The sequence below is a fragment of the Marmota flaviventris genome, chromosome 19 (assembly GCF_047511675.1).
Source record: "Marmota flaviventris isolate mMarFla1 chromosome 19, mMarFla1.hap1, whole genome shotgun sequence".
In the NCBI taxonomy this organism is placed as follows: domain Eukaryota; kingdom Metazoa; phylum Chordata; class Mammalia; order Rodentia; family Sciuridae; genus Marmota; species Marmota flaviventris.
The window spans coordinates 29568027-29850668 of NC_092516.1; the positions used below are offsets into that span (position 1 = coordinate 29568027).

The 282642-nt window shown below is 51.2% G+C and overlaps 8 protein-coding genes and 2 long non-coding RNA genes across 16 annotated transcripts; 7 read left to right on the forward strand and 3 right to left on the reverse strand.

Annotated features, from left to right (window-relative positions):
• Positions 1 to 28034: 28034 nt before the first annotated feature.
• Positions 28035 to 161592, reverse strand: Col26a1 (collagen type XXVI alpha 1 chain). 2 transcript variants are annotated; one of them, XM_027952988.2, is made up of 13 exons: positions 161432 to 161592; positions 127744 to 127866; positions 109280 to 109377; positions 40827 to 40888; positions 36170 to 36323; positions 34350 to 34448; positions 33678 to 33830; positions 32020 to 32103; positions 30424 to 30476; positions 30064 to 30099; positions 29690 to 29740; positions 28816 to 28900; positions 28035 to 28195 (listed from the first exon to the last, which is right to left on the reverse strand). In XM_027952988.2, exons 1-13 carry the CDS (start codon positions 161590 to 161592, stop codon positions 28035 to 28037), a joined length of 1320 nt encoding a protein of 439 aa, XP_027808789.1. The 2 variants fall into 2 exon arrangements, with proteins under 2 accessions (XP_027808789.1, XP_071461449.1); XM_071605348.1 differs by having other exon boundaries at positions 109280 to 109383.
• Positions 161593 to 188624: 27032 nt separating this feature from the next.
• On the forward strand, positions 188625 to 194767 carry Ift22 (intraflagellar transport 22). The gene is made up of 5 exons (XM_027952966.2): positions 188625 to 188709; positions 191243 to 191319; positions 191452 to 191541; positions 192117 to 192319; positions 192780 to 194767. Exons 1-5 carry the CDS (start codon positions 188671 to 188673, stop codon positions 192926 to 192928), a joined length of 558 nt encoding a protein of 185 aa, XP_027808767.1. The 5' UTR covers positions 188625 to 188670; the 3' UTR covers positions 192929 to 194767.
• A 3505-nt stretch (positions 194768 to 198272) lies between these two features.
• LOC114106073 (uncharacterized) lies at positions 198273 to 213735 on the forward strand. 2 transcript variants are annotated; one of them, XR_003585146.2, is made up of 7 exons: positions 198273 to 198479; positions 199545 to 199610; positions 201571 to 201704; positions 203894 to 204131; positions 208642 to 208856; positions 209895 to 210196; positions 212669 to 213735. It is a non-coding gene; the product is annotated as an uncharacterized lncRNA (long non-coding RNA). The 2 variants fall into 2 exon arrangements; XR_011705450.1 differs by having other exon boundaries at positions 208642 to 210196.
• Positions 213736 to 239073: 25338 nt separating this feature from the next.
• Positions 239074 to 241471, reverse strand: LOC114106082 (uncharacterized). The gene is made up of 2 exons (XR_003585147.3): positions 241120 to 241471; positions 239074 to 239935 (listed from the first exon to the last, which is right to left on the reverse strand). It is a non-coding gene; the product is annotated as an uncharacterized lncRNA (long non-coding RNA).
• Fis1 (fission, mitochondrial 1) lies at positions 240836 to 244590 on the forward strand. Its single transcript, XM_027952866.2, has 5 exons — positions 240836 to 240968; positions 241791 to 241923; positions 243459 to 243535; positions 243928 to 244033; positions 244277 to 244590. The coding sequence occupies exons 1-5, from the start codon at positions 240924 to 240926 to the stop codon at positions 244372 to 244374; spliced, it is 459 nt and encodes a 152-aa protein (XP_027808667.1). The 5' UTR covers positions 240836 to 240923; the 3' UTR covers positions 244375 to 244590.
• A 94-nt stretch (positions 244591 to 244684) lies between these two features.
• On the forward strand, positions 244685 to 250866 carry Cldn15 (claudin 15). Its single transcript, XM_027952865.3, has 5 exons — positions 244685 to 246627; positions 249141 to 249305; positions 250129 to 250210; positions 250319 to 250435; positions 250514 to 250866. Exons 1-5 carry the CDS (start codon positions 246411 to 246413, stop codon positions 250614 to 250616), a joined length of 684 nt encoding a protein of 227 aa, XP_027808666.1. The 5' UTR covers positions 244685 to 246410; the 3' UTR covers positions 250617 to 250866.
• A 2056-nt stretch (positions 250867 to 252922) lies between these two features.
• Positions 252923 to 260193, reverse strand: Znhit1 (zinc finger HIT-type containing 1). 3 transcript variants are annotated; one of them, XM_027952835.2, is made up of 5 exons: positions 260119 to 260193; positions 255333 to 255503; positions 254922 to 255001; positions 254642 to 254811; positions 252923 to 254553 (listed from the first exon to the last, which is right to left on the reverse strand). In XM_027952835.2, the coding sequence occupies exons 1-5, from the start codon at positions 260135 to 260137 to the stop codon at positions 254532 to 254534; spliced, it is 462 nt and encodes a 153-aa protein (XP_027808636.1). In that variant the 5' UTR covers positions 260138 to 260193; the 3' UTR covers positions 252923 to 254531. The 3 variants fall into 3 exon arrangements, with proteins under 3 accessions (XP_027808636.1, XP_027808635.1, XP_027808634.1); XM_027952834.2 differs by lacking the exon at positions 260119 to 260193 and adding an exon at positions 259381 to 259489; XM_027952833.2 differs by lacking the exon at positions 260119 to 260193 and adding an exon at positions 256497 to 256581.
• Positions 260194 to 260314: 121 nt separating this feature from the next.
• Plod3 (procollagen-lysine,2-oxoglutarate 5-dioxygenase 3) lies at positions 260315 to 267216 on the forward strand. 3 transcript variants are annotated; one of them, XM_027952831.2, is made up of 19 exons: positions 260315 to 260437; positions 260807 to 260898; positions 261002 to 261138; positions 261244 to 261407; positions 261539 to 261651; positions 261806 to 261869; positions 262337 to 262434; positions 262607 to 262708; positions 262851 to 262976; positions 263083 to 263204; positions 263407 to 263511; positions 263624 to 263749; positions 264010 to 264151; positions 264263 to 264376; positions 264539 to 264607; positions 265465 to 265587; positions 265992 to 266138; positions 266412 to 266537; positions 266780 to 267216. In XM_027952831.2, the coding sequence occupies exons 1-19, from the start codon at positions 260323 to 260325 to the stop codon at positions 266933 to 266935; spliced, it is 2241 nt and encodes a 746-aa protein (XP_027808632.1). In that variant the 5' UTR covers positions 260315 to 260322; the 3' UTR covers positions 266936 to 267216. The 3 variants fall into 3 exon arrangements, with proteins under 3 accessions (XP_027808632.1, XP_027808633.1, XP_027808631.1); XM_027952832.2 differs by having other exon boundaries at positions 265483 to 265587; XM_027952830.2 differs by having other exon boundaries at positions 264010 to 264376; positions 265483 to 265587.
• A 1990-nt stretch (positions 267217 to 269206) lies between these two features.
• LOC114106130 (2-acylglycerol O-acyltransferase 2-B-like) lies at positions 269207 to 271291 on the forward strand. Its single transcript, XM_027952944.2, has 6 exons — positions 269207 to 269408; positions 269599 to 269777; positions 269885 to 270089; positions 270252 to 270426; positions 270527 to 270711; positions 271075 to 271291. The coding sequence occupies exons 1-6, from the start codon at positions 269327 to 269329 to the stop codon at positions 271227 to 271229; spliced, it is 981 nt and encodes a 326-aa protein (XP_027808745.2). The 5' UTR covers positions 269207 to 269326; the 3' UTR covers positions 271230 to 271291.
• A 122-nt stretch (positions 271292 to 271413) lies between these two features.
• Mogat3 (monoacylglycerol O-acyltransferase 3) lies at positions 271414 to 274669 on the forward strand. The gene is made up of 7 exons (XM_027952969.3): positions 271414 to 271850; positions 272090 to 272197; positions 272283 to 272353; positions 272596 to 272800; positions 273086 to 273260; positions 274131 to 274333; positions 274421 to 274669. Exons 1-7 carry the CDS (start codon positions 271736 to 271738, stop codon positions 274573 to 274575), a joined length of 1032 nt encoding a protein of 343 aa, XP_027808770.2. The 5' UTR covers positions 271414 to 271735; the 3' UTR covers positions 274576 to 274669.
• Positions 274670 to 282642: the final 7973 nt, after the last annotated feature.

The following is a 282642-nucleotide window of genomic DNA, read 5'->3' on the forward strand; positions in this document are numbered from 1 at the left end:
CAGGCCCTGGGCCCCCAGCGCGGGGCAGGAGGCAGGCCCGCCCCGTGATGGATGTGCTTGGGACCCGGGGCAGCGCCAGCGCGTGGGCTGGCTGTGGAGGTCCCACCTGCAGAATAATGGATGGCAGGTAGGGGCTGTCAGGATGGCGGGGAGGAAGGCGGAGAGGGGGCCTGATTTACAGGCACCAGGGAAGGAAACGCAGCCAGGATTTATGGGGACTCAAGTGACTTGTTGGAGCCAAGTTTATTATCCATCCCGTGCATCTGAATGTGTATTTATGGCCCTCCAAATGATCCTGTCTCACCGAAAATTATGTCCGAGGAACATCAACAGCAATTAATCTGCATTGAGAAGGCTGATCCAGGAGTTCAAGGCCTCTCCTTGTCCCCTGGGAACGGGGGGGCTCTGGCTCCTCCTGTTTGCACATCTCAGGTTCAGGAAGCCGACCCTGGAGGTCGGCCGCTCGGAGCTGGGCCCTGCACCATAGCCACGTGCAGCCGTGGCCAAGCTCAGGGCCCTGCCCACACCTCACAGTGCCAGGTACCAAGCCAAGCTCTGGAACTCAAAGGTGCTGCTGAGGAGGCCACCCAGAGGGGAGGTGAGAATTCCAGTTCTATTACCTAACTGCTCTGTGATCCTGGGCAAGTTACTGAACCTCTCTGAGCCTCAGTGTCTTTATCAAGCAATTGGAAGTGCAGCCACAGCTACCTCAGAGAGTGATCTGGAGGCATACAAGATGCGGCATGTGAAGTGCTTAGCGCAGCACCTGGCGCTCAGTACGTGCCCATGAATGTGGGTTTTCTCCTGTTATCTTCACCATTATTACCCGGTCATCATAGGTAATCTTTGGCACGGCCTGACCACCAGACAGAACCAAACAAGACAGATTCCTGGCTGAAACCCCATTAAAAGATGGACCACTTACTTCTCTGTGTGCACCGGATGCCAGGGAAGTCCACCCCAGCCAGCCAGAGAACCACCTAAGAGGGCCTTTTATCTTGGAATTTTATGAATACATGAAAGAACTGGTTGGGAAGGGCAGGGCCTGCCCCTGTCTCCGGCCGCAGAGGCCTTCGCTGAAACTGAACCTGGTGTGATTGCAGCCCACAGCTGATGTGGAGCCGGTACCCACCCGCAGGACGTCCCCCCCCCTGCCCCCCCACCCCGTGCTGGCAGATAGTGGCCATCGACACACCAGAAGTGCCCCTCCTCCTGCCAGGGCCACCCCAGCCCTCCCACCAGGGCCCCTGATTAAGGGGTGTCCAGAGTTTGATTGTCCTGAAGCAGAACCCGGGACAAGGCCCTGGGAGCTGTGTTGGGGACCTCAGGATGTCCTGGCGTTTGCAGGGGCAGCTCAGAAACAAAGAAGGACCCAGGAGAGTGTTCAAGGGCGGGGAAGGTCAATGCTGCTGTGTGTCATCATGGGTCACTGCTCTCAGCAAAGGGACCTGGTTCCCTAGGAGCCCGGGGAAGAGTACAGACGTCTTCCAGGGTCACCCTTCTGCAGGGAGCCTGGAGAGTTTTACCTGGGGCCATCGAGTCCCCCACAGTGGGGGCAGAGCTTGCTCATGGACCCTGTTTTTGGAAAGGACCCCGGGGGCCACAGAGGGGACACACTCATGTCAGGCGCCTGCAGAACCCACAAGACGCCTCCCTCCTAGGCCAGCACTTGAGCCAGGCCGAGTCCCTCAGCTACCCAGGACCTGAGGAATCCGAGTCCCTGGATGCCCCGCAGGGTCACACCATCAGTGTCACCTGGTCATTCCCAGACTCGGGTGCACCCAGAGAAGCCCCACGGAAGCCCCCATTCCACCCAGATCCCCTCTGCCCTCATGTGCAGCAGCAACCCAGACCCCTGGTGACAATCAGCAATTCCTCTAGCATAAGAAACCCAAAGTGACAGGTCACATTATAGCGCAGGGTCTGTGGAACCATCTGTGGGCTTTCTGGTCGCAAGTGACCATCTGGTCACTGGGGATGGTGGGACTCCAGGTCTGGTACGGCACAAATTCCCCTGGGGACATTGGGAGGGACTTGTGAACAGTTCTTGATTCATGAACCTTTGGCTTCCAAGTCTGAATTCTGTCCACTGCGGGTTCAAGGTGTTCGCAGATGTTTCTGGGCTGGCAAAGGGGCATGGTCCTGATGAACCTGTTGCAAGGGGAAAGGCCTTTCACACCCGGGAAACTTCTGGACTGCACAGCTGGCCGGGCCCTAACCACGCCCAGGACACTTCATCAGCCCACGGTTGATTTTGTTATGAAGTGTTGACTGTCTCACTTGACTCATTGAACATGACACCAAAGGTGAGAAACTGAGTGGGTGCAGGCGTGGGGACAACTGAGCACCACTGCATAGTCGGAAAGTCTTCAATTGACTCATCATAAACCAGGGGTCTCCTGTACCCCATGGAGGGGGGCTGCTCTGCATTAATCACGTTTTAAAATATTTTTCTGTATTTTATGATGGTTCGACTTCCTGGAACCTTGTTAATCTTGGAGACACTGCTTCTCCCAGGGCTAACTCCTTTTTTTAATCTTTTTTATTTCTTCTTTTTAGATATACAACAGTTGAGTGCATTTTGACGCATTATACCTACATGGAGTGTAGCTTATTCCAATTAGGATCCCATTCTTGGGGTTGTGCATGATGTGGAGTTCCCTGGTTCTGTCTTCATATGAACACAGGAAGGTGATGTATGATTCATTCTACTGTCTTTCCTAAGCCCATCCCTTCTCCCTTCCAGTCATTCCCCTTTGTCTAATCCAATGGACTTCTATTCTTCCCCTCCCCTATCTCCCTTCCTCTGTGTTAGCATCCGCATATCAGAGAGAACTTTCAATCTTTGGGTTTTGGGGAGATTGGCTTATTTCCCTTAGCATGAGAGTCTCCAGTTCCACCCATTTACCAGCAAATGCTATAATTTCATTCTTCTTTGTGGCAGAGTAATATTCCATTGTAGATATGTACCACATTTTATTTAACCATTCATCTGTTAAAGGGCACCCAGATTGGTTCTATAGCTTAGCGGTTGTGAATTGAGCTGCTATAAACATTGATGTGGCTGTGTCACTGTGGTATGCTGATTTTAAATCCTTTGGGTATGTGCTGAGGAGTAGGATAACTGAATCAAATGGCGGCTTCATTGCAAGTTTTCTGAGAAATCTCCCTACTTTCCAGGGTAATTGCACCAACTTGCAGTCCCACCAGCGGTGTAGGAGAGTGCCTTTCCTCCACAACCTTACCCAAGGCTAACTCATTCTTAAAGTTGGTAGCCACTTGGCTTGTGAGCATGCTTTTGATATGCAGCCAACCAATCCAGAACCACTCCCTCCATCTGACTCTAATGCTTTTTGGAGACAAGACATTCTTCTGTCCCTGCATCCCAGAGCCAGGCAACAAAAGCAGCCCCTGTGCACCACAGACCAGGAATCTAGACTTGGATTCAATTTTAGATCAACTGTGGGGTGGGGGGTCTGGAATCTTAACAGTGCTGAACCTTTTAGCCCATGGCCTGACCCTGGTGCATCTTCATTGAATTAGGATTTTATTACTTCAGCAATATTTTATGGTTTTCAGTGTTAAAGTCTTACACATCTTGCTTTAGGTTTACATGTTTAATTTTATCTTTGGCACAGTCGTGTATGGTATTTTAGTTTTATTTTTCCTCCTATACTGTGGAGTATAGAAATATGACAGACTTTAAATTTAGTTTTCAATATACAAGCAATAAAAGTCGCTTTTATTTTGGTGCAGAGTTCTGTGGTTGTTGGCAAAGGCACAGACTCATGTTGACATCACCACGATAAGGCTCTGGGAAAATTCCCCTCTTTTCCAGATTCCCTTCCACTCTGCCTGTGGTCAACCCTCTGCCGCCCATGACACCTGGTAACCAAAAACCCACTTTCCTTTCAAAGAGTTTGTCCTTCCCCAGAGTGTCCTAAACGTGAATTCATACAGGACGGAGCCCCTTGAGCCTGGCTCTTCAATTACTCCAAGGCCCTGGGGTGGAGCTTCCTCTGTACAATATGTTAATTGGTAGTTTTCTTCTGTCAAGGCCTTTCTGCACTTCGGTTCACCCAGTGAGTTCTTTAATGTGTTATTGTGTTTTTCAATTTTAAAATATGCATTTGAAGCCAGGCATGGTGGTGCACACCTGTAATCTCAGCTGCTCTGGAGGCTGAGGCAGGAGGATTGTGAGTTCAAAGCCAGCCTCAGCAATGGCGAGGTGCTAAGCAACTCAGTGAGACCCTGTCTCTCAATAAAATACAAAAAAGGGCTGGGGATGTGGCTCAGTGGTCGAGTGCCGCTGAGTTCAATCCCTGGTACCAATACACACACACACACACACACACACACACACACATTTGTTTCTTTTTTTGTATAGCTTGTATTTTCTTTTTCCATTTATTTCCAGAGTGTTCACTGTTACTACATGGAGCATGGTTATAGTAGCTCCTTTAGAAATTTGTCTGATAATCTCAACATCTAGTTATCTCATAGGGTCTGTTGATTGTCCTTTTCCTTGAGCGTTCTCAAAATGTTCTTAGTTCTCTGTATATTGAATAACTTTTGACTTTATCCTGGCAGTTTATATCTCATGTTATGAGACTCTGAATCCCATTAACCTCTTCTGATAAATGTTAAAGCTTTTTAAAGGAAGGATATTAATAGGTCTAGGTTTGGAACCCAAGTTGTGATACCCATTCTTTAAGCTGTGATTCCAATGCAAGTTACTTAAAAAAAAATCAACAACAACAAAAAACCTTTGCAATGCTATTCTTGACCTCCCTCTGTATCTACTACCCAGGTGGTTTGTACCAGGGATTGGCAAAGTACAGCTCTCGGGTCCAATTCAGCCTGTGGACTATGTTTATAATGGCTTCTGAGATAAGGCTGATTTTTACCTTTTCAAAAGCTGCTTTAAACAAACCAACAAAAAATACATGACAGAGAACACATTACCCACACAGCCTAAAATATTTGCTACCTGCCCTACATTAGTTTTTCATTACTATAATGAAATACCTGACACAGGATAACTTTATGAAGTAAAGAGGTTTATTTAGCTTGCAGTTTTGGAGGCTGAGAGTCCAAACAGCACAATGCAAGCTCTGGTGAGGGCCCCAGGGCCCCATGGCCATGCACACAGGAGGGGGCATCCTATCTTCAACCAGGAAGCATAGAAAAGGGCCCCACTGCCGTGTCAGTCAGTCTGTGAGTGTTGAGTTCCCTCCCTAGTCTACCTTCCAGAGTCCACTGACAGTCCCTCTCTGCAGTCTGAGAGTTTTGGTTGTGACCTGAGGAGAGACGGGCTGTGTGTTACTACACCATCTTGGCTGGGTCCAGGGTCCCTGTCAGACTCACTGAGTCTAATGAGTTGCTCACGGATTTTATGATTTTCTAGATGCCAAATAATTTCCAAAAAATGGCAGTTCGCTTCTTCCTTTCCCACCTTGACACCATTCTCTTGCCTTGCTGGGGGTCTGGCAAACGTGTTTGCAGAGGCCCTCCGTGGGGCAACCCCTGGGTAAGGTCCTCTTGCCTCTGCGGCAACCCCTGGCTGTTCCACGTTGTGTAGAAGCTTCCAGAGGCAGGGTGTCAACGGAGGCTCAGGGTCGCATTTCAGTAAACCTCAGGCACACGGACACATGGGGGCAGTTCTGGGATGACAGAGGACAGACCTCCAGAATCTAGTCCTCCGTAAAAGTAAGGAGAACACTGGCCAAAAATAGTGAAAGTCACTTTGGTTTTTTTGTTTTTTTTTTCATAACTCTGGGAATTAGCCAAAAGCTGTCACTGATGTGAGAAAGATGAATTATTACATTTTTAAAAATAAGGTTGAGTCACAGCACAGTTAGTGAGCTTTATGAAGTTGTAACCTGTCTTATTCCCACGCGGGGCTCCACAGCCCGGTCCTAGGCTGGGAAATGGACCATCTTGACCACAGTGGCTGTGAAACCAGATGTCACAGGCAGGGGTATAACAGGTGTGGAATTTCCAAAAAAAGCCCTGTCCCCAGGATTGGTCTCTGGTCTGTCTGGAAGCTCCCTGAGAAGCTCCGACCCCAGGGATTGTCTGTTTGGCCTGACTCACAGCTCGCTCTGTGTGAGCAGCCCCAGCTCCAGGGTGTTTGTTGAAAACAATCAGCTGCACTTGTTTCACATGGCAGCTGCCGGAAGTTGTGTAGCAGTTACTGGGACTAACGAGAGACTCAGCAAAATCTTGAAAGAAAAAATTGGAGTCTTTGGGGAGCTTTGAAAAGCCCCGACATGTTCCTAGGACTCTCCAAGGCCCGGTGCATGTGCACAGTTATATACATGTCCAGGAAGACCTCACCAAAGTCCTTTGGCTGACCTGCAGGCTCTGCATGACTTGGAAGTAAAAGGGACACACATACACACACACGGCTCATCAGTCAAGGCTGGGAGACCTTTGGTTTGAGGGATTTAAGGAGAACACTGTCTAATCACTAGTGGACCCCGAGGCTAGTACTAAGCAGAAATTTCAGTTGCCCAGCGTGACACAGAATACTGACTTCACAGAATTAGTTCAGGAAAGTCACCAAAGAAACAAACAGTCACAACAGCAAGCCCTTTGGAAGGGGTGGAGGATCTGGTTTCCAGATTGGCCGCATGATAACTGTCCAGCTTACAACAAAAATTTGTGAGACATGCAGAGTATCAGGAAAATATGACTCAGGTGCAGGAAACCATCCCCGAGGAAGCCCAAGCACTGGAATTGTGAGACAAAGGCTTTAGAAACACCATTATAAATATGTGCAAAGAGTGAAAAGAAACCATATCTAAGAAGTGAAAGGCATAACCCTGTTAACCCACGGAAGTTAGCACCCATCTATAGAACACTTCAATCAACAGCATGCGAACAAATATTCTCCTAAAATGCATGTGGGGCATTCGGCAATATAATGTGTATCTCAGGCCATAAGGCAATACCAATAAATTAGAAGGCATGAAATCATACAAAGTATGTTCTCCGATCTCAACAGAATGAAGCTAAAAACTAATAACAGAAGGAAACAGGAAATTAAACCACACACTCCCAAATAATCAATGGGTTAAAGAAGAAGGAAATTAGAAAATACCTTGAGATGAATAAAAATGAAAACATAACATATCAAAACCGGGAGGATGCAACTAAAGCAAAGCTCAGAGGAAAATTGGTAGCTCTAATTGACTCTATTGAAAAAGCAATAACTTAAAATGTCACCTTAAATAACTCACAAAAGAAAAATAAACTCAAAATAAGGGTTTAGTTAGATGGAAGGAAATAATAAAATTAGAGTATCAATGGATGAAATAAGAGAATAGAAACATAGGCCCAAGCATTTAAAGAAGAATTAACCCCACTACTTCACGAAATCTCAAGAAAACCCAAGATAAGGGGATGTGTCCCAACTCATTCTACAATATCAGGATCATCACACACACACACACACACACACTACACCACACACAAATTACAGATCAATATCCCTTATGAACATAGACAAAAAAATTCTCAACAAAATACTGGAAAATCAAACTCAGAAATATAAAAGGGATATCCCAAATGAATGCAAGATTGGCTTAACATCTGCAAAATTAAAACAATACACCATGACAACACACACGCATGACTAATTCAAAAGATGCAGAAAACGTATTTGACAAAATCCAATATCCAGTAATGGGGGGAAAAATCACTCAATAAGCGAGGTAACTTCTTTAACTTGATAAAGGGCATCTACAAAAACCCTACAACTGGGCCAGGCATAGTGGGGCACACCTGTAATCCCAGTGGCTCAGGAGGCTGAGGCAGGAGGATTAAGAGTTCAAGGACAGCTTCAGCAACTTAGCAAAGCCGTAAGCAACTTAGTGAGACCCTGTCTCTAAGTTTAAAAAAAGCCCTGGGTTCAATCCCTGGTACCAAATAAAATAAAACTTTAAACCCCACAATTAACATCGTATTTAATGGAGAAATAATGAATGCTTTCCACCAAGGATGAGGTCCCCAAGTAGAATACCTTCTCACGACTTCCATTTAACAGTGTTCTGGAAGAGTGACGATGTTGTAGCCAGAGTGACGACGCAAGAAAAATAAGAAAAACCTCCTGATTGGAAAGAAAGAAGCCGAACCATCTCCAGTCTCAGATGACAAGACCTTGTATATACGAAATCCTGAGGAACAGTGCTCACTATCAGAACCAATAAATGCAGCAAAGTTTCAGATTAAATCAAGATGTAAAAATCAATTTTACCTCCATACAATGCAATGAATAATCTGAAAATGAAACTTTTTTTTAAAAAAAAATTGGTTTACAATGCATCAAAAATAAGAAAACACTTCAGAACAAATCTAACAAAATTAGCACAGGAATTTTAGAGTGAGAACTACCAATCACTGTTGACAGTAGTTAAACAAGACCTATAAACGGAATGACATCTCTGGGCTCATAGGACTGAAAGAGATTAATATCGTTAAGATAGCAATAATCCCCAAATTGATCGATCCCTGTCATAAATTCCAGCTCATGTTTTTTGGTGGAAATGGACGTGCTAATTCCAAAATTCTCATGGAATTCAAGGAACCTGGACTAGCCACAACAGTCCAGTGTTAAAAACAAAAACAGAGCTGGAGGACCCTCCAAGTTCAAAACTTCCTGCTAAGGACCATACTCAAGACAGTCTGAAACTGGCCCAAGGGCAGATGAAGGTCAATGGAATAGAATTGAGAATCCGGATACGAAACCCTGTCACTTACGGCCAGTTGATCTTCAACAAGGGTCCCAAGACCCTTCAGTGAGAAAGAGGATTCTTTACCATAAAGGTAGCCCTGACATAGCCGGATATTCACGTTTAAAAGAATGAACTTGGACCCTGCATTAGTTTCCTGGGGCTGCTGTAAGTTACCACGCGCCGGGGAGGGGGGCGGGGGCTTAGAAGAAAAGAAATGTATCACTGCCCACTCCAGAGAGAGGCCGGGAGGCCAGATTCAAGGTGTCATGGCGGAGCCGGGCTCCCTTGGAAGGTTCTTGGAGAGGGATCCCTCTGCCTCTCCCTAGCTTCTGGTGCTTGCTGGTCACCAATGTGTTGCTCCCGTCTCCTGTCCATTGTCACATGTCATTCTCCTGAGTCTTTACAAGGTGCTCTTCTAAGGACACCGGTTATTGCTCTAAGCTCCCACCCTGACCTAATGGGACCTCATCAACTGTTGGTGGGAGCCAAAGACCCTATTTCTAAATAAGGTCACAGTCACAGGTACAGGGAGGTAAGATTTCCACATGTGTGTTTTTTTGGGGGGGAGGTGAGGGGAAGATACCATTCAACCCAAACAGACCCCTACCTCCTGCCATAGAAAAATTATCTAAAAATAAGTATATGGACCTACAGGTAAGTGCTAAAACCCTTGGAAGAAAACACAGGTGTCAATTGCACGAGGTTGGGTCGGGCAATGGTGTCCTTGATGTGGCACTTAAAACACAAGCAACAAGGGGCTGGGGATGTGGCTCAAGCGGTAGCGCACTCGTCTGGCATGCGTGCGGCCCGGGTTCGATCCTCAGCACCACATACTAACAAAGATGTTGTGTCCGCCGAAAACTGAAAAAAAAAATAAATATTAAAAAAAAACAAACAAAAAAACACAAGCAACAAAAGTAACATCAGGTAAACAAGAGTCCCTCAAGCAAAAGCCCTTTTGTGCATCAAAAGATAGTTTTCAGAGTGAAAAAAAAAATAATCATGGGAGAAAAGCAAATTATTAACCTGATAAAGGACTTTTTATCCAGTATATACAAAAAGAAAAAAAAAAACCTCTTGAAATTCAACAATGAAAATATAAACATACCAATTAAAAAATCATCCCAGAATTGGCTTGTGTGTTTGGTGTTATATCAAAGAAATCATTGCCTAATCAGAGGTCACAAAGAGACCTATGTTTTCCTGCAAGGGTTTTTATAGTTTGGGGCCCTTACATTTAAGTCTATAATCTATTGGGAATTAAAATTTTTATATGCTGGGAGGTCCGGGTCTGTTGTGGGCAAAGGATTTTAATAGGCACGTCTTCAAAGATACCCCGATGGCCAATAAGCATGAAAAAAATGCTCAGAATTACTAGTCATCAGGAAAATGCAAATCAGAGGAGCGATGAGCCGCCACTTCACATCCACCAGGGTGGTTACCATAAAAAAGATAATCACAAGGGTTGTGAAGGAGATTTCGGGCATTGGGAACCCTCGCGCATTGCTGGTAGGACTGTAAGATGGTGCAGCAGCTACTTTGAAAAATATGTTGGTGGTTTTTCCAAAAATGAAGCATAGAGTTACCAGACAACCCTCTTAGACATGTATGTATGAGAATAAAAACACAAAAACTCATACGAAAAAAAAGGAAATGTTTGTTCATAATTTGGCATTCTACATAGCAGCCCCAAAGCAGAACCCAAATGCCCATAAAGGAAATTTGGGAGATTCCTATAGTAGAATATTATTCACCCATGAACATGAATGAAGTACTGCTTCCCTGTACAGCGTGGAGGAGTCTTTAAAACATGATGAATGAAAGGAACCAGAGACCAAGGTCCCATGTCCCGTGGGTCTGTTTATATGGAATGTCCAGACAAAGCCTGTCCATGGAGACAGAGAGCAGAGGAGCAGTTCTTGGGGCCGAGGGAGAGGGAAGGAAGAGGAGTCGCTTCTGGTGGACGTAGGATTTGCGGGGAGTGTGGAAAATGTTTTAAAATCACACAGTGGAACAGACGGTCCCGTGGTGTGAACGTGTCCCTCGACTTCACTGTTGGAAAGGGAATCTCCAGGCCATGGGTGCTGACAGGTGGGACCGCTGGGTCAGGTCCCCGGGCTCTGCTCTTAGGAACAGATCAGAGCCAGTACTGAAGGAGTGGGTTTCTTGTCAAGGGTGGGGTGCTGCCCCTTTCCTTCACCTTTTGCTCTCCTGCTTTCTGCCGCGGATGACCCAGCAAGATGACCTTGCCACACGCCCGTCCCTCGACCATGAACCTCCCAGCCTCCGGACACAGAGGCCAAATGAGTTGCGGTTCATCATCAATCACGAAGGCTGAGGTGCAGAGCCAAGCAGCCCTAGACGAACTCCAATGGTTTCCAAGTTCTGTGACTGTATTGGAAACCACCAAACTGTACACTTTAGCAGGATGAATTGCATACTATGGGTATTACGTCTCAGCAAAGCTGTTATTAAAAAACACAGGTGGGGACAGATTTGGCGCACAAGCAGTCGTTTGACCTTTGCATTATTCTACGGCTAGCGATTGCAGCGCACTGTGGAGGTGAGGGAAGAGGTAATGATCTGTGTCCTTTTATCTATTTTTCATTTTCTGGGGAAAGGCATTCCATACAGCACCAATACATTTGATGCTAGACTATAGTTTTTAAGCACTCTTCATCAGAAAAGGAAGATTCTTTATATCCCTAGGTCAACATCATACATAAATGTTGAATTTTATCCAATGCTTTATGTGCATCTGTGGGGATGATTCTATGCTTGGTGTTCAACTCTACATTGACCTTCTGGAGCAAGTTGGCAAGCATTCCATTTCTGGGAAAGTTTGTGTAGGATGTGTGGAATCTCCTCCCTGAACGTTTGGTGGAATTCATCAGGTCAGCAAGCTGAGGCTGGAGTTTCCCTTTGTGGGAAGATTGTTAATTATGGATTCGCCTTCTTCAGCACATGAAAGGCCACATGCATTTTAAAAATTTCTTCTGATGATAGTTTTGATGAATTATGTTTTCAATGGATTCCTCCACTCCATCTAAACTCCTAAATTATCGACATGAAGCTGTTCGCAATGTCTTACTATCACTTCAGGAAGTCGGTAGGATCTGTAGTGATTGCTCCTGACACGGGTCATTTGCATTTTCTCTCTTTCCCTGGATCTGACACGCTAAGGATTTAATTAATTGATCTTGATTTTTTTCAAAGTACAAATTTATAATTTTTGGTAGACTTTTGTTTTTATTTTATTAATTTCCACCATCATCTTCATTATTTCTTTGTTCTACTTTCTCTGACTTCACTGTTCTTTCTCTAGTTTCTTGAGATTGAAATGTAGATCATTTATTTTCTACTTCTGTTCTAAAGTATTCATCTACAGCTGGACTTTACTTCTATAGCCATATCCCACAGTTTTGTGGGTTGTGTTTTTATTTTCATTAATCTAAAATACTTTCTAATTTCCATTGGGATTTCTTCTTTGTCCTATTGAGTTCACTAAACAAAGTTTGGATTATTTCCAAGTATTTGGATATTTTCTGATTTGTTTGATATTGGTTTCTAGTTTATTTTCTTTTTTAGTATTTATTTTTAAGTTGTAGTTTGACACAATACTTTTATTTCACTTATTTATTTTTATGCAGTGCTGAGGATAAAACCCAAGGTCTTGCACATGCGAAGCAAGAGCTCTACCACTGAGCCACAACCCCAGCCCCTCTAGTTTATTTTCTTTAAAAAAAAAATACTTATTTTTTAGTTGCAGTTGGACACAATATCTTTATTTTATTTTTTTATGTGATGCTGAGGATCGAACCTGGGGCCTCGCATGTGCTAGGCAAGCGCTCTACCACTGAGCCACAATCCCAGCCCCTCTAATTTATTTTCAATGTGGTGAGAAAACATACTCTATGGTTTTAATCATTTGAGATCTGCTGAGATTTCTTTATGGGTAGACAGACGGTCCATTTTGAGAAGTATTCCACGTACACTTTAAAAAAGAGTATGTATTTTGCAATTGGCGGTAAATGTGTGAATCAGATTTCAATCACTGTGACAGAATACCTGAGGAAATTAACTGAAAGGAGAAAAAGTTAATTTTGGCCCATGGTTTCAGAGTTTTAGCCCACGGTTGCTTGGCCCTGGTGCTTAGGGGCCTCTGGTGGGGCAGCAGCTCATGGTGGGGGTGTGGTACAGCAGAGCTGCTCCCCTGGTGGCAGCCAGGAAGCAGAGAGAAGGTGGAGGAAAGGGCCACAGTTCCCATGCCCCCCAAAGGCCACGCCCCCAAAGACCTAACTTCCTTCCACTAAGCTCTGCCCCTAAACCTCCCATGGCCTCCAGCAGCACCATAGGCAGGTGGCCAAGTCTTCTCACACACAGACAGCCTTTGGGGGGTGCTTAGGGTCCAAACCACAAGAGTGTGGCCGGCTATTGTCTACTCCAAGTTTTCTATATTATTACTGATTTTTCTCCTTGTCTTCTTAGTTAATGAAAGAGATGTAAGAACAACTTAAATGATAATGGCATATTTGTCTATCATTTCTATCTATCAATCTATCTGTCCTCTATGTCTGCCATCTTTTTCTTTATATATTCTGAAGTTGTGGAATTAGTGTACAGAGGTAGCTTCCTGTGGACCTAACCTTTACCTCATCATGAACACCTTTCTTTATCTCTAACTCAACGTCCTACCTTCAAGTCTATTTTGTCTCTGAGAATTTCACTCCACCAGCTTTCTTTTGGGTGGTGTTGGCATAGTCTAGATTTTCTGTTATTTTCTACTATTCTGTGTCCTTTTATTCGAAAGGTGCCTCTTACAAGCAGCCTAGAGTGGAGATTTTTAAAATCCCATCTGTCCCCCAACCCTTTGGGCCGCTGCGAGCTCTGGTTCACGGCCTCCTCCCTCTGGGTCTCCTCCTCCCCACCTAAGCCTTTAAAAATAGTCTCCTTGAAATTAAATCCTCTCAAACTATCTACTCAGGGGTGCCCTCTGCTTCCTGTTGGATCCTACCTGCTGGCTCACTTCCTTCCATCCCCAGCCCCCACGGAGGCCAAGTCAGAGCCATGTGACTAGGGCTGCCCACGGGCTGTGACCAGAGGTGACGGAGCTCTCCTGTGGGCCTCCTCTGACCCATCTTCCCTGCTGTGGCACTCTGGAAGCTGCAGGCACCAACAGCTGCCCAAGCTGAGCACCCTCACTCTGGGCAGGACTGAAATCTGGATGAGGAGGCCACTGAGGGTAGACAGCTCCTGTTAGCCAATTCCACCTTCCCTTAGGACCTGCGCGGTTCACCTTGTATCACGGGATCATTTAGGATGGGCGTTGGCCTGTCCTTCCCCCTCTTCCTGCCCTGTCTCTAGTTTTCATTCTCTCTCTTTCTTTCCTCTTTATCACTTTTAATTTCTATTTATTTATTTATTTATTTTTGGTGCCAGGGATGGAACCTAGAGGTGCTTAACCACTGAACCATGTCCCCAGATCTTTTTTCTATTTTTCACTTAGAGACAGGGTCTTGCCGAGTTGTTTAGGGGCTTGCTAAATTGCTGAGGCTGGCTTTGAACTCACGATCCTCCTGCCTCGGCCTCCTGAGCCTCTGGGATTCCAGGTGTGCACCACCGTGCATGGCTTCTTCTTTATTATTCTTTCTCAATTCATTCCCCCTCCTTCCAACTGTTTCTCCGCATTCCAATTTTAGTGTCTTCCTGATACATAATAGTTGTACATATTTATTGGTACGGTATAATGTTTGATCGTGTAATGATCCAACTGAGGTCCTTTTCTGGACAGCTAGAGTGGGCTCCTATTTCTCGTAGGTAAGATGTGCTATTGATAGAGTGCTTTGCCATTGATAAACTATGTTTTAAAGAATATTTTTAGTTGTAGATGGACACAGTACCTTCATTTTGTTTATTTAGTTTTATGTGGTGCTGGGGATCGAACTCAGGGCCTTATACAAGCTAGGCAAGCACTCTACCACTGAGCCACAGCCCCAGCCCTGATAAAGAATTTTATATTTATACAGTTGGTATAATGTTTTCCACTTAATATTAAATCCTATACCTATTTCCATGCCATTTAATATTATTCAAAATGTTATTTTAATGGCTGCACAACATTTCATCATAATCATGTACCATATTTATTTAACCAAGCCCTAGTGTTTGAGTAAATTGTATCTATTTAATACTTACAATGAATGTTACTTTATTCACACTTTTTTTTTTTTTTTTTAGCACTTGGGACTGAACCCAGGGGCACTCACCACTGAGCCACATCCCTAGCCCTTTTTATATTTTATTTAAAGACAGAATCTTGCTAAGTTTTGCTTAGGGCTTCACTGAGTTGCTGAGGCTGGCTTTGAACTTGTGATCCTCTTGCCTCAGCCTCCTGAGCTCCTGGGAGGCTGTATTCACACCACACCCAACTGTATTCACATTGTTAAAGCTCCAATCCTAACCATCTCCTTAGGACATCTGAGGAATAAGTTACATTCTAGTAACTTATGTAGCATGAACTCAGATCAAACCCCCAGAAATTTTACACTAATTTGTACCTTCATATGGGAGGTGGGTAAGAATACTCAGTCTCACCCCACTCAACATGTTTGGGTACTGTAATTTTAAACATTCTTTGATAATCTAATAAGGGAAAAATCTCCTTAGTCTTTTAATGGGCATTTCTTTGATTACCCATGAAACGGAATGTTGCAAAATATGTTTATTGCATATTTTATTTCTTCTTTTGAACATTGATTGCCTTTCTATTAGCATGTTCATTTTTATTGATTCATAATTACTTTTTATATATTAGAAGTTTTAACCCTTTGCCATATTTGTTGAAGGGATTTTATCCCTGTCTGTAGTTTCCTAACAAATAAGTGGGTTTTTTAAAACATAAAGAAATTTACATTTGATGCATTCAATTCTACCCTCATCTTTGCTATTTTTCCCCTACTGCTTTTATAAACATGTTTCCTTACCCTAAGATCAAATATTTGCTTTTTGAAAAATGGTTTTCCTTTTTTTTTTTAACATTTAATTCTTTAAATGCTCTGGAATTTATATTGACGTTTAGTGTGAAGGAAAGAGCTAATTTTATTTCTTTCCAAATAGCTAACCAAATGTCCCCGCATTACTTATTGAATAATCTGTTCCTTCCCCACAGATTTGCAATGCCACCTTGGTAAGCTAAGACCGGTGATCGCCATGGCAACGGGGCTGCATTAAAAGCCTTCATGCTCACAGAGCAGAGAGCCAGCCCCGTGCCTGGCTGAGTTCAGTGCAGGCTAGCTGCTCATCTTCCCTAATTAAGATGCACCTTTTGGAGTCGTCTTTAAGAAACAGAAAAATTCTCCCTTGGCAGCTACGATGTAGAGAAGAATTAAGGCCAGAGGCTTTTCATGCCTGGCTTCAGCCTGCTAGGGAGTTGGAGCACAGGGGGTTGTGGGCAGCCAGGTGAGAAAGTGGACACTGAGCTGCTTCTGTGACCTCCTGAGAACCTGGAGTGACATCATCAAAGTCCCTGAATAGCCAGATGCAGTGGCGCACGCCTGTAATCCCAACAGCTCGGGAGGCTGAGGCAGGAGGATCGCTGCTAGTTCAAAGCCAGCCTCAGCAACCTAGAGAGGCCCTAAGCAACTCAGCGAGACCCTGTCTCTAAATAAAATATTAAAAAAGGGCTGGGGATGTGGCTCAGTGGTAAAGCACACCTGGGTTCAATCCCCAGTACAAAAAAAAAAAAAAATTCCTTGAGGAGCTGGAGGGTGAGTGTGGGGTGGTTCCATTTTCAAATGGGACTCTGATGGCAACAGAGCTCACTGGCCCATGCAGAGCCTCGCAGGCTTCGGCCTTCCGTCCCACACTGGGCTGCAGCAACTTCTGCCATGAACAGAGAGCAAAACCCACCTTCCCTTCTCTGTGGCTTCTGGCCTCAGGTCTCTGAATCCTCCTTCCTTCTCAGGTATCTGTGCTCAGGCCTCACGGGAAGCAAGCCCCGAGCCTGCTCTCATGCACTGAAGCCCAGCTCACCAGCATCATGGTATCTGGGGCCCTTGGGAGACAATGGTGGGGCCCTTGGGAATGCAATTAGTGCCCTTACGTAAACCGACCTGAGAGAGATGCCCTCTCTCTGCCTGCCATGTGGAGACACAGCAAGAAGATGGCCATCTGCAAACCAGGAAGAGGGCCCTCGCCAGGGACCTCTGGACTTTCCTGCCTCCGGAATTGTGAGGATCATTTGTTAAGTCCAGGGTATACTCGTCGTAGCAGCCTGCCTGAGACACCTACCTCTTGGTGAACAACCAGCTTGAATGGTGGGTGGCATGAAGCCACCCGCTTCGGGCAAAGGTCATGGGAAGTCAGGGGAAGAAGAAGCAAAAGTTGTGAGCAAGCAGAGGCTGAGGGCCAGACCCAGGTGGACACCAGCAGGCAGAGCCTGGGGCAATCAGCCACCTCCTCGGCCCTGAGCTGAGACAGATCCAGTGTTGCTTCTGCCCCCGCTGCCCTGTCACTGGGGAACCCTGACAGTAAGGACCTGCAGCAAGTGCCTTGTCCTCCTCACACCAAGGGGCCTCTGTCCAGCCTCCTCCTTCAGCTACCCTTACCGGGTAGTTTGGATCCCCCAGTTGCTCCCTGTGGGAGAGGACTCCCCTCCCTCCAGGGAGGCTGCTGCACGTCTCCCGGGCTCCCAGTCTTTCCTGTTATCCTTCCACTGTCCATGTTGTCTACGCACAAGGCCGTGGGGCTGCCTCCCACACCCAGAGTGGCCTGTTGAAGTGACCTGGGCTGGACGAGGTGGGCATCCTGCACCCCGGCCTAGCCTGCAGCCCCTGCTCCACTGGGGTTTCCTGGCCCCTGATGGAACCATGTCCAGCCCGAGGATGGACCGACACGGGCTGCCCATTCCCTAGCTGGGGGCCACTGTGTTCCCAGCCCCGAGGACAGAGGGGCTTGGAAGTGCCCATAAGTATCTGTAAATGTGACTCAGTCGGCTTGGAAGGGGTGTGGCCCTGCCAGCTCCTGATGTGATTCCCAGAGCAAAAGTGGAAGCCATAGAAACCCTCAGGCTATGGGCCCAAACCTGTAGCCTGATATGAGGAACAGAGAGGGTGTGTGTCCCTCAACATCACACAGCAAGTGAAGAGCTGCGTCAGGACTGGTCCCTGAGAGGCCAGGATCTTCTCTCTGGAATCTGGCCCTACAGGCAGGCCCTGGGCAGGGAAGGGGCTCTCTTACCCCTGCCCCCAAGTCCTCAGACAGGACTTGGCAGAAAGGTTCCCTGTGGAGAGACTCCAGACCAAGCAGAGAGCACCCTCTGGGTGGAGGTCCTGATTTCTGAGATCTCGGCCTCCCAGGGGCAGTGTGGGTGCACCCAGGTGGGTGCAGACTGACCTCTGGAGGCTGCCAGGTTTGTGTCAAGACAGCCAGAGACTCCAGGCTGGGTGTGGCTGCCCGCTGTGGCCCGAGGTGCCGAGTGCTATGCAAATGTCCTGGGGTTCTCTGTGCAGGCCTGTGAGAGGGGCCAGGAAGCTCTGCCCCAGGGGAGGGCGGGACAGGCCCCCCTCCCCCACAGTGGCAGGTACTCATCCTGGTGCCTACTCCTCCTCTAGGACGGGGCGAGGCTGGGGGAGTGCTCCTCTCAGATGGCAACCAGCCAGGCCCGAGTCTGCCCTCCAACCTGCCCGTTTTCCTAACTGTCACCCTCCAAGCCCTTGTGCCCGGCCCTTGGTCGCCTTCTTGGGCACCTGGCACCTGGAGACCTCCCTGTAGCCTAGACCTCCCTGTAGCTGGGACTGTGGAAAGGAGCCGGTCCTGACCGCCCAGTCCTCTTTACTCCTAACCAGTCCTGCCACCCTCTTGGCACAGTGGGGCCCTGGCCTCGCCTCTCCTGGGCTCCCTCAGCCTCTGTGCTCCCTGTGGCCCTAAGTGGCCCTAAGTGGCACGGGGTGGCTGGCACAGCTTCTCCAACACCCGCGTGAGTGACAAGCTCCTCCAGTAACACTGGCCTGTCTGTCGTCACTCAGCCACCTCCCTAGGTACAGGTGACACTGTTACGGGCCCTGGTGACAGACATTGCAGCTCACCCCCACCCTGTGCCCAGCATCCCTGCAATTCCTGTGGGGCTGGGGATCATGTCCCCAGATCTCACCCTGCTGAGCAAGCCTCGGGTGTGGCGGAGGCTTCCGGAACACGCCGACCTGCAGAAAGGCTTTGGAGTTGGCAGGGTTGGGAGCATCGCTTCCATTTGGCCATAAATAGAAGGGGGGATGCTGACAGATACCGCACGCGGATGAGCCTCGAAAACCTGGGGCTCAGTCACGGAAGCCACTCTCGAGAGGCCACACACCCTAAGGGCTCATGTATGAAATTAAGTCCCAGGAGATTTAAGTCCCCAGATAGGGCAGGTCGGCCATGACCCAGGGCACTGGGAAGGAGGTTTGCTTCCTTTGGTTCCACTGGGGGGCACAGGGTTTCTTTGGGGGATGACAACAGTGTTCTAACGTGGACTGTGGTGCCGGGCGCGGTGGCACACACCTGTAATTCCAGTGGCGCAGGAGGCTGAGGCAGGAGGATTGCAAGTTGGAGGCCAGCCTCAGCAATTTAGCCAGGCCCTCAGCACCTTAGAGAGACCCTGTCTCTAAATTAAAAATGAAAGGGTTGTGGATGTGGCTCAGGGGTCAAGGGACCCTGGGTTCAATTTCCAAAATCAATCAGTCAATTAATTAATTTGAAACGCACAGCTCTGTAGAGACTCTGAAAAGCGCTGGATTGTGCATTTGAACAGGTGAGTGGGATGGCGCAGGATCTTGGTTCTGGTTTCAAAAGTTCAGTGTTCAAAAGGGGAAGCAGGCTCCAAGGTCGACAGTCCTGTCTGCCACTGTAGCCTTGCAACCGTGGCCAGTTACACAACTTCTCTGTGCCTTGATGTGGTCACCTGCGAAGTCAAGATGGAGGTGGGACTGGCTTCCTCTGTTGCAATAGTTCAATGAAGCAGCCCTTCGCTCACCCTGGGGCCAGTGGAAGCCCCAGGGGTCAGCGACTTGTGCCAGGTCATGACAGAGGCGGAATAATAGCCCTCCAGAACATTTGTCCAGGTCCTGACCCCGGGGCCTCTGTTCTTGTCTTTTTGTTCGATTGAACTCAGGGGTGTTGAACCGCTGAGCCACTTCCCCAGCCTTTTAATTTTTATTTTGAGACAGGGTCTTGCTAAGTTGCAGAGGCTGACCTCGAACTTGCAATCCTCCTGCCTCAGCCTCCCAAGTTGCTGGGATTACAGGCCTGGGCCACGGCACCCAGTCCTCTAGTATCTTTATTTTATTGATTATTTTTTAATAAATGACAGCGGAATGCATTACAATTCTCATTACACATATAGAGCACAGTTTTTCATATCTCTGGTTGTATATAAAGTATGTTGACACCAACTCGTGTCTTCATACATGTACTTTGGATAATGATGTCCATCACATCCCACCGTCCTTGCTAACCCCCTGCCCCCTCCCCTTCCCTCCCACCCTCTGCCCTATCTAGAGTTCATTTATTCCTCCCATGCTCCCCCTCCCTGCCCCACTATGGGTCAGCCTCCTTATATCAGAGAGAACATTCAGCATTTGGTTTTTTGAGATTGGCCAACTTCACTTAGCATTATCTTCTCCAGCACCATCCATTTACCTGCAAATGCCATGATCTTGTTCTCTTTTATTGCTGAGTAATATTCCATTGTGTATATATGCCACATTTTTTATCCATTCATCCACTGAAGGGCATCTAGATTGGTTCCACAGTTTAGCTATTGTGAATTGTGCTGCTATAAACACTGATGTGGCTGTGTCCCTGCAGTAGGCTGATTTTAAGTCCTTTGGGTATAGACCGAGGAGAGGGTGAGCGAGGACATGGGGAAAAGGCACACTCACACACTGTTGGTGGGACTGCAAATTGGTGCAGCCAATCTGGAAAGCAGGATGGAGATTCCTTGGGAAACTGGGAATGGAACCTCCATTTGTCCTCTAGTGTCTTTGAACGTGAATTTATTTGGAAAGAGGGTCTTTGCAAGTGTCACTTAGTTAAGAATGAGACGATGTCATCCAGGTGGACCTGACAAACAATGACAAATGTCAGGTGTGGAGGAGGAGGCCATGTGAAGGTGACAGAGATGGAGCTACAAGACCAGGTCACCTGGAGCCACCAGAAGCCACCAGGAACAGCCACCAGTGAGGGTGTGGCCCTGTTGACACCTTAGTTATGGACTCGGGCCTCCAGAAGAGTGAGAGAGTAAGTTTCTGTTGTAAGCTAAATCTCACACACACACACACACACACACACACACACACACACACGGGTTCGTTACACAGAACTGACCCATGTTTATGAAGGATGAGAAATTCTAAGATCTGCTGTCGGCAAGCTGGAGACCCAGAGAGACCCTGGTGCAAATTCCAGTCCAAAAGCTGGCTCGTGGCCCAACAAGAGCCCGTGTGTCATTTTGAGTCCCAGGGCTGAAAAAAGGCTGGTGTCCAGGCTCAAGCTGTCGGGCAAAATTTACCCCTTGCGAAGCCCTTTGGTCCAATTCATAGCTTCAACTGATTGCACAAGGCCCACTACCTTCGAAGGGACATTTCTCTGCTTTGCTCAGTCTACTGATTCAAACATCAGTGTCCCCCAGACACACCCTCGCAGCCACATCCAGAACATGTGATCAAACACCTGGGTACTCAGTGGCCCCGGAAGATGGTTCTTCGTTTTGTTCGTGAATAAAGCACCAGCATTACCCCAGGTACCCAAGGGCTCCGGAGGCAGCTCTGTGATCACCTTTCACCCACGAGGACACTGAGGCGCTGTGTCACTCGCCCAAGTCACATGCTCCTCACCTGGGGGCAGGGGACATGTGAGCCCAGCTACCTCCTTCAGGAGGCACCCGTTCATTAGATTCACCAGGCCCCGCCTGGAAAAGAATTTAATTTGCCTTTTACGACGCACCAATTGCAAGTTAATTAACTGGCAATTGCGAGTTATAGGTGGCGTTGGAATTTATTAACAACATTGGAAATAAATCTCCCTGGAATTCAATTAATTGAAAATCTCATGAAATTTTCTTTTTATAATCCATAAAACAGGTCTGGGGGCAGGGTGTTCCAGAACCTTCCGGGAGGCTGGAATGGCAAGTGTGGGCTGGTGGGGGGACAGCGGTGTCTGTTCCCACCTGGGCACATCTTGGATGCCTTCATGCCCTTCAGGGTGGCTGCCTCTCGGGGCTGGGAAGGGACAGTTCTGCACACCAACGTCCTGCCATGAGCGGACCCCTGATTTACTGCCCGAGGTCACTGCTCCACCTCTGGTCCAGAGCTGGGTGCTGGGGACACAAATGTGACCCTGAGAGTGGACGCTCACAGATAGGTGGGGAAGATGGAGCATGTGGACATCCTTAGGGTCCTGGGAAGCGGAGCCTGGGGCTAGGGGACCCTCACGGTGCCTCGCCCGCTCTTGGCTGGACTGGGACGGCTATGCTCACTGGGGTGGGAGAGTGGCCGCTTGTGGTCTTGGGGTACCAAGGACACACTGGGAAGAGTGCACATCGTGAGAGCCACGAAGGTCAGTGCCGCCTGCGCCCTCCCTGCTGTGCCACCGCATCCTGGCACGTGGACGCGGTCACCCCCTGGGTCCCTGCAGTGGCTGGGGGCTGGCCGTGGGTCCAGAAGCCCAATTCAGACCCAGACTCCGGCAGCCCTGCCTGAGAGTGGGCAGGACAGTCCCCAAGTCCGGGGTCTCAGGAGGCAGGTGGGGTGGGGACGAGAGGGGCCCTCAGGCTAGAGCTCAGGGACAGTGAGGACGATGGCTGGGCTCAAGCCGAGGACCTGGGGAGGGCCCTGCGAGCCTGTCCCCCGTCCCAAGCGCGCGCGCACATGTTCCCGCGCGTTCAAGCCCACGCCACGTGGCCGCTGGGCGCCTGCGCACAGCCCTGCGCTCCGCAGGGCAGCGGGGGCCGAGGCGGAGCTGCAGAGGGGCTGACCCACGGAGGGAGGAAGGAGCGAGGGGACCCTGGACTCCAGGCGGAGGCAGCAGTGTCCTGGGCGTGGCCGGAGGGTGCGGAGAGAGGCCACCCAGGGAGAAGGACAAGCCCAGGTGGGGCTGGGAGGAGGAGGCCACCTGTGCCCATCTCCTCATCAGCCCCTGGGTGGCCCAGGCAGGCCCTGGAGTGGGCAGAGGTGGACCCGGGAGCCCCCTGGACTGGGCTGGCCCCATCACTCCTGTTTCCTGGGGGTCTGTAGGGAGAGGGCTGTTCCAGCAGAGCAGGTGACAGGGACCTGGTTCTGCGCCTCTGAGCAGGGGCTCTGGGCCATTGGCTTCCTATCCTGGGTCCCGGCAGTAGAATGGGTCAGAGGAGGGGACAGAGCAGGGGGCGCTCAGCCCAGGTCTGACCTGGCTGCGAGCCCCTCCCCTGCCTGCTGCAGGCCCCTGCACCTCCCCGGGCCTGAAAACCGGCACCTGCAGGCTGCAGAGAGGAGGCTCCCCAGTGAGAAAGCTTTGGGGCAGCTCCCCCGGCAGCCAGGAGGATAGGGACCGGGAGGACAGCACCAGGTGGCAGAGTGCAGAGCACAGGGGAGCCACAGCAAGTTCAGGAGCAAGGCAGGGGCACCGTCAGACCTGCATATCGCATGATCCTTCTCTGGGCCCCACAAGGGCCAGACTGGCAGGGGAGACCCTACCTGGCCTGCTCATGCCTCGGGCCAGTTCCCCTCCCTCCTGCCTTTGGGGTCCTTGGAGAACCTGCATCTGACCGCATTCCATGTCCCAGGAGAATCCTGGACACTCCCCACCCAGCCCTGTCGTGCCCCTCGCCCACTCTGGCCTCTGCTCACCCTCGGCCTGTCCTGGCAGTGTCCTCCTTCGGCTCTCCACTCATGACACCTCCACTCCTCCTTCCAGGACGGCACCCCCCAGCACGGCTGCCCCTGGCTTCACCCCCAACCTGCTGTGTGACCCTGGGCAAGCTGCTCAGCCTCTCTGGGGCTCTGCTGATTCATTCCATACCAGGGAGGTGACTGTAAAATTGGAGGAGGTGACACATGTTGTGAGATTCACACAAGGACCAGCTCATGTCACCTCCCTGGAGAGACTCTCCCTCAGCCAGGTCCTCAGGTACAGGGAGCCTCTGGTCCCACAGCACCTGAGACCTGGCCCCATGGGGTGCACCCTGGTCCTGTCCATCCACCGGCAGGAGCTCCTGCTGGAAGCTGCCCGCCTCCTGCTGCCCGCTCTGCCCCTGGTGGCTCTGAGTTGGGCCTGAGCATCTGAATACCCAGCCCTGCCCACTCTGGTCCCCTTCAGGCCTGGCCTGGCACGAGCAGGACAAGAGGCCATGCAGATGGGCAGGGCATTGTGTTCTGGGCAGCCTAGGACAATCCCTCCCCTGGGGTCCTCTCTCTGCCACTGGCTCTGGGCCCATCGTCCAGGGACACTGGTCCCACTGTAGCCCAGGGAGCACTTTAACCTGGGCGATTATGTGAGGCTTTGTCCAGCAACAAATGGGGTGCCAGGGCCAGGTGTGGGGTGAGCCGAGTGGCCTCTGCCAGGCCCTGCGCCCTGGCCTCTCCTCCTGTGCCCTGACCCGTGGGCAGCCCCCCGACACCTCCCGGTCTCTGCTCAGGCTGCTCCTCCTGCCTCGAGTGCCGTCTCCCGCTTGGCCGTCTCCTCTGGGCCCTGGGGACCCTCTCTGGCCCTTCCTGAAGCACCCCCCCAGGTCCCAGCCCCTCCCCTGTTGGTGTGGCCACACATGGCCATCTCCACCTAGTGGCCCTGTCCTGGACTCTGGTTGGGCCATGCTGTCACTAGAAGTGGGCTTCCCGGGACGCTGTCTTGGTCCCTGTGGGTTGTGTGGCTCCAGGCCGGGGCTGTCACTTGGTGCTCTGTGGTGTAACCGGGCCAGTGTCCCAGCAGGCACGGGGAGGGGGGGTAGTGTTCCTTGATTAAACGTGACGCTTAGTCTCAGCCAGGTCCTGGTCCAGGGACCAGAAAACAGAAATGAGCCAGATCCCGACTCTGACCTAAGGGACTCGGGAGCATCCACGGGGGACAAAGACCTTCTAGGGGACGATGTGGGGACATAGATCTAGGATGGCTTCTAGGAACCCAGGCCCCGTCATGGGGACAGGGGCTGCAGCCGGAGGCCACAGAGGAGGGCAGTAGCCTTCACGAGGGGCGCTGCAGCCCCGCAAAGCCCCGCGTCTTGCCCCATCGTGCCCTGCCCTGCCCGGGGGCCTGCTGGGACCCGGAGGTGACTCAGGCCCACAGTTACACAGGGGCTCAGGGAGAGGACGAGGACCTGCAATCCAAGTGGAGCTTGTGATCAGATGGCCTTTGGGACAATCTTATGGGGCTGGAGATCACAGACCAGAGGATCTCGCTGTCCTGCCGGCTGGGCACAGGGCCCAGGCACCCTTCCTGGGGACCTGCTGGCCAAGTGTGACTGGCCAGGGCCCTGAGGCTCTTCTGCTGGACAGCTGGCCCGCCTCCTTCATTTCTGTAAAGATGCGGGACCCTGTGTCTCTTTGTGTCTCCAGTGTGACCCTGGGCACCTCGACCAGCACAGGTCACAGCACTCAGACCCCCCATTGGCGTAGAGCCACCTCCTGCAGGACCAGCCGGGGTCCCCCGTGTCCCTCCCTCTGCCTGCTCCAGCCACCTCAGCTTCCTCATTGTCCCCTGAGCTCCAGGGGTGGCTCTGGCTCAGGACGGTGGCACCTGCTGTCCCCTCTATTGGAGTGCTCTTCCTCCCCAGCTGCAGACAGCAACTCAAGAGTCAGCAATTTAAGGCGGCCATTGCTGGCCGGGCCTCCCAGCCTGGCCAGGCGCCCTCCTCCCACACGATCCCACCGGCCTGCAAGATGGCCCTGCTGTGGAGCCATTTGGTCAGGGTAGAGACTGGAGGGCGGACAGTGGTCTCGCAAGAGGACGAGGGGGTGGGACATTCCCAGGGCCCAGCAGCACACCAACTCCTCGGGATTTGTGGAGACGGCCCTGTTGCTGGATCGCACACTCGCGAGCCCAGGCCCCTAGATTGCTGTGTCTCCTGGCCACATCCAGAGGCCACGGGTGGTGACTTGTCCTCATGCATCTAGGTTTGTACTCTTACTCTGTGACACTCGCACGAAGACAAGTCACCCAACCATGCACATCTTCTGCAGGGAGTGTCCACCCCATTGTCCAAGGCTTTGTAAACTCGCTGTCTTTTTTTATTGGTACCAGAGCTTGAACCCGGGGTCCCTAACCACTGAGCCACATCCCTGGCCCTTTTCATTTTTTATTTTGAGACAGGGTCTCGCTGGGTTGCCCAGGGCCTCGCTAAATTGCTGAGGCTGGCCTCAAACTTGCGATCCTCCTGCCTCGGCCTCCCTAGTCTCTGGGATCACAGGCCTGTGTCACTGCCCTGGCTCACTGTTTGGATGTCCCCGTGAAGTTGGCAGCTGGAGTCTCTGGGATTCCCATCTGCTCTGTTCACTGAGGTTCCCGGGGCCTGCCTGGCTAAGGCAGGCAGTGACAGACCTGTCACAGGAAGGAAGGGAGGGGGAGACGCTTTCCTAACTCCTGTCCTGGGGAGAGGAGCGAAGGGGAGCGGGATGTTCTTTGGCCTGGACCTGCTCGCATTCCAGGGACAGTGGCCTGGCTGCCCCCCGGCTGTTGGTTTGGTTTCAGGCCCCTGCCCCACCTGGACCTCCGTCCCATTGCTGAACAAGCTGAATGAGTCCCCCAGCCCAGGGCCACGTGGCTGGGGGACAGTCCCACCCATGGGGCCTGAGGCAGGGCCCTGGACACAGTCACATATTTATCAGCAAGTACAGGAGGAGGGGCTCCTAGCAACTCGTGTCTCGGCCTCAGCCTCCCCTTCCCTCTCTGCACTTGGCCTCTGGGTCCTGCCTGAGGAGGACGCGCTGCTAACCCAGGCGGGAGCCGGGGCTGGGTAGGGTCACCTACCCTTTCCGCCTGGCAGGCCTCATGGCACCCCGTGGCTGGCGGAAGTCACCCTAGGGCTCCCTGGCGCCTGCTCAGGGGGACACAGCCCCGCCCCCTGCAGGCCGCCCCCCATGGACAGACCTCAGTGGGAGGACACCTTTATTGTCAGGTAGGGGAACAATGGCAAGGCCCCCACCGGCCCTCCATGAGGACAGGGGTGGCCCCGTGGGGAGGGGCCATGAGTCGAGCAGAACCCGGCTCAGCCTCACGTGAGCACCGAGAGCGAGGGGAAGGCCACTCCTGCCGTGGGGACACTGCCCCGGGTGGTGCCAGCACCTTCCATTCAGCGACTCCTTTGGTGGCGAGTCCCAGGTCCTGGCCCAGCAAGAGGAGCACCGGGGCTGGGCGGGAGCACCGTGCCCCGGCTGCCCTCTGTCCAGTTTGCCCAGGGGACACGAACTCGAGGTGTCCCACAGGAGCGGCAGACCCCGGAGATGCCCAGGGAGGCGGGCGGACGGGGGCTACTGACCCACCTGTGGGGACAGTCCCTCGGTGCTCCCTCCTCCTGGCTCAGGGTGGCCAGGGCCTGATGGGGGTGGGCTCAGGGAGGTGGGGCCATGGGCCAGGCCCGCCACAGACCCCTACTCCTGACCACATCGCCCCCCCTCGCGGTCCCTGGCCCATGTGACAGTCGGTTCATTCAGGGTCCCCTGGGTTCCAGAGCTCCGGCCAGGCACAGCCGCCTGCCTGCCCGAGGAGCCGGCCAAGCCCCAGGGAGAAGCTGAGGAAGGGCCAGGCGGGGTCTCCAGTGCTGTGTGGGCCCTGCCTGTCCCTCCTGGGCCTGGCCTGGTCCCCTGCTCCCTGGCTGCCTCAGGAGCGGCCTGGCCTGACCCTCCTGTCTGGCCTTTCTCACGACGGGGGAGGAGACACAGTCCAGAGGACTCCGGGCTCCATCCTGTGCCAGCCAGGACCCAGGACATGGGTAGACCCTCATCCACGCCTCGACCCGGGTCAGTGGGTGAGAGCTGGCTCCTGAGGATCAGGTGGGCACATGGGGCAGCCCCATGCCAAGGTCCAGGCAGCAGGGGCTCAGTCACCGCAGGCTCTGGTCACCCCAGGCCCCCTCCAGCAGGCAGCGGGGGACGAGGACAGGGGTGAGGGGCCTCTGCTGCGGGTGCTCATCCCCTGCAGACCCCACCCTGACACCATCTGTCACTAAGGCCCCAGGGCCCGGGAGCCAGTGTCCCTCACAGTGTCTGAGCCTGGTGGCCAGGCCCATGTGGGACATCTTCAGGAGCCAGCAGCAGCACTGGCCCAGGTCCGGGCTCGTCCTGGGGAGCCGGGCCGTCACTTCCTGCCACTGGTCCGGTCAGCGCTCTTGTGCGCAGGGTCGGGACCCAGCAGGGCAGCGAGGGCGCCGTCGGGTGGGGGGCCGCCCCGCTTCATCTTGAGGTTGGCTCTCAGGGCCGCGTCCTGGCTCGAGCCGCCCTCAGGGGAGGCCTGGGGATCTGGAAGGAGGGAGAGAGGGCAGGCTGGAGACAGCCTTGGTGCGCTTGGAGGCACCTAGGCTGCCAGCACCGGCCGTGGGACAAGGGGACCCATTCATCCGTCTGTCCATCTGTTCATCCATTCATCCCCATCCATCATTCCTTCCATCCTCTGTCCATCCATCCATCCATCCGTTCTGTCTGTCCATCCGTCCATCTGTCTGTCCACCCATTACTCATTGATCCTTTAACAAACCCTGAGGAGTCTGCCCGAGGCACTCCCCGTGTGCCAGGGAGACACGCAGCCGTCCCAGCCTATGGGGGAAGGGAAGGTGGGGACAGGAGGCCCGAGGAAGGCGGGAGCCAGTGTTCCAGGAGAGACCCAGTGGGCAGGGTGAGGGGACGGGAGCCTGGTGACCAGCTGTGGTCCGCCGGGGCCCTGGGGTGCTGGGAAGGGTCTCAGGAGCCAGGCTGGCACACTGGCGGTCCCCACTGGGGGACCCTGAGCAAGGGAGGGGCAGGGGCAGGTGACACTGGCAAAGACCACCTGATAGCTGAGCGGTGGGGTCACTGAGGCCAGGGCCACCAGAGGCCTGAGGACAGCGGCTAGTGGGGGAGGCCAGGGGGCGGCGGGCGCTCACCGTGGATGCCGATCATGTGCTCCAGGATGAGGACCCTCTCGGCCAGGATCTTCAGCGCCTCCCGCAGCTGCTGCACCCCCTCGCCCTGCCAGGAGGGAGGCAGGGTCAGGGCGAGTCGGCGGGGCCAGGGCCGGCTGGATCCGGGGACACGCCTCCGGCCTCGCTCCTCAGCCCCCTCCTCTGGCTCCTTGCCACCCCTGTGCCCACCTCGGGAGCCTCACTCCCTCCTGCTCCCTGCTCTGGTCCTACAAGGACCTCCAAAGGTCCTGGCCCAGCCTCGCCCACAGCTGCCTGCCTCCAAGGCTGAGGTCCCTGCTCAACCAGGTCTCCACCTGGGCTCCACCTGGTTTCCACCTGGCCTCCTCCTCCAACTGGCCTCTACCTGGCCTCCTCCTCCTCCTGGCCTCCACCTGGGCTCTACCTGGCCTCCTCCTCCACCTGGGCTCCACCTGGCCTCTGCTTGGGCTCCTCCAACTGGCCTCTATCCAGCCTCCACCTATGCCTCTGACCAACACTCCTTCAGCTCCAGGCCCCAAACCCCTCCTCCTGCATCTGCCCCTGCCACCCACCAGCCACGTGTCCCTCAGCCCACCAATGCCCGTGGGCACGTCTGTTCCCAGAGGAGTCTTGTCCCTTTAGAAGGGCCCCTCAACCCCTCGTGGACTGGTCCCCATCCCGCGTCCCAGGTCCGGTGGCCCTGACCCTGGCAGCCCCGCCATCTGCCCTCTGCCCTGCAGTCACGGCTGCACTGGGCTGGGCACTGCCAAGGGCAGGGACCCCAGCACCAGGCCAGGTGTGAGGACAGGTTGGAGGGTCTGCCCTCTCCCTGCGGCGCTGTGGCCGGCCACGGGAGCCTGCTGACCGCCGTCCGTACCTCTGTGGCCGCCGCCTTGTCCCCCTCTGCTCCCTTCACTCCAGGTTGGCCCTAGGGAGCAAGCCACACGGTCACCCGGGGCAGACCTCGGGGCAGTGAGCCAGGACAAGAGGGGCCCCGCGACTCCTGCTCCGGGGTGAGAGGAGCGGGACAGGTGGTGCCCAGGGCACCCTGCAGAGCCTGGCATGGTAGGCCTCCTCAGCCTCCGGGGAGGCTGTTTCCCGCTGGCCACAGTCCCTGCAGCCCACTCCGGGCCCCTCTGGGCAGCTCTGATGTGGTCTGTCCTGGTCCCTCCCGCTGCCCGCTCTGGCTGGGAGACCCTGCCCCGGCACCCGGGCCCACTGCCCTGGGGCCACGGCTCAGCCCACACTTACAGCCGGTCCCTCCACGGGCTGCCCGCCAGCCAGGCCCTGCAGAAACCAAATGGAGCGCGTGAGGCCTGCTGCCCAGGGGCTCCCATCCCCCGCTTCAGCCCGCTGTGGGTCCCCAGTCTGGGAGGAGGACAGCAAGAGCAAATGGGAAGGCCAGGCCTGAGGCCTTTGGGTCCTGGAGCCCCGTCCAGCTGGCCAGGACCTGGGCCTCGGCTGGGCCTTGGGTCCTCTCACCTGTGCGAGGGGACAGGGCAGCAGAGGGCCACTGCCCCTAGTGACCAGGATGCCGCCTGCCTTCCCCCTCCTGGAGAGGCCACAGTCCCTCCCACCACTCAGTCCACGCCAGAGATGGCCCCTCCTTACCTGGGATCCTGGTGCTCCTGGGGGTCCCGGGGGGCCGTGTGGTCCAGGGGGACCTGTGGGCAGAGCCGAGTGCTCGCGAGGCCTCCCTCCCGCTGCCCCAGCCCAGCTCCGTCCACTCTTCTGCCTCCACCTGCTCCCCTCGGGCTGGCCAGAGCCGCCCAGTCCTGAGAGCTGGAGACCCGGCTGCGACGGCCACCCCTGCGGGCCTGGCACTCGGCCCGGGAAGCCCAGTGCGTCCTGGAACCCAGGACCTGGCCCTCCTTGGCCATCCATCTGTCCGGAGTCCCAAGGACAGCCTACTGCCCACACGCCTCACCAGAGCGAGCTTCAAGAGGCGCACGTCCCCTCGGTCCTGCTGGGGCCCCAGGTGCCCGGCCCTCTCCGCCCACCCCAGCTGCCCGCCCCCAAGGCTCCTGTGCTGCTGCTCCTCCCAGAGCCTCCCTTCCCTCCGCTGGCCCGAGGTCCCTGCCCACTGCTCTCTCCCGGGCTCTGGGACACAGCGCTGCCTCCTCCAGGAAGCCTTCCTGGCCTGTCCCCCTGTGCCCAGGTCCATCCTTGACAGGGACCCACGGCCGAGGTGGGTTACATGACAGGTGCCCGAGGGTCAGGCTGGGTCTCCTGCACCTGCACCGGGAGGGGCTTCTGACGCATCCCTGCCCTGCTCGGGAGAGAGGCCCCTGTCCCCGTGGATGGACCTATGCCTCCCAGGCTGCCAGGACCCGTGGCTGGGCTGCTCAGTGGGGCTGTCCCCAGGTTCAGGGAGGACATTTGGGTAAAGAGTGACCTTTACGTGACCAGGTGCGTATCAGGGTCAGCCTGGCCTCAAAGCAAACGCCCTCCCTGGCCTGAGCGCCAGAGACACGGCAGGTCCTGGTGTCCCTGCGTCCTCCTCCTGATGTCCCTGTGTCCCTGGGTGTCTGCTCCAATGTCACCTCTAGGACCATCCCTTCCCTCCTCACCAGCCCGCCTGTCCCTGTCCCTCTCTCACGTCCTATTCACGTGACTTAGGACGTCGGCACTTGGCCTGCCCTCTGCTGGACGGTGGGCACCGGCCGGGATGGCACCTCACAGTGAATCCAAGGGTCCCGGGGACCTGGCACATGGCTCAGTGTGCAGTAAGCACTCAGGGGACATTTGTCCACTGCACAGAGAGCCGGTGAGAGACAGCTGGGTGGCCGGGCTGCCCATTCCCTCCAGGGCCTCCACTGCCCCTCCAGGGGGCCCTGGGTGTGGCCAGCACACAGCTGGTGGGCAGGGTTGGGGGCAGTGGCCAGTCTGCCCTGTCTCACGCTGTCCCCAGGGAGGACGTGTGGAGGGTGGGGTCAGGCCAGGCCTGGAGCCAGCTTCCCGCCAGGTGACCGCAGGCTCTGCTTCCTGTGTCCTGCCGGGCCAGCTCCCCAGGCCCTGGGGCCACCCCTGGGCCTGGCTTCCTCATGTCCCAGAGCCCCTCCCACCCGGGAGACAGGCAAGGGCAGCCTGGGGCCACTTCCTCTGGTGTCCTGTTCAGATCACTCGAGGCTGGTGTGTCCAGTCTCCCAGGGGAGCTGCCCCTTCACCTCTGGCCACGTGACACTTGGGGAGGCCCCTTCCACTCACCCGGGGGGCCGGGGGGACCTCGGGGCCCTGGGATGCCCGCCAGCACAGTGTCCACCACGGCAGGTGCCAGCTGGGCGTCTCCATCTGTGGGAAGAGATGGCCACTGGTGACCACATAGGGCAGAGCCTGCCACACTGGGAGGCTGGGCCTCGGGGGCCCGTCAGCCCCCCGGAGTGGGCTCCTCCTCTCCCTCAGCAGCCCTGGCACTGCGTCCCTCCAGTCATAAGTGCCCAGGAGGCTGGGCAGTCAGAGGGCAGGGGAGCTAGCAGCCTCCCCAGGAAGCACCGACTCCTTCTAGAACATTCCAGGCCCTCCAGACTTGGGGCCTGCTGCTCACCCATCCCTACTGCACGGGCCTGGCCTCCCCAGGGAACCCCCCCACCGCCCTCTGTCACCGAGGTCACACACTGGGGTGGGGGTGGGGGGCTAACTGTCTTCCTGGTGCCCTGCAGGATGAGACCTGTCCCATCCCCAGAGCCAGACCTGGGACAGGAGGCGCCTGGCCCCACCCTCCACACAGACCCACACTGTCCACAGGCCTCTTAGGGGCGCCCAGTCCTGAGGCCAACCCCTGAGCACGCGGCCCGTCCCAAACACACTCCCCTCCAGGAAGGCCACCTCCCTTGGGGACCCCAAAGGGCTCTGGGCTCAAGAGGTGACCTTGGCCCTGTGCCCAAGACAGCCCTTAGCTGGCTCCTCGCAGTGCAGGCTGCTGACCAGAGGCCACTGTCCAGAGGGAAGCTGGTCCACAGACTGCAGGCCCGGCCCCTCCCTGCCGTTGGCCCAGCCCTGTACCCCGAGGGCAGCTGGGCCCTGGTCCTGGCGCGGGCACTGGCCAGAGCTGCTCCACCAGGGACTGTGACCATCCTACTCTATGGGAGTGGACGCTGAGGCTGGCAGGGGTTGGTCATACGAGGGCTGAGCTGCCCCAGGGCCCAGAAGCCAGGCAGGAAGGTGGCTCAGGTGTCTGGGACAGCTGACCCAGAGGTGCCACCCTGCCCACAGAAGCCATCCGCCATCCTGTCCTCCCAGGGTGTAAAGTCACCCCATTCCCCCATCTTAGACCCCTCCCCCCCCCGCAGGCGCCAGGTGCTCAGCCAAAGAGGACACTCCTGGGCACCAAGGGCTTCTGCCGTCTGGCCAGCTGGGGCTTCCCTGTCCCCCCCCCCATCTGCCTGCCCCCACCAGGAAGCACATGGTCTGTGCAGTTTGGGGTCCCTCTGCCCCAGCCCAGCCCCTGGGGCCTGGGGGAGCCCATTTTGCTCACAGCTGAGTCTGACATGTAGTAGGTGCTCAGTAAACACTTGTCACATGACCTACAGCCAAGGGACTTGTAGGGGAAATGCAGCCAGGGACAGCCACCTGGGACAGCCTGGCCGGGGGTGGGGGGGTGGAAACTGGGGCCAGGCCACAGGCAGTGGCCACCAGGAGCTGGAGGCAAGGGGCTGAGCCCTGGGGTGGGGACAAGCCATCCTGGGGCCAAGAGTGAGGCTGGGACAGGCACCAGCCCCCAAGGGACACTGCCAACACCAGTCCTGGCTCCCAGCTGATTCCCTTCCTGGTAGGATCTCGGCTTCCCTGGGACCCCTCTGGGGAAGGTCACCACCCCCGAGTCAGTGAGGCACCCCTGCCCACCCGGCACTCTGCGCGGCACTCACTGTCCTTGTCCGTAGGCGGCTGCAGAGAGTAGAGGACACCTTGGGGACTGCTCGGCGAGAGGCCCGGGCTGCCCGCTGGGCCCGGGGGTCCTGGGGGACCGGGGCGCCCCATCTCTCCAGGAAGCCCACGGGGCCCGGGCGGTCCCAAGAGCCCTGCAGTGGGGGAGAGGAGTCACCGTGAGGGCGGGGCAGGTGCAGACAGGGACACTGAGGCCCTGCAGGGATGGCTGGCCAGGGTCACGTGGAGGAAGGCTCTGGGAGGCCAAGGAGGAGCTCCTCCTTCCCAGCCCACTGGAGAGGGGACGGGGGCAGCGGGGACAGAGGTGAGGGAGGCAGGGACAGCAGCACAAGCACAGACCCCAGCCAACGGGGTCCTCCAGGGAGCTCAGACACCAAGAGGGGCTCCCGACCTCGACCAGAGTCACCCCCCAGGGACTTGGGAGGAGACGAAGGTCCTGGAGGTTGCTTTGGTGGCTGAGAACAAGCCCCTGATTCTGGCACTGGCCACCCCCACCCAGGGTCCCTGCAGTCCCTCTCCTGACAGCCCAGGGTGTCCGACGGGGAGGGGACGGAGGAAAGAGCCCGGGCTCCTGGCGGGGCAGGGGACGCCTCTGCTGCCAGGGCAGGGGACGAATGACCCTTTCTTCCAGTGGACACAGGAGGGGTCCTTACCTGGAGGCCCCACTGGACCCTTCTCTCCTGCCTGGCCCCGGTCACCTTTGGAGCCCGGGGGACCTGCAGGCCCTGGTGGCCCAGTCTGCCCTGGGGGCCCTAGGAAAGAGGGAGACGAGGCCTGAGACGCGGGGCCCTGCATCCCGGTGGCTCCGAGCCTGACCACAGGGGGTGTGAGGTCTCCGTCAAGGTCACAGAGCCAGGCGTGGCTCAGGTCTCTGCACTCCAGGTCCTGTCCTCTTGCCCTACTATCTCCCTGCTCGAGGTCAAGTACCGGCTTGTGGTCTCCAGGCCCTGGGGCTGGACCAGAGTGGGGGGTGGACACGCTCTCTGGCCCCTTGTCCCTCTGGGCTTGCTGATTGGGTGGAAGGACTTGCTCTGCCTCTCGGTTCCCTTCCTGTTCCGGCTGCACGGTGACTCTGGGTGACTCTCTAGTCTGGGAGGAAGGGCTTGGGTGGGGGCTGCCGGCTCCTGGGAGCCCCACCTGCCTCCATTCCCGGGGCCAGCTGGGAGGACGCCCAGGTGCCACCATTTGTAGTGTGTGCCTGCCACCTTGTGGCCATTTCAGGAACTGCATGTTCCCTGGTGAGAAAGGCAGGGGCCTCCCAACACCCACCTAGAGGGCTTGGGGTCTGGGTCCGCTGAGGTCAGAGGCCCCCTCCTCCTCAGTCGCAGAAGAATGAGGTCATGGGGCAGTGTCCTGGGCATGAGACCCTGGGGGCAGTGGCTCAGGGCGCAGGCCACCCAAGTGCAATGTCCCACCCTCCTCATGGAAGCCTGCCCGGGGCCACCTCCCACCAGCTCTGGCTCCTTTAGAAGGATGCAGGGCATCTGCTTCTCCCCAGGAAAGGCCGCTGGAAGCCACCTGCCCCACTTTTCTGGGGATCTGCCCTCCCTGTCCCTCTCCTGCATCCCTTGTCAGAATAAGGACAGAGGAGATGAAGGACAGGTGGGTGCCCAGAGCTGAGTTTGGGGGCTCGATTGGGAGAGGAGAGCGAGTGAGTGTGTTCCTTCCAAAGGGCTGAAGTGGGGCTGAGGCTCATCATGGCAAAATGCTGGTGACCCAAGGCGAGTTACCTAACTTCTCTGAGCCTCGGTTTTCTCCTCTGTAACTAAGACTCACAAGCTTTGTGCACAGCTTAGAAAGGGAATCTGTCCTGCCTATGAAATACTCAGTAACCGGCACAGCGTGCACCCTGACCGTCACAGGGCCCCAGCCGTAGACCCCGGGTGCAGCCATATTGACAGGTGCTGGCTAAACATCACCCCAAGACACACCCCAGTGGAGTGCCCAGTCCTGAGCAGGCCTTTGACAACTGTCCCTGTGACCACAGCTGTTCTTATGCTCTACAGCCTGAGGGCAGAGCCGAGAGCTCAGGTAGAATCTGCAGAGAGGACGTTTTACCCTTGACTTTAAAGTAGGACAGGACAGGGTGACAGATGTCCTCCAGTTCTGGCCTGAGAGGTCAGTGAGGACTCTCTGGGATGTGGGCAGGGCCTTTCACAAGATGGAGCTGAGCAGGGATGGGCCGGGCGGGGCTGGTGGCCCAGGGCAGGCGCTCTGAGGACAGTGGCTGGACGGCAGGACAGTAAGGAGGGGTGGCAACTGCGGCAGACGGCAGAGTCCAGGCTGGGCCTCAGCAGCTGCCAGGTGCCTCCTCGGCCCCCACGGCCATGGCTCAGCTTTTCCAAGCGTCACCTGGGCTTGTTGGACGCCGAGGCCAACTTGGGGAGGTCCCTGGGGGCCCTTCCCAGGCCTCTGGGGCAGGCCAGCCCACCCCCCCACCCCCACCCCCCCCGGCCATGCAGGCCGCACTCACCGGCTGGGCCCGTGGGCCTTCTCCTCTGGGGCCCCGGGTGAGCCAGGGGGATGGCGCCCGGGAGGAAGTCCTCGCTCCAGGGCGGGGTGCTCTGCGGGGCAGGCAGGCCGTTGTCCGGGCCTGAGGGCTGCTCTGCTGCCTCCAGCAGGAGGACCTGACCAGGAAGGGCAGAGGGTCAGGCCCGCTGGCCACCAGGGATGCGTGTGCGCAGGGTCCCGTCCCACGGGACCGCAGCTGTCCCCTTCTGCAGCAGCTGGTGGTGACTCTTAGCAGGACCACCGATCCCTTTGTCCTTCCTCCCTGTTAGGAAGGACCCTGGACCCTTGGATGCAAGCAGGTGCCAACAGGTGCCCTCCAGAGCGCTGTGCCTTGCTCACCCCTTCCTGGGCAGTGCCCCAGGGGGGACAGTGTGTGTGCCTTTTGTCCCCACCACACCTGGCTGGGCCCATGAAGTGGCTGGCTGGGAAGATGGGTGGGGGAGGGGGAGGGGGAGGGGACATGGGTGAAGGGAGGGGGAGGGGAGAGGAGAGGGAGAGGAGGGGAGGGAGGGGGAGGGAATGGGGAGGGGTGAATGGTCCCGCTTTGAGCATGGGCTCCAGGGTCCTATCCAGGGAGATGGGTGGCTGTAGCTCCTCAGGACTGGCCTGGAGCACAGCCCTGTACTCTGTCCTGGGGTTTGGGGGGTGAACTTCCCCTTAAATCTCCTGGGAGCCAAGACTTAGGCCCCACAGTCCCTGCTGTCCCCAGGGAAGCCAGCAGGGGGCGCTGCGAGCCTGGGCTGGGAGCAGCGGCCAGGAGTCCTGAGAGCCCCGCACCCTCCAGGGTAGGGCCTGGGCAGAGGGGTGCTGCGGTGCTCACAGCGCTCAGGTTGGCTGGGCTGTCACAGGGTGCAGCCGTGGAGTAGCCCCCTGGGCAATTCAGCAAGTGGGGGCCCCTTCTCCCCACCCCCAACCAGGGCCACTTCTCTTTCTGGTCCTTATAAGATCCCATGAGACAAGGTCGCTGGTCACGTCGCGCATGAAGTGGAAACAGAAGCTCAGAAAAGGCAAGTGACTTGCCAAGGTCACACAGGGAGGGCCGAGGGACCCAGTGCCTCCCCCACCAGACCACAGATTGTCCCACTCACGGCTCAGCCACCGCCTGGCCAAGCTTCATGGAGTCACCAAGTAGGGAGCAGCTTGCTGAGCTCAGGGTGGACCCTGGGCTCCTGGCCCCGGGACCCCCCAAAGCAGAAAGGGGCTCCAACTGCTGAGCACCGTTGGCCGGTCAGCCAAGGCCAAGGTCGGGCTCTACGGAGAAGCCAGGCAAGTGGCAGGAAGGCCATGGCCGTGGGTGGCAGGAGGTGGATCAGGGCAGCCGTGTGAGGGCAGGAACAGGGGACGGATGGGCCAGGACAGTGGGCAAAGGCTGCTCCCCCATTGGTGCCCTGCTGCTGGGGACAGCAGGACGTCCACTCAGCAGACAGGGTAGGCCGGGGGTGCCGGGGACAAGCACAGTCAGGGTGGGCTGAGTGGCAGCGTCCTGGGGGGACCTGAGGGTTGGTGCCAAGATGGAGCCACCTGAGGGGGACACAGACAAAGGGCAGTGGAGGGAGGTGGCACTGGGGGTTCTGGGGATGGGGTGGCCCTGGTGTCCTTGGTACTGGCTCCAGCCGCTGTCCCAGCAGTCTGGCCTGGATGGCCCCCTTCCTGAACTCCTCTCCCCTGGCTCCGCCAGCCACAGAGCACAGACCTGGGCAGCAGAGTCTGGGCCTCAGCCAAGTGAGAATGAGGCCCAGCCAGAGCCCAGGGCCCCTGGCCCGGGGGTGGCCACCCTCCTAGAGAAGCCATCTCGTCCCTGCCCTGTATGAGCTCACCGAGCGGGTGGCAGTGGGTGTGGGGACTCAGCCCAGGAAAACCAGACCCGGCCTGGGGAGCAGAGACCCTGGTGACGTCACTGCGGCCCAGCTGCCTGGCCAGGCCACCGCCCTCCTACACAGAGCCTGGCTGAGCTCTGAGACTGCTGTGGCCCCCACAGAGGGAAGTCCCTTCATGTGGTCCATGAGGTCAGGCTGTAAATTGCGGGGGAGGAGTGGACGAGGGCTGGCACCGCCCAGGGCCCTGCGGCCTTCTCGGGACAAGCAGGTGGCGGGAAGTGAAGACGAGGTGGACCCTGATGGCTGCCCGGCCCCCAGCTGCCCCTTCTTCCCTTGCTCCAGAATGTCCACCTGTGTGTGTGGCCCAGAGGAGGAAGCATGACTGGCCCCAACCAGTTACAACAATCCTCTTCTGCTTGGTCGGGTACTCAATTTCCAGTTCCCTTGCAACTATGAGGTGGTCTTACAGCCAGCCCAACGCTGGCCCATGGAACATAATGAGTCTTTGGGGGTGCCTTGTCTCGCTGTCCACTTCCTGCCTTTTAACACTGAGCTGCAGCAGCCACTTTGTAACTATGAGACACCAAACGTGAAGACAAAAACCCATTCTTTAAGGAAGTGTGGGTGGGGCAGAGTCCATGAAGAGCCTGGTTTCCAAGCCTCAGAGACAGACCTGAGGCCACCTGCTCCTGGGCTCCCTGTGGAACAAACATCCTTATGGAATAAGCTACCACTGGCTGTTCTCCGTCACGTGTGTCCTTTCTGACACCCAGATGTGCCTTGTCTGAAGCAGCAGGAGCCCCAGTCTCCAGGCCTCAAGGTCATGGGTCTCTTGGGACAGCCACCTGCCTCCTGGCTTCGGACCCCTGTCTGGGGTCTTCCTGCCTGGAGGCTGCCCTGGGCCCAGCGGGGATGTGAGACGGGTCGCAGCTGGGGAATCCAGCAACTGTCTGGAGGAGGACCACTGTGGGGCTGGGCCCCTCTCCCTGGCCCGCCTCTGCACGCCCTCCCTGGCCCCCACCAAGAGCTGTCCACCCTGGGCCCGCCTCACAGTGACCTGGGGGGCAGGGAGGTGGCTCCAGCCTCCCTGGTCCCTGGAGCCGGCAGGGACCCAGAGTGGGGGGTTGCCAAGGCGAGGGGCTGCTGGGACAGAGGACCTGGCTCCTCCTTGACCCCTCCTCTGTCCCTGCCACCAGCTCCGAGGGTCACAGAGCCCCCTGCCCTGCCCTGCCCTGCCCTGCCCTGGGGCGCTGGGCCTGGGGCAGGGGTGTCAGGCTGGGAGGGCCCCAGGACGCTCATGGCAGGGGCAGGGTGGGGGCCAGGTGGGAGGGACCTGCTGGCTCAGCGCCAGGCCCCCGAAAACTGTGACTTCTAACACCCGAAGGCGGGGCGGGGCCAGGCTGGCTGGGGCCAGGCTGGCCGCCAACTCTCCTCTGTGCCCAAACGCCGAGGTGTCAGGCGTGGAAACTGTCCTCCAGGCCAGCCCCACCTGCCCTGGAGTCCAGCGCCAGGTCCCCCGCGTCCTCCCACTGTCCTCATAGCCCATCTGGGGCTGACCCGGGCCTGGATCCCTGGAGCCCCAGCCCCTGAGTGCTACTGTCCCCCCAGGAGGGCAGCCTGTCACCCCCACCCCTGGGCCTGCACCTGGGGGCCTGCTGGCCTGCAGAGGGCACGGGACACAGCAGCTGTGAGTGGCCTGGGATCCCTCGTGTCCTGCGCTGACCCCCATGAGTGCAGGCGCCGCTGACTGCAGGTCCCTAGTGGTCACTCCAGCCCCCGCCAGCTGGTCCTGCCCAGTTCCCTCCTGGCCTCGCTCCTGCCCCGGCCTCTGCAGGGCCAGGCCACCTCGGTAGTCCCCACTGCTCCAAGAGGCCCCACATGGAACGTGGAGGCGGCCTCAGCTGTGTCCCCCGGGCCTGTCCTCTCCAGGTCCCTCTAGCTAATCACCAATGCCTGCTTTAGAGGCTGCCATGTGTGGAGGGGCCAGGGCAGGTGCTGCTGGCTTGCCCCACGGACGCCCTGGCCACACAGGCTGGGGTTTCTGGCTGCGGGCACCTGTGACTCTGCCCAGCCCCTTCTGTGGCCACAGGAATGGCAGCAGGAGGGCAGAGGTGGGCAGGCCGGAGGGGCAGGGACTAACCTGCCGAGGAGCCGCCGGTGCAGACAGGAGAGGCTGCCTGGCCTCACCCTCCCGAGCGGGCGGCTCCAACACACAGCCCCCACCTGGCTGAGTGGCAGGTGCCCCACGGGTGGCCCACGATGTCCTGAGCACACTGCCTCCATCCCCACCCAGCGCTGCTACGGCCACTCCCAAACAAAGCTCTAGCTCTTGACAGAGTCCCTCTGACCCTGGGGACCCACCCAGGACCAGCCCGGGTCCCTGGGTGCCCCACTGAAGGCGGGCAGCTCTGCCCACTCCCCTGTGCCCAGCCCAGGGCAGGCAGTGGGCAGAGGGGGCAGAGCCGGAGCTGGGAACCGCCGCTGGGAGAGGCAGCCACACTGCCCTGACCTCCGGGGTCCACCCGGCAGCCCCAGGGTCTGGGGCTCTGTGCCACTCGTCCTGCCAACACCCAGCCTGCTGCCTGGGACCTCAGATCCCTTGCCTCCCCCTCCCTTCCCAGGAGGCTCCAGCCCAAGCAGGTTCCCCAGGGCCACCCAGCAGCACCCAGGGGCTAGGTCCGTGCTGCTCAGGCTGCTGGGCTCCTGGGCTGGGTCCGCCTCGCCACACCCAGCAAGTGCCCGCGTTGCTGCGCCCCCCACCCCCCTCCCAGCTCCCCGCGCCCAGGCTCCCCGCTCTCCGACCTTGGCCTCCAGTGTGGTCAGCCGCTCACTCATGTCACTCAGCCGGGTACAGTTCATGCATTCTGAAAGACAAGGGAAACCAAAGGTCAGAACGTGGACCCTGGGGAGGGGGCAGCCAGGCCCAGGGCGGCCTCTGCAGTCAGGCAGGGAAGCCTGGAAAACTCCTACTCGACCTTCGGAGCCTTCTGCTCAGGGCCCCTCCTCCATGCAACCTGCCAGACCTGAGCCCCGGCACATCGTGCCATCACTGCACAGTGTCTGCTCTGGGCCAGGAACCGAGCAGCACAGGGGACACCGCAGCCTGTGGGTGCCACAGGGTGAGGGTCTTGGTCTCGGGGGCCAACACAATATCTGATCATGGAAGGGTAAATGGTAACCGTCTGGGGAAGGAGCTGAGCCGGCAGACACGGGTCACTAGGACAGAAGGATCTGGGTACATCACGGGGACGGGACGTTGAGGCCAGCATGGATGGGGTCAGACAGGGAGGACATTCTGAGGGGAGGCAGCTCAAGGGAGGCCTGAGAGCCGCACGGTGGTGGCCAGATTCAGCGAGGACAGGGCAGAGTCCGCAGCCCACACACTGGGGACAACTGGGGCCCTAACGCCCAGGCACAGCAGTGCCCAGGAGCCAGCGGGGGGTGCTGGAGGGTTTGGGCAGGTGAAAGGCCAGATGTGCATGCCGGAAGCTCACCCTGAGCCCTGTGTCCACGGGGCAGGAGCTTCCTGGGCTGCAATTATGTATCAACGTCTGTTTACCTGTCCTGGGCAGACAGAGGGTTCAAGGCGGCTCTGAAGAGCGTGTGTTGCCCTGGAACTCAAGGGTGGCCGCGTGTCCTCTCTGTCCTCCCTACAGTTCAAAGCCTGACTCTGGGGGACCCCCTTCTGCTCCTAAACAGACTCCCAGCAGCTCTCAAGGCCTTCGGGTGGGGCAGTAGGTCCCCCGTGGCCTGTGGGGGTCACAGACATAGGTTGCTTGGCCTCTTGCTGCCACCGTCCACGGGACCTTGGACTCCTGTTTGGGACCTTATTAACTTCCTTGCTCTGAAATGGACCCCCACGAGGGGTCCTGGGGCCATAAAAAGGGGTGGTACAGATTGTATCCTCCAGGGATGTCCAGCCGCGGGGCAAGAGGAGGACATCGGCCTGTGGTCCCCCCAGCCCTACCTGATCTCCGGGAAGGAGCCCTGAGAGCTCCAGGGGACCCCCGCACCCCTCCCTTCTGCCCTTGTCTGCACCAAATTAGTGGTTTATAAGCATTTTCTGGGAATAAAACTCTCCCCTCCCCTCATAAAACCTTGTCAGCAACCCCGATACATAAAACAGATTAAAGACTGAGGTATAAACACTGAACAGGGAAACAACTAGAGGAATGTATACAGTTGTCTGATGCCGGGACCAGAAGGGACTTTAAAAAGGACACGCAGTGGGGGTGGGGGTGGTCTTCTGGTTTAACATGGTGGATTGAACACACATGTTCCCCTCTGGTCCTTCCCAGGTCTGGGAGGTAAAGAAATCAAAAGTAGAAAATCCACCAGCACAAGAGAAAGACAGCGCAGGGTTCCCCTCAGCAAAGGAACCGTCAGGCATGCGCACCTGGGATCCCGGGGGCTCGGGAGGCCGAGGCCGGAGGACCGTGTTCAAAGCCAGCCTCAGCAACTTAGCAGGCTCTGAGCAACTCAATGAGACCCTGTCTCTAAATAAAATTTGAGAAAGGGCTGGGGATGTGGCTCAGTGGTTAAGCACCCCTGGGTTCCATCCCTGGTACCAAAGAAAAAAAAAGTTTCAAAGGACAAAAATTTTGCAAGATGGAGTGCATCAGGCACCCAGACCCAGGCTAAGCAAAACTGAGGAGGGATGGGAGGTGGGAACCACTGGGCCCTCCTGAGGCTGGGGAAGCCCCAGGTGGAGAGGGGAGAGGTCCTCTCTGGGGAATAGAGACCTTTCCCCAGAGGAAACGCCTGTAGAAGTGACATTCGGAGAGACCTCTGACACAACAGCTGAGTCTCAAGAGACAGTCTCCATGGGTCGTGGTCACCAAGGCCCTGGCACGTGGCTCTCGGTGTGTTCCTCTCACCTTCCTGCAGCCAGGCATTCTGGGCTGCTGTAAGAAGCCGTACGGAGCCAGGCGAGGTGGCACACACCCGTCATCCCAGGCACTCGGGAGGCTGAGGCCAGAGGATCGCAAGTTCAAAGGCCAGTCTGGGCAACTTAGCAAGACCTGGTCCCAAAATTTTAAACAAGGCAGGGGGTTGGGCTGGGGGTGTGGTTAAGTCAAAAGCAACCCCTGGTTCAGTCCTCAGTAGAAGGGAGGAAAAGACCCTTAATGGGGACAGGCAGGGTTCAAAAGGAGCAGGGTCCCATTGCCTACCCACCCATTCCCCATCCACCCACCCCAGTGCCCTCCCAACCACCCCCTTCAGTCACCAGGAGGCCCCATGGATGTTCAAGAAGCCCTCTGGGGCCGTGTGTCAGCATGGAGGGGTGACAGGTCGGCAGAGCCAGGTGCCTGCTCTCAGGGGCTGTCTCTTTGGGGAGCAGAGGTTCACGAACCCCCCCAGCAGCCTCGTCTTTCTGGGCAGCCTGGTGACGCTGTAGCTGGGCCGCAGCCCGCCCTGCCCACACCCCGGGGCCAGCAGGAAGGGTGACGAGGAGGCCACGGTGGATGTGGGAGGTGGAAGCTGGAGCCAGGCGGGTCCACCCGGGCGGGGCACAGGGCAAACCGCACATTCTGGAGGCCTTAAGGGGCTGTTTCCAGGGTCTTAGGCAACAAACAGGAACCCCTGCAGGGGGCAGGTCAGTGGAGGGAGGGGGCCTTGGGCTTTTTCTGGAAAGTGCTCTGGGCAGGGGACCAGTTGGCTCTGGCACCCGGAGGCCTGCTTGGCAGGTGAGGAGCAGTTGGCTGTCAGCAGGCACAGAGGGGCCAGCTCCCCAGCCTCAGCGAGGCCCAGGAGGCCCAGCTCAGCCTCCCCATGCCACCCGCCTGGGCAGGCGCTCCAGATCCGAAAGGTTTACGGCTCCCCTGGCATCTGCCACCGACAGGCAATTAAAGCCTGTTTTTTGTTTTAACTTTCTCTAATTAGTCGTTGGAGCCACGGAAACATGGAAAGGGCGCAGGTGGGGCCGAACCCGCCCCCGGCTCTGGGACAGGCAAGGCCCTCCCAGTGGCTCAGGCCTCAGTTCCCTTGCCGTGATGGGGGCTCTCACTTGCTGGGATTCTGAGGTCCCCAAGTTCCCCCAGCAGCTTCCGGAGCACAGGTGGGTTCCTGGGCACCTGGCAGTACAGGACGCTTCCTGGGGTCCAGAAGGCACAGAGATGGGGGGTGGGGGGCTTTGCCAATTGTGTATATCAGAAATTTGGAGGGCTGACCAGTGTGTGTGAGTGTGTGTGTGTGTGTGGCACAGATAGAGAGAGAGAGAGAGAGAGAGAGAGAGAGAGAGAGAGAGAGAGAGGCGTGGTCAGTGGAAAGAGCCACGGAGGCCTGGTCCAGGCTGACTTACTTGTGGCTTGGGGAGTCCCTGCCCGGGGCCCACCTCAGCTCCCCATCTGTAAAGGGGTCTCCACCGGATCAGCTCCAGGCCTCTGGCCTCGGGGTCCTGGGCTCCTGCCACCTGTGCCCTGGTCCCCAACCTCTCACCCCCAGTCTGGGCCCACCCCTGGCGGGACAGTGCTGCCAGCTCCCCTGCTGTTGGCCTGCTGCGGCCACGCGGGCTCCGCTCCTGAGCTTAGGACCCACCTTCACCATGAGACTGGACTCCTGAGCCTGGGCCTAGAGAGGGGCTCCGGCTGCCTCAGGGAACCAGGGAAGCCTCTGTCCCAGGACACCAAGGCCATGACCCTGATGGGGCAGCCAGGGTGCACTGTGGCTTTGTCCCCAGAGGCCAGTTCTCTCTGTGAAAGGTCGCTGGGGGAGGTCTGCAGGTGGGGGGTGCATGTAGGATGGTGTCACTAGCAGGAGACCTCAAGCTGGGTCCAGCTAAAGGAGATCCTTAAAATTGGGGAGACTCCAGCTACACCACACCCTTCCCATTGGGCCACACCCCTTCAGCTGTGCCACCTCCTTCCCATTGGGCCACACCCCTCTAACTATGCTATGACTCTTCCCATTGGGCCTTGGCCACACTCCTCTGCTGGGCCACGCCCCTTTCTTCCCTGAATTTCGCCCAGTCTCCAAGCCCCGAGACATGCAGTTCCTCCCTCAGGACCGTCCTATTCCCTGCCTCCTTCTTTGTCTCACAGTCCATCCTCATCCTTGAAAACATAGCCAGAAAAATGCTATGGCGAACAGGAGGGTGGCTCGGGCCACCATGGCCATCTCTGAGGAGAATGGCTGGACTCCCATTACTACACTCAGGGAAGGAGGAAGCCGCAGAGCAGGGCGGTGTCAGGGCTGCGTTACTGCAGGAGAGGAGTGGGGGGAGGAAAGCATCTCGGTGCTCTGGCCACCTTCTCACTCCAGTGTGAATTCAGCAGCGCTGTAATCAGCACCAGGGGTCCCCAGCACTCTTGCTCCAAGTGGCCCCCAGAGAGCTGCAGCGAAGCTCCGCCACACCCTCACGGCCATAGGATTCCTCTCTGGGGAAACTGAGTGGCCCAGGAGAGAAGATCTAGAGATGCCCTGACTCTGGGGTCAGAAGCCTCTGCGAGGAGCCCATGGAAGACAGGCCTGCCTTGTCCACGGAGTTCAGGTCCCAGCGACTTCCACAGGAGCAGACAAGGAGACAAGGGAGATAAGGACCAGAACAGCCAAGGACAACACAGAGAGAAAGCAAACTCCAGAGGATGAGTGGATAGAAGAAAACTGAAAAACAAACAAACTCAAAAACAAACAATCTCAAAAACCACACTCAAAAACAACAATGAGAAGATCACAACTGTATTTGGTATCCTTAGAGAAAAAGAAGAGACGGCATCCTTGGAACCACAGGAACTATTTGGAAAGAACTTTCAAAAACCAAAGGTGCACTTTCAGGGGGAAAAAAATACTGATCTAGAAGAAGTAAAAGAATTAGGACATAAAGAAAATTTCTACAAAATTGAAAAAAAGAAAGTTGTGAAAAGTAGAGAAAGAGAGAGAAAAGAAAATTGGAGGGATAATGAAGGAGACCCAGCATCGACAATTGGAGGTTCCAGAGAAAGAAGCCAGAAAAAAAAATGGAGGGAAGAAAAGTTTCAAATAAATGATCCAGAAAGGTCACCTAAAAGGAAGGATATAAATTTGCAAATTTAAGGAACGAATAAAGGGTCAGACGGAAAAAACAACTCACACCAAAAAGTGCGTCGTCACAAAATTTCAGAATCACAGAGAAAACCCTAAACACTTCCAGAGATAAAACAAGGCCTGGGGAAAATGTCAGGAATCAGTATGGTAATTGGACATTTGTACAGCAACAGTGGAAAACGGAAGATACCGTGGTGCCTAATCGAGGAAGGGGATTTCCTGGCTAAGATTCTGTACCCAGCCCAACTATCCCTTGAGATTTGAGAGTAGACACAAAGGCATTTTGACACATGCGCAGCCTCAAAACATTTCTACTCCACATGCTTTCTCTGAGAAAGGATGTGCTCCACCAAAACAAGGGAGTAAACTAGAGAGAGGAAGACAAAAAATATAGAGATGCAGAAAGGAAGTTCAACATAGTAGAGAGACCAAGAAGTATTCTGGGAAGGATAGAAAGGGCATGTCATAGGATAAGAGCAGAGCAGCATTCCAGGAACACAACCAGACACAAGACAAAAAGTTCTAGAAAAGTCAGTGTCTGATGTATGTGAACATATTGAAGGGAAAATTAAAATTCTTTTGGAAAACCTGGTAATATGCTAAGTGATACTATACATCCATGACATTGCGTTATCTATAAAACTAGACAAAAAAAAAAAAAACCAGTCTATTAATTACCAAGAGGATGGAAAATCCAAAGTGAGGAAATGCATCAGTGCAAATATATCATTTACTTCTTTATTCTATTCTATTCATTGCCCATTCATCTAATGCCCCAATTATTATACAGTTATTTGAGGGGATTGGAAGAGAAGAAGACATGAAAGAGGGGTCAGGGGTTAAAAAATGAAAAGGGACAGGATATTCCACAGGAGGACAATCAAGAATTTCTAATATCAAAAGAAGAAATAAGAAAAACAGCAATATGTAGGTGGAGTTAAGCACTGTGTTTGGTCTCCCCAAAAGCTTGATTCTAGGGCATGAAGGTTAAGGGTAGGCAGGGATGCAGGGGACTTCTCTTTTTTCATTGTAACCAAAACCTCAACAGCTGAGCTACATCTCCAGCCCTACATGGTATAATTTAATTTGATTATTTTTATTTTTTGGATGGTAGGGATTGAAATCATATTGAGCCATGCTCTGCCACTGAGCTACACCCCTGTAAATTTCTTAACTTGGGAAGAAAAAAAAACATGGAACACACTCACGATGGTATGTGATAAATATATAAAATTGAATGTGTATTCTGTTTATAATCACATCAGAGATGGATCGTCAGGGGATGGAAGGAAACATGGAAAAAATAAAAATAGTTGCAGTGGTAGGATTATGGGTGAGTTTTTCCCTTGTTTTTCTAAAAATTTCTGGGTGATGTTATATTGTTTTGGCTCCATTTCTTGGTCTAAAATTAGGGCCAACCACCCCCACCTAATTAGGGTTGCTGTGCAGGGTGGGGAAAACCGGGGACACAGCCATCTGCCCAAGCCTTGAGCCTCTACTCGGGTCTTCTTCTTGGAGGTGCAAAGCCAGCTTCTTCCACTGAGTCCCAGGGGTGCCCAGGTCCCTCACTTTTCCCCAACTTTTCACTCTGACTTGGTGACTCTCCCCTTGGGGACACTGCTGCTCTATGGGCAGCTCCCTGCTCCTGTGGAGCCTGTAGCCTCAGGTTTCCATGTGCACGAACCAAGCTCTGGCCTCACACATCAACGGGGACACAGCAGGCTTTTAATAAATAACCATGGACTAAAGGAAACAGTCACTCCTCGAGGGCCATTTGCTCATAGTTCTGAGTCTAAACAGCAGGAGCAAACTTTGGAGATGATCTTCATGTGGGTAAACTGAGGCCCAGAAAGAGAAAACAACTTGGCCCAGAACATGGCCTTGGCTCCTTCCCCAGACCCAGGCCCACCCACCCACCGTGGTCCACCGTTTGCTGGGCATATTGATCATGCTTTTTATTTTCTGTGTTTTGGGTGCTTTGACACTGGGGGTCCTGCCAACCCTGGGAAGACGGTCCCTCCCAGGGCCAGCCCGTTCCTGAAGACAGTACTTTTGTATGTGAACTAAGCAGTCCAGAGCCCACAGCCTCCAATCACTTCCTTTATGAGGCCGCCATCTCCCTGCCCTCATCTCCCCAGAGCCAGCCACGGGCCAACCCAGGACAGAAACTACATCCCAGAGTCTCCTGAAATTATGCCAGTGAACCCATCCTCCCCCGTTACTTCCTATAGAAATCCCAGTGGAGGCTCTTGACTGCACCGTCCCCTCTGCCTCCTGAGCCTTCCCCGTGTGCCCTGCATGGTGTCCCATGCCCCCTGTTTCTAGGGCAGTCACTTCCATGTCGGCGAGTCTTACCGCACTCCATTAAAACAAACCCTGGTCTAGTAAAGGCCAGAACTGAAGCTCAGCTCTTCACCTCCCGTGAAGCCGTGGTGGCCGGGGCTGGGTGCCCTGCCCATCGGGCTCTTCTCAGGGCCAAACCTACTGACCACCGGTCGGGGACAGGCAGGCAGCACAGCCAGGGACAGCTTAGAACAAAGGTCCCCAGGACCCTCCTGGCTCCAGGCAGCACAGAGCTGGCCCTTCCAGAGAGCAGAGCCTTGGCCTTGGGACCGTTGGGGGGACAGCTTCATCTCAGAAGCCCTGGCTGCCTCCGCTCCCAAGCAGAGGACACAGATTCCAGGGTCCCCTTGTGCTGGCCACTGACATGGCGTCCCGAATGGGGAGGATGCAGGTGGCATTCAACCAAACAAGGATGCCCTCCCTCCACCCCTCATAGCTGCAGGGCTCTCTGAGCCTGGACTCGGAGGCCGGGCTCCTGGTCTTCCTGAGTGGCCCTCTGTCTTAATGACATTGCATTTGGCAGGGGCTTCCTCTGTCATCCTCCTCGGCTGTGGGTACGATGGTAACAAGAGCCACATATGCAGGCTGCCCCTCATGCTCCCCAGCGACACCGGGAGAGGCTGCCAAGTTGTCCAGGGCCCGTAGGTGCCACGGGACGGCACCTGGGTCAGAACCCTTCTAGAGCCCGGGGTCTTTTCTGCACAATTTCCTGCTTCTGGTTGCTTTGGCACCTGGGAAACTTGAGGAGCAAACGGGCCAGAACGGAGCCATCAAGCAGGGCTCCTGAGAGAGGCGTGGGGTGTCCGTGGCTGGTTTCCTAGGCCCAGCGGGGCTGCCATGATCCTGCTTGTGCGGCTGTGGCACCTGCCACACAGACCACTGAGGTGAGCCGGGCTCATCTCTGCACACACAAGTTATAATGGGTCAGGGCAGTCCTCCCTGGTTCCATGACTGTCTATCATCTGTGCCATTTCCTTCAGACTGGCCACCCTGGGACCCGTCCCCAAAACCAATAGCATTAGTATGCAGAGACAGGAATCCTGCAGGATAGAGCACTTTTCAGCCCTCTGCTGGGGATGGATTGGGGTCCCCATGGCTGGGGACATTTAGAGGGGCAGCTGTGTTACAGCTTGCTGAGGGTTTCGCATCTTTTATGAGTGTCCCTCAGGACTCTCATAAAAGGAGATTTCATCATAAGAGAAGCAAGAGATGGACTCTCAGTGGCCTTTTTGGGGAGGGAGGAGTTTGGGGGGGTCACCCCTGGGCATCTAGCTTTTGGGGGTCAGCGACTCCACCTCTCACGGGCAGATCTCTGAGGCTCGTGTTGTTAATCTGAAGTTATTGTTGGATGTGTTGACTCTTTTCTCCTTGTCCAGAAAGAAGTCACAAAGCATCTCCAGGGTCACCCGGGCTCCTAGATCTCTCAGGCCCCGAAAGATGACACCAAGCACCGCCCAGGGAGAGGAGCTCGGAGATTCAGGACCCTCTTGGACATGTGGCGGCAGCATGGCCATCTCTGTGTCACTGGGAAAGAATCTGTTTACAGGGCTCCAAGCCCAAGGTCAAGGTCCAGGTGCCAGGACGCAGAGCCAGCACTCGGGTGGTCCCTGGGGTGTAAAGGGGCTGCCTGCTCCTGAGCCCCCACAGCCTGCACCCAGCCAGGCCTCGTCCCCTGCAGTCCCCGGTCAGCCACAGCTCAGGGAGAGACAGTGAGCTTTCGAGGGGAGCAGGTGAGGCCCCCCAAATACACAGGAAGTCCCAAGACCCTAGCCACTGGGCTTCCAGAGGGAAACGAGCAGAATTTTAGGAATGAAAGACAAGGTCACGGGTTGGGTCCCCCCAGGTGGTGGGACCGGGCAGACGAGGGAAGAGGAGGCCCGGGGTCCCACTCTCAGCCTCTTTCTGTGTCCCTCTGCTCTTGAGCAGGTCTCTTCAGTTCTTTGGGTCCCTGCTGTGCTGACCGCAAAGTGATAGGTGACAGACAAACCAAATCCTAACAGATCCTGACAGAGGTGGGACCTGGGGGTACAGATCCCATCACCCCCACCCCACACACCACCAGCCAACATCTGACAGCCCCCGCCCTCTGAGCCCTGGGCTGATCCACTTCCCACTGTCCCCACCCACCACCCCTGTCCTCAGGGATCACTGTCTGGGGTCAGCTGCTCCCTGGTGGGCAGAGGGGAGGAAGTAAATGGGGCCGGTAGTGGAGACCCCAGGACTCTCAGGGTCGGCCTGGGCCACACCTTTCCCTTGCAGGAGGAGGTTGCCATGGCAACCAAAGCAGCACTTGGTACCAGGACCAAGGGGAAGACCTTGACTGGGGACGGAGTTTTTCTTCTAATCAACTCGGAAGGTCGCTCAGATGTAATTTGCTTCTTTCTTAGAGATACTGTCTCTATACTGTCCCCAGGGGCTTGACACACATTTAAAAAACAAAGGCATTCGTGCAGGATCTTATAACAGTTGCCTGTCAGCTTAAGGCATGGTCCCGTCTGGGTCCTGCCTGGGACCAGCTGTGTGAAGTTCTGGGGAAGTCACTTAACTCTCTGTCCTCGATGCGGGTTTAGAGGAGGCAGGACTGGAGGGCAGGTCTGAGAAAGGGTTATTGTTATTCAGACTATGATATTGAAAAGGAAATTCCCCACATAATTAGAAGGCAGGGAGGAGCTTAGCCTTAAAGCCCTTTCTTTTTACAGATCAGAACTCAGATCTGGGTGTTAAATGGCTCATGGCTGCAGTCACACATCTGAACGGGGATGACATGGGGTTAAAACCCATTCACCCTCCCGGGGTGAGGACTCCTGATCCCTCTTCAGTCATTTACACTATAGTAAGAATGAGCCCTTCCAGAACCACTGAGGCCAGCACTTCATGAAGCACTCTCTCCTCTCTTCTCTTTCCAGAGAGTCTGAGGTGATACGGTCCCCACTCAGAGAGCAACGGCTCAGCCCAGAAAAAGGTAAGGAAGAGGATCTGGAACCCAGAAACTCCAGTCCCGCTGGGTCAGAGGCCATCTGTGCAGGCTCAAGGCAGGGGACAGAGTGCGTTCTTAGGATGTGGTTCCTGCTGGCCTGTTTTTCGGGACTTAGATGCTGGTCCTGGGCCACAGGGAAAGCTTCCGCCCCGGTGACAGGGCTGGCATCCACACTGACCCTGCCCAGGCTTCCGAGTGCCCAACTGGACTTACCAAGTGGCCAGTGGGAGAAGGTTCAGGCCAGAAGCCCAGACTCCGAGGAGGGGGAGGAGGAGGCTGCCTTCAGGTCTGAGGCCTGCTCTATGCTCACAGCTGGGCTGCAGCGTGGGTGGAGCTGGGAGGGGGCCCAGCCTTGCTGAGCTCTGAGGATGTGGTGGTGAGGTGGGGGCTGGGGTCTCGGCTTCTCTTGGGGAAGGGTCTGCTCAAGTGCAGATCAAGGGCGATCTGGTTGGGCTACCCCCATCCCCTTCTCCCCATCCTACCCCCAGCTCTGCAGGACAGAAACACATCCAGCTGCCTAGGAGGGGACACCAGGAGGCAGAGTGGGCCAGGGTGGGACCCAAACAACAGTGATGTGTGGTCGCTGCTCACAAGGCCAGCGGAGCCAAGTCCTGCAGGCAACAGGAGCCAGGATGAGCCACCCTGCCCCATCACCCCAATCCTGGAGCCCCCAGAGGGTGCCAAGCCTGCAGCCGTCCTGCGGGTCTGGTGGGTGTGACATGGTGTCTCACTGTGGCTGGAATTTGCCTTTCCCACGCTGCTAAAGCAGAACATCCCCGTAGTCTGGGGCACTATCTCTGCTTCCCACCGTGGCCCTTATGTCCTTGTCTTGTCTTTCCTTTGGCTTCATCTGTCTGTTTCTCAGTATTCATAGCGGTTCTTTCTGGATTTCAGGTACCAACCCATCACCCATTATGCGCTGCCGGACAGTGGTGTCCCTGCCTCTGGTGACGCTGTCCCTCACCCTGGGGAGGTGTCCCTGCCGTTGATCTTCCATCCCTGGATCCAAGGTCCTGCCCAGGTCAGGACCTGCAGGGCAACTCTGAACACGGGAGGCCGGCTGCCTCCACACCCACTCCTGACTCTCAAAGGCAGCTTCTCATGTCCCCAGAGCGGGGGAGACGCAGCGGTGGGAGGGGCTGCGCCCGGAAATCGCTCCCTCTCCCTCGTTTGCCCATAGTCTTCGTTGTGAATAGGCGTTGGGTTTTAGCAAATGCTCTTCTCTTCTAATCTGTTAATAAACGGAATCAGCTGAATCGATTTCCTGAAGAAGCCGGCCTGCTCACCAACTATGACCTTTTTCTGCACTGCTGGACTTGAGTGGCACATATTTTATTTTACTTCAAAAAAAACCCCTAAATCATTACCCAACCAGCACTGCTGTGGGTCAATTTGAGTCCCACACCTGTGGGACGTGGGGCCACGACTCTGATTCCTCAGACTTATCCTTCCCCATCCAGGGTCCACAGGGCCAGGTCCCCTTTGCCGCCTCTGTGAGCCAGGAGTGGACATCTCCTGAGTCACCTCTTTCCACCTAATCTCAGCGCTTGCCTCCCTGTGACGGAGGAGCCCAGGCCTTCACCTGTTCCCAGCTCAGGGTCCAGGGCTCCTGGTCCCAGGTTCCTGAGACCCACATGCCCACTCCCTCCCCACCGGGTGGTGACCTCGGCAGCGAGACCTTCTGTCTCCTCAGGTCCTGGGACCTGGCCCTGGAGCACATTCCTGCCCGGTGAGTTCGATTGTGCTTGTCTTTTAAATGATTCTCACACTATGTGTCACTTATAGCAGGAGAAGTCCTAAGTGACCGGAGTGCGTGGTCCTGGCAGAGCCGGGCCTGGGCTGATCCGGGGCCCTCCCTCGGGTCCTCTGAAGGCCACTTCTTGTAAGGTTGTCAGTCCTATGAATGCGGTTGCTGTGGCTTGGGAGTGTCCCCCAGAATTCACGTCTGGGCAACTCCATCCCAAAGGCATGTGTTACTGGCCCTTGGAGGCGGGGCCTTCGGGAGGCAGTTAGGTCAGATGAGCTCACGTGGGTGGGACCGCATGATGGCATTAGTGGCTTCGTCAGAGCCGGTTGGCCCTTCCTCCTATGGGATGCCCTCTGCCATATTATGATGCACAGGGGAGGCCCGGCCAGCCGCTCGCACCTGGACAAGGAACCTCCAAGAGCCCCAAGCTAAACCGATCTCTGCTCTCTAAGGTGACCCAATACAAGGTATTTAGTTACAGGAACAGAAAACAGAGACAGCTATCAACTGTGTTGGCCAGACCGCAGGGGACCACCGTGTGTCCAGGGTTAGGAGCGTCTTGTCCACATAGGCCCTGGGACGAGACCTGGGTCCCCACCACCTGGGCCTCTCCCGGGCTGCCTTCCGAGTGGGCTCTGCTTTCTCAAGCTGAAGCCTGTCATGGAGTTCGACGGGCCAAGGTGGCGTGGAGGGTCCCTGCCCACGTGTGAGAGCCTGACCCTGACACAGACTCAGGAACCAGCAAAATAGTGTCCTGAATCTCCCTCGGCTGCCAGCTCAGGAGAGCCCCGGAGCTGAAAGAGGTCCCCTCTGCTTCTCCTCTGTGCCACTGGCCTGGCTGGAACATTCTGAACATAGGTATGGGCCCTGCTTGGGGTCAGCAGTTCCAGCCTTCATCTGGCAGCAGGAACCAGGGACTCCAGCCAGCCCCCCGCCCCCAGCCCCTCTTAGCAAGTTCAGTGGCCCCGGTGAGATGCCACCACTGTACACTCAGGACACAGGACATCAGTGCACATTTTGGACCCCGTCAACCAGAACTGAGAAACCCGGTAGCCTGCTTGCAGGATAGTGGACAGCCTGCAGGACGGTCTGTTTGACAGGACACAGACCACGGGGACTCTGTTCTGAGCATCCTTATTTCACGGTCAGGGAAACGGCAGTGTCCTGCGTGTCACTTCTCAGTTGCAGAGTTCTGTCCGCCCTAGGCCACATTCACCAGGAACAGAAGTGGCCGGAAGCCACAAGAAGGAAGATCCAGAGGCCCACGGCATGCTCTCCTCCATGTGCGTGTGTGCATGTGTGTGTGCGTGTGTGCATGTGTGTGTGTAAATGCACCACATCCCTCGCGGCCCCAGCATGTGCACACGTGTTCACACGTGCCTGTGTGAGTGTGCCCTAGTCACGGCCAAGCAATGACATCAAAGGACTGGGGACCCACATGGGGGGCGTTGGGGTCCCTGGGGGCCCTGAGGAGGCCACCTCCCCTTGACCCTGCAGGCAGAGCTGGGCTCTGGCCAGATGCAGCACTACTTATTTATAAGAAGGCTATAGCCTCACCCCCGGGACAACACGGGGGACCGTGAGCTTGATCAAGGACTGCAGATGCAAGGGGGCCCCAAAGCATCCTCCACTCTGGCTGAGAAGAAAGAGGGCAGCGTCTTACCCTGACTGCAGAACCAGAGACTCAGAGGAAATGGGAGTTGGCCAAGATGACCCCGCCTCTGCATGACACTAGCCAGGCCTTGAGCCCACCTGGCCTGAATCCCACCTAAAGACTGGGCTGGGGTGTAGCTCAGTGAATAGCATGCATGAGACCCTGGGCTCCATCCCCAGTACTGCTAAAGAAAAGGGGGCAGGAAGAACTTGAGATAAGGAGCTTCTGTCTCTGGTATCCGCCGTGGGAGGGCCGCCTCCAGCTCATTGGAGCTGGTGAGTCCGTGGGGGTCCAGCGGCCAGACGCCCAGCTGGGACTCCCAGCAGCTCCAACAGCAGCAGAAGCCAGTGGCCAGAGGCCTTGGGGGTGTGGGAAGGCAGGGGGTCAGGCTGGTCCACAAGCCTGGGTCCACCCCCAGGGGATGAAGTCAGATTTGGTTGCTAGAAGGGCCCCTAGCTGAGTGCAGAGGGGTAGGCGATGTGTATGCTCATAAACAAGAGACTTTCCACGTCTCGGGACACACAGTAGGTTCCTGGCACACACTGGGAACTCTGGAACAACCTGGGGATGAGTGGGAACTCCCTTCGGGAGCCCATCCCCAGCTCTGAACGCAGGGAACACCACAGGCTGAAGGCATTTCCTACCGAGGAGCAGGCTCCTCTTGACTCCCTGTCACAGTGGGGTCAGAACTGGATGAGCCCCAAGCCTACCAGGCCCACACCTGACCCTCAGGGGCCAGGCAGCTGCAGGAAGCCGGTGACAGCCGAGCTCGGGAAGACCAATGGCACCGAATATTCACCCTGACATCATCTGGCTGCAATTCCCAGAGACTAAAATTAGGCAGAGGAAATTTAGGATGTTGCTTTAGATGTCCAAAGAAAACAGGGGTGTGGGCCAGAAAATGGATCATAAAAGAATTCTGGTGACTCAGTCCCAGCTGGGGGGGACCAGGCAGGAGCCCCACTGTGGGAAGAGGCAGAGGAGACCCGAGCTTCCCAGGCCAGCGCATCCCAACAGGGGCTTCTCAGTTCAGCCCGTTTCCCACCCGGACTGGAGGGACGCTGGGCTTCACCTGTGGTCAGCTGGAAGCCCAGCAGTGCATCACCTTGAGTCCCCCTCCCCAGTTCCTTCCCTTCTTAGGAGAGGTCGAAGGTCCCCAAAGGCTTGCTGCTCCTGTCCCCTAGGTCCAGGTGAGAAAGTGCTGGGCCACCCAGGTGCACAGGCAGATACCTGGGAATTTGAAAAGTGACTCCTACCCCATGTGAAAAAAGACCCAGAAAAGAGTAGGGGACTCTCCTCATTCAACCTGCTGAGCTGAAAGACCTAATATTGAGGTTTAATGAGAGATCAGGATCCTCCAAGGGTCCTGTGAGCAAGACTCCCTGTACTTGGATATATTTGAGAAGGGAGGATCCAAAGTTTCATCTGATTCCCAGAGAGGGGAAGCCTGTGACTATTGCCCCAATTATCTGGCTCAATTCCTCCTTTTACAGATGAAGACCTGAGGCCCAGAGAGGTGAGGTTATTTCCTCAAAGTCACAGAGCAAAACCACGGCAAGACCCAAGTCAGGCTCCAGCCAAGTTCTGCATTTTCCTCCTGTAGCATACCCGTGGAGCCAATGGCACTAAGGTTGACTTACCACCCACAGATTGGTTGGACATGCAGCCACGCTGGGCAGAAAGATGGAGAGGAGGAAACAGGGTAGAGAAAGTAAAATGAAGTCGGGGTGAAGTCAGGGTGCACAAACTGGAATTGGGAGAGCCTCCCTGGTGGTCAACCATCAGATGCAAATGAGGCTCCAGAAAGTGAAAGTAAAGAGAAAACGGAATTTCACTTCTGGCAAAGGTCTGAATTTCTTCAGGGGCCTCCCAAAATGGAGGCTGAAGGAGGAGGCTATGAGGACCTCAATCGCTCCCTGGCAGATTCACCTCAATGAATGTTAGCGGTCAGTTAGGGCCACTCTACTGCCCCCACATGGCTGTGGTGAGAATTACAGGGTGAAATGGCCTGAATCCCCACCTCCACGCCCACAGGGAGCCTGGCCTGGAGGGAGCAGTCACTCTGTAGATGAGAAAAGAACTGGACGAGCCAAGGTCAAGAGCTGCTGGGGAGGGAGATGGGGAGTGGGCAGGGGTTACAGGGTTTTCTAGAATCTTCTGGACCACAGCACGGTCCCAGTGCAGCACCCAGCATTACCATAATCCTGACAATACTGCAGAGACTCAGGCCTGACTCCGGGATTTCATTTCTAACTTACTGAGCAGATCCTTTCAGTGTTGTGGGATAAATAATCAGAGGAGTGGGTGGAGAGATGAGCACCCCTGCTCCCCTGAGAACCTCAGGTTGAAAGTCCAACTCCGACCCAAGGACTTCAGGAATAATTAGCTACAGGAGGCTGCACAGTCCCTGGACTAAAGTAAAGGGGAAACTGGATGGAGCCCCAAGACTCTGCAGAGGTCAGAGGGATCAGCAGGAAGTGTGGGAAAGGCAGGGGTGACCCTCACCCCACGGAGCAAAGCCAACTCAGAGCCTACCTGTCTGCGGTCATGGTAACCCAGAAAATGGAGACTTTGAGGCAGCCACAGTCACAGCACTGTGTAAACCCCAGGCTCTCATTTCCCAAACAAGGAAATGCAGACCCAGAGAAGGAAAGGCCCTGCCCACGGCACCCACGAGCAAGAGGCAGAGCCGGAGCCAGGACTCAGACTTTACAAATAAACCAGAACTCTGTATCTACGGCCAACGGCCTTTAACAAGGGTGCCAAGACCTTTCAATGGAGACAGAATAGGCCCTTCAGCAAAAGGTGCTAGGAGACCTGGAAATCCACACGCAAAAGGGTCAAGTTAAGTCCCACCTCATCACATACAAAAAGTGAACTCAAATGGATGAACACAACAGTTATGAATTAAAACCATAAATCCCTTAGAAGAAGGCACAGGGGTTTATCTTCACGACCTTGGATTTGGCAACAAATCCTTAGACACGACACCAGAAATATGAGCAACAACAGGGAAAAAAAAAAGTAGCTAACTTGGGTTTCATCAAAATTAAAACTTTCATACATTAAAGGGTTTTATCAAGAAAATGAAAAGACAAGATACAGAATGGGGGAAAATATTTGCAAATGATAGTACTGATAAGAGTTTAATATCCAGATGAAATCATCTTGTAAATCAACACAAAAAGGCAAACGGCCCAATTTCTGAAGGCGCCAAAGACGTGGATAGATAATTTTTGCAAAGAAGACATGCAGACGGCCAGTAGACACATTAAAAAATACTCAACACAGATGAAAATCAATACCAAGATGAGAAATCACCTCCTACCAAAGATGGCTGTCATTTTAGAAAACAACACAACAGTTAGAAAATAACACGGATGTGGAGAAATCAAAGCCCTTGCTGTACATTTTGCTGGAGGAAATGCAAAGTAGAACATGGTGTATGGAAAACACTATGTTGGTTTCCTAAAACATTAATCATGGAATTACTCTATGACCCAGCAATTCCACTCAAGTCAATCAATGTACAACACACGCACTCAAAAGACTTGAAGACACGTGTTCAAGCCACTCTGTGCACGCACAGGCTCATGGTTCATAAAGACACTAATCACAACAGCCAAAAGGGGAAATCTGGATGTCCATCAACAGATGAAAGTTGAAACAAATTGTGGAAAACTATTCAGCTATAAAAAGGAATGAAATACGGTTTCATGCTATGATGTGATGAACCCCCAAAGCATTTTGAAAGAAACCAGATGCAAAAGATCACACAGTGCGTAGAGTCTATATATACAACACACTCAGAATAGATCAGAATAGATGAATCCGTAGAGACAGAAAATAGATTGGTGTTTGCCAAAGACTGGGAGGAGAGGAAAAGAGGGGGAGAAGCTGGCTAATGGGTATGGGATCTTACTTTGGAAAATGGAAATGTTTGGGAACCAGAGAGAAGGAGCAGTTAGATGACATTGGGTCTATTAATGCCACAGAACTGTTCACTTTAAGATGGCTCATTTTATATGGTGTGAATTTTACCTTAATAAATTATTTTTAAAATTAACCAGAAAATCCCTATTACAGGTTGGTATCCCTTATGGGAGATGCTTGGGACCAGCACTGTTTCAGATTTTGGAGTTTTCTGATTTGGGAATGTCTGCATAGACTTTACCAGCTGAGCGCCTCTAAGAATGAAAATCCCAAAAGTTCAGAGCTGGTTGGATTTCAGATTTTCTGGTTAGGGATGCTCAACTTGTATAAATGACAGGATGTCCTTCCCTCCCCTGGAAGGGAGTCTTCCTTCTCAGGACCCTGGACCCAGCTGAATAGCAAAAGGAGGTGTGCAGTACCTGGACCTACTGGGCTGTGCTCCTGCTGCAGCCCCGCCCAGGGATGATAGACAAAGCCATGCTCCAATAGGAAAGGGCCTTGGTGTGAAATGGCCCACTTCCGGTTTGTACATGACGTCACTTCCGGTTTTAATAAACCTTCACTTCTGGTTTGAAATGGGAACAGTGCAGTCTACGTTTCCTTTCAGAACGGCCTTGTTAGACTTCCTTCCCTAGAGGTGCTTCACCCAGGGCTGCCCCACAGCCTCGGCCTCTCTTTGAGGCCAATTTACACAGCCTTTCCCAGAGCTGCCTCCATGGAGCGTGCAGGCCTGAGGCAGGTTGTCATTTTTACCTACTATATAAATGACAGTCACCGAGGAAAATTTAATATTTTTGTCCTTTTACCATTTTAAACTGCTTGGCTGCTTGGCTTAAAACCAGTAATGAAAAAGCAAAATGCTCAAAATAAGTTGAGCTTATTTTCAGGACAAGCTTTGTGAAGTTTTGCTCTGGGGCCAGCATTAGGTCAGGACCTGGAGATTCAGACCCAAGAAAGACCTTGTGCCTGCTGGAAAGGAGCTCACTGTCCAAGGACATCAAGGGACATTTAGGGACAAGGAAAAGCTGTTGCTAGAATTTCCCTTCAAGGAGGACTAGGGGAGTCCGGAGGCAGAACGGAGGGGTGCTGCCAGGCCCTTGCATGGAAGGCTTTCTTTCTTTTTTTTTTTTGTTACTGGGGCTTGAACCCAGGGCCTCCTGCATGCTAGGCAAATGCTCTACCACGGAGCTACACCCCCAACCCTTTTTATTTTATTTTGAGACAGAGTCTCACTAAGTTGGTCAGGCTGACCTTGCAATCCTCCTGCCTCAGCCTCCCGGGATTACACTGTTCCCAGCATGAAAAGGTTTTCTGAGTCTTGAGCTTTAACCAGAAGTTGATCGAGTCGAGAAGAGGCAGGGTGGGGTGGGGATAGAGAGAGCCCAGCAGGAAAAAAAAAAAAAAAAACGTGGGCAGAAGAACAGAGAAGAGAGACAATAATAGCAGAAAATACCAACATAGCCTTTGCGATGCGTCAACCCCTCTATTAAGCACTGCACGAGTATTCACCAGGGGATGGTCACCATGACTGTGAGGACAGTATCACCAGCACCCCCATTTTATGAGTGAGAAAAGTGATTGGATGCAGAGGGCGAGGAGTTTTACAGCAGATGCATGGTAAGCCTGGGATTCTGTCCCCGCAGCCCACGTGTACTAACCACTGGTCACTTAGAGAGCCACCAGCAGCTCCGGGCCATTGGCAGACAAGACATGAGCGGGTACCAGGGGCAGGAAAGGGCCAGCGGAGGGCCATCAGGATCCCTTGTGCCTAAGGCTGCTCGATTCAGGACACTGCATGCGAACAACCCTAGGGGGCGCCATTGTATCACAGGCGTTGTAGATTTGAGAATTTATTGTGACAGGTTTCCAGCAGATGGCAGCCACGTGCCTGGAGGGAGGGAGCCTCTTCCTAATGCACACAAAGGAACCCCCGCGCACTAGATGGAGCTGCTTGGCTCTCATCCAGAGGGGGCGGGACACCATGGAAGGGTCTCAAGCCGTAGAGGGGAGTGTTTGGCGCTCCCTTCCAGACAGCTGGCTCTGGGGGCTGAGGCAGTCCAGGTGAGAGGCGGCAGGACCTGGGCTAAGCTAGGCGAAGCTCCGGGGCTGTGCACACAGAGGGCCAGTGGTGGGGACCCCCTGGCACCGAGGCAGAAAAGGAGAGGACAGAGCTGAGGCCTGGAGACTTCCAGATCCAACAGCTGATAGATTAGAAGGTTGTCAGGCGAGGAGAATTAGAGACGGTCCAGGGAGCAGTGACAGTGGATCTTGGACCTGTGGGGGACGAAGACTGTGGGACACCTAAGGGGGATGCTGACAGGGGTCCTGGATGCCAAGATGTGGCTCTGAGCAAGTGACCTGTCCATCCAAGACACCAGTGTCCTGGCTGGGAATCTCCAGAGGGGATCAAGCCATTCTGTAGTGACCAGAAACAAGTCTGGTGGAGTCAGGATGTCCTTGCATTCCCCCACAGCTGGACCCTGAGTCACCATCTGCTTCCTGTGTCTATGGGGGCCCCAGCTCCTGCTGACTAATGAGAAGGGGGTTAAGCTTCTGGGAACAAATGGAGCCAGCATCCCGGGAGTCCCTTCCACAGTTATGGGCACCGAGGCGGGCGCAGGAGGAAGGGGTCCAGGCTCCCACAGCTTGGGCAGAATGTGCCCAGAGCTGCTGGGGACCTCCAGCTTCTAGACTAGCCATGAGCCCACTCACAGCCTGCAGCCCCTCTCAGTTCCCTGGAGCCAGAGCCACTGTCCCAGGGGGTGGGCTGGGTGGGTCTGGCCGGGGATGGTTTGGTTTCTGCTTAGAGCCCCACCCCCACCCCCCAGCTCTTTGATTAGCAGCCAGGACGTGCTTCTTTCCAAGTCAAAAATAAAATAAAATAAAGCATGTTACAAAGTGATTCCCTCTCCTCCACTTCAATTTAATGTGGTTTTCAGCGTCGGTTTAGTGTGAGTGGCCTGCGCAGACATGTGCTTGCAATATGCTTGTGACAGTCGGGATTCCAAGAGGCCAGGCAACAGGGACAGGGAAGGAAGGCCCTGTCTCGAGGACGAGGTGATCAGTGGTTCTTGAACATTTGTCTTTGAATGGGTGTGCTTTCCCCCAGGGTCCCTTCCCTCCGCAGAGATGGCAGGGGGTAAAGGAGGGGGGGGGACTCAAGGACAGCTCAGCGTGTGGGCCCTGGGGTCTTACAGTTCTCGGAGGCAGGACAGGAGGGTGGGTAGAGCTCTCTGGCCGCTGTCAGGAGACTCAGAGTCTAACCTTGTCATGGGGTAGCTTAGGCAATTGCTCTGGGCTTCTGGGTCTCGGTTTCCCCATCTTCTCAGGACTTTGACTTATGTGACAAAAAGTCCCTTCTGTTTCTAATATCCTCTGGTTTCCTCAGGTGGGGACGTGGGAGCAGGGCCGTGGGGTGACCTGAGCCTTATGGGTTTTCTGGGCTCCCACCATCAAGCCTGCCCCCGAATGCTACTGGACTCTTGGCCTCGGTGTCCCCTCATCAACTTGTCATCAGCCTCGGTCTATGACAAGAAGTCCCTGCCTCTTGGGCCTTGTCCGGTCCTTCTGTGGGCGCTCTGGGAGCAGGTTGCTCCTGAGAATATGCTGGAACTTGCCTCTAGGTCACTCCTCTTGGTCTGTCGGCCCCAGGTGAACAGAGGGGCCCTTCCCAGGCCTGGGCTTCCTTCCCTACAGCCGGTCAGCTGTCTGAGGGCCTGGCCTTGGCTGGCATCCGCCCTCTACAGCCTCCTCCTGCAGGCCTGGCCTCATGTGCACAGGGGGCAGCTCTGACCCAGCCTGTGACGCAGGGTCTGCTGCCGAGCATGATGGGGCGGGGGAGGCAGAGGGGCCAGCCATCCCCAGCACCCACGGCACGACAGACAAGCCTCTCCCAACGCACTCCTCATGGGGAGCCGTTTCCCTAAAGGGACTTGCTCAGTCCCGTGACTTGCATGTGACGTTTTGCAGCATTGGGAGCAGGGACACACTGTTAAAACCCAGGTCTCAGCCCTGCCTTGATGCTCCCCGCTGTGACCTGGACCCACTTGGCATCTCCAAGGCTCAGTTTCCACAAACGTGAAACAGGGATGAGACAGCGCCCACCTCAATACACTGGGTGCTGAGTCCTGCACACAGCTGGTGCTCAATAAATGGTGGAGGACATAACAAAGTGCTGGGTACCACTGGAGTCCACACGGGGACCCCACCAGGGTGCAGGAAGCAGGAGCCTCCTTCAAGAGGGAAGCCGAAGGTCCGACATGATTCTTTGAGAGAGGATGAAACCCCTGCAGGCTCCCAAGGGCCCACCACAGCCACCCGGTCTCCAGGTCATTGCTGAGTGGCAGGAGGACGACCATGCACACCCGCCTGGGCACAGCAGGGGCCGGTACTCAGCACCCACTTGCACACATGCACACACATCTATGGTTCTCAAACACGCAGGCACGTCCACATGACACGGCCTAGGCCCATCACTCCCAGGCCCATGCCACCTCCACACACGTAAATGGACACCGGCTCCCACAGGCCTGGACCTACGCACGCACGCTGCTCTCATCAGGAGTCACAGAACCCGGGCCACAAGATCCAGGTCCTGCCTTCCTGGCAGGGGACTGAGCAACGCACTATGTTCCTGAGCGCAGTGGCCTCATGTTTGAAAGGAGTAAGTAAACTAATAATAATCAATGCATAAAAATCCTCCTGGCCTCATCAGCCTCCTGGGGAGAGAGCCCGGAGGTGACAGTGTGAGGCGTCTTCTCAGCCACAGGCCTCCTTACGTAGGTCCGTTAGCAGCAGCAGGTTTGGTGTCACCACCACAGGCGGAAATACTGGCACCCCAGCCCTGCAGGGCACAATGGTGAGAACCCCCAAATCAGGAGCAGGGGAGGGGCAAGGCCTGGGTCCCTAATCCCAAAGTGAGTAAAGGGTGGGCCCTGGGAAAGAGGGGGTGCTGGCCCACATAGGATGGTGAGCCCCGGGGAGTGGCCACTGGCGTGGAGAGGGAAGGCCGGCTTGGCCCAGGGCCACCTGCCCTGTCCTGGGCCCGCTGCAGGGAGGAAGGTGACACACGACCCGCTGGTGGAGTTCCTCACACAGGGAGGCGCAGGCCTGTAGGACCCCGAGGAGGCCCCACAGCAGCTGGAGCTGGATTCAGTATGGAGGGAGGTTCCAGCAACGGGCTCCCTGAGGCCAAGCAAGGCCTGCGCCAAGGCGGGCGCCTGTGGCTTCAGGGCACAAAGGCAAGACTCCCAGTGTCCCGACTGGGACAGCGCTGCTCCGAGTCCAGACCAGCCGCCCTGTGTGTGGGGAGCTTGTCAGAAACACCTCCTCCCAGGTCCCAGGCCTTCGCGACCCCAGCTATTTCCTAGGACCCCGGGTGATTCACACAGAGACAGTGGGGAGTACTGGCTCACCTCGCATTTTCCATCCTTTGTTTCCAAGACACCCCCAAACCAGGAGCACTTAAAAACAGAGCACTCTCCTGGGTTGGGGAGCAGAGGGAGCCCCCTGCAGACTTTGCACCCAAGGCCCAGTTCTTGAGAATTCCCACCACCGAGGAGAGAACTCAAGAAGAGTGTGCGATGGCGGGAACACGTGCGCGTGGCCCAGGCCCCCCTTCAGGACGGTGGGCAGGGGGGGGGGTCTGTGGGGAGCCGGCAGCGGGGCCCAGGAGCCACGGAGGAACTGAGAAGCTCACTCTGAAGAGGAGGAAGGGAAGGAGGAGGAAGAGAAAGAGGAGGAGGAACCACGGGCCAGGTCTGTCAAGGGGCAGAACAAGCAGATGGCCCCACTGTAGCGACCCAGGGTTGCTGGGCAGACACCATGCAGGACAGCCCCAGGACAGGCCCCCAGCAGCAGCTAGGCTGCCCTAACAGGGAGGGAGTGTCCATCACTAAGAGGGCACACAAAGGGGTTGGGGGTCATTGGAGGCATGCAGACCAGAGGGCTGCTCCCCCAAGCTCCCATTTCCAGTCAGGAGGGAAGGGCTCCAGGTCAAGCCGCCTCCCAGGCTGCAGGCGCACAGCCCCTCCTGGGCCCGTGAGGATGGCCAGGCTCTGGACCCATCCCACCCAAGCCCTGTAGCTTTCCTAGCCGCAGCCAGGCCCCAGAAGGCACAGCTTGGAGCTCTAAGGAGCATCTGGGACAGGGGCCTATGGCAGGCAGCACCCTCTCCCTTCTCAACCTGGTCCCTGTCTGAACAGGGAAGCGCTGGGGCCAATGATCTCCAAGCTTTGGCAGGTGTTTTACTCAGCTTCTTTGCTGCTATGACTAAAAGACCCAACCAGAACCACTGTAGGGGAGGAACGTTTTTTTAGGGGCTCGCGGTTTCAGAGGTCTCAGTCCACACAGCCAGCTCCTTCGCTTGGGGCTCGAGGTGAGGCAGAACAACAGGGCGGAAGAGTGTGGCCGAGTATGGCAGAGGGAAGCCGCTCACATGATGATCAGGAAGCAGAGAGAGAGACTCCACTGGCCAGATACCAGATATATACCCCAAGGCCACGCCCCCATGACTGCCTCCTCCAGTCACTCCCTTCAGTTACCACCCAGTTAACCCCTATCCTGGATTAAGTCACTGACCGAGTCAAGGCAGGGGCCTGGGTGGAGGATTCTGGAGCAGAAGGGATGGCCAGCTCCAGGGGAGTCCCCACTGAGCTCAGGGCCCCTCCTGGCCTCGCCCCCCACACTGCAGCATCAGGGAGCCCCTCCAGCCCAGCTCGGCAGCCCTGGGAGCCAGACCAGGCCCATGGCCCAGTGGGGGTGTTCTGGTCTCCAGGCCAACGGCTCTCATGGCCACCAACCCACTTCCTCCCCAATCTGCAGGTTTATTTCTGTCGGCAGATTCCTAGGCAATATTTAGCAGCCTTATTTAGACGATCAGGCAATTTTCATCTTAATAAGAATTAAAAACAAAACAACAACAAAAAGCCTCTGGGCAAGAGCGAGGCCCAAGCCTGGCTCCTGTAGTAAAATCTGGTTCTAACCCGGCTGCTGCCCGCCCCCCTAGTGTGGAAGGGACCATAGGGTATTGTCAAAAAGAGGACCCTGGAAGTTCAGGACCACAGGTTTGTTTCAAAAGACCCCTTTCTGCCCCGGGTGGGCAGGCTCTGCTTGGGACAAGAGCCCCATAACCTGGAAGAGATGCCTCCAGCCCCAGGCCCTGATGCCAGGCTCACTGGGTCACCTTTCTACATGGTCCTCAGCCCTCTGGCACCCAGGCCAGGTAATGGAGGCCCACAGGACCTCTTGCACACCCTCCTCTAACATGCCACTTGTCACGGGAACCCCGATAGCCCCACAGACTCAGGAGAGGAGAGAGTGGCCTGCGAGGATGACCCACTCCTTTTAGCAAGATGCAGTTCTGCAGCCCAGACTGTGCTAGAGCCTACCGATTGTCCCTGTCCCCAAGGGCAGGAGCATTTCCTGCAAAATCAGCCACATCCTTACTTAGAGGATGGCAGAAAACCCCAGTAACACAACAAAGGCCTGGTGGCATCCAGCCCCTCTGGCAAGTGACTCAATTGTGTTGGATCTTGGTTTTGTCATGTATAAATGGGGATAACAATAGTCATAATATTATTTGTGAATTCATAACAATTACCTACAATTTAACATATTATATATAACTATGATATTTCTAAAAATTCTTTTATTAATGCATTATCCTTATACAGAATAGTTGTAACTATGGAACATTATTGAATATTATATAACAATAAGGATTGCTTCCTGGTGTAATTGGGCCGACTCAGGGAATCAGAGAGAGCTTTCCTAGCTGGGAGTTTTCGCACTAATGAGGGTTATTGTTCTGTTTAGGAATCAAAGCATTAAATGGGAAGCTCCTGCTCATCCCCCAGGCCATCAGAGAGCAAAGTGAATTTTACCACCAACCCGTCAGGCAGCAAGTTCAAAGTAGGTGACCAAGAACCAATTTTAGGTGACTCGCTCTGGTCAAAGATATCAGAGGGTTTAGAGTGGAAGTAGAAGCCTGTTGCAATGACACATGCCTGTAATCACAGCAGCTCAGGAGGCTGAGGCAGGAGGATCGTGAGTTCAAAGCCAGCCTCAGCAAAAGTGAGGCACTAAGTAACTCAGTGAGACTCTGTCTCTAAATAAAATACAAAATAGGGCTGGGGAGGTGGCTCAGTGGTTGAGTGCCCCTGAGTTCAATCCCTGGTACCAAAAAAAAAAAAAAGAGAGTGGAAGTAGAAAGCATATGGGGGGGATTATCTGGAGAGGGTGATATCTTCTCTTGGGCAGGGGTGGCTCATGCAGGCCATAGACATTGCCTGTAGTTACAGGAAGCTGTCAGGGGACCCTGGCCCTTGAAACCTGGCAGTTGAAAGGCTGGTGGAACCATTCAGGACCAGGCTGTCCTCTTCGAGCTTTCCTGAGCCAAGCACGTCTAGCTGCCTGTCCTGAGCCAGACACCGACATGCTCATGACACCTGGCCAGAGCATCGGCTCAGCTCCTGTCTGTCCTGGCGGAGGCTGGCAGTGGTCTCCCTTCCCGGAAACTGAAAAATGCATAAGCAGCTGCCAGAAGGAAGCCAGTTTGCCCAGGTGGGTGGGCGGGTTTGGTGGTGGTGGGCTTCCTCCAAAGGGAAAAGCCTGCTTTTAATATGGCAGCCCCAAGAGAAGGGGCGTCCTGTGAGTGTCAGGCAGGTAGTAATGCCAGGTACATAGTGATCCCCTTGCTGGACTTGCCAGGTTCCTCCCCACATCCCTGCTTCAACCCTGGAGAAGACAGAAAGGGGACAGCTGGGTTGGCAATACAGGAGAAAGTAAAGACCGCCAGCCCCTCCCTGCCACCAGTCATGGCAGCCCCAACCGGGAAGGAGCGGATGGAAGTTTTGATCTGGAATCAGACATTTCTGGGTAACGAATTGTAGCTTCTGACTTGCACAGACTGTCAAATGTCCTCCAGAAAAGTCACGGGATGCCTGGTCCCACTCAAGGTCAAGGGCAGCTCTCCCTTTTAGAGGCGCAGGGGAGACAGTCATGCAGGGACCACACCCACAGGGCAGCTTTTCTGGCTGCTAGGATGCAAGCATCTGCCTGGAAGATGCCCCTGGGGGAGGTTTTCCAGGCTCTTCCCATCTCAGAGCAGCAGCCCCCTCCCTCTCTTGGCTAGAAGAGTGAGCTACCATCCTCTTGGCCCTGTCTCTCTGGCTCAGTCAAGAAGCTGCAAGGCCATGTGACCTGGATGGGCCAATCAGATCCTTCCCTGGGAATTTTTCCTTCTCCAGTTCCCCTTCCTTGGGCCTCCAGCAGGAAGTCTGTGAGTTTCCGCCATTCCTGGTGCACTTACGAGAAAGACCCCTACACAGAGAGATCTGGGGGAGGAGGACCAGTGTGACTCCCTGGTTCCTGTCTGTCCCTCCCAGAGGGGCCTGGTTTTTGCTAGGTGACAGACAAGACCATCTGCCCACCATGCCAACCACACCGGTGCTAAAGACCCTCAACAAAACTGCAGTTGTTGGACGCATCCTCAGCCTGTCCAGGCGTTTTGTAAATATGATGTTATTTTGTCCTTCCAACGACTTTGGGGGCAAAGAAAGATCATCTTTTTCTTACAAATGAGAAGGCGAAGTACCCTGAACTCAGGCCTGTCAGCATCCTGGGCCAGCTTCCGGCCTTCTCTCTAGGATCTGCCTTCTAGGGACCCCCTCCGCCAAGGCCTATGGTCATTCCAGGGCCTCTAGACTCTGGTTCCCAAGAACCAGTCACAGGGACGTAAGGGAATGGATGGGGTGGGGGGCATGGGGCAGGGTCCCACTGTTTAGATAGGAGTGTCCCAGCTAGGGGCAGCAGCAGGTGCAAAGGCCCTAGGGTGGGTTTGCAGAGTTGGGGGACAATCAGGGGGCCAGGTCCACACAACTAAGAATGGATTCCTCAAGGGCTCGGTTCCAGGAGGCAGACGCTTCTCAATGCAATTCTGAAGCCAGAAGAAGGAGTATGGGGAGGGGTCAAAAACCCCCAATCTGTCCCCATTCAGTCTAGGACTGAGATTCAAGCAGGTTCCACCTTGGGTTTACTCAGCCATGAGATGGCTGGGAGGACAGGGGACCCCGGACTGCAGATGTGCATCAGGAAGTCCAGAGCCCTGCACCCACTACCCACTCGAGGAGCCGGGCTAGGGCCCGAGAGCGCCCCTGACCCAGCGCTCTGGCAGCCTCCCCACCAAGCCGACCTTCCCGGGAAGAAGCATGCGCTGCTCCCCCAATCTGGAAAGCATTGAGCCGATGGCTCTGTTTCAAGTGCAATTATTACAAACCCTTCAGGGAACGTGAGCCCCGAAATGAAATCTCTCTGTCAAAACTTTCATTAATGTGCCGTTTGGTGCTGGAATCGGCTTACACACACCCCATGCCCGTGAGCGCGGGATGGAGGCCAGATGCTTGGGGGGCTGGGGGGCAGGGGACCTGTGCCAGGCCCCCCTCACCTTTGCAAACCCTGGAGAGAATTCATGTCCCGCCTGGATCTGCCAAGGACAGTAGGCTGTGCTTGGGAAGATGTCCCTCGGAGTTCACCCACTCCTTGGCACGCACATCCAGAATATGCTACTGCTTACCGGTATCAGAGAGCCCTCTCCAGAGGTGAACCGACGTTCTGGGGCAGCCCGGAATCACCCTGGGGTGTGCCGTGGCGTAGTGTGGCCAGCGCACCATGAGCTGGCAGAGCGCCGTGTCTCAGGCAGGGTCACAATTTCCCAGGTGAGGAAGCAAGGCTTAGAAGCATCGGTCGCCAAGGTGTTCAGAGCTGGTGTGAGAACCCAGGGCCCCCTGTCCAAGCCACTTTCTGGGCTGCTATGCACATCTGGATCTCTGCTCTTAATTACTAGTGTACCTTAGCCCCCGAGAATAGGGGGCCCAGGATGAGCACCATGGATCTAACTCAGGGAACAGCCTCAGTCTTACTTTTCCTGTGTTAAAAGTCAGATTGACAGGGGCCATTGGTTTGGACGAGGCCCAAAAGACCAAAAGACCAAATCAAAATGGAGTCACTCATGCTAAGGTTCCAGGCCCACCAAGCTGAAACTAAGTTTTGTGGCTGACCTTGTGAGAAATCAGGAGAGGGACATAATCAACAGAGCCCTGGACAGGCCGTGGTAGTGGGGAGCACACTCTCTCTGCTCCTTTGCTTTTCCAATGCAAGGAAAGAAACTTCGAAGCCTCAGATCTGCTTTTACGCTGTATCTGCTTTCCTCGGCCTTTTTCTGCCTATAAAGCCAGTGTCTTCTGCTCAGCTCACACTATGAGGTGTGGCCTGATTCTAGAATAACAAACCAAAGCCAATCAGACCGCTAACCTGTCTCTTGATACCTGAAAGGTAAACTAAGGGCTTGGGGAAATTCCTGGACCAGCAGCCCTGAGCTTCTGAGGGTGCAGGACCTGCACCCCCTCCTCCAAGAACCCACATCCCTGTGTTCTTCCATATTATGTCACCTGGGGTTAATCCACATCTGGGTCTGTCCTTTTGCTAACTGGCCTGATCTTCGGGGTGTCGTTCCCTTTAGAATCTCCAGCACACTCAGCCCAGGGCTGATAAACAGACAGTGGTTGAACAATTTTGGCTATACCACTGAGTGGCCCACTCATACGGGTTGTGGGTTCAAGTCCCAACTCTGGCACGTTCGAGCTGGACTAGCACAGACAAACGAATCAACTTCTCTGGGCCTTGGTGCCCTCACCTCAAAGTCTCTCAGGATGGTTGCAGAGTATAATGAAAACTAAGATGTTTTTTTAAAAGCCCAGCCCAGTGCCTGGCACACAAATGCTCAGTGTATCGACATGAGATAGGAGAATCTTTCTGTTCCCCAGTCACAGGTCCTGGCTGCAGACACTCAGTTGCACAGTGACCACCAGGCCCTCCTGTCAGTAGCCATATGGCTGAGGCCCTTTTATTATGTGTCACTCAGATGAGGACATGAAGCTTTGGTTCCTGGAAGATGCAAACTCCTGCCAGCCCAGGAGGCCGACAATCCAAGCCACTCTTTGCCCCTGGGCGAGCCCTAATGGCTCCTGCCAAGAGTGACCTGGCATCCACCCTGTGGCCTGGTCACAGAAGACTGGTCCACAGATCAGCTGGTTAGGACCTCTGCCTGGTAGCAGGGCTTTATTCTGGACAGTGGCAAATGACATGGGGAAAAGCAGTATCCAGTTGTCCAGGAAACATGGGGCCACCAGGAGCTGGCCGTCTGCACAACCCTGAGCCATCTCTCTGGTTGTGAGTGAGGCCTTTGAAGCCCCCAGGCCCCAGAGTGCCCAGATGTGGCCACAGTGCTCTGGGCTGTCCAGGTGCCTGTCTGTGTCCTTGCCCTGGACACCTGAAGATGGCTGGTTTCTCTGGGGAAGAAGGGAGATCAAGTCAACATGCTTTGGAAAGCTCTGACGCCCCGAATCTCCAGCGCCTGGTCTGCCCAACATCCGGGCTCTGTTACGGCCGAGCGTGCTCTGAGCTTCCAGCTGGGGCTGATGGCTCCTCGTCCCGGGCGGCTCCCTGATAGCTGGACATTCTCAGCGGATAGTGTAATGCCTCTTTAAGACAATTCTCAAGATCTTATTTTTTTTTCTCCAGGCCAGAATAGTATAAGGTCAACGACTCCCTGAAACCACAGCGGCTCCTTTGGCTGCCTTTGCCAGAAGGAGGTGCAGCGGGGACGCCAGGGCTTGATGAGCACCGTGCCTCTCCCTGCAGAGGAGATGGATTGCAGCCATTTCTGGGCAGCACAGCGAAGCCGATGCAGAGAAAGGGTCTTGAAACCTGCGGTGCTCTGGGCAGCATGCGCTGCTTATCACGGTGCCTGGCAAGGCCAAGTCACATCCACGCCATTAAACAAGTGCAGCTGGACTAGGCCTGGCCCCCGGCCACACCTCCCTGGACTGGATTCACTCACTCGCCCATTCAGCAAACCTGCGAGAGTCAGCCCCAAACCACTCTGGAACCTGAGTTCACAGCCCAGGTCCAAAGTGAGAGATCAGGGGTTGGTGAACTTGAATGGAAAGAGAATGAATATCTTTATTTTCCTGAACCTCAAACTGAAATTTAGCATTTTTTTTTCTATTACGAACAGAGTAACAACATCTGCAAAAATGCAGAAGTAGAAGTGCTTATGTCTTCCTTCCCAAGAGAATTTGTAGAAGTTGTGTGCCAATTGCTGTTGCTATCTTGAAATTCCTTTTATGCTCATCACTACTTTGAGATTCTAGAAATCTTCAATTCTACAGTTACATCTTCCTCATTAAGAGTCTTTCCTTATTCGAGATTTTGCTTTTTTGTGGTTTCAATTATCTCTGGTCAACTGGGGTTTGAAAATATTAATTAGGAAATTTCAGAAATAAGTAATTCATAAATTTTGAGTTGCATGCTCTTCTTCTGAGTAGTGTGATGAAGTCTCTTGCCATCCCACAAGGTCCCCCCTGGGATACAAATTATCCCTTTGTTCAGTGTATCCATGCTGTATATGGTACCCCCCCCCATTAGTAACTAAGTAGCTGTCTCAGTTATCAGATGGACTGTCTCAGTATACTACAGTGCTAGTGTTCAAGTACCCATTCTTTTACTAAATAATGATCCCAAAGCATAAGAATAGTGTTGCTCCTAATTTAGATATGCCAAAGAGAAGTTGGAAAATGTTTCTTTTAAATGAAAAGGTGAAAGTTCTCAATAAGGAAAGAAAAATAGTGTAGGCTGAGGTTGTTAAGATCTGTAATACAATAAGATATTTTGACAAAGAAAAAGAGAGACCATGTTCGCTTAACTTTCATTCCAGTATATTGCTATATTCACTCTATGTTACTATTAACTGTTCTTGTTAATCTCTCATGGTGGCTGATTTGTAAATTAAACTTTACCATAATTACATATTATAGGAAAAACATAGTACATATAGGGTTCAGTACTATCTGCAATGTCATACATCTGCGGGGGTCTTGGACTGTATCCCCCTGATAAAGGGGGCTCCTGTATTTGCATGTTCATAAAGAAGCACGTGCCTCCTTCCAGATATAATTTGCTTTTTAAACACATACTTTGATAACTGCATTTCATAGCAACTGGTAACCCTGATAGTTCATCATATGCATTTAAAATTACTCCGAGTCTTCACGGACTTCCACACTCAGCTGACAAGGTTTAGGGCACCAAAAGTGAACAGCTACTGGCGGTGGTGACAGCAGCTTTTGGCCAGGGTGGTGAGGACAGAGTCAGAGCCACAGGACCCCAGGGAAGTTGGGGGAGGGGTGCTCACAAAAGAGGTGGGCGGGTGGGAGCATTTCAGCCCAGGGTTGGATGAAGGCAGGAAGGAGAGCCACCCGGTGTTTGGGAGGGTAGGGGAGGTGGCCTCTGGCAGCAGCAGGAAGGGAAGGACAGCCCTGCCCAGGCCAGCTTCTTTCCTTGAGCAGATCCCAGCTCCCCATTCCTGTTCTCTCCCATTTTGTTTTGCTTTTCTTAAGGAAAAATTAAGATGCTTCTTCCCACAAGTTCTCGCCCGGTCTCTGGGCCACGACTCCACACTCCACCGCCAGCCCAAGCAGGATTTCCCGGGGGCCCAGGGCCCAGGGAACACCAACAGGGAAAAGCATAACTGACCCATTTCTGCAGGTGAGTGAACTGCTGAGGCTCAGCCGCATAAAGTTCATGTTCCTGCAGACCCAGAACCTGTGTCTGTCTGTCTTTTTGGAGCTGGGGATTGAACCCAGGGGTGCTTAATCACTGGCCCTTCTTTTTTTTTTTTTTTTTTTTGACAGGGTCTCACTGAGTTGCTTAGGGCCTCGCTAAGTTGCTGAGGCTGGCTTTGAACCTGATCCTCCTGTCTCAGCCTCCCAAGCCACTGGGGATGACAGGCGTGTGCCCCGCCTGTGTCTTTCTTTCTGCTTTGCCACGGGGCCTGCCCTGAAAGTGCAGCATTCTCAGGAGGACCCTGGAGGACTGCTCAGAAGGTCAGCCGGACAAGGGTTGGCCGTGAAGCCTGCCCTGGTCGTCGGGATCCCGCTGCCCAGGGAGCTGCCGCCCATACTCTTGTTCTCAGGCCAGGCCCAGGGTGACCTGGACGCTGCAGATGGCTGTGGGAGTTCCCCAGTGACAAATGCATTTCTCCAATCGAATGCACAGCCTCCCAGCAGGCGGTATTTACGTTTCTCCTGGAATGCTTTTGGTTGTTTTTTTCTTTAATGATTCCCTTTCTTCTCCACCAAACAAAAGCCCACTGTCTGAGCAGTTCCAGGCACCCTGAGCTGTCTGGTGCTCCTGGGGACCACTTGTGTCCCATGTCAGTGGGAGGACGGAGCTGGGTTCGGCTGCTCCCACCTGGCCGTGGTTGTGATAGGGTCATTTGACCCTCGAGGCCCCGTATGCTCATCTCTAAAGGCAACGTGGTGTCCGTATGTGTCCACACCCACAGGGATGTCCCAAGGGTCTGTGGGCGGGCATGTTGAGCTCCTGGTGGCCGCGGGCACACAGGAAGTGCTCAGGACCTGCTGACGGGAGTCTGGCTGTGGGACTTTGGCAGGAACATGAGCCGGTTGGCAAGATGGTCTTGAGGTCCCTTCCAGCTCTGGTGGCCGACTTTAGAATACGGTCATTGGCCCCCACGGTGGCAGATGAGGGAATACACCTGGCACCTCTTTCCCTACCTAGTTAGGCTATACCAGCTGAGAAGATTCCAGACCTCGTTCCTCCCACAACTAGGGAGCGGGCCCAGTCCTCAGCCTGGGCTCCTGACGGCCTTCCTCACCTGCCACGTGTCACCAAGCCCAGCCGCCAGGCTGCCGTGGCAGAGCAGGAAAGGGGCAGGCCACCCCCAACTCCCGCGGCACGTCCACCCTTCTGGGCGCCTGTGAACTAAGACTTTGGCTGAAGAACCTCAGGTCAAGCCCAGGCTCCTCCGGCTCCCAAGGCGAACGCAATGTTAGAAAGTCCAGATCTAATGAGGGGAGGCCACCTGGCTCTTAAACCTGCACCAGACAAACTCCACGTGCCCAGGCTTCTACTTAACACCCAGACGTTTACCTAGTGCCTTAGTTAAAGAGGGGACAATCAGGGAGATACCTGTCACAGGAACAGGGTGGGCAAAGGAGGAGGCTGCAGGGAACCTGGCCGTCCCCAAGGCACTCACCAAGGTCGTCATCCTGGGACACATTCCTGGGGAAGAGGATCCTTGACAGTTTTCTTACTTTTGTACAACTTAACCGAGTTGTAAAATATCCAAGAGAAAAGGTGGGGACAGCCCGGGGGACGAGCTGGAGAGACCTGCAGAAACCTTTCCCCCACCCTTCAAAGTCTGCCATTCAGCTGGGAGGATGTTGGACACACGGCAACGTGTATGTCCTGGATACCACCGAACCGTACCCTTAAAACTGGTCAAAAGGGCCAATTTCATCTTATACAAAACTGAAAAATTTTTTAAAAGTCTACGATTTAAAAGATATTCAGTAGCCCTAAAGCCGATGCTGGGTTGCGAAGGGCTCGATCCTGCCCCAGGAGATGGCCTCTGCTGCCCACAGTCCCTCCGGAGCCTGAGGCAGGGTGGCCTTCTTTCATATAGAGGGTGGCCATGTGGGCTGGGGGCCCTGGGGACACAAAGTGATCGGCCCATAGCCTCATGTATGAATGTGGGTACAAAACAGGCCTGGACTCGGCCCCCCTCTCAGCCCTGACACCACACCCCAGCAGTGTGGATAATCCTGAGTCTCTTCCCTCCAGAAGGACAGCCTGCAAGTGGGCCAAGGAGCTCAGGAGAGCCAGAAAGATCACTGGACACCACATCATAAGAGGAAAGGTGGGAGGAACGTGGAGGGGACCCTTCAGCAGGCAGAGGAGGTGGGAATGGCTGGGGTGGCCTCAGGGCCAGCACTAGCCAGGGTGCAGGGAGGGCAGGTACAGTCCAGCTGCCAGACAAGGTCCTCAGAGAGGAGGGAGGGAGCTCCTGGCAGGACAGCAGGAATTGGCCACAACTGAAGGGACATGAGCAGGGTGGAGGCTGTCCTCAAATTCAGCCTCCTCTTTGGCCTCCCTGGTCACTACAGTCCCGGGGGTAGGAAGCCCCTGAGATTAGCCCCTGATGAGTCTCCAAGGCCTGAGACTTCTGGCCCAGGGTCCAGAAGACATGTGTCTCCCTGTCCCTCAGGCCCTGATGGAGAGAGCTCCCAGGGACCACACGCCTAGAGGCTGGGCAGCGTCACCCAGGCTCTGAGATGGCCCGGTGAATGTGAGGGCACCCAGGGTGTCTGCAACCCTGGAGTGTGAGAGAAGCAAGGTTGTCACAACAGTCTGCAAACAGTTGTAGGGGACGCCCCCTAGCTGGGGACAAAGCCCTGATCACCGCTCCACCCTCAGGAACAGAAATCTGCAGACCGCTCCAGAACCTTCCCAAGGGCACAGCCTTTATATGCCACAGCGAGGCTTGGGGATGGCTCTGGGCAGAGAACCCCAGCCTCGGCACCATCTTGGGGTCACACAGCGAGCGGGCTTTGAAGCTGGGCCTCCTTCCAGGCCTGGTTGGCTCCAGGACAGTCCCTTGTCCCCTCAAACCACCTTGCCCGCTGCCAGGAACCCCATCCTGCCCAGGGGCTTTCCGTGTGGTGTCCAGTGTCTGGGTTTGGAGGCCATCTGCTCCCCCTTCTCCCCGCCCTCCTCCTGGCCCCCCTAGTCTGCCCCGACAGCACCCTCGGGCCTCTCCGCCCACGACGACTGGAATCCTGTCCATCGGGAGCCATGGCCTGGCCTCCTTCCTCCCACTCCAGCCCCGAGACTGGGCTTGTCCTGGTATCTGTCTGATGACCACGGGGGCCAAGAAGGGCTGTGTCCTCCCTGGAGATTTGCCCAAAGGCTTTAGGATTAATAGTACAGGGTCTGATTCCAAAATAGCATAAATGACGACCTGGAATCCATTAGGCCCTGGTCCGTTCGCAGGAGGAAATGTGGTCTGTAGCAAAATGAAAGACATCCTGGAACCCATTACGGCCTCCGACAGGAGACAAAGGCAGAGAAGAAGGACATTATGGGATCGACGTGCCTCATAAACGACGTGTTGGCATCTCCCTTCCACCGGGACTTGGATTAACAACAGATGTACTACACTAATGTCGATTTGTATGCTAATCTAAAACAACTGCGGGGCCTTCGCAGACAGGAATTCTATAAATGTGCCCCGTCCTGTTCCCTGCAGCTGCTGGTGGCAGAGGCAGGGCCAGCTGGGGGCCGTGGTGGGGGGCTTCTTCACCCTCCTCCTCCACAGAGCTGAGGGGCGGGGACCCAGCTCAGGTCAGAGCCCCCCGACCCACTCTCCTCAAAGGCTCGGCTGAGGCTGGCCTGCAAACTCTGAAGGGGGGGGAGCACAGGCTCTGGGAGGGACATGGGACTAAGGAATCCGCCGGGTTCCTCTGTGAGGCTGATGTGACCAGAGGGTGAAGATGGGTCCCAGAATCCCAGAGAATCTCAGAGCCACCAAGGTCCCTAGGCCCCCTGGACACCACCACCATCTGAGATGTGCAACCAAAGCTGAGGGAGACAATGTGACTGTCCCCAGCCACCCCAGGACTCCTCCATCCATTGTCCCCAGGCCTCCCTCCCCATGGCCAGCCCCCCATCCCTGGGCAGCTACAGGTTTGCCAGGACAGGCCCCCTGTTTCCACCTTTCCCAAGGCCTCTTCAGGGCCAGGTCCCGTCCAGGACACTGGGGACACAGACAGGTGATGTGATGAAGACCCCTGCATGCAGCTCAGAGCAACTACGTAACACCAGACAGCCACCGGCCAGGAGAGGGGACAGAGAAGGAAGTGACCATGAGGACCTCACCCTTTCTGGTCCCAGAAGAATGTCCCAGGGGAGGCTTGGTGGCCTTTGAAGCACCACTGCCTATGACCTAAAAGATGCAAACTCACACGTCCCACACAGGACTCCTTCCTACCCTGGGATTCTGTAGACAGGCCCAGGCCTGGCCTGAGGAGCCAACCTCCTGCAGCCGTGCTCTGAAGCACTCCAGGATGGGCAGGCAGGTGGGCATGCATGGCTAAAACATCCCCCAGAGGCCCAGGCACTAGAGGCTTGTTTCCCAGCCTGGGCACTATTGGAAGGTGGTGGACCCTTCAGGAGATGGGCCCTGGAGGGGGGAGTTACATCATGGGGGATGGTGCCCTTGAGGGGAATGTTGGGCTGCAGCCCCTTCCTGTGTCTCTGTGTGTCCTGGCTTCACCCGAGGCAAACAGGCTTCCTCTGCCACACACTCTCACCATGATGTGCTGCCTCACTCCAGGCCCAAAGGCCATGGCGCCAATGAACATGGATTAAAACTTCCAAAACTGTGAGCTAAACCTTTCCTCCTGATCAGCTGATTACCTCAGGTATTTTGTTACAGTAATGGAAAGCTGCCCAACACAGACACCGTGCTGCCCCCAGGGATCAAACAGGAGAGATGGCCTTGCCTCTCAGTCCTGAGATGACCCTTGGGCTCCTCTCACCTCCCTTCACACCTGCTTCTTCCTCTCTGGTTCTTTCTGTTCCTTGGTAGAAATATACAATTTGGAGTCGGAAGGTGGGATACAAATCTTGGCTCAGTCACTAATTCTCTATCGCATCTTGTAGTCACTCCTTAACATCTTCTGGAATGTTGGACTGCAGAATCTCTGAGAGTTGAAAGAGAACAAGAGAAATGTACCTCACACAGTGTGGACACTCAGAAGGGCTCAGGAAAGCTCATCCCTTTCTATACCAGAGTCATCAAAAAGCTTCATTTTCTCCCCTGCACTTTCTTGACCTCTTATGACTAGTTTGCATTAATACGTTATGAGAGGTTGAGACCATGAAAAGACTATGTAGCCACCCAATCACCCAGCTGTTTCAGATGATGTGACTGCAAGATGGTGGGACTTCTGTCACAGCAGGGAACCCCCTAAGGAGCCATGTGATGCTGTCCTGGACATGAAGCATGAGGAAGACTGGGATTTTGGTTGGGTTAACTCCCTGAAATCTCGGAGCTCTTTGTTATCAAGGTGTGACCTAGTCCATATTAACTAATACACTATTCTACATTGTGGGATTATTATAGGACCGATATGAGATGATATATTAATGTAACTAGCATAACATGTGAATACTAACTTTTCATTTCATTGCTTTGCCTCCACCTTTTCCTTAGGATAAATCTGACACAAAGATCAGAACTTGCATTTAATTTAAGCCACGTAACATATTTGTAATGATATGTGAGTGTGTGTGTTATATTTAATTCTCTTTTGTTTCTGTTCTATTTTCAACACCTTCTTTTAGATTTATAATGTCTCCAAGGTGCAGAGAGAAAATAACTGTCAGCCTAAAATTTTATACCCAGATAAACTATCATTCAAGAGTCATGACCACAATAATGCTGGGACAAACAAAATCTGAAAGAAGCTGAAATCTGGATGCATTAGGGGAATGCAAATTTTTAAATGATATACAATTTTTCATCCATTCAGTGTGCCAAAACGAATAAGTTTGGTAACATCAAAATACTGGCCAGGTTACAGAGTAATAGTGAAATCTATCCCCTGCAGGTGGAGTGGGAATTGGAAAGCTGAGCTTGGAGAACAGTTTATAATATCCAAAGGAATTAAAGACAAACACTGTCAGTCTGAGATAGCTTTTGCTCACATGCATGAGGAGCCAGGGTATTCTCCACGGTTATGTTTATAATTGTGAAAAAGTGGAAGCAACCCATCTTTCCATAGCAGCACGATAAATAAACTGTAGGTACCCACACAGAGGAATACTGGGGAGAAGTTAAAATTCAATGAACTAGAGGCAAAGGTATCGAATGGAGAGAGCTCACAGATATCTTCAGTGAAAAAGGATGAATTCAGAACATCATCGAGCAAATCATTTTTCTGTGGGGGTGGTACTGAGAACAAACTGAGGGGTGCTCTACTACTGAGCTAAAACCCACCCCTTTTTATCCTTGATGCAAGTTTTTTTTCTATTTCTTGTTTTTTTCTGTGCCTCAGTTTCCTGATCTTTTTTTATTTGTTCTTTTTAGTTGTACATGACAGTAGAGCGTATTTTGAAGTATTTATACATACATGGAGTATAACTTCCCATTCTTGTGGTTGTACATGATGTGGGTTTCACTGATTGTGTGTTCATATAGGAACACAGGACACTGATGTCCAACTCATCCTACTGTCTTTCCTAGTCCCATTCCCCCTCCCTTCCCTTCATTCCCCTTTGTCTAATCCAATGAACCTCCATTCTCCACTGCCCCCCCACTGTGTATTAGCACCCACATTATCAGACAGAACATTCAGCCTTTGGTTTTTGAGGATTGGCTTATTTCATTTAGCATGATAGTCTCCAGATCCATCCATTTACCAGCAAATGCCATGATTTCATTCTACTTTATGGCTGAGTAATATTCCATTGTGTGTATGTACCACATTTTCTTTTTCCACTTTACACAAATCTTAAAACACACAATAGCATATTTTGTTTATAGTTATGAGTATGTATGTAATAAAAATTTGGGGCTGGGGTTGTGGCTCAGCGGTGGAGCGCTCGCCTAGCACATACAAGGCCCTGGGTTCAATCCTCAGCACCACATAAAAATAAATAAACAAAATAAACATATTGTGTACAACTTAAAAAAATACTAAAATTTGCCTGGAAATAACTACCTACCTAAGCGTAGTGTTATGTTTGGGAAAAGAGAAAAGTCATGCAGGATGGGGTTTCTGCTCTACCCATCTTTAATCCTACCTGTAATATTTTATTTCTTTAAACTACACTGTTCTGGATTATTCCAAAAAATTTTTTTAAAGTTTTTTTAAAAAGCCACTAAGGCAAATATGACATAATGCTAACAACTATTTAATCTCAGTGGTGTGTCTATGTGTTTTATGGGGTGTTTTATATACTTTTTAGTTAAATTGAAATATTTCTTACATAAGTTTTTTTTTAAAGTAAAAGTTTAATTTTACCATTAGGATGGTGAGAGGCACCCCAAGGACTGCTGAACCCCGTTGTCCTGTGCTGTGACCTCTGCAAAGACACATTCCATTTTCCTCTGCTCAGCTGCTTCTGATACACATTTACCCCCACACTCTCCTGAAACCCTAGGAAAGTGGTAGAGTGAGTTGCGTTCTTTCTTTCTTTCTGTCCTGGGGATGAACCCAGGAACGCTTAACCACCTTAACCACTGAGCCACAACCCAGCCCTTTTTTTTTTTTTTGACAGGGCCTCACTAAGTTGCTGAGGCTGGCCTCAAACTTGTAGTCCTCCTGCCTCAGCCTCCCCAGCCACCGGGATTACAGGGTACACCACTGCATCCTGGGGGAGGGGAGTTGTCTTTTCTTTAAAGATAGAAATTGACAGAGATAAATAAATGGACAAGAATAAAAGAAGCAACAGGGGCAGAAAGTGGACAGACACTCCGGAGCATGTGGTAGCGGCCTGTGCTGACCCAAGAAAGCTACGCTCTAGGTCTGCGGCAAAGGAGCTGAGAAACCCTCAGACGCCATAAGACCCCTCCCCCAAACGGCAGCTTGCCAGGTGTTGGCCTTGAAGGCAGGTGCACGGAAGGGTGGAAACCAGCACAGGTTCAACGTCCCCAAAAGGAGGACGGGTCCCCTCCTCGATGCAGGCAGGACGCTGGAGACTTAGTCTGCGGCAGGAACGCAGAGCTCATGTTGACAGATACCAGCTGTGATCCGGGGTCGCGAGCCACACTGGAAACCACGGAATTAAGTGCAAATTCATAAACTGACTGTCAAACACTCCCGCCCCTCCCCCGCCCAGCTTCCCGAGGGCGGGTGGCCAGGTGAACACCCTCCAGGTGGGCGATTAGATAGTTTCCCAGGGGATCCGACCAGCCCAAGAGGAGGCCAGGGGCTTGTTCCACACACCACCCCCGCACAGCGGCACACACCACGCACACCCGATGCACGCACATCTGCATGCACGCACACGTGTGTGTCCACACGCATCGCACCCAGATCCACGCTAAGGTGCACAGATGCTCCTCCATTTATGGCGGGGTCACTCCTGACAAACTCATTGTAGGACCCAAAATAGCATAAATCCAATCTGCATGAATGCCCCTAAGCCACCCTGCACTATAGTTTAGTGGTCTGTAGAGTCTCTGTTATTTCCCTAGAGTGACCCTAGAGCTGACTGGAGCCACAGGTCCCACGTGTCAATCATGCACACAGTAGCAGAATGCAGAATCACCTGTGCATATATGTGAAGTCACCGCGCATACCCTGCACACACACACACACACACACAATATATATATATATACACATACACACTGTTTACACACACACCCCTTATCCAGGACTCCACCCTGTGACCAAACGGCCCTGACATCCACCCTTGCCTTTGGTCTCTGAAAAAGGCCTCCATCTGGACTGTAGGGAACCCAACGTCTCTCTATTGATGGGGTTCAGAAAACGGCAGAATTACGGAGGTCTCTAGGCCTTACTTCTGCCCTTCCCTTTGGGAGCAGCCATAAAAGAATTCTCTGAGCTCCCTCTTTTATTTGGTACCAGGGATCGAACTCAGGGGCACTCGACCACTGAGCCCCATCCCCGGCCCTATGTTGTGTTTTATTTAGAGACAGGGTCTCACTGAGTTGCTTAGGGCCTGGCTAAGTTGCTGAGGCTGGCTTTGAACTCGTGATCCTCCTGCCTCAGCCTCCTGAGCCGCTGGGATAACAGGCGTGTGCCACCCACCTGGCTATCGCTGAGCTCCCTCTAAAGCAGCTCCTAAGATCCTCAACAAGAGGTGTCCTCCCTACACCTGCAGGACAAGAGTGACCTCCTCTCCAGAGACACAGGGACACAGGGGAATCTGGGCAAAGAATTCCCACCAGGGTTTATGGACCCTGTCACCTTCCTGTGATCGCTTCCTGTGATCCACCTCCCCTCTCTCTGTCACCTGTAAAGTGGGAACACCATGCTACCTGCTGCTCCCCAGGTGCAGGGGGAGGGGGGATAAACGACATAGGCCCAGGACTTTGTCGTCGGCATGCCCACCGGGCCCATCTCCTGGGTGTCCACCAGGGACCGGGCACTTTCCAATAGCATCTGGACTTCCTGCGTTCTCACAGGTAAACACCAGTTTTCCCATTTCCTGGGCCGGGTAAGTGAGGCTCAGGAAATCGGATAACTTGTCCACATTTTCACAGGTAGGAGGTGGAGGGGCCAGACTTGCCCAGGAGCTCCAAGCCCTGTTTTGCCCCCCTCTCCTCTGGGTGTCTTCACAACCAACAAAGCACAGCCATGAGATCCAGCTCTGAAGATAAACGTAGGCAACCGAGAGAAAAAGGAGAAGAAAACTGCGAACCAGTAAGAGAGGCGGTGAAGGAGGGGCCCAGGCAGTAAATAATCGCTCAAAGGCAGAAGGAGGCCTGAGGATTCTGGAACATTCCAAACCCACATCAGGAAAGGCAGGCAATGCTCGGCCGTAAAGAATGTTTAGGAGGTTCTTGTGGGGAGTGGGGACCCTGTGCCAGATGCACTCCCCGTGCAGACCTGGAGGGTCCCCAGGCCGTAGATTCCAGTGTTTATGGGCTCCTCGGAGCGCGTGGCTCTTCGATGGGAGAACAGTTGGCTGGGAGAGTCGGTCATCTTCACAGGTGCACCGTGCTCCCCGGGGGGGCTGGAGGGACATGACCCCACCTGCATGGTCCACACGTACTAGAGTGTCAGAGTCCCATGTCCCCGGCACCCACGAACCCTCCCACAATCAAATGGGTCCACCCACGCAGTAAAGACTTGACCACTACTGGACACCAGCTGCCCCATGGAGATCTCTGCCATTGCTAAGCCACATACCCAGCCAGAGCAGAACTCTTGAGCTTGACTGCCTGGGAGCTGAGCCTTAGGGGACACCACCTGGGGCCTGGGACCGCGGCATGCCATTCCGTCCCCTGCCTTAAACCTAAAGCCCAGGCTGGTGTCTTTGGCACACAGGGGCATCCAATCCCAGCTGGGCAGGACTTTGCCTCTGTAATATAATAAAATGTATATATTTGGATTTTGTCCCCAGTTCCCAACGCAGAGCTCCTAAAACCCTTGGAATTTCCTGAGCAACGTGAGTGTGTTTTGTTCACAAAAAACTCCTGTCCTACTTGATTTATGATAACGAGGGGACCCTAGAGGACTTCAGGATGGGCCCTGGAGGCTGGGGAATTAGCCATGTGACCAGGGGGTGGGAAATTTCATACCCCCTCCAACCTCCAGGGAGAAGAGGGGGCTGGAGATTGACCACCAGTGGCCAGGAGGACAGTCAGTCAGACAGAGGCAAGGAAAACCCTGGAGGTCCAAGACATGGAAGTCTCTGAATTTGTAGGCGCACAAGCCGGTGCCAGGGTGATCTGGAGACATCTGTGCTGGAAGATTCCAGCCCCCATTTCATAGATGAGGAAACTGAGGCCCCAGGAGGCCTGTCCGGGCCCTAACTCAGTGCAGCAGGTCAAAACTCTAGCTATCTGGGTAGGGAAACTGGCCCTGGGCACTGGGTGGACACTGCCAGCCGAGACCCAAGTTCAAAGGCTTGGCCCCCCCTGAGCCCCCCAGAAAGGAAGTGGGAAGAGAGTGAGCTCGAAGCCCCCCCCAGCCCGTCTCCCCAGCCCACGTGCAAGACACAAACCTCTCGTTAAATTTTACAGTTGAACCACGAGCGTGCTGTTTTGTCTCCCTGATTTATACCTGACCTCGTGTCTAGACGTGGCATCATGGGCACGTAGGCCTCCTTCCCTGCAGGGTTACAACGGCCAGGCTTATCTGCAGCGCAGAGCAGGGAGTACAGGGCCAGGTGCCACAGACCTCCAAGTCAGCTGCCCCCACCCCAGTGGTATTGCTCCTGAGACCCCACTTCCAGAGGAGGGACGGACCCCCTGGTCACTTAGGAAGGCCACGACTTCCTGCCTCAAACCCCAAGCTCTGCCCACACCTCCTGCCACCTCCCGGGTTCCACTGACCACCTCCCTGTGCTCCTGGCCACCCCTGGAGAGGAACTGGTCTGAACCCCAAGCCTCAGCTGCCATCCTCCTCTCCCCCAGCGGTTGAGTACCTTTGTCGTGTGGGTCATTAACTGTGCCCTCACCCAGGAACTGACTGCCCAGGGCCAACGGCCAGCTGAGAAACCTTGATTCTGGTACCCAGGAAATCTGTGCTCAAAATACCTCAGGAAAGATATGCAGAGTCTGAATCCCTCTCCCTCTCCCTCTCCCTCTCCCTCTCCCTCTCCCTCTCCCTCTCCCTCTCCCTCTCCCTCTCCCTCTCCCTCTCCCTCTCTCTCTCTCTCTCACACACACACACACACACACACACACGTACATAATCAGGACTTTAGGGTCCACTGTGGTCCCAAGCACCTGTATTCTGAAGAGGACGATATGAAAATCTGCCAACACATGTACCCAATCCCATCATGCCCAGCACTGGGCAAGTCAGTGAATGACAGTAGTAATAAGAACCACTACAACGGACCTACTATGTGCCACGGCAGGTACTTGTTATTTACCTCATTAAATATGCAAATGATCAGCATCTTTACAAAACAAGCATGAGTGTGTCCACTGGGCAGATGAGGAAACCGAGGTTCTGAGAGGAAGTGACCTGCACACACAGCAAGGTGCAGAGTCGGGACTTAAACCGGGGTCTGAGGCTGTTGACCACCTGAGGACTGTCCAGGCTGGGGAGGGGATGGCCCAGGAGCCTCCCTGTCACCAGCCTGCCACTCTGGCTGGTGAGCTGGAGAGCTGGGAAGCCAGCGTACCTCGGCAAGGCAGTTGGCAAGACGTGTGACAACAGCATGGGACAGTGTTGACCCTTCCTTCCTCCCAGCGGAGAAAACCAGTGGCCAGCCAGCCAGCCGGGCTCACCCTGAAACTCTGAGGGGACACGGCACAGGCCCCTGGGAAACACTTTCCACGACACTCTTCCTGTTTGTAAACCACCACACATGCTCAGGGGTTTCCAGTGACACATAAAGAGGCCTGACGTCATATGTCACCACCATGCTGGGCCAACAGCGCTTCCCGATGTCACCCTGCCCCTGAGCTTCACAGGGGGTGTGGCTGGCCGAGTCCTTCCAGAGGCCCAGAGGCTGTGGCTGTGTTAAAATGGTGCAGAGAGCACCTTCTGGGCTCTGGGGCACCCCGAGCTGGCCTGGGTCAGCCGGAGGCCTTAGGAAGGATGATTCTCAGCTGGGGCACATCACCTGGATGGCAAGTCAGGGAGCAGACGGAGCCTGGTGCACCTGGGCCTGGACGTGGTCTATCCGCCGTGCTCCCCAGAGGCAGGAGGGCCAGGCCAGAGGCCGGGATGGAGGCCGCAGCAGCCCTAGGGGTGGGACTAGGGGAATCGAGCCACAGGGCAGCAGCAGGCAGCCAGGCCAAGGAGCCACAGAAGCTGCCACCTTGGGGACGGCAGGAGGCCTCCTATCTAGGATTGAGGATGCAGGCGTGCACGTGTGGCCGGGCAGGAGGGACCTGGAGCTCCTGCAGAGGCAGGATGGGCCTGGGCAGGCTCCTCAGGCTGTCCAGCTTCTGTACAGACCCCACCCTCAGCCCTGTGCTGTCCCCCCACGGTCAATGGCTGGAGGCAGGGACCCAGCTTTTCTTCCATCACCCGCCAGATACCTTGTGGGGCCAGAAAAGCCCCTGGAGACAGAGAGCGAGGCTCCTCGGAGGATCCCTGGGGACAGACCCTCAGGACCTGCAGCCCCACAGCCTTCCAGGCCCGGACAGATGGGGGCGCTCACAGCCTACTGACCTTCTCCAGGAGTCCCCCACATGAGGTCCCCTCTCTGACCGTTGTGTCTCTGGAACTGTTGGTAACACTGCAGCCCTGGAGGCCCCAGGAGGAGACAGGATTCAACTAGAAGACGAGACGAAAGGTAGAAATGCTCCCGGGGTGGGGGGGGTCCACCTCCTCCGCCCACCACAATGGACCACGGTCCTGCTGAGCACAGGCAGGACCCAGAGGTGGGGACCAAGGGTGGGGACCAAGGTGGCCTGACATCCTCTGCACCTGGAGTAAGTCCCCAAAGAGCCCCATCTTATACCTGGAGCCTCCGTCGGGGGAGACACAGGACCCTCTGGCCAAGGAGGACACTCCCAGGACACAGCCACCCTGGGGTGGGCTAATGGGGGCCCAGAAGAGGCTCCGGAAACTCATGCCCAGAAACCTTCTCCAAGGGCACTGCTCGGGCTCCTGCCACCCCTGGGAGAGGCCCAGTGACAGCAGTGGCCGTGGGGAGTGATGGGGGTCGGTGGATTTGCAAACAGATCAGCACCACGTGACACACTTTGTGACCTGGCCAGCCCCTGGGGAAGCCCTTTCCAGGAAAAAAATAAATAAATAAATAAATAAGACAGGCAGGTGACATCCCTGGATAGTTAGAGCCCCACCGGCAGGATGGGAGGTGACAGAAGAGGCTTGTGTGGTGGCGGAGGGGCTCCAGGTGCAGATGGAGTAGCAAAGGCCCAGGACCTCAGCCAGGCTGTGGTGTCTGCTGAGCAAAACCAGACGCCAAAAGAACAGGCCCTTGGCTCATCCTCCTGCCAGGGCACGGCCCGGGTTTGCGGAGATGCCAGGAAAGAGGAAGATGTTAGACATGGTCGTGGTCAGGCCCTAAGAAATCCCTCTTTACACTGGCCAGCCAGAGAACAGCAGTAATGGACACCTTCCTCCTCCCCCTCACTGGGCCCCAACTCCCCCAGTGTCTCCGGCAGGGCCTCACACACATAATATCAACACTTCTCTAAGCCTCACTCATCCAATAAAATGGGGATAATCAGACGCTCATCATCTGAACAGGGACCTCTGCAGTCTCCCTTCATTCATTCACCTCATTCAAGAAACATCAGGCTCTAATCCTAGGTACCCTACAACAGATGAATGGATAAAGAAAATGTGGTACATGTACGCAATGGAATATTACTCAGCCATAAAGAAGAATGAAATTATGGCCTTTGCCAGTAAATGGATGGAAATGTGTGATAAGCCAATTCCAAAAAAACCCAAGGCCAAATGTTCTCTCTGATATGTGAATGCTGACCCACAACAAGGAAGGGGAAAATCTGAAGTTCACTGAATTAGACAAAGGGGAATGAAGGAAAGGGAGGGGGGATGGAAACAGGAAAGACAGGAGAATGAGTTGGACATCACCCCCGCACTAGGTACCAGGTCACTAGAGACACTCCCAAAGCCATGGCCTTCCAGAGCAGGTGCAGATGGAGTATCAAAGGCCCAGAACCGCAGCCAGGCCGTGGTGTCGGGCTCCTGCCACCCCTTGGAGAGGCTGGGTGACAGCAGTGGCCGCGGGGAGTGATGGCAGCCCTGTGGCCACTGCTGTCACCTGGCCTCTGATGGATGCCTGGCCCCATCTCCAGCAGAAACCTCCGCTGAAGGTTCCGTGCCTGCTTCTGCCCCCGGCCAAGCCTGCTGCTCCCCACGCGGCCCTGTCTGGCACAGGAGGCACGGCCCCTGCTCTTGGGAACCGTACGGAATCCATTCTTCTCTCAGTGTCACTCACTTCTCTGTGTTGGCATTTAGTCATCCAGATAATAAAACCCCACAGGCCCAAATGAGCAGGAATGGGACAAGGACCTGGCTTTGCAAGTTGGAGAAGACCCTGGAGGCCAGGAGATGGAGTCTGGGAGGGGATTTCTCTGCCTTTCTTTCAAGAAAGTTGGCTGAGAAAGGAAGCTGGAGATAGGCCCATAACAAAAGTGTGATGCAGGTTCCATCGATGGTTTTTTGTTGGTGTGTGTGGGGGGGGGGCGGGTTGTGGGTGTGCACACGCACATGCACGGTGGTGCAACCCAGAGCTCCATGCATGCTAGGTGGGTGCCCTGCTGCTGAGCAACATCCCCAGCCCTTAAGATTGTTTTACCCTCATGGGAAGGAAGCTGTGAGGAAGAAGAGGAAATCTTGAGGGTGCCCAGGTCATGGGCTGGAGGAGGACCACCCTGGTGCCTCCCTCCAAACAGACCTTTAGCAAGCACCTGGGGACACCTGGCTCACTCCTCTGATCTCCGCACTTCCATCTGTGTGATTTAAGCTTCCAGCGCAGAGCCTGGAACCCCCAGGCAGTGGGTTCATCTGGATAAGTGGCCCTGCTTGCTCATCCCCAGCTTTAATGACAGCCCTAGAAGGCAAGTCTCGGAGACATCATAGATTCATCGGAAATCGTTTCCCTAAAATGCTGAGCTCTGCAGATTGGCCCGCAGTCTGCAGCCTCCTCCCAGGAGAACGCCTTCCGGCTTTGAACCCTCAGCCATTCAAAACACAAAGCAGCTCATACACAGAGCCGGAGCCGGTGGGGGGAAAGGTCAGCCTCGTCCTGGACTCAAATCAATCAGCCCCATGCTTGGATGCTCTGGCTAAGCTCCCTTGCCCCAGGCCTGCCCCTGCCCATATGGGGACCCAGGGGATTCATTTCCTGTCCTGAATAGATTTATTTCCAGATGGAAAAAAAAAAAAGAAAGAGAAAAAAGTCCCCCACTCGAGTTAAACTTATTATCTCCTGATGGTGGAGTCTGTTAACTTTGTGGTAAATCTGAGACGCACCAAGGCAATATGAGATCTGGACTCAGATCTCTAGGGTCAAGGCCACTCTTGGTATCTCGGGAAGGAGCCAGGAACAGAGTCCAGCTGGCTTGTTCCTTGGGCTGGGACAACTTCAGGTGGGATTTCCCAGGACTTCAAAGGTCCCAGGTAGCTTAGAGAGTGTCCACAAGGAGCAAAAAGCCCCAGGCCTCCAGTTCTGCCGTGGCCACTCCTGAGCCAGATGACTTGGTCAAGTTCTTCTTCCCCCACGAGTCTCGGTTTCTGCAGCTATAAAACAGAGCAAGCTGAAAGCCCTTTCTAAACTGTAGAGGGCCACATCAAAGCTGAGGAACTCTGACATGATGAAGTCAAGTTGATAAGGCGATGACGTCATCTCGGCTGCCAGACAGATGGAGTTCACCGGAGGGACATCTCCTGGTAGAACAGGACTTGAGGAGCTGGCCTTAAAGTAACCCTTGTGCTGAAGGGATGGTGCTTTATCCCAGGCTCCATGCCAACGCCTTCCGCCAGCCCTGGGGGGCATTCCATTCCAGAGGCAGAACTGGGCAGCAGCTTTTCAAGAAGCCTAAGTAGCAGCTGGGAGGGTGTGGCACAGTCGTGGGGCACTTGCCTGGCCTGCACGAGGCTCTGGGCTCCATCCCCCTCCCCACCAACCTTCCAGATCCTCACGATTGGTCATCAGCAACGTAACCAGGCAACGTTTCTAGGGGCTAACTTGGTAATATGGTTCAAAAGCCCTGATGTGGTATCTGCTCTTTGGCCCGACCATTCCACATCGAAATTTATCCTAAGGAAATCATGAAAGGTGTGGGCAGACATGGAGCTAAAAAGACATTCCTGAAGCTTCAGTTCTCATCAGGATGGAGGAGCTTGAATCAGACTCACTGTACTTGGGATAAAAAAAAAATTAAAACAACTATTTGAAGGCACAAGAGAGAAACAAACTAGAGGCAGAAACTGGAAAGAATTCAATCCTAGAGAAAAGAGAAGAGCATTGTGTGGATTCTATAAGACCCAGCTTCTCCCCTGAGGGCACACCTCCACATGAGCCGCACAGGACAGGCCAGCACTCAAGTCAAAACCACAGACTTCTGGCTTAAGTCTGCCAGAGGATGTGGAAGCCAAGAGGGGGAATCTAATAAAGGGAGAAGCTACACATAGCAGAGTCCCAACTCTCTACACAAACTCCCCTGAAAGCCTTGGCCAACCCCTGAACCGGGCATGTGTAGGGAAGGTTCTGGAAAATACAGCAGAAAACAAGAGTGGAAGGCTGCGGAAACCAGGAACTCTACAAAATGTCATTTAAGGAGGGGAGGGGGGAGGGAGGGAGGGAGAGAGAGAGAGAGAGAGAGAGAGAGAGAAAAGAAAGATGAGGAGGATAAAAAAGAAGAGAATAGAATTAGAAGAAGAGGAGGAGAAGAAGGAGAGGAAGAGGAAGAAGAAGAAAAAGAAGAAGGGGGAGGGGAAGAAGAAGAGGAGAAGGAGGAAAGAAGGAAGAAAGGAGAGAAAGAAAGAAAGTGACGGAGGAAGGGTCAACTAACTGTGACCCAAGTCCAGAGAAAATGACCAGCATTAATATCCTCAAGGTGATCCAAACAGTGAAAATAAAAACAAAAGACTTAAAAGCAACTCTCATACGTAAGTTCTAAGATACCAAATAAATAATGGTCATAATAAGAGTGAATGGGTGGGGAAATCTTATCAGGGAAATACAAACAACAACCATAACCAAGAAAAAAGCTATGGATGAAATTTTAGATCTGAAAAGTACATTATTTAGAAAATGAAATTTCACTGGATGAACTCAGCAGAAGATCGTAGATGTCAGAAGAGATCGTGAACTTGAAGACAGAGCAATAGAAATGATCCAGCGTGAAGAAGGGAGAAGAAACGGACAAAGCCTCAGTAATAATATCAAATAATCTAACATGTGTAAATGAAATCTCAGCAGGAGAGAAGGGAGCATGGGGCCAAAAACATGAAGAAATAATAGACAGAAATTTCCTGACTTAGTTTAGGAAAACCCAGACACCACCACAATGGAACCACATTGGCTTATAGATCCAGAATGCTCAAAGAACCATGGGCAGGATTAAGAAAACCCCACCCAGTAACCTCATGGTCAAACTACTGAAAGATTAGATAAAGAAAAATCTTGAAAACAAGATTTCCAGAGGAGGGGAAATCACATGAGAACTACAGACTTCTCACCAGAACCCATGGATGCCAAAAGACAATGGGACCACCCATCTTTTTAAAGTACTGAAAGAAAAAACTGTCTGTACAGAATGAGGAACCCATTGAAAATGTTTTCCAAAAATTAATAGAAAATTAAATAGTGGAGAGGATGTGGCAAAATCAAAACCTTCACACCTTGCTGGTGGGAATGTAAAATGGTGCAGCCACAATGAAAAATGGTTTGGCATCCAGGCATGATGACACATGCCTGTAATCTCAGAGGCTCGGGAGGCTGAGGCAGGAGCATCACAAGTTCAAAGCCAGCCTCAGCAACTTAGCAAGGCACTAAGCAGCTTAGTGACACCCTGTCTCAAAATAAAAATAATAAATAAATAAAAGGGCTGGGGATGTGGTTCAGTGGTTAAGCATCCCTGGGTTTAATACTCAGTACCAAAAAGAAAACAGTTTTGCAGTTCTTCAATGAGTTAAGCATAGAATGACCATATCATCCTTCAATTCCAACCCTGGGTGTACAAACAAAATGATTGAAAACAGGTGTTCAAACAAAACTTTATCCATGAATGTTCATAGCAGCACTATTCATAAAGTCAAAGGGTGAAACAACCCAAAGGCACATGAGTTGATGAATGGATAAACAGAAGATGGCCTTCCCATGCCACAGCACGGATGGACCTTCCAAACATGAGGCTCAGTCAAGCCAGTCACAGCAGTCACATACCCTGTGACTCTATTTCCATGAAAAAGCCAGAATAGGAAAATCCATTGATACAAAAAGCTCATTTGTGAGAGCCAGGGGCCGATGGGTGATGGGGATGAAGGGTGACTGCTCAGTGGTAAGATGAGTATGTCCTAGAACTGGTTGGATATTGGTCACAAAACCATGCAAAGATGCTTACTACCACTGATGGATGCATATTAAGATGGTAAAATTTGCATTGTGTGCTTATAATAAATAAATAAAAATTAAGGTCAAATAGATGCTCAAGTATTTTTTACACTGAAATAATTCATTCCAAGCAGATCTGCACTGCAAATAAATAAATAAATAAATGCTGAAAGAACTTCTTGGGGCTGAGGGGTTAGGACATCAGAGGAAGGAAGAAATAAAGGTCACCAGCAATGACAACTGGAGATTAAATAGAAGGGTTTCCCTCCCTCCTTTCACTTCTTTAGAAGACAATTGGACTATTTAATACATAAATTGTGACTGTTGTTTTAATCACCTTTTCATTGCTGTGACCAAAAGACCTGACAAGAACAATGCAGAGGAGGAAAAGTTTATTTGGTGCTCACAGTTTCAGAGGTCACAGTCCATAGATGACCAACTCCACTGCTTTGGGCCCAGGGTGAGACAGCACATCATGGCGGAAGATCATCATGGTGGAAGAGGGAAGAAGCTCAGGACGTGGCAACCAGGAAGCAGAGCGAGCTCCCCTCAGCAGGGATAAACCTAAGGCACATCCCAGGGACCTGCTTCTCCCAGCCACACGCTACCCATCTACAATTATTACCCAGCTAATTCATATCCATAGGTTCATGCACCAGTCAGGCTAAGGCTATCATAACCCAATTATTTCACCTCTACATTTTCTTGCATTGTCTCACATAAGAGCTTTTGGGGGACACCTCATATCTAAACTATAACAATACCGAATTGTGAAATTTACACTCTATTTACATTTGAAATATATAACAACAATGACACAAAAGAATGTGGGGGGTGGACATATGGAATTGTACTATAAGTTCCACTTAACCTGAAAGAGTCCTATATATATCTAAATTTATCGTAATGAAGGATGCATATTATAATTCCTGGGAAAATTACTATAAAACAATACAGAGAAGTACAATGAAAAAAAATCGATCATGGAAAAATGCAATTTTCGCTTCCAGTCCTGTTAGGTTAATTCACAGTAAACTTGCTTTTCCACTGTGAAGAACCAAAAATTGGACAAAATTTGAAAAAAAAAAAAAAAAGCTTTTACATATTTGATAAGAGGCAAGCAGAACAGTGATTGATAAGAGAAGGAGAAGCCGGGTGCAGTGGTGTACACCTGTGATCCCAGCAGCTGGGGAGGCTGAGGCTGAGGCAGGAGGATCATGAGTTCAAAGCCAGCCTCAGCAACGGTGAGGTGCTAAGCAACTCAGTGAGACCCTGTCTCTAAATAAAATACAAAATAGAGCTGGGGACGTGGCTCAGTGGTCAAGTGCCCCTGAGTTCAGTCCCTGGAACCGAAGAAAGAGAGAGAGAAGGAGAAGAAACAAGATGAGTTTGGAGACCCCTCAGAGGGGTCTATTCTTACTAGGTATCCTGCGGCTGTAGGACAATTAATACTCAAAGGAATAAAAGCAGCAAAGGGAGTGTTTGGAATTTCTCCCAATAAAATTATTACTCCATATACTATGAATCAAATTGATGAGTTAGCTAATGGGTTAAATACTTGGGCAATAATCATGTGCAAATCTAATGTTTCATTTGATAACCACTTACCATCTAATCCTTTATTGTCTTTTTGGTCATTGCATCCTGTAATTTTTCCAAATATGACAAGAAAAACACCTATCATGTATGCTCCAAATATATTCACTGATGGGTCAAATAATGGTACAGCAGCAGTAGTTACCCCTGATCAAACTTTTACATTTTTAGTACCCAAACAATCAGCTCAAAAGGTAGAGCTTAATGCCGTTTTACAAGCTTTTGTGATGTTTAAAGATTCTGTATTTAATTTATTTTCTGATAGTCAGTATGTAGTTAATGCTATAGTATCTCTTGAAGATGCTGGTAGGATTTCCCCTTCTTCTACTGTTTTCTCTTTGCTTTCCACTATACAAAGTCTAATCTGGGACAGAAAAGATCCATTCTTTATACGACATATCAGGGCACATACAGGATTGCCTGGAGCCCTTAGTTTGGGCAATGATTTAGCAGATAAAACTACACATGACGTACATATTTTCTCTACACTAGAAGAAGCTATAAATTTTCATAAAAAGTTCCATGTCAATGCTAATACTTTACAAAAGCGTTTTAAAATAACTAAGGAAGGACGTAAGTGTCCAACTAACAAGGCCACCTCCATATGCTGGGAGGTCCCCAACCCCCGCAGTTGATAGTTGGGATCCTGAGACAAGATCTCAAATATTAACATGCCCTGTATTTGAGGCAGGAGGGCAGCGATTTTACCAAGTTTTAAATTTCAAAACAGTGAAGCAGCTAAAAGAGGCTGTAACAACCTATGGTCCTCAAGCACCCTTCACTGTAAGCTTGGTCGAATCCATTAACAACTTGAACATGACGCCAGCAGATTGGGCTAATATGTGTAAAGCTGTGCTAAATGGAGGACAATACCTGTTATGGAAGGTTGCCAATGAGGAATTTTGCAAGGAGACGGCTAGGCGAAATGCAGCAGCTGGTTATCCTCAGAGAAATCTAGATATGTTGTTAGGAAAGGGACCTTATGAGGATCAGCAGCAACAAATTGCATATGATCCTGGCGTATACGCACAAATTGCTGCAGATGCAATTAAGGCATGGAAGACTTTACAAGGACATGGAGGTTTACAAGGTCAATTATCTAAGGTAATACAAGGAGCTAATGAACCTTATGCTGAATTTGTAGATAGGCTTATTCAAACAGCTACCAGAGTTTTTGGGAATACAGAACAAGCAATGCCATTACTAAAACACCTGGCTTATGAGCAAGCGAATCGTTGGTGCAGAGATATCATTAGACCATGGAAACATGAAGATTTAAACACATATATTAAATTATGTAGAGACATTAATGAACAAGAGCAAGTCGTGGCAGCTGCAGTAAAACAGGCTTTAGATGCCAGAGACATTAATGAACAAGGGCAAATTGTGGCAGCTGCAGTAAAACAGGCTTTAGATGCCAGGCCAAGAACATGCTACAATTGTGAACAAACAGGACATTTTAAAAGGAATTGCCCCATTGGAGGAGGGTTTAACAAAACTAGGTATCCAAGGAGTAGAATACCAGGTATTTGCCCACGATGCCGTAGAGGGAGACATTGGGCTAATGAATGCCGTTCTCAAACCACCATAGAGGGTACTCCATTATCAAAAAACGAACAAGGACCAGGTGTTTATCCACGATATCGTGGAGAAAGGCATCAGGCTCCATTGCCAAAAAATGGACAAGGGGGCCCAATGCTCCGGGGCCCAAAACCACAAATATACGGAGCACTGGAGGAACCCAGCAACCCCATCAGGGTAGTGCCCAGGACACATTGTCCATCAGATCCCTCATCAGACAAACCAGAGGGAGCGCAGGGTTGGACATCTGCGCCTCCGCCAGAGCAGTACTAACTCCAGAGATGGGAGTTCAAATCATTCCCACAGGGGTGAAAGGACCTCTTCCCAAAGGAACAGTAGGCTTATTATTGGGACGCAGCTCTTCTACTCTAAAAGGACTTATGATAAGTCCTGGGGTAATTGATCCCGATTATGAAGGTGAAATAAAAATTATAGCCAGTTCTCCAAAGGGTATATCAGTAATTTCACCAGGAGATAGAATAGCACAGTTACTAATAATACCCAGCCTACATGATAAATTTTCCAGTCGTACTGTAGAAAGAGGTTCCAAGGGATTAGGTTCCACAGGTGTAGATTGGGCTATGCTTTCTTTAAATTTAGATTCTCGCCCCATGCTAAAACTAAATATTCAAGGACATGAATTTAATGGGCTACTGGATACAGGTGCAGACCTTAGCATCATCTCTCGTCAAGAATGGCCAAAACATTGGCCATTACAACAAGCCACTCAAACGCTTCGAGGCCTAGGAGTGGCGACTAATCCCCATAGAAGTGCAATGGTATTAGATTGGAAGGATCCTGAAGGATGTGAAGGAACTATACAGCCATATGTATTGGATCATCTTCCCGTAAATTTATGGGGACGAGATGTCCTAGATCAATTAGGTTTGACATTAACAAATAACATCAACCAAAATGCACCCACTATTATGACTAGACAAGGTTTTAGGAAAGGAAAAAGATTAGAAAAACAAGAACAAGGTATAGCAGCACCAATACAAATAGATCAAGGAACAGACAGACATGGGTTGGATTTTCAGAAAGGGCCACTGAGACAATAAAAATTACTTGGAAATCAGAAAGACCAGTATGGGTTCCTCAGTGGCCCCTGACTAAAGAAAAGATACAAGCAGCCCATGACCTGGTCAAACAACAATTAGCAGAAGGACATATACAACCTTCTGTATCTCCCCATAATACTCCCATTTTTGTCATCAAAAAGAAATCTGGTAAATGGAGATTATTGCAAGATTTAAGAGCCATTAATAATGAGATGGTTATTATGGGACCTGCTCAATCAGGGATTCCTCAATTGTCTGCTTTGCCAAAAACCTGGTATGTTTTAGTTATAGATATTAAAGATTGTTTTTTTTCAATTCCAATTCATCCTGAGGATAGTCCACGTTTTGCATTTACTATCCCTGCACTGAATCATGAAGGTCCTGATCAGAGATATGAATGGAAAGTACTCCCTCAAGGGATGGCTAACAGCCCAACTATGTGTCAAATTTATGTTAACAAAGCAATCCAGCCACTTAGAAATCAAAATTCTGAACTACAAATATTTCACTATATGGATGATGTATTATTAGCACACAAAGATAAAAACACATTGCTAGAATGTTATGCCACACTTACAAACTTATTAAAAAATTATAATCTAGAGATAGCAATAGATAAAGTACAATTAAATTTTCCAATTAATTATTTAGGAGTTCTATTATCCTCAACCATGGTCCGTCCACCAAAAATTCAAATACGAGTAGATCAACTCAAATCACTTAATGACTTTCAAAAGTTATTAGGAGACATAAATTGGATAAGGCCTTATTTAGGTATACCAACAGGAGAGTTGGGACCTTTATTTGATATCCTAAAAGGTCCATCAGATCCAAATTCACCCCGAATGTTAACGCCTGAAGCAAGAAAGGCATTAAAAATCATTGAAACATATATGGAAAATATGCATTTGGATAGAATTGATATAAGTTTGCCTTTATTATTTATTGTACTACCAACAAAAAATATTCCTACAGGAGTATTTTGGCAAGAAGGTCCATTATTATGGATACATTTATCTTATTCTCCTAACACTATTCTTACTAGGTATCCTGAGGCTGTAGGACAATTAATACTCAAAGGAATAAAAGCAGCAAAGGGAGTGTTTGGAATTTCTCCCAATAAAATTATTACTCCATATACTATGAATCAAATTGATGAGTTAGCTAATGAGTTAAATACTTGGGCAATAATCATGTGCAAATCTAATGTTTCATTTGATAACCACTTACCATCTAATCCTTTATTGTCTTTTTGGTCATTGCATCCTGTAATTTTTCCAAAAATGACAAGAAAAACACCTATCATGAATGCTCCAAATATATTCACTGATGGGTCAAATAATGGTACAGCAGCAGTAGTTACCCCTGATCAAACTTTTACATTTTTAGTACCCAAACAATCAGCTCAAAAGGTAGAGCTTAATGCAGTTTTACAAGCTTTTGTGATGTTTAAAGATTCTGTATTTAATTTATTTTCTGATAGTCAGTATGTAGTTAATGCTATAGTATCTCTTGAAGATGCTGGTAGGATTTCCCCTTCTTCTACTGTTTTCTCTTTGCTTTCCACTATACAAAGTCTAATCTGGGACAGAAAAGATCCATTCTTTATACGACATATCAGGGCACATACAGGATTGCCTGGAGCCCTTAGTTTGGGCAATGATTTAGCAGATAAAACTACACATGACATACATATTTTCTCTACACTAGAAGAAGCTATAAATTTTCATAAAAAGTTCCATGTCAATGCTAATACTTTACAAAAGCGTTTTAAAATAACTAAGGAACAAGCTAGACAAATAATAAAACAATGTCAAAATTGTGTGACCGTTTTACCACAAGTTAATCTTGGAGTCAATCCTAGAGGATTGATACCTAACCATATTTGGCAGATGGACGTCACACACTTGCCAGAATTTGGAAAATTAAAATATTTGCATGTTACAGTTGATACTTCTTCTGGATTTTTGATGGGCTCCCTTCATGCCGGAGAAAAAACTAAAGATGTTATAGCTCATTGCTTACAAAATTTTGCCACTGTGGGTGTTCCAAAACAGTTAAAAACAGATAATGCCCCTGGTTATACTTCTACCTCTTTTAAACAATTTTGCTCAACATTTGGCATTACTCATATAACAGGAATCCCATACAATCCACAGGGACAAGGCATAGTTGAAAGAGCTCATCAAACTATTAAAATGTACTTATTAAAGCAAAAAGAAGGAATTGGGAAGGGGTATATATTCCCCAAAGATAAACTTAAAATAACCCTTTTTACTCTAAACTGGGTTAAAATATTTGGATTCATCAGGACTTAGTGCTGCGGAAAGGCATATGTGTCCAAAAAATGTACATAAGCCCAAGGTACTTTGGAAGGATATTCTAACAGGACAATGGAAAGGTCCTGACCCAGTAATTGTCTGGAGTCGGGGGTCTGTTTGTGTGTTTCCACAGGGAGAACAGCAGCCGATTTGGATTCCAGAGAGATTAACCAAGGTCCTGACCCAGTGATTGTCTGGAGTCGGGGGTCTGTTTATGTGTTTCCACAGGGAGAACAGCAGCCGATTTGGATTCCAGAAAGATTAACTAAAGCGATTTCTACAGACCAAAAAGAAGATGATTTGGCTCAAATCCATAACAACTGATATCCAAAACTCCAGTTTGGCTATTCTTACATCTGCAACAGAACCAGGATGCTTTTTTCAATATCTATTTTATTATTGCCCTTTGCCATATCATGAAGTTCTATTTTGTTTTTTGAGCTCATACAGACCTAGGTTAATGTTTTGCTGATCAGTTCTATTTTTTGACTATAGAGTTTTTAAACATTGCAATGGAGATTTCACCTGTAAAAAGTTATAAGGCCTTTACTATAATGTTATGTGTTGTATGTATTATGTTATGTGTGCACACTTGTGTTTTGTGTTATATGTTTGAATGTCCATATATCATATATGATGAGCGCTCATGATAAAATGGATCCAAATATTTTTTTTTCACGTGATTTATATGGTTTAATTTATATTGGGTAAACAACTGTTGAGGATTGTTTTAATATGTAAACAAAAAAGAAGGTTAACAGATCTGTTTGTTTACTTTCACCTTTCCTTTTCATTATATTTAATAATTCTCTTAAAGACAATGTAAATTGTTAAGAAAATTGTTTTCTTTTAGTGCCTTCTGTAATGTTACATAATTTTTTCTTTAGCCATTATTGCCAGAATTCCTATCTTCATCCCAGTGCCGGTGAAGACAATGTAAATTGTTAAGAAAATTGTTTTCTTTTAGTGCCTTCTGTAATGTTACATAATTTTTTCTTTAGCCATTATTGCCAGAATTCCTATCTTCATCCCAGTGCTGGTGAAGTCAAAGATAAAACCAATCTACAGCTTCTACAATAGCCATCACTGAACTGCTTGCAGAATTTGCCTGGACACATTGTGAGCTCACCTGTATGCATTGTGAACTATCTGTTGGTGCAGCGACTTGTGGTAGTGTTGGGGTATTTTTGCTGATGATGTCACCGGTGGTACAATTTTTCAAAGGAGCCCTCAATTGGCTTTATGTCATGGCATTTTGCATCCTCCTCTACTAGTGATGGTCTAAAATTTGGGGGCCAACAGAGGTGAGGCAAAGAACCTCACCCCCCCACTGGTGCAAAGGCCTATCCACAAGTATAGCTGTATGCTGGACGGGTAGTCAGTGACGGGTATGATCCAATTGCAGTGGTACCAACCTAAGACAGGAGGCTGACGCCTAGAGGTCAGTTCATCCGATGACGGGTAAGGACCATATGTTGAATTGGACTGCCTAACAGGCACGGTCCCTAAGCCACATGCTTGTTGTTTAAACAGAGAGGGGGAGATGTTGAGAGCCACAGCCGAAGGGGCCCCAGCAAACTTCCAGCTGCCAGCAATCTAGCTGCCGGCTGATGATTGGCTCACAGCGGCCCCAGCAACATCTAGCTGATTGGCTCCTCGGCCCCAGCAACATCTAGCTGATTGGCTCCTCTGCGGTGATGCTCATTGGACTGTTTCCCTGCCCTTTCAGACCATGGAGCTGCTCATTGGGGGACTTTTTGGCTCTGCCCACGTGACCCAGCCAATCGGCCTCAAGAGCAGGAGGATTGTGGGAGGTGGAGAGAAGCTTGTGGGGGGAGAGACAGGCTTGTGGAAAGCCGGTGGTGGCAGTTGAGGCTCTGAGGGGTTTTTCCTGAGAGGCTGTTTGTTTGGCGTGTTTGGTTCTAAAAATAAAGTTAGTTTCTTTTGACAAGTGGCTCCTGATTGTGCCCAGCCAGACTGCGGCAGGAGACACCTTCTGGACCTCAGCATGTGGCCAGGGAACTAGGTAGAACATGGTGATACCTCTGAACTGAAGAAAAGGAACTTGTGGCCAGGGAGGTAGAGGCAAATGTGGTGAGCAGAGTATCAGAGAGAAGAGACTTAGGAAGAAAGAGAATCCCACAAATCTGCATAAGATCAAAACTTATTGAACTGTATGCTTCTGATGTGTCAGTCATATGTATATAAAAAGAATATGTAGATTAAACCTCCATAAAGTGGATTTTAAAATGCATAAACAATTGTTAAGGTAAGAACAGAAAACATGTGTAGCCTTAAGTCTATTGAAGAAAATTAATTCATTACCAAAAACTTCCCATCAAAAAAACAACAACAAAAATAAAACTACAGGTCCAGATGATTTAATCGTGAATTCTATAAAATATTTAAGGAAAAAGTAATAACAATATACACCCACCCAAAAAAATGCTCTCAGAAAACATAGAAAGAAGGATTCTTTTTATGAGACTAGTCTGTTGACTTATAACCAAAACTCACAATGACATTACAAGGAAAAGAAAATCATAGATAAATATCAAATACAGAAAAGAGGATTTAAAAGGTCCATTTACTAGTCCAAAACCAATATAATTTGCCACACTAACATAATAAAGGATTATAAAAACATACGACCATCTCAATATAGATGCAGAAGAAACATTCGACAGGATTCAGCACTTATTTGTGGTCAAAACACTTAACAAACTAAAAGTAGAAGAGAATATTATCACCCAGTAAATAACTCATAAGAAAAATCTGCTGCTGGTATAATAGTTAACAGAGAAATATTGAGCACTCCCCCATGATCAGAAAGGAGGCAAGTGTATCTGTTTTCACCACTTCTATTAAACATTTTCCTAGAAGTTCTAGCCAGTTCAATATGGCAAGAAAAAGAAATTAAATACATATAAAGATTGGAAGGGAAGAAGCAAAAAATGCCTTTATTCACGGAAGACCTAATAATTTATGTAGAAAATCTGTTTTAGTGCCTTTCCCCCCCTAGTACTGAGGATTGAAACTAGGACCTTACACATGGTAGGCAAATGCTTTACCACTGATCTATATCTGCAGCCCCTGCACAGGAAATCCAAAAAACACGATAAATAAGCTACCAATACTAATCAATGAACTCAGCAAAGTTTCAGATACAAGGTCAATATTTTAGAGTCTAATATATTGCTATATAGCAACAACAACAAAACCAAGAAAATTAAATTTTGAAAAGAAACTCATGTTTTAAAAAGCACCAGATGTACAAATATTTAGAAATGAATTTAAGAAAACACAAGCAAATCACCTACTCTGAAAATTAAAAAACAAAATTAAGAAAAATTAGAAGAGAGCTATACCATGTTCATGAATCAAAAGACTCATTAGTAAGATATCCATTCTTGGGGCTGGGGTTGTGGTTCTCAGTGGTAGAGTGCTTGCCTTGCATATGTGAGGCACTGGGTTTGATCCTCAGCACCACATTAAGTAAATAAATAAATAAACAAATAAATAAATGTATTGTGTTCATCTACAACTAAGAAAAAAATTTTAAAAGGTATCCATTCTCCCCAAATAGGTCTATAAGTTCATCAAAATCACAATTATTTTACAATCCCAACAGATACTTTTCTATAGATATTAATAAGTTGATTGTAATATTATGTATAATTGCAACAGAATCAGAATGCTCAAAAGAGTCTTTAAAAAGAAATTATAATTACATATAATTTTACCCATGAGAACAGCCAAAATTGAAAAGATTAACAACACCAAATGTTGGCAAGAATGGGAGCGATTGCGACATACTTTATATGTGGGGGAATATAACATGGAAAAATGCCTTTGGAAAATAGTTTGGCTCTTTCATATAAATTTAAACAACCAATTAAAAATGGGCAACAGTCTTGAACAGACATTTCAGAAAATAGAAGAATAGATAATAGAAGAAGAGCTGGTAGACACATCAAAGAGGCATACAAAAAAGATGCTCAACATCATTAGTCCTCAGGGAAATGCAAATTCAAAACACAATGAGAAACCATTTCAATACCCACAAAAATGAATAAAATAAAAAAAAGATTGACAGTTCCAAGTGTTGACAAGGAGGTGGGGCAATCAGAACTTAAAAGCCATTGGAAGATGCTGGTAGGAGTGCAAAATAGCAAAAGCCACGCTGGGAAACAATCTGTCTTTTTCCTCTAAAGTTAGATCTAGACCTCAACCTGACAAAATAGTGATCACTAATCCAATAAAATAATACCCTGTGAAACAAAGGAATAAGCCACAGATGTACATGTAAAACACGAAGCAATCTAAAAAACCATTTAGTGAAATAAACCATACATTAAAAAGTACGATTCTAGAGAACTTTATGATTCTATGTATTCAACAACAGGCAAAGCTGATATGATAGAAATCAAATCTGGAATTCTTTGGGGTGGGAATTTTCTGGAAGTTGAGAAATGTGTATTCATTTACCAAAACTCATCAAATGCACACTCAACATCTGTGCATTTATGTGTATGTAAATTTTATCTCATCTTTCAGAAAAGTAACATTATTTTTTAAATGGAAGCAACTTAGGAATTTTATAATAGAGATTTAATTTAGTTCATAAATGATTACCCAAATCCTACAATTTGTAGAATTAGTACCAAAATTCTATAACCACCAAAAATGATGCTTCGAAGGCTCTCTGTTGGTAAGAAGAGGTATTCAGGGAAACCTATGTGACAAAAGAAAAAAAGTTCCCAAACCACATTTACAATACAAGTGACGTAAGCACAGGAAAAGGGCTACTTTTCACCTAAGGGAGGCTCCCAGTTACCTTGAGAGGGGTATGACAATTCCAGATGTTTCCATTTTTTATATACTGAACATGTACCGATGACCCTTAACTCCTTGACTTGTGATGGGGATATGTCCTGATAAACTTATCATAAGTTGAAAATATCACAAATAAAAAGTGCATTTAGTACACCTAACCTACTGGCCACCATGGCTTAGCCTGGCAACATGCCCAGGACACTTAGGTTAGCCCAAAGTTGGGAGAAATCATCTCACACAATATCACATGCAATTTATTGAATATGCATATAAAAAAAAAAAAGCCAGGCACACACCTGTAACCCCAGTGGCTCAGGAGGCTGAGGCAAGAGGATCACAAGTTCAAAGCCAGCCTCGGTAACAGCAAGGCACTGAGCAACTCGGTGAGACCCTATCTCTAAATAAAATACAAAATAGGGCTGGGGATGTGGCTCAGTGGTCAAGTGCCCCTGAGTTCAATCCCCGGTAACCCCCCTCCAAAAAAAAATACCTCAAATGCTGGCTACCCACACATTGCACATTGTAGAGCCTCAGTTGTTCCTGCCCTGGTCACATAGCTGACTGAGAGCTGGGACTCACTGCCACAGACTCCAGCGCAAGGAGTGGTCTTATGGCAAATCCCTAGACCACGCAAGATGAGACCCAAATTCATAAGCACTGAGCGACAGTCCTAGTCCTCAAAGTAAGGTTTCTATGGAGCATGCCACTTTCACATCTTCAAAAAGTTGGAAAATTATTCTCATCATCGTAAGTCAGGGATCTATACTTCCGTTCATAATAAGGAAAAAATGATGCCTAGATACATAGATAAACACAGATACAGCTGACCCTAACGGCACACGGTGTTATGTTCTACAAAGTCACAGCAAATACTGAGTTAGCGAATACCGAATCTTAGAGTTGGACTTCTGAAAGTCCCCAGCTGCGACCTTCCTCGCCAGCTGACAGTCACAAACCCTATTGTGCGTGTGCTTCTGTTTCAAGGCACCTCATTTAACACCTACTGTGGGTCCACGGACTTTGACCTGGTGGCCAACAGCACCATCGTGATATCTGAACAAAGCTCAGCTCCTATAGGTCTTCTCCTCGAGGCCCGCGGCACCTTCTTGTACTTAGGAACACCACATAAATCACCACGGAAAAGGACAAAATGTGGAGAACGTATCACTAAATAGGACACTCATGTGTGAGAACTGGAGCAAGAAAGCAGAGGTCGCATCATTGGCCTCTTTGGGACACAGGTGGGTGGGGGGGGCTCCGTGTTTTCACTGTCTGTCCACGTCGGGAGTGACCCACTGGGAGCACTGACTTGAGGGCCACAAATGCATTTTAGCAAATAGGTGAATGAGGATTTTCAAATCAGCATGGAGCTGATCTATGAAGGGGAGCATCCCCAGGCCCCAGACCTACACCCAGGGAAGGAGTCACATCTGAACCATAGCAAAACTCACTGGGTGACTGGATGGCCCCTCGTCACCCCTCAGGGTTTCCAAGAGAGGTACAAATGACAGCAAACATGAATGAAGGGTTAGGGCCCCCAACAACCATGTTAGGAATGTACCCAAAGTCCTGGGTGTGGCCTTGATTTAGGGTGCCATCTTTATTGGTTCATGTTTGGAAACGTAAAATCTTTTTTGTTTTTTGACCAGGGATTGAACCTAGGGGTGCTCAACCACTGAGCCACATCCCCAGCCCTTTTTTATATATTTTATATTTTTTTATATTTTACTTAGAGACAGGGTCTCACTGAATTGCTGAGGCTGGCTTTGAACTCGCGATCCTCCTGCCTCAGCCTCCTGAGGTGCTGGATTACAGGCGTGCACCACAGCCCCTGGCTGAATATAAAATCCTTCCAAGGGCTTCAGGAGCCCGTCCCACACTCCACCCAGGCCCACAGGGCCCCTGAATTCCTCAACGACCAACTCCCCCAGCTGGGGATGTCACAACCTCCTGACCGCAGCTGGGAAGGCACCCTGAGAGGCCACCCTCGTCCCCCATCCCGAGTTGGACACTTGTCCCAAAGTGGGTGAGTCTGGAAGGTTCCTCAGCAGGGAGGGGCCCGCCGTGGCTCTGAGGCTGATTGTCTTGAGACGGGTGAGAGGGGTGAGAGGGGCAGGCAAGTCCTCACAATTAACCCACAAAACCGGGCTGTGTCTGGAGCGTGTTGATGATCGACATAATGTGGTCTGTCAGATAAGAACTTTCTCCTGGAGGGGAACCAAGCCCCCAGGGGCCTTTCACAGGTCCCACCCCTTGGCCCTGCCCCCTCTATGGGGTAGGACAGGCCCACAACCCCACTTCCCCGGCTTCCTGTCCCCGTGCTCAGGGCCTCTGGAGCAGCAGCCAGGGTTGTGCCCCGTGGTCCTCCCACCTGCCCAGAGTGACCTGCTGCCCTTAGCCATTCAGCCCCCAGTGATTATCCAAGACGGCCTAGCCTTCCAATGTCGTGGTAGGGCACCATCTCATGAGCCCACCCACGTGACAGCCAGCACCTGGAAGACTGCTGCTTGGTCTGAGTTGTCATTCATTAGGAATTTCATACAGCGCGGACCCTGCAAAGTTGGATGTCAACCTCCACAAAACTGGCGAGAATCCGGGGGTCTCAATGCAGTCGAGAGGATAACTCCAAAGTTCTGTGCCTAACAGGTGGAACTTGGTGACTTTTTTTTTTAATATTCTTTTTTAGTTATCAATGGACCTTTATTTTTATTTATATGTGGTGCTGAGGATCGAACCCAGGGCCTCACACATGCTAGGCCAGTGCTCCACCACTGAGCCACCACTCCAGCCCCAAACTTGGTGATCTTATTTAAGGTCCTTCTTTTATATTGGCTGACTTTAATCTTTTTTTCTTTTTTTGCTGCAATAAACCATAAACAATGGGCAGATGGGTAGACGGGAGGAAAGATGGTCAGGTAGGTAGATGGAGGGATGGATTGGGGGGTAGATACCTTAGCTTCTCTGATCTTTCGAATCAGCTTCGATATACTGCTGGTTCCTTCAAAGAAAAGTCACTATCTACTTCCATGAAATTTATGATGTAAACATTTTGAGACGTGAAGACTTCCCTCGGTAGTTTGTTCATTGGTTCAATAAAGAGAATCTCAAGAGAGGTTTTAAAATAGGATGCCCCAGCCCCGCAGTGGTCTCTGGGGGAGGAGGAAGGGCCCCAGGTGAGCCAGGCAAGGTTACTCTCAGAACTAGCCCATCCTGCAGGGTGGGGTGACATGGGGGGTGGCAGACAGGAGAACACGGGAGACGCTGGTGATATAGAGTGACAGGACTCGGGTGGAGTTCTGAGCCCTGGAAGCGGAGATGAGCCCAGGCCCTTCTGATGCTAAGAGAAGCCCTCCAAAAATAGGCCTCGGTGGGAGGCGCCCAGAGGGGCCCACCCCACATTTTGCTGGGTGGTGCCCAGCACTGCTCCTGCTGTTGACCGTGGCAAACGGCTTGGAAGTTACTTAAGGGTAAAGTGATAACCTTCCTAGAAACACCTGCCCCCTCACCCCTTGTGGAATCCAGACAGCAGGTCCTCTCTGTTCTCTTGCCTCTGCCCATGGCCGTGGCACTGACAGGAAAAGCAGGTCCATGTCCTGCCCTGGAAGGTCTCAGGTGTCCACAGGAACATGGTGGGAGCGGTGGTCATTCAGCACCTGGGGTACACTGGGTCCTGTCCACCTGGGAAGCCCACATCCTCACACCTGCTCACCTCCTAAGTCCCCCTGGGGACTGGCCCAGGTCAGCTCTGTGCACCCCAACAAGCACAGACAGCTCCCCCATCCCAGGATCAAGCACTTCAAAACTCAGGAAGGGCCGCACCTGTGGACCCCTTTATGTCCAGCTCCTTCCTGACGCTCTGCTCCGGGCCACGGGCCCTGGAAGCATCACCATCATTATGACTATTGCCATTTCCCTTGCTGTCATCTGTAACCCAGTTTTAGGTCATTTACAATAAACGCACAGGCAGCATCAACCTAACTAGAGAAATTCATAATCCGTTTTCAGCTACATGGCTGCAAGTTTTTCTAACCTTCAGAAGGGGAGGTGTCTGGAGGCTCTCAGATTCCACCAGCCACAGATCAAAAAGATTCAGAAAAACAATCGCGTCTTTAAGGAACATGTACAGACTTTTTTTCTGTGCAGCCCAATAACTATTTGCGTAGCTTCAGGCATTATGAGCCATGTAGGGAGACTTAAAGATACAGGGGGAGGGGTGGGGCCTCTGTGCATATACTGCCCCATTTAATAAGACCAGAGCACCCAGGGATTTGGGAATCTGCAGAGGATCCTGGGAACAACCCCCACCCCATGGATCTAAGAATGACAGTATACACATATTTTAAAACAGAAGTTAGGCCAGGCGCAGTGGTGCACGCCTATAATCCAGTGGCTCGGGAGCCTGAGGCAGGAGGATTCCAGAGTTCAAAGCCAGCCTCAGCAATGGCAAGGCGCTAAGCAACTCAGTGAGACCCTGTCTCTAAATAAACCACAGAATAAGGCTGGGGATGTGGCTCTGTGACCAAGTGCCCCTGAGTTCAATCCCCAGTACCAAAAAAAAATTTAAAAATAAACAATAATAAAACATAAGTTAGGAGCTGGGCATGGTGGCACACACCTGTAATCCCACTAACTCAGGAAGCTGAGGCAGGAAGATCTCCAGTTGGAGGCCAACCTGGGTAAGTTAGCAAGACCCTGCCTCAAAACACAAAATGAAAAGGGCTGGGGTTGTGGCTCTGTGGCAGAGCACCTGGCTCCTATCAGTACAAAAAAATAATGATAATGATAATAAGTTAAATAATAAAAAATGAGACAATAATTTTGTCAACAAGTCCACATGGAGGATAACTATTGTCTCCAAATACAAAACTGACCACTGGGCCTCCTTCCTGCTGGACTAACTCTATGGGGAACCGGGTGACTGTTTTTCCTGTTGTGAGTGTGACGGGGACCTGCCCTGCCATCCACCTCTGACCCACCTGTGGCTCTTTTCAGGTCACCTGGGCTCCAGAATCAGGCCGAGCTGGGGCCCCGGGGTTTGGGAAGGTGCTGGTCTGGCCCATCCATCCGTCCTCCCTCTGAGCACCCAGGACAGCTAGCTGAGGCCCATCTGCAGCTGTCCCCCAGGTCTCCTGGTGTTTGCCTCATTCTACAAAATCCGTAGCCTCAGCCTGGTGGCCCTGGTCTGCATTTTCTCAGACCCACGTGCCCACGGAGCCTGCCCCAGACCTGGGCTTGGCGGAGCCGGGGAGGTAGGAGGAGGCTGTAAATCCAACCCCTTTACCCAGCCCGGGCTCCGGAGGCTCCTCCAACTCTCACCTGGGTGGTACCCTGGGAGGACCCCCTCGTGCCCAGGGCAGGGTGGGCAGCTGCACCCTGGCTGGCCAGTCCAGAGTGTTGAGGTCAGTGTTGGGAAAAGGAAAGAATTTCACATTAGAAACCACCTGTGGAAAGCCAAGGGCAGTGGGGAGCAATGCCCACGGCCCCCACGGCCAAGCCTGGCCATGCCCTGTCCCCCAGGCGCCCCGCACCCTGGCAGACTTACCCTCCTCACAGTTGCTCCCGGTAAAGCCAGGGCAGCACCTCCACTCCAGCGCTGTCACCGTGCGGTAGGACACCCTGTACGTGGGCCTGATGAGAGCCCTGTAACTAACACAAGGACAGTGTCACTGAGGCCTGCGCTCCTGCCCGCCTGCCCCCAATGCCTCCTGCAAAGACCGCCCAGGTGGCTTTTCCCACCCGAGGGTCTGGGAGGCTCCCTGGACAGTGGACCCATGGCCCTGGCTCTGTGCACGTCAGCTATGTGGCCCCAGGCAAATCACCAGCCCTCTCTGTGTCCGCTGCCATCTAAAGGGTCTACAACTCTCCACATGTAGCCTCCTCTAGGGGGGCAATGCATATGACTGAGCAAGATATGAGTAGGGAAAAGGGTCAGACCATCAGGACCTGCAGAACTTCAACCACGCTCAACCCCCAACTCCACCCCTTTACCGATCGTTATTCCCTTTGCTTGATTCACCCAGTGAATACCTAAGGAGTGTCCTCTGGGGCTAGACTGCAGTCACAGACATAAAACAGGCATGTGGGTCACAGTGGCACTTGCCTGCAATCCCACCAGCCCAGGAGGCTGAGGCAGGAGGATGACAAGTTCAAGGCCAGCCTTACCAACTTCATGAGGTCCTAAGCAATTTAGTGAGACCCTGTCTTAAAACCAAAAGGGCTCAGTGGGTAAGTGCCCCTGGGTTCAATCCCTGGGACCAAAAATAAACCCCACGGTGCTCATTCTAGCAGAGGCCCTCTGAAGCACAGCAGTGAGACCCTCCCAGCCATAAAAAAAGTTTCTGCTTTTAAAAAAATTTTTTTAAAAACCTTAAAACATTTAAATTTAAAAATTTAAATAAAATTAATAAAAATTAATTTTAAAAAAAGAAGAAAAATCTCCTGGAAAATATTATGTAACCCCTGGGTGGAGTTTCCCCCGACACCAGTTCAGAAATTCTCTCACAAATCAGTCTGATACTATTCTGTGAAACTCCCCAGAAGAGCGAGTGTGGACTGACAGACAGATTTCAGGAGGACCCTCGACTTCGCTCGGATCATCATGACTGTGTTGCTGGATCGTGCCGCAAAATTTCCTCTTTAAAACAAAACTTCACGACCCCCAAAATTGAAATCTGCTGACCCGGAGCCCCCCATTGGGTGTAGGGAGAGATGACTGACTAACGGTGGCAGCCGCGTGCCTGCCCAGAGATGCCCTGGGAGCCGGGGACACGTCTGAAACCGGACTTTGGAAACCACAGCACAGATGGTGGAGAATCCCGTGGCGCTGGCTTCCCCCCGAGGACCCTCTGAGCTGTTCCACAGGTTCCTGGCAAAATAGCTCCAGGAGGCATCTTCTAGGGGACCTCGGAGGCCACTGGTCATCGGGTACAGGTAGGGAAAGGACAGGAGCGGGGGACAGGAAGGCGTGGGAGAGCCACAGCACCAGGTCACCCCTTCTCAGCCAGGGACCTGGGGACGTATGGTGGGTACATGAGCCTGGGTCCAAGGAGGGCAATGACACGAGTGCTCCATAAACACGCTCACACACACACTCGCCAACGCTCTTGCGCTCACATACGCTCCTCACACTCACGATATGCAGGACACTCGTGTTCTTGCACAAGCACCCGCTCTTACACCAATACTCTCAGCTCACTCACACTGCGTCCACATTTGCTCACCTGTGGTTGCACATTTATGTGCACACCCTGTGCACACACTCATGCATGCACGATTCACATTCACACAATCAAATAAACACTCGTGCACATGCATTAACACAACTCACCGCTCATGTTCACGCTCTCACGTGGCCACACACACTCACTTGCCCTCTTACACACTCACACTAGCACACTCTCAGAACTTGCACACCCATGCATCCTCCTCATGCTCACGCCCTGCCTGGGGCCTGACAGGCCTCCCTGCTCTGTGGCAGGATGCTAACGTGGGTCCTGTCCAACGGCCTCCCCAAGCCTGAGAGCCACATCACGAGTGCCCCGGCCCAGGGCAGGGGCAGGGGCAGCCAGGCAGGAGTGGCCACCGCCCATGAGGCCAGGCCACCCACCTCTGCCAACACTGCTCCAGGCTGCATAAAAGAAAGTGAAGAATTCATGGTGGGGCAGGTGCCTATCCCCAGTGGGGGGTCTCCTCGGGACACATTGGCATGCATCCTTCTTTCCTTCCTCTTTGCATAAAGCACAACACAGTCCCCTTAAAATGAATCAGACGCTTGCGTGAAGGGGCCAGCTGGGCAGTATCACCCTCTGCCGTCTGGCAAAGCTGTGAGTGGGTCTGATGTCGGCCCGCTGGGGGGCCCCAGCCTCTCCCGGAGGGAGCAGGACTTGGTGGTCTTAAGAGGGGCTCTTCACGTGAAGGCCACCTGGAGCAAGGTGACCCAGCAGGGAGGAGGATCCCTGGTAAGTTGGAGGCCAAGAGCAGGTCACGAGCCGGCAGCCAGGGCAGAGAGTCTTGCAAAGGGAAGTGCCCAGGCTGGGGGGGGGGGTGTGTGTCAAGCCTGGAGACTCAAGAACAGCCCGAGAAGCCACCCCCAGGGGCCCACCACCAGGTGACAACAAAGCCACGAAGGACCTCGCCAACTCTTTCCTCTGCTTGGCCCCCTCCTGCCCCTAATCAGTTTCTGCAAATGAGAAGTGAAAACTGAGAGAAAAGGACCCATGACACCCTTTGCTACTGCAGGTCTCCAGCCAGAAGAGGGTCCAGCTGCAAGAGGGGAGAAACCTTAATTTAGATAAAAGAGGCAGTTTCTTGAAATAAGATGAACTAAGTGACTAGAAAATCTTCAGACTCTGTCCAGGGTTGATGTCCAGGGCAGGGGAAAGTGTCATTGATAGTTCTCAGACTGCTGGTGACACCATCGGGTACCTCCCATGCACAGGCAGGACAAGCCGGGCAGCGGGGACAGGAGTCAGCTTCTGACTCCGCCCCTAATTCACTGTGCTAACGTGCACGGTGACCTCCCTGAGCCCCTTTCCTGGATGAGGATACTGTGGGGACCCAGATGCCGGGGATGAGGCTTTGACAATGGAGACGGTTGCTCAGACACAGATCTGATCGCATCCCTCTGAGTAGCCTCACAGTGGCAGGGAGAGAGTCCAGGCTGCTCAACCACATGCACCAGTCCTTCCAGGTAGGACAGACCCCTCTGCCCTCTGTGTCACATGCTGTCACCCTTCAGCCCTTGGGTGATAATGTGGCAATAATAATAGACAATGAAAAATAGATGTCCCTGAGCCCTCAGGGAGTGCCGGGCCCCAGGCTGAGTGGGCTACACCGTTGTCATCCATAACTTATGGATGAGGAAACAGAGGCACAAAGAGCTTAAGGAACTTTCTCAAAGTCTCAAATGCCGAAAGGTGGGGGAATAAGAATCAGTCCAGGCAGAATCAGTCCCACGCCCAGTAACTTCAATTTGTCTTTGTTCAGTGAAAAGGAACAATTTTCTTTCCAATACCCGTAGGAGAACCCCAACATTCCAAAAAAGCTCTCTTCCTGTCCCTCCTTCTTGGGTTACAGCCCTGGTCTGTGCCCCTCCAGGACCCCAAGGCTGTGGAGGAAGCAGATGGACCACAAAGTGCAGGTGCAGGACCCACCAGTAGGTGGCGCTGCTCTACCAGCCCAGCGGGCCCAGGCTCAGCCTAGCAGACCCTAGGGTGCCACCAGGGTGCCACCAGGGTGCCCAAGACAGGTTCATCCTTGGTGGTCCATCTCCTAGTCTGAGCAAGAACCTGAGGGGCCTTTGCCTTCCTGCCTCCACAAAGAACTGGCTCGTGCTGTTGGGGTCCAGTTGGCAAACTTTCTAAAATGCTGATTCAGTTTGCTGACAGCTATATCTCAAAGTTTCCATGATTACCGCACACTAAAGACCAAACCCTTCGGGTCAGATAACAAGGCACGGCCTACCTTCTGACCCTCACCTCCTTCCGCAGTCACCAGCCAGGGCTCCTACCACCGCCACACAACAAAAAGCCCAGATGCCCTGTGCTCTTGCGGCCACCATTGCAAGTACAAGCTTCTCTGCTGACATTCTTGTTCAAGTCTTTATGAGAACACATTTCTATTTCTCTAGGGTATATGCTTAGGAACAGAACTGATGTGTTTCCTCCTTTTTTGCTGCCTGAGAAAAATCTCACAGAGCCTTCAAGTTGTGTCCCAGATGGCCTCTCCTCTGTGAAGCAACCCTGCCCCCTGACCAGAGTGGATGGCTTCTCTCTCCCTCCTCCCACACATGGGGTCCAGAGCTTGGTTACAATCCAACACTCGTGCATGCACCCAGCAAACACTTGCCAAGAGCCCGCTTTGTGCAGACCCCAGGAACACGAGAATGAGCAAGACAGGCACGTGCCAGAGCACGAGGCTATTGGGGACAACCGACACACATCACATAATCGTGCAGGTGAACCTACGTGATTGCACGCAGGGTAAGTACCATGAGGCAAAGTACTAAGTTCATTCCTCATTTTTATAGTGGATTTTCTCCTTGTTATTAAACATAATGGGCATGCAGCCAAAAAGATAAACCCAGTGAGGATCTCAATGAGCCTCTAGCCATGTGCACACCAGAATTCCCACTCCTTCAAAAATCCCCCTCACCCCACTTCTCTTGGCCCTAGAGGTAATCATTTTCTGACTTCTCTCATCATGAATTCATTTTGCCTGTTCAAGAACCTCTTATAAATGGAAAATTACAGTATGTGCTCTTTTGTATTGGCCTTCTTTCACTCATCCATTATGTCTGAGTTCCATCCATTCCATTAGATGGCGTGATATTTTGTTCTTTTTTATTGCTGAATAATATTCCATTACACAAATAAGACAAATGTTTGGATTATAATTTGTTCATTCTCCTGCTGATGGACATTTGGGTTGTTTCCAGTTTTCAGCTATGATGAGCAAAGATGCTATGAACATTCTTGTACAAGTCTTTATGAGAACACATTTCCATTTCTCTAGGGTATATGCTTAGGAACAGAACTGATGATCCAGAGAATCAATTGCCACCCAACTTTAGTAGATATTATGAACAAGTTTCCAAAACCTGTTTTGGAAGCCAGAAATTGAGCAAAGCCCTCACTAGAAATGGAATCGGGAAGAACCTTACATGCCATTCAGCTTACATGCCTAGCTGTAGTGTGTGAGAGTTCCAGTTGCTCCACATCCTTGCCAACATTTGATATTGTCAGTCACTTTCATTTTATCCATTCCTGGGCTTATGTGGTAATCTTTCATTATTGTTTTCATTTGCAATTCCTGATGACTAAATAAGGTTGAGTCCCTTTTTGTGTTTTCTGTTTGGCTATCTTCAAGTCTTATGCCCACTTCTAAATTGGGTTTTGTATCTTTCCCTTCTTTTGGTGTTTTATTGACTTGCATGACTTAGCTTTTTTAATTTGTCGATTATGTGTATGAGTATGTGAATATATAAGAAGAATATATTAAAAAGAACAGAAGTGAGCCATTCGTATATTTTAGATCTGCAGCTGTGGATTCAGCCAATGTGATTGAATATATTGGGGGCGGGGGGATTGCACCTGTACTGAGTATGTGCAGACTTCTTCTTGGTATCCTTGTAAAGAGACATCCAAGACAGGATCCTCTTTCTCTCAACCTGCACATACACCGAAGGCTGTGTAAAGACACAGTGAAAAAGTGGCCATGTACGACCCAGGAAATGGAATCGGATGGAACCTTGATCTTGGACTTCCAGCCTCCAGATCTATGAGAAAATTAATTTGTTGCAGACCATGGCTCCCCAGTCTACGGCATTTTTATGGCAGCCTGATCCGACTAATATAAATCAGTAAATTAAACCAAAAAAAAATGTGTACTCTGATGAGATAAATAAGAACAAAGGAATGGAAAGTTATGCTATGTTGATGGACAGGAATACTCATGGTCATTAAGGTGTCCATTCAGTACAAATGGATCTATAGATACAATGTAACCCTTATAAAAATCCTAGTGATTTTTTTTTAATTGACAAGGCAATTATAAAATCTAAGGGACCGCACAGGACGTGGAACACCGGAGTCTGTGTGGCTGGCGCTCACCGTGCTACAGCATCGGGAGGCAAAGGAATCAGCCATGGACCTCCGCCCCAGCCTCCAGGGGCTGCTCACCTGCCTCCCACCCCAGCTGAACCCAAGAAGTCAGATGAGGCTTCTCTGATTCTCTCAGGAGATGATTTTAACGCAGACCTTTCTTCCCTGAACACTTCCTACAAAACCCAAGTCCTTAGTTTGGCCATGGGGACTTATAAGATACGGCAGTGCCCACTCTGGCCACCTCCCTGCCTGCCCTTCCCCACCCCCTCAGAACTCCAGCAGCCACATCAGGGATTGCTCTTCCCTCTGCCCCAGACCAGCTGCAGACTAGGGGCTCAGAGGAGCCGCCGCCTCCTGTGAGATGCCGCCCACCCGTGGCTTGCTGGACGCCCTTGGTTTACTCCATCAAAGAACCCAGACTTCTTTTCCAAGCACTTATAATTATACACCAACCTGTGCAATTATTGTCTGATGTGTCTCTCCTCCACCAAGTCGATGGCCCAATGCAGGCCTAGCTCAGGGTGGCTACATGTTTATTCTTTTAAATATATTCTCCTCTGTGTACATTCCTATTTGCATATCATCAACAAATAAAAAAAAAAGACAAATCAACAAGAAAAAAACGACGATGCCCTTTTATGTGCTCAATAAAGATTGGTGGGATGAATGGAACCACGGATGAGCAGGTGACACCCCCCCCACAGCCCCCTAAGGACATGGAGGTTCCCAGAGGAGGTCAGGGTGCTCGGCTGGGCACAGCTCTGAAAACTCAGGGCACAGGGAGGAGGAGCAGGGCACAACTGCCTCCACCAGGAGGGGCTGGAAGAAGCTTTCAGTATGGGGGACCCTTGAGCGAGTTTGCTGAGAGGGCAAGAAAGTGGCAGCTCAGAGGGCCCAGATGTCCCTGTTCTGAGTGTGCTTGGTGCATCTGGGGAGCAGGGTTTTTTGATGTGCTGATGGAGCAGCTCCCCAGGGTCAGGCTGGGAAAATTCTGGGAAGTAGGCAAGGAGGCTAGACTCAGTCTGTGGACATTGGATTGACCAGAGCTTTCCCAGTTTTCTGAGTCATGATCTTAAACAGTAATTTTTTTTTTCCTCTTGGTACTAGGGGGTTGGACCCAGGATGCTTAACCAATGAATGACATCCCCAGCCCTTTTTATTTTATTTTTTTTATTTTGAAACAGGTCCTCCCTAGGTTGCTCAGGGCCTTGCTAAATTGCTGAGGCTGGCTTGAACTCGCAACCCTCCTGCCTCAGCCTCCTGAGCGGCTGGGATCACAGGCGTGCTCCACAGCACCCCACGAGCAACAAAATATTTAAAAGCTGCACATATTAATGCATAGGGCTGGGGCTGGGGCTCAGTGGTAGAGCGCTCGCCTAGCACGTGCAAGGCCCTGGGTTCGATCCTCAGTACCACATAAAAACAAAGGAATTGTGTCCATCTACAACTAAAAAAATAATGATAAATTAAAACAAGAAAACAGAAGACCCCATGTGGCTTCGCTGCCTCGCAAAACAGCCTCGTGTCCCGCTTGGGAGCCTGTTCCTCTCAGCCACGGGGAGGCCACCAAGGGCTGCAAAGTGCAGGGGCCTCGTGATCTGCTTTTAAGAGGACTGGCAGGAAGGGGAGAGAGAAGGGAAGCAGCGAGGGCCCTGGGTGGGAAAGGAGGACCCAGCAGGGATGAGTGGCCCCGAGGCCATGGAGAAGCGCAGGTCACACTCCAGGCTGTAAAGTGACACGGGCTCATAGAACGGGGTCTCAGACAGAGCCGGGGTGCACCCTCATCTGCTGGACGTGGAGCTGCCTCTGCAGAGCCCTCAGGCACAGATGGCCCTGACCCTCTTCCTGCCCCCGGGAGCCTCTGAGGTCCTCCAAGGAGCTGCTCCCAAAGCTCAAGGTGTGCAACCAGAGGAGACGGACGCCCGGAGCCTGGTCTCGGGCTGCAGCTGCCCGGCGACTGTCCTCTGGAAGTTTACAGCCAGGTCCTGGGGGTCCCCAAAGGCAGCTCTGGGTGCACGAGGGCCCGTGAAAGGAGATCTGAAGAGAGGGCTCCCAGGAGGGATGAGGCGTCCATCCCTGGGGTGGCAGGGGGGTCAACAAAGGCCACTGTCCTCTGGCCTCCAAAGGAGAGGTCCCCCGTGCATCAGGAGGCCCCCGTGGGTGCAGGGGCACTGCTATGCTCATGCCGATGCTGGCTCAGGCCTACTCTGCCCAGAGACCTGGTCCAGGGGAGCCTGGCGCCCCCTCCCTTGCTGGGGCCGACCCTGCTCCTGCATGGCCTCCGCTTCCTCACCAGGGACCACCGTGAGGAGGGACTCCCTGGGAGGTACCGAGACAGGCCAGAGACGCAACAGGAAACAGGGTGGGAGTCACAGAGAGGGAGAAGGAGATTATTAATCTCCTGATTAAGAGCAGCCCGTGGCCCACAGGGAGGAGGGGCTGTCCCTCTGCGGTTCTGAGGCAGGAGGAGGGGGCTCTGGCCTCTGGCCTCTCCAGCCTTCAAGCCAGCTCCTAAGTGCCAGGGGGAGGGGACAGTGGCCTCAGCGGGCAGCCAGCCTCTCACGCAGGCCTCCCTCCCCTTAGCCCAGGACCACAGGCTGCTGGGGGTGGGGGCAGGGCCGGGGATGTGCAGCCGGGACAAGCTGCCTCTGTTGGGGAAGTGGCCCCAGGGCAGGAGGAGGAGGAGGGGCAGGAAGAAAGGCCTTGTCTTAAGAAAATGTTTAAATCCTGGACTTGGCCTAGCCCAGGCGGGCACCCCCCAGCAGCAGGCAACCCAACCCGGGGGCGGGAGGGAGGCTCGCTGGCAGGGGCGCCTGGAGGAGGCCGTGAAGCCCGGAGAGTTCCGGCCACCCCCCTCCCTCACACATCTGGAAAAGGTTGGCTCTAATGCCATCAAAGGCCTCGGAGGGCCAGGGAGGCAGCCAGGGCAGGGGGGCTGGCGAGGAAACTTAACCCCCGCGTCCCTGGGCCCGTCCTCCTGCTCTGATGGAGGGGCTGGGCAGGGCCAAGGGCAGCATGCTCCACGCCTGGCATCCCCCTGCCTGAACAGGGCACCACCACCTTGGAGCAAGAAACGGGGTTCTCTCCATGTCTTGGAAAGGGAAACCCAGGCACAGGGAAGGAGGCCAAGCCTGTCTTCTCTGCCTTCAGCTCCCCAGCAGGTTCTGACACACACATGCACTCACAAGCACGTGCGCACACATGCATGCACACACAGGCACCCGCATGCGTACACCTGCACATATCTGCACACACACACACACAAATGCATGCACACAAAAACAGGCACACACGCATGCACACGCATGCACGTACACACTGTCAGGAAGGGCTGTGTCCTGGCGCTGCCTTGACTCTAACCCTAACCCAAGTGAACAGATGAACAGGTGATCAGAGAACTTAAGCACACCCAGGGCACCCAGGCGAGGGCAGGCAGGAGCTCCCGCTCTCATTCACACCATGATGGTGACTGGCGGGGCACCCAGCATGGCTCTGGGCCTCATGCTGGTCTGTGGTCATTAGTTTGGGTGACGTCCTCGCCCCTACCTCTGTTATACACACACTACAGAGATTCCAATAAAAAAATCACACAAAGGAGCTGGGCGTGGGGGCTCATGCCTATAAACCCTGCCGCTTGGGAGGCTGAGGCAGGAGGGTCAGGAGTTCAAATCCAGCCTCAGCAACTTAATGAGGCCCTAAGCAACTCAGCGAGACCCTGTCTCTAAATAAAATATTAAAAAGAGCTGGGGATGGGGCTCAGTGCTCTGGCACCCCTGGGTTCCATCCTTGGTACAAAAAAAAAAAATCACAGAAGGGAAAAATCCATACAGAAAACCTCCTACTTGACCCCCATCCACTGCGGACACCCTGTTGGCATCTCCACATGGCCAGCGCAGGGCTGTCGCTTTCCACCTCTCGGGCCTGATCCCCTTCCAGTGTCTCATCTCAGTGAATGGCATGCCCAGCCTGCAAGCTGCTAAAGAAGAGAAAACTAGGGGCACCCCTGGCTGCTCCCTGACATTAAGTGATGGGACACTCCAGGCCCCTCGGCTTCCAGGGGGCCTCCTTATCCCAGCCCCAGCCCCCACAGGAGCCCCGTCACCTCGTCACCTCGAGCTGTGTCTGTCCCCCGGCTCCCGATGGCAGCCACCCAGCTTTTCAAAACACAAACCGGCTTATCTTAGGAACCTCAGGAAAACAGAACAGTCAACATAAAGCAAGGAGAAGCCGGGACACAGCAGGACAAGAAAAAGACCGGGAAACCGAAAAAAAACCCAGGAGACCAAAATCCAGGGAGACCAAAAGCTGATTCTCTAGAAAGATCAGTGAAATAAAATGTCCTCTCACAAGACGGACAACACACACACTCACAAAGGAGACACAAACGGGCAGCATCAGGAATGAAGAAGAGTTGGCCGACCCCCATGAAATGGACCACTTCTCCCCCAAACACTTATCACCACAGGTCAGTGTGTGGAGTAGATCAGCCTAAACTAGCCCTATAATTAATAAGTGAATTGAATTTATGATTAAAAAAAAAAAACAGAAAAGTAATATCCCTACTCAACTGGTTTTACTGGAGAATTCTACGAACCATTAAAGAATTGATACCAATTATGCATAATATTTTCTAGAACATAAAACAGGAGAGAACATATCTTTACTTTTGTTTTGGTGCCAGGGATTGGACCCAGGGGCCCTTTAATAGTGAATCACATCCCCAGCCCTCTTTTTTTTTTTTTTTTTTTTTTGCTTAGGGCCTCACTAAATTGCTGAGGCTGGCCTTGAACTTGACATCCTCCTGCCTCAGCCTCCCAAGCCACTGGGATTATAGGAATGTACCCCCACACCCGGATCCTTACTGTTTTTCTGAAGCCAATATTCCACACAGGTACCAAAGCCAAAGATCATACTGAACAAGAAAACTACAGACCACTATCTATCATGAATATAGATTTTTTTAAAAAGCACTTAACAAAATATTAGCAAATAGGATCAGCACAATGTAAAAAATATATATATATATACATCGTTACCAAGTGGAGTTTATCCCAGGCAGGCAACACGCCGGTTCAATATTTGAAAAGCACTCAGTACAATCACCATGTTAACAGGCTAAAGAAGAAAGATCACATGATAGGATCAATCAATGCCAAAACTTGATGGGAAAAATTCAACACCATGATAAAAACTCCAAAGAACATAAGAGGATTAGGAGAGCCTGCAAATACTCAGACTTCTGCCGCACCAAGTGGTGAAATGCTTTCCCCTGGAGACTGAAGACAAAGCCTCTGTCCACTCTCAGCACATGCTGCTGAGATCTGTGCAAAGGCAAGGAATTTAGGAAGCCAGAGGAGGTGGGTCAGAAGGAAGACGTAAGAGGGTCTTGATAGACGACGTGATTGGCAACGTGTTAATATGAGTTCTCCCCAAACACACACGCAGGTTTAATGCAATTCCTATTAAAATATCTCATTGATTTTTTTTTTCTTTTTCTTTTTTTGGTACCAGGGATTGACCCCATGGGTGCCCAACCACTGAGCCACATCCCCATCCCTTTTTTATTTTTTATTTTGAGACAAGTTCTCACTAAGCTGCTTAGAGACTCAATAAGTTGCTAAGGCTGGCCTCAAACTTTCGATCCTCCTGCCCCAGCCTCCCCAGTTGCTGGGGTTACAGGCATGCGCCATCACATGCAGCAGGCTTTCCAGTAAGTTATTGCTAGAGCAATTCAATATCTGTAGGCAAAGAAATGAATCTCAACCTAAACCCCACACCTTGGGCCAAAAAAAATTCACTCAAAATGTATCACAGACTTAAATGTAAAGTATAAGACTCTAAAATTATTTTGAAAAAAAAAAAATCAGAGAAAATCTCCAGGATCTAAGGTGAGGCAAAGAGATCTTAGATTTAACACTGAAAGCAAATCCACAAAAGAAAAAAAAAAATCTGATGAACTGAATTTCATCAAACTTAAAACTTTTGCTCTCCAAGACAGTTTGGAGATAAGTGGGATAAAATATTTGCAAGGGACATTGCTGACGATGGACTAGCATCTAGAGTACACTAGATAAAGAAATCTCACAACTCAACAGTGAGGCAACAAACAGCCCAACCAGAAAATGGACAGAAGACATGAAAAGACATTTTGCTAAGAGGATGCACAGCTGGCGATTAGAGCACTTGATGAAACTGTCCGACATCACTGGCCATTAGGGAAATGCACGTGGATCACGAGGGTCGACTCTACAAAACGGCTACATAAGAAAAAGAGTGGTAACATCACAGGCTGGCAAGGGCCCAGAGAAACTGGGCCTCTCACACATTTGCTGGTGGGAATGGAAAACGATCCAGCCATTCTGGAAAAGAGTTTGACAGTTTCTTCAAAAAACAAACTAAACATGGACTTATCACGTGACCCCACCGTTGTACCCCTGGGCATTTACTCAGAGAAATAAAAACTCATGTTCATGGGGCTGGGGCTGGAGCTCAGTGGTAGAGTGCTCACCTAGCATGTGTGAGGCCCTGGGTCTGATCCTCAGCACCGAATAAAAATAAATAAATAAAATAAAGGTATTGTGTCCATCTCCAACTAAAAAAAAAAAATTAAAAAAAACTATGTTCATATAAAAACCTATCAATGAATGTTTATAGCCATTTTATCCACCGTAGCCACACACTGGAAACACCCAGGGTGTCTTTTTTCAATTGTTAAACTAACATGATACTATAGAAAGCTACACAGAAAGGAAAAAGGAATCACCTTTTGGTGCACCTACAACTTGCATGACTCTCCAGGGAATCTGGATGCAAGCAACAGGGTGGCCATGCTTGTTATGGCAGCAGGAAACGGACTCATACACTCTTCCAACTCTGACTTCGTCTCCTGCCTCTCAGGCTGTGGCCCCTTGTCCTCCCTATCTGATAACATCTTCCCCGCCACACAGGGGAAAAGGGATCCCCTTTAGTTCTATCTTCAAATGCAGCCCAAAGTATGAAGATGGAAAGGCCTTGCGGGATTCCCCCAGCTGCCTTGCTCTGGACTTCCCACGGTCCCCTCATAGGGAAATCACTTGGGTAAGGTCTGGTCCAGGAGCCTTCAGTTAAATGTGAATTTCTGTCAGGTGCGGCTCACCTCAGGGACCAGCTTAGAGAGGGTCTTCCTTGCAGGAAGTGGGGGGAGTAAGGGGCCCTTGGAGACTGGGCGAGAAGGTGGGGGTAGGTGAGACTTTACCAGATCCATGACTCCCTCCTCCAGTCCCTTCTGGCAACGGATCAGGGGATGTGAAGAGGAGCAGACATTCCCTGCCCTCGGGACATTGGGACTGGCAGGACAGATGGGCAGGTGTGTACCTTCCACTAAGATAAGCCCCACTGTGTTCCTTGAGAAGGCAAATGAGATTCTGCGGGATCGTAACTGCAGGTCCTGTCAATCTGGCTGGCAGGGCAGAGGCAACAGGGGTACCAAGAGGAGGCTTCTCCCGGACCTCAAGACAGAATTCACCAGGCAAAGGGGAAGTGATAGTTAAAACAGCCATTGCCGTGTCCCCGAAGATCCTACGCGCAGAGCACTAAATTGTCACTTGTTTTTCTCTCATGGAATCCTAACACCCATGCTGCAAGACAAATATTGGCTGTTTTAGAGATGAGGCTCAGAGAGGCTAAGTAAATTTCTGGAAGCCACACAGCTCCACTGAGCCTTTGGTCTTTTGGATTCCGAGCTCACCTTACTCTGCTACCTGTATCTGCCATCACAGGGTGGAAAGCAACCTGGGAAATGACGATCTCTTATGTTGTCACAAGAAATGTGGGAGAGACTCACGCCCTGGAGATCACAGCAATGGTATCACGGAGAAAGAAGAGGGGAACCGTGAGAGGTAATTCGTAATTGATCCTACCGTGAGGCTCACATGCCACCCTGTTTCCCCCAACAGGAGTTCTGTGCAAACACAAATCAAAGCATCCAACTGCGCTTCGGGGGATGGAGAGATGGGGCCCTACACAGCCCCCGGAAATGAACAGAAGGAACCCAGAAAACCCTGAGCAGGCCCATGTAAATGCTGAGGTTGAAACGCGGCCAGACTCGCTGAGCAACTGGGGCTATAAGCTAAGGAGCACGCACAGGACGGGTCTGGGGCTGCAGGGGATTGCCACTAACCTCAGCAGGAAGGCAGGGCCTGCCCCGCCTGGAACCAGCTGGCAGCTGCCTGGGGGCCCCTGGACCTGGAATCCTTGGCCTCTAAGCCAGCCTCCTGCAGGACGCTGCCCCACTCCCCTCACCCCCTCCTCAGCCACCTCCCAACGCTGCACTCCGTCACCTCCATTTTAGAGTTGGGGAAACTGAGGCTTGAGGGGCAAATCCTGGCCACTGAGACAGCAGGGGGAAGTCGCTGGGGGTTCTAGAAAAGACTGTCCTTAGCCAGGCGCGATGGCGCACACCTGTAATCCCAGCGGCTGGGGAGGCTGAGGCAGGAGGATCGCGAGTTCAAAGCCAGCCTCAGCAAAAGTGAGGTGCTAAGCAACTCAGTGAGACCCTGTCTCTAAATAAAACACAAAATAAGGCTGGGGATGTAGCTCAGTGGTCAGTGTCCCTGAGTTCAATCCTGGATACATGTCATTTCTCTATGACAGAGAAAAATGGGTCCCACTTTTTTGCTTCCTTGTTTGGAAAACCGTGGCATGAGACATGGTGCATGGAGCCTTTGCTGCCCTTCTGTGACTTGGAGGAATATCATGGAAGACCCACACGGGATGGTGGAGAGTGAAGTCAAAGAGTCCAAAGTCCCAAGGGAGACCAGTGAGGAGGCTGCCACGAACAAGATGCCCATGTAGTAGAACACAGCAAAAAGACGTAATAAGATGCAACCCCACGTGACCAGGGAGCGGTGGTCATGCTTGACTATCACCCTTCCTCTCCTTGCCCAGCCAGCAGCCCTGAGGCCGCAGAAAGAGAGTGCCCCCCCATTCTAGCTCAGCTATGAGTTACTGATGAGAAAGAAAAGTGCAGTAGCCCCTCTTTCTTTAACAAATAATAATTGCTTAGCAATTGTAAGTAAGATCTGAAATAGGGAATTTCTCTGGGCATGGCAGTGCACACCTGTAATCCCAGCGGCTACGGAGGCTGAGGCAGGAGGATCACCAGTTCGAGGCCAGCCTTAGCAACTTAGCGAGGTCCTAAGCAACTTAGCTAGACCCTGTCTCAAAAGAAAAAATCAAAAGGGCTGGGGTATGGCTCAGTGGTTAAGCACCCCGAGGTTCCATCCCCAGTACCAAAAAAAAAATATCTAAAAGAATGGAAATGAAAAGTTGTAATTAACTGTAATGAACAAGGTTCCTGCTGGCCAGCTTTGCAGGCGCAGGGATGGCTCATGACACACACGTACACTCTGACGAGTCGTCTGTCCTCTGTCCTTACCCTAAGGGAAGAAGTCCCTGAAAGGCCGCAACACCCACACTGAAGACCCCTGTGCTGCAGGGACATCACTCAGATCACCGCTAAGACCTGAGACAGCAACTGTGATAGTTCACGGTGGCTTGAAAACGTTCCCGTCCAGCTCAGAGATTCAGGAGTCAGCTTGCCCCCTTTCAGACATGCCCCCCGTAGCAGACATGACTACATTGCAAAAGTATAAGAACTTCGACATGAACCTGAGGCATTAGGAGAGCCAGCCCACCATCCCACTTATTCTGAGGGCTTTCAGTAAAGGGAAACCTGACAGTTCATCTCCTAAATCCAAATGCCACGCGATGGTATGTGTGTAGACACACATGTGTACCTGGGTGTTCTTTTTGGTCTCCACCCTGGTAACTGGCTTGGGGAGCATCCAGCACATTAATAATGGGATGGCAGCTAAAGGCCCATATGGCTGAACTCTAGATACACAGCCCTCTTGCTGTGCTGGGGATGGAACCCAGGACCTTGCACATGCTGGGTGAGCACCCCACCCCTGAGCCACATCCCCAGCTCTCTTTCCTTTTTTTGAGATGGAGTCTTGCTTAATTGTGCAGGCTTCCACTGAACTTGGGATCCTCCTGCCTCAGCCCCACGGGGCCTCTGGTATTACAGGGGTGCACCACAGCGCCCAGCAGACATACCCAACTCGTCTCTGTCTCGACTCCGGAGACAGTATTCCTTTGTTAAAGTCAAATTCTAGATCTTGGAAAGACTTAGTAGCAAGCTGGGCAGGAGTCAGAACCCTGTAAGGGACGTGTGGCCTCCCTGCCCAGTGTCTATCCTCCCGGGCCAGCAGCTGGCTTTCCCACTGGGAGAGCAGGACAGCCACTCCTCCCATGGAGCCTGGCCAGAGCCTTCCCCATCAGGGTCGGAGAAATCAGACTCCGAAGACCTCCCTCCTCAGAAGCTGCTCACAGGATCAAGAGACTCTGACCGGCTAATCGGAAGCTCCCTGCTCCTGGGGACTAAGGGGGTCTCCAGGCTGAAAAGGATGGGGGTCAACATCTTTTTCTTCATTATGGATCCACTGGTCCTGCCTCCAGCACAGTGTTTAAAAGCAGCCCTCTTGCTTAAAATTTAAAATGGACATCTCCCTCTCCATCTCTAGCCATTCCTCTTGCAGAACGAGCTGCAGAAAAACATTGCATCTAAGGACCCCAAGTTAAGAATTCTACTATTGCAGCTGGGTGTGATGGCGCGTGCCTGTAATCCCAACAATTTGGGAGGCTGAAGCAGGAGGATGGAAGGTTTGAAGCCAGCCTCACAACTTTGCCAGGCCTGAAGCAACTTACCAAGACCCTGTCTTAAAATATAAAAAGGGCTAGGGATGTGGCTCAGTGGTTAAGTGCCCCTGGATTCAACCCGGGTACCAAAAAATAAAACAAACAACGACCCTACTATTAGCCAGCAGAGTGGTGCGTGCCTATAATCCCAGTGACTCAGGAGGCTAGAGGATGAGGATCACAAGTAAGAGGCTAGCCTGGACAACTTAGTGAGAATAAGAGATCCTGTCTCAAAATAAAAAGAGCTGGGATGTAGCTCAGTGGTAGAGCAGCCCTGGGTTCAATCTCTGGTACCAGGAGAGGGGGGGAAAAAACTCTGCTATATTTATAAAGGATGAAACAGAAAATCACTATCTGGCAAACACCATAGTAATCATCGTTGCAAGCCAATTTCTTACAAAAACACCCCTGTACCCTCTAGACAGAGGCCCTCTGGTTCTGTTTCTCTGAATAACTGCCTAAAACGGACCCCGTGTAAAAATGCCCTGTTAGCGGGGACACCAGCTCAAAGGTGCAGAGATTTGGAGAGAGGTCCCAGGCAGAGATGGGGAAGGGCCCTCAGGTAGAGGCTCCAGGCTGGACAGGTTGAGGGGAGAAAGGTCAGGGGCAGCCAGTGCAGAAGGTGGAAGTGGAGCTGGAGGGACAGAGGATGGGGGAGGAAGGTGAGGTAGCTGCTCCGAGGCCCTGGTGGTGAAGTCTCTCTGCAGATGCTGAGGGCTGCAGAGTGCAGTGACTCAGTACTGGGCTTTGGGACAGAACTGGTGGGACAGTGGGAGGTGAGAACGAGAGGGTCAGGGCTTGAAGGCTTCCAGGGAGGGGATAGGGCTGTGGGGGCAGGGCTGTGAGGGTAGGGCTGTGAAGGTGGGGCTGGTGGGGGGCGGGGCTTGAGGGGTTGTGAGGGTGGGGCTGTGAGGATGGGACTGAGGGGCGTGGCTATGGGAGGTGGGCTGTGAGGTGGGGCTGTGAATGGTGTGGCTGGTGAGGGGCGGGGCTTGAGGGGCGTGAGTGCTGAGGCTGAGAAGGTGGGACTGAGGGGCGTGGCTATGAGAGGTGGGCTGTGAGGGCGGAGCTGTGAGGGGTGGGGCTTGAGGGGCTATAAGGGGCGGGGCTTGAGGGGTTATGAGGGGCGGGGCTTGAGGGGCAGTGAATGGTGAGGCTGAGGGCGGGGCTATGGGTGGGCTGTGAGGTGGGGCTGTAAGGGCAGGGTAGTGAGGGCGGGGCTTGAGGGGCTGTGAGTGCTGAGGCTGAGGGTGGGGCTGTGAGAGGCAGAGCTTGGCGGGGCCAGAGGGCGGGGCTAAAGTCTGGCATATCCCTATATCCTAGTCGGGAGCCCAACGCTAACTGGTTCCCTCTTCACCCCACCTGGCTCTTCCTTGTTCCCTTGATCCCTGTCTACACTCATCTGTGGAGGTCTCTGCCAGTCAGACACCCACTGAGTTGTGAGGGCCTGTCTCGGTGTTCCATTCACCTTTTGTGCGCGCACACACACACACACACACACTCATACTCACACACACCCTGCACACAGAAGGTGCGCCATAAACAGGTTAAACTCTCATCTCTAGGATTAATCCAGCCTCCCACAGAGCCTCCCCCAGAGCCGTGCTGGGGCTGGATTCATTCTTAAGGACCGAAAGGGCGGAGCAGTCCAGTCCAGGGCCTTTACCTCACGAGGTTGGCGCAGGGCCCAGGCCACCGGCAGCTCTGGTACACACGCTGGACCACTGTCTCCGAGCCATTCTGCACCTGGCAGGACACCGTCCGGGTCACCGTGTGATGACACCAGTGCCTGTGGAGAGAGCAGAAGTCGCGTCAGCCCTACCTGTTCCTGGGGCACTGCCACAGTTCAAAGGTTGTGCTGGAGGAAGAGGGTCCCCTCACGAACTTGGAGCACCCACTTTTCTCGGATCAGGGGCCCACGGAGACTCTCTGCCCAAGTCTGGGGGGGAAGGGACAGTACCCACGCCATTTGGCCTCCGAGCACTGGCATCATTTTAGCCACTGAAGACACTGTGAAAAAGACTCAGCCACCGCCCTGACATCTGGGGCAGGGGAGGACAGGTGACAAGGGGAAAGGAGCCACCAGAATCCAGCTACAGGTCCATCCAGGGAGCTGTGGGAGCAGAACAGGGGTGGTCCCAGGAAGGGCCACCAGCTGAGCACTGAAAGATGAGTTAGCTGCTTGGGAGCCATGAGGGAGCTGACATTAGCAGAAGAAGGAGGGGATGGGTGGGGACACCATATGAGAAACCAAGGCGTGTCCAGGGGCCTGTGTGCAACTAGAAGTGGCCGGAAGGCTGAAGGGAAGGACGGGCCAGGGAAAGGGAGAAGCTCCAGGCTAATATGGCTCTTCTCAGGAAGTCAGTGGGGAGCCACTGAAGGTTCTAAGCAGGGAAGGACTGCTGCAGTGTGGGCAGCAGAGGTGCAGGGAGAGGGCACAGATGCACACCATATGGGCACTGAATCAAGATGGCCAGCAGGCCCACCCCTCCCACCATCACCAGATCCTGGAAACTTAACAGTAGAAAAAATACCCAGAATAACGTTGGAAAACAAGAAGCCCTAGACCAGAATACCTGAGGAGTACTTTAGAGATAGAAAGCAAGTGGAAGTAATTTGGAGCAGAGCCAGGAACACGCAGGAAAGAGGCCTGGGGCTCAAGTGGGAGCAACTTAGGAGCAGCAGATAAGGACAACACCCTAGGGTGGCTGCAGGATGGATTGGTTAGGGGAGACAGCCAGTTAGGGAGGACTCAGGTAACCCCCCTGCTGCTATAAAGATTCAGGCATTGGATTCACCTGTCCACTGGCAGTTGTGGTCAGAACAGGTGCCTCACAAGCTGGTGACCTCCAGGGACACGTTTAAGGTCAGACCACTGAATTCTTGCATATTCTTTCCCCATTCTTCTTTGGCAAAAGCCAAAGTCTCAGTAAACAGAGACAAACCCATGGAAATTATCTGATACAAAAATTTAAAAAGTCTAACACCGTGAGAGAAAGGCACCAACTCAACAGGCAATAAAATCACACCTCTAGAAAAAAAAAGAATTAATAAAAAATATATGGAGACAAATTTTACAAGCATAATTAATGTCCTCCAAGAGATGAGAGCATGCCACTCATAAAAATTGCGGAATAAAATAAATTTGATCTCTTAGAAATGGAATGTATGACCATGAGAATAAAACCTCCATGGATGGATGGAAGAATAGAATGGAGGGAAGGAAGGAGGTCCTGAGGAGCTTCAAGTCTGAGCTGTGAACTTTCCCAGGAGGCCCTGCAAAGGCACAAAGGGACAGACAATGTAAGGGGAAAGGGGAGGGATCTAGGGATCTAAAGTCAGGCAAGTGCCAACACCTACTGATTAGTAGCCCCACAAGAGCAGAGCAGTGACAAAGAGAAGCAGACACATGAAAAAGTAGCAAAGGAAATGTCCCAGAGCTGAAGAAAGGCACCAGTTCCTAATTCAAAAGGGCCCACTGAGTGGTATGTGCTGAAATTTCAGAACAATCAGGATGAAGAGAAAATGCTAAATGCCACAGAAAGCCAAGAAAAAACAAACTACTTACAGTAAATTTCAATAAGATTTTAAAATCAGCAACATCAGATTCAAGAATATGGTGACAAAATTTTCTCAAAGTCCTAAGGGGAAATAGTTAGGATCCATAATTTTATACCCAGCCAAACTACTCTCAGGGCCAAAGGCCAAATAAAGATTTCAGATGTGTAAAGACTTAGAAAGTTTTACCAGTTACCCCTTATGAAAGAATCACTAGAGGAGGTATCCCAACAAAAATAAGTAAATAAATAAAGGACATAGAAAAAAACATATTAAAAGAGTAGTTACGGGCAAAGAAACAATAATGAGATTTAGTAATAGCCTTGCATTAAAACAAAAGTGATTTCAACATGGAAGATGGCAAAGAGGAGAAGTTATAAAGGAATTAAAATTGCAAATATTTTTTTCATGTTGAAGGAGAGGATATAGAAGTTGTGCCACTTTAAGTGTAATAAAAAAATATATACAATTAAATATGTTTTGAATTTAAAGATAAATACTAGGAAGCAGAGAATTAAAATGTAAAAATGCAAGCCATCCCGCATGAAAAGGAAAATAAGGAGTAAAACAAAAGCTGATCAATCCACAAAATGCTAGGAAATAAAAAGTAAGAAGCAAGAAATAACATACTAATTAGAAGACAGACAGGAAAATGAGAGAAGAAATGAATTAATAAAAAGAAAGCAAAAATTGGGGCTGGGGTTGTGATTCAGTGGTAGAGCGGTTTGTTCCCCAGCACCACATAAAAATGAATAAATAAGGGTATTGTGTCCATCTACAACTAAAAAAATTTTTTTAAAAAGGAAGCAAAAATTAATTAAATAGATCATATTAAAAATAAATCAACAGAATCCAAACACAGACTTTTTGCAAAAAAAAAAAAAATCTTATCAACAAAGCTTAGACAATTCTTAAGGAGAAAAAAAAGTCATAAACATAAATAACAAATTTATAGATATTAAAAATTATAAATAAATATTAGGTATGATCTTTCATCAAAATTTGTCAAAAATCTTGGACAATTTTCTAAGATATCCTCCCAATACTGGCAAAGTGAAAAAATGTCCCAAAAGAAAAAGGAAAAGTAGTCCAAAGTCCACCCTCCCCCACCAAAGTCACCAGGAGACCAAGTTCAGAACCCAGTTTTGCTACCAGCTTGCTGGGGCAACGGGATGAGTCCTTTTCTGAATTTCAGTCTTGCACACCGCACACGCACCTCTCAATGTTGCAGCCAGGACTAATTGAACACATCCAGGTCAGCGGAAACCACCACGCAGGGTGATGTGACTGCAAGGATCATAACTGACTGGCTGGCCACTAAACCCCACAATGTCAGTAATAATCGAGGGATTGTCCTTTCCTATTTTGCAGATGGGAATAGAAAGTCTGTGTGGTTATCCATCAGCAGGGCTGCAGCTCAAACCCAGGCTGCCCTGAGAAAGAAATTCAGCCCTCCCGCCCAGGGTCCCACCTACCCAATACAAACCATCAATCTTGCCTCTTCCTGTAGCCCAGAGAGACATCCTGAAACTGTGTGGCCCTTCCTTCCTCTCGGGCTCTGTATGGGCACTTACCTGTGTTTCAGAGACAGAGGTGCAATTCTCTTTGGGATAAGCTACCATCCCATCCAAGGATAAGCGCTCCACCCTGATATCCACATCCCAGCCCTGGGTTTTTGGAATAGACAGAGAGTCCTGCCATCTCTGAATTGTACTGGGTCAGAGCTTTCTATGGGGAAATGAGCTGTGAATTGGAAAACCTTCTCCAAAGCCTCCAATCACCATCTCTAGACATCTGATCTCTCTCTTTTTTTTTTTATAATTTTAATATTTATTTTTTAGTTTTTTTGGCGGACACAACATCTTTGTTTTTATGTGGTGCTGAGGATCGAACCCGGGCCGCACGCATGCCAGGCGAGCGCGCTATCACTTGAGCCACATCCCCAGCCCTCTCTCTTTTTTTTAATATTTATTTTTTAAGTGTAGATGGACACAACACAATACCTTTTTTTTTTTTTTAATGTGGTGCTGAGGATAAAACCCGGGCCCCGCCCATGCTAGGCGAGGGCTCTATCGATGAGCCACAATCCCAGCCCGACATCTGATCTCTTAATGGGCTATAAATGGCTTCTGGTAATCCAGACCTGGCCAAACAATGAAGACTGTAAAGAGAGGCATGGAGATAGGGTTCTGGGCCTGTCCCAATGGAACTCGAAACCCACTTCATCTCAGGATCCCGTGGTCATGGGACCAATATGGCCTACTTCCTAGGGTCCCCATGTCCTGTGTCTTCTGTTTGCTGAGTGGCATCATGTCACCGCTCACCGCACGCCTGGACCCTGACCTTGGTGATAGGCAAACAGGAGTCATTGGGCTACAGCCTAAATGCAGGTGGAAAGGGGTTCAGCGGGAGGGGTACAGCCCTTTTCCGACCCCCCCCAGCCCAGGCACACAGAATTTGGGGGTGTCAGGCATGGTCCTCAAACATGGGCAAATTCTTGGCAGGCTCATCAGGATAGGAAGGGACTAGCATTTTCTCTGGGTCTCATCTGAGCGATGTTTCTCTGTCAATTCCCCCTGTTCCACAGCCCAGCTCTCATGGAGGGTCCAGGACCCAGGGACCTCCACCCTTGGGGCTCAGGCTAAGACCTCCCTAAGCCTGTGCTTCCCTCTGAGCTTCTCTTTGGGGTCTGATCTCATGTGTCCCCTTCCACCCAGGGACCCTGAGCCCTGAGTCTGAGCCCACCGGCCCCTGTTTCCTCAGTCCAAGCTCTACCCCCACGGTGGATCACCTCAGTGTTTCCCCTTGAACCCCAATGTGTGTGCCTACTCGCCTGGACAGTGGTCATGCATCATCAGAGCCCTTAGGACATACCAGGACACACAATTGCTGTTGGTGCTCTACTGAACTCATCATATTCAGCCCCAGCCGGCTTCTCCAGCATACTAATTCCCCATGCCCTTAGAAAAACCCCCAGGAGCAAGGAAACACCCCAGGCTCCACCTTCTCTCTCCTAGTCATGCCCCCATGCTGGGCAAATCGACTCCTGACCTTCTGAGTCCCTTTCTTTCCTGGACAACCAGCCTCAGCCCTCCTGGTCTCCCACCTCTTGGTGTCTCTCCCTGCAAGTTCCTCTACCTGCCACCAGGGAGCGCCATGCAGAGCTCAAACCTGGCCCCACCCTGGGCTCCCTCACCTCTCCACTCTCCACATCCACAAGGGAAATGCCTGCTCCGACCCACTTCCAGCCTGCTCCGTCTGGCCATTTCCATTGTCCCCTTGTACCCTGGAAGGTCTTTCACTTTCTTCTGTTTGGTCAAGTCTCACTCATCCTACCAGTCTCCACCCAGGCTCCTTCCCCTCCTGGATACCTTCCCAGCCAGGAAAAGGCTCCCATGTCAGGTTCCATGGGACCCCACACATGCTCCATCTTAGCCTGTGTCATTGAGGAGGACCTTGGGTTTCCCAGGAAGAGGAGACCTCATTGAAGTGGTGCATAGCTGGAAATTCAAGTGCATTCCAGAGGGCCTTGTCCCTTCCAGTCCCTCACTCAACCAAAGCTGTGGGTCAAGGTTGTGCTGTGTGCTAGGCTCTGTGCCCCGGCACAGTCACCTCCAGGTTTGGGGCGTCCACTTTCAGGCCCAAGCCCCTCCTCCACCTGCCTCTTGTTCTAATTACGGGATCACCCCTTATCCAATCCACAGAAAGGCCAGTTTTAGCAGATTTGCCCACCAGCTGGGCTCGAGAAGCCAGTTTCCGGTTGAAAACCAAGGCAGTGGTCAGATGAGAAACCTGGACAACTGTCAGGCCACAGCCCACAACTGTACTACCAAGGGGCACAGGCCAGTCCTCAGGGGGATGCTGGCAAGATAAGCCAGCTTCCTGCCCCCACCAGGATGTGCCTCCCACCCTCCCAGCTTCTGAGCTAAAGAGACCCTCTCCTTCAGGCAGAGTGGGGCCCAGCACCCCGAGGCCCCTGTATGGTTGGCAAAACAGTCTCATTGATAACTTTGGGCAGAATTGGGTCCCTCCCAAATGCATACACTGAAGTCCTAAGCCACGTGTCTTGATTCTGTGGAGCCTCCGGGAGGACACAAGCCATTACCCCATGTAACCTTCTCAACAGGTCTGACATGTGGGAATTTTGCAGATAAGAACATGAAGCTTCAGAAAGAACCCAAAGGCTTGCAAGAGACAAGCTGGAAGTTTCTTTCTTTCTTTCTTTCTTTTCTTTTTTTTTTTTTTTTAAGTGCTGGGGATTGAACCCAGGGCCTTGTGCATGTGAGGGAAGTGCTCTACCAACTGAGCTGTATACCCCAGCCCTACAAGCTGGAAATTTCTATCTGGACACTCTAGCTCCTAACTCCAGACCCCAATCTGGCTAGTGAGGGTAGGGGGGTGGTCAGAGAGCAATCAAAACATCCCTGGCATATCTATTAACAGTGTCCCTCAAAGAGGACGGAGTGTCCCCACCCCAAGCTTGCAACCAGTGAGACAGTGCAGTCACACATTGCACATCATTTAGGTCAATGACGGGGTTCACATATGACAGGGGTCCTGTGAGGTATGTCGCCTGGTGATGTCATAGCTGTTCCAATGTAAGTACACTCTGTGATGGCTGCAGAATGTCACATGTCTGGGGATGCGTCCCTGTCTCCAGGTGATGCCTGGTGGTGGTTGAAGGCCATCCAGGCCACGCAGGCTCACTGGGGAGGGCTCCCCCCCTCCCCCCCCATCCTGCCTCCTAAAGCAAATCTCCCATTCGTTAGTCCCCACTGAGCCCTAGGTGGAGGGGCTCAAAGTGGCCCCCGCCCTAGGGAACACACCTCCGGGAGGGGCAGAGCCAGGTGGGGAGCAGCAGGTGGTGGATAGAAAGTGCAGAAGAAAGGAACTGGCAGAGGTGGGTCCTGGTCTGGGGGAGAGTCAGGATCCCAGCCAGATCTCCACAGCCTGGAGCCAGAGTCAAGTTCAAACCTGCCCAGGCGAAGGCGGAATCCTGTGTGGCCGCCCCAGGACCCAGGAGGTGAGCCCTGGATGGGGTGTGGAGGGTCCTGCCAACAGTAAGTTCCCCCGCAGGTCCACGGATGTGTCCTCCCAAGAGTCAAGGTGACCTCAGGCTCTCTCTCCACCATAGCTGAACCTTTAGGAGGCAGGTGTTGGGTATGCCTCCCGCAGGGGCAGCATATGTGGTTCAGTGGTCAGCACCTCCAAGTCCTGCCTCAGCTGCCCAGGGTCACCTGACCCACATCCACTCCTCCCCAGGCATCTCCATCTAGTGACAGGTCAGTGCATAGTTGAGAAGGCCACCCTGAGCCTGACACAGGACAAACGGGGCGGGGGGGGGGGGTGTTGGAGGGAGGAAGGGAGTGGGGAGAGGACCCACACCAGCCACAGAGCCCTGCATGAGGCCAGAGTCAACACAGGTCCCTTTCCCATTTCCTCCCCTCCCTTCCATGGGAAGTCCCTCTTGAACATCCCCAGGTTAGAGATGGTCTCAGGGTCTGCTTCTATAGACAATGGGGTCTGCCATGAGTTCAGGAAGAAAGGAGACAAACTGACCTCTAGTGACCTGGACGAGATGTCTGAGGCCACTGTCCCATGAGCAAGAAATGACAGGTCTCAGGGGAGGAGGTGGACCTCAGAGCAGTGGACCTCCATGGGAAGAAGCCAGGTCAGAGTCCAAGATGTGGCCATGTGTGGGAGGGCAGACTCAAGACCCTGCTGCTGTTAGACAGTGTCCCCCAAATTCATGGGTTGGAAACAGTCCCCAGATTCATGCGTTCATGGCATTTGAGGTGAGACCTCTGGGAGGTGACTGGATCATGAGGGTGGAGCCATTTGTGGGGTAAAGGGTTATCTCCAGAGCAGGTCTGCTTTAAGAGCCTGTTTGGCTCTGTATTTTGAAAGAAGGTCTTAACAAGTTGCCCAGGCTCCCCAGGCTGCTCTTGAACTTGAAATGCTCTTGCCTCAGCCTCCTAAGTGGATGGTTTTATGGGTTTGTACCACCATACCCAGTTAACCTTTATTCTGTATAAACTACCTGATCTGTGGTATTGTGTTATGGTAATAGATGATGGACTAAGGCAGCCCTCAGATACAGATATGCCCTCTCCAGCAGGGCATGGTGAGGACTCCAGAGGATAGGACCTGCAGACACACTGAGTAGAAATAAACAAAGGGCGGTGGCAGGAGAAGGCAGCTGGGAGGCCCAGCTTTCTCCTCTAAGATGCTGCTTGGGGCAGGGGCCAAGATCTGCTCACCGGGCCCCATGAGGGTTCAGAGTTGGGTCAGAACAGGAGGCTCCTGGGACAGACTCCCATGCACACTAAGGAGGTTCTTGAGCCCAGGAAGAGCAGGCCATGGGCAGGGGCAGGGAGGGCTGTGGGGGTGCCCTGTCCTGAAAGGGTGACAGAGGCAGGCCCTCTCCATCTGCCTACCTGGACCCTCTTACTGTTTGGGGGACCCTAAAAACTGACCAGGCCTTGGTGTAATGCACACTCAGTTACCCCCACGTGAACAACCCTGTAGTTTTTAGGTGGGTGAGTGATGGAAAGGAAGGTCAGGATCCCTTGGTCAGGACAGGCTGTGGGGTGTCCCTGGGGGCTCCCCTGATTTGGACCCAGTTTGTCCTGGTGGCAGACAGATGCTGCAGCTGTGCTAGGCTGTGGGGCCCCCACCTTTGTGGGCCATGGTGGTGTCTCCCGACGGGGCTCAGCCTCCAGCCTCTGCCTGCTTCCTGTCACCCCATCCTGACTGCTTCCTGTCACCCCATCCTGACTGCTTCCTATCATCCCATCCTGACTGCTTTCTTTCCCCTTAGAAGTTTGTGCTCTCACCTCTTTCCTCCCGGCCTTAGAGGGGGTGTTTAAGCGTCAACCATCTGTCCCTGTTTTGAGTTTGGGACTTTACACTTGGGGCGCTGGTGTATGGAGGCACTTCTGTTGATCTATTTCAGCTCACGTTGGAGACACCAAATATGGAAACTTCAGGGGGCAGAAAGAACTTTCTTTTGCCCCTATGCTAGCACAAGCCAAGGTAGCTCCGCTCACACTCACAGATCCTCTGCCACACCCAAGGCCCCAGACTCTATGCGTGGCCGCTGGGCTGTCTTTGCATCTGGGGGACTGTGCCCGGGATGTGGGTGGGTGAGCAGAGCCCACTCCAGTCCCAGTTCTGTTCTGTCTCCATGGGTTTCACTGCACCTGTGACTTGGTCCCCAGGCTTCACCATAAACTGAGAATAAGAATACACCACCCAGCTGGGCAAAGTGGCACATGCCTGTAATCCCAGCCACTCGGAAGGCTGAGGCAGGAGAATTGCAGGTTCAAAGCCAGCCTCAACAACATCGAGGTGCTAAGCAACTCAGTGAGACCCTGTGTCTAAATAAAATACAAAATAGGGCTGGGGATGTGGCTCAGGGATCAAGTGCCCCTGAATTCAATCCCCTGGACCAAAAAAAGAAAAAAGAATGTACCACCCAGATCAATAAAAATAAATGCATGAGTCATCACTTTGGAACCTGTAAAGTGAGGGCGCTGGCTACCATCTTGGTTATTAAAGGAATTTGGTGTAGCCAACACCCCCATGGCAGGCTGCAGAGCTGGAAATTGTGAACTCACTAAAATGTTCCTCAACAGCCTAGCCCCTTGGATCTCAGAATGTCAGTCTCAGCTGCCACAATTCAGGGGGAGGATCGGATCCCCAGGAAGGAGGGGAGATGTGGAAAGACCACCCTGCCTGATCTCTGCTGCCACCACCACCATGTCAGAAGCATCTCCCACCCCTGTCAGAAGACAGGATTGTGTCTGGGCAGATGGTGTCCTGAAAGCATCTCTCAGTGGACTTAGTTGGGGGATTATAAAGGCTTTGCACTGCATGGGGTCTTGGGAAGGTCATCTTGCCCCAGCTTTCTTCTTACAGGTGAGAAAACTGAGACCCAGAGAAAAAAGGGCCCCTGGGGACACAGCAAGGTGGTGACAGAGTTGGGCAAAAGCCAGGACTCCTGCTTTTAATTTTCTACCATCTTTCCTGCAATCCGCGGGGAGACTGGTTCCCAGTGTCGGCTTGAGAAAGAAAGGAAAAAAAAAAAAAACACCCTGATAAGAATCTGAGGAATGTGACTCATGAAAAGCAATGATTGTGGAATCTGGCATTCGATACCCACCCACCATCACTAAGGATCCCAAGTGGCCCCAGCCCAGTGAATCCCTCCCTGAGCAGAACACCTCTGGCCTCAAATCTGGCCCAGAGTCCAAATGAACAGGCTCTGGGTATAAACGTGGAGTGGCTGATGGCAACCCTGCCACTCACAGCTGACTCTAAGGACACTCTCGATTCCCCTGCCAAGGCCAGGTCCAGGAGCACTGGAAGCAACTCAGAGTCCAGCAGGCTTCTAAAGTAAATCCTACTGTTTCTGAAGCCCAACTTCCTTCTCCTCTGACCTGCCCTCTCCCGGCCTCTTAGAGCTATTACTCATTGCTGACAGCTCAGGAAGCCCCCAGCTGCTGGGGACAGGCATGGGGTAAGCACCACTGGATCCTCCGGCTTCGGGTTGGAGACAGTCTAGTGGGTGGGGGACCAAGGGGCAGAATCACAGTGAGCTGTTGTGGGACCGTCCCTCTGGGAGACTCTTCTTTCTTCTCTCCCTTCAGGCCGTGGGGCAGAAAGGGCAGCTTTGTGCTGCAAGAGGCTTCAGGTAGCCTTTGAGCTGAGCCGTGGGGGGAGAAGGGCCACAGCAAGGCTGCTTCGCTCCTAGAAGCCCCATAGCTGGGAGAACCAGCCTGGCAGGTGAGGACACTGTCCAGCCCTCGGGGCAGGTTCCCCCTGCCCAGGGAAGTCAAGGCATCAGGGAGGGCCTGGGCCCCCACTGTCTCCAGGCAGGGAGTTCTGCAAATATATGACATGATTCCATCCCCAATCTATAAAGTTGTCCCCAAACCAAGGACTGGGTGACAACTTCCAGCCCAAGGGATCCACCGAGGTGAGACACACGTGCACATGCGTGCTCTGCACTCACCCCACCTAACTGCTGCTTCCAGAGGGCAGGCCCCCTGAGTTCCTCTGGCCCACAGGGGAGGGCGTGACCTTGGCGGGTGGAACTCGCTGTTGGGTGGTGGTGTGATTGGCAGTCTGGAGGAGGGGCTGCTTCAGCCTTGGTCCCAGGTGAGCACAAGACTCGGACCAGTGCTCAACAAAGGAAGGGTGGATTGAGGTCTGGAAGGGACAAAGCCCACTCCGGGGCACCAACCCCTGAGGGTCTCCGTGACTGAGCCCCACCTGACCCTCCAGGGTCCTCTCTCCTTATGAAACAGGGGGCCCCCTGCCATGGCGCCCAGGCTGAGCCCTGCCCCATTGAAGCCCTTGGCCCACACAGTCTGCCCTGAAAAATGTCCACTCGCATGCCACCCGCCTCTCATCCTCCACATGCTGCTCAAGCGACCCTAACCTCTCAGACTTTGCTGTTCCCTCTGAAGAGTTCTGACCACTGTTAACACCAGGGGCACCCACGTGTCTGTAAGTCCCAGAAGGCAGAGCCTGTTCAACTTGTGGCTTAGCAGCAGTGTCTGGCATTGAAGGGAGACTAGTACAAATCTGGGAAGAAAGCAAAGGAGAGAGGGAGGGAAGGAGGGAGGGCGAGAGGGCCGGCAGGGGAAAGGTGGAATACACACACTGTATATTGGGGAAAAAAACTTTACGATCCTCCCACTCCATTCCTAGTATATTTTACCACCAGATCATTTCCCATAGGGATGCATCTTTGAAATCGTAACAAGAGCCCACTGGAAAGAGGACTCTTCGCACACGCATTCTCTGTTCCCACGTTTAGAGACTGGATGAAGGCTGAGAAGTACCAGCCAGGTGCCTCTGAGAAAGGACAGCAGCTCTGGCCAGCCCGCTTCCTGGCCACCCCAGGACCTGTCACCGACGGACAACCAAAGCAGCCAGGACACAGTAACTGTCTCTACCTCCACCCTTACTTTCCTCTCCTGTCTGACAGGTATGGCCTGGGACATCCTGATGGAGTTACTTGAGCTCTCTGAGCCCTGTTCCCAAAGTGTAAAAGTAGCATCAAGACAATCCCCCAGAGACTAACTGGGAGGACTAAGTGTTTCGCCCCTGGATCGCATAGGAACTAAGGTGGCACTGGATAGATTCTCGAGAAATGGCTGGTCTTATTAGAATTCAAAATCCACCTCCCAGTTGGAATTAGGAATTGAATGAGGTGACATCCTCATACGAACCTCTGTCATATCCATTGGCATCTCTAATGGTGATTCTGACCCTTGGAGAATATGATAGAGCCCTGCCCGCAAGGGAGCCTCCCGAGGCTGAAGCAGCCCCTCCTCCCGACTGCCAATCACAACACCACCCAATAGCGAGCTCCACCCGCCAAGTCCACGCCCTCCCCTGTGGAGCTCTACACCAAGCTCTGGGGAGTCATGATAATTGGCGAGGGGACGAGTGAGTGTCTTGCCAAGGGACACACAAGACAGTAAGAAGGACAAGGTGAACAGCAGGTCCGTCCTTGGCACAGGATGTCACCAAATTTAATTTGTCTTTATCAAAAAATAAAGTTTAAAAAATAGGATAGGGCAATCCTAAGCCAGTTGTTCAATGAACACCAGGTCCTTTCAAGGAACACTCAGATGGTCACTGGCCTGAGGGTGCTGAGAAGGAGACGTGAAATCTGATGAGAGGGCACAGGCAGGGCAAGGAACCACACAAACATGATGCAGGTGACCACAAGGACTGGTGGCTTTGGGAAGCCCTGTGGGATGGGAGGACCACTCAGGGGGGCTAACGTCTCCCCAAACCTCCCCGGGATGCACCCTCCCACCCCAACTCCTGGCTGTCTGCACTGCCACTCCCCTCCCAACTCCTTGTCTTGCAGCCTGTCCCCCCCAGCAGCACCCCAAGTCTGGGGCTGAGGAACACCCCCAAACCACAAGCATGGCCCCCTGGTTTTCTAAGCTTTCGTGTCTGTCCTGCTCCAGCAATCCACAGGTTCCAGGCTCCCAAATCAAACCCCAGACTCCACGCTCCCGGATTATGGCCTCCTCTCAGGGGACACTGTTCTCAAGAGGGTAGCCCACATTCCCAGTCTCTTTACCCACTGGCCTCCTGCCCCTCTCCTCTTCCAACTGCACCTTTCCTGCAGCCCAGAATCTCCCAACGCGACCTTCTCAATGCTCCCGTCTCCTAAGTACCCCTTCCTGGGCCCCACCAACTCCTGGCTTTCTTCCTCTTTCCAGATGCTGGGCCTTCAAGTCCCACAAGCCCCCCTTTCTCCCTCTGTGCCCACTTGAAGGAGCTCGCTCATTCCAGACCCCCAGGGAAGGCGCCAGACACCGTCCCCATGAGTGTCATCCCCACATCCAGCCTGCTCCTCTTCCCAGGGGCCTCCTTGGCAAACAGCACCACTTCCCAGGCCTCTCCTCTCAGCCGGATGGCCAGTGGCCATACGCTCTCTCTTTAGCATCTCCCTGGTCCAGGCTTCCTAGGTGTCTCCTGGGACACAAGAAATCTTGCTTTTGTGGAACTTAACAAAAGACATTAGCAAAAGCCTGAAAGTGCTGGATTTGTCCGAGTGGTTGCGTAGGGCTGGAGTGGCCAGTTCAGGGCATGAGAAGCCAGGCGGAGTCAGGAGGCCTTGAGGGCCAGCCAGGAGATCCGAGCCTCGGCCAGGGGGAACCTTTCAGGAGGTTTTCTTTTTTCTTTTCTTTTTCTTTTTTTTTGGGGGGGGGTTATAGCAGGGATTAAATTCAGGGGCACTGAGCCACATCCCCAGCCCTATTTTGTATTTTAGAGACAGGGTCTCCCTGAGTTGCTTAGCGCCTCGCTAAATTGCTGAGGCTGTCTTTGAACTTGTGATCCTTCTGCCTCAGCCTCCCAGCTGCAGGGATTACAGGCCTGCGCCACCAGTGCCTGGCGGCCTCCAGAAGTGTTTAAGCAAGGGCAGGATCTGAACAGAGCTGGGAACCAGAAGGATTTCTCCAGCAGCTCCTGTGCTCAGGATGACCCTACCCCGAGGCGGAGACCCCCACCTGGCCCTTGGCTGAAGCCTCTAGAGAAACCCGAGCTGCCCCTAGTGGGTCGCAGGCAATTACTCGGCCTCCTTTGTTCTCAGCAGTGATTAAAGACACATGTCCCTCGGGTGGAAGGTGGAAGGAGCCCACCTTCCAGTCTCATCCGGCTGCTGTGCCCAAGGCCTGTGGGTCCCCGGGGGCTGCCCACAAGAAAGGCGGGCAATCAGCGCGGAAGAATTACAGCCACCAACGGCAAAGACACTGTCTGGAGTTCTTGATTCGCTCCTGCAAGGCTCTTTTCCTGGGCAGTCGTGTTGATTAAAGGGCGCCCCCCAGGAACCCCCGCAGCGCGCAAGGCCCCCGGAGCACAGCAGCCAGGAGGAGCGCTGGGTCCCCTTCCCGGGAGCTCCGGCCGCCTCCTGCGGTTCTACTTGTTTGTGGGTTTCTCCGCAGGATCAAAACAGAAAATTAAATCCATCTCAGGCTGCAGAATGCGCTGAGCCCCACAGTCGGACATAAAAAGGCAGAAAACTAATGACTCTCCGTTTCCCTCCCAGGACGGTTTCTTTTAATCAGCCCTGGGGTGGCTTTGCCAGGCTTTTGGTTAGAATTCCTCGGGATAAGGTTCTCTTTCTCCGAGGGGACCTCACAACGGGACATTTGGAGTCAGGCCACAGTGAGGTCTGGAAACTGCTTTTAGGGGAAGGAAGTCCTCCCAATAGCAAGAGGATCTGGCCTCCTGCTTCCTGATCCTCAGAGACTTGAGAAAAAGTGTGGGTCAGAGAGGGGATTGGTGTAATGGTGTCCCACTGCAGTTGTGACAACCAACTTGGTGACTTAAAATGACATGTATCTATTATCTGGCAACTCTGGAGGTCAGAAGACCCGACTCAGTCTCACCGTGGACCCAGATCAAGGCCACCGCCAGATTGGTTCCCTCCAAAGGCTCCAGGAGAAGAATCCATGTCCTGTCTTTCTGGCTTCTGGAATTCTCCCTCATCCCTTGGCTGGAGGCCAATTCCTCACCTCGCTCCATGGTCATATCTCCCCATTACCTGCCCCTACAAGGACCCTTAAGATCAGATCGGGCCAGCCAGAAATCCAGGAAGACCTTCCCAACTTGAGATCCTCAATTTGGTCACATCTGAGAAGTCCCTTTTACCACACAAAGTGACAGTCACAGGCTCTGGGGATTAGGACTTGGGCATCATGGGGTCAATTCTTCTGTCTCCCATGCTGGCGGCCAAGCTGGGCCTGGAATCTTACCTGGAGGACAGTGACACCGTGCCATGGAGAGAAGCACATTTCAGATACTTGGGAATTGGATCCCCATCACTGTCACCCTATCTGGGGTTCCCAGACATCACCGTAAGCTTGGTTTACAAAAGGCTCTTCCCTAATCGGCACAGAGGACACAACTCATAACTGTAGACCAAAAAGGGGACGGTTGGGAGCAAGAGATGGACACACATCCCTCACACCTTCCAGACCTAATGTCACCAGGGCAGTGTGGCTTCTGGTGTTGTCACCAACCTGGGACATCCCTCCTGCCTTGGCACTGATTCTGCTAGAAAAATCCTCTCTCATCAACCATTTCCCACCCCCCAAATCTTGGGCCATGTCCCTCCCCTCATCCTGCCCACTCTATTTGACTCCTAGCATGCTGTCCAGGGCCCTGTCCCCTCTGGATGGACTGCAGTCAGGTCACCCTCACCTTGTTCCCTTCTTCACTCATCCATTCTCAAGCACTGGAAGGTCATGTTGCACAGATGTCAAGGTCATGGGCTCAAACAGCCTGGGTTCAAACCCCGGCTGCAGCTCTAGTTGATGTTCTAGCTGAGAGCACAGATATTAAATGGGGAATTATTAAATAATCCAATACTGAGTTAAAGTTGTGGCCCTGGCTGAAGTCTGGACAGGTCCACATCAACTAACCGTCGATGGCTGCAATGCTCAGTGGCCACATCCTGGCTTGCTTCCAAGTGGGCAGCACTCAATCGTGGGCTCTCACAGGACCCTGTGTGTTAACTGTGCTTCTAATGTCTGTCACTTGATGCTTTAATATCAGCCTCATGGGCCCAAACCTGGTAATGCACCAAGTCGCCTTGCTTTGGCCCCCTGGCTCCCTCCCAGGGGAGCACTTTTAAACACAGACCAATCAGTCCAGCGTCCACACCCCCAACCACCTCCTTTATCAGGCACCCCAGATCACTATCTACCTGTCCTAATTGCCCCAGAGCCAGGTATCACATAGCTAGGGACAGCCCCCGTGCCCCAGAGCCTGCTGAAAGTATTCAAGCCAGCCATCAGGAGTCTGCCTGCCCGGCCTTGCCCCTTCCTTCCTGTGGAAACCACAATAAAGGCTTTGACCAGGTTTCCCTGCTTCCCTCTGTCTCCTGGCTGGCCCGTCCTTCCCCCTGGGGCTCCCTGGGGCCACCTCTTCCTCTTGGGCACTGTGAGTCATTAATCACTTCCACGGCATCCTCTCCAGATCTGTTGGCCTCACTATACCTCAAATTCTCTATGAAGTCACCAGATTTTAGTACACTCCAAATACAGACCCTTAGCTGCAGGCTGCAGGCTGTAAAGCCAGAAAACAAGATTCTAGCCCTGGCCCAGCACTCCCCGGCTGCATGGCCTGGGACAAGCCCCTCCTGGTCTCTTAGCCTGTTTCCCTGTCAGGGGTTGCAGGCCCTGCCCTGCAATGGGAAACCAATGTGGGCACCGGGGACAGCCCCCAACTACAGAGGTTACCCTCGAATTCCAAACCAAGCCTGCGGAGTTTGGTAGGCCTCGGAAATTGAGTCCAAATGTGGAGATGGCTGCCTCCCGGAGTCCAGCAGACACCTCTGAGCACTGAACTAGGAAGAGGAAGCTGACCTTGCTCCTGGGAATCCCTGGGGTCCAGCTGTCACCCAACAGGACCTTCACTGACACGTTCCCCAAGATACCTAGGCCTGGGGTGGGTCGCCTCCGCTGCCCAGGATGAATCCACAGCTCAGACACAACCAGGCCCTAGGAAAGATAAACAGCCAGAATCCCCGCCAGACCTCAGCGCCCCCCGGCAAGAAGGGGGGACCCCCACCCCACCCCACACTCCCACACACACTTGCGTGTGAGCAAACGCCAAGCTCTGAGGACTCCAGCCTTGCCCCAGAACCAGACGCCCCAGAGAGGCAAACAAGCCTCTCTGTTTTTCTTCACCATCTGCTGCGGCTGGGAGCACTGTGGCCCTCACCCATCCCCCTTCCTTCCGCTGCTCTGTCCCCCTGGAGGGTCCTGTTACCACAGCCAGGCAGCGTTGACCCTGAGACAGAAGGCTTTGGTTAGCAGGTCAGGGCAGAGAGGAGATGGAGGAAGGGCATGCTGTCCTGGTGGACCCCTGAAGCCTCCGGGGAGGAGAGAGGGGGGCAGAATCCTGGGTCTGTGGGAGGCTTCGGTCAGTCTGGCAGCCTCAGAGAAGCGGTTTCCAACCCTTGAGACCTCCCTTGCCAGGGAGGCTGTCCCAAGGGAATGTCTGCAGAAGTCTCCCTTCAATATTGGCTCCCACTGGTGCCTCTTGGCTTCTCTATGTATTAGCTTTTGTTTTTCCCTGTTATCAATCAACACAGAGCTATGACCTGGGAACAGCTGAAGGAAGATTGCATGGGACAAGGTTGGGGGGAAGGATGTGGCTTGGATCTCCTGTGCCCTCTCTGGGCACATCACCATCCCAGAATATGGAAATTCTTCCAGGTTCAACCTGGAAGCCTGTGGCTTCTTTAGAAGCGGCTTTAGCTGTAATACCAGAAGCTCTGGAGGCTGAGGCAGGAGGATCACAAGTTCAAATCCAACCTCAGCAAAAGCGAGGTGCTAAGCAACTCAGTGAGATCCTGTCTACAAATAAAATATAAAATAGGGCTGGGGATGGGGCTCAATGGTTAGGCGTCCCTGAATTCAATCTCTGGTACAAAAAAAAAAAATGGCTTTAGAAAGTTGTTCTGGTGGGAACAGTGTTGACAATAACCTCACCCTGGGAAGGACCCCTCAATATTACAGACCCCCTCTAGAGGGGGAACCAGTGCCCCCGTTTCCCAGAGGAAAGTGGGTCGGGCACTCACTAATACATTCTCATATGTGTCTCTTGCTTTTGTCCTAAACTGTCTGAACCTATGATCAGGCTGAGGTTTGTAGCCCCAAACGCTCTCTGTGTTTGTTCCCAGAGGATATCTGACCCACAGGGGCTCCTGGGCCCTGTGGCATTTGCCTTGACCACACAGTTCCAAGCACTTAAGAGGCTCAGCACAGAGAGCGTCTGAGTTTGAATTCCCTGTGCACAAGGACAGGCTTCCCTCCCCTGGAGCCTTTGCAAAAAGGCTCAGATTTCATCTTCCCTCATTAGTCTCCCTTCTTCTCCCCTACCTACATCTTGCTCATAAACCTTTCTTGGTTCCGCACTAAATGATGCTGATTAAAATATCAAATAAGAAATGCATATTATGTAATGTATGGGTGAGTTGGACAGAAAGCAAAAGAATGACCAAGTCTGGAAGTTAATAGAAGGTATGAGTTCATAGAGACAAGTTAAGGGATGTCTCAGCCTGACTTGGGAAAAAGTCTTATTTTTCTCAGAAAGCTACTGCAGGATGTGCTTCATCACAATAAAGGAGTAAACAAATATAGCAGGTAGGAAATGCAGTGGAGAGAAGGTCTCCAGACCAAGGAGACGTTTGGGATTGTTGATGGACAGGGATTCCAAGATTCCTAGATCTAAATCTCACTTCCATCAGCCCAGATCTCAGAAGAAAAATTGTGCAACCAGGAGAGAGTTTGGGCATGATTTAGAATGATTCCACGGAAAGCTAACTGAGCAGAAATAAGAAAAGTTAAAAAAAAAATGTGGGAAGAAAAAGAAAAATCCATAGTGCATTGCCAGGCCCAGCTCTCCCTAGGGTGGACTGTAAGTCCTAAGTACTGGGCTAACCAGAATTGTGGTACAAGTGAAGGGTATCAGGAAAGGGGTTACAGGAAATATATGGGATGGGGACAGCAGTGTGTAGACAAAGTTCCGCCCTCATCTCTCATAGTGGAGAGTCGAACCTAACACCTAAGATGGAAAAGTCATTTCCCATACATAGCAATAAAATTCTGATTTTTGGAGATGCGGTGGTCTCTGGGGAGGAGAAGAGGTGTATGATAGAGGACTATCATTTTCCATTTTTAAGTTTTGTAGAGTTGATTCTTTACGTTGTGTACACATGTAACTTTTATAAAAACTGAAAAGTGAAATTAAAAATTCAGATATATGACCCAGCAGGGATAAAGTACTGTGCTTTAAGGATGATTCTTGTTTAATCTTCACCTCCAACTTTGAAGTAGAAATGACTTTGCTCCTGCCTGTTTCCTTCTATCACTTTGTATTAGTCAGCTTTCTGCCACTGTCACAAAACACCTGAGAAAATCAACTTAAAAAGGGGAAAGATTTGTTTCCGCCTGTGGTTTCAGAGATCTGCGGCCACAGCCACTTGGCTCTGTGATTTAGGGCCTGTGGTGAGTCAGAACTCATGGTGGAAGAGGCATTCATCTTCGAGTGTTCCAGAAGCAGAGGGAGAGGGGAAGGGACCGGGGTCCCAGGGTCCCCTACAAAGGCATGTCCCTCAATGGCCTAGCTTCTTTTCACTAGGCCCTACCTCCTAAAAGTTTTGTCACCTTTCAGTAGCATCATAAGCTGGTGACCAATCCTATGGCATATGCACCTTGGGGGATATTTAAAATCCAAACCAAAGCACCCTTTGTCCAGATCTCGGTAACTCCAGGCCTTGTATGGAGGCCCCTTTCTACATTGCCGTGTGCACTCACATCTCTGGGAGCCCATGGCCATATGTAACCTTCTAAGGGATGAAGGAAAACTGCTTCCTGGAGACGCTGGTAAATCTGTTTAAGGGAAAAGGCAAGACCTGAGTCTAAGGTCCTGTCCTCCTCGATACGAGCTGTGGGATCCCAACTGTGCAAAAGCAATGAATAAAAAAGACACAGCAAAAATCAAATGTGGACAATTGTTGATTCTTAAATATGGGCACAGGGGCACATGCCTGTAATCCTAACAGCTGGGGAGGTGAAGGCAGGAGGATCTCGAGTTCAAAGCCAGCCTCAACAAATTAGCAGGGCTGTAAGCAACTTGGTGAGACCGTGTCTCTAAAGAAAATATTAACAGAATTGATAGGACAAGAACAGTCTTTTCAACAAACAGTATTGGGAAAATTGAATATCCACATGCAAAAGGATGAAGTTGGATCTTGACCTTATACCATATATGAAAAAGCTCAAAAATGAATTAAAGACCTAACTGTAAAGTCTGAAAGTACAAAACTCTTAGAGGAATAGAGAAGAAGCTTCATGATGTTGGATTTGCTGATGATTTCTTAGCTATGACACTAAAACAATCAGACAGCAAATTAAACAACAAAAAAAAAAAAAGATTTATTTAGGGCTGGGACTGTGGCTCAGCGGTAGAGCGCTCGCCTAGCATGGGCGGGACCCGGGTTCGATCCTCAGCACCACATTAAAATAAAGGCATTGTGTTGTGTCCATCTATACCTAAAAAAATAAATATTAAAAAAAAAGATTTATTTAGTAATTCAAAACTGAAAACTTCTTCTCCTCGAAAGATACCAGTAAAGGCCATGCACAGCGGTGTATCATCTCAGCTACTCAGGAGACTGAGGCAGGAGAACTGAAAGTTCAAGCCCAGCCTCAGCAACTTAACAAGTCCTTATCTCAAAAGAAAAAAATAAGAAGGACTGGAGAAGAACTCTGTGATAGAACACTTGCCTAGCATGCTGGAGGCCCTGGGTTCAATCCCCAGTACCGAAAAAAGCAAAAGCAACATAATAAATCAATGTAAATAAGTAGGGCTGGGGATATAGCTCAGTGACAGAGCACTCCTGGGTTCCATTTCCAGTACCAGGAAAAAGAAAATTGTAATAGTCAAAGGGTGGGAAAAAATCCAAGTCTCCATCAAACATGTGTGTGTGTGTGTGTGCGCGCGCGCACATATGCATATAATTCAGCCTTTAAAAGGTAGGCAGTTTCAACACATTCCACAGCACGGATGAAACTTGAGAAACTCTTGCTAAGTGAAATAATCCAGTCAAATAACCAACACGCATGATTCCACTTAAAGGAGGTACCTACAAGCATCAACTTCACAGAAACTAAACGAGAGAAGCAGCTGCCAGGGGCTGGGGGAGGGGAGGCCTGGATGGGTCCTGGGGACAGGGCTTCCGTTTTGCAATATGAAAAGAGTTCCCCAGATCCATGGTAGTGATGACTTCATAACAATGCAAATACACTTAATGCCACTGAACAGTACGCTTAAAAATGGTTTATGGTGCCGCAATGAAAAAAAAATTAAAGTTTAACACTTTTTACAAAATGGAATGATAAATGAAGTCTTTCCTTTGATTTCTAGATTTTTCTATAATAAATGCCAGGGGGAAAAATAAACTTTTTTTTTTTTTTTAAGAAAATGCACAAGGGCTCCTTTCACCTAAACATCTGTGCTGGTCCCAGGAGCTCCCAGGCCTGCGGGGCCTCAGGGTCTATCAGCTCTCTCTACCTGACACCGACATTTGGTTTCCATTCCTAACTCTTCACATAATTCTTGGAGATCAGCACATGCCGGGGTTGGGCCCAGCGGAAATCGAGCAGCTCTGGAGAGGGTCGGTTTGCATCCCCAGGGAGCAGATTTGGCTGGGCCAGCTGTGAGCTGCCTTGCCCAGCCACCCCTGGCGCCCCAAGAGCCCATCCATCCTGCAGGCTCCCCACCCGCTGTCAGCAGGGCAGGCGCATTTCCTGGTGCGAGGTAACCCTAGCCCTGCTCTGCTCCCCACGGTCTTGGCTGGGCTCTGTTATTAATCTCGGGAGCAGATCCTGTGTCCCAAAGCTGAGGCAGCTGTCCCCATGCACAGCTGTCCCATGCCTAAGCCCAGCAGGCAGACAGCTCTGAGCATTCCCACCTCCCTGCCATGGTAGGGGGCAAAGGCAGGATGGGCCTTGGCTCATCAGCTGCCAGGACCCTCACCCCGTGCACCCCAGGGCTGCTCTGGGTCAGGATTCAATCCAGCTCCACCAGCTCCTGAGTGGGACATCACAACCTGAAAAGTCAACCCAAGAGGGTCCCAACTGGTCTGGCTGCACGTAAATCCACAAGTAAGGCTCTTGTCCACCTCCTGGGCTCCCGTCATGGCAGACAGAGCCATCTAGGGTGAGGTTCCTGACCCCAAGGGGGTTGCTGCCCAGGTACAGAGCAAGCACGTGAAATAAGAACAAAGCAAGAACCGACAGGACCAGAGGAGGAGGGCTCCAGGCACAGGCTGGGCAGGAGCCATTCAGCAAGGAACACAGCCCTGATCGAAGGCTCATTTGCTGTTCCCACAGTCCCGGGAACTGGCTCCATTAGTCCCATTTCCCAGGTGAGTCAACTAATGCAAGTGAACCATAACTTGTCCACAGCCAGGTAAGGAACCCAGCTGACCCAACTCCAATGCCAGGGGTGAACCCAGGCGCTGTCAGCTCCACCCACCCCGCGCATGAGCACTGAGGTTTTACCCACAGGGCGGGCAGATGCCCACCCAGCACGAGCCTGCTTAGCTATTACTCTCCGGTCTCTCTATTCGCAGGTGCCAGGAGTGTGGTGATGATAGAAGACCCTTGCCCCCATCCCCACTGGTGGGGGTCCCAAGACTCCAGGGACTCATGATTCTGACCTCTTGTGCTGGCAGTCGGTCCGAGCTTTCTCTGTGATTTCTGAGTACCTGGAAGAGGCTCTGTTTTCCCACCCTTCGGAATCTGCGGGGCCACCTGTAGTGTGGACCCTACCTACCTGGCACACCTATGTGAGGGACACGGGGCTGTGTTCCTGGCTGTGCTAATCAGGTCCTTGGGTCCCCCTGTCCCTGCATTCCCCAGCATCAGACAAGCGGGATGGGGGAGGAGGGAGGCTCACCCTTCCCGCCTGTCACTCAGCGCTGGAACCACCCTCATCAGATGCTGGGCTCCAAAGGGGAGAACGAAAAAGACCCGCAGGAGTTGACAGCTCATGGACCGGGGTCTGCGCTCAGGACTGTTTTCAGGAGGATGAAGCTGCCCCTGATGAGGGTCTGGCTGGGATAAGGGAAGCAGCAATGACCACAGTCCCCCTTATCCATGGTTTTCCTTTGCAAGTCTTCCGCAACCCACGGTCAGCCAGAGCCTGAAGATGCTATGTTAGCACAGATACTCTTGACTCTTTCAAGTAAGAGAACAAATTCACCTACCTTTTACTACAGTATATTGTTATAATTGCTTTATATTATTCATCTCTTACTAAGCCTAATGAACTGTAAATTAAATGTTGGCATAGGTATGTATATACAGGAAAAAAATATAGTATATACAGAGACTGGTCCCATCTGTAGTTTCAGACATCCCCCGGTCTTGGAACGTGTCCCCTAGATAAAGGGGCAGAGCTGTAACCTCAAATGAGAATGATTGCTCCTAGCAGGAGTCTGGAACTCACAGTCCATTATTTATCTGTTCATTTAATAAATGGAAGAGGTGCTGGAGGAGAAAGGATATTAAGAGCAGGAGCTAGTGGGAATACCTTGAAGGGGACTATAGGACCCTGCCCTTCTCTCTCCGATCCCGGCTTGAAATGTGACTGCTCACTCTAAAATGTACTCCCACCTGGATGTGCCACCTTCACCAGAGGCCCAGACTAAAGGGGGTTCCACCGTCTTGAACTTAAACCTCCAGAACTATGAGCCAAAATAAACCTCTCTTTGCTTCATAAGCAGCCTATGTCAGGTAATGTATTATAGTGACACAAAACTGACTAATGCAATCTCAATTTTCTTTCTTATCTCCCCTTTCTTTCTTTCTCTTCAATGAGGACACTTAAGATCTACCCTCTTGGCAAAAATTCAAGTATACATACAATATCATTTATTGATAACTGTAGTCACATTGCTGTATGTTAGCCCTACAGAATTTGTTCATCTTACACAACTGGAACTTTGCACCCTTTCACCAACATCTCCCAAGGTCCCCCTCCCCACAGCCCCTGGAAACCACCATTCTCTGATTCTGTGATCAAATAAGGTCTTGACTTTCACATGGAGCAGCTCATCTGCTTGTTCACGCCCCCTACCCACCCCCCACCCACCCACTCACTGGGAGACAATAATATTGTCTACCTCAAAACCCTAGAGAACCACCTGAAAAATGATTAAAATGATTTTTAAGAAATTTATTAGTGTAGTTGAAACAAGATCAACATTACCCAAATTAACTGCTTTCCCATTTGCTGGCCATAAACATTTATGAATGTCAAGACCTCATTCATGATAGCAATAAAAATTATAAAATGCCAAAGAATAAACCTAAAAATACCTGACTAAGTGAAGTGATAGTCCTTTTTCCCAAAAAAAAAAAAAAAAAAAAAAACACACATTAGTACAAACATGTCCTTTTATTAGTCCATTAATTCATCACAAACTGATCAAAATTCCAACAATGTATTTCATAGTACTAAGAAAAGATGATTTTAAAACTCACCCCAAAGGAAAAAAATGCACAAGAACAGCTAAGAATACTTTGACGAAGGGCAACAGTAAAGAAAGAATTGCTGTATCAGCTAAGATAACATTCAATAAAGATATGGTAATTAAAACAGTGTAGCTTAGTGGCACAGAACCTGCCTGCCATGTGCAAGGTCCTGGCTCAATCCCAAGCCAAAAAAAAAAGGCATGATTTTGGCATTAGACCAGATAAACAGTTCATTAGAAACCAGGAGTTTGGAAAAGGGATCATGCATATGGAAAAATTAAGTATGTGCTAAAAGTATCATTTCAAATCAGCAAGAAAGGATGGGACTAGTCAATAACAGTAGGAGAAAGTTTGGGAAAACCTCTAGTTAGATCCCTACCTCACGGCTTATGTGAAACTATAAACCCCTACCTCACAGCCTTGTGAAACTGTAAATCCCTACCTCACAGCCTATGTAAACTTGGGTGGGAGGGTCATGCCGTTATCATGAACTGTTTCTGTTCAAGGCTAAATCATGGCTCCCCCAAGGATGTCCTCATCCAAATCCGTGGGACCTGTGAAGCTGTCATCTTACATGGTGAAAGGGACTTTGCAGACATGATTAAACTAAGATTGTCCAAATGGAGAGATTATCCCAGATTATCCAGGGGAGCCTAACCTATACTCAAGGAAGGAAGGTGAATCTGCGTTAGGGAAAAAGAGAAGAGACGTGGACCCTGCACCTCTAGAAGACAAGGCGGAGAGGCTCTAGAGGGACGGGCCCTGTGAAGACCTTTATAAAACTCTGTCCTCAAGAACAGTAAGACAACAAATTTGTACTGTTTTAAGCCACTAAGTTTATAGCCATCTATTACAGCTGTAGAAAATCAATTTAGCTGGCAAAATGTTCAGTCCCTTCCCGAGTCCTTGCTGTAATCCAGGCAATAATTTAGAGATAACAGCACCACTCAAGACAGAAGGCATCTCTATCCTCGCGGAATCCACAGTCCCAGGCAGACAACCATGAAATAACTATCAATCCATTTGTTATGGGATTCATGGATGGTTGTCATGAGTTTCTCTGTAACAGTGCTAACTCCGAGCGCACCGAGACAAGGAGCTGATTCATCTTGAGGGACAAGAGAAGGTTCTCTGCAGATATGATACTTAAGCTGGTCACAGAAAGGAGCACGAATTAATGAGGCCAAAAGAAAGCAAGGACTGATCAAGGCAGAAAAGCAACAAGTGCCAAGGCCCTGGGGCGGGAAAAAGCTTTAGGTTAAAAAGCAGCCAGTGGAGCAGAGCCCAGAGACCAGGGGCAGCCAGGCAGAGTCAGGATGGAGCCCCCTCTGGGCCCCTGGTGTGGGATTCTCACCCCTGCTCAGTTGCCTCCCCAGGGAGGCATGCACACCTGTTCAGAGGTCTTCCACAGAGAGTTCCACAGTCCAAACAAATTGTCATCAGCAGACACAGAACAAAAGACTTCAGAGGCTAGCAATTCTTGCAGCAGCCCGGGGTCATATCACCCCAGAAATGGGTGCCCAGGCAGCCCAAGACCTCTTGGAGCCCAAGAATTAGCCCTGTGGCCAAATCAATCACAGGGAGGCAGGAAGAGAGTGATGTGGATTCCCACATAAGCCCTTCCAGGGGAGCTGGAATGACAAAAATGTCACAGGCCCGAGGCAACTGGCCTGGCTGCAGTCAGCAGAGCCAAACCAGAAGGCGACTCCACCCTCCTGCAGAGGGCTTCCTAGCCACAGGCGCTGGGGAAGCCCACGGGAGGCTGGGCATGCCCAGCCCCTGCCACGGGTCCACAGGGCACCATGCAGGGGACTCCCCCAGGCAGAGGAAAGCAATCTTGTCCTTTGTAAAGCTCTGTGGGCCTCCGCAGGGGCCTCCTGGGTGCTGGGAACTGTGGGGGCGTCTTAGGCCAGTGCCATACATTCCCCATTCCTGCCCTTCTGGAATGGGGAAGAGGGGCGGGGAGAGCAGATTCTTACAAACAAAGGCCTAAAATGTTTGGGCTACAGACCGCAGCCCAGGACGAGTCCAAACAGATCACACAGGCAAATGTTGGTGCCCTCACGCAAGGAGTGGAGGCCTGCATCCCGCAGGGCCACCGAGTGTGGTAGAAGTGGGGGGAGCCACAGAGCTGGGCCCTCTCCAAGGGAGCAGGAAGGTACCGATTAATAATGATTAATAATTAGTCTGCAAGTTTAGCAAACAAGCTTTCTCCCAGCCTAATCCCACTTTTTTTTTTTTTTACTGATGAGACAGAAATGTGCGGGTTTGACCCTGGGTCCCTTGGTGAGTCACACAGGCCAGCTGCAGACTCGGCAGGAAAAGCCCTCTCCCTCCCCTGGGTTTCCCCAGCTGTCACACGGGCCCGGGCACAAAGCTCATCAGGACTCCTCAGCCTCAGACCTCACCTTGGGCATCTCAGTGTCCCCAGGCCCTCCCACCTGCCCCCCAGTTACCTTCTGATCCTTTCTTACAGCTCCTCTAGTGGCTGAGGGTCATCTGAGGGCACAGACGACCCCCACCTAGCTCCCAACCCTGGGAAGCTGGGCAGAGTCCTAAGAGATGAGGGGACACCAGCAGGACCCCAGCTCTGGGTCTCTCAGGGTCTCCTGCAGCCTGGAGCGTAGACACAGCCCCCAGGGCTAAGATGGACATGACCTTGGTGGGCAAGCTTAGGAACCACCTCCATAGGGGCTGGGCACCTGCTTAGGTGCTCAGCCCACCCTATAAGCCCGGCTTCAAGCCGGGACTCCTGCAGGAAATCCTCAGCACAAAGCCTCATCCACAGGTCTGCAGCTCCCAGAGCACGTGGCCTGGGACACAGTCATCACAAAACGCTCCCAAGCCCATACAGCCCCCTTGCCCCCCTGCTTCGAAAGGCCTTGTCAGCACCCCATGTGGTCTGAAAAAGCCTTTGTGTTTCACCAGGCCACTGAGTAGGTTGACTAACTAGATCATGTCCCAAGCACTTCATTATCCCACATAATTTCCAGAAGGGTCCTATGAAGCACACACGATCATCGTCCCCATTTCACAGAGGAGGCCGAGGCCCAGGAGGTCAGGCAACACCGTCAGAGCTACACTGAGCAGCCTGGCTCCTGAGCCTTCTCTTCACATGCTCCCTCTTCAGCAAGGAAACTGCAGCTTTGTGAATGAGCACTTCCCATACTGTTTTCTAGAAATATCCCTTAACACCGGGCAGAAGCAGCTCAGGAAACATTGCTAAGGGCAGCAGAGAGCTGGCAAAGTCATCGTGACTCAGACGACAACGTGGCCATCTCTGACCTTCTGTCTCTGGAGGCAGCTGGGGGTGGGGACAGACCCACGCCTCTGCCCCTGAGTATGACAGAAGGAACCTGGCCTGAGGCCGCTGGGCTCAAGGTGGACTCTTACAGGCCATCTCTTACCAAAGAGGACCAGCTGGACCCTGGTTTCTGAGAAACAAGGACAGGAAGGAAGCTGGGGCCAGAGGAGCCGGGCCCCCTGCCCACTGGGAGAGAACAGCCAGTCAGTGGACGCTTTTCTAGGATGGTCTGTGGGGTTCCCCAGCGCCTTGGGCTGACATTCCTGAAAATCCTCTCACAGTTACTTACTGCTGCGCGGTCCCCTGCCCCAGGCAGAGCTGGTCCCAGGCCAGCTCACACACTCCTACAACAGCAATGAAGTGTCAAGCCTGCTGGAGCCAAGAGAAGCCGGGGGTCTTTCTTATTGCCATAGCGATTGTTTCTCTGGGAATGGATTTTAAAATAACAGACAAGCTGCAAGAGAGAGGAGAGAGAAGGACAGGAGATTCGGAGAGCCCTGGGGCTTTCGGAGACAGTCTCTGCCAGCTAGCTGCATAGAGGTCATCCTGTGTAGTGTGTGACTCTCAGAAAAAAGTCCCCTCCCTCCCTCCACTTGCACTGGGCAAGATAGGAGAAGCAGGGTCCTCTACTGCAGCTGCCTCGGGCCCTCTGGAAGTGTCTTCCAGAGCTGGCCTGGTGGGAGCAAAGTGCAGACAAGGTCCTGGCTCCAGGGTCCTTGCAGGTCCTGCACATATGCGCTGGGGCAGAGGCCACCATGTCATTTCCCAGAAGAGGGAAGTCCGGGCTTTGTCCCTCCATTCATTCCCTTGTTCATTCATAGGTTTGACAAACATCCAGTAAGTACCTAACCTGCGTTGAGTCAGGCGAGATGCGAGACTGTGGGTGTGGAAACCACTTGGAGGACAATTTAAAGCATCTCACACTACACTTCACTGCCTTTTGCAAAGCTGAGACAATTCTGCAGAATTTGGCCATGTTGCAGGCAGCTCCTTGGAGTCCCCAAGCCAGAACTTGGGGCGGAGATTCATTCCTGCCTCTGGGGGTGTTCGAGGGCTCCACTCCCCTCTGCCCCCCCACTGCCCTTGCCCTTCTTTGGATCCCTTCAGCTGGCCCCCCTCCTTTTGCTCTTCTTCTTTAGCCAGCCTCCTGCCACCAGCAAAGTTGGCACGGGCCTAGGGCCATGCTCACACTATAAAGCCCAGACTCCTTAAGGTGGCAGAAGAGAGGCTTCACGTCCAGCCTCCAAGGCCCAGCCAGTCCCCCTCCTGCCCACTATCCAGTCATTGGCCCGCCCCCTGCCAAGCACATAGGCCAGGCACCTGCAAATAGCTGTGTGTTTGTCCCAAATGCAACCCCCGCCGTCCCTGCCCCCCACGTCCTTGCTCATCTCCAAGATCCAGCTCAGGCGGTGACCCTTCTGGGGACCTCTGAATTCAGCCTTCATGGGTAGCCAGCCGTTCCTGATGTATGTGGTTGGAGACACCAGCCTAACGAAACTCACCCCAGAAAAGGGCACTGTGGTGCCATGGTTTGAATGAGTCCCCTAGAGCGCATGCATTGGACACCGAATCCCCAGTGCTGCAGTGTTGGGAGGTAGAATCCCAGAGAGGTGATGAGGCCACCCTCCCCTCTCTATCTGATCCACCAGGTGATATATTAATGCCACTGTCTTAGGAGTGGGTTTCTATGGACCACTTGATCGTGGACTTCCAACCTCCCAAACTGTGAGAAATACATCTCCATTCTTTATATATTACCTAGTCTAGCTGGGCACAGTGGCTCAGGAGACTGAAACAGGAGGATGGCAAGTTCAAGGCCAGCCTCAGCAACTTATCGAGGCCCTAAGCAACTTAGTAAGACCCTGTCTCAAAATTAAAAAAAAAAAAAATTAAAAAGGGCTGGGGGTGTGGCTCAGTAACAGAGCACTCCTGGTTTCAAACCTCAGACCTGAAAAAAATAAAAGCTATAAATGACCTCATCTCAAGTACTCAGACTGAAACACATGGCTCCATATATTTGTGCCACAGTACCCCATCTCTGCAGCCTTTGCAAGTTACACCAGCACACTAGATGCCACCAGCCTGAACAGAACGTGCACTGTGGATTTAACAACTGTAAACTCATTTAAGCCCCAGAACAATCTCATGAAATAGGCACCATGAATCACCCCCAACTCCCACATCCAAAGTCTCCCATGTGACCATTGCTGATAGGCACCCCGCCTGCTCGCTCCGATCCGTTCCACATCCCAGAGAATCCCACACTTGTTTATGGGTGTGACTTTCTCAGCCAGCCTCTGAGCTCAACAAGGGCAGAGACTGGATCTGAATCATCTCACAGCCCCCAGCACCCAGCACCTAGTCTGTGCCCAAAAGTCACTTCTTGAACACAAGGCACGTGGGGACCAAGAGGCAAGGCCCAAACCTGCAGACACGAGACACAGTGGGGACCACAAGGCCCTGTTGGATGGGATTATTCACTTCCTTGGGGTTTGCTGCGAGCTCCCTACTGGCCAGAGGTCCTTGGCCCTCATGTTGGAGTCCCAGGTGGCTAAATGCCCAACCTGGGTAAGTTTGCATTCCCAAGAAGTGGGGAGTGGAGGTGAGGGGGTCTCAGACCAGGCTCCTGTGGCATTCAAGTCTCAAGGTGACCTGGTCAGGGCCCTCGGGGGAGTGAAGCAGTAGGAGATTGATTCCATCTCCAGGGAAGAAACTTAGGAAAGCGAGAGCTCAGTCACCAAGTCACATGCAATCAAGGTGCCCAGAGTGAGAATCCCTATTTGGCTCCAGGAGCCACGGTTTTCATTGGCAGGCCCAGGCTCAGACCCACGAGGGGGCTGTGGAATCCATTTTCTGAGTCCTGGTAAGCATACTTTTATGAACTAGATGGAATACAATAAAAAAAGAGAGTATCACATATGGACACAGTATCATTTTGCAAAACTCGTTTCAGATGTGTGTGTGTGTGTGTGTGGTGTGTGTGTGTAAAATCACCATATAAAAGGTTTTTCTTATTATGGGTCATGATGAAAGAAATCTCGAGAAATCCTGTTCTCAGTGTGGTGTTTTCCAAACCTGGCTACAGGACAAACCACCGGGGACGCCATTAAAATGCAGATTTCCAGGCAGAGTGGCGGTGGGCTCTGGACATGAAACTTTTTTATCTCCTCAGTTCATTCTGGTGAGCCGAGCCCTGGTATGCACCTCAGGTATGAGAGCAAGACCTAGCCAAATGGTGAGACCCAGTGCAAAATGAAATTTCTGAGGTCTTCATTCTAAAAGTAAGGAAAAAAGCTGTCATCCTAAGTACTGAAATAGAAAGCTCTTTTCTCTTCCATCTGTAGTTTCTGTCTCTTGACTTGCCATTTATTTGCTATTTAAGGCTGTGTTCCCTCTGGCACCAGGACATGCTTGGGGCAAGTGCAGACCCTCCCAGCGTCCCTCCCAGAAATTCCAGAATATGCACTCCTGGGAACACACATCGCACCAGCCAAGGGACCTAGGCACATGACCCCAGCCATCTCTCCTTTCTAAGATCCACCTTCTTGCAATGGACAGGCAACCCCAAGGCTAATGCATCTGCTCAAGAAGATGGGCTAGAGGTTTCTAGGTCTGGCTCCTTGGGTGCAGGGTCCTTGCCCAGATGCCCCCAAGCCCATTTCCAGGACTGCTTGTCCCAGGCCATGCTTCAAGGACAAACCAGCAGTCAAAGTGCCCACTCCTTGGCCAAAGGGTGACACATTGTGATGGGTGTGGACTGAGCTGGGGGTGCAGATGGAGGGCTTCATGGGTCTGTGGGTAAAGCCCCTCACGGTGTGGGAAGAAACCGAGGTAGAGGGTGGACTGGGCTGGCTCCCCACCTGCTTGCCTTTTTCAAGGGCAGAAGCCCGGGGCATTGAAACAATCCCTTCCAAGTCTCAGTGGAGACTTCCCAGTCCATCAAATGTCAGAACGCGGTCCCCAGGTATTACCCGCTCCATGGAAGTCATCTCTAGCTCCTCTCGGGTAGTTCCAGGCTGCAGGGGCCTCCAACCCCCTTCCCACACGTTCTATTTTAATTGCAAAAGTAAGACATGAATGTTCCTTGTAAAACATGCAGGCAGAAGGGAAATGGGGTACGTTTGCCTCTCAATATCTGCTGGGGATTGACTCCAAAACTTTCACCACCACCACCACCACCACCACCACCACCACCACCCAGGATACCAAACTCCAAAGCTACTCCAGTCCCTTATATGTTCTATGGAAAGACAGTCTGCTATATAATTTAAATCATCTCAAGATGACTTAACAATACCTACTACAATGTAAATGATATGTATCGAGTCATTGCCTTGTGTGGTTTAGAGAATAATAACAAGAAAAAAGTCTGTACATGTTCAGAACAGATGCAAATTTTAAAAAAAAAAAAATCCTAATCTGAGTTTGGTTGAATCTTCCGATGCAAATTTGCAGATAAGAGGGCCAGCTCTGGTCCTTGGGTCCAGACCCCAGGTCCCTCCATATAGTTAACTTCTGGAAACAGTTTTCTAAAAACTCTTTCTGTGCACTAATATACTTAGATGGATATCTATTTTGTTTTGTTGTGTGTTTTCTATAAATGAGATCATGCAATATTATTCTGCAACTTGAGAAGTTTACCTATTGCACTGCTCCCTATGCGAGTGGACAGAGACCACACTCTCGTGGGTGTTCCAAGAATTCTCCTAATAGAAGCCTCTAGAAGTATTTTCAAACAAAATGGGGGAAACAGAATTGCGTGAAAACTTATGCAGAAGTACCTTTAGCCTTTCCCGGGTCCCTCCTCCAGATGTGAAGTGGTGCCCAGTAGGGCATTGTGGGAATTCGTCGTGGGAGATCTCGGGTTTGGTAAATATCAAGGGGCAAAAAGAACAGGGACCTCCTATCATCAGCAGAGTAGAACGGAAGGCCGCTTCGGATTTGGAGAAGGAAGATATGGGATCAGCCCCAAGTTGCCATTGAACTTGGGAACCCTCTCTGGGCCTAGTTCTCTGTTGAAGGAAAGTTAATACTTTAATAACTTAATTAAGTTAACGGATTAAAGTTAATTGGTTCACGGATCAGGAGCGGGAAGGCACGGGTCCAGGCCGTGTGTCCCCGCGCGGTAGCACAGGATGCGGGTTGCAGTTACTAAATGGGGGACAGCTAAGTTCCAGCGGAATCGACTTGAGCGCCACCCGTTTCCTTTGCGAATTCAAAAGCGGGAACCCACTCAACCTAACAGTCCGGAGGTGGCCAAGGCGCCACCTGCCGGCGGAGGAAGAGGAGGCCGGCGAGTACCGGCCGCTTGGGCTGGGTGACCCCGCTCCTTCCCGGACCCCTGAGGCGGAGACTTCGGATCCGAGGAGGCTCCACATCCCTGGGTGGCCGGAAGGTCGCAGCCTGGGCTCGGTCCCAAAGACTGGACGGAGTGGCCCCGCTGGTGTTGCGGAGAGGTCGACAGGAAAGGCAGGGGACCCAGACGCACGGCCTCGGCAACCCAAGGAACTGCTCCCCAACACAAAGCCGCGGCCGCGCAGGTGAGCGCTGCGGGGCCACGTGAGCCGGGGAGCAGAGCCCCGAGCCCCGCGCCTCGCGCCCTGGCGAGCCACGGGCGCCCCCTCCGCGCGTCCCCGCCGCAGGTTTGGACGACCTCCACTCGGAGACCCGAGCCGAGGGGCGAAGGGTGGGAAAACCAGGCAGCGAGGGAGAGTGGGCGCGGCCCGAGACCACCGAAGTCCCCGGCGCCCCAGGATGCGGCCACCCCGCCCCGCGGCCCCGCCGTCCCTCGTTCCAGGCGGTCCCGGTCCCCAGCCCCTGCACCCCAGCACCGGATCACCCAGCCATCCCTCGCTGCGGTCGCCCGGCGCCCCCAGGCCCCGCTGCCCCGCGCTACTCACCGGCGGCTCGCGTAGCCGCTTCCAGGAGAGCCGGCGCCCGGCTCGGGGTAGCCGTGCTGCTGCTGCAGGGCTGCGGCCGGGAACGGGTAGAGGAAGCCGGTGGCCAGCGCCGAGCCGCACAGGCAGCAGCACGCCCACGGCAGGAGCAGAGCCAGCTTCATCTTGAGCGATCGCCCGCGGGGACCCGCAGTCCCCGGCGCGGGGACTACCAGGGGCGCACTGGCGGCCGGACCGAACCCGCGGCCCGGGCGGGAAGCGGAGGGAACCGGCCACAAGCGAGCCTGGGTCCGAGCTGGATGTGTCTGGGCGGGGGGCGCCCACGCCTCTCCAGGGCCGGCTTTTCAAATTCGGCGAGGTGGGCTCTGCGCCGTCAAAGGGGGCGTGGGGCTTTCTCTTTAACCCTCGGCAGCCCGGGGCCGAGGAGGCGACAGTGGCCTCAGAGCTGGGATGCAAAACTCTGCTGGGGGTCCCGCGAGCCGAGTACCCCAAACACCAGACCTCGCTCGCAAGGGCTGGCGGGGCGGGGGAGGGGGGCGCATACACGTTTCAGAATCTTCCCGCACTTCGGTTTTGCAAATGCGCTTTGAGCACCCATTCTGTACCTTAGCGATGTCACCCCACAGTATAGTTAAGCCCCACGACACTGTTCTAGGTAGGAAGTGATACCACGCCCACTTTTCAGAGGTGGAAACTGAGGCTCAAAAATGTTCAACTAGAAAAATGCATGTCTTCTGACTCCTTACGCAAAGTTCTGGTTACACCAAGGCCAGTCTGCTAGCAGAGCAGCCGACAGGGACTTCCCTGGAAACTTATAGCCCTTTCACCACCAAGCCCTACCTCACAGCTCATTCATCAAGGTGAAAACCGGTGGTTCCTGAGAAGATGTTCTACAATCCCACCTTTTACAGATAGAAAAGCTAAGTTCCAGAATCCCCACTGTGCCCAAAGCCAGCCTGGCCCAAATTGGTCTTTCCTGGGCTATGGGATTCCCACAGTGCTTGATACTCCCTAAGGCCCCCACAGTGGAGACAGATTATACTGGAGATCCAGCCTGTTTCCCCTCTCCAGATTAACTGTGTTCCCCTCTCCAGATTAACTGCCCCCAAAGCATCCCAAGGGCTGGCTCCAAATCATCCCCGAGCCCCTCCCCCTCCCCTGCTAAGAGTGGGAAGCTTCTAATCTGCAGAACACCTATAGGACCGGAGAGAATTCATCCAATAGGGAGGTGCCTGCTGGATCACGGCACATTTTGTAAAAGGATTGCTGGATTATTGCTAGAAGATAGGAAGATGCTGTTGAGAGTGTGATGGGACAGGCCAGCTCTCAGGAGTTGCCATCTTGTCACATGCCCTGATATGTCCCCATAGGTACATATACCATGTATACCCTCTGGTGCGCATATCCAGAGATATCATATCTCCTCCACCACCCTGTTCACTCAATTCCCTTAAATCCCAACCCTTCCCAAGTCCTTGGTCTCTGTCTTGGAGGCAGGGCTGGTCCTGTGAGCATGTACACCCCACTAACGGGAGCTATAACTTGGACCAAGGACCACTTCCTTCCACTCATCCTCCATCCCTCCCTCAAGGTCTAAAAGATTTGGAGAATTTGGGTTATCAGGGGGTTTTCAGTGCCTCCCCCAAAAGGAATCTGAACTGTGCTCCTTGGGAAGCTGGCCAACACCTAACCAATGAGGTCATTCCCCCCAGGCTTTGCAAACACTCTGCCTTCCACCTTCCCTCTTGGACTTGCATAATGAAGTCAGAAAGACCAGAGAGATTCCGCGTTGCTGGAAGCTGCCTTGAATGTATGCTATATGCATTACAGCAAGGAAACGAGAATTTGTTTTTATCTTAAACTCATTTTTTCCCGGTGCCATGGGCTACACCCAAGAGGGAGGAACCGAGAAGTTTGGGCTAACTCTACTCCGTAAAGCAAAGGATTGTGTTAGGATGAAAGTCTTTGTGGAGGGAGAATGAATGCATTCTAGAAACTTCTGTCCTCTTCTTCCTATCTGGGACCCCTAATTTAATTCGGGCCCACAGATGTTTACCGGGCAGCTTCTGTGTATCTGGCACCATGCTGGGGGCATCACAGAAATAGCCCAGCCATCACCCTCAAGGTGATTGTTCTTTAGGAAGACATTAAAACGGGCCTTTTTCCTTAAAAATAAAAAAACAGCTGACAATCTGAACATATGTTGTGCAAATGAGGGGAGGTTCCATTTAGACGATGCAGGATAAATAGAGAAAGATGCATGAAATCAATAAAAGAAATGTAAAGTTACCCACACCCCCCAAACACAGAGCCCCAGATCTGCTCCGGATCCCCTGCTGACTGGCTGTGTAATCTGGAATGCTCACTGACCCTCTCTGGTCCTTCCCAGCTTCTTTATTTGTAAAGCAAAAAGGGTAAGCTGGCTTGTCTCAGGACTTTCCAGCCAATCTTCCATAATTTCTCTTTCCTCCACTCTGATCTTTAAGGCAGCTGTGGACACACGCAACTGTGGATGGGTCACTCCTGTAGGCAAACTTGATAGCTACAACACCACCCAGTAGGGTTAGGGAAGCCAACAAGAATGGAGAAGGGTTCAGTGGCATCCCATTTGCCCCTTCCCCAGAGAGCACCAACCGGTAGAGTCCAACCCCACCAGCATCAGCTGTGTGACTTTGGACAAATTGCCCAACCTCTCTGAGTATCCTCATCTATAAAATCAGAAGAAGGATAACAGTCCTTGATTTATAGATGTGCTAAAAACATCAGATGAATTATTCACATAAAATGCTTGGCACATTGTAATACTCAATAAATATTTATGATTATTATGATTTCTAGGGCTTTGGTGAGATATGAAATTGGGGGATACCACACATCTCAAAACCCCCACAGTGGGGCCAGCCAATGTGTTCATACCCAGGAGTATTTGGAGCTTTCTCAGAGGACAAAACTTGGCATATCTTATCCCAGGGTCAACAATTTAAATTGAAACTATTTTAAAACAAATATAGAAATAGCATTGAGTAGAACATAGATTTGCATTCTTTTTAGAGATAAAATATGCATGTGGTGGGCGGCAAAAAGTGGGAAAGTTTGAACAGCCCTTAAATAAAGGGCTCCGTGGGGAAGCCCTGGGAAGGACGAATCCATTTTCTGCCTGAGAAGGTCGGTTGCGGCTGTACCTATAGCTGCCGCCTCCAGCCCGCCACGCTCTGAGGCGCCTGGATTCCGACTGTGCGCATGTACTTGGGTCCGTGTATTTCTAAACTGTCCTTGGTACTCCTAAAATGCACGCTCCCCCTTCTTCAGAGGCAGAAGCCACTGTCTCCAAAAATCCCAGGAATCTAGCATCAAAGAATGAGAGTCATGTCCCAGCTAGAAGCAAGGGTCTTTCTTATTTCCTTGGTGACCTTCAGCAATCGCATAATCCCCAGACCTGGCCAGGATAGGAGCTGGTTTTGCTGCAGACAAAGTGCTTTCTCTGCCCTCAGCTCTGACACGGGCAGCGCTCTCACATAGACAGGGCAGCGATTCTCAACATCCCCATTTCACAGATGGGAGAAGAGAGTTACCAGCAGCCGTGGGCTCCCTGTTGTGGAAGTGGGGGAAGCCAGCACCCCACAGATGGCCAGTTGCGCTGTGGGATTGGGGTTTCCAAGGAAGAGAGCAGGCTGCAGCAGAGAAGCCTGCTCTTCTGCTTCTAGGTCTTTGTGATAAGAGAATCTCACCAGCACCCTCTGCAGCTGACAGAACACACATCTTTGCTTCTGCTGAAGTCAGCAGAGAGAGCCACTGAGCAGAGAAGTAAAGACCCATCGGAGCTGAGGCCAAGGTAAATATTGACCTCTTGGCATGATAAATCCTCCTGTTAATCTAAAACAGCACTCTCCCCCACTGCCATCTGCCCTGGATTGCCCTCCAGGACATGGATTCTGCAATTTTCCCAGAAGTTCAGGAAGGCAGTAGTAGGAGCCGGGTGGTTTCAATACAGAGTCCTCCGGCAGCCGGGGGCCCCTAGCTGTTCCGTGCCCCCAGCTGCTCTGTGCCCCCAGAAAAGCCTGGGGATATGCTCTACTGAACTCCAGGGAGCCAAAGAGTCACACCAAAAGGACTTCAAGACTTTGCTCCTAGCATTCCATACTTGGCCAGGGAAAAACGCCGGCAGAACATAGATCTTATAGAAAATTATCGGAATTTCCTTCTTCACCTAGGCACCCCGAAATTCCACCAGGCCCCTGTGAAATAAATGCTTCTTCCCAGTTTCCGCAAGCATTGGCAAAGATCTAGAAGATCAGAAGGCAAATGAGACGGCTACCACATAGTCCATGATCTTGGACAGTTTCTATTTTGGTACCGCGGATTGAATTCAGGGGCACTTAACCACTGAGCCCCATCCCCAGCCCTTTTTGGTATTTTATTAGAAACAGGGTCTCACTGAGTTGCTTAGGGCCTTGCTAAGTTGCTGAGGCTGGCTTTGAACTCACGATCCTCCTGCCTCGGCCTCCCAGCCTCAGGACAAGTGTGTGTGTCGCCGTACCCACCTTAAACAGAAATTCAGAGGGGAGAAAAAGAAGTGTTGAAAGTACAACTGAAAAAATGATTTAAAAAAAAAAAAAAAGCAATGAGAACTTGTAAAAACTGGAGCCCATATTGGAAAGCCCAGCTCGAATGTGGCGATAGCCTCAAGGAAGTGGCCAGAGGTAAGCAGTTGCTTCCTGGGAGCTTAACAAGATCACTTCGTGGAAAATGAAGAGAGGATGGAAGATATAAAACAGGGAGAGGAAATGCTCAGGGAGCATTGCCCTGTCGGCTAGAGGCTGTGCCCTGGCCCAGGAATAAAGCCAGGAGAGTGTAGGGGCCGCCCTGGGCAGGAGCTGTGTACACACCTTTAAGTCCTGAGTCAAGAGGGACTGGACGGTATTGCACCCACTGCAAGACAGGTGGACTTTACCTCCACTTGGATAAGAAAGGGGCCGCTCAGGGAGTGGATGTCACCCGATGGGGTAGAATCACACCCACCTGTTTACTGTAATCCTGTCCTTTTGCCCTTTTTTGATAGAATGCTCCATGGATCAGCTCCTCCATTAGTAAAACCCAGGTCTGACGTGTTCCCTCTCTTTCCAGCCTGCCTTGCCCCCCTTATGGGAGCTGTGGTTAAGAAGTGGTCACTGAACCCCAAGAAAAGGCATTTTCTGAGTCTGTGTCTTTTATGTAGTCAGCCCAAATTCACTTGGAGTGACCCCGATTGATTTAGTCGCGTGTCCCCATAGGAGGGGATTTAGGCACAGTGAGTCCATATCACCATGTCCCCCCAAAGGGTCCCCAGCCTAGAGTCTGTGGGAGGGCATCTTCTATCCACCACACCCCACACCTCCTTCAGCGCCCAATCCTGCGTTATCCCCCAGGGTCTCCCACTGAGAAAGGATGGCAAACAAGCTATAAGCTTAGAGGACAGCCCCAGGTTAAGCCGATCCAGAGGCCAGGTATATGGGGGAACCGGGAAAAAGGACCAAGGAGGAGCCAGCTAACTCTCTAAAACAGCAGGAAAAGATTATTAAACTTGTTCTTGAAGCTCCACGCACGGATGGATTGGGAACTAAAAGATGGAAAATGTCAGATAAAAATAAAGAAATACTCTGTAATAGGGTTGTCAACAGTTGGATTTCACAGCAGAGGAGAGGGTGAATTTCCCATCAACAGAAGTAACCAAGTAGAGAGTGGGGTAACACACTCAAGGATATTAAAATTCAGGGGAAGGCACCAACTCTGGTCTCAAAGCCATGATTTTAGACCCTGGAGAATTTTCCCCCAAACACCACTGATACGTGTGATAGATGTAACTAGTGTCCACCAAGGTCTGGCTCTGCTGAGCTCCCTGGGCACAGAGAAGACCACCCTCACCAGCCTCTCTTGCAGCTAGACAGGGCCATGAAGCCAGTTCTGACCAACGGGTAATGAGTGGAAGGGACCTGTGTCACTTTGGGACCTAAGAGTGAGCCACACAGAGAAAGTGGTCCCAGAGCTGACCCTGGGTCTTGTGTGAGTGTGTGCAGAAGACCCTCCTCCACCCAGCCTGCCCCCTCCACCCCTTTAATGGCATTGAACTTGCTGCTTGAGTTCTGTTCAGCCGCTGAGATGTCAGGGTGAGGTTGTTGAAGCATGAGGCTGGGGTGAGGAATCTTTCCTGATTCACTAAGTACATATATGGTGCTTTGAATGTCCCTTTTTTTCTTTTATTTATTTATTTATTGGTGGTGGGGATTGAATCCGAGGGTGCTTTACCACTGAGCTACACCCCCAGCCCTTTATATTTTTTTTATTTTGAGATGGGGCCTAAGTAATTTAGCACCTCCCTAAGTTGCTGAGGCTGACCTCCTGCCTCAGCCTCCCGAAGGCCCTTTCTCAATGTCTGCTGTGGTTTGAATGTGTGCCCCAAATGTTCATGTGTTAAAAAGTTAATCCTCACACTTATGTCAATTATATGTTGTCTGATGCCATCTGTCATGTGATAATGCAGCAAGAAGGACCTCACTAGGTCCTGTCACCATGAGTTGGAACTTCCCAACCATGAACCAAACAAACCATTATTCTTTATAAATTACCCTGTCTTGGATATTTTGTTATAGCATCAGAAAATGGACAAAGACGATGCCTGTGCATGTCTGCTGGTCACGGTCCTGGTCACATTCCTGTCTACTGAATGAATGAAGGGGTGGCTTCATTCTCACGGAGCAGTCCTTACCCCATGGAGAACTCAACTGCACAGGGGAGGCCTAACAGCCTCCAGCCAGGTTAGACACTGTTTCTACTTCAGGATCCTTAGGGAGAATGCAAATAAAGAGACACTGTCCCTGATGCCACGTGACTCAAAGACAGCAATTCAGGGGAGCAAATGGAGGCTGAGGGTCTGGGGGGTAGACCATCCATGTGGGATCCAAAAGGCCGTGGAGGAGGAGGAAGGTTTTAGACCAGGCTGAGGGGAGGGAGGCAGGAAGAAGCCCCAGGGTGGGGCTGTAGGCTGTGCTGGGGTTGGGGTGAGGAGCAGAGGGGCTGGGCCCTAACATGGCCCCTGGGCACACTCCAGCGCCCACACCTGTGTGCAGGCCCAGGCCTGTGCTGGACAGAGGCCACCTCCCTGGCACCCACCTTCCACCTCCAGGATCCCACCCTCAGCCCCAGCACCCACCCCCCCAGGGCCCATGAGAAAACCCATTAGGAGGGGCTGGGGATGTGGCTCAAGTGGTAGCGCGCTCAGCACCACATACAAACAAAGATGTTGTGTCCGCCAAAAACTAAAAAATAAATATTAAAAAAAAAAAACCCATTAGGAGAAGTCATTTGTGGGGCTTCGGGGACAACGAGGCTCAGACTAGTGGTGGCAATAGGGAGCCCAGGTCTTCTCAAGAGGAGGCCAAATTTGGAAGACTGAGAGGGGGTGGGGATCTGTTTGTGGTACAGAAGCCACAGCACCAGGCACAAGCTGTTTAAGTAGGATCTGCTGAAAATCAGAAAGGAAGGCCAGTCACCCTTCTGAAAGGTGTCATCGCATTGCTACTAAACCCAGAAGAGTGAGCATGACGATGTCCCCCCTTGGTAAGCACTCACTGCCATGTACTATTAGAAGGGTCTGTTTGAAGGGGAACAAAGCTCTAGATAAGCCCTTGGTGGGGAAGCCAGAAAACATAAGGCAGAAAAGCTGGCCACAGTCCTTCATTAAGACCGAGCAAGCCCCCCCCCCCAGAGGTGGAGCCACCTCTGGCTGGAATCAGGCGGCTGCAGAATCAGAGGCTTGGGGTGAGGGCGGGAGACCCTTTCCTGCTAAAGAGAGCCAAAGTCATTCCGAGGATTCTTAAATTACAGCATTATTAAAGCCAAGGCTTCCACTGTGACCAGATGACCCTGTCAACTCCATCCCCATCTTCCAGGGAGGCGGGAAACCCAGTGAGGGACCCATTTAGTTTCCAAGCCCCGGGCAGCACTGTGATTCCGTCCTGAGGCTCCTTCCTGTGATTCCGTCCTGAGGCCTGATCCGTGTGCCCTCGCAGAGCCACCCAGAGTGAAGTCCAGTGCCCACCTCCTGGTGCAACCCAGAGGTCCCCGCCCACCTGGTGCAGGTGTTGCGCTCCGTCCGGGGCAGTGCCAGCCCCGTCCTGCCCGATTCTCTCCTGGGTTCCCAGCAGCCAGCAAGTATGCAGGCCCAAGGGGGCTCCGGCTCAGGCACTTGCCTTCTCCAAGCCAGCCTTACGGAGCCTTCAGAAAAGAAGGTTCCAGAAGGCAGGTCATGTCATTCCCCCCCAGGTTTTTTAAGGAGGGGCAAAGGGTTTAGATGTACCTCGCTCTGAGCCTGAGCTTCAGTATAAAAGCCACTCTTGGCCTCATTCCTTGCCCTTGCTGCCCTCCCCCCAAAACCTGCAGTGGCTCCCCACTGCCAACAGAGTAAAGTCTGACCCCTCGTTGGCCTGGCATTCAGAGCTCTTCACAACCTGGCCTCAGATGCCCTTCTAGAATCATCTCTCACTGTTCTCTTTTGCATGCACAAATCCTAGGAGGAGCCATGCACAGGCCTGGGAAACGGCCTAAGCCAAGGTCAGATTGTCGGGGCTCAGCCTTCGGGATCCAGGAGCAAAAGGCACGTTCCAGGCCTGAGGAGCTCGGCGTGGAGACGGGGAGACAGACGAGCAGTCCCACAGGTGCCAGCACTGGGACACCTGCCCAGACAGATCCCTGCCCAAGGTGAGTAGGGCTCACTGCTCGGTGGGCCTGGGCGGGTTCAAAGTGTCCCAGAAGAGCCCTCAAGGTGCTCCGTCCCCGGGGTGAGTGGGCATTTACCAGAGGGAAAGGGAGGAGGGTGTGCAGAGTGTGGAAGGGTCCAGAAGGTGGCTGAGCAGAGAGGACATGGGGTGAGGACAAAAGCTGAGGCCAACATGGCTGGCCGGCAGGAGACACATCCTGAGGGAAGTGTAGACCAAAGTTCTCCTCCGGCAGGGGATGGAGCTCCCTGAGGGACTTGAAACAGGGCGGTGAGTTAGGAGTTTCATGCTTCACGAACTTTCCTCTGGCAGCCAGTGGACGCAGAGGCACTGACCATTCAGAGGCTCTTCCAGAAGCCCTCACTGGGAGGATTAAAGGCAGATCTGGAAGGTCAGCAGAGCCCGTAAGGAGGGTGTGGGTCCCTGAGAGTCCCCAGGATTTGCTCACAGTCCAAGCCCCATGTCCAACCCGGGGCCAGCAGCCTCACGTGGCTCTCCAGCCTTGGACGGTCCTCAGTGAGGAGCCCTGTAAACGCAGCACTTCTGCTAGATTTTGAAGTATTTGTTCAAAACCCCCCGTTTTAATGTAAAATATCTCACTAATATTTTTTATATTGATTCCACTTTGAAATCATCATGTTTTTTGTACATGGGACTCAGTAAGATTAAAAATGAATTTTACTTTCTTTGTTTTGAATGTTTTTAGTGTGGCTTTTTGCCACAGTCTGGCTGAGCCGCCACACAGCCTTGTAGGTTCAAAACAGGAACTCCTTTATTCTCTGCACTCCCGCGAGCACCACGCACGCAGCCTTCTCCCGGGACACACCACACACCAACCGGAAATCCCTCCTCCGGAAATCTCTCCTCCTGCACTTCCCCAACCAATGGGAACTCTCCGGGAATCCCCTTGAGAACTCCAAAGTAACAGGCCGAGGCAGACAGCAGGGATCTAATATACAATTGAATACACAGCTTAACATAACCATCATCATCTCAATGGCTTCCTGGCATCACCTCTCAACCACTCCTTTCTGGCAAAAATGCCAAGCGTCATTCCGACTCGGCTATGGCTCTCAGCAGCTTTTAAGAGCTTTAAAATCGCATTTAAAGCCTATGTTCCGATTCTGGTGGGGAGGTGCTGGATTAGAGGGCCACAAAGCGGGGAGGGATGGAGGGTGGTTTCCGAGTCCCTGCTCAGGACACAGAGCCCTTGGGACGGATGACGCCTGCGGTTCCTGCTACCAGATATAGACACGGCTCTGCACACCCCCAGTTACCTCCTCCCTTATGGCTGCCGGCCATCTAGAGGTGAGCATCGTGATCACCTCCACGTGGCAGAGGGGAAGCCAAGGCACGGGGGCGGGTGGCAGGCAGACACTCTGAATCCAAGATCCAGGCTCAAGTCACGATGTGTGCCTTCCACTTCTGAAAGGGCCGTGAACTCGACCTGGGAAGCAGGGCTGGACGGAGGCGGCAGAGGCAATGAGTGCATTTGGGCAGGCCTTGACCATTGAGTCCTCTGGGACATGCAAGGACACTTCTGAGAGGGACAAAGCTGGAGGCAGATCCCTGACTGCGCTGTCACTGAGCGGGACATAAGGAGCCCAGGAGGAAGCCCAGCCAGGCCCCTCTCCACCCAGCCCACCCGTTGCTCCTTCCCGCCTCCTTCACCCTCTGACACCCCATCCCTGCCATCTACAGGGTCCTCAGTTCATTGGTGCATTGGACAAAGATGAAGGGCCCCGACATGCCGGGCCCTTCACTGGGAGCTTTTCTGCATAGCAGCAAGAGAATCTTCTGGAAGAACAACCCTAATGAAACTCATAGAATAACTAAAGAAGGAAAGAAGGGTTCTCTACTTCAGCTAAGACCCCTGGAAAAGACCCCCCCACCCCGCCCTTGGGCTTAGTGAAGAAAGACGGACCACACCGTGACGTCAGGACACTTACGTCCTGCTCACAGGGACAGGTAAGGGACATTTGCACAATCCAGGAACTGCATTTTTAAATCTCCGGTGTCCACCTCAGTATTGGAGGTTCCTCAAAGGACTAGGAATGGAACCACCGTACGACCAGCCACTCCACTCCTCAGGATTTATCCAGAAGAATTAAAGTCAGCAATTCATGCATTCACAACAGCCAAGTTGTGGGACCTGCCTGTCTGTCCTTCAAGGGACGAACGATTCAAGAAAATGCAACCTAAAGCTTAGCATACCCACATCCTATGGCCCTAGACCCTAGGCACACACCAAGAGGAAGAAATGCATACAGGCACCAAGGACATGAGTGTGTGTGTGCACAATGGAGTTTCATTCATCCATAGGAAAAAAAAAAAGAAATCATGTCATTTGCAGGAAAACGGGTGGAACTGGAGAGCATTATGTTAAGTGAAATAAGCCAGAAAGTTGTTATTACGCATAATGGTAATGCACCAGTAAAATTATAATAATATGAAAAATACGAATCCCTGGTGTCATGGATGGGACAGTTAAGGCTGGCCTCCAAGAGGAGGCACCGAGGGAGCTGAGGCTTTGCTGGTGTGGAGGAGGGAGTACGTGCTGGTCTCATGGGCGAGGACGGCCAATGCTCCCCTGGGGTTTGTTTAGGGACGCTGGTTATGGCTGGGACAGAGCAAGCGAAGGGTCCAGGTCATTCTAAGATATTGGGACCTCAAGGAGGGAACAAGCATAGGACCTGGGAGCCAGAGGGTGGGGGACGGAGGTTGCTGCAGTGGAACAGAGAGGGAGCCGGCCGCTGGACAGTGGTCCCCCAGAGGCCACTGCCCAGGGTCCAGTCAGGCTGCTCTCTGAGTGGGTGCCTGGGGGCAGGGCATGCGTCCCAGGGCCTTCACCCATGTCCTGTGACTCTTTCCCACCCCCAAGCCCTTCCTGCGCCAAGTCTGTCCCTATTTACTCTGTCAGGGTCCAGTAGGGCTTGGGAAAGGAAAGGGCCCAGTTTTTTTTTTTGTTTTGTTTTGTTTTAATATGTGACCAGAATGAAGGAATGGCGTCTTCTAAGGACCTTCAATCTAATGTCCACCCCAGCCCTCTGGTCTATTGGGTTTTCTCTCTTTGACACCTTTATCAGCTCTGGATCACCACCTCCCTCCTCTGCCCATTACTGAACCCTAGCAGTCTGCCCCCCGAGAGTCCCATGACTGGTGGCCTTGCTCCAGGTCCTCTGCTTTGACTTCAGGCAAGGAGCAGAACCAGCAAAACACAGAGCAATAGGAGACGGAGACTGTGGTGAAGACATTTCTTCCCTGCTCCCTTCCAGTTTGGGTGCCCAAGTGTCTGGGAAATAAACAGATCCTTCCATGGCTGCAGTTGCTCCAGCCCTCACTGGGCTCTAATAGCATAATCCTTATCCCACACCCCTGTAAGAGGTCCTTCACTGAAGTGTCTTCATTTGTACCTCCCAGGACCCATTCTCTTTCCTCTCAGGATCCTGACTGATGCAGACCATTAAAAAAAGATAAAATTGGAACTCCCAGGATAGTGACGTACATCTGTGCAAGTTCCAGACTGCACAAGTGGGGGGACTGCCATTCACTCTGCAGCCTATGAGGATGCAGCACCCTGGAATCACACAGCACACTCTCCACACAGCTGAACATGATGACATTGAATTTGCCCAAGGCCAACTGGTAGGTGGACTCAGCTGGGTCTTGACCCATGTCCTGTGGCTTTTGCCATAGACTAAAAGAGTCTCACTACACACATTGTGGATTGGACGCTGAGCATCGATGGAAAACCCAGAGAAATGCCAATAAACCCTGGAGTTCTGTTCACTGTGCTGCGCTGATGCTCATTTCTTGGTTTTGCTAAATATCCCACGGTTGTATAAGATTTTAACACTGGGGACACATGGGCGAGGACTTTTCTGAGAACTCTCTGCACTCACTTGGTAACATTTTTGTAAATCTAAAATTATTCCAAAATTTCTTAAAGTTTATTTAAAGAGAGGGAAAAAAACCTGAAAAATTGTAACAGCCAAATACAACAGGCAACCCTGGTTTGGATCCTGGTTTGAACAAATAATGTGAACATGTCTTTAAGACAATTGGGGGAAATTTGATTAGGGACCGGATATTAGGTGACATTAGCATCACTGCTCATGTTATTTCGTGTGCCGAGGACTGATGGCTGTGTGTTGCGAAAGCCCCTATCTGGTGGGCGGTATTTAGTGGTGAAGGGACAAGGGCGTTTATTTTTAAATTGTCCACTCTAATGAGCTCAGAAGGGAGGCCGAGAAGAAGAGAACAGAGAAAGCACTCTGTTCGGGTCTGGATATGCTCTGTCCCCCCAAAAGCGGCAGGGAGCTCTGGTCCTCAGGTTGGCCTCTGGACCTTTAAGGGATGGGGCTTAATGGGAGGTCCTTAGGCTGTTGAGGGCCTTGGAAGGGAATAAGGTACTTCTTGCAAGAGTGAGTTATTGTAAAAGCAAGTTCAACCCTTGGGTCATTCTCTTCACTTCCTGTTTTGCCATGTGACCTCTTGCTCCCACACACACTGCCACCATGATGCCATCTACCATGATGTGACACAGCCAAAGTGATGGGGCTGCCCACTCTTGAACACTCAGCAAGGGCTGGGTTGCATGTCTAGCATGAGACCATAGGTTCAGTTCCCATGGTGGCCAAGAAACAAAAATACCTAGGGACTAAATTAATCTCTTTTCTTTATAAAGAAAGTAGCCTGCCTCGGGTATTTTGTTATAGCAACAAAAAGCTGTTAATACACTGTGTGTTCTTTGAGAGGCCTCCTTGGGAGATGGAACCATCTGGCTACCGGCTTTCTTTGTTTCCCTTGTCAGGACTCACTACCAAGCCAGCAAGTGACATGCTTTCCCCCAAGAAGGAATTGGCACATCAAGTGGCAGTGAGGAATTGCGACCTGATGCTACACAGCCTTAGTTCAAACTCTGGATGGACTCAAACAACTAAGCCTCCATGGCTTCGTAGGCACTACCTACCTTACCTAGTGGAAGGTACGATTGTAATCATCCTTTGTTTTGTTGAGGACTTCAGATGAGGTGCTGTGTGCAAAGCACATCAGGGTGTGGCATAAGAAGGACTGGATCATGTCAGCTGGTTTCACGGTCACAGCGGCAGCTAGCTCTCCTCCACATGAGGCCTCCAGGTCCCCCAACCCCTGCAGCCGGATGACCAGAGCGCGGCAGGGTCTCTGGTTTCTCTGCCCTCCCTTGTTCCTAACACATCCCACATGAACGCAGGGACGGCCTCCAGTCACTTGGCCAGGACGGAGCCTTTGCGTTTTCACATGCTCCTAATTTTCAAATTAAATTCTCCTGTTTTCACGGTCTTTGTTAGAAACAATTTGATGAATCCCTTTCGCCATTTCGAAAGCCTTAGCAAAGGGATCCCTTTTCAGAGAGGAATTTGCCAAACCTCTCTGCCCTCTTCTTAGGACCGGGGCTACTGACAGATGAGATGGGATGTGGCTCTTCGGTGCCTGGTTTCCCCGGGGACAGGGGGCCTGTTCGTCCGTCCCGCGGAGCTGGGTGGACTCTCCTGTGTCCACGTAAGAGAAAGCATGCCTTTGTGTTGCGATCTGTCCTGGCGTCCTAGGGCGCGGTGACTGGCCGGGCCTGGGCACAGAAGCGAGCAAAGCAGCGAGCCACGTGTTAAAGGGATCGTTTCCTGACACGTTAATCCTGGGGGTGTTTAGCTAATTGGTTTACGCACAACACAGTCAAGCCACTTTTTGGGTCTCGTTTGCACGGATCTTAAACACTTTTCTTTGCAGTTTTTCATGCCTCTGGAGAAGGCCTGGCCCGCGGAACTGGGCCAAGTTTTCACAGTTATTAAAAAAAAAAAATCACACGTTGGCAGACCCCACCCAAGATGCCAGGAACAGAGCTGAGCCCCTGGGTCCCGTTAGCCCCTTGGTGCTCAGCTCAGTTCCCCAAAGGGACTGTTCCTATTGTGGCCATTTTACAGGTAGGATGACAGAGACACAAGGCCGTTAAATAGCAGGTCCAAGGTCACCCATCTGGGAAACGGTAGGGCCAGGCTGTGCACGTGGCTGTCCAGCTACAGATCCAAACGCCTCCCGTCACGGATGCTCACCCGATGACAGCTGGGTCATCCTGACGTTTTCCTGATGGCCACTGAGCTGACCCCAGTGAACCATTTGGTCATCGTCTGTGTGGCTGCGACCGTTGTTCTGTTGGCTGGTTTGTGGGTCGGGTGGGCTGTTGGTCCTGGATAAATGAACATCCGGCTACTCTGTGCCCAGCATCTCCACGTAGATTTTCTCATTTTATCTTCCTAAGAATCCAGGGACGTACTGACCGTTATTTCTATTTTTAACAGAGGCTCAAAGGAGATTTACACTTACCCCAAATCACCTTGCGAGCATTAGAACAAAAAAAAAAAAAAAAAATGTCCATGGCTGATAGACAAGGACCTTCCACTCGGCCAGAGGACGTGACTAAGCCCCAAACTTCCACCAAGAGGTTCAGAGAAGGACAAGGGACAAGTGACATACTTTCCACCATAGAGGGACTGGCACACACAGGGGGAATGGTGAGGAATTGGGTCCTGACACTAGAATTGGGTCCCGTCAGGACTCCGTAATGTGTGATGATTCTGAGGGGTCAGGTGGGGCTCACACCAGAGCGGGGTGCTCTCCCAGGGACAGTGGATGGAAAACAGCCACAGGAAACCTGCCCCCCACCCATGTTCCATGTCACATGGCCTTGTGCTGTCCTGATTTGCAGGGACAAGAGGAAAACCATCCCTCTTCCAAAACCTGTTATGAAGATTGATTAGATAATGGTGGCAAAGCGCTTTGAAGATGAGCGATGTTGGAAATATCCTATGTTTGGGTTTCCTCCCAGGGGCTCTGGGCCAGATTAAGGCCCATGAATAGATCTGCTCGGGTGGCTGGGAGGCTTCGTAGGGGAAAGGAATCATTTCCCAAAACCTTTCTCCTAAGGGGCTGCCAGAGTCGCCTGGCTCTGCGTCACACCCAAGTCCGTCTGCCGTTTGAGAAAAAGGAAACCTCTAGTGGGTTCGACCGCTGGTCCGTGAAATGTGAACATGTACTTAGATCAACTGTGTCCTCGGTAAAGAACAGCGACCCAATGTTTGAGGACTTGACTCCAAGTTGTATCAGGAGGGAAGAAGCAAATACAATGAAGAGATGAGACATCCCATCATTTGGGGAGGAAAGAAGGAACGAAGATGAACTTATCATCAAACCAGAGGATCAGGGCAAGAGGAACACCCCAGGGCATTTTGTCCAACCCTATCCATGGTCAAGTCTATCAGCCTGTGTCTGACCGTATACACCCACCAGGAAGGTTAAATAGCTGGGCGCGGTGGCGCACGCCTGTAATCCCAGCCGCTAGGGAGGCTGAGGCAGGAGGATGGAGAGTTCAAAGTCAGTCTCAGCCATTTAGAAAGACCCTAACCAACTCAGTGAGACCCTGTCTCAAAATAAAAAATAAAAAGGGCTGGGGATGTGGCTCAGTGGTTAAGTGCCCCTGGGTTCAATCCCTGGTACCAAAGGGGAGAAAAAAAAAAGAATTACCAACTGCTAAGTAGAGAAGAAACGTATCATTGAGGTTTGACAATGTTGTGTGTGTTAATATCCCCATCCCTAACTATAGTCGCTATGTATCTGGGGACTTAGAAAGTTAATTTTATGATATATGCTGCTGTGGACACTGGAGGGGACAGGGGGCCATCGTACCTTGCTGGTGGAAGTACAAGATGGCACAATCTAGGTAGCCATCAAATTAGTTCTACTTATTCAAATCGAAAGTGCATTCAAATGGACCTTTGGCCCAGTAATCCCACTTCTGGGGATTTACCCTGTACCTACACCAGAAATAAAGCACCAATGGCATTATTCACTGTGGCATTGTTGGCAACAGGATCAGGCTAGAAACAACCAAGCATACCTGAAAATGGATCTGGTTAATGAAAAGAAGGTCCTCCTGCATGATGGAATACTATACAGCAGCAACAAAGGTGTGAAAGCTCTGCCTGTTACGGGGAAAGACCTCCAGGCTACACTGCTAAGTAAAGGAAAGAAAGTACGGAGCAGGATCATATATCTTTGGTGCAAGACAGAAAGAAAGAGGATCATCTATTAATATTTACTTATATGATGAAGCAATGCTAGGAGACATGAGAAATTAATTCAAGTGGTCATCCAGGTCATCCATCTCTGCCCAGGAGAGGAGGGGAGGAACTCTGGGAACAGGAGCTGGTGGGAGAGAGGCCTCCCCAGGATTTGTCTTTCCCTAACATTCTTATTTGGAACCATAGGAATTTGTCACCTACTTGAAACGCGAGCATGCGCGCGCGCACACACACACGCGCACACACACACAGGCACCAACACATTTAAGTCTGAGTTTTACAGAGGAAAGTTAATGTACAGAAACCAGAGCCCACCTGGGCCTCCGTACCAGCTGATTCCACATTGTGGATTCAACAAACGGCCCATTAAAAATAGTCAAAGAAAATGGCATTTATATTAAACATGGACAGACTTTTTTCTCATTATTCTGATGAGAAATGATGTAGTCTAACAACTATTTACACAACACTAGGCATTGCCGGATCTCGAGATGCAGGAGGATGGGCTTAGGTTCTGTGCAAATATCGGGCCATTTTATGTCAGGGACTGGTGGGGAACAGTATCCCACAGGTGCTGAGAGGTGATGGGGTCCCCTTTACACTTCTGTCTCCTGAGCTTTCTCTGCTTAAATATCCAGACTTCCAGCTCAGCCCCCCAGCCCTGCTCTGGAACCTTCCATAGCAGTTCCCAAAGCCTCCGACTTTGGCCACGGGGACGGAAGCGCTCACCAGTCCCAGAGGAGGGCTGGCTCTGGTCCCAAGGCCGAGGGAGGTAGTGGGGATCCCACTCCCGTTTCTCCACCAGCCAGAGCTGCAGGTTATTTCCTGATTATATACAAAGCAGGGTCATCTCTCTAGGCCAAGGGCTGACGGTTTCAGGAAACAACACCATCTAGTCTCATCAGAAAGAAAAACGCTCCTTCTGGCTCTTGGGTGACAATGACCTCAGCATGGTTCCGCTACCATACCTCAGATGCTTTTCTGAGCCTGGCCTGCATTGCAAGGGCCACCAAAATGGAAACCCAGCCTCTCCTCCTGTGCAGGACGCCGGGCGGGATGCTCCAACTCGGGCCTCTCTGAGCTCTGTCCCCTGCCAAGGGGGCTGAAAGAATCCCCCGTGACCCCAACTCAAAAATCACCTCTCCAGACACAACCGATCAGCAAAAGGTTTAAATACATGGTATTAAAACAACAATAACAACAAAACTTTTCAATTCACACCAAGTAGTAAAACCTATAGAAATAATTGACAAAAGATGCAATCTCTGATATGCTCACTCAGTGGTTTCTGACACAGGGACAGCAGGGCCGTGCCTGATCAATGACCCTGATCTTCAGGAACTTGTCTGATGACCCCTCCCAGTTCTTAGAGTGAGAAAATTACTCCCTTCTGCTGGCCTTTCCTAAGCAAACCAACCAACCCAGAGTCCATGCCCAACACTCTTTTTTTTTTTTTTTGATATCAGGGATTGAACCCAGGGTGCTTAACCACTGAGCCACATCCCCATCCCTTTTTTCTATTTTATTTAGACACAGGGTCTCATTGAGTTGCTTAGCATCTCGCTTTTGCTGAGGCTGGCTTTGAACCTGGGATCCTCCTGCCTCAGCCTCCCGAGCCCCTGAGATTACAGGCCTGCGCCACCGCACCCGGCCTGACAGTCTTTTATCAGGCTATGGACCACTACCCCCTACCCTAATCACCCTGTGGCCAGCTACCAGGCCACACAAATCCAGATAAGTCCCTATGCCCCTGACCCCACTGAAATTATTCAAAATAACCAGCTCTGAGCCTCACTGAGCCTGGGCCTTTCCTTTCCTTCCTGAGGAAAGCAGAAAGGGCTGCTGCCCACATTTACCTGGCTTCCTCTGGGTACCTTCCTGCATGGCCCACATGAAGTGGCCTGCCTCCTCCTCTTGGAAACAATAAATAACAAACTGTCATTGCAATGGTAGTCACCCCAGTCTGTTGGCCTCACTACACCCAAATAAGAATAAAATCGACTTTTTTTTTTTTTGGACAGTATTGGGAATTGAATTCAGGGCCTTTGCACATACCAGACAAGCACTCTACCCCTGAGCCACATCCTGAGCCCTAAAACCCACATAGTCAAACAGCTTTATAGAGAGTGGCACTTATTCAGAAAAGATTCTAGAATCGTCGTGGTTAAATCTCAGATTAAAGCGGATCCAAAAAGATACAAGATACCCAACTTGAAGCTGTTTATATTAGGGAAATCTTTTCATGAATATTTGAAGGTGGCACTCTCCACAGCGTAGATCTTTTGAGAAGGTGGACCAGTCATTCTCAAGCATCACCAGTTCCAGCCCCCTGTGCCTACATGCGCTCACCTGCTCTTGACCATAATCAGCGTGGGAGGTGCTGTGTTCAAAGGCAGGCTTCCTTAGCTAAGGAACAGAGTTGGAATTTTTAGCTACCCGTTAAATGTGCAGAACCTTTGCTCAAAATGAAAGTTTGAGCAAATTAAATTGAAAAAGCAAGAAACTAGCTAACTCGAGTCAGTGCTAAAGAGCTACATATAAAGAAATTTTAGCAGAGACACATCATGTGTTTGAGGCAGTAAGTTGTTTGCATTAAATTAAGCAGGGGACTGCCTTTCCCTGAGGGTGGAGGGAGGCAGAGGAAGATCATGAAGTTTTAGTGCTCAAAAGATATAATTAGGGGGGCTAGGGACATAGCTCAGTTGGTAGAGTGCTTGCCTCACATACACATACACAAGGTCCTGGGTTCAATCCTCAAACACACACATACACACACACACACACACACACACACACACACACGATACAATTAGGTTAGGGAAAATTCTGTGGTCAGGGCACCGATGGAGTTACTCATAAGCATCCCCAAAATGTTACAAAGGACTATATGTATGACAAGTGATAATAGCTATCAGATGTCACCCACCTGCTGCGTGCCGGGAATTAGGCTAGGCTGCTTGCAGGCTTCATGTCACCTAATCTTCCTAATAATCCCACAGGGTGGGTTTTAGAAAGCCCATTTTAGTGAGGAGGAAACCAAGACTCTACATTTGTTATCTATTGCTGCATAAAAAAAAATACCCCCAAACTGAATCATCTATAGCAACAACAAACTTTTATTTTCTCACACTGTTTCTGTGGGGTAGGAACGTGGGAGTACTTTAGTGGACAGTTCTGATTCAGGATCTCATATGGAATTATAGTCAAGATTTTGGCTGGTGCTGCCATCATCTGAAGGCTCGACTGGGGTTGTAGACTCTTCCGTGGATGGCAGATTGGCCCCAGCTGGATTGCAAGAACGTCATTTCTTTCCCCAGGGGAGCTTGGGTCTTCAAGACATGGCAGCTGGCTTAGTACAGAGCAATTGATCCAAGAGAGCAGGAGGCAGAAGCTTCATGACAGCCTCAGACATTACACGTCACTCAATTTCTGATTGGTTACACAAGTCAACCCTATCCAATATGGGAGAGGACTACTGCACAAGGGCACAAAAATCAGGAAGTGAGGTCACTGGGGCCATCTTGGATATTGGCTTCCAATAAGCCCAAGAGAGTAAGGCAGGATCCAGGGTCCTAGTGAAGCTTTATCTTCAATCTACTGGGAAATCGTTCTTATATTGAAAGCTTAGCTCAAGCTTTCTAATAAAAATTGATGAAAAATAACTTGTTTATTTCATTGATTTTTACCCCAAACCAAACTTGCTAGACCTCATCGCTGGCTACAACTGGACTTATTATTATTATTATTATTATTATTATTATTATTATTATTCCTCTCTCTCTTTTTAAAAAAGGAAAGCCAGTATTTATGAATCCATAGAGGACAAAATACTTCCAGGTTTTAAACTTTTTTTTATTTTTATTTTTTACCACTTCTGTATTCAAGAGTTGAGCTGAATTGGTTGGAATCTCTGTTTTGTACAAGGAGGTGATTGAAGGGTGTTTTTATTCCCATGAGTCACAGGAAATCCACAATTTATTCTTCGGTAATAAAACCTGCCTGTGTAATTATTGGGACCACGGAGGGTCAATTCAAATTAAAGACTTTATGACTGGTGGTTATATTAAATCTTTTCAACAATTTTTGGAAAGGATTTTAAGTATGTCAGACTGACTTCTCTATGTTTTTTTTTCTTCAAATGAGAGATTTTTATTGCACCAAGTCACAGAATCAAGAGGAAAACTACTTAGTTCATCGATTCCTGTCAACCCTAGTGATTTCACGTTGTTCCCTTTAAAACGAAGGCCACATCTGAAGTTGCCTGAAGTCCACCTCCACTAATTAAAACGGAAGTCATAAAGCAAAGCACTGCAATAATTTACAATAATAATAATAGTAATCTCAAATTGAAATAGCACATATATTCAAGAAACATAAAGCATTCCACATGTTTTATTTGTCTCACCTGGAAACAGAAATTAAAGTTCCTTGGCTAGTCTAAGGGAACACCCATTAACTAAAATATTTATATGGTTGCTGAATGTGCATGTGGGTGGGTGTCGGTATACAGAAGAAACCGACATTTATTGAGCACCTACTCAATATCAGGTCCAGAAATACTGTCTATATTGAAAGCTTAACTCAGGCTTTCTAATGAAAAATCATTTCTTTACTTCATTGATTTTTTTTTTTTTTTTTTTGGTACTGGAGATTGAGCTCGGGGCACCTGACCACTGAGCCACATCCCCAGCCCTATTTTTGTATTTTATTTAGAGACAGGGTCTCACTGAGTTGCTTAGTGCCTCGCTTTTGCTGAGGCTGCCCTTGAACTCGCGATCCTCCTGTCTCAGCCTCCTGAGCCGCTGGAATTTACAGGTATACTTCATTGATTTTTGTTTGTTTGTTTGTTTTACCCTAAACCAAACTCACTTGATCTCATCCCTGGCTAAAGTTTCTTAAATAGTTAATAATAACAATTAATTTATTCATACATACAAAATCATGTTTGGGCTCAGAATACCCAACCAGGAATGAGATCCTTCAAAGAAGTCTTGGGATCTTAAGGGACAGAATATCATAAACATAGGGGCTGAGACAGCAGGGGGCCCCGGACCCCACACAGCTGGGGCAGATTAAGAGGCAAAGCCACTTCCACATGTGACATCTTGGAAAGCCTCTGCTTTCTGCCTCATCCCCAACATCGATTTGGGGACAGACTCATCTCTGACTTTTAGCCATAGCTTCGGTCACAAATCAAAATGAGATTCTGCGTGGGAAGGCGCTTGGCAGGGAGGTGCCCTCTACGGTTTGGTGTTCCCATCTGGACTGGAAGCTCTGTAGACAGGGACTGTGCAGATCCACAAGGAACCCAGCACCCGCCCAGGTGCCCAACACCAAGCCCAGACCAGAGACCTAAAGGCACCAGTTCATGCCAAAAGAGGGAGGGGCTGCCAATGCCCCTTCCCCCGCCCCAGTTTTTCCAGGTGTGAAAAGCAGTAACTCTTTTGAGACGTTTGATTTGTTAATACAAACAAAAGGAGGTGGGTGGTGTATGGTAGCTATGAGGCAAGACTAATGAAAGGACCACCTGGGAACATGGAAAGGGTGCCAAAAAGTAAGGAGGCGCTCACCAAAGGACAGAAATTCAGAAGGATGCAAGAAACCAGATTAAAGGGGCTCTGGAAGGCCTCGTCAAGGACAGATGGGGCATCAACAGAAACGGTGGTGGTTACCTGGATTATAGCCCCGAGTACAAAATGGGAACCCATGGCCACAGTGTGTGTGTGTGTGCGTGTGCGTGTGTGTGTGCGTGTGTGTGTGTGTGTGTGTGTAGAGTCACGTGCTGCACAACACCCTCTGTGTGTGTGTAGAGTCACGTGTTGCACAACACCCTCTTTGTCCACAGTGACCTCATATAAGCTGGTGGTCCCACAGAGTCAGGAATCCCTATTGCCCAGTGACGTTGGAGCACATAGTTACTTGCCTGTTTTGTGGTGATGGAAATGTGAAGGAGCTTCCTGTCCTGCCAGTCACGTATTTATAAAGCACGTCCAACCAGATTACTGGGTTTTGTATTTTTACTCTTCTATACTTTTTATTGTTATTTTAGAGTGTGCGCTTTCTACTCAAAAAAAAAAAAAAAATCCAGTTACTGTAAAACAGCGTGCTGTGTTCCACCAGCAGCAGCTTCCTACATCTCCTGCTGCTGCATTTCTCTGATTACATCAAGAAGCCACATCAAGAGCCAGGCACAGTGGTGGCACATGCCTTTGATCCCAGAGGCTTGGGAGGCTGAGGCAGGAGGATCGCAAGTTCAAAGCCAGCCTCAGCTATTTAGTGAGGCCCTAAGCAACTTAAAATTCCTGTCTCAGAATTTTAAAATAAAATAAAAAGGACTGGGGATGTGGCTCAGTGGTGCCTGTTTTCATTTTGAGAAAGGCTCTTATCTCGCTATCGACCCACGCTGACGAGATGAACTGGGTTCACAAGAGCTGCCTGCAACATCAAGGAAGGAAAAAGCCCAGGACATAGAAGTAACTTTCTTACTGAGGGCGTGACTGCTCTGTGACCTCAGGGTTCCTCTTCCACGCTGGAAGTCAAGAGAGCGAGTGCACTCGGAATCCCTTTATTTATAGGGAAAAAAAAGACAAAAGATTTTTGGTAGAATATAACATGTGGCAGTTTTAACAGACTTTGTCAATAACTTATATTTCATGATATTTGGTTCTTGACAAACAGCTTCTGCAGAGTGAAGAGGAGTCAAATCTTGACTGGAGGAGGTTGCAAAGAGCAGAAGGGGAAGAGTTACGCTGTAAAACTGGGGCTTGGGGAGATTATATTATTATCTTTTATCTCTTTCAACATAGAAAGTATATTCAGTTTAAAGTCTATGTCTGATAACTCAAAAATCTGGAGTCCTCAGGCAGGGGACAAGGTTTCAAGATGGAATCTTGCTTCCTGATGTCTGTGGTCAGAAGACTGATTGACATCTTGGCAAGTCACACCCACCTCAGGTGCTGTGTGGGATCATGGGAAGGAGAGGAGAGGGGCACTTGCATGGCACAGCCCAGTCAGCGTGCAATGCCAGACCTGTAAGCTCATATAGCTCCAACGCGCATAGCTTACACACAAAGCTTATGGATAGCTTGCGACACTCTCGCGAAGTTGCTTAGGGCCTCATTAAGTTGCTGAGGCTGGCTTTGAACTTGGGACCCTCCTGTCTCAGCCTCCAGAGTCGCTGGGATTACAGGCATGCCCCACTGTGACTGGCTAGTTTTAAAGTCTGGATCTGATAATCAAAAATCTGGAGTCCCTCTTGGCCTGCTTCTATTAATTTATGTATTTGTTTCCTAGGTTTTTTATCTTTTACATATTTGATTTTTTATATTGTATACCAGACACAGTAAGTTCAAAAATCATATAAATAATTGATGACCAAGTATGATGTCTCTTTTTCCAGAAAGAATCCATGTTTCTCACACCTAGGAATCTTGGATCATCTTCAAATAAATGCAAAAATTGTGAAGATTTGAATCCGAGCCACAGCCCCTGCTCTGCCCATAGTAAAATGGTTTGTCCAAATTACTTAGGCAATCTTTACAGGAAGCACAAACTCCTCGTTGTAATCAAGAGCTGCACTGACCTGTAGCCATGTTCTTGTTTTCTTCATGAAAAAGCTGTTGTTCCATGGATGCTATTTTACAATGAGCATCTCACAATCCCTTCTGGTCTTAGGCAGCCTCTCAGATGATTCCAATGACACCTACACCCTGGCAATCCCCCCCGGACCTGAGTAGGAGTGGACCTGGTGACAGGATGTAGCTAAAGTGGTGGAATGTCACTTCTAACATTAGGTTACAAGGACACCGTGGCTTCCATCTGGCCCGTGCTGTCTCACTTTGTCACGTGCTTGCTGCCATACTGCAAACTGTCCAATGGAGAAGCCACCCAGCCAGGAAGTGAGGAGGTCTCTGGCCAACAGCCAACAAGGAACTGAGGCCCTCAGGCCAACAGAACACGGAAAGCATCCTGCTGAAACCCAAAGAAGGGGACCTGCGAGTCCATCCTCCTAGTCAAGCTTTGAGACGGCTACAGCCAATACCTCGACGGCTACAGCCAACACCTCGACAGCAGCCTGAGAAACCTGAACAGGAGGCAAGACCTGCTCACATTTCTGATCCACAGGAATCATGAGATAATAAATGTTTGACGTTTTAAGCCACTGAGGTTTGGAGTGATTATTACTTGATTATTGATTATTTGGAGTGATTATTACTTGTGAAATGTAAAGTAACCAAGGGGGAAAAACATGCACATCAGATAATAAAAACAGTCCAAGAAGGACTCCAGATTTTTGAATTATCAGATGTAAACTTTAAACTAAATATACTTACTATGTTGAAAGAGATAAAGGATAATAACATAATCACTACAAGCCCCAGTTTTGCAACATAACTCTTCCCCTCCCTCTCTTTGCAACCTCCTCCAACAAAGACTCCTCTTTACTCTGCAGAAGCTGTTTATCAAGATCCAACTGTCATAAAATATAAATTATTGACAAAGGCAGTTAAAACTGCCAAATGTCAAAGTAATCTAGCAATATAATATATATATATAGATATATAGATGTATGTATAATTTAAAATACACATATCCTTTGACCCAGCAATCCTTTCTGTCCCATAGATTCCACAGAAGTAAAAGCACCTAAAAATAGACATACATTATTGCAGTCTTGTTTCAAATGACCTTAAACTAGAAACATATTAAGTACACAACACTAAAAAAAATCTGAATAAACTATGGTATATCAGACTATAAAATAGTACAGGACCTTAAAATAATGTAGCAGAACTATGACAAATGACTTGGAGCAGTTTCTACAATGTGTTGTTAAAGAAAACCAAGACAGAATAATACATGATATGATCACATGATTGTAAAGTAACGATTTTTATTTAATAGGTGCAGATATAACCCAGTGGGGGTGCTCTCTGGAAGTAGGAGATCTCTGATGCTGATTTTTATCTCATTGGGAAGCTTACGGGGGTTCCTGGGAGATGCATGACCATGTTTCTGGCTGCAGCTGCCGCAGACCGTAGCCTCACCTCTAGGCCAAGCAACAGCAGTCGCCTTCTTTGGGGAATCCACCTCTCCAGGGGGGCTTCTCATAGGCAAGATCTAAAATACTCACAGCCAACTCCTTCCTATTCAGGTTCCTAGGAAAACCTCTTGTTCCCTTGGCTATTCCCAATACATTCTCTTTCTTTCCTCTCTCTCTCCCCTTGGACTAAATCTCTCTACAGCTTCTCTCACCTATCATCATGCTGCCCAAACTCCAGAGAACACCGGTTCTCCCACCTCCACTTGACCTGACCTGAGCAAACAGCATTCCCTCCAAAGCAATTCTCTCTCTCTTCTTCAATCTTGTAAGTTTTCAATAATTTCCAGGTCATGTGCTAAATTCTACAGAGAAGGATTAAAATCTAAAATACCGAATGCCTACTGTCATCCTTTAAAAACTTGGCCAAAAATTGGAATAGTCGTGTTTTAGCAAGCTCTCCCAGATCGTCAGAGATATAGATCTGCGTAGAACGGGGATGTCTAAGATGTACGGAGAAAAATACTGAAGGATGCGCCGTAGATTACCACGCACTCCTACAGAAGTTCTCTTGTTGTCTATCTCTTCACTGGAATGAAAACTTCAAGTAGTACAGAAGGAAGGAAGCGATGTCAAGGGTCAGGCAGGTTGAGCCAAGCGAAACAGTAAAACAAGAGATTGCACCCCACGAAGCGGAAGTGAATGATCACTATTTATGAAAAAAAAAAAAAAAAGCAAGTACATTATCTATGAAACTAAAATGGCCCGGCACCGTGATTTAAGACGGACCTAAGGACTGAATTCAGCAGCAACATTCCCAGGCCCCTGCCCTAATGGCCAGTGCATTCCTCTTCTGGTTTCTCCCAGATCATTGGAATAATGGTGATCGGTGTCGCCCTTTACTGAGCTCAGAGTCGCGTTTCCTGACCTCCTGGGCTGGCCCAGGGATGTGTAAACCCCCTCCCAACGTGGGCAGCACCAGCCAGAGTGATGAGGGGGTCAGAGACCTGGTTCCAGCCCAGCTCATCGGCCTCGGGGTCTGTTTGACCGCGCACGATGACTGGGAGGAGTTAAGGGCCCCGCGATTCCACTTTCCGCATCTTTGCCACGACAAGCGGGACTGGCGAGCTCTGGGCCGCGGGCGCAGAACCGCTCCCGCGGCCGGGATTTCGCCCCTTGGCTCCTGCGCTCTGCGCGTCCGGAACTGGCCGTGTCCCGTCGGCCCCTGCGGGCCGCTCCCGGTCGTCATGGAAACGAAGGCAGCCAATCAGCGCGGCGGCTTGCAAGCTCGCTCGGCTGCGATCTTACCGCGCGCTGGGGGCTGCCGGGCGGACCGCGATGCTGAAGGCCAAGATCCTCTTCGTGGGGCCCTGTGAGGTGAGGCCAGCCGGGGCGGCGGCGAGCGGGGCCCGGGTGAGCGCGGGGCCGCCCCCGGGTCTGTGCCTTGCTCAGGCAGCCCCCCAGGAGGTGGCAACCCGGTTCCAAAGCCCCCACCCCGACGGGCCCCTCACAGGAACTGGGCGCCTCCAGACCTTGATCCTCACCACCGCCCGAGGGCGGCGATGGAGGGGAACCCTGAGTTGCCGAGGCCCGAAGGCCCACGGTAGTGAGTGGCATCTTTGAAACCATGGCCTGGGTCTTGTGACCCTCCCACCAGATCACATCTTTCAGGTCCAGCCCCAGGGTTTTGATTAAGTCCAGGAGGGACCAGGAATTTGGATTTTGGTGGTGCTGTTGGTCCAGGGCACACATAGGGATAAGCACTGTCGATGCATAGGTGAATATATGGAAAGAGATGTGTTCAATCTGCAGTTAGGAAAGGCCTTAAGCAAAGCCCCCCAAATGAAAAAGGCTTAAAAGAAATGATAGCTAAGTTAACACCTGGGGTGAGTATTTACAACTTACATTAATAGGACATGCAAGGAAAGTTTAAAAATCAGTAAAGAAAAGAGAAATAGTTAAATAGGAAATCAAGCCAAAGTGCTGCACACAAATAAAATTGGGAAATAAAATTGCCAGGTAAGTATGAGAAGATGTTCAACCTCATAATCACAGTAACACATGAAAACAAACAGATGGGACTTGTTTACCCAACAAAATTTACGAACGAGGAGAGTTTAAGATTGCTAATAGGTAGTGTTAGGATAGGATAAAAAATACTTCATATGCCCAACAGGCAGTTTCTTCATTTTCTCATGAGAACCCATCCCTGCTCAAATTGGCTTTGGTCAACTTGTATATATAAACTTTAAGGACATAGATGAAACATTCTCATATACTTCTCCCATGTTTAATGTATTCATATAGTCATGTGTATGTATGATATACCTGTAAAGGCCCATGAGGATATATATTAATTTGAAAATTTTATATGATTCCATTCACTGAATGACAGTTTTATTCAAGCTTCTAATCTGAGCCTTTGACACCTGGCTTGTCTTCATGACTTGAGCCACTTGTTTTACATAATTTAACGTGATTGCCAACGCATATTTTTCTGTTCATCTAAGTTGTTTAGGACGCAGCATTTAAAAACAAAAATCAATGTTATGAAACTCTTCCTGGAAATGTATTCAGGCCCCAGGACTCATTCCTATAACCTCAGACCATTTACTATATTTATTCATCCTAAAAATAAACATGATCTCCACAAGGAAGCCACTTACCTTGTTATTTTATCTGGCATTTAATTTGTGAGGCTGCATTCTAAAGACAGTGTGCCCTCCCCCCAACTCTCAGGTTTTTGATTCTACCAAGTGATTTCTCCAGGCCTCGCAAACTAGTTCTGATCCAGGTCATTCTAGCCAAGCAGTTGTTCGACATAAAGTAACTGAGAGCGGGGCATAATTGGAGAGGTTTTTAAATAAGAACTCAAGTGTAAGAAATTGCCTTTCTTCTGAAGAATAATTTGGGGGGAGAAAAAATCATTTTATATTTACACATATGTAGTATTTGTTCAATGAATTATGCAAATATAGAGAAAAGATCTGAAAAACAGATCATAATTTTAAGGAGGGAATGGGTTGAACATAGGGATGGTTTAGGTAGAGGGATCAGAAGGCTGTTTTCTTTTTTTTTCCTTGGATTATATGTCTTTTTTCCTGAAACAGCTTTTTTTTTTTTTAGTACTGGGGATTGAACTCAGAGGCACTCACCACCGAGCTACATCCCTAACCCTTTTTTGTATTTTATTTAGTGACAGGGTCTCACTGAGTTGCTTAGCACCTCGCCCTTGCTGTGGCTGGCTTTGAACTCTCGTCCTGTCTCAGCCTCGAGTCGCTAGGATTATAGACATGTGCCACTGGGCCCAGCTAAGGCTGTTTTCTTGATGGTTTGATTTTATTTTTATAGGAATATCAATTACTTATGTTCTAAGGAAAAATAGCTTGCTTTGAGTTACAGATTTTTTAAAAATATTTTTATTAGTTGTAGATAAACACACAGTATCTTTATTTATTTTTATGTGGTGCTGAGGATTGAACCCAGGGCCTCTACACATGCAAGTTAGGCGCTCTACCACTGAGGTACAGCCCCAGCCCAAAACAGCTTGCTTTGAGATTGTGGTGCAATCAGCCAGGAATCCCCAGACCTGGGACTTAGCTTTGACCTTGATCTTCTTTGTGACCTTGAGCCTTGTGTCTGTAACAGACTGATTCCCTAAAAATGTGGAGAGGAGCAGGCGTGGAGAGAGACACACACTGGTGATTTTTTTCTGTTGTCAGATAAGGTAACTGAGAGTCAGCCAGGAAACTCAAGTGAGGGTGGAGTCCCCAGCAGCAGAGGGAGCACTGGCCTCCCGTGCTCTCCATATTCCCATCCAGGCCATGCCCAGCACACCAGAGCAAAACAGCAGAGGGCCCTCTATCCTGGTGACCTCAGGGCTGTTTCTACTCTTCTGTCATTTTCACAGAGTGGAAAAACCGTTTTGGCCAACTTTCTGACGGAATCTTCTGACATCACTGAATACAACCCCACACAGGGAGTAAGGTGAGCTCTGCCCTATCTGCACCCCAAAAAGTCACCAACCGTCACCCATCTGTGACTTTGCGTGCTGTTGGCCCTTCCAGAAGGGTAATGCCTCCTAAATAGTGGTATTGTTGCTACTGTTTTTATGTTTAGGATCCTAGAATTTGAGAACCCACATGTTACCAGCAACAACAAAAGCGCGAGGTGTGAGTTCGAGCTCTGGGACTGTGGCGGTGATTCTAAGTATGTTTCCTTTTTTTTTTAATGTTTTTTTTTTAGGCGTAGATGGACACAACACAATGCCTTAATTTTTATGTGGTGCTGAGGATCGAACCTAGGTCCCACCCATGCTAGGCGAACGCTCTACCACTGACACAATCCCAGCCCCATTGTGTTTCCTTTAAAGAAGGTCTACTTCGTCCAGGCTGGGACAAGTGGCAGAGGGCTTGCCTAGCATGCACGAGGCCGTGGGTTCCATCCCCAGCTAAAATACACACACACAGTGCCCACCAGGTTCCATGAAGTCAGGCCTTGCCTGGTTCCCAGGATGCATGAGGGCTTGATGAGTTCTTTGGTCACATACATTGCTTTATATGCTTTAGCAATTGAGTTATGATATAATTAGAAGTCACCAATCAATTGTTAATACTGAGCTATTATTTTTAAAGTGATCATGAGGGCTGGAGAGGTAGCTCAGTGATGGAAAACTTGCCTGACCTATGCAAGAACTGGTTGCACAAAATAAAAATTAAAACAAAGTGCCCAGCTAGAGTCCAGGATGCCCCGACTCCTGCTCCGACTCCCTTTCTGTGTTGCAGGTTCGAGTCCTGCTGGCCGGCCCTGATGAAGGACGCCCACGGGGTGGTGATTGTCTTCAACGCTGACATGCCAAGCCACCTGAAGGAGATCGAGATGTGGTACTCCTGCTTCGTCCACCAACAGCTCCTACAGGATACCCAGTGCCTGCTGATTGCACATCACAAACCAGGCTCGGGAGGAGACACGGGGAGCCCGTCTTTGTGTAAGAAGGCTGGGGTTTCACCTCCGCCTTTTGCCGCAGATGTCCCACGCACCTGCTTGAGGCAGTGTCTTTGAACCAGCAGCTATGTGCGCTTACTGCACACTGGCCACGCCTAGGCCTTTGTCGATTTCACCATGTCCATCGGAACTGCCAGGATGGAAGGTCCATCCTTCCATCGAGACAAGGGATGGGCACTTTCACAGCAGGTAGATGAAAAGATGGGGAGAAACCTGGTGTGGGCCATTTATTGGTCCCACTGGGGACAGTCTTTCTTGAGAGGCCTTTTCCCAAGAAAAACCTCCAACTCACCTGTGACACGTACACAGCAGAGGTGACAAAGTGATCCCGGAAAACAACTCAGGAAGTATTCAGCACTTTTAGAAAGTTAAGCAAGTCTCAGGTCCCTTGGGAGCTAGAAAAGATTCCAAGTCCACTCATTCATCTTATTCTCCTTTCTCAGCGCCACCCTTGAGCAAGCTGAAGCTGGTGCACTCCAATCTTGAGGAGGACCCTGAGGAGATCCGAATGGAATTCACAAAGTATTTAAAAAGCGTCGTCAACTCAGTGTCTGAGAGCAGAGACAGGGAGGAGATGTTGATTATTACCTAGCCGCCTCGCCTGGGACCTCCATCTCCCAAATGACATCAGCTGCTTCCTCGTCCAGAACTCAAACTTTATCCAGCTACTGATACTCTCTTCTCCTTGTGACTAGAGAAGAAATTTTCCTCGTCTGCTACAAGGTACCATTCAGCCAGAATTGACTCAGAACATCCATCCTCCATCCTTAGGTCAGTGGGGAAAATTCTATGTCTGAATTCTGCTTCCCTAGCCCCAGACCTTTCCAAAGAGCTGGAAAATTAAACTGGGAAACTTCACATATGTAAAGTTATAAAAACTGTGGAATTGTAACTGTCACAGTTTCGTCCATGTGTCTCAGTTCAATTGTGATTTTTATTCCTTGATTCACTCAACAGATTCCAACTAGCTGAGCATCTACTATGTGTGAGGTGCTATTCTGGCTGCTGCTGAAGTACAGCATGATAGAGCACAAAATTCCTTGCCCTTGTGGAGGTTAAATTCAATTTTTCTAAACACGTAGATCAAAAACATAAGTACTACATTTTAGATAGGAAGGGAAAAAAAGGCAGACTCTTTATTTTCTGTAGTGGGTATTAATTTCACAGGCTCCCACCCCATAGCTAATGAGAGGACCTGGGTTACTTACGATGTCAAACAGGGGTGTGGTTGTCTTTGATCGTGGGTTCTGTATTCCAGAATTCCCCTGTTCATTAAAATTTATTTGCAACCCCTAAATCAAAACTTGTGATGCTCTCTCCATTGTTTGGGACACACATAATGTGGCCTAAAATTTGAATCGCTGCAGCACACGACTGTTCCCAGCTGAGGTTACTCCAGGGTTCAAGGGACACTGCTGCTCTCTTCTCTTGGCTCTCGTAATGTGTCCTTTTCGTGGTCGATGTAGGGCCATGTTCTCACAATTTTCGAGCTTTTTGTTGGTGATTTCACTTTTGAAATGGCCCCAAGCTTAGTGCTAAAGTGTCATCTAGTGTTCCTAGATTCAGGAAAGCTGTGGCGTTTCTCAGGGAGAGAACACGTGGGTTAGACAGTCCCTTTAGCATGAGTTACAGTGCTGTTGAATTCAATGTTAACGAACCAACAATATGTTAAATAAAGTATCTTTAAAACACACATAAATCAGATTACATATCAATCAACTGCTGAAACTATTGCGGCAGAGGTTTGCAGGGACCTGATCCTGTGCTTCCCCTGAGAGCAGTGTTCAGGATTCACTGGATCAGCATGCTTGGCGACTTCCTAGAACAAACTACATGAATCACAAGAATCAACTGTCTCCATCTCCTGCAATGTCAAGGCTCCTGTCATGCTTCTGGAAGCCAGAAGTCCAAAATCAGTATCACTGAATCCAAATCAAGGTGCCACTGAGACCACACTCCCTCTCGATTCTTAGGGGAGATCTGTGTCTTGCAGCTTCTGGTGTCTGCTGTCATTCTTTGGTTTGTGGCTACTTAGTTCTGGTTTCAAGGCCAGCACCTTCAAACCTCTCCACACTCCGCCTCCACTTTGCCTTCTCTGTGCATCTTTCAAGTTGGCCTCATGAGGACATTTATCATTGCATTTAGGGGCCACCCACATGATCCAGGATAATCTCATCTCATGATCCCTGACCTAATCACATCTGCAAAGATCCTTTTTCCAAACAAAGAAACATTTCAAGGATTAAGACCTGATATCTTCAGGGGTATTATTCAGCCTATTCTGAAAATGACAAATGATTAGTCCAAGATGACCCAGCAAGTCAGGGACAGAGAAATGTGGATGTGTAACCGATGTGATTCTGCAATCTGTATTTGGGGTAAAAATGGGAGTTCATAACTCACTTGAATCTAATGTATGAAATATGATATGTCAAGAGTTTTGTAATGTTTTGAACAACCAATAAAAAAAAAAAAAGTCAGGGACAGAGGCAGGCCTGGACCCCAGGCCTCTGCTCTTTCCACTGACTTATAGTAACTGGAAAGTTGATCCCACCAGTGAATATGCTGAGAGTGTCATCCTCTGGGATTAAAACTCGTAAAGCAACATCAACCACAGTGCTATAGTTTGGATCTAAAATATTCCCAAAGGGGAACATTCCTCATCTTGGTGCCATTGGAAGGTGATGGGACCATATACAGGTAGTCCTAGTAGAGGTTTTAGGTCGCTGGAGTGCACCCTGGAAGGGGATTATAGGATCCCAGTCTCTTTCTCTTTTTCACTTCTCTGCCTCCGAGAGGTAAACAGATTTGCTCCACCTCCCACTCCTTCCATGATATCTTACCTGGCCACAGGCCCAAAAGCAATGTGGCCAACTGACCATAGGATTGATGATTTAACACCATGAATTGATGATCTCAAATATTTTGTTACAGCAATGAGCAGCTGACTAACACATACTGCAGTAACAGAAGGATGGTTAAGGGAGATATTAACCATATTTGAAGTGGAGCCAGCCTGATGGTGGTTTGCAAGTATCTTGCAGGTAGAACTAGCACATGTCCTCCGACCAATCCAATGACCAGTTGTGTTCTGAAGCTTTAGCCATTGTAAAGATTATGCTTACATTGTAACCCGAATATCCACATCATAAAGTTGTTCAAGCAAAGTCCTTGGAGATCATTAAACTCAGTGTGGGACACTGGGAGACTCTGATATCTGCAAGGTACACTAAATTGCCATAAGAATAGTTTTGCTGCTAACTGAGGCCAGGAGTTCATTTAAACATCAGTACTCCTGATTAAAAAGGTAACTGGGTACTGTGCCATTTGAGAAAATTACTCTGGAATATGGTTGTAGGTCTTGACTTTGGCCTTCCACACCTAATTGTTGAGAATTACATGAATATCCTGGCCTTGGTTGGTATTTTTTCATGAGATGTGCTCTTTCCTTAGGCAAGAAATGAATTATTCCATTCTTTAAAAATATGATTAAGGAGGAGGGAGGAAACTCTGTTTTGAATGTTAGGAATAAATTACATAGCTTTGACATGAATTCTAAACGTTATCAGTTAAATAATTCTCTACACTTATGATATGGGCTGTTCTTCCTACCAAAGTTTTAAGCCAGTGGGAATGTCATGTCTGCCAACTGTCCTACTTCAAAAGGAAAGTCCTGGATGCTTTGAAGCAAGCAGCACCTCATTTATCTTTCTGCCCTCTACTTGTTCATTAGATAAGCTATAAGAATATGCCTCTGGTCTCTAAATCCTCAATGCAGATTTACTCTTTGGCTCAGACCTAATTGTAGATCATTGAAGGTGTTGTGTGAATTAAAAGTAACAAGTATAGTCTCACTGCAGTTTTGTGATAAGTATTTTATTCATAAAGAACAACCCTTTTTCTTCTGTGTGACTTCAAAAGCCCAGGAGACATCTAGGTGTGCATGAACTATATCATGTTATGACGTTTTCTGTTCAGAGGAATTAAATGTTAATCATGCTAATTTTATCATAGAAAATTAGGAACTTGGTTTCTACACATACAAACCTATTTCTTTTTTTTTTCAGTCATTGCATCTTGTATTTATTGATTTTTAGAGTTTTACAAATGAAAATGGCTTGCTTTAGGTAAATTGGTGAAAAAAGCACAGAAATTTAACTGCTTATAGTTAAAATTATGAAAATTTACATGTCACCTCTGATAACTGATTTTAATTAAAATTGTGAAATAACACCTGCTACAGCTTGAGTTCCATTGAAGCTAAGAGCCAATTTGTGGTTCCTTGTGATACCTCTGCTGTCAATTACTGCCCTCCTGTTGCATTTTACTTTGAAGAAAAACACTGTTGTGTGGAGTAAGATTTACTTGTAATTTGAAATGTTCTTGGCACTGTGCTTACCAGTTGATATGCAGCAGCTCTGCTCATCCTCACAACAATGCTATGATGGAGAATATTATAGACAGGTAGAGTGTAACTGACCTTAATATACTTGTCCAAGGTCACTGAGCTACTTCCCATTACTAACAGCACAGAGTATATCTTGAATCTTCTATCAAGAGGGCCCTAAAATTGGACCACACCTGCCAGAGAATATGGATTCATCCCACCATGAGTACCTCCCATTTAATCTCAGAAAATTTATTTTTCTCTAATTCACCTTAATCTGACCATCTGCCTTGGCATGGAGGAGAAAAAAACATAGTGGCAGAGCTGGTGTGGGCAACAATTTATCTTCCAAGTTTTGGCATTCAGCTAGCCTTCATTGTCATATCTTGCAAAACCAGGCAAGATCAAGATCTCTTTAGTAAAATGACATCTATGGAATGGCCTTACCAGCAATGCTATTATCAATCCTGACCATGTTTAAAGTGACTTTAAATATTCAAAACAATTCTGATCTTAAATGTAGTAGTGTTTATCACATAAGCAAATGATTCGTGTCATGTTATAACACATAAGATATATAAATGAGTAATTTATCCTTCATTCCTCCAAAAATGACTTTGTATTTCATTAATGAAAACAGAACAATGAGTTGTCTGTGGAACTGAGTATCAAACCCAAGGCCTCACACGTGTGAGGCAAGCCACATCCCCAGCCCTGAATGCTGGTGCATACAAACCTATTTCAAGTGCTTCTCAAGATTATAACTTGCAAATCCAACTGCATTTGGAATTTATCACCCTTTTGGGTGCAGCTGTTGAAAAAAAAACAAAAAACAGTGGCAATGGCTTTAAGCTATCAGTAGTAAATGACATGTAGGGCTATCGGAATACTCCTGCATAAGGGGGTCAGAGGGAGGCAGGAAGTCAGTGAGTGATTAAGAGGGCTGGTGGCGGGTTGCATCCCCTATCCTGGGCGTGCCTGGCTTGTCGCAGGTGGTGGCCGGTAATCAATGACTACACCTCCCATAGTTGTTGGGACAGGGTCGCTTGACCTTCCCCTAAGACTGTGCGCATCCCTCCCCCGAGCGTCTGCGGAAGCAAAACGCGAACGGTAGGGGGCGCTGCCAGACGTCCCATTCCATCCTCTAGCCTGCTTCTCGGGCTCCTGCTCGTCTCTTCCGGGGGCTTCAGGGGCTCCAAAGACCCGGCACTGGTTTCCGTGGCAACCACACGCGACCGGAGAGGCGTGCGCCTGGAGCATTCTGGGAGATGTAGTTCGGCCTCCGCACGAGCCCAGTCTTCTCGGGCAGCAGAATGGTCGCGTGGCGAGGGGCGGGGGCAGTCCGTTTTGAAACCCAGGGGTTAAGGAAGGGTCTGTTCTCGGCGACCAGCAGGCCACCAACGACCACAGAAACGACGAGCCCCGCCCGTCCCCGTGGTAACCGGCTCGCCGCCGGGGACTATGGGAGTTGTAGTTGCGCGGGGGCCGGGCACGCGCCCGGAGGACGAGCGGCTGCCGTTAGCGTTTGCCACTGGCCATTGCGCGCTGGCGGCCAGCCCTCGGACGGTGAGGCCCTTCTGGCCTCCTGCGCTGCCTCGGCCTGTAACCCGGAATGGTTGCGCGGGAGGCCGGGTCAGGGGCGGAGGCCGCTGGGGAAGGGCAGGAGTCGGCGGCGCTCAGCCCCGGCCCGCCCAGGCTCCCCAGCTGAGAAGCCCCGAGTGGGGCTCCTGGTCACCCGAGGGGCTCCCCCGAGGCGGTGAGTGGCGCCTCCACGTACCCTCACCCCGTGCCCGTCATTACGGAAGGGGGGTCTGAGAGAGCCAGGGATCTGCCCCAGCCAGAGACCAGGCCGCGGCTGTAGCCTGAGCGCAACACGTGGCGCAGAACAGGCGCTCGCAGAACAGGCGCTCAAACTTTTGTCGAGTGTCACTCCATTCTAAGGACACGCAACTGAAGTATTTCAACAAATAAATACAAAATTAAAAAAGAGAGAGAGAGGCTTTTCAGCCACATGCAACATGTGGACTTTATTAGGATCGCGATTCTAACAGCCAAGATTGTTTTAAATCAGGGACATGCACATTGTTGATGATATTAAGGAATTATTGCTTCAATTGTTTAGTCGTAATACTTTGGGAGTTATGCTTTAAAAATAAAAGAAAATGCCTGAGAGGCACATATTTGCAGATCTTATGAATGAAATGATGTCATATTGGCTTCCAAAATGCTTCAAAAATGGGGGAAGGGGAGAGAATAAAGGAAAGAGACTTGTCTAGGTGTTGGTCATTGTTGGAGCTAACCATGATACACCAAGATCACTAAACTTTCTCTCTCTGGGCTGGCGATGCATGCCTGTAACCCTAGCTACTCAGGAGGCTGAGGCAGGAGGATCCTAAGTTTGAGGCCAGCCTCAGCAACTTAGTGAGACCTGTCTCAAAATAAGAAATAAAAAAGGCTGGGGGATGCAACTCAGTGGTAGAGCACCCTGGGTTCAGTACCACAAAAAATAAAACTATTCTCTCTTCTCTCATTACATCAAAATGATTTTTAATATAAAGTATCATTTTAATCCTTATCTGCCAGTGCTCCATATGAGTTATTCATTGGGAAGAATAAGGTCTGATGTCTGGAATTTCCTTTAAAACACTCCAGGCACACAGGAATGTCTGTCATGGAGGAAATAAGGATGGCAGAAAATGAATTGCTGTTGAAACCAGGTGGCAGGCAAGTGAGAGTTCCCAGCTTCGGTGAGATGGAAGATTTCCATAACCAACGAATTTTTTTTTTTTAATTTAAAAAAAATGTATTCTATGTGTTTCAGGAAGTCTCTGGAAAACAAAGGAACTCAAGAGGAGCTTCTCTGAAACTTGACCCTGCCATGGCACAAGTGAGCCTCCTTGGGGACTTTTCGTTCAAAAGTGGTCACAGCAATGGGAGTACAGCACGGTGTCCTTGGTCTCTCAGGTTCCTCAAAAGTAGGATAGAGTTTTGATGGTGGAGGAAAAAATACCACGGGACTGGAGTCAGGGTGGGGGGCATGCAGCCACAGAATAATTCTTGCAGAGGAGAGCTGCCATCAACAGCTGTAGACGGTTTGTAATGGCCCAAGAAGGTGTGCTCTGCCCGCATGGCTGAGGTAGGAGGGCATAAAAGGAGCCCATCATGGAGCTGTGGCCCATCTGGCCCCAGGAGCCCCAGTCCCAGGGCAAGGAGCAAACCTGGGCAATGAGTGGACTCATGCTGGAAGGAGGTACAGAGCACAGTGAGCAGGACAAGCAGGAGAAGAGCAAACTAATTTGTGAAAAGAGGGTTAGGCCTCTAAAGAAAACTAACAACAAATTTATTGTTTGGTTGTTTTTGTTTTTGTTTTTTTTTTTGGAACTAGGGATTGAACCCAGGGGCACTTAACCACTGAGCACACCCCCAGCCCTTTTTAATATTTTATTTAGAGGCAGGGTCTCATTGAGTTGCTTGGGGCCTCTCTAAGCTGCTGAGGCTGGTTTTGAACTCATGATCCTACCTCTGCCTCCCAAGTCTCTGGGATCACAGGAGTGTGCCACCACATACTGCCCCAAATCTGTTTTGATCCAACACCTTTTCTCTGTTCTTAGCTCTTCTGTTTTACTTTGGGGGCATAAATTTGACTTTGGTAATTTCCCAGCACCACCCCCACCCCATGTCATTCTTATCTGGGTATACTTCTTTTTTTTAAATAATTTTTATAGTTGTAGATGGACATAACAATATCTTTATTTTTACTTGTGCATTTTTTTGTTATGTGATGCTGGGGCTCGAACCCAGGGTCTCATGCATGTGAGGCAAGCACTACCACTGAGCTCCAGCTCCAGCCCCTGGGTATGCTTCTTTTACATTATTTAAACTATTCAATTTTTTAAATTCTCTACAGAAACAAAAATACATATTCTCCTTTCCCAATACAGAATCGAGTTCAGGTTTTCTGTTTCTTGACAGGCTCTCGCCACAGCTCCTCATCTATGAGGGCTTCAGTACACCCTCTGTATTCCTTGAGACTAGCCCTAAGGCCCTAAGGTCTGTTCTCCTTCCACTGTGTTCTTACCAAACTTGTTATCCACGGGGACACAGATCCAAAGTTTAGACAAATTCTCAGCTTCAGCAGACATCTTAGCCTTAATCTCCTAAGGAATCCTGAGCTAGAACCACCCAGCTCCTCCACTCCCAGGTTCCCAATGCTCAGAAACTGTGTGTGATAATAAGTGTTGGTTGCTCTAAGCTGCTATGTCTAGGACAGTCAGTTACACAATAGAAAACTTAATATGAGTGGCCTAACAGAATTTGGATTCTTGTTTCCAGCCTTAGAGGCCTTCTTGGGAAGGTCATTTGCATTCAATTTCTGGACTGTTTTGATATCTTTTGGGAACAACTAGACAGAATATTTGATATTAGAGCATTTATGGGAAAATCCAGGAAATATAGTCATCGTGTCAGTATAGCCAAATTCAATTTTCTTTAAAATAAAGCTACTTTGATTATACAACCATGATTTTTATCAAAAGTTGAATCAAATTTAATTTAAATACTCTTTACAAAATAGGATCATGAAGGACAGTCCTTTTGTACTCTTGGAGGAATGCTGGGGTCAACCCAGGACCTCATGCTGCTAAGCACCTGCTCTACACTTGAGTGTCGCTCCCAGCCCATTCTTTGTGTGTTTTTATAAGGATGTAACATTAATTATTTTTTGCAATGAATAGATATTGCTTTCAAACCAGATAGTAGTTTTTAAAGAAACACACTGGGGGAGAGGGATCTAAACAGAAATTTTCTTAAAAGAAAAACAAAAAACAACTCACTTTTCTTTCCTTCAGCTCTCCAGTTTTCTTCACTGTCTCCAGAACAGGAGTTTTTCTGGGACAGATGGCACAAGAACACCAGAATCCTCCGCCAGGGCAGACATTGTTCGGATGTGGATCTTGGGAGCCACACCCCCTTGGAGCTCATGGTAAGGGACAAAATCCTCCAGGGGTCTTTGTCCCTTTTCTGGGACCTCCTGTGTAGAAAAGCAGGCCAGAACATCCCAGCTTGCAGACCTGTGCTGGAGCTAAGCGTGGTCATCAACTAGCACCAGACCTTAGGTCCAGAACCAGAGAGGCGCTGAGGTCTTTGGGAGACACCCGGGAGACTGCCAGCCCTCTCCTCAGTTACCCACAAGCACCGGTGTCCTCTGTTCCCTGAAATGTTACAGTGAGGACAACATTGAGCTCCTCTGAATTGTCTTCTGGTAGCTTCTTAGTCAAGCCACACTCCGTGGTGGGGACTATCAGGACTTCCGCTGATAATACCATCTCCTCTTCTTGCCTCCATAAAGTCTGTACTAAAGGCTTGAAGGGAACCCTGGGGAATATCTCGCCACTTTTTGGGGAATATGGAGGGGGTCCTGCTGCAGGGAGAGGGAGGGGTCAAGAATGAAGAGAAGAGACCTGAACCGGGAGAGGCAGGGCGAGCTCTGTCTCCTCGTCCGTGGAGGTTGCCCGACAGCTGGTCTCTGCTGCTGCCAGTGCTCAGCACTCGGTGCTCCCTTCCTGAGCAGACTCTGAACACTCAGGGCAAAGACAGGTGAAAACCCTGGGCTTCCTGTTCTCCGGGTCAGCAGCCCCCACTGGTCCCAGCCTGAGCGTCAGGAACCACGAGTCAACATGAGCCAGATTTGGACGTGTCCATGGAGCCTACACCAGGGGGCTTGAAGTTCTTTCGCTTTGGAGTGTGGTTTGACCATAGAGATAATTGACACATTGTACAAGTTCTAGTCTTCTGTCATTATTAGGGCCCATGTGACACAGAGGTAGGGGAACAGAGTGCATGAGTGGGTTGATAAGCTGTTGGGACACCTCTGGGCGGGCTCGCCCTAGCGAGCGCCCTGTAGCCACCCCGGCTAACCTGCCTCACCCTCAGGACAGATCTGATGGTGATCACCTGATCCCTCTGCTCCAGTGCTGGGACCAGCATCTGTTATCATTGGTGATGTCCGGGCCCTCCTGGTTGTCATCAGTGATGTCTGGGCTTTTCTGGTTGTCAAGGGACTTTGGCCCCCTTGGCTTCGGCCCTGCTGACCTTTACCACCCAGCAAAGTATAGCCACATGGGCACCGGCACTGGCTGGCAGCAGGCCCTGGCCCCATGGGTACTAGCTGGGCAGTCTGGCAACTTCTTGTACTTCTCTGAGCCTCAGTTTCTGTGTGAGGATGCACTCTGCAAACTGCAGGGCACACACAGGAAAGGCAGCTTCCATCACTCGGTCTCGTCCTGAGTTCCATGTGCATCGCAGGACCGTGGCCTTGAGCCCAGCTGTCTCCTCCTCCCTTCCTTGCTCCTTCTGTGACCTCCCTCAGTTCCCCAGCCCGCCCTGGGCTACAGCTCCTGCCTTCCTACAGCTCTGGAGGTGCCCAGAACTCTTGGAGGTCTCAACCAGCCCCCCCTTCGCAGCCTCCTCAGACCTGCCAGCCACACCCTCTGCCTGCGCCTGTGGCCACAGAGCCCAGTTACTCCTCCCGGACTTTGCCCCTCCCTGCCTGCCCCCACTCGGTCCCCTGCTTCTTCCTCATCCTCTCCCCAGACTTGCGAAACGAAAAAATGAGATTTGTGTTTTTTCCTTGTATATAGAAGATACAGATAAGAAAATGAAAATGTGACTCATAAAAAAAATGAAAGTGACTCCTAATCTCACATGTGACGTTTACAGCCTGCTGAATGTGGTCACTAAGGACTTGACTGCAGCCTCCACGCCCCAGTTCTAGGAATTGAACCAGGGCACTGAGCTACAAGTACCCCAGCCCTTTTCATTTTTATTACTGGCAGGATCTTGCCAACTTGGATCCTCCTGCCTCGGCCTCCTGAGTAGGCTGGGATTACACACCTGTGCCCCTGCACCTGGGGATATTCTTAGCTCTCATTGTACTCTAGGCTATAATGAGTTTAATCCATCTATAGTACACGTGGCTTTTATGGTCTTTTATTGCACATGAAACAGGTGTATTTGAATTTCCTTTGGGGTAAGGTGGCTCACACCTGTATTCCAGATACTCAGGACACTAAGGTGGGAGGATCACTTGAGATAGAGTTCAAGACCTGCCTGGGCAATGTAGCAAGATCCCGTCTCAAAAAAATAAAATTCAACTGAATTTTCTGTTTTCAGGACTGAGAACAAGGAGTTCCCCTCCCATCAGGGACTTTCTGAAAGATGATCCCCATGAGGGACCTCACGCAGACCCTGTGGGCACTAGGAAATGCCTCAGAATGTTCCAGAACCTTCAGCTGGCATTGGGGACTCTCCCAGAGGTGAAGCCAAGCAGTTCTCCTCCCCAAGACAAGATCTTCCAGCAGAAGAGAGAAGGCAGGTGCTGTGACAGGGACAAGAGGTAGCCTGCAGCCAGGTGAGCATCCTCATTCCAGGTCAGGAGCGTGGCACAGGCAGAGAGCGTTGCTTTCACACAAGGAGCCAGGGTCTGAGCAGACTGCTGTTATCAGAGTGCTGCAGGGGAGAGAAGCCCCTCAGGTGTAAGCTTGTGGCCCTGACAGGTAGCTGGCTGTCACTGGACAGGGGAGATGCAGCACCTCCCAGGGGCATCCCCCTTGCCCAGGGAGAGAAGCCAGCAAGCCTGTGGTGGGGGAAAGGCCTTCACTAGGCCCATATGTGACACCCCCAGCAGTTACCTGGAGGGTGGAAAACACGCAAAAGTTTCATATAAGCCCCCCAAAACACCCCATTTGGAACTGTAGGGAAATTCCAAGCTCACCATAGTCTCAACTCTCAGCTGCAGCCATTTAGGCAAGCATTTTAGAAGTCCAGAGACGTGTCAGGCACAGTGGTGCACGCCGGGAATCCCCGCAGCTCGGGAGGCTGAGGCAGGAGGATCCTGAGTTCAAAGCCAGCCTCAGCAACAGCGAGGTGCTAAGCAACTCAGTGACACCCTGTCTCTAAATAAAATACAAAATAGGGCTGGGGATGTGGCTCAGTGGTCGAGTGTCCCTGAGTTCAATCTCCGGTACCAAAAAAAAAAAAAAAATGTCCAGAGACATGGGAGACATGGTAAAGAGACACCATAAGCCAGTGCTTTGGTAAGAAGGCTGTGAGCCTTGCTCCCCAGGCTCAGTGGTGCAGAAGCACTGTGAACCTCAAGCCTCTTCCCTGGGGCTGGGCTGCTGAGGTAGCTTCAAAAAACTGTCCCCCTCCATCTGCCCAGCTGTGTCCCAGGTACAGTGAGCATGTGCAGTCCATGCCCTGGTATCACTCCCGCACCTTGGACTGCACCTGGCCTAGCGCCACAACAGGCCCACCCTGAGGGAAGAGGTTGACCCCAGCCAGCCTGCGCTTCCCTAGCAGGGGAATCACAACCAGGACACCCTCTTAGTGGCTGAGCTGAGTGTGTCACCTAGTGAGTTACTGAAAGGGACTGATGTGGGTTAGAGAAGTCCAGCCCCAGTTTCAAGGGGCAGCAGGTGTAATGGGAGGTCACCCACGTGATCTCCACTTGATCCCAGCTTGCAGGTGAAGTTGGGCAGGTATGCTTCCCTCCGCCCAGTTCTCAGGTGGAGCCCAACCTGTGCCTGTGCGGCATCTTCACAGCACATTTTATAGCTTATTTGTTCTCCCTGGAAACTCAGGAAAGGACACCCTGGAACCTCAGAGAGGTTCAGAAACATTTCCAGGACTGCACATCAGAAGTCGTCCCCTTCCCTCAGCAGGACAGGTGGGGTGTGTGTGAGCTGGAGGGGCACAAGGGACATGACAGAGAGGCACAGTGGGCAGTGTTCCTCTGGAAACCCAGTCCCCAACCCCAGGCCCTGAATGTGCATTCTGTGATGAGCAGGTTTGGCAAGGAACCGGGTGCTTCCCGGGCTCCTTCGCTCTGTCTTGAGCTGCTTTTCTCTCATTTCTGCTCTTTTAAAAATAACATCATTCATTTTTCCTACTGTCAACAAAATCATGCTCAAAACAGCGTTATTTTAAAATGCATAGGTAAGTGAAGATTTAGTCCCATTTTGGAAAGAATCACTGCTAACACTTTAAGTATCTTTCAAACACTTTTTCTGATTGTTTATACCTATGTAAGTGTGTGTGTGTGTGCGTGCATATGTGTATCTATTTTGCCCATTAGTTATATTTCTCTAAAAGAGGAAGGTAGGGAATATTTCAGGTCCACAAGCCCCTGCAGCCTGGCAGGACCTCACTGGGCTTGCAGCCTGTGAGCTAGAGGAGGTCCCTTTCTCTGCCAGAGAGCCTCCACCACCCTCCGGCTCTTGAGGGCAGTGCCACTCCTGGCCACAAGGGGGGGATGTTTGTCCGTGATCGTGTACCAGAGACCCTGACACCAACCCTTCGTCCCCAGATGGATCTTGGCTGGTTACAGGATCTAGCAACGCTGTATCAGGGTCACCCAGTCACTCCTGACTTTATTCTGCTCACTGCACCTGTTGGAAATTTTGCTTCATGAGGAAAAGAATTCATAGACTCACTCTTAGAACTTGACACCATACAGGTCTCCCCTCATCTTACAGCCTTGGGCTTCAAGCAAGAGAAATGACAAAGCTGCTCAGGCCATGCCACGTACCTCCGCACCCCCACCACCTTGCCCTGGCTTCCCAGGTCCAGTCTGGGCTCCCCGCTCTCTCCTTCCCCTCCCACTTTGGCCTTCTTACGGCTGCTGTCACTCTGCCCTGTCAGCAGAAGACCCTCCCACAGGCTTCTCCCTGGCAGGCTTTCGCCAGCACTTCACCAGAAGTCTTTCTCAGCCCCGCAAGTCACAGAGTTCTCTTCTGCGCTTCCGCGAGGCCCACGCTTCCTCTTTCAAAATGCAGGACATACTTCACTGTCTGCCTCCTTCTGGAGGGGAAGTTCCGTGAGGGCAGGGACCCTGATGGTCTGGTTTCCCTCCCGTATCCGGCTCCTCAGCACAGCGCCTGGTGCTCCAGGGACTGGGGGATGGCTGGGAGAGCCTTTGTGTTCCAGGGGCAGAGTCTGCAAAAGCTAGCCCGTTTCTCTCCTTCCTCCCCCTGTCCTCGAGGCCCACCAGTGCCCCTCACTGTCCCCTAAGATATGGGAAATAGATCCCCAGGGACAGTGTTGCAGAAGGACCAGTCTCTCTTACAGTGATGAAAAGACAGAGGGATTTGGCCTAGGACAGATCTAACTGCCACTTGCCAGCTGTGCCTATCTTATTTCTTATATTTGTAAAGTAACGAGACAGTGGCACTCATTCTGCAGGGTCCAGTGACAAATCACATGCAGCCTGACACAGGAGACAGCCATGGAGTCACAGTTGTCCCTCCCTCCCAGCGCTGCCCCTGCCTAAGCCCCCTTCTGGATCCTTGGAACACAGACACCCCTGTCATCTCAGGGCTGCTCTTTGTTTCCTGACCTCCCTCTTTTACCCCTAGGTGGCCCGGGCCACCTGCCACTCATGCCTCCTTCTTCCCTGTCATGGATCTCAGACAAGTATCGGGACCAGGCCCTGGGCAGGGCAAATTCTCTAAAGGTGGCTGTCTGGTGATGAGTGGGCCAGCGAGAGCAGCAGCCAGGGGAGCGGGCCAGTAGTCACCACCGGGGGATGGGAGGTGGCCTCCCCTGTTACAAGCCAAGCAGAGCATACTCGAAGGTGCAGGCACCAGGACCTCTCGTAAGGCTGAGACTGACACAGCCTGGGCTTTGCTGAGCAGCAAGGGAGGGGGGAGATGGCGGGCCGCGCCCAGCTCTGCCTCTGCCCAGTGCAGCCTGGGCTCCCCTGCGAGTGGCCCCTGAGGAGCCTGCGTGTAGACCACGCCGTCCGCTGGGCTGTCAGAGGTGTCTGCTGTCCTTACAGCCAAAGTCCATTTGCTGCTAGAAACCCAGGTGCCAACAGGACCATGCTCCAACCCCGCCCCTCCCCACGGTGCCCTCTCGTGTGGACACTTGAGGTCACAGGTGCTCTGAGCCCCCCTCGCTGTCCTCCTCAGGCCCCTCCTTGGCCTCCCTGTCTGGAGGTGGGAGCTTTGTCATCCATGACGAGTATCCGCCCTCTCTCCTGCGGAATCTTCCACAGATGAATAAGAGCTGATTTCCCTCATGGTCCCCACCCCATTCATCCATTCAGAAGCTCTGGCTTCCAGTGTTGGTCCGCGCCTAGGCGCTCTGGGAGCGTCGAGCCCTTCATTGGGATGTGCGTGTTATCCCGTGTGACTCCCCAGAGCGGAGCTCTGACGTAGGTTCCCGCTTATTCTGTGCCGGATGTGCCCGTGCTGGCCTCGGAGCTTCCCCGTTGGTGCTATTCATAGGGAGCCTCTCGTCTGAATTGGGGATGAATGGAAATTTTCTCTTATTCATAATATTCAAAGATCTCCTCGCTCTGTGGATTCTTTGCTTTCCTGCCAGTGCTGGCCATATGCTGGGCCACGTGCTTGCCAGCAGATCAGGGTTGGGCTCAGCGTCTGCAGTTCCTGGAACTGTCTTCCCTATCGTAAAGTTCCTCCAAATCCCAGCCCCTGTCCTTTCACATGGCCCCAGGATCCTCCTTGGCAGGAGACAGTGTGTTGACAGTGTGTGCCCAGCCTGAGCCTCCTGCCGTGATGGCACCCTGGGAAGCGAGGGTCCCAAGCCCCGGCTTCTGAGACAGATCTCCACCAGTGTGCATGGACCCTCAAGCCTCTGACTGCAGTAGCCAGAGGGGAGAGGGCAGGGGAGCAGCCTGGCAGGAACAGCAGTGCCCCTGGAATGCTGCCCCCCCCCACTCCCTTTCTCTGCCCTCCCCAAATGGCACAGCTCCCTTGGAGCCTCCCTGGAATGCTGGAACCTGGAGTTCCACTTCCCCACCTTCCTGTGGAGTCACTGCCCATAAAGGCTAGATAGCACTCAGGCCGGGCTCGCCCTCCGTGGTCTATTTATACCTTTTTTTTTTTTTCCTCAAACAGACTTAAAACTCTTTGAAGAAGAGCCACATTGTGTCCCTTGGATCCTCCCCAGCACCTTCAAGCATTGACACCTCAGAATCGTGGTGGGGCTTGGAAGCTGCGTGGGGCTATGGTGCCGCCCTCTGAGCAGAGGGTCCGGGATGTGCCTTTGGCTGAAGGCGCGGCTTCCTTCTTGGGGATGGCTGAAATTCTCTTCTGGTCACACGGGGCAAAAGGTGACCTTGTATTTACTGCCGTCCTTTCCAGCCCACCACAAGGCAGGCTAGCCAAGGTAGCCCCAGAGACCATCAGGTGGCTGGCCATCTGTCCCCATTGCCTCAGCTGTGCCGGAGAGATGTAACTATTTGCCATATGTTGTGCTGGGCCTGGGAGGGACCTGGGAAAGGACAGGCAGGGAACAGCCAGAATTCATTCGGTGGGAAAGCCGCCCATCCCAGCACCCTGGTTAAGTATGACTGGCTCAGGACCTTCCTCCACGTGAACTTGGAGCTCCTTGCGGGCAGAGCTGTGTCTTGGGCCTGTCCCTGCTTCACGGTGCCTGGTTCAGCAAATAGGTAGCTGTTTGCAGAGTGTCTGCCTTGGAGTAATCACTCTTTAGCTCCTGACACCTGACAACCAGGGCTCATGGAGTAACAAGGAGAGCAGAAGTAGGATGACTGTGCTTTCATCCCACCTGGGTCCTCTCCACCTCCTGTGAGTACATCATCCCATGGTATGTGGCTAAATTCTAGGTCCCAGGCACAAAGTACAGGAAAGTCCCTTTATCTTTTATTAATTGCAAATTCTCTCTCCCCCTTGAAAAATGGGACAAACTGCTTAAGTCTGTGTTTTTGTGTAGCCTAGGAGTTCTCCACTAACTTTCTTTAAAAGCAAGTTAAAACTGTAGGGACAGTAAGAAATCATCCTTAGTGGTGGCAACTGCATTTTCTAGAAACACATTTTCTACCCAGGTGACCTTTGGCTTGGTGAGCCTATCCTGGGCCATGGAGCTTTAAGGAGAGGAGAGTGTGCCTAGCTAGCTGCCCCTCCTGGGCCCACCAGGGGCCACCTGCTCACCCACTGGCCTCTGGGCCAGAGGGGACAGCCAGGCACCAGCTCTACGTTCTCTAGCCTGAAAGTTTATAGATGGTGTGTCATTTATAGTGAGTCTCCAGAATATTCTCTCAACCTGAAAGTTTATAGATGGTGTGTCATTTACAGTAAGTCTCCAGAATATTCTCTCAAATTTCTCTTGTAATAACTGTCCCAAGCAGTTTATGAAATTATGAAGACAAGAGATTGAAGTGGATAATCCGAGGAGCAAAGGCTTGCGGGGCAGGGGGGATCCTAAACCAGGGCCCCCTGAAGGAGGCAAAGGCCACTCACAGAGGGTGCAAGGCTTCTGGGAAGTTGCTCGAGAAGTTGAGTCTATATGGAGAGTGGTGAAGAGGCCCCACCCATCCCCATCGCGAGGACCGCAGCTGCCAAGCCAGCCTGGTGATGTCTCCTCGCAGGCCTGCTCTGCCGAGAATGCCGTGAGCAGAATCCCGTTTAATCTTCTCAACAACCCTTTGTAGTAGGTATTTTTATTTCTAATTTTACCCTACAAATGAAGGAAATAAGATGTGGAGAGGTTGAATCACTTGCTCAAGGTCATGCAGCTACTAAGTAGAGCTAGAGCCCAATTCCTGCCTGTGCTATTAAAAGTTGGGGGTTTCCCCATTGTAGGATTTTTAATTCCGTTTGCTGGAATGCCAGCCCATTTTCGGTCCTTGGCCATCTTGGAATAGCCTTGTTTCCACAATCTCTTCTTCAGCCTGTCAAAGCCACAGAAAGGTCTCCAGGAGACCAGGCCCAGGAGGTGGTAAGCGCTTCAGTCCCTACGAAAGCTGTGTTCATGGGAGACCGCACGTGCCCCCCTGGCAGCCACAGGACCTCTGCCAAGGGTGCCAGTAGAGGGGGAGTCTCAGGTCATGGCAGACTCGACCTGTGGTTATGTGCTTGTGCTGGGGTCAGGCATTACAGTTTATTTGTGCTTAGCTATGTCTGGGCCTCCACTGGAGTGACCACTCTAGAGATGGCTGGGATGGTCCAGCTGGGGCTCTGCCTGGGGCCCGGCTTCTGTCTGCCAGGTAGATTCCTCTATCCCTCCCCTGGTAGCATCCATGGGGCCAAAACATCCAAAGTGGCTTTTCACTCACATTCCTGGAACCTCCCCCATCTTCCATGTGGCCTTTCTCCAGGAGAGTGGCCTGATCTTGTGCTGTTGTCCAGGCTCTCAGAACCATGGCCTCTGCTCCTGTCCACTGCAGGCCCCACTGTCCTCCTCCACCCCCTCCTCTGTTGTCCAGGTAACTGTCACATCATGAGACCCTGCCTCAGTGTGTACGTACAATTCACTGGGCCAGGATCCAACAGGAGCTGGCCAACGACCTTTGAAGTCATCTGACCCCACAATGGAAGTGAAGCAGCCAGACTAGTCAGGCTCCTCCTTTTGTAAATTTGAGTCAGAAATCAAAAAAGGTAGTGTGTGACCAGGTGTCATGAGGGCAAGCCGGGCCTGGATGGACCAGTGTTAGTCACAGTGACACTGGAGGAAAAAGAGTGAAGGAAACAAAGCAAACCGTGACGTGGAGAAGGTCGTGGAGGGGAAGCAAGCCTTGTTTGGAGCAAGTGCATAGAGGACAGAAGGCCGGGGCAGAGCCGCCAGCCCTGAGCTGCCCTGTTGCCGTGGCTCCCTGGGCCCAGCCTCGCCCAGGTGATACCACAGCAGCCGCACTGGCTGTTACCTTTGCTTGCAGTTGGCTTAGAAGTGGGCCTGCTACTTCATTCTGCTAATAACTTAGGGGAAGTGACAGGGACTGCCCGAGCCCCTGAGGCGGCAAGCACAAGGGGGAGGCCAGCATGCAGAGGTGACAGCAGACAGGCAAAAGGAGCCTGGGTCCTTGATGACAGGGTTGAGCCACTATACCTATCCTGGAACTACCTACTTCCATTATTGTTGCTGTGTAAGTTAAAAGTCTTATTTTCTAAGCAGATTTCTGCTACTTGCAGCCTGAAGCATTCCTATCCCCATAGCTGCCCCTTAGAGCACATGGCTCTTTCTGGAGCTCCAAGTGGAGACTCGCCCTGAGTGTTAACATGAGAAGTCCTGTTCATACGACAGGAAATAAAAGTCAGGATTTGTCACAGCTCACACAGCTGTTAGTTCCAACTGCCAGGGCCTATAGGATACAGACAAGGAAAGAAAAATATTCAGGACATTTCCACATGTATGGGCATGAGTCTTCTAAACTGGGGCTCAATAACGAATTTGAGGAAGATCAAGTTCAGTGGGGGGGTTAATGCCTAAGATCCAAAGCCCAAGCAAGGTTCAGGAAGCCATGGGAGGAGCAGGAAGTTGAGCTGAACAAATGGTAGGTAGGTTGGACAAATTCTGGGAAGGATGCCCAGGACTCGAGGTGGATGCTAGGGCTCGGCGGACCAGCCAGAAAGAAGCCTAAGCACCTGGAACTAACCATGGCCCTGACCCGCCCACCTGCCGACCTTCCTGATGCTTTAGGTTCTCAAGGAGTAAGATTTCCCCCGCGGCCCTCAGTTGCCACCCTGGCAAGCCCTGTTTCCTTATTCCTCATCTCTTCTCCCTCCATCTTCCCCTTTTTTCCTCCACTTTTGTCCTCTCCGTGCAAAGCCAGGCCTCAGAAATGCACAAGACCTGAGTCATTTCTAACGCAATTGGGGGATTAAAATGGAGGCGAGGGTATTTTGCTCGTCTAGAATGCCCATCTGGGAAGAGGAGTTAGATTGGCGGGAGGGGAAGCAATTGGTAAATGGGGACTGGAGAAAGCTTCCTTCCTGTCCAACTCTCATGTTCTTTTGTGTGTTTTTAACATAAGAAATGTACCCATTCTTCCCTTAGAAAATGGGAAGCTGAACTCAAGAGCCCTAGCCCTTCTTTTTTGAAACTCTTTTTAAAAATATAAAACAAAGATTAGACTGGCATCTTCTTAATCAGTCTTACCAATGCATACTGTTCCCCTGCATTCAGACCCTGAGAAAAGCCACCAGCCCCATTTCCCATCTCTGAATGATCTTGTGCAGATGTGACCCATAGAAGTTCTTCAAATCTTTGGAGCCCAGCCACAGATGTGTTGCAGTCTTAGAAGTTGTGACCACCAGTTTCTGTCACTGAGCCTCGGCCCTCTCGGTGCAGTACTGTGCTCCTGCGCAAGGCATGCAGGCCTGTGCCCCAGGCTGAATAGCCCAAAAAGAAAATCCTGTAACCAGAGGAGTGAAATTCCTGGTTGGAGTGAATGAAGCAAAAAGTTTAACCCCTGCCTTGTGATAGGATGAACACATCAGAGCATTCTGTGAGCCCTGCATGTCCCTGGGAGTCACCAAAGAGCCTCTGAAACTCTTGAGACCAAGGGCACTTGTTCCCCCGGCTGCTGCTCATCAAGACTTTTCTCCAGTATGAAGTAGCCTGATGACTGACCTAGAGTGCGCTCATCTCTCAAAGACGGCGTCTCTCTCCTGTGAATCCCCCAATGATGAGAAAGAGCTAAGCAGGCCCATGTGATCCTACCCATTAGCCTCTCTCCAGGGTGACCTAATGTCCCCGCAGCCACGCTACTCCTAGACGGTCTGCCATATTCATGACACCTGACCAGCATAAGGCCCATTTGAGTCCATTGGTATTGTCCAAGGATAGGACTCTGATGAAGCCACCTCTTCCTCCATTATGCTTCCAGGACCCCTCTCTGCTGCAAACTCCCAGATGTCTGGCTGGTGCCAAGCACTATTTAAAGACAGTCGTTTGTTTGCATTCATCACATGCATATGGTTTTTCTCCAGTGTGACTTCTCTGATGTTGAATGAGCTTTGCTTTCTGAAAGCCCTCCCACATTTTATCACATCTGTAGTTTCTGTTGCATGTGACATAGCCAGTGCCGTGGGGGGGTGCTGACAGATGCCTCTCCCCACCCACTCTCTACAAGATGAGTGTTATTTCAAAAGGACTGGAGCCCCAAGGAAATTGCCTGTATTCACAACAGTCAAAGCTGTTCTCTCCGATATGAAACTGTAACACTGAATAAATCCGGAATCCTTACCCAAGACTTGGCCACGCGTGTCTTACTTGGACCTTATCTCACTTCTAAAAAGTTGAAGTGCAGATTTTTCCATGTTTACCACACTTAAGGGATGGGGTCCCTGAGACAGTGCTCTGGGGTGTGTCCGTCTTCATGGCCTGGCCAGCGTTGGCGACCCCCTCGGCGCGGCCTCTTTGCTCCCTCTGCTGTGGAAGACCCTGTTTGGATGTCAGCTTGTTCCTGGTCCCTTCTCACAATATAAAATTGTGGAAAATATAAGTATGGACCATTCTCTCTCAAAGGACAAGACAATTACTTGGACTGAGGGTGAAAGATTTTGGAAGAAGAATTAAAGACTGCCTTTGGCAGATATACAAAATGATGGCTTCTACAGATTGCTGGTTATTTAGTTCTCATTCCCTTCATGAACTCAATTTTGGTTACAGTGAAACTGTGCCTATTAAAAATACCTTCTCTAGTGACACAGGAGGGGCACGTGGGGAGGTACAAGGAGGCTGTGAGTGCTCTGTCCATTGTTCTGGATTACTGACCAGGTGGACATGCTCACCTTGGGAAAATCCATCAAGTTTTATATCTAATTTGTGCACTTTTTATACATGAAAAGTAAAAAAAAAAAAAAAAAATCCATCTCTTCCCCCATTTCAGCAACAGGGCAGTCATGACAAATAAGATACAAGCAGAATTTGTGTTTTCAAAATACTTTGAAGGCAGCAGCCTCTGGACCATGACCCTTGTTGCTTCTCCCTATCTGGTCCCCTTCCTGCCTGCTCCCAGGATGTGACCAGGTGGAAAAGACCATGGGCAGAAGGTGGCTCCGTGAACATAGGAAGGGGCCCCTTCTTATGGTTATGAAATTTTTCTTTTATAGTTTCTAAGTTTTGTGTGCTTGTATTTTTTCCAGTTCAGCAGAATTATTAGGATGTTAAGCCCTAACTCCTCCCAGTGTGCGTGTGTGTGTGTGTGTGTGTGTGTGTGTGTGTGCGCCCGCGTGCATACGCGTATGGGATCTCACTATATTGCTCAGTCTTGAACTCATGGGCTCAATCAAACCTCCTGCTGCAGCCTCCCAAGTAGCTGGAACTACAGGTGCATGGCACATGCCTGGCTTATTAACCGAATTCAACAGTTCTTTTATGATTTTTTGAGGGGAGGGGATACTGGGGATTTAATCCAGGGGTGTTTAACCACTGAGCTACATCCCCAGCCTTTATTTTTTATTTTGAAACAATCTCACTAAGTGGCTAAGACTGGCCTGGAACCTTGTGATCCTCCGGTCAGAGCCACTGGGATTACAGGCGTGTGCCACTACACCTGGCTAGTATTTTTATGATTTTATTTTTATGTTCAAGTCTTGGATCGAAGTGGAATAGGAGCCAACTCTCCCCTCCCACCCATGGTCAACCAGCTGTCCCAACAATACCTAGTGAATAACTCTTCCCAACTATTTTGAAATGCTAACTTATTGTTAAATTCGTATTTAAATTGGGTCTTTGTCTTTAATCACTTTTATTTATCTGTCTGAACCTTCTCTAGTACCTAATTATTTTGCTTTATCATTTGTTTTAGCATCTAATAAGGCCAGTCTCCTCATTACCCATTTTTTCACAACACTCATGTTAAAAAAGGGGGGCAGTTAAGTTGGAGTCACTCAGATTGAAAAATGAAAAAAAAAAAAAATGGAGATTGGACCAGAGGCACTTTACCACTGAGCCATATCCCCAGACCATTTTATTTTATTTTAAGATAAGGTCTTGCTAAGTTGCTGAGGCTGACCTCAAACTTGCCATCCTCCTGCCTCAGCCTCCTCATCCCTGAGATCATAGGCATGCACCATCCCACCTGGCTGAAAACTACCTTCAAGAAGTGTTAAATGGGGCTGGGGTTGTGGCTCAGCGGTAGAACACTTGTCTCGCATGCACGGGACCCTGGGTTCTATCCTCAGCACCACGTAAAAAATAAATGAGTGAAATAAAGGCATTGTGAATAAATATTTAAAAAAAAAAAAAAAGAAGTGTTAAATGTGGCCAGTTGACAACACATGGACAAGATATTAGATAAAAAATGATGAAAGGAAAATAATGTAACATAATCACAAAATATTAGGTTCACTTATGATGTCAGAGGTTGCACAAAGCTTCCATAATATAGATAACATCTTAACAATATCCTTATTCTAAGTAATCATTGTTTTTTCTACAAGTTCTTCCTGGAACCATCTTATATAAAGAGGTCATATTTTCTCTTAATAATTACTTGTATCCAGAACTCAGCATCAAAGAAATCCCAGCTATAATAAATACATCAGAAATGTAATATGCTATGACATGGAGGTATATATAGAGAGATAAGCACACAGATACCCAAGAGATATATTATCTCAACACTGGTGATTATACAGGTCTCAATGAAGTGTGAATTCTACACAAAGCAAAAACCACTCTGCCATTCTATCCAGTCTAAAAATAGTCTATGACAAAAAAACAAACAAAATGTTAGCAATTGTGCTTCCCTTTTTGGAATTCAGGAAGATCATGAGGAAATTATGTGTGATGTGCAGGTTCTTTTCAAAATAAGCTTTCCACAGAAAATGGAAATGATCCTTTCTCTTTCGTCTGATACATTTTCCTGAAACAAACAGATGCATTCAGAATAATTCCATTGACCTTATTGCTGCATATAATTTTAGGCTTTCCCAGATCATGGCTATTATAGTTGTATTTAAAGGCATCATTGGGACCATAACTTAAGTGTATGAAAGAAATATTAAGAGACCTAGTTTCTTGTGTCATGCCTTTACTGGAGAAATGTTCCAATTTTGTGTAATAAAAATAAAAATGACATGTTTGAAAAAATATGGACTCAGTAAAAAATTAATTCCTCCAATGAGTCAGAATTTGCTAGAGAAAAACAGGAGCTGATGTAAGTGTAAAACAAGCATATAGGCTGCTCAGATGCCCTCCTTCCAAAGAGGACATTAGGGAAGGGGGCAATTGGGAGTAACTGCAGTGGAGAAGCCCAGAAATCACGGCCTCCACCAAGCCCTGACGGTGAACACTGATGGGATTAGACATGTTGTGATAATATGTGATGAGAGGGGCCATCATCCCCAAAACCCATAACTCCAGTCTGATGAGAAAAGTGTGAAATAAAGCCCAAATGAGGGGCATTCTACAAAACACCTGAACAGTACTCGTCAAAACTGTCAAGGTAAGCAAGAATAAGGGAAGTCTGAGGAAACGTGTCTCAGCCAAGAGGAGCCAAGAAGACACAACAGGTAAATGTCATTTCATGTCCTGGATGGAACAGAAAATTACATTAGATAAATTTTTAAGGAAATTTAAAAGCCTGAGCTTTATTTAATAATAGTGGTTATTCAATTATGGCAGATGAACCATAAGAGATCAATAATAGAAGAAACTAGGTATGGGGTATTATCTTTGGAACTTTCCTGTAACAAAACTATCCTAAAGTTTTTATTAAAAACAAAATAAAGGGCTGGGGCTACAGCTCAGTGGCAGAGCACTTGTCTAGCATGTGTGAGGCACTGGCTTCAATCCTTAGCACCACATAAAAATAAAGACATTCTGTCCATCTACAACTACCAAAAAAAAAAATTAAAAACAAGTTAAAACTATTAGAAGAGGTTGATGTTGTTTCCAGACAAGATGACATAGATGCAGAGTTCTCTGTTCTTCCCCCTGAGTACAGCTTAAACCTTGGATATCATACATAAGACAAATATCAGAAGACAGAAGGGACTCTCCAGGGACCTTGGGACTGAAGAAATGGCACAGCACTGAGTTCCCTGGATTTTCTGGTTGTTTTCTCTATATCCTGGGATGGGCATGGAAGAAGCATGCAACCCAGAAAGCCCACTGTATACAGACCAAAAAGCAAAGCCCCAGAGCCAGAGAAGAGGCACAGCCCATCAGTATAGGAATATTTTTGGCAATGTCTGCCCTACTCTGGACAAATGCCATGCGGAAGAAAACCTCTACCCCAGCCCCACCCTAGCCCACAATCAGCAGAGTTCAAGTGTGAGCCCAGACTCCCTAGCAGGAATGAGGTGTTCCTCTCCATTTACACGCTGTCACCAAGAAGGGAAGAATCAGGACTCACCCCTACCCCATGGTAATGAGGCAGAATGTGCCATGACCTACCAGTGTGGTTTTAGCAGAGGTCTGATAAAATAGACTTCAGTTTAAGATTCAGAGCCTCATAATAGATAAAAATGTCTAGATTACAATAGAAAAGTAATTCATCTTACTAAGAATCAGAAAAATATCAACTTGAATGAGAAAAGATAACATGTCAACCCTGAGATGATACCAGGTTGAGTTTATATGACAAGTACTCTGAAGCAGCCATCACACACACAAAAAAAAGCTTCAGTGCACAATTTATGAACGTCCTTGAAACAAATGAAAAATTAGGCTCAGCAAAGAAGCAGAAGGAATAAAGAAGAATCAGGGCTGGGGATGTGGCTCAAGTGGTAGCGTGCTTGCCTGGCATGCGCAGGACGCTGGATTCGATCTTCAGCACCACATAAAAATAAAATAAAGATATTGTGTCCACCGAAAACTAAAAAATAAATATTAAAAAAAATTCTCTCTTTAAAAAAGAAGAATCAAATGGAAATCTTACAACTGAAAACAATACAATAATAAAAGTTTAAAACTCACCAATTTTACTCATTATTAACAGTACAGAGATGACGACAATAAGAACAATTGATGAAAAGTACCCAAACTAAGTGATAGAAGGAAAATTGAAAAAAATTAACAGGACTTCAGGAGCCTGTGGAAGAAATTTTAAAAATGTAACATATCATTGGAGGAAGAGTAAAAGTAATGAACGTAGGGCTGAAAAAATATTCCACGAAGTAATACTTGAAACTTCTCCAGATTTGGCAAAAGCCAAAATCCTACAGATTCAGTAAATGCAAAGGAATCTGTATCAAGTAATATCATAATCAAACTTCTGAAAACTAAAGCCAAAAAGTCTTGAAAGCAGCTATAATGTTTCTTAAAACAATGTATCACCTCTAGACACAATAGGAATAACAGCAGATCTCCCACCAGAAACCATGGAAGCCAGAGGTAAGTGGCACCATATTTGTTAGGTGCTGAAAGAAAAAATCTGCTAGTCCAGAATTCTATATCCAGCAAAAATATCCTTCAGAAATGAAGAGAGAAATCAAGTCATTCTTAGATGAAGGAAAACTAAGAAAATTTGTTACCAGCTGATATCCCCTAAAATGATAACTAAAGGAAATTCTTCAAACTGAAAGTAAATGATAAAAAGAGGAAACTTGAAACACTAGGATGGAGAAAGAACAACTATAAAAAATTATGGGTAAAAGACTATCCTCTTGAGTTTTAAAAATGTTATTCTTGACAGTTGAACCAAAAAGTGTAGCATTGTCTGAGTGGTTCTTATTGTATGCAAAGGAATACAATTTTAAGGAATAAAATTTAAGATAATTTTTAAGTAGGAGGGAAAGAAAGTAGAGGCCTAAATGGAGATACCATGGTAAAATGATGTCAGTTGTCTATTGTGGAGGAAAAAAAAACTATACAAAGAAATGCACTCAAAAACAGTATAAATAAACCAAAATGGAATTATAAAAATGGTCAAGTAACCCTCAGGAAAACATAGAAAGGAAAAAAAAAAACAGACTAAACAAAACATCTTTTAAATGAAAGACTTAAGTGCTACTATATCACAATTACATTAAACATAATTGGCATAAATACACCAATTAAAAGACAAAGATTTCTTTGACAGAGTGGCTTTAAAAACAACTATATGCTCTATATAAGAAACTTACTTCAAATATAAAGATCTACGTAAGCTGAAAGTAAAAGGAGGCAAAAATATATATATACCATGCAGATGTTAATCTAAAGAAAGCAGGAGTGGCTACATTAATAGCAGATGAAGTCAGAGCAAAGAAAATTACCAGGGACAAAGAGGAACATTATATACATCAGTATATAAAGGGTTCAATCTGCTGGGTGTGGTGGCACACGCCTGTAATCCCAGCACCCCAGGAAGCTGAGGCAGGAGGATCCCGAGTTCAAAGCCAGCCTCAGCAACAGTGAAGCACTAAGCAACTCAATGAGACCCTGTCTCTAAATAAAATACAAAATAGGGCTGGGAGTGTGGCTCAGTGGTCAAGTGCCCCTGAGTTCAATCCCTGCTACCCACTCCCCCCACCAAAAAAAAAAAAAAAGGTTCAATCCACCAAAAAGACATTGCAATCCTAAATGTATATGCATCAGATAAGAGAACTCCAAAGTACAGGAGAAATAGGGGAGTCCACAATTATAGTTAGAGACTTTAACATCATTCTCTCAACAACAGGTACTAATCGTAAAATCATCAAGAATATAGAAGAACTGAATACAACCAACCAACAGGACCTGTAGAACAAGCCTTTCAACAACAGCAGAACAGTGGTTCTTCCTGAATGCCCACAAGACACTCACCAAGATACACCACATCCTAGGTCATAAAACAAACCTCAACAAATTCAAAAGAATTGAAATCGAAAAGAGTGATCTCTGGCCATAATAGAATCAAACTAGAAAACAGCAGGAAGATCTCCAAACACATGGACCTTGAACAAAATCCTTCTCAATGTCTCAAGGAAAATTTAAGAACCACATTAAACTAATAAATAAAAATAAAAATTTAGCATATCAAAATTTATAGATCACAGCTAAACGGTCTGAAAAGTAAACTAAACCTAAAACAGACAAAAAGAACCACAAAAATTAATAAAATGAAAAACATAAAAACAAAGTCAATAAAACAAAAAATGGTTCTCATTGAAAGATCAGTAATATCAATAAACCTTTAGCAAGATGGATAAAAGAATGGTCTGGGGTTGAGGCTCAGCAGTAGAGTGCTCACCTGGCAGGTGTGAGGCGCTGAGTTCCATCCTCATCACCACATAAAAATAAATAAGGGCTTGGGTTGTGGTTCAGTGGTAGAGCACTTTCCTAGCATGCATGAGACACTGGGTTTGATCCTCAGCACCACATAAATGTAAAATAAAGATATTGTGTCCACTTAAAACTAAAAAATATTTAAAATAAATAAATAATAAAATAAAGGCATTGTATCCAACTACAACTAAAAAAATTTTTTTAAAAAAATATGGATAAAAGAAGAAAACACAAATTACAATATCAAGAATAATATTGGGGGCTGGGGATGTGGCTCAAGCGGTATTGTGCTCACCTGGCATGCGCAGGTTACTGGGTTCGATCCTCAGCACCACATAAAAATAAAATAAAGATGTTGTGACCACATAAAAATAAAATAAAGATGTTATTATGTCCCACCGAAAAGTATAAAATAAATATTTAAAAAAATAATATTGGAGGGCTGGGATTGTGGCTTAGTGGTAGAGCACTCGCCTAGCATGTGTGAGGCATGGGTTCAATCCTCAGCACCACATAAAAATTAAAAAAAAAAAAAATAGAGTTTATTGTGTCCATCTACAACTAAAACAAATATTTAAAATATTTCTTTAAAAGAATAACGTTGGGCCAGGTGTGGTGGCACATGTGTGCACCTGCTAATCTCAGTGACTCAGGAGACTAAGGCAAGAAGATCACAAGTTCAAAATAACCTCAGCAGTTTAGCGAGGCCCCAAGCAACTTAGCAAGACTCTGTCTCAAAACAAAAAAATAAAAAGGGGCTGGGAATGTGGCTTAGTGGTTAAGTGCCCGTGGGTTCAATCCCCAATGCCAATTTAAAAACAAACAAAAAAAAAAAAAAAAAAAAAAAACCACAGAATGACATCTAGTTATCACTAGACTCTCCAGACTTTAAAAGGGTAATAGAGGAATACAATTAAAAACAATCTTATCCAAATTCAAAAACTTGGATGAACTGTAATTGGATGAACTGTAACCAGTTTCTTAAAATCCACAGAACTCACTCAATATGAAATATATAATTGGAAAAAGTAACGATTTAAAAAATTAAATTCTTATTTTCTTAAAAATGAGCTTTCTGTCTTAGTTGCCCCCACAACTAGTTAGGTGATTCACAGGAAGGACCCACCTGACTCCACAGAAAGTTATATTCTAGGTTAAGGTTTTTTTAACAGCAAAAGGACACAATACAGGAACAGCAGGACACAGATATAAATAGACGAGGGTCAGATGGGTCAAATGTACATTCTTATCCTCTCACTGCAGGGACAGCACAGGCACATCTTTTCCAGGGACAAACTGTAGGGACACGTGTGAAATGTCCTCATCCAGGAAATTCCACTTGAGTCCTAGAGTCAGGAGTTGATCACACACCTGCCATGTGACCAGCCCAGCCCCAAACCAAGCACTAGGTAGGCACCAAGAATCTTTTGTTTGCTTTAAACATCCCAACAGCCTGGTTCATCTGGATGCCCTGATTGGAGCACAGAGAATAATATATTACCCAGTAGCTACATGAGTCTTCCTAGTTTAGTTTTCAGAATTCGACCAAGGGTCATCACCATGGCTACAGAGATAAGTGAAACAGATTTCATGTGGTAACTCCTGCCTCACACTCTCCAAAAGGAACTCTCTAGACTTAGTTTCACTGGAGAATTCTACTCATATTTAACAAAATATTAAGACCAAGCTTACAGAATCTCTAGAAAATAGAAGAAGTACCTCTGAGGAACTTAGGAGGTCAGTATTGCTGTGACATTAAAGCCAGACAAAGGCTGGGGGCCAATATCACTCATAGCTCTAGGAATATTTTTTTTCAGGTGCTGGGGACCAAACCCAAGGACCTTATTATGGTTTAGATACTGGGTGTCCATCTAAAGCTCATGTGTGAAATAAGTGGGTTATGAGAGACTTAATCCCATCAGTAAATTAACTCCCTGAATGAGATTAATTAAGTGGTAATTGAAGGTAGGGTGTGGCTTGAGGAGGTGGGTCATGGAGACGTGCCTTGGAGATACATCTTGTCCCTAGTGAGTGGAGTGTCTCTCTCTCTCTCTCTCCATACTCCCATCTGTTTTTTTCTGCCACACACTTCTGCCATGATGTCCTGCCTCTCCTCAAGCCCCAAGAAATGGAGTCAGCCATCTTTATGAGTTGCTTATTTATTTACTTTATTATTTTGTTTTTAAATTGACACATTATAGTTCGTACAGTTGGAATGCATCGTGGGTATATTCATACATGCAATTAGCAGAATTTTGTCCACTTAAGACTTGCTTTTTTTATAACAACTAACTCAGGAGTCCCATGAAAACTGCCTTTTAATCTCTTCCAAGGGCAGAGCCCTAGGCTCCCTGACTTAAGGGCCCCCCGCCTCTGCACCACCACACAGAGGACCGAGCCTCCAGCCCACCCAGCCAGAGTGGAGTGACGTACTTGCTTTCCTGAGCCATTTCCCCTTGGGACACAGGGAGCGTGTGCTGGGGAGAGGCCAGGCTTCCTCTCTGGTTGACAGACTCATGCTTAATGTACAATGCGGGTATATGGTGGGTCTTGAATAAAGGTTAATTTGTACATTGGATTCCATTCAGGGTCACCCCAGGTGAATTTAGGGTTGACAAGAAATAATGACACACAGATACAGAAAGTACTTCTCTCCCAGGGTCTAGTGACAGCTCCTCAGTCCCAGCTCCCACGAGGGAAGCTAGAGAGGCAGACAAGAGAGAGAGGAGATGTTCTGAAGCCCTATTTATTGAGGGGAGCCATTCTAGAAAGTTCCACCCAAATGAGACAAGGGGTCAGTAGATTGAGTGACATCTTGGCAAGCCACACCCATCTCAGGTGCTGTGTGGGATCAAAGGCAGAGGGAGTGAGAAGGACACAGACCCAGCAGCAACCTCAGTCAGGTCCGCCCAGTCTGCCTTGTGCTCCAAAAGCTCGCAGCTCCCGCACACTGGCTGACCCGAGACATTGGTTATTTACTAGCTTGTGTAAACTTAAAATTATTTCACCACTTGGGTGAAATTTTATAGTGCATTAGAGTTACACAGGCTCATCTGAACCTATTATATATAAACCAGGTATAATAATTGCTATTATGGAGAATTATTGTGAGACTGAAGGGAGAATTTATGTTATACCTGCATAAAGTAAGTGCTAAATAAGTGGAACTTTTGCACAGAAAGGCTGGCTTCTCTGCTCTGCTCTTTGGACTAAACATCTTTTTTATCAGGGACCTGGTTCTAGCTCTGTGAGGTTGCAGGTATATAACCAGAAAAAGATCCCGGATCTTCTTGAGGGGTCAGCAGGGTTGGCTCATCAGAGCTGAGTGGGTGTGGGGCAACCCAGGCCTGGCCAGAGGAAGGAAGGCGAGTGGGTGAGGGGTAGGTCTGAGTCCAGCCTCTCCCTGAGCTGGAGGACCACCACCCACTTGCTTCTGAAGGGCAAAGTGCATGGAAGCTCAGCTCAGTGCCCACCTCTGACTTCTCTGCAGACTCCCCAGCCCCCACCACCAGAATGCCAAGTATGTCCCCAGATTAGTAGAGAACAAGTCAAGCCCTACTCAGAGCCTCTGTGATCACAGCTCTAGGGAGCTCAGCCTCAGATCTGAAAGGCTGTGTGAAGGGTGCATGACACACCCACAGTGAATAGGGCCAGGAAGCACAAGGTTCGCCTGGGAGTCAGATCCAGAAAGCTCTGGAATAGGAAAGATGACACCAGGACTTCATAAAGATGTCCCTGTATGGCTGGTACAGTGGCACACACCTGTAATCTCAACTGCTCAGGAGGCTGAGGCAGGAGGATCACAAGTTCAAAGCCAGCCTCAGCAAAAATGAGGTGCTAAGCAACCCAGTGAGACCCTGTCTCTGAATAAAAATACAAGAGTCCCTGTATAGTTATAAAAAAATATGAGCTGCCTGACTTTTGCATGTCACTTTAGTTTGTTAGAGCCACCGTGACAAAGGAGCACAGACTGGCTGACTTCAACAGAAATTTATTTCCTCAAAGTTCTAGAGGCTGGGAGCCACAGATCAAGGTATTGGCAGTATTGGTTCCTGGTGAGGCCTCTCCCTGGCTTGGTCAAGGCCATCTTCTCCCTGTGCCCACAGGGCCTTGCCTCTGTGTGTCTGTCCTGATATCTCCTCTTTTTAAGGATACCAGTCTTCTTATGAGACCCACTCTAATGACCTAATTTTAACTTAATTTCCTCTTTGAAGACTCTGTTTCTAATAGAGTCTATTCTGAGGTTCTGGGGGTTAGGAGTTCAACCTCTGATGTGGCAGGTGGTGGGACACGACTCAACCCATCCCATACATAGAGCTCAGGCTTCTTTGTTCACTGTTGAATAAAAACCTTCCAAATATATAAAACTTAACTTTTCTAAGGGAGAGATTTCTTCACCCTTTTCCTCTGCTTTCATCCTATTTCAGCTGTTCAATCAACAAAAGTCTCACATTTTAAAAATACCTTAACAATTTTGACATTTGGAAGGGTTCAATGCCTTAGCGAGCTCTCAGATTTGCCCAGCTTGATAGGATCTTGTTTTTCAGAGAAAAGCAGCCTCCTTGGCTCTTAGTCACAGCTGGCCTTCCGGCACATCCTTTCTAGCATTTGAATACTTCCAAGTGGTGGGAGGGGATGTCTTTTATATACTGGGACATTTTGAGTGATCTCGTTCTAAAGACATTCCTCTTTACAAATGACTGAGCTACCTGACTTTTTTTCCTTCCAGAAATAGATGATGTTGCATCAAAATTACATTCCAAAAAAAGTTGATCTGCCACATATCAAGAGAGGTGATGGTGCCTAGGGAAATGGCTGTGGACTGAGAGTCAGAGATCTAGGAGGGCTTCCTTACTGGCTAGTAAAACTTGAGAGAATTACCTAACCATTTGATCATGTTGCATCCTTTGAAAAATGAGAAGCTGAATTAAGGACCTTTGATCACTTCCTGTTATAAAATTCTAAGATTTTAAAATAAAACACACAACTTTCATTACACGGGCATCTTCCTAACTTATACACCCAGTGAAGAGTATTCCATTAAACTCTGAACTCAATTCAAGCAAAATTGCCCAGCCAATACCCATCTGAAGTAATCCCTAATGATGTAAAATTGCAGCCCATGGAAATGACCAGATTCACAGGGCATGAATGAGCTCCAGTGGTGTCAGACTTAGCAGATACAGTTGAACCACAAGACTTCCTCTTGGATTTGTCTTATTCTATTTTGTGTTGCTGTAAGATACCTGAGGCTCAGTATTTTATAAAGTAAAAGAGGTTTATTGAGCTCGAAGTCTTGGTGAGGGCCTTCTGATATGGCGATGGTATCACATGACAGGTATTTGGGTCACATGTCAAGAGAGTAGGGAGGGGCCACTATCTTGTAATAATAACCCTCTCTCAAGGGAACTAACCCACTATTGCAAGACTTAACTGCCTCTGCCAGACCATCATTCATGTCAGGTTGATGAAGGTGACTTAGGAACAAAGCACCAAGCAGCCCACACTCGAAGCCAGTGAAAGAAACACCAATCAGGCACCAAGGAACCGCCTGTCAATCAGAGGAGTCTCCTGGCCAATCCTGGATTTTAGCCAGCACCCCCCCGCCAACAACTCCAGTGGGACAAGTGACTCTAAAAACCCCTTTTCTTGTCCCAATCCCTCCCTTCCTGCCCTAAGCCCAATAAAAATTCCAGTCTGCTCAAGTCCCCAAGCGGTTTCTTCTCAGACCCTCTTCTTATTCTCCTGGTCTGAGGGTTCCGCCCAGGAGAGAAATCTCAATAAAGCCTTTCAGCGGCCTTTTTAAATCTGCCTCTTTTTGGTGGCTGCCATTGCCTGACCTACAGTTCATCCCTTTACAAAGGTGGTCTTGACCCAGACACCTCCCACCAGGCCCCACCTTTAAGAGTTCCACACCTTTCAGGGCAGCTCCACGGAGAACCAGCACATGGACCTCTGGGGGACAAATTCAATGTGAGCCACAACAGTATTCAAGACACATTCTTCTGACCTGTCCCTCAAGCTTCTTCAATGTCCTATGGAATTCTGAACTTGCAAAGTTCCATGTTCTCCTGTATTTATCACTTCTTAGATTTTATCAGTACGTATTAAAGATGCCCTGGTATGGAAGAAACCCTCCTACAAGTCGAAATATGAAATCAAAATATGAGACCGTGTATGAAATGGCATTCCGGAATGACAGGGACTAAGAGACTCTGAGAGGCAGAAGATAACAAGGCACACTCAAAATCTTAGTCCTTGAAACTAATCTTTGATACAAATGTTCTGATGCTTAGTAAACTTCTAGTGTCCCCAGAAAACTTCTCCAAACTCATTTCTTCACTATGGATTCTCTGGTAGCTAGTAAGAGGTGAGCTTGAGAGTTGAAAGTTCTTTCACATTCTTCACATTCCTAAGGGTTTTTTCCAATATGAATTCTCAGATGATGGATCAGGCTGGATCATTAACTGGAGACTTTTCTGCATGCCTTTCACATATAAGTTTTCTTCTTCGGTAGGAAAAATTTTTTTTTAAATTTTTAGTTGTCAATGGAGCTTTATTTTATTTATTGATATGTGGTGCTGAGAATCAAACCCAGAGCCTCACACGTGCTAGGCAAGCGTTCTGCCACTGAGCCACAACCCCAGTCCCAGTAGAAACTTTTTAATGATGAGAAAGAGCTAAACTTTCTCCAAACCATTTCTTGCATGCTTTGCAGCAATATTTTTTGGGGGTCCCCAGGTATTGAACTCAAGGACACTTGACCACTGAGCCACATCCCCAGCCCTATTTTGTGTTTTATTTAGAAACAGGGTCTCATTGAGTTGCTTAGTGCCTTACAGTTGCTGAGGCTGACTTGAACTCGCAATTCTCCTGTCTCAGCCTCCCAAGCTGCTAGGATTGCAGGCAAGGACCACCGCGCATGGCTATTGCACTAATATTTTTTTCCAGTATAAATTATTTGGTGCTGAGTAAGTTTTATGCTTTCTCAAAATGCATTTCCGCAGAGGCTCCATCTGTGTGGTTTCTCTCCTGTATGCATGACCATAAGTTGCTCCAGATCTAAGCACCAGGTGGGCTCCTCCAACAAACATCATACCCACAGGGCCTCTCCCCACTGTGAATTCTCTGGTTCCTTAGTAGCCATGGTAGTCAGCTTTTTGTTGCTGTGATCAAAATACCTGACAAGAACAATATAGAGGAAGAGAAGCTTATTGGGAGCTCACAGCTTCAGAGGTTTCGTCCATGATTGTCAGGTTCTATTGCTCGGGGGCCCACGGTGAGGCAGAAGATCATGAGGAAGGACATGGTGGAGAAAAGCTGCTCAACTCAGCTGGGAAGCAGAGAGAAAGGGAGGAGCCATGGTAAAATATGATCCCCAAGGGCACAGGCACGTGCCAGTGATCTACTTTCTCTAACCACACCCCCTCCTGTCTACTGTCACCACCCAGTAGTCCATTCAAATTGTTAATCCATAAATGGATTAATCCACTGATGAGGTTACAACTCTTATAATCTAATCACTTCACCTCTGAACACTCTCCTGACACATGAACTCTTTGGAGAACCTTAAAGATCCAAACCATAACAAGTTCTGCCTGAGGATTTCTTCACCTCTTTTACAGCCATCTGGTTTTTCTCTAGTGTAAATCCTTTGATTAATGTTGAAAAAAGTATAAAAATTAAATGAAAGATTTCCTGTATTCAAATGTTATCTCTCTGATATGATATACTGAATGAGTTTTTATTTCCTTGAAAGTTCTTCCACACTGATCACATTCTTATGTGAATTATATAATGTCATTCAAAGTTTGGACTCTGGTTAAAGGTTTTCCCACGTTTATCACCTCCATAGAATTTTGCTACCTCAAACATTCCTGTGTCTGATAGGATCTGAGTTTCCCTGAACTGCTTTCCCACATTCCTTACATTCACATGGCTTTGCTCTGATATGGATTCTCTGTTGTATAAGATGTAAAAGTTTTCCCATGCTCATTACATTCAAGGATTTTTTATATCCAGCATGAATCCTATGTTGTATTCTGAATGCAGCTAAATACCTGGGGGTTTTCCTTTTCCATAAAAACTGTCTGATGTATAATAATCATTGAACTCAGACTGCAATTTCTCCCACAAAATTTCTCCAATGCTGCTCCAAATTGTTTCTCCAATCACAGACATGCCCAGACTCAGCCATGGCTGTGTGGACAACATCCCAGAAACATCATCTCAATGCAGGAACGGGTGATTTCACTTCTGTAAGAAACACAAGTCAGCATCTGGTTCTCACTTCCACTCTCACATGCAGAAAAATGTAAATATCATCAAGTCCTGTTTGTTTAAATCAGCTTGTCGTCACTGTGACCAAAAGACCTGACAAGAACAATGTAAAGGAGGAAAATTTATTTTGGCTCGCAGTTTCAGAGGTTTAGTTCACAGTCAGCTGACTCCAGAGCTCTGGGCCCAAGGTGATGCAGAACATTATGGTGGAAGGATATGGTGGGAAAAAGCAGCTCAGGACATGGTAATAGGAAGCACAGAGAGCTCGCTTACCAGGGACCAAAACGTGAACCCTAAAGGAATGCCCCAATGACCTACCTCCTCCAGCCATGCTCTATGTGTCTACAGTTGCCACCCAGTTAAGCCATTGCAATGGATTAATCCACTGATTAACTTCCAACTCATAATCTAACCATTGCACCTCTGAACATTCTTGCATTGTCTCACTCATGAGTTTTTGGGAGACACTTCATAGTCAAACCATAACACCATTCAGGAAAAGGAAAAATATTGATTAGATATCCATGGAGTTTTAGACACAAGCTTAACTGTTTCTATGTGCCAATATAGTAAGTATTCATCTCTGATATTTAAGCAACTTTATTCAGAGTGAACAACAGAAAATATTTATGAGTTGAACATAAATAGATGAAAGGACATCCTTTTGTGAAAATAGCAACAAATTTTCTAGTTGACAAATATGCTTTCATGAATATTCTTGTGGTGGTGCTATGCTGATTTTACTGTGGACCTATTTATCCATGGCATCTAGTCAGGGCTTTCTTCAGGATGACCTTGAAACAACTGACTAAACTTGGCTGCCTCAGATACTTAGGAACTTGGAGTTAGGATGCTATGAAAAAAAAAAAAGTGGGAGAGGACCAGTGGAAGTTATAGGATAGCTATACAGAAGTGCTTTAGGAATGGGGATCTGGTTGGAAGTGGGTGACGCTGGCTAGGTTGTGTATCTTGGAGCCTTGTCTGCGTGCTACATTTCAAATTTTAAGAAGACTATCATGTGATTTCTTAGGGTGGTTTGGGGGAGGGAGGCTAATGGAGATCATGGGGAGCAAATCCTCAGAGGCCATTCCCGATGCTGTCACATTCTGCATCATCACAATGATGATTTAAATTCTGGTCCAGAAGCAAAACATTCAATAAGAGTAGTTTTTCCTTTCTTATAAAAGCAAATTAGGGGAATTAATTTAATATTATTAGTAGTTTTAGACATTCAAAACTGTACATAAAGCCACTAAATCTGTCAGTGATACCATCAAAGACAATGAACATAACTGGATCTTCACTAATAGCTTATAGATTTCTTTTTGCCCTGTAGATCTTTGGGAGGCAGATAGCAAGAATGCTGTCCTTAACTGAGCTAAGTCAAACCTAGACTCATTTTTTCTGTCAATAATCTGCACATATTGAAAAAATATTAGCTGAATAAATAGGTGACGAGTGAGTAAATACATCTGCTCTCTTTTGCGTGGCTTATATTTAAAAACATAGCTGAATTTATTGGAGTTTAAGGGGCAAAAGTGAGGAACAAAATAAATGGGCTGTGCTAACAGCTATTTGAGTTCCAGCCACTCAGGCTCAGGGGCAGCAATGGAAGGAATCACCTCTTTTACCCACCCTGCTCAGGAAAGCACCCCTTTATTAAAGCACTTGATCACAAGAAGTGAGCTATTAGGGTTTATCATTCTTCTGGCTGTCAGTCACAAAGCCAAGCAGAAAGAAAACAATGGAGCCAAATGTGTAGAGCAGGAAGGATGACCCAGCGGAAGTTAAGAAAAGAGAAACAGGAAGTTCAGGAGCAACACCAAGAGCCCAGGTAACACAGAACCCAGTCTAGGAAGATGTTAGATCATCCACGTGGCACAAAACCAGGTGCTTCAGTCAGAGTTTGTGTTGGTGTGACAAAATACTCGATCACAACAGTTTAGAGGAGGAAAAGTTTATCTGGGGCTCATGGTTTCCGAGGTCTCAGTCCATAGATGGCCAACTTCATTGCTCTGGGCCCAAGGTGAGACAGCACATCATGGCGGAAGAGCCCAGTGAGAGAAAGCTGCTCCCCTCATGGCAGCAGGAAGCAGAGAGAGAGGGAAAGGGGAAAGGGCCACAGGGAAGACGCTTGCTTCCAGGGCATGGCCCCTGTGACCCACTTCCTCCTGCCTATAGGTACCACCCAGTCAGTCCATTCAAACTAGAAGACACTGATTAGATCATAGCTCTTCTAATCTAATGATTTCATCCTGAATATTCCTGCACTAACAGGAACTTTTGAGAGACACCTCATATCCAAACCATAACACTCTGCCCCTGGCCCCCAAAAGCTCATGTCCATCTCTCAATGCAAAATTCATTTAGTTCCTAAGAGCCACATAGTCTTAACAGTTTAAGTATTGCCCAAGTCCAAAGTCTCCTTTGAGACCTGAGACAAATTCTTGGTTGTGAACCCCTATAAAAATTCAAAAGCAAGTTACATATGTCCAATATACAGTGACACAGAGTGAACATCCCCAACCCCAAATGGAGGAATGGGGGTACAGGAAGAAGAAGTGAGGCCAAAGCAAGACCAAAACTGAACTGGACAACACAGGTCCCAGAATTCTCTGCCTAACTTCTTCTACAGCAGCTAGGACACATGGCTGAGAGATGTCACTTCCAAAGGGTTGGGCAGGTGTGCTCCTTTAACCTTGCTGGTTTCAGTACACATAGGCTCTAGCCCGGCTGTCTCTGTACCCAGCAGCTACTCTCAGCAAACAGTCCACATTGCTGGCCTCTCTTAATTCCTGTGGTCTCACTCTTGCTTTGGCTTCACTTTTGTAGCTTCATGCATTGCCCTCTCAGGGGCAGTGCTCAGGGACTCTGACCCTGCTACATTCTGCCTGAACCCCCTGGCCTGCCTTTGAAATCTCAGAGGAAGCCTCAATGACCCCTTAACCCCAGGATCCTGCATTCCTGTAGAACCAGCACCATGTGGTCAACATCAAGGTCTACTGCCAGTTCACGCAATACCTGGTTCCCTGGGATCATAGCTGCAGTGGCCTCAGAGTGCCTGCAGAGTTCAGCATGGCGAAAAACTTCCTAAGTGCCCCCTGTGAAAGCAGGACCCAACCACGATCTCTTCTGAAAAGAATTTTCTCTTCTATACCTTGGTGTCTATAGTAGGTATGGTCTTGCAAGTTCTTGAGATGCCCTCAATTCATCTTTCCTATTGTCCTGTGCAAAGAACTTAGCATCTTTTTAGTGGCTATAATATTTTCAACAAGCACACCTTTCTTGGTCCCAGCTTTACATATGCTTTTCTAACCAAACTGCACATTTTTTAAATCAAACTTTAGCACTCCATTTTCTGCTCCCAGTTCTTACAGTAAACTTTGTTAGAGTCTGTAAACAAGTCAAAAATAACACCTGGCATTTTGCCAGGGGAATGTTAAAGTTCGTAAACAAGTCTGGATGGTGCCTGGCAAAATGCCAGAGGGAGTGGTTTGAAAAGTAACAAAAGCGAGCCATTAAGTGTGGAGATTCCTTATTGGTTGACTGATGTATCTAGTTTATGCTAATTAGATAAGCTGTGTGGAATGTATAAATACTGCTCCTGTCCTGCAATAAACGGCTCCCACTCCTGCTGTATCAACATACACAAGTTGTTCGTCACCCCCCGGTTATTTTGCTGCAGCCGGACTGCGGCAAACTTGGCTAAAAGATACCAGCAATATCCATGCCAATGACTGAATGTGTGACTCCTTGAAATTTCCTCCACCAGAGTAACTAATGAAATTCAGCCTCACACAAAATCTCAGGACGTGGGCAAAACAGAAACAAGTTCTCTGCCAGAATATAACATGTATAACATGGTGGCCTCTATTCCAGTTCCCAAGAGTCCTCATCTCCCTCTGAAACCACATACGCACAATCCACATTCCTATTGGCATTCGGGTCTTCTGAGCTCTTACTAGAGTCACCCATTAAGCTGTGCTTACAACACCTTAAAGCTTTTCCAGCTTGCATCTCTAGAATTTTCAAAATTCTTACAAATCAGCTCTGAACAACATGGTCAGATTAGACGTAGCAAAAACCCCACTACTGGACACAAATTTTGTTTCAGTAAGCTTTTGTGTTGCTGTGACCAAAACACCCACCAAGAACAACTTAGAGGAGGAACAGTATATTTGGGGCTCACAGTTTCAGAGGTCTCAATCCATAGATGGCAATTCTGTTGCTCTGGGGCCAAGGTAGGGAAGCTCATCAATGGCTGAAGGGCCTAGTAGGGAGGAATCTACTCCCTTCACGGCAGCAAGGAAGAAGAGAAGATAGGGACATCTAAGGGCTTCGTGGAAGATGCACCCTCCCAGGGTATAACCCAGTGACCCCTCTCCTCCAGCCACCCACATGCCTATAGTTACCAGCCAGTTGGTCCATTCAAACTAGGATGGACTAATTAGGTTATAGCTCTCATAATCTAATAATTTCATCTCTAAATATTCCTGTATTAACAGGAACTTTTGGGAGACACCTCATAACCAAACCATAATACCAGGCAAGAGGGAAAAAAGAATAAAAGTTATAGAAAAGTTTATTTAACTGAAAAGAAATAGAATATTAACTGTGATGTCAAAGACAGCCCTGCTTATTCACTCTATTACCTTGTTATAACAGTTGAAAATGATATGTGAATTCAAATACATCCTCCTTTATGTGCCAATGTGTTCCTAAGAATCAGGTTGCAAAGGAATGCATAGTTTTCCAATTAGTAAACTTGCATTCTAGACCAGAGACAGAACATCATAAATCATGGCTTTAAATTATAGTATAGCACAGGAGCTGGGGTTGTGGCTCAGCAGTAGAGTGCTTACCTAGCATGTGCGACGCCCTGGGTTTGATCCTCAGCACCACATAGGGATAGGTGAATAAAATAAAGGTATTGTGTCCAACTACAACTAAAAAATATTTTAAAACAAAATAATAGTACACCACAACAGAAAAGAATCAGGCCTCATACCATGATCAGATGGAAACTTGTGTTGGCAGCAGGTCCACCCTGGCCCCTGGAGCCCTACCTCCACTAGTTTGTTCTGCATGCCAGTGTGGCCAGCTCACAAGGCCATGGCGAACTTGCGGTTTTTCTGTTCCTGCTTGTCCGTCTGAGACATATGTATCCCACAGGAATGCCTTGACCTTTTCTGGTCTGATGGACTTATTGTTAAGGGAGGTTTCGGTACCTGACAATAATAGATGTTGAAACTAAATTTCTCCCCCCTCCCTCCTGCTTTTGGGTAGTTTTCCACTTCTGCTGCTTGGGGTATAAAAAAAGGTGTGTTAGCAATAAAGGGTATTGACTCCTGGATGAAGAACCTTGGTGTCCTGTGTGTCTTTTAACCTCGCCGTCCCTCGCCGGACTCGGCTCCCTTGGCCGGAGGTGGCAAACTTGCCTGTTAGCCCTTCTTTCCTAAGGGCTGAGGGCTGACCTTTTCTCTATGCAACATCTATGTATTATGACAGAAGTCAGCACTCTCCAGAACAGCATTCTGCTCGGCCTGCTCCTAACACTTTTGTTTTTAACTTAAACTTGGAAAAGTGAATATATGAGAGTCTTGGAAGCCCGTATTTATATAAAGGCCCAGAAATTTGCTGTGCAGATAGGTCTTCAGAACTGGAATGAACAGTCTTTTCCTAACATCTTTAAACTGTGCATTAGAGTAACCCAGAAATGGGAAGGCATTCAGAGGAACAGAAAGAATGGTGCTCACGGAACAATGATTAGGAGTGTGGTGGTCTACCTAACCTCGGAGATGCGTGCGTGGCTAGTGTGGAGAGCATGCGAACAGAGATTTATGCCAGCTACAGTGAAGACTCAGAAGGTGAGATGGCTGGGAGACACAAGATATGCATGCATAGGCACGTATAAAAATACACACACACACACACACACACACGTGTGTGTGTGTGTGTGTGTGTGTGTGGTTTTTGTTCACCCACCACCCACTTTGAGAATCTGATGAAAACTCTTTCCAACTCCCGGGCTCACCTCGCCCCGCCCCTCCGCCAAATCCTGCGCGCTAACTGGCCAACAGGGCCCCCGCGCCCTGCCCCAAGCTCCATTAGGCCCCGCCTTCTCGCGGAGGGCGGCTAATACGCAGACGCAGACTTAGACGCCTTGGTCCCCGCCGCGCAACGCTCTGGGTCCTCCAGACCACCGAGCCCTCTTCCTAGAGCAGCCCCTTCGGGGACACCCTTCCTCTCCTCCCTCTCTCGCTCCCTTGGGAGCCAAGTGGACTGCCACCCGGAAGTGCAGGCATCCCGGGATACCTAGCGTCCTTTTTGGAAAGCCTGCCGTTACTCTTTCATTCACCCAACAGACGCTGTCCGGGGGCATGTCCTTTGGCAGGGGGACACACGAGGCGCAGTGCCTGTCCGCACCCAGGGCCGCATTCCCGGGCGCAGGATGCTGTACCTCGGCGGAGCTGGGGGCGGGCAGATGGGAGAACGCGTTCCGGGAGGCTGACGGCCCGGTCTAGCGAGGCCGCCATGTGGGCCCGCGGGGGTTGGCAGAGGGGCACCTCCGCTTCGCAGAGTCTCGCGGGGCCGGGAGATTCTGAGTCGAAGCAGCTGACGCTGGAAAGGTAAGCAGGGCCATCCTGAAGGGCTTCGTGTGCGTGGGGGACATTAAACAGGGTCCCGAGTGGCCCCGACGGCGCAGTAAGGAGGACGTAGCGGCTCTTGATTTCCCCGGGGAAACGCAGCTGGCGGCCAGGCCGGGTTGAGGGTCTGCAGGCCGGCGGTCGGGGTGCTGAGAGGAGGCGGGAACGGCCTGAGAGACGGGTGTTCCTGAGCAATCTTCTGTCTTCCCCACGACGTAGCTTCCATGAGAGTAAAGACCTTATCTGCGTAGCATCTCTCTTATCTAACATTTAGGAGAATGCCCGGCACATAGTAAGTCCTTTGTTGGGTGGGTGGGTGGTTGGATGGATGGATGGATGGATGGATGAATGAATGAAGTTGCACTTCAGATTCCAACTGGGAAGCGGAAGAGACAGATTTCTGAAAATCGGAAGAACACAAATAGTGGGATCCTGGTGAGTGGGAGTTCGGTGAGCTCTGCTGTTGGGCCACCTGCCCAGCAGGCAGAACAGGCCCCAACTGCTGGAGGAATCCAGGGAGGGGCCCAGAGCCCAGAATGTGCAAATACCAAAACAAGTAGCAGTTCTAGGTTTTGGTCTCACCAACCGAAATGTCAACTTCCCACATGACTCAATTTGAGAAGCACATACCTGTTTTGTTTTGTTTAGAATCTTCCCACCTAACTGCATGGAGTCCGTATGACTGGGATGCTGCACATTTTCCATTATATTGATGATCGTTTAATAAAATCATTCCCTGGCATCTTTATTGTTTGTTTACCCTTTCAGAGATTGAAGGAATCATCATCTTCATGTCTTCCTTTTCCTCTTTTTTTCCCACTGATTATTTTCAGAAAGAAATAGATGGTTTAGCCAAATATTACGTCTTACTTATAGCTCTTACTGTGTACCTCATTGCTTTCTAAAGCGTTAATAATGGCAGCAGCAATGTCTGTATACCCAACAATTACGAGTTGAGTATTTCCTGGTTCTAGGTAGGAACTGAGCTGGACTGTGGACATGGAGCTGCCCTCAGGTGGCTTCCTTTCGCGGGCAGGAGACCAGCTTTACTCTCCTTCTCACACTAGTACATAGTTACACACTGAGAAAGAGTGGGAAGGAAAAATACAGGCCTTCTTCCAAGAGGCTGAAATCTGTCTTGTAACAATTTCAGCAGAACTAGTGGTAGTAGGGGTTCGGGGTGATAGCCCTAGTGTAAGTCTGCAGAAATTGCAAATGTAGACCTAAATTTTTTACAGATGAATAACTAGAATATACTCAAGAACTTGTCCTGACCTTTCCTCCTACTTTTTCTTTTCTTTCTTTCTTTCTTTCTTTCTTTCTTATTTTATTTTAGGTACCAGGGATTGAATCAGGGGCGCTTTAACCACTGAGCCACATCCTCAGCCCTTTTTTGTATTTTATTTAGAGACAGGCTCTCACTGAGTTGCTTAGGGCCTCAGCCTCCTGAGCCACTGGGAATATAGGCATACACCATTGCACCCAAATACTTTTTCTTTAACTGATCTTTCTCTCTGAGTACACAGCCCCATCTCTTTCTCTTACCTGAAAAGGCAGCAGGAGTCTAATACACAAAGGGACTGAGGGTCAAATCCCAGTCCCTGCACTTCTGGCTCAGTGACAGCAGATGACAGAGCTTAGCCTTAGTTTCCTAATGGGTCAAGAATAGTGCCTTCCTGGGTGTGGATTTTGGTCACAAGTCATGTGTGGGCATTCCATTATGTGGGAAAAAATACACAGCAAAATAGGGTCTCTGGCACCCACACCCTAGCCAGTACCAGACGGCTCACAGACACATAGTGCTGGCCAAGCAAGGACTGTGCCCACTACAGTGAGTGAAAAGGTAGGCCTGGCCACACTGTGGTCTCACAGGAGACCTCTCCTGTCGGCGATGCCAGTGCAGGCCTCCCCCAGGAGGGGCCACTGAGCTGAGAACGTGGGATAGAGCGGAAGTTCACCAAGTCACCCACTTGGGGCACCACCTCTTTGTGAGCCCCCTGCATCAATTCATAAGCAGATCCTTCTCTCCCTCCTGAATAGACTTCCTTACCCCTGTGACTTTTGCTGTGACCAAGTTCTTGCCTGGGCCACTCAGGGAGGGTCCTGTTCATTGCCTGCTCTCATTCTGGCCCCTGCAGCCTTTTTGCCACGCCTGCCAGCAGGAGCCTTTCTTTTATGGTGGACCATTGGACTCCCTCCCTTCAAACGCTCTGTGCTTTCCTATCGGATGGAAAATTTCATGCCAGTTCCTAAGCAGGGCCCACAGGCCTCCCACCATCCCCCATGCTGCTTCTCTGCCACCCTTTCCTCTGCTCACCCCTCCCCGTCAAGCTGGCTCCCTGGTTGGCCTCAAACAACTCTTGGGTGCTTCTACCTCACGGCTCTTGCCCTCGCTGTCGGCTGCGTGGAATGTTCTTCCATTTACCTGCATGGCTCACTCATTCATGTCAGAACTCTGCTCCCACAGCAGGCTCCACTGGGCGCTCCTGACGCTCCTTACCTGGCGCTCCTCACGCTCCTTACCTGACGCTCCTCCCCCACCTTGTTCTTGTAGCACATTCAGCTCCCGCGATCGCTAGGTTTAAATGAAAAAAAGTGTCTCTGCTCTCAAAACATTTCTGAGCCCCAGCAGTTCTCCAGTTTGCCGAAGACACCATCTGGGTACCCTACAATTCAGTCCCCACACTGTCTACCTGGCGTTAGCCTCCCATTCACAAAGAGTTCAGTCCCAGAAAACTGTCACCCCTTCACATGCCAGTGGCGAGTCCCAGGTTTGCTACCTGTGAGTTCTGACTGTAGCTATCAGTGGGAGTTCCCGTAACCTACTCCACAGGGTTGATAATTTGCTATAATGGCTCACAAAACTCAGGGACACACTTTACTTACTATTTCCAGATTATTATAAAAGATATAGTTTAGTTAGCTAAATGGGAGAGACGCATAGGGTCAGAGGTTGGGGTACAGTGTGGTGTGCGAGGCCACCGTGCCTCTAGCATGTCCATGTCATCCCCAGCTCAGAGACCCTCTGAACCCTGGAGTGGAGGGATTTTTGTGGAGGTGTCATCTTGTAGGTGTGATGAATTATTAACTCAGTCTCCAGGCGCCCTCCTCCCCTAGAGGTTTGTGGGACGGATCGTTCTAAGCTTTTAATCGTGCCTTGCTCTTTCAGTGACCAGCCCCCTCACTAGAGCTACCCAGGACCCATCCAGGAATCATCTCCTTAGAACAAAAGATGTTCCAGTTACTCAGGAAGCTCCATGGCACTTAGGAGCTCTGTGTGAGATGCTCTTATTACCTCAGGAGAACACAGGAAATCACAGGGACTTGGAGCTGCCTCAAGAATTGGGGCAGAGACCAAGTGTGTGTGTATATTTCTCATTTTGTCACAGTGTTCTATTTATTTACTCTTTAACTTTTCTGTTTTCCCCACAAAAATGTTAGCTATATGAGATCAAACAGGAATTTTATCGGTACTGCTCTATATAATTAAACCGTGTGTGGCACATAGGAGGGGCTCAGTGTTGATTAATAAGTGAGCCATATAAGGAAGGAAGGAGACAGACGTTTTTGATAGCAGGCTCTTCATGTGCAGGGCATGCAGCCACTTGGAGTTTCAGAACTGAAAGAAGGCCTGTGGGGCAGAGTACAGCCAGGGAGTGGTCATGATGGATGAGGCAGAAGATGGTGACCAGCCAAAAGGGTCTTGTAGGCTGTTACAAAATTTTGGCCTTTCTTCTAAGGGCAAAGAGAAGCCATTAAAAGGTTTCATATAGATTGATTAGTGGGTGGTGAATTGATGGCAATGGGCAGGTGACAGGAGGGGACCAGTGAGGTAGTTGTTGGAGTGATCCAGGCAGAGGTGGTGATGGGAGCTGGTTGAAGAAGATGAAGAGACATAATTGGATGTAAAACAAACTGGGACTGCTTCCTCTCCCCATGATCAAAAGTAGCCAGCTCCGCTAACTACACTGAAAAGCCGCAAACTCACTTCAGATCTCTTCAGGGGCACAAATTGAACCAACCAACTAAGGCATTCTTTTTCCCCCTGTGCCAAGGGTGCAGCAAATACAGAGATGAGTAAAGGAAACAGCTCCCGGGCCTTTCCAGCCCTGCCTTGTCAGTGGTGGCCTCCTGTCTTCAGTCCTGTTTTGGCTCTTCTGCTCCATCTTGAGTGTATCTTGGTGTCCTCTCCACTTGCCCCAACGCCCAGCCAAGGTCAGGTGCTGAATTTTCTCAAGTATTATGCTAGTGGTCCTCAGGGAGCCAATTTCCAAACCTGAGGTTTTCCTCATGATGTCAAAATCGTGGACATCTCTGTGGCATCCTAGCCAAGTAGGAAAGAAGAGAAGAACATCTCTTGCCTACTTGACTCAAAAGACTACCATAAGAATTAAAAGAAAAAATAGTAAAGGGACTTTGCAAACATGCAAGGTGTGCGGACAGTACCCCACTGTGCTTGCACTGCCTCTTCACTGTTGTTTGCTTTATTTTGTAGTTATCCAGCACATATTTATTGCACGTTCCCTGTGGGCCTGTGCTAGGTACTGGAAAGAAGATAGAGTCTCTGCCCTCATGGAATTATTCCACCGTGTTCTAGAGCCCTGTGGGTCAGATGAGAAGAATGGGAAGTCTCTAACTACCCATCAGTGCACAGAACACGACAGCCTGAGGACTTAGCAGCATTTGGTCTTGCTCCTCTGCTAAACTTCTTACTGCCTGTGACCCCATGTGGCAGGCTTTCCGCCTCAGGCACACCCAGAGGATGGTTTACCCAAATAATATTTGAAAGTTGGACCCTGCAAGGAATGGGACAATAGCTTTTTTTTAAGTTCCCATTGGTAGTGTTTGCTGTAAATATGGACCCAGCCGCTGGGCATAGATTGACAGATTCAGGTCTCTAAGAACCAGCAGCGGCCCTAGGACCCTAGTTTGTGACTCTGTTGCTGGCGGTAAAGTCACCTACCTCCAGAGTCCTAGATTTAGTTATACATACATGTATACATGTATGTGCATATGTACATATAACCCGGGCGCCCTACCACTGAGTTCCAGCCCCAGTCCTTTTTATTTTTTAATTTGAGACGGTCTCGCTCTTAGGTACTCGCTGATTTGCCGAGGCTGGCCTCGTACTTGCAATCCTGCCTCCGGCCGCCCGCCTAGCCGACTGCGCGAGGTGGGGCCGAATGGGCGGGGCCTCCCTCTGTCGGGGGCCGCATCCGCCGGACGCCGGAAGTGCCTCTCCGCCCCTGCCACTAGACCATGGAGACTGTGGCACAGTAGACTCCGGTGTGAGGATTGTGGGGGCAGTGGCCATGGAGGCCGTGCTGAACGAGCTGGTGTCTGTGGATGATCTAATGGTGAGGCCTGGACCCCAGGAAGGCAAAGGGGAAAGTCGGAGGGCGGGTCCTGAGGAGAATAGGGCAGGGGATAAACCCTCTCCCCAGCCTCCCCGTCGCCGAAGGAAACGAACTACGGCTCCCGGCAGCCTCTGCGGCGCCCGGCTCCTACCCCAAAGCGCTCTTTGTCCCGGAGGCTGATGGGAGTGGTAGTTCTTGGGTCTCCTCACTTCAGGACGTAGGGCCTGGAGTCTTGACGATGGAAAGGGTGACGGGTTCTGGGTTCGTGCGGAGTTGTAGCTCAGGATGCTCCTTCCCTTGCCAGGGAATACAACTTTTAACCTTGAATCCCGCATGGTGCTAAGTTCACAGCGTGCCAGGTCTCACTCTTCGTAGCTCTAGGAGATAAGCGCCGGTTTTAACCGTGTCTTGCTAATAGGATAAGGTCCAGACCCGGCAGGGTGTGGCAGTGAGGCCAGCAGCCTCGGGCTAAGACCGCGTAGGCTGTTGTTGAGCAGTTGGGACAGTGTGTTTACTGTTCAGCCACTTGGGGTCAGCTGCTCCTGGAGCGTTGCCTGGATCTGCCACCAGGTGGCATCTCCACTAGATACCAGTAGGGGGAGGGCGGAGGAAGGGGCCCCTCGTCCAAGGAGGTCGTCCACCAACCCAGAGAGCACAGTACTTGGATCATGGGTTGGCGGTGGCAGAAGCTGGGGTGCTGGGTACCAAGACCTGTGAGGGCAAAGACAGGAATGGAGTGTGACTGGGACATGGACAACAGGTCCAGATAGAGTGTGCTTGCACCCTTGGTTTTTAAACGATTCCTCTCCTCTCCTACGGCAGAAGTTTGAAAAGAAATTTCAGTCTGAGAAGGCGGCAGGCTCAGTGTCCAAAAGCACGCAGTTTGAGTATGCCTGGTGCCTGGTGCGGAGCAAGTACAATGAGGACATCCGGAAAGGCATTGCACTACTTGAGGGTGAGGCTCTGGGCGGCTGTCGCTGTTCTCTGCTGCATCGGGGCCAGCCTTGTCTGCTGCCATCGGCCTCATTCGCCTCCTTTGTCCAAGCACTGGGATCCTTTCCATCAGGGGACCCTTACCTCACAATACAGTCACTTAATAGTAATTCCCAGCAGACTCGCTGTAGCAAAGGGCTGCACAGTTGGCCCTCCATATCTGCAGGTTCCACATCATGGATTCATTCAGATCAAACATTTGATATAAAACAAAACAACAACAAAAATATTTACTAAAGTGTACAGACTTTTTTTACTTGCTGTTATTCCCAAAACAAAACAGTATACCAATTGCTAATGTAGCATTTGTATTGTATTAAATATCATAAGTAACCTAGAGAGAATTTAAAGCACGCAGGAGGGTGTGTAGGTTTTATGCAAATATTACAATTTACTTAAGAAACTTTAGCATCTGTGGGTTTGGGAATCTGATGGGGCTCCTGGAACCAATCTGCCAAGAATAACAAGGGACAGCTCTACCAGTAAAGGATGCTTGTTGTAGATCTGTAAAACTAAGAGTTTTAATGCAAATACCATCATTCTACATTGTCTGTTTTGCAATTCAGATTTTTCAGGTTCACCCCACACTAGGGCACAAAGGTAGAAGTGGTCTCTGGCCATTGCTCATGTAGTTGAGGAGACATTAGGCACTTGAAATTTTAAGCATCTGCAGAACTACTTAGTGACAGATTCTGATGCTTGAGAACAGCCACGCTCGGTCCTCTGGGAAGTCACTGAATTGGGAAGTAATCAGGTGGGTTTTTCCAGGGAAGTGAGTTAAGGAGGAGGGAATACAGACTCCTCCCCCCCCCCCCACACACACACGGGAATTGAATCCAGGAGCACTTTACCACTGAGCTGCATCCCTAGCCCTTTTTATTTTTAATTTTAAGACGGGATCTGGCTAAGTTGCTTAGGGCCTCACTAAGTTGCTGAAGCTGACTTTGCCTCCTAAATTGCTGGGATTACAGGCGTGTGTCACCACACCCAGCTTTATTTTACTTTTATTTTTATTTTGAGGCAGGGTCTCACTAAATTGCTTAGGGCCTTGCTAAGTTGCTGAGGCTGGCCTTGAATTTGTGATCCTCACACCTCAGCCTCGGAGTCCTTGAGATCACAGGTGTGTGCCTCCACACCCATCTGTGCAAACATTTGTTTTTAACAATAATTGGGCAGCAGGTAATGGCATTGAAAACAACGGGTGCCTGAGTTAAGTAGAGTTTCCTTTTGACTTCCTGTCCTTAGGTTCCTGTGGTTCACTCCAGTGGACCATAGTGACTGTAATATTGATTCCAGGATGTCCGTATTGGGGTGTTGTGGCAGCCTCTGCTCATGGTGCCCCAGAGCTCTGACTGGGAAGCTGAGAGTGACAGCAGCTGACATGGAGGCCCAGGACTGGGACCTTAGAGGGATCTGGAGTGTGGCAGGGTCTGTGGGATGCGGTATTAGGAAAAGAAAGAAGCCGTTTTTTCACCCTCTTTTTTCTCCCTTTCCCAGAACTACTGCCCAAAGGGAGCAAAGAGGAGCAGCGGGATTATGTCTTCTACTTGGCTGTGGGGAACTACCGGCTCAAGGTGAGATGCCTTTCTGCCCCAGGCTAGAGCCCTGGGCCTCAGAGAGGCTGAAAAAGGCAGTAGGCAGGGGGTGGTGTGAGGTCACTGGTGCAAGTTGATACCAGGACTGTTTCAGAGGGAAGGTGAGAGAGGATCAGGGTGCCAAGGGTGTGGGGACAAGGTGACGTCATGATTGGGGTGTAGCCTCAGGCTTGGGCTGTTATCTCCCCTGGCTTATCACCCCAACACAGTTGGGGTTGTTTGTGGACTCTACTCCATCAGGTGGGGCTGGAGGGAGGATGGGGGAGGTTCAGGCAGGGCTGGGGGCGAGAGAAAGGAAGACCCTTCCTGGCAGGAGGGGTCCCGGAGCCCCAGGGTGCAGGTGACTTGCGGTGCATTTCCCCTGAGTGCAGGAGTATGAGAAGGCCCTGAGGTACGTGCGCGGGCTGCTGCAGACAGAGCCCCAGAACAGCCAGGCCAGGGAGCTGGAGCGGCTCATCGACAAGGCCATGAAGAAAGGTGAACGCCTCGCCCTGGGTTAAGTCCTCATCCTTCCCAGGGCCCCATGGAGTGTCCATAAAGGAGCCCCTCCAAGCAATCACTCCCGAGAAGGCCCCTGTCTCCTGCCCTGGAGCTCGTAGCCTTTGACTCTGTCGGGAGGCACGCGTCTTCTGTGGAGCAGCAGGGCCAGGGCGGTCCTGGCCAGGGTCCCTGTGGGCTGCCAAGCTCTGACGGCCTCCCTTCTCCTTCTCCATTCCCTAGATGGACTAGTGGGCATGGCCATCGTTGGAGGCATGGCCCTGGGCGTGGCAGGACTGGCTGGACTCATCGGGCTGGCCGTGTCCAAGTCCAAATCCTGAAGGAGAGCACGCCTGCTCCTCTGCCCAGGGCACTCGGGAGCTGTGGTGGACACTCAGAGCAGGGCCCCGCCATCCTCACGGGCCTTCCCTGTTCTTCCCTCGCATCCTCATCATTGTCCTCTGCGGCCTTCAACCTCTGTCTCCCCAGACCTGTTGTGTAGCCCCAAGTCATGTGCCATGTGTGAGTGTAAATAAAGCTGGGCTGTGGCTTGGGAACCTCCTTGCCTGTGTCGGGGGGTGGCACTGTGCATAGGTGGGCTCACCCCTGGCCCTTTCCTGCCCTGTGCCCTCTTGTTCCTGCCCTCCAGGCCAATGTGGGGGTCTCCTTTGTCCACGGAGCAGCTCAGTCCACACCCTTCCTTCCTCCCCTTCCCCAAAGCCATGTCCTTGAGCAGCAGCAGACAGAACAGGACATGGCCCAGAATCCTGGGAGAAAGCAGCCACCAGCGGGAAGGGCATCCAAGGCGAGGCTGGGATTTACGGCTCCCGTCTCCTCTGACCCACTCAGCTGCCTCGCAGCACGTGGACTTTTCCACTGCGGCCCTTGGGCTTCCTCCACAACCTCCGCCCTTCCCTCCCTTTGTCTTCCTGCGCCTCCCCTTCCTCCTGCCCCATCCTTCTCCTTAGGGAAAGGGGGGCCCCAGTGGAGAAGGAAGTTCTTTTGGTATGGGGGAGGCAGGGGTTTGAGGGGAGGCTAGGGGCAGAGAGTATCTGGGTTCCAGCTTATGGAAGAGGAGACAAGCTCCGCCCCACTGGGTCTGCCCCACGCCCCCTCGTGCCAGGCTCTGCGTGGGCCTGCGCTGCTTGCCGCATACCTCTCGTTCCTCAGCCCCCGCTAGGCCAGCAGGGTGGGAGGAGGCACCTGAGGGAGCATGAGGACCTGGCCCATTGGTGGGGAACAGGGCGGACACCCCCAGGAGTGAACTAGAGCTGTCCCAACCTTGGCCTTGACTCAGGGGTTTTGAGCCATCATGATTAATTGAGTTGGTAACAGCTTCTGGTAACTCTGAAGTGCTAGGAGAGATTAGCCACAGGCTCATGTCCCAGACCTGTGATCTGCTCCTGGGGCCCCTTGGCAGCAGGATCAAACTTGATGCCGAGAGTCAAAGGTCAGCTCAAAGGGGGAAATTCAAGTTCAGGAAGTTTGGAGGAAAGTTACTGCTGGCCTCACCTCAGTCCTGCGGCCCTCAGATCTGAGACGGTCCCCAAGCATGGAGCAGTTGGAGTGTGTGGGGAGCTGTGATCTCTGGTCCCCGTTCTTATTGTGACCTGCAAAGCCAGTACCGGGGCTCCAGATGGCTAGCAGAAAAAAAGTGGAGCTAAATAAACGAGCCTGGCCACTTTGGTAACCTATGGAGTCCAATTTGAATCCAGGTTGCCAGACCCCAGAGCGCTGGTCTCTCCCACTGCCTTCACGTCATCTTGGAGACCCGGGGGTCCTAGAGGTGTGGTTCTTCCCATGCAGAGGGAGTGGCCCTGCCCCCAGTCCTCCATGGAAGGCATGTCTGTCAGGGTTCACTCCACCTCTTGTCACGCTCCTGTCTCTCAGTCCCCTTTTCTCTTCTTGCCCCTCTATTCCATTCTCTGGCCCCAGATGAAAGCTGAGTCAGAGACAGCCGCTTCCCCCTTGGCTCTTGAGTCCTCCCAGGCCCCTCCTTGGCCGGATCCGTTAGTCTTCTAAGTCCTCTCCCCCCCACCCTCGAGGGGCGGGGAGTCCAGGCCAGCCTAGAGGCTGGGGGAGGGGGTGGACTTTTGGCCTGTTTATTCCCTCCATCGTCAACAGCTGCTGCCACACAGGCTTGGCTCATTCCTCTGACCTGTCAGGAAGCAGAGAGACCCAGAAAGGAGGGAGTCAGAAACCTGGAGACGGAAGGACCTGAGCCCGAGAAGAAGCGGGCAGAGGCCACGGCTGGATTCCCCTCCTTCCCCTCTGCCTGCCTTAACGCTCCTCCTTAGCCAAGCCCCTTCCACTTCCCGGGGGGCTCCACCCCTGCCCCTCTCTGGGGCCCAAGCCCCTCAGGGGCCTGCGTCCCAGGATGTCGATAGCTGTGGAGAGCCTTGGCTTCTTCATGGCAGCCCTGGGGCTGCTGATGCTGGGGGTGACCCTGCCAAACAGCTACTGGCGAGTGTCCACCGTGCACGGGAACGTTATCACCACCAACACCATCTTCGAGAACCTCTGGTACAGCTGTGCCACTGATTCCCTGGGAGTCTCCAACTGCTGGGAGTTCCCGTCCATGCTGGCCCTCTCTGGTACGGGGTGAGGAGAGCTTCAGGGAGCAGAGGGAGGGGGGCAGGCTTGGAGAGACCCCAAGGGAAGGGGTGGCTGTCTTTGGTCTGATCTTGGGTGCCATAAGGATGCAGGAAGACGGGTCAAGCTCTGGGTCCTGGGCTGCTGTAGCCAAGAACGCTGGGCACTCCAGCCTGGCTCTGCAGTGAGACCTTGTTATATTTGGCCCCTGGTCTAGTGGAATCCTCCACCAGTGGTTGTAAGAGCAGGCAGCAGAGTCATCAAGCTGCCATGTGCAACTCCTGCCCTGGCTAGCTCTGTGCCTCGGGTGAGGAGACAATGGGCTTGGTATCGGCCACCTGCAGGCTGGGACCATAACAGCACCAGCCCTCAGGTGCTGGTGAAGATCACATGCAGCAAAACCTGTAGACCCTGGCTCCCTGTTGTCACATGTGCACTCGGTACATTTTATTCTGGGTGGGATCGCTGGGTTGGCAGGGTGAGGAGGCCCCATCTTGGCCTCTGGGCAGTTGATAGGCAGCAGGTCTCAGTGACCACCCAAGCATCCACGCTGGGCCGCTGGTCTCCCTGCTGTGCTGAACTGTACAGAGCCCCCAGCAAGGCCAGGTTGCAGTGGACGAGCGGCCGGGCAGTCTGAATGGAGGTGGTGGGCACACCCGGGCACGTGTCTGGGGTTCTCCACGCCATGTGTTCTGAGGTTCTTAGAAGGCTAAGCCTGCAGCTCCAAGGTAGGCCAAACCAGTTCTTTCCGATGAGTGCTCCTCCTGCTGCCTGTTCACCCTTGACTGGCCATCTTCCCACAGAGCCTCCTCTCAGTCTGCCCCCGTGCCAGAGACCAAGAGTGAACCCTCTGTGGGCACCCACACACACACTGGGTCCTTGGGAGTCTTCTTGACCTTCCTGGCTCTGCATGGCAGGTGATGGGTGGGCAGAGAGGAACTGAGGCCAGCACTGGGCAGGAAACAGGCGGTGAGACTGCCCCAGGAATGCTGGAGAGCCTCAGCTGGGCCTGGCTGGGTCTCTTGTGCCCCTCTCTTCCCAGATTCTTGAGGCAGCTGTAGGGGCTTCATGCTTTTCAGCCATCTCCCCAGGACCTGTGTGCAGGACAGGTGTCCCCCAAAGATTCCTAAAAGCTGAGTGCAGTCTGGACCAAAAGCCCAGGGTGCTGAGTGGCCAGAAGAGACAGTGGGGGCAACTGGCCCGGAAACCCAGCCAGCCCACTGCATCCATGCCTGGTGCACTGAGCCCCGGGAGGGACCCATGGGGCACTGCTGCTCTTGGCCTGCAAGAGATCCCAGTGCAACAATGTGCAGGAGCGTCTGGAGGGGAGAGCAGAGGGCCGCGGAGCTCCGGCCTGTGCTTCCCCGTCCAGCTGTGCTGTTGCAGTGGTCTGTAGTCACCTGCTGCTGGGTGGGGCATTGACCTCATTTCACAAAGCTGAAGAAATTCTGTAGGGTATAACAGCCTAGAGCCACAGGAGGTGAGGGCAGCTGAGACTCCAACTTATGGCGCCCGAGCCCAGGGCCCAGTTGATTCCTCCATGGCCCATTGTGGTCCAGAGAGGGATCCTGGCCCTCATTCAGCCACCCACCAGCTGTGCACCCCAACTTCCACTTGGCCACCAGAGCTCCCTGAGGATTGAGAGTTGGGGTGGGGAGGGAGTGGCTGGGAGTCAGAATGTCCTCTCAGAGAACTTTGTCCCTCCTCCCTGCTCCCCAACTTCAGGCCACTTACCTCTTCCTGGCAGGGACCCAGCCTTTCTCCTTCAGTACCCATGCTGCTGCCCCACCCAGGAAAGGGGAGCAAGGTCCTCAGGAGCACTTAGCAATTATGGAAGACAGAGAGGGGAGGAGGGGCTGGCAGTTTCCCTCATTTTTGCAAAAAGGGAAACTGAGGCATCAATATGAGCTAGACAAACTCGGATGATCCTGGGCCCAGGTGTCCCACCTTCCAGGTCAGAAACTGCCCTTGACCCTCTGCCATAGGCCGCTGCTGCCCCCTTCAGGTTACTCTGGGAAGAAACTCTGTTGGAGGTGTCAGGCATTGTGCTTGAGCTCTGGGTGGGACTTGGAGAGCCCTTGGATGCGGGGCGGGGATGGGGAAGGTGAATTTTCTATAATGCACAGTAGAACATGGGCCTGATCTCATGGAGTGGCAAGTCTCAGCCAGCCTGGGTCTGCACTTTGCCTCAGCTTGGGAGGAGCGGGAGTTGCTACAGCATCCTGTAGGCAGAGGTCCAGGGTGCTGCAAAATGCTCCATGATGCATAGGACATTCCCTGGGAACTAGGTCCCCAGCCCAGAGTCAGTAGTGAAACCCATGGAAAAGGTACCAACAAAGTGCACCTGGCTGGGAGGAGGAGGGCATGGGTGGGAGGGGCGTGGATGCACAGGGAATGAGGCTGGAGGACTTCGAGGGACAGCAAGGCCTGTGTCTGAGCAAAGGCCACAGGGGCTGCTGTGGGCCATGGAGGTGGGAGAGATGGGGGAAAGACTGATGCCTGTGTCCCTCCCCAGGGTATGTCCAGGGCTGCCGTGCGCTCATGATCACCGCCATCCTCCTGGGCTTCCTTGGCCTCTTTCTAGGCATCCTGGGGCTGCGCTGCACCAAAATTGGGAGCATGGAGCTCTCCAGGAAAGCCAAGGTGGCAGCTATCGCGGGAGCCCTTGACATGCTGGCTGGTAATTGGGGGAAGGTGTTGGGTGAGCTTGGGGTAGCCCTTGGCCACAGACTACGGGCTTCCTGCCCCATGTCCAGCTCCCTACTCCTGGCACATGCAGCTCCTTCCACTTTGCCTTGACACCTGCTGGGCTCTTCCCTGGCTCCCTGCCATCCCACCCTCATCTGAACCTCCAATCCCATCTACAGTTCAGTCCTCCACCAACACACACACCCATACAGTGTAGAGTAACAATGCAGAGACTCGCCACTAGTGTTCCATTTGTACATTTTCACACCTCTCATCTCATGATAAGTCTGCAAGGTAGGGTGGGCATTGTCCTGTTCCAGATGTGAAAAGCTTTGAAAGGTCAGGTGGTTTCCTGGAAGACAGGCCCCCAGCAAGTGGAGTGGTGACAGCCCAGGGCTTGGTGGGATTTGGGATTCCAAAGGAAAGGGCCATCAGGGCAGTGGGTGGGGAGGCTTGGACAACTGGGCTTTGCAGGCTGGGTAGGACAGATTCCAGGTGAGGCCAGGAGTGCTGGGGCCCTCAGGTTGGGATGAACAAGGCAGCTCTGAGGCCAAGGGGGGCCGGGATTGGATGGAGAGTGCCAGGAAGGGAGGTCAGAAGTGCTGGATTGAGACCTTTACAGTTGACTGCCAGGATGGGAAAGTTTATAGGCTGGGGCGGGAGAAAGGAATTGAAGTGAAATGGTTACCCTTGGACTTGATGCCCTCCATCCTACTCAGGAAGACCCCTGCCTGACCCTTCTTAAGCCCCCACACCAACCTCCTGCCTGGGCCATGCTGACCCAGGGCACTAGTGCGGTTCTCCCGCCTCCCCAGGGGCCTGCGGGATGGTGGCCATCTCCTGGTATGCCGTCAACATCACCCAGGACTTCTTCAACCCCCTCTACGTTGGAACCAAGTGAGTGAGGAGCTCCGCCCTCTGGGACAGCTCGGGTGGAACTTGGCCCTGTCCCTCTGGCCCACACTCACCTCCTGGCCCCCACCCCTGCGTCGCCCTTGCGTCCAGGTATGAGCTGGGCCCCGCCCTCTACCTGGGCTGGAGCGCCTCCCTGCTCTGCATCCTTGGTGGCATCTGCCTCTGTTCCAGCTGCTGCTGTGCCTCCCAGGAGGACCCCACCGCAAGGTGAGAGAGGGGAAGGACAGGGTGGAGGGCAGGGAGCAAGGGTCGTACCTCCCTGTGACGGCCCCCTTCTCCCCACAGGGCCCAGCTTCCCTACAAGACTTCCACAGTCGTGATGCCCACCGCCACCTCAGATGAAGGTGACAGCAGCTTTGGCAAATACGGCAAAAATGCTTATGTGTAGATGAGTTTGGGCCAGCGGAACCCATCTCCCTTCCCACTGCCCCTTAAGGACCCTGGGGCCCATCTTCCCTTTAAAAACCTGCAGCAGGCCACACTCCAGGCCACGCCCCTTGCCTGGAGGCCACGCCCCATCCTGGACTCTTCTAAGGCCTCTCTTCTGGGCGTGAGGGGACGGAGGTGCCCCTCCCCCTGCCCTGTTTGTGCGTTCTATATAAATACATGCATAAATAAATGTGTTTTGTGACTGTTCAGGGTTGAAGGTGTCAGGAAGTGGGGGCTAAGCAAGGGGGAGAGGTGGGGCCAGAGTCAGTTCTTGGACCCCTGTCGTTCTGTCTACCACTTCTGGGCTGTCTTGTCCAGCAAAACAGAGGCGTTGCTAGTGATTTCCAGAGGGTGGTACATAATTACTACCAAGAGTCATCTTGGACCAGATATGGGAAGCCCCACCTCCAGGTTCTTGGAAATATCAGAGATTCCCAGGATCAGCTGGCAGTGATAACAAGCCACTCCTGATGATTTCTCAGAGCTGCCTTAAGGGGACAGTTGGTTTGGAGCAGTTTCTTACCTGGGCCTGAGCAGGGATATCAGGAATGGGCAGCCCCTTTGGAGCTCTGGATCAAGTTAGCTGGGTGTGGTGCCTGTACATTTCTCTGGGGGGGAGGTTCCAGAAGTTTCTGCAGGTACGTGCAAGGCTAGATGGTGTCCCCCTCAGCATAGGTTGGGGGCAGGCGTGGCACAGGCCCAGCTCTACTTGGTACCCATTCAAGACAGGAAAATGAGGCCACAGGACAGAAGCCTGGCATCCAGTGACAGCAGAGAATAGGGGCCCAGCCCAACATGTATCTCCTGCCACAGGACCTGGTGATTCCTGGGTCCCCTCAGCAGTCCCCTCCCTTTCTCTTCAACCTTATCCACTCACCTGAACCGGCTCTTTCCTGCAGGTCTCTTCGCACGCACCCCTTCCTTTCAGGGAGATGCGCCCAAACCAAGTTCCACAACTGAGCACTAAGTACCATGTGCCTTAATACGGTGCTAGGCTGTTTCCATTCCTCTGGCCATCACATGGTCACATGATTAAAGAAGTTAGGGACATTTTCCCCTTTTCACTATATTTGTTGAGTTTCTTCTCACTAGAAGCTGGGGTGGGCACCAAAACATGGACTTTGCCCTCAAAGAACTCAAACTTGGAGCAAAGAGGAATGTCAACCAGAAGCTGCCATCTGATGTCTAACGACAAACCACTCTGGCTCTCGGGCAGTGCAGCAATAGCTGTCAATCCTGGGTGCTCACAAGCTGCGGGCACTGGGTAAGAGTTCTCCCAGTCCTTGCAATACCTGGGAGGTGGCTGCACCAAAAGCAGAGGCAAAGGCACCTGCCCAGCTGCACAAGTAGGAAACAGTGGGGCCGGGATTTCTCCAAGACTGAGGATAGCTGATGATGCCTCCCGGAATCCTCAGCTATCCTAACGCAACTAGCAGCAGTGCTCACTGAGCTCTTTAGGAATAAGTCCCCAGTCTCCAGCCTTCCAGAAGGTGGCACCAACCTCTTCTTCCTGTGTTCCCAGGAAGGGTGGTGCTACTCCATCATGACACTAGGTTTAACTTCTAGAAACTGTTGGAATAGTGTAGATTTCCCAAAGACCAGGGGTCTCCCAAGTCAGCAAACAAGTTTCCCATTAAAAAAAAAAAAAAGCTGGCAAATCTTGTTCAGGCCTTTCCTTGAGGAGTTCTGGTTTAAAATAGGGATCCATGCTTCTTAGAGAATGTTCTTGGATGACCAGGGGAGCCAATCGGCATCAGAGCACCAAGACGCCACTGGGGTTAAGAACCATCCTCACAAGGTCACTTGGGAAGGTGCTGGGAGGAGAGATCTTACACCAAACAGAACCTACATGACTCCATTTATAATAACAAAACATGAAGCAAGGCCCTTGAGGGTGGGAATGAACCAAAGAGCAGGCTGCGCTGACACACTGAGTCTGACGCAGTGTTTCTCCACCAAGAAGGGCTTTTCTGGGCTCAGGACATAGCTCAGGTGGTAGAGCACTTGCCTTGCATGAACAAGGCCCTAGGTTCAATCCACAGCACTGCACACACACACACACACACACACACAAAGGGCTTTTCTACTTTCCTTTTCTGGCCTGTGTACTTCTTGGTGAAGAGGAAAGATGAATGAAAGGTTCTGGACCCCAGAGTTTCATTTCCTGGGAGAGACAAGAGGCCCAGACAGGAGTTGCTGCCAGCAAACTGAGACTCCTGGTGTCCTTGTTACTACTACTAACAAACCATCTCAAGACTCAGCAGCATAATTCCACTATTTTATTCTGCACACAGATTCTGTAACTCAGGAATCTGAACAGGCACAGCACAGCGAGGCGGCTTCTCTCTCTCTGGATGTGAGACGGAAAGCTGAAGGTGAACTGATGCCAGGGGCACAATCACCTGTGACTGAGGCTGGGCTGGCAGGATTTGAAGGCCTGGCCCTCCTGGGTCTGTAAGTGAGGGCACCTGCCCACAGCCTTGGTGTCACCTGGGCTTCCTCACAGAATGGTGGCTTCTGCTTCAGGGTAGCTGGATTTCCTATGGACAGTCTTGGGGACCCAAAAGCAAGTGTCCTAGCCACAGGGCAGGACTGTGGGTATCATGTTGGGGGAGTCATTAGCCGGCCTAGATTCTAGGGGAACACCCCACCTTTTGATTCAAAGAAAAACAACCTCACCTCATTTCTACGATCACCACACCTGAATTCTCTCCAAACCCTATGGTCACTACCAACTCCTGTGAAGCTGTCATTAATACCATCTGGCCTGCCACAAGTTTTCAGAGAAAGGGAAAGCAGGTCCCCAGAAAACACTGTCCCAAAGAGCAGTGAAGAGCCTGAGGCAGTGCCTGGCATTGTCCTGGTTGCCATCTCATTAACATCTTATTAAGGTCATTTGCTCAACAAATACTCCCAAAGCCCCTGCCTTGCTGTGGCTTAACAATGGACTCCAAGGAGCTTATGGGATTAGGGTTTGCAATCCTCAAAATGAGGCAGAGAAGGCCTGGCACCCCCGCATGCAGCGCCACCAGGCCAGGAAGCTCTACGCTGCAATCCCCACGTCTTCCAGGAACTTCTGGAGTCAGGGCTGCCAATAATTTGACACAATTGTTGTCACAGACAACAGGGGCTTCTAAAGACAACTGCTTTCTCAGACAGGGGCAGCAGGGACAAAGGCTCTCTGGCCACTCCCACTTGGCTAAGCTCCAGATAAAGTCAGGACTGGCACCTTCACAGTAGCATCCTGTATCCCGGCTCTAGCCCTCGCCCAGTTTCTGTTACCCAGCCCTGGAACCTACATGTACTTCAAAAATAGTAAGAGGAACCAGAGAAATCAAAAGCAAAACCAAACTAAATCAGTGCTGAAGAAGGAAGGCCTGGCCCCCCCGGGTCTGCAAGTGAGGACACCTGCCCACAGCCTCGGAGTCACCTGGGCTTTCTCACAGAATGGTGGCTTCTGCTTCAAGGTAGCTGGATTTCCTATGGACTGTGAAGACACATGGATCAGTTAAGAAAGGCAAAGGCAAGACGACGGAGTGGCAGGAGAATGGGACAAAATTCCCCATGGTCAGACACAGAAGGGCAGCGGCAAGTGGCAGGTCAGAGGAAGACAGCAGTAAGTAGGAGCGACAGGTGGCCCATGACCCTCACCCCCAAACACCCCACAACCAAGCAGGGAGGCTCCGGGCACCAGGCCTTTTATTACCACAGCACTCTGCAGGCTGGGCCCACCCTGCTGGATGACCCCAGGAGCAAGACTGGCAGTCCCTGCAGGGACAACAGAGCTGTGCTAGGGGAGCACGTGGCTCCTCCCTCTGTTCAGGGCGCTTCCTTGGTGGTGCATGGAGGTCCTTCCTCTCTGGAGACCCCAGGCTCAGACAGTCCACTTCAGACACCTGCAGGCAAACAGGAAGGCCAGGAAGAGGAAGAGGTCTAGGGGGCCACAGAGGGGCAGTGAGTGTGGACAGGGAGGCCACAGCTCACCTGGTCTCTTGGTGGGTGCCCAGACAGCGCACCGTGCAGTACCGCGCTCCGCAGCTGACGCAGGTGTAGGGGGAAGGGAAGCCGCACACAGCACAGAAGGGGCGCTGAGGGCGGGACGGGGGCCCTGCGCAGGCCGTCAGGTAGTTGGGGCCCTCCGCCACGCTCAGGTTCTGCAGAGACAAGGCGGGCGGGCTCTGTGAGCCCCACACAGCCAACACCTGCCAGGCAGGACCTCCAGGGGCTCCCCCTCCCCACGGTCCCCTGGCAGTGCCCCTCTCACCTGCTCCTCCAGCAAGGCCTGGAAGTTTTTTCGGAAGCGAAGTTTAAAATGATCACCTCGAGTTTTCTTTTTTTTCTTTCCTAGGAGTCCAGAGAGATGAGTCACTTGACAATTGCAGAGAAGGAGCAGCTCTCTCTGGCTCCCCACAGGGGTGCAGTCTGTTTGTCCCGCCCTATCAGCCTTTGCTCTTTACCCCACTCCCCTAGTCAGGCCCCACCAGCTCCAGGTACCCTGACTGAGGCCCAGGTCAGCTCATCCACTCTGTCCTTACTCTGTGTACAAGAGAAACCGAGACGCAGTGGCTCACAGCCACGAGGGCCAGCAGACGTCCGGGCCAGGGGCCTCGCAGCCCAGTGTCCTTCCACAGTCCTGACCTGGGCCTGTCCCTCCCTTCCTCCTCGTCCGCCTTACCAGTGTCTGCATCATCGTCAAACTGAGGCAGCCTCTTGCCGAGTTGGGGGAGGCCTGCATGGGGGTCGTCCTGGAAGTTGTCATTCTCCAAGGCCTCGAGCTGCCTGTTGATGCGGCGCTGCCGGGCAGCCCGGTCCAGCACCCGGCGCTGTCCAGGGTCCTGGGAGCGAACTAGTTGGGGCAGGGCAAGAGTTATGGCCAGAGAAGAGGGACACAGGGAGGGAGCGAGTGTGGATGGGAGGCAAGACGACCAATTCCCCCCCAGACACTGCGGGGTAACTTGACTATGGGCAGTGGGTGGAAGATGGACACAGGTGGTAGCCACGGTCCTCTGGTCTTATCCCAGGCCCCAGGCCCGTGTCCCTGTTTCCCACTGTGTCAGACCTCTGGCTCTGCTTCCTCCCCAGCCAGCAAGACTCCTTTAATTCCTCACGCTGCTTCCCACATTTTCCTAGCACTTCCTGCTTCCAGCCAGTGAAGCCTCTCACTGTGCCAAAGCCACACAACTGTGCCCACGTGGAGGCACGGAGCACCAGGGTTCCCCAGCTCCACTGGGACGTGCCCCTTGACCAGTGTCCCTCCCCACCCCTAAAGAAGCAAGGAACACACACTCCCCCTTCAGACCACCCACAAACACTCCTGCTGGGCCCACCCTCTCCACTCTCCAGGGGCCTGTGACTGAACCCAGCCCTTCTCCTCCAGCTTGAGTCCATCCCTAACCTCAGCACCCTCCACCAGCCTCAGCTGGACTTTCCCTTCAGGAGAATAAATTGCTGCCAGCGTGTCTACGCCTCCAATGGCCTAATCTTTTCCCTTCGAGAGGGTCTGAGTGATGTCCTCACCTCCCACCTACTCCTCAACCTCTAGCAACCTGACTCCTGCCTGACTTCAGTGCAGGCCACGGGTGACCGCCTGGGGCCATTCCAGAGTGCATATCTAGCTCAGTTCTTAGTCTCGCATGTCTCTGCCCTGTGACCGTGCTGCCCACCCTCTTGGGGGTAAAGAATCCCTATTTCCTTGGCGAGGCTCCAGCTTTCCTCCTTCTCCCTCTCTGGACTCTCAGTCTCCCGTCTTGGCTGCCCTCCCTGCCCCTGAGCCTTCTCTGCCCACCCCTCCTCCCTCTCAGTCTACACCCTCTTCCACAGGGCTCTGCCTATCACCCACATGCAAATAACTCCAAACATGATCGTCTTGGCCCAGAATCCTCTCCTGAGCTCCAGAATTGGCTCCAGGACATCAGCACTGACCCTCTGATTATTGCACCTCAATATGGAACATCTTCCATCCAAGTCTGCCTCTCCCTGCGGCCAGAGTGAACAGACGCACTGCGTACATCCACACAGAGCCCTAGCAGTCCGCTCATGCTCTTTGTCACCCCATCAGCTACTCGCCAGGTTCTGATAATTCTACACAAAATATCTTTGTTTATCAGACAAGTACCAAGAGTGTGTTCACCATGATAATAGCAGCAGCGCCAGCAGCCACCACTTGCCAGAAACATACTCTGAGCTAGGCACCATACAGTTGGTCCTCCCTGTCCACAGTCCCACATCCATGGATTCATCCAACCCCCAGATTGACAATATTCAAAATGCACCTGCGCTCAACAGGTACAGACTTATTCCCTAAACAACACAGTGTTAACAACTAGTTCAGTAGCATTTACATTGTATAAGGTATTAAAGTAGAGATGACTCAAAGTAAAGGAGAGGATACACACAAGTTATGTGAAACCATTACACCATTTTATATGTGAGACTTTAGCATCTATGGATTTTGGTATCCAGACAGAGGGGGTGTCCTGGAACCAATCCCCCATAGATACTGAGGGGTGACTTACTAAACAATTAGCATAAACTGAATCATTTAATCCTCACAACAACCCTTTGAGATAGGTATCAGTTCATCTCAACTTACTGATGTTTGGAAGTTAAAATGTTTCCAGGGCTAGGATTGTGGCTCAGTGGTAGAGCACTTGCCTAGCATGTGTGAGGCACTGGGTTCGATTCTCAGCACTGCATATTATTTAAATAAACAAAATAAAGATCCATTGACAAGCAGAACATATATATATATATATATATATATATAAAATACAACTAGAAAAATATATATATAAAGAAATATTTCCAGAGTTTGCACAACTAGTAAATGGCCAGGTCAGAATTCAATCCCAGAACCAAGCAACATCAAAACACACATTTTTTTTGGTTTGTTTTGTTTTGGATTTGGTGGTATTGGGGACTAAGCCCAGGGGTGCTTCACACTGAGCTACACCTTCCTCCCCACCTTTTGATTTTAGAGATAGGGTCTCATTACATTGCCCAGACTGACCTGAAATTTGCAATCTTCCTGCTTCAGCATCCTGAGTAGCTGAGATTACAGGTGTGTGTCATCATGCCTGGCTTAAAACACATGGTCTTGCCGGGCCTGGTGATGAACATCTGTAATCCCAATGGCTCAGGAGGCTGAGGCAGGAGGATCACAAGATCAAGCCAGCCTCAGCAAAAGCAAGGTGCTAAGCAACTCGGTGAGACTCTAAATACAAGAGCATACAGTATTGCAGGAGCACAAAGGATTTTAAAGAACAAGCATGTTTGGTTAGGAAAGTACTAAAGGCTTCGGAGCATAAGACAGAAGCCCCCACTGCGGCCCTGGGGTGGTTAGGGAAGGTAAGTCTAGCTTGAGGCCCAAGTCATCGGTAGGCTGGTTGGGGGAACCAAGAAAGCTGGGTGCCTTTAACAAACCGAGGGAAGTTCAGCAAGACCAGCATGTAAAGCAAGTGGGGTGGAAGCTGAGATGAAGGCATGCCAGGTCCTCAGAGTTCTACCTCTAGATATTTAAAGGAATTTGAACTTGGGGATTTTACAGGTGAGAACAATGGAAAGCCAGTGGGGAGGTGCAAGTTAATTTAGCAGTGTTGACGGTTACTTCCTTTCCTCCGGACTCCTCAGCATCTCTTTAAGTGACCTTCCAGTCTCTAGACCTGCTTTCAACAATAAGGTAACCACTGATCACACGTGGTTACTTATATTTAATCTAATTATGAGAAAATAAAAATTTAAAATTCAGTTCCTTGGTTGCACTAGCCACATTTCATGTGGCCAATAGCCACATGTAGTGAAAGTCCTACTGTGGATTGAACTCCAGAGACACTTTGCCACTGAGGTACATCCCCAGCTCTTTTTATTTTGAGACAGAGTCTCAGTAAGTTGTTTAGGGCCTTACTAAATTGCTGAGGCTGCCCTCCTCGAGCTTGCAATTCTCCCACCTCAGCCTCCTGAGTCCCTGGGCTTACAGGCAGGCCACCACCAAGCCTGGTGGAACACCCCACACTCAACAGCACAGATTAAGAACATTCTCATCATCACATAAAGTCCTACTGGACACTATTGCAATCCATCTGCCTCGCTGAAGCCAGAACTGCCTTTCTAAAAGATAAACCTGCTTAGCGGTCACGCCCCTGCCTTAAAAGCTTTTGATGGCTCTCCACTGCCTCTCCATGGAGTTCAACTTCCTCGGTGGTGTATGGAATGCTTTTCAAAACTTCACCTTTTCCCATTCCTCTGGCCACTGTTTGCTTGTAAGCTCCAAACTTTGAACAGGCTTCCTAAGCGACTTGCTTTTTCTTGCTCCTCTGCCTTTCCTCTGAGGTGCGAAACCTTAACCCGCCTTTCAAGGCTCAATTCAAGCGTTTCTGTTTCCTTCCGAGCCTTCCAGGTCTCCCTTTCCTAGGAGCTGGGGCGGGTGCCTGTGCCCAGGCGCCGTGCGCCGCTCTGCCATGGCACCTATCACTCTGAAGGGCAATGCAGGTCCGGGTGTCCGTCCCGCTTACAGAAAGCCAGTTCTGGGGTAACAGGGCTCTTTCTCCTCTCCATCCTCAGCGCCAGGCTTAGGGCAGGCATCAATAAAACTGAATGAACGGTTTAGGGGGCTGCCCGAAAGACCTGAGAGTCGGTGAAGAGATTTGAGACAAATAACTGAAAAAGTCCCAGGTCGGGTTTGGACTTGGGAGGCCAAGGGGTCTAACCGCCGGGGGCTCACATACCCGAAGTTTTTTTCTCCACCATTTGCGCAACACAGCAGCCGGATGAGCCTACTGCGCACGCGTACTAAATCGGCAGCAGTGGTTTAAAAAAGAAAATCCTACCACTTCCGGCAGCGTGCGTTTGTGCGCGTGCGCAGAACCAGCCCCCACCGCTTGTAGTCATTACGTGGTGTTCCCTTGGAGACAAGAAAGCTTTCCGCCATGTTTTATAGGGGCAAAGCTACTTCCGGTCTCAGTGTACTTGTGCAAATTTAGTGAAAGACCCGAAATGGGAGTCTTTCGAGAAATATTATTGTCCTTGGGTCCTTCAGAAGATGCTACCATCCCAAGGACATCCCCTGAAGTATTTCCCCGGGGCAGTAGATGGGGCGGCCTGGACTGCGGAGGAAAGCGGCCTGGCTTGAATGGGCCGACTGAGAGGTCCTTGCTGACCGTCTGCCCCAAATCAGCCTCCAGCTTCCCAGGGCCGCAGTCCCGCCGCGGACTCCCCGGCCTTCTCCCTCCTTGCCGCCCCTGCGCCTCGCTGCCCCGGTCTTCCGCCCGACGGCCGCGCCCGCGTCCCGCCGGACCCTCCGCGCCGGGTCACTTCCCCTCCGCGGTTTCGGCTCCCCCGGCTGTCGGGCGGGCGGAGAGCGCGGCGGGCTCGGGCCGCAGCCTCGCCCCCTCCCCGCCCCGCGGCCGGCCGCCCCCTGCGCGCGCCCCGCTCGCCCCGCGCCCCGCGTCCCGGACAATCCTCGCCTTGTCTCGGCGCCTGCATCTCCAGTTCTCCGGGGCCTCGGGTTACGCCTTTTTTCCAGGGCGGAGCCCCAGCCCCGCTCCTCCTCGAAGCGGGCGGCTCCGCAGCCCGGGTTCCCCGTTCCCAGAACCTTCTCCCGAGTTGGGATCCAGACGCGCAGCCCAGCCTGGTGCGGGCCCGCGTGCGGCCCCGGCCTGCTCCCCGCCATGGCCTCGACCGGCCCGGGCCCCCGGCTCCTGCTGCTGCTGCTCCTGCTGCTGCCGCCGCCTCCTGCGGCCTCCGCCTCCGACCAGCCTCGGGGCAACAAGCCGGTCAACCCAGGTGAGGACCCCGGAGCGCCAGCGGGCCGAGCGGGCGCTGGACGGACAGTGTCAGCCAACCTGGCCGGGGAGGGTCGGGACTCCAGCCCCCGCACGCGCCTGGAGGCGGTATCACGCGGCCCCTTGCCCACTCCCCACCCTGAACTGGAGTTTTCAGCCTCTCCAGGCAAACTGACCCCGAATTCCTGGATGTCACTCCCACCTGGCTCTCACTGGGGTCAAAAACGTACCTGGGTGGGAAGAATTTAGAGGGAACTGGAAAGAAGAGGAAAAGGCCGAAGTGGAGTTAGGAAAAGGGATAGATGGGGTCCTGCAGAGAGCCAGGCACGTGGCTGGGAAGTCTCAAGTACGCATTCCTGGCTGACCTTAGAGAAGCTGCTGGTGATCACCGTGGCCACCGCGGAAACAGAGGGATACCGGCGTTTCTTGCAGTCTGCTGAGTACTTCAACTATACTGTGCGGGTGAGGAGGGGACCCTGGGTGAGGAGTGGGCTGAGAACTGGTGCCTGGGCAGCCCTCAGTCCTTGTTGATTGGATTCCTCCCTGGTATGTGGATCTCCCACAGACCCTGGGCCTGGGAGAGGACTGGAGAGGGGGTGATGTGGCTCGAACAGTTGGTGGAGGACAGAAGGTCAGATGGCTAAAGAAAGAAATGGAAAAGTATGCAGACCAGGAAGACATGGTCATCATGTTTGTAGACAGGTAAAAGAGCCAGGAACTGGGAGAAAGGAGAGAGTGAACATGAGGAGGGATAAAGATGCTGAGGTTCCCAGCGGCCTCCTGTTCATCCTCCCTTTCCTTGCTCAGCTATGATGTGATTCTGGCTGGCAGCCCCTCAGAGCTGCTAAAGAAGTTCGTCCAGAGTGGCAGCCGATTGCTGTTCTCTGCAGAAGGCTTCTGCTGGCCTGAGTGGGGGCTGGCAGAGCAGTATCCTGAGGTGGGCACGGGCAAGCGCTTCCTCAACTCCGGTGGTGAGTGGCAGAGTGCCTGAGATAGAGGGGCTAAGAGTGTTCCAGGTGCCTGGGGGCTGGAGGGACAGTGGGGCCAGGCCTATCGGGACTTTGGATTTTGAAATCACCACCTCCCCTGCCCCCTCCACCAGGATTCATTGGCTTCGCCCCCACCATCCACCAAATCGTCCGCCGGTGGAAGTACAAGGATGATGATGATGATCAGCTTTTCTACACGAGGCTCTATCTGGACCCCGGGCTGAGGGTAGGTGGGGCCGGAGAGGGGAACTCAGCCTTGTGCCTGTGGGAAGCCTCTGCCTGGGGGAGGCAGATGGAAGGGGGTTTGGAGGTGTAAAGAGAAGAGGGTGGGAAATGATGTCATCCCACCTCCCGTTCATCTCCCTGCTCATCCCATCCAGGAGAAACTCAGCCTTAATCTGGATCATAAGTCCCGGATCTTCCAGAACCTCAATGGGGCTTTAGGTGAGGAGGAAGGCACTGGACGGTGGGCAACGAGGGGCCTACTGCTCGGGGTCCTGATTGGGAGGGGCTCCTGGTGGCCTGTGGCTCCCCTGAGTAAACCGCACTGGGCCAGCCTCGGTAACGAAGCAGCAGTGGGGCTTGTGCCAAGGTACCAGCCTCCGAGATCCCACAGGGGAAGGTGCCTGGCTGTCCACCCTGTACCGATCCTCGGCCATGTGGACACTGGATCCTGAGGGCTAGTGGCTCACCCCAGGTCACACAGGGAGCAGGTGGAGCTCCAAGGGTGGCAGCGCCTGGTCAGAGCTCTGGGGAGAGCAGAGGTTCCTGTCTAAGTGGAGCCACCGTCTGGGGGCCTTGCCGCCCAGGCACCCTCATCCCCTTGAGAAATTGGGACCCCACATTTAGAAGAAGCCATTGTTTGGCAACTCCCAGAGAAAGGGTGTGTAAAACCTGGCCTTCCTCCCCAGACGAGGTGGTTCTGAAGTTCGATCGGAATCGTGTGCGCATCAGGAACGTGGCCTACGACACGCTCCCCGTCGTGGTCCATGGAAATGGTCCCACTAAGGTGCTCTTGTCTGCCCCATGCCCTGGGCACCCCCAGCCCCCTCCAAGTCCCTGAGCAGCAGAGGTGCCGGGAGAGCTTCCTCCATACCCTGCTGCCCCGTCCTCTGGGCCGACCTCCCTCACATCGCCCCTGCACTCCTCCACCCCAGCCGCTCCCCGTCTCTCCCTCACAGCTGCAGCTGAACTACCTGGGAAACTATGTCCCCAATGGCTGGACTCCCCAGGGAGGCTGTGGATTCTGCAACCGGGACCGGAGGACACTCCCCGGGGGGCAGGTGAGGAAGGGAACCAGGTTGGGGTCCCAGAGCACCCTGAAGTGTGTCAGGCAGGGGAGCTCTTGGGAACCCACTGGCCGGCAAGGGCTGAGGGGCAGAGAGGCCTGGGCTCTCCTCTGAGTTCCGCTGTTTGCGCCCCCAGCCTCCCCCCCGGGTGCTGCTGGCCGTGTTCGTGGAACAGCCCACCCCGTTCCTGCCCCGCTTCCTGCAGCGGCTGCTGCTCCTGGACTACCCCTCCGACAGGGTCACCCTCTTTCTGCACAACAACGTGAGAGCCCCAGCCTCTCCCCGGGCCCTGCCCTGCCTGCAGCCCGCTCCCCTTCCCGCCTCGCCCACCCCAGCAAGCGCTCAGCCCGCCTCTCCGCCCGCTGCAGGAGGTGTACCATGAGCCGCACATCGCGGACTCCTGGCATCAGCTCCAGGACCACTTCTCAGCTGTGAAGCTGGTGGGGCCAGAAGAGGCCCTGAGCCCAGGCGAGGCCAGGGACATGGCCATGTGAGTGAGACCTGGTGGGGAGGGTGCGGGCCGCCATCCTGGACCACTCCATGGCCACCTCCACAGACAGCAGAGACCCTGGGTGGGGACAGGACCATCCCTTTTCTTCCCCTTGGGGGTAAAGAGGGGCCCCACACACCCCCTAGTCCCCTCCCCTCTCTGCTCCCTGTTGGGCTCATCTGTGTGGGTGTGTCTCCTCCAGGGACACTTGTCGGCAGGACCCTGAGTGTGAATTCTACTTCAGTCTGGATGCCGATGCCGTCCTCACCAACATGCAGACCCTGCGCATCCTCATTGAGCAGAACAGGTGGTTCCGCCCGGCTGGGCACCCCACATGTCCTGGCACCCCCAGCCACCCCATCCCTTCCCCCTCAAGGCTCCCCAGGCCTCTGCCCAGCCCTCACCCCACCTGTCCATAGGAAGGTGATCGCCCCCATGCTGTCCCGCCATGGCAAGCTGTGGTCCAACTTCTGGGGGGCCCTGAGCCCCGATGAGTACTACGCCCGCTCCGAGGACTACGTGGAGCTTGTGCAGCGGAAGCGCGTGTGAGTCTTCCGGGGCGGGGTCCCTCCTCCCATCTGCAGAGATCGGACCCTCGCCCTGGCCCCCACTCTCAGGTCCATTGTGGCGACTAGGCAGCTGTGTCGTGGCTGCGGGGTAGGTCCCAGCTGTGGATCAGGTGGCTGAGACCAGCAGTGCTTGGCAGGCTCCAGGGCTAGGGTGTCCCCAGGAAGGAGCCTCTGGGATGGACTGGGCAAAATTTGGGGGTCTCCCACCTCGCTGACCCTGGTATCACCACCTGCAGGGGCGTGTGGAATGTGCCCTACATATCACAGGCATATGTGATCCGTGGGGAAACCCTGAGGACAGAGCTGCCCCAGAGGGAGGTGTTTTCGGGCAGTGACACTGACCCGGACATGGCCTTCTGTAAGAGCCTGCGAGACAAGGTGAGCAAGCAGGGCCTGGGGTGCAGGGCCTGGGGCTGGGCGCTGGGAGGCCAAGGGCAGCCACCTAGCGTCACCTCTGCCCCCTCTCACACCCACCCCACCCTGCACCAGGGCATCTTCCTCCACCTCAGCAATCAGCACGAGTTCGGCCGGCTCCTGGCCACCTCCCGCTATGACACAGACCACCTGCATCCCGACCTCTGGCAGATTTTCGACAACCCCGTCGTGAGTGGCCCTCCCTCGGGGAATGCTCCTTCCCTGCCCTTGGCTAAGGAGATCACCCACACACGGGGGCTCCCGGGAGGGTCCCATGTTGCCGGGGTGGGGGGGGGTGGCCCAGGGAGGGTGGGAGGAAGGCTCCTCTCAGACACCCCAATATTCCCCCAGGACTGGAGGGAGCAGTACATTCACGAGAACTACAGCCGGGCGCTGGACGGGGAGGGGCTGGTGGAACAGGTGAGCTGCTCGGGACTGCCCACCTGGAGGCCCTGCTCCTGGGTCCTCCACTAGGACTGGCAGTTCTCAAACTGAGTTCCCAGGGACCTGGGGGTGCTCTGCTCAGACAGGAGGGAGGCAAAGGCTGAGCAGGTGGGGCTCTAGCCCCAATCCGGGTGTCAATCACAGTGATTCTCCTTTCATCTTTTAAATACATAGATGTTTCTCAACTTAGGATGGGGCTGCGTTCCCTTAAGCCCATCGTAAAGTCCTCCGTCGTGAGTTGAGGACCCTCCATGTTGGTGTAATCATACCTTTAGAGAGGGCTGCACTGCTGGGCACAGTGGCACAAGCCTGTACTCCCAGCGACTCGGAAGGCTGAGGCAGGAAGATTGCGGGTTCAAAGCCAGCCTCAGCAACTTGGTGAGGTCCTAAGAAAATTAGTGAGACCCTGTCTCAAGATAAAAATCTAAAAATAAGGGCTGGGCTTGTAGCTCAGTGGTGGAGTGCTTGCCTGGCATGTGTGAGGCCCTGGGTTCGATTCTCAGCACCTCATATAAATAAATGTATGAAAAATAAAGGTCCATCAACAACTAAGCAAAAAAAAAAAAATTAATAAACATGCCTGTGAAGGCTGGGGAGCTCCGTGGTGAAGTACCCTGGGTATGACCCCAGTACCAAAGAAAGAGGAGGGGACGTGCTGCTGGGAGCCACTGTGCCAGTGTCGGTGGGGGGCTGGTCCCTCTTGCCATCTGTGCCCTGCTCCTCCCCCCTCTCTGCTGACCTTTCTTCTGGCCTGGTCCCCGCTCAGGTGGCCCTCCCTGCCCCTCTGCCTTTGCTCGCCTGTGTGCTGCATGTCCCCCACGTGCATATCCCAGCCCCGTCCCCCTCTGCAGCCATGCCCAGATGTCTACTGGTTCCCGCTGCTGTCAGAGCAAATGTGTGACGAGCTGGTGGAGGAGATGGAGAGCTACGGCCAGTGGTCGGGAGGCCGGCACGAGGTGAGGGGAGAGAGGCCGGGCTCCCGCAGGCGGACGCTGGGTCTGACAGAGAGACTGTGAAATCGGGAGTGGGTGCAGTGAGGGGGCCCAACTGGGAGGGAGGCCCAGAGGCACTGTGGCGTCCACTCAAGGCATATTCAGTGAGCTGCTGGCCCAGGTGGCTCAGTGCAGGGGCCAAGCCCACAGGCTGGAGCCAAGCAGGGGCCCTTGGCCAGCCATGGGAGGAATCTGGGGCCTTCATTGCAGAGGCCACAGCTTCCTGAGACTCCGGGCATCAGCGAGTCAAGCTGAGAGAGAGACGAGAAAACTGTTCAGGTGGAGGGGACATGAGCGTCAAGGCCTAGGGACAAGGGAAGGAAGGAGGCCGGCGCTGCCCCCAGGTGCTCAGTGCCCACCGCCCACAGGATTCAAGGCTGGCTGGGGGCTATGAGAACGTCCCCACCGTGGACATCCACATGAAGCAGGTGGGCTACGAGGACCAGTGGCTGCAGCTGCTGAGGACGTACGTGGGACCCATGACTGAGAGCCTGTTCCCGGGCTACCACACCAAGGTGGGCCCCGCTGTCTCCCCCAGCTGGGGGTCTCCTGGCAGGGCACTCAGCCCCTGTAGCCCCTGGAACCCCATGGACTTGGGTCCCAGCAAGGAGCTGCTACAGGAGGCAGCCCAGGGCGGGAAGTGGCCAGGCGGAGCCCCAGGGCTGGCCTTGATACTGGTCAGCATCGGGCCCTTCCTGGCCCCTCCTGGACAGGAGCTCCTGTCGTCCTGTCAGAAGAGTCCGTAGACCCCCAGCCCTCCCTGCAGCCTCTCCCTCGTGTCCCCACAGACCCGGGCAGTAATGAACTTCGTGGTCCGCTACCGGCCAGATGAGCAGCCCTCTCTGCGGCCACACCACGACTCGTCCACCTTCACCCTCAATGTCGCCCTCAACCACAAGGGCCTGGACTATGAGGTGAGCCGCAGCCAGCCCCCCACATACCCGCACTTTACCCTGGGCCTCCTGCCCCTGCCTGGGCCTTTGGGCAGTTCCCCAGGTGTTTTGTGAGTGTCGTCTCCTGGATCCCTTCCGGGGGCGCCTCCCTCTGTCCCCCTGGCCTGTATCACAGCCCTGCCCGCCAGGCCCCCTCGGACCTGCTCACCCCTCCATCCCCCATGGCTGCTCACTGCTCCTTCTCTGTCCCCTTCCCTCCCCAGGGAGGTGGCTGCCGCTTCCTGCGCTATGACTGTGTGATCTCATCCCCGAGAAAGGGCTGGGGGCTCCTGCACCCTGGCCGCCTCACCCACTACCACGAGGGGCTGCCCACGACACGTGGCACTCGCTACATCATGGTGTCCTTCGTTGACCCCTGACGCTCAGCCACTCTGCCAAGTCTTCCCTGCCACCGTGCCTTGGGGGGCCTGACCCCCATCCTTGGAGAGGTGGCTCTGCCCATCTCCTCTCTTCCTGAGTATGTCCCTTGTGCCTGGGACGGAATGTGTCACCTCACCCCACCCAAGGCCCTCTCAGGAAGCCCCTGGAGCCCCCACTCCACTCTGCAGCCCCCGGGGCTCATGGGAAAGGGTTCCTGGGGTCCCCATGTGATAAATTATTAAGGTTTCTCAGCCCCCTCCCAGTAAAGGAGGATTTGTAACTCTCGGGTCCATGTGTCATCTTTCTTCTACCTGTTGACCTCGTCCCCCTTCCTGGCACCCAGAGGAGAGGGGAGACCCCTGATTTCCTCCAGAGGGAGGAAGAGAAGCGGGGTGTTCTGCCTGTGGAGGGGCCTGGCAGCTTCCCAGGGGACCACATCCTCTATCCCCTTTGCTGCCTGAGCTGGAGAGTGCTTGAGAAGGCTGCAGCACCAGAGGACACAGGGTCAGACTCAGGGTCAGGAGCAGATGAGAGCCCTGAAGAGAGAGGGGTGGCGAGCACTGAGCCAGGCTCCAGGGACAGTGCTGGGGAAGCAGATCTCTCCGGAAGCTGGTCTCCAATAAGGAAGGACAGGGTGGAATCCTGCCTGCCACCTGCCAACAGCTGGGACCTACGCTTTTACTGGGACAAGATCTGGAGAGCCCTCTGGAGGGCTCCTGGAATAGGGGAAGCTTCCTGGAATAGGGGAACTTGGAGCACACTCAGGGAGGGGAGACTCCTGAGAGCAGGTCCCCAGTCCAGCCTTCAATCCTTAATCCTCACAGCCAGCCCAACACTAAATCCTCTAGATTTATCTCCCTTTGAAGCCTTTTCAAACTCAACAGGCTTGTTTACCTATTCTGGGACATTCCTGCCTCTGGACCTCTCCCCACCCAAAGCTAGGATCCTCCCCTCCCTCCCCCTGCCCAGCCTCCCTGAAAACCTCACTACTGACACCTTCCTTACTGGTAGGGGGGCTGGTCATCGCTCCCCATGGGTGAACATCTTTCTGGCCAGACTTCCAAGTCCCTCTCACTTCATCTGCCACCACCCTCATGCTGTGACCTGTGGGTGAAAGTGGGCTGGGCAGGGACAGGAGAAAACACTCCTGGAAGGGTCCCTGGATGGGGAGGCCTGCAGGAGAGTGAGGCAGGCAGGGACAGGGACAGAAGGAGTACACCCAGGCTTTGTGACAGGGCCTGATCACCGGAAGCTGGCTGTGTCTGTCTTCTCCATTCATTTATTGACACCTGAACTCTAGGTGCTGAGTGAGTCACATGATGGGCATGATAGCTGTCCTGTCCTCTCCTCACTTAACAGTCTGGAGGAGATGACCTTAATCGGAGAATTGCCCCAGAGATGGGAAAGTATTTTATGGTACAAGAGCATGTAACAAAGGCACCTGTGGGGGTGGGGATGATCAGCCATCCCTAAAGAAATGACATTCAGCAGGATGCCTGGTACATCCCAGCAGCTTGGGGGCTGAGACAGGAGGATTGTGAGTTGAAGGGTAGCCTCAGCAATGGCGAGGCGCTAAGCAATTCAGTGAGACCCTGACTCTAAATAGCACACAAAATAGGGCTGGGGATGTGACTCATCGGTCAAGCGCCCTGAATTCAATCCCCAGTACCAAAAAAAAGAGAGAGAGAGAGAAGTGACATTTATACTAGCAGCTCAGGAGGCTGAGGCAGGAGGATTGCAAGGTCAAAGCCAGGCTCAGCCCAGTCCAAAAAAATTAAAGTGACATTCCCTCACTCATCTCCGCAGGCCTCTGGTCAATATTGGGGATAGGTCAATACTCTCATGGTGATAGGATGCTCAAGAGCATGTCCCACTGTTTAGAAGGCCCTGTCTCCAGGGGTTCACCAATCTTTAGCCATTCCCACAAAGCCCTCCTCTCTGGAGTGACTCCCCCAACTGCCCCAGAGGCCTGAGCTGCTCCTTAAGGAATAGGCCCTCCACAGCCCTGCCCCCAGGATCAGGGCTGGTGACTATAAGATTTTCAAGTTGTTCTCCCTGGTGTCCAGAGCCCTGCCCTTAACAGCATGCCGGGATCTCTACCGGCCTGGCTCCTGCAGAGGCCTGGGCTCTGACCACCAGGACACTCAAGGCCTTTCTCCAGGCTCCTGGCCACACCCCCAGTCATTTAGGTGTGGTCCTATTGGTCATAGCCTGTGGGCTCAGGGACTGATATTCCTTCTCATTCAGGCTCCAGAGGCTCAGGGGGCAGGTCAGCAACAAGGGCGGAACTTGGGGCGGAACCAGGGCCAGGGGTCAAGGTCAGTGGATTGAGCCAAAAAGGAGGTCGGTAAGCTTTTGTACATTGTCCCTATGTGACTCCCCTCTGCGGAATGGAGGCCTCTCCCAGCCTCCTTTGCCGGAGTCTCCAAGCATTCGCGGTCCTGCAGTGGGTCTTCTCCTTCTTGGGACTGGGTGAGTCCCCAGAGCCTGAGGATACAGGCAAACCTGGCACGTGGGCTCTGCTTCCCCGTTCTCCAGAGGAAGACAATGTAGGGCTCTTTGGGCTCCTGAGGGGAGTCTGAATGCAGTGGAACTAGGAAAGGGCTGAGGGGGGGCTGGGCTTGAACACCTGAGCCCTGAGTGCGCCTCCCTTGTTCTCCAGGCTCCGTGTGCCTGGTGGCCCTGCTCCTGGCTCTCCTAGGCCGGGCCTGGGTCCTGGTTGTCCTTTACCTGATCTGGCTCTATGGAGACAGAAGCACACCCAGGGCTGGCGGCCGGCGCTCTGCCTGGGTCCGAAACTGGGCCATCTGGAGACATTTCCGAGACTACTTCCCCATATCGGTGAGGCCTGGGAAGGTGTAGTGGGGATGGGCCTTCAGGACACTCTTGGGACAGTCATCCCCAAAGCCCAGTCTCACCTGCTGGATGGGGTGCCCTCTGCTCCCCAGCTAGTCAAAACCGCAGAGTTGAATCCCTCCCGGAACTACCTCTTTGGCTTCCACCCTCACGGCGTCCTGGTGGTAGGGGCCTTCGGCAACTTCTGCACCGAGGCCACCGGTTTCTCCCGCCTCTTCCCTGGCCTCAGGCCACACCTGCTCATGCTGCCCTGCTGGTTCCAAATCCCTATCTTCCGGGACTACATCATGACCAGCGGTAAGGAGGAGGAAGTCCAGGCTCAGGAGCCTGAACCCAGGCCCCTGCTGTCATTTACCATTTTCTCCCCTCCTCTCCGGGCTACTAGGCCCAGCTCCGCCTTCCCAGTGTCTTCCCCTGAAAACCCAGGCGTCGGGTCCCCTAACCTCTGCCCTCCTCCAGGATTGGTCTCCTCTGACAAGACCAGTGTTTCCTATCTGTTGTCCCGTCCTGGGGGCGGCCAGGTGGCCGTCCTGGCCGTGGGAGGGCCCCTGGAGGCGCTGGAGGCAAAACCCGGAGCCTTGAGCTTGCGGATCCGGAATCAGAAGGGATTCGTCAAGGTGGCCCTGGAACACGGGTGAGGAGCGTCGGGTGGCTGGGGGGTCCACCCGGGCTGCCCACGGGGAGGAGCACCGCGCGCCCCGCGGCCGGGGTCAGCGGTGCGCCTGCCCCTCCAGGGCCTCGCTGGTGCCTGTCTTCTCGTTTGGGGAGAACGAGCTCTTCCGGCAGTTCCCGAACCCCCGGGGCTCGTGGGTGCGGAGGGCGCAGGAAGCGCTGCAGTCACTGCTGAGCGTGGCCCTGCCGCTGTTCCACGGCCGCCTGGGCCTCCTGATGCCCTTCCGCTCGCCCATCCACACCGTCGGTGAGCCCGGCCCCTGCGCTCCCGGCCCGGCGCCTGCTCCCTGCTCCCCTGCTCCCCAGTTCCCTGCTCCCCTGCTCCCCAGTTCCCCGGCGCCTGCTCCCTGCTCCCAGCTCCCCGGCTCCTCTGCTTCCCAGCTCCCCGGCTCCCTGCTCCCTGCTCCCTGCCCGCCGCGCCCTGGTTAGGCCCTGGTGTCCCGGCTGGCTCTGCCCCACGCGTCTGGCACGTCGACCTCGTCCTCCGGGCCGGCCTTTTGCAATCGCCCCAGGCCTGAACTCTGTCCTGGCCCATCCCCGTGGCCAGCGGCGGGGGCGGCGGGCCAAGCATCCTAGCGACCGTCCCTGTCGCCTCGGGTTCCTCCCGCAGTGGGCGCAGCGATCCCAGTGCAGCGAAGCCCGCGGCCCAGCCGGACGCAGGTGGACGCGCTGCACGCGCTCTACGTGGAGCGCCTCACGCAGTTGTTCGAGGAGCACAAGGAGCGCTACGGAGTCCCAGCAGACAGGCACCTCGTCCTCACTTAGGCGCGCCCTGCTGGCCCTGCCCTTTCCCCTCGGTGACCGCAGGTGGGGGAGTGGAATTAAAGATCGGAACAGACCCGCGCGTTTGTGTGTTTGTGCCCGGTGGGGAGGTCCAGCGCGTGCCAGCTCTCCTGGGGAGCCTTGACTCCCCTAGGGACCTGCAAACAAGTCTTGCCAGGGGCCCCTGCTCGGCTGCAGTGGAGATCAAAGTCTCAGCTGGGATCCAGGCTCCCCACTGGGACCCAATGAGGGGGCTGGCCAGCTCCTACCTGCCCCCTGCCCACCTCACCTCCTCAGGCACCGGGTGCCGCTCCTCCCCCTGCATACCCACTTCCCCGACTCCCAGCCCCACCCAGAGTCCTGCCCAGACCAAATGACCGGAAGAAGTTCAAAGATTAGATCAAAAAGCCTAGAGACTGCTCAGGCTCCAGGTCCAGAGATCTCCCCACACCCCAGGGGTAACTGCTAGCAGCCAGAGTGCCCAAACCTTCATCATCGGTCCTGCTGGGATGGGCGGCTCCCAGGTCCTTCAGTCCTCACCCTCCCTCCAGGGGAAAACCCTGCAGAAGCAGGCGCTAGAAGTAGCGGGTGCCTACCAATATGTGCTGACCTTCATCTTCATGGGTGAGTGGGCAGGGTGGGGCATTGCTGCAGGGAACCAGGGCACAAGGGCACTGAGGGTGGATGGCTAGGGCCAGGCCTGGATGCCCTGGGGCCAAAGGACAGGGCCAGGGCCAGAGGAGAAGGCCAGGGCTTGGTGTTGGAATCTGGGACTGTGGGTGGGGGCGGTGGGGAGGGGAGAGGCTGGACTTCATGACAGAATTGCAGAAGTCAGTCTGGTTTTCTGGGTCACCTCCCCCCAGGCCTGTTCTTCACCCTTCTCATGGTCTATCTCCTCTTCACGTCTCTCTGGGCCTTCTCTGTCCTCTACTTGGTGTGGCTCTACCTGGACTGGGACACACCTAACCGAGGTGAGCTCTGGACAGGGTCCCCGGTGGTGACAGAAGGTAAGCGGGTGCTGCCAGGGACCCTTCCACCCCCATCTCTGCCCTGCAGGTGGAAGGCGCTACATGTGGATGAGGAACTGGACGATTTGGAAACACCAAAGAGATTATTTTCCAATCAAGGTGATGGGTCACCACCCAGAGAGATGGTCACCTCCCCCGCCACATGCCTCCTCACCCCTCCCCATCCTGGATCCTGTACCCTGCTGCCAAAGCTCAGGCAGTGGCTAAGAGAGTGGGCTCTCCGAGTCCTTGACCCCATCCTAGGACCTTGACCTCTGAAGCCTGTTGGGGCAGAGGACGCCTCTTCTTAGCTGGTGACTTACCCGCTGTGCCCCCTCCTCATCTTGCCCAATACCCTGCAGCTAGTGAAAACAGCAGAGCTGCCCCCCGACCGGAACTACGTGCTGAGCTCCCACCCACATGGGATCATGGCCAACGGCATCTTCTGTAATTTCTGCACCGACAGCAACAACTTCTCCCAGCTCTTTCCTGGGCTTCGGCCCCACCTGGCCACGCTGGCTGGCCTATTCTGCCTCCCAGTCTTCCGAGAATACATCATGTTCCATGGTGAGCTTGAAGCTCAACTGGAGGAGGCACACAGAGGCCAGAGGGCTCTCCCCGGCCCCAGAACTCCCCCCACACCAGGACCCCCACTCAGGACAGGGACCCGGCCTGAGCATTGGCATGGGGTCAAAGTGGGCCCCAGTTGGGGATGCTGGTGCGGGGACGGGGAAGGTGGGGTTTTGAAGGAACGGAATGTGGGGCTCACTCTTCCGGTACTAAAGGGTGGGGCTGAGGGGCTGGGGAGTCTTGGGGGAGGTGGTGACTGCCCCCCGCTGCTCATGTCCACAGGATTGTGTTCCGTGAGCCGCCAGAGCCTGGACTTCATCCTTTCACAGCCCCAGCTTGGGCAGGCGGTGGTCATCCTGATTGGGGGTGCCCAGGAGGCCCTGTATGCAGTCCCAGGGGAGCACTGTGTCGTACTCAGGAGACGCAAAGGCTTCGTACGCCTGGCCCTGAGGCACGGGTGAGTGGAGGAGCAGGAGCTGCTGGCTGGCTGAGGGACCTGTGCTTCCTCAGCCCCTGATATAGGGGTCCCTGTAGCTGGGAGTCGTGTCCCACATCTGGAAGCTCCTGTCGGCCCTGGAGTATCTTTCTCTCTGACCAGCGCTGTCCTGATTCCCCCAGGCCCCCCTGCTGCGAGTCAGGCTGGGTCAGAGTGCAAGTGGCAGGGCCCTGCAGCTCAGAAGCCCTGACCCTCTCTCAAAGGTCAGACCTGGGACTGAGCAGGGACATTCTCTTGCTGTAGGTTGTCAATATAAAGACCAAATGAGAGAAGGAATATGGGAAGGTCACATGCCACATGACCACATGCCAAGAAATGCGAGCCCTTTCTTCTAACTCATGTGCTTCGAAAGGCCCTGGAATGTGGCGTCAAGAGGCCTGGGGAGGCCTTGCTGCCCCTCAGGGTGCTTGTGTGGCAGCTGTCCAGGAGCTCAGTCACCCACCCTGTGTCAGTCAGCTATCCATTGCTATGACAAATTATCACTGAGATAATCAATGTATTAAGAGAAAAGGTTAATTTGGCTCACAGTTTTGGAGTTTTCAGCCCAGTATTGGTTGACTCCATTGCTGGGGGCCACTGGCGAGGTAGCACATCATGGCAGAAATATGTAGAGGAATAATCCACTTGCCTTATGGCCAGACACGAAAAAGAGGAAGGAAGAGGAAGAGTTTAGAGTCTATCTCCTTCAAGGCCATTGCCCCAAGACCCAAGACTTCCCACCAGGCCCCACCTCCTGAAGGCTCCCCTGCCACTCAATAGCACACTCTGGGGATGGAGCCTACCACACATGGGCCCTTGGAGACACCTTTCCTCTCTTGCCCGCCTTCCCAGGGCCTCCCTGGTCCCCGTGTATTCCTTTGGGGAGAATGACATCTTCAAATTGAAGACCTTTGCCGAGGACTCCTGGCAGCATCTGTGCCAGGTCACCTTCAAGAAGCTCATGGGTTTTTCTCCTTGCATCTTCTGGGGCCGAGGCCTCTTCTCGGCCAACTCCTGGGGTCTGCTGCCATTCGCCGTGCCCATCACCACGGTGGGTGAGTGCCATGTCCCGGGAAGAGAGTCACCCGTGGCTGCGTGGGCAGCGGAGGCCTCTTGCTCACCAGGGTCCCCTTTCCCTGTAGTGGGCCACCCCATCCCTGTGCCCCGGTGCCTCAGCCCCACGGAGGAACAGGTCGACCACTACCACGCGCTCTACATGAGGGCTCTGGAGCAACTGTTTGAGGACCACAAGGAGAGCTACGGTGTCCCTGCGTCTACCCGCCTCACCTTCCTCTAGACCTGGCCTTGGACTCCCAGCTGAGCCCTGAGCCCAGGGTGCAAACACCTCTACTTCCTGCCACTCCATCCTCCAATAAACACCAGTTCTAGAAGCAAGCTTGTCTAGCTTTGTTGACCCCTCGCCTCCCGATAAGCCGCAGAGCTGCTGTGTGACCTTGGATAGGTCTCTCAACTTTGCTGAGCCCCTCTGTAAATAAAGACAATGGCTCAGCTAAGAGCTGCCAGGCATCAGGACAGAGTTGGAGCAGGTCGCTGCACGGAGAGGTATCTTCGAAGAGTGAGCAGGATTTAGGGAGAGGGAGAAGTTAGGGTGGGTGGTGGGACCCCATGGGCAAAACAGAGCGTGATCAAGGACGCTTGGAAGATGGAGGGATGGAATGATCCCCGGGGTCGAAGAGAGAGAATTAAATACGAAGCTGGCTTCTGCCCCTCCCCCTCGGCTTTTAGATTTCCTGGGGGGCCAAGGATCAAGAGGAGACAGGATTTAATTTCCAGGGTGCTTCCTTTTCCTGCAGAGCCTGGGGCTCAGCAATTTGTGGACTCTGAAGATTATACCAATTAAGATTTAAGGACCTGGAACAGAGAGGGGCCTACAGGAGGAGCCAGTTCTCCTCCTCGTGACTGTCCTCATTAAGACTTTATGGCCTAGCCAGGCATGGTGGGTCACATCTGTACCCCAGCAACACCGGAGACTGGGGCAGGAGGACCACAAGTTCAAGGTCAGCCTGGGCAATTTAGTGAAATCCTGACTCCAAATAAAAAAGCAGCCTGGGATGCAGCTCAGTGGTCAAGTGCCCCTGGGTTCAGTCCCCAGAGCCCCCAAAACAAACAAGCAAACAAAAAACCTTCAGGGTTTAAGATGCTGTGTGGCCTCAGCATCTGCTAATTTTTTTTTTTTTTTTCTTTTACTAGGGATTTAATGTAGGGGTGCTTAACCACTGAGCCACCTTCCCAGCTCAGTGATTAATTTTGAAACAGAGTCTCAGTAAATTGCTGAAGGTCTTTCTAAATTGCCTTGACTGGCCTCAACTTGCAATCCTCCTGCCTCAGACTCCCAAATTGCTGGGATTATAGGTGTGAGCCATCACCCTGGCTACCCTCTAACTTGTATCATTTTTTTTTTTTAAAGAGAGAGAGAGAGAGAATTTTAATATTTATTTTTTAGTTTTCGGCGGACACAACATCTTTGTTTGTATGTGGTGCTGAGGATCGAACCCGGGCTGCACGCATGCCAGGCAAGCGCGCTACCGCTTGAGCCACATCCCCAGCCCTTGTATCATTCTTATATGCCGACTGGCTTTGTGTTTGTAGCCAGGTCTAGAACAAGAATAAACTTGTCAGGATGTAATTGGAACTGTACCTTCGCTTGCCTTCCATTGACCCATAACTTGTGGAAGAACTTCCCCTTGTCCCTGGAGGAGGATCTAGCAGTTCCCTGACTCTTCTGCTCAGCCTCAGGTACCAAGTTCTACGTTCACTTTAAGTTGGTGCAAAGAAATGGTCAGTGGATGTGGTCACCCGCACACTGATCTTTTTTTTTTTTAAGAGAGAGAGAGAGAATTTTTTAAATATTTATTTTTTAATTTTCGGCGGACACAACATCTTTGTTTGTATGTGGTGCTGAGGATCGAACCTGGGCCGCACGCATGCCAGGCGAGCGCGCTACCTCTTGAGCCACATCCCCAGCCCCGCATGCTGATCTTCACCCCAGGAATTGTCCCCTGGCTCCCTAGGGCTGGTTGCCAGGAGGGACAGCTGGGGAGGATAGAGTGGAAAGGGGTGGAGCTGACCTCTTGACCTCTTTCCTCCTTTCCCTTGCAAACTGCCCTTACCCAGCCCCCTGGGGTCGGCATGTGGGGGGAGATGGAGAAAGTTCTTAGCAAACACCAACAAGATCGCAGGTCTGCTCCGGGCCTCCAGATCTTGAAGGATGATTGCTTTTCTTTGTGGTTCCTTTCTTTTCTTTTCCTCCTCTTTTGGGTGTGGCCCTGGGGGTTGAACCCAGGGCCTCAGACATCCCAGGCAAGCCCTCTACCTCTGAGCTGTGCTCCCAGCCCCTTCCTGGGGACTTGCATGGGACACTCTTCAAAGGTGTCCCTTTATGCTCCCTCTGGTGGCTCTGGGGCTTTCTGGGCCACATCCCCTCTCCCTGGTCTTCCACCTACATGGGAATCCCGTTATTCTTCTAAACTAGGAGGGATGGAGAGAACCAGCTCTGGGCTTCAGTGCTCTTGGTCTGGAGGCCCTTGGAACTCAGGCTGGTTTGAACCCAGGGGCACTCAATCACTGAGCCCCATCCCAACCCTTTCTTATATTTTATTTAGAGACAGGGTCTCGCTGAGTTGCTTAGGCCCTCGCCAAGTTGCTGAGGCTGGCCTTGAACTGGCGATCCTCCTGCCTCAGCCTCCTGAGCCTCTGGGATTACAGACGTGTGCTACTGGCCCTGGCTGCACCAACCTGCTTGAGTCTTGGGGCAGTTGCTGATTCTTGTCAAGGTAAGCAGGACCCTGCTGGGATGTGGTGACAATGGCTATTTATTGGGAAAGGACATCGGGACAGTGAAGGGAAGGCGCAGAAGCCCAGGAGAGACAAGCAACGCGTCAGAGAAAAGGTTTATTTCGGCTCACGTTTTTGGGGGTTCCAAACTTGTCCCCTGTGATGAGTCAGCCCACCGTCCCAGAGCACTGGGGTGGGGTCCCCAGTGGCCTAAGGGCCTCCCACCAGGCTCTCTCAAAGCCTCCACACCCAGCATGTCCCTGTGCATGCAGTCGGGGGGCTGCACCCACCCAGAGGTGGTCTTTGGACAAATTAGAAAAAGAACGCTGTAGTTGGGCACAGTGGCACACTCCTATGATCCCAGAGGCTCAGGAGGCTGAGACAGGAGGATTGTGAATTCAAAGCCAGCTTTGCAATTTAGCGAGGCCCTAAGCAACTTAGTGAGACCCTGTCTCTAAATTAAAAAAAAAAAAAAAATTCTTAAAGGGCTGAGGATGTGATTCAGTGGTCAACTGCCCCTGGGTTCAATCCCTGGTACCAAAAAAGAAAAGAAAGAAAGGGAAGAAATCTCCTCCCTGGGGAAGTGCAGAGAGGAGGCCAGGCTGGAGTCCAGATTGCCCCAAGGGCACTGAGAAGGCCTGGGCCCCACAGTTCAGGACTATTAAGGAGCTTCCTGCATGGCTCTCCTCCCATGGAGACGGACAGTACCTCCCAGGACTGTGATTCCTCCTTGCAATCCGGAAGAGTCTAACTTGAGTAGCAGGAAAGAAGCCTTAGGAGCTTGTCCCCCCACCCCCCGCTTCCTCAGGGCTTGTTCTCTCCTGCCATCCTCCACGTGGCCACCAGAGGGCGCTCTCTATGCACAAGGCAACTCGGTCCCAGGAGGGGTTCAGGGTGCAGCCCCAGGCCCCAGCAGGCAGCCACCACTGCTTGTTCTTGGGGAGCAGGCTACTGCTCAGCCCTGGGCATTGCTCAGGCTGTTCTTCCTGCCCCTCTGCATCTAGGTTCAATTCATCTGCCACCCCCCCACACACACCTTCCCTGACCTTCCAACATGCCTAGTGGGTCAAGGCCTCTGCTGCATCTTCACAGCTCTTCCTAAAGCTCTCTCGTGGTACTTCTGTGCTGCTTTCAAACCCTAACGAAAAGTTGGATAACTTGGGCCTTAACAACAGGACCCGCCATGGATCGCAGTGCATTAAACACGGTTCAATCCAGGACTTCCTAATGCTGCTAAAAAGAACAACTGATCGCCCCGAGAGCGCCAAGCAGCATACACATGACTCCGAAAACTAACAAAAGGAAGCATTTAGGTATTTACTTTAAGTATTTATTTTGTCTTTCCTTCTCAACTATGTCTCAGGGTAGTTATAGAAAAGGAGGACAAGTTTTCTTTCTGGAAATATCACAGCTAGTAATAAATAAAAGAAAGCATAATGATAGAATAAGAATATTACCACTTTTCAAGCACTGATAAATTGTTGGGGCTGGGGTTGGTGGTGCACGCCTATAATCCTAGCGACTCTGGAGGCTGAGGCAGGAGGATCACAGTTCAAGGCCAGCTCCAGCAACTTAGTAAGTACCTGTCCCCCCCCCCCCAAAAAAAAAAGAAAAAAGAAAAGGGCTGGGGATGGAGCTCAGTGGTACAATACCTCTGCTTTTGATCCCCAATACTGAAAAAAAAGTGTAATATAAATAATGTGATATACTTATAGATTTCTGTGCCAAAAATGCTATATATATATATATATATATATATATATATATATATATACACACACACACACACACACACACACACACACACACATATAGCATAAATATATATGTTTGGAGTTAAGTCTTGAGAATCCATGTCTGATAAGATTCCATCAAGATAATTAGCCCCTGATTTAAAAAAAAAAAAAAAGTGCAACACCACCTATAAAAGTCTTTCCCCAAAAATGTGAGGCCCAACTCAGCAAACAATGTAATGTGAGCCACATGTATAATTTAAACTTTACTGGTAGTCACCACTTAAAAAGAATAAAAAGAAACAGGTGGGCAGGGCGTGGTGGCGCATGCCTGTAATCTCAGTGGCTCTGGAGGCTGAGGCAGGAGGATCCTGAGCCTCAGCAACAGGGAGGCACTGAGCAACTCAGTGAGACCCTGCCTCTAAATAAAATACAAAATAGGGCTGGGAATGTGGCTCAGTGGTTGGGTGCCCCTGAGTTCAATCACTGGTACGAAAGAAAGAAAGAAAGAGAGAGAGAGAGAGAGAGAGAGAGGAAGGGAGAGAGAGAAAGAAAGAGAAAGAAAGAAAGAGGAATTGATTTTAGTAAAATGTTTTGTTTAGCCCAATATATCTAAAATATATTTCAATATGTTATAAATATAAAAATAGTAATAGAGATATTTTATGTTCTTTTTTATTTTTTTTATCCCCAGTCCTTTTAATTTTTTTAGTTTGAGACAGGGTCTTGCTAAGCTGCTGAGGCTGGCCTCAAACTTGTGATCCTCCTGCCCCACCCTCCCAAGTTTCTGGAATTATAGGTGTGTGCCACTACACCCATCTTTTACATTCTTTTTAAACCAGGTGAAATCTGATGTGTAATTTACACTGCCAATATATTTCAGTTTAGATGCTAAACATCCATTGGAAACATTTGATCCCTCCGTGTCTTAGTCTACTTGGGCTTCTATAACAAAATACCACACAATAGACAGTTCATGAACAACAGAACTTGACTTCTTATGGTTCTGGAGTCTGGAAGTTGAAGATCAGGGGACACCAGATTCAGTGTCTGGTGAGGGTCCAAACACTTTCTCACTTAACCTTCAGTAGTGGGAGGGACAAGCGTGTCTCTTGGGTCTTTTTAATCAGGGCACTAATCCCATTCACGAGGTCTCCATCCACAGGACCTGGTCACCTCAAAGCCCTCTCCCGACATCCTCTCCAGAATGAGGATTTCTGCATGAATCTGGGGAGGGCATAAACATTCAGACCACTTCAATATGTACACAGAATATGTCAAATTCACAATTAAAAGAAAAGATTCACAATTGAGGAAGTTATCCTGAACATTCCTAAGTTTTCCAATAACCGAAATCAATGACTTTTAAAAAAATCTATATTAATTAAAGTTAGCTTAAAGATTCAGTCCGTTGGTTGCACCACACATTTCAGAGACTCAGTAGTCATATGTGGCTAATGGCCACCTTAATGGACAGGGCAGTCCACAGGACAAGCAGGACAGAGGAATGTGCTAGCAACACCCTGAGGCTGTGGCCAGTACAGGGCCCTTGGTGGGGGGCTGGGGTGTAGCTAAGTGCTCACCTAGTGTAGCCCCAGCACTACGAAAAAAGAAAAAACGATCCAGATGGAGGAAAATTGTATAGGAGGACAAACAATCTTATTTCTTCAACAAATAAATTGCAAAAAGAGAGACAGGGAATGGGGGTAGAGCTCAGTGGTACAGTATATGATTAGCTGTGGGTTTAATGCCCCAGAATGGGGGGGGGAGAAAATAAGTATCAACTGAGTCAATTGCCTGTTAATTTGTAACAACTTCCAATCTAAAAGCTCACAGCAATAAACATATATTGCTGCAGTTTCTGAGGGTCAGGAATTGGGAGGGGCTTCACCCTGAGTTCTGACGCTAGGGTTAAGGTCAGGGATAGGGTTAGGGTTAGGTTAGGGATAGTGTTTGGGAGATGGCAGAAAGCTGTGATGGTCTGCAGGATCTCCAAGCTCAACCAGGGCTAAAGGCTCCACTTCCAAGTTCACTTATGTAGCTGCTGCCAAGCTGAATTCTTACAATTGGACTGAGACCTCAGTTCCTTGACAGAGGGGCCTCCCCACAGGCTGTTTCTCAAGACAAAGAAGATGGTTCCCCCCAGAGCCAAATGGACAGAGACAGAGAGGCAGAGATAGAAAGAGACACACAGTCAGAGACAGAGATGGATGCTATCTTATTTTGTGTTGCTATGACAAAATATTGGAGGCTGGCTACTATGTAAAGAAAAAAAAAAGGTTTATTTAGCTCATAGTTCTGGAGGTTTAAGATCATGGTGCCAACAACTTATCCACGCTGGTGAGGGTCACGTGGAGAACAGCATTACGATGGTGGGAACATGTGCAGAAAATTCAGGGGAGGTGTTGGGGATACTTAACTCCTCATTCTCCAGGGTTCTAATGCAGACCCAGGAGAACAACCTACTCCCTTGAGACAGCATTAGCCCATTCATGAAGAGCCAATGACCTAATGACCTTCCATGAGGCCCCACCTCTTAAAAAGCCTAGCTGCTCTAGAGGAACACACTGGGGACCACGCTTCCCACACAGGGACCTTCAGGAGACAAGCCACATGCAAACCAAGGCAGAGTCCAACAAGAAACGGCAGCCTTTCAATCTAGAATCCCATCTGCCTGATGCTGCAGGTCACGCAGACCAACCCAGGTACCACGTGGAGCTTAAGAGCTGAGTCTGGGCAGAGGGGGTGGAGCTTAAGAGCTGAGTCTGGGGAGAGGGGGTGGAGCTCGAGAGCTGGGCCGGGCAGAGGGACGACCTTCAGCAATGCCTTTGGGGGACTCACACCTGAGTCCCGACTGCAGAATAAAGAAGAGAGAGGCCTCTACTCTTCCAAAGCACAAGCTGCAAGGTATCCCCCTAGAGAATTACAGCTCCAGTTGGCTAGATGATAATTCCTACCATTAACTGAATTTCTGTGCCAGAAACGCTACACCAAGCACTTCACATACATATCTTATTCAGTCCTTACTGGAAGTTAGGTGCCACGTCCTCTTTACAGCTAAGGAAAGAAACTGTGTCCCCATGATTTACCGGCCGGTGTGTAGCATCTGTGACACCCTGCTTTCTGGGATGATCTGGATGATCCCTTTAAGTGCTATAATTCTGAGTCAGACTTCTAGCCACTCGCCCACCAGCTCTGTCTTGGGGCCAGCTATTTAACCCTTTGAACTTTGGTCCCCTGTGTTAACCCTTTGAACTTTGGTCCCCTGTGTTATCTGCAAAATCAAATGCTTGTGAAGATCTTAAGGAGATGAACTGTCTGGCTCAGTTCCTGTAAAGCATCCTCGTCTTTTATTTTGTTACTTTTTCTTTCTAAGTGCGCATGTGCCGTGGAGAGCTGAAGACAGCCTGGGAGGTCAGGATTTGACTCATGGGCCGGGAATAGCCCAGTCAGAGGGATCACTTGATGAAGAGAGCATAGGTGTCACAGAGAGTGGAAGGAGAACCAAATATCTGGAGAAGAAAACCCTGGTCCCCAGAATCTCAGGATGCAGGGGTCTTCAGGAGACTGGGGAGGACGATTCAAGATGGTCTAATGGAGGGAGGGGACAATGGGAGTCAAAGTGGGGAAGAAGAGGGCATGTACAGAGGGCAGGCCAAATTCAAATGACAGGGCTGGGGCTGGGGGTGCAGCTCGGTGATGGGAGCACTCACCTAGCATGCATGAGGCCCTGGGTTTGACCCTCAGTCTTGGGGAGGGGTGGAGAGAAAGGGGAAGAGAGAGAGAGAAAGAGAAGAGGAGCAGGGAGGTGACAGGGATCAACTGTTCCATCTACT

Coding starts and splice junctions, on each gene's coding strand:
- Col26a1 (XM_071605348.1), bottom strand. CDS start 161,592: ATGAAGCTGGCTCTGCTCCTGCCGTGGGCGTGCTGCTGCCTGTGCGGC. Junction 29,741..30,063: donor AGCCCGTGGAGGGACCGGCT/GTAAGTGTGGGC, acceptor CTTGCTCCCTAG/GGCCAACCTGGAGTGAAGGG. Junction 28,901..29,689: donor ACAAGGCGGCGGCCACAGAG/GTACGGACGGCG, acceptor CCCTCCTGGCAG/GGCGAGGGGGTGCAGCAGCT.
- Ift22 (XM_027952966.2), top strand. CDS start 188,671: ATGCTGAAGGCCAAGATCCTCTTCGTGGGGCCCTGTGAG. Junction 188,710..191,242: donor TCTTCGTGGGGCCCTGTGAG/GTGAGGCCAGCC, acceptor TCATTTTCACAG/AGTGGAAAAACCGTTTTGGC. Junction 191,320..191,451: donor AACCCCACACAGGGAGTAAG/GTGAGCTCTGCC, acceptor TTTTATGTTTAG/GATCCTAGAATTTGAGAACC.
- Fis1 (XM_027952866.2), top strand. CDS start 240,924: ATGGAGGCCGTGCTGAACGAGCTGGTGTCTGTGGATGATCTAATG. Junction 240,969..241,790: donor TGTCTGTGGATGATCTAATG/GTGAGGCCTGGA, acceptor CTCCTACGGCAG/AAGTTTGAAAAGAAATTTCA. Junction 241,924..243,458: donor AGGCATTGCACTACTTGAGG/GTGAGGCTCTGG, acceptor TCCCTTTCCCAG/AACTACTGCCCAAAGGGAGC.
- Cldn15 (XM_027952865.3), top strand. CDS start 246,411: ATGTCGATAGCTGTGGAGAGCCTTGGCTTCTTCATGGCAGCCCTGGGG. Junction 246,628..249,140: donor GTCCATGCTGGCCCTCTCTG/GTACGGGGTGAG, acceptor GTCCCTCCCCAG/GGTATGTCCAGGGCTGCCGT. Junction 249,306..250,128: donor AGCCCTTGACATGCTGGCTG/GTAATTGGGGGA, acceptor CCGCCTCCCCAG/GGGCCTGCGGGATGGTGGCC.
- Znhit1 (XM_027952833.2), bottom strand. CDS start 256,569: ATGTCCTGGAGCCAATTCTGGAGCTCAGGAGAGGATTCTGGGCCAAGA. Junction 255,504..256,496: donor ATGTTTGGAGTTATTTGCAT/GTGGGTGATAGG, acceptor TGCCCCAACTAG/TTCGCTCCCAGGACCCTGGA. Junction 254,554..254,641: donor GGCACCCACCAAGAGACCAG/GTGAGCTGTGGC, acceptor GTTTGCCTGCAG/GTGTCTGAAGTGGACTGTCT.
- Plod3 (XM_027952830.2), top strand. CDS start 260,323: ATGGCCTCGACCGGCCCGGGCCCCCGGCTCCTGCTGCTGCTGCTCCTG. Junction 262,435..262,606: donor ATGGAAATGGTCCCACTAAG/GTGCTCTTGTCT, acceptor TCTCCCTCACAG/CTGCAGCTGAACTACCTGGG. Junction 266,139..266,411: donor TCCCGGGCTACCACACCAAG/GTGGGCCCCGCT, acceptor GTGTCCCCACAG/ACCCGGGCAGTAATGAACTT.
- LOC114106130 (XM_027952944.2), top strand. CDS start 269,327: ATGGAGGCCTCTCCCAGCCTCCTTTGCCGGAGTCTCCAAGCATTCGCG. Junction 269,778..269,884: donor GAGACTACTTCCCCATATCG/GTGAGGCCTGGG, acceptor TCTGCTCCCCAG/CTAGTCAAAACCGCAGAGTT. Junction 270,427..270,526: donor AAGGTGGCCCTGGAACACGG/GTGAGGAGCGTC, acceptor CTGCCCCTCCAG/GGCCTCGCTGGTGCCTGTCT.
- Mogat3 (XM_027952969.3), top strand. CDS start 271,736: ATGGGCGGCTCCCAGGTCCTTCAGTCCTCACCCTCCCTCCAGGGGAAA. Junction 272,354..272,595: donor GAGATTATTTTCCAATCAAG/GTGATGGGTCAC, acceptor AATACCCTGCAG/CTAGTGAAAACAGCAGAGCT. Junction 273,261..274,130: donor CGCCTGGCCCTGAGGCACGG/GTGAGTGGAGGA, acceptor CCGCCTTCCCAG/GGCCTCCCTGGTCCCCGTGT.